Consider the following 288,358-nt stretch of genomic DNA (forward strand, 5'->3'; position numbering starts at 1 on the left):
TCTGTCTTCAGACCCCAGCACCCCCCTCTCCTTCCATGACTGCAAGGATGGATAAATGGGAAAAAAATATATTTCAGTAAAGATAGAAGAAGAAAGCAGAACTATTGGATCAGAACAAGAAAGAAAAATAGAAAGGAAACAGTTGAATAGGGGATTTGAGAGTCTAGGAACTATTGGAAACAGAAAAAGCACTTTACTGTCACTAAAACCTCTAGCAGCCAATCAGCCTGTATTTGCATGATTCAAGAGACCAATTGGAGGGTCAGTTAAATTTTCAAAGTGAAAACTTGCACTCTGAAATAAAAACTGGCACTTAACCCTTTCCTGGCTCATAGAAAAAAAAAAGTTTGTGTGAATCAGGATTGGAACATCTAGTTAGAATTTAGAGAATCTCACAAACTAAAGGTTAAATACTGGTCGATATTAAAATAACATTTTAAAGTGATATATGTGTTACTCCTACCCATTTATGTGACAGATTATGTTCTACCTGAATTTTAAGAATTTGCCTATTTCTTCCCTAATGGAAAAGGGAAACTCATCTGAAGGAACAGGAGGTTCAGAAGCCCAAACTCTCCTATGAGAACTCCCAGAGTTTCAAAAGCTTTGAAAAAGAAAATCCTACTAGTTGTGTCTGAGATTTGGTTTGTAACTAAAAGCTAATGGAAAATGTTTAAAACCAGCTACAACTGATAATTACTGTATGGAAAAGTGGAGATGAGGTGAAAACCCATAGTTGGTTTTGCATTTCACAGCAGTTCCCCTCGAGATCTGAGGATATGCTGCTCTCTTCCTCTCTTCACAAAATGTTGGGGGAGATGTATAAGAACAAAGCTCATAAGAATAGGTGGGGTGAGCAGGCAGGAATAGCAAGCTCAGCCCCTTCTCTGGAGTCCTGGTAGACTCCCCTTAATTTGAAAACTTGCCAGGTTTCTTAAATTTATCTTGTGAACATCATCAACCTGGAAAAAGAGCTTTTTTGGGTTATATAGTTTCCAAACAAGGAATGGGTTTCCTGATAATCTACAAGTTTGTTACATAGAAATGATTTCTAATGATTGGTTTTTACACCAGGATAAGATTTAAAAGAAGAAAAAAGATGTGCTTAATAACTGAACATGTTTTACTATAGACAATGTTTCATAACATTTATTATATTTCTACACCCCAAGTCTTTGGTTGTTGGTTATTGAGCATCTTAAAAGAAAAATTATTTGTCTAATGTTGAACTTGAACATTTTCTTAGATATCAAGATGAGTTATGAATTTTCTGTGATGAATCTCTTACTATTACAAATGTATGAGACAATCGTTATTAACGGGTCCATGCTAACACTGCTTTCTAAATTGTAGATTGTGCAATTTCTAAAATTATATGAGTTATGTTTTAAAATTCTGTTAGCTCTGCTACGTATGTGCTATAAATTTTGTTTTGTCAAGTTTCAGCCAAAATTGTTTAGCTATCAACTATGTTCTGAATTTTAGAATATTTTCTCCCTTTAACAAAAAAGAAATTTATTTAAAGGGACTGGAGGAAAGGTTCAATTCCTCCTAAGAGCTGTCAGCTGAATCTTCTTATTATATTAACTAATGAATTAATTATTATCTTGAGAGTTACCTGAAATTGGTGATTTAAAAACCTATAATTGGTAACTACAGTGTATAGGAAGGAAGGTTACAGTGAAAAAAAACTTTATCTGGATTGATTTTATTTTGGGATCAGTTAGCCCTTCCCCCCCTTCACTAGTTGAAGAAGGTAAAAAAAAAAAAAATCCACTCACTCATGCTTAACTCCTTTTTGGGCATCTAGATGTTTAAATGAAATTTCTTCTATTATTGTGAAATTAATTAAGTGAATTATTAAGCGAAATGCCTCTATTATTTAAAGGGATAGCCTATGTTTCAAAGGTTTGACAATGCAAGGAAATTTTAAGAGAAGTTTGTTAGATATTTTTATTTTTGACCAATTGAAAGTTCTCTGAAAATGATTACTTCTGTCATAGTCTCCGTGTCCTCAGCAAATTATTTACATTTATTTAGTAAATCACGGTCTCACTGTCTAACCAATATGTTTAACCCATCTTATGATCTCTAAACACCTAAAGCAAGATTTTAACTTGATGGTATTGGTGTTACATCTATAGCTAAACCTCTATTTTCCTGCACCTAGTTTTGGCTGTGTCCTTCAGGTCTTTCACTTTCTGCACAGTGCTGGAGAAATGCCCTGAGAGTGTTTAAATTATGCAAAATGATTTATTTTTTTAGATCTGAAACCTCTGATACTTGGGTATTTGAAAGAAAATTTCTTGTGACCATAATTAATGTTTTTTTTTTTTTTGAGTTTGTATCCAGGTATGGATAAGTCAATAAATCAGAAAATCCACCATCCCAGAAAAATGCCACAGAACTTCTCAAAAGATGCAGGTGGAGGGGGTGGAGCCAAGATGGCAGAGAGAACACATGCTTCATTCTAAGCTTCCCTTCTACCGTCACTACTAATTACCAAATTCAGCCTCTGAAATAGTACTTGACTGGTCCACGAATATTGGTAACACAATAAATTACCAGCCAAAGATAATCTGGAAGATGGTCAGAAAAGGTTTGTCCTGATCAGGCAGGGAGGCAGAACATGGAGGCTAGCACGCTGAGCAGAGGAGGGCTGGTATGGTCTCCAAGGGTGGAGAATTTGCAGGGAGGACTCTACCTCAGGTTGGCTGCTCTGCTTTGGTTGAAAAGCAGTAGATCAGCAGAGAAGTTACATAAACACTAAAAGTAGAGTGTGCCCCAAAATGCCAGAGTTTAACAGGACCAGGCCACACCCACCCAGCACTGGAAGTGACTCAGCATGGACCAGAGCACAACTGTGCAGCCGCATTCTACAGCATGGGGCTTTTGCCTGGGGCAGCCACAAATCTGCACAGCAGGGGGTGGTAAAGGGGAAGAGGGGGTACTCTACTGGGGTAGTGACACTTCCACTGTGGGGCTCTTTCCAGGGCATTTCCACAGCTCAGGCTGCTCTTTGCAGGCCATTTGCAGGACAGCTACTGTCCATCTATCTATCCCTGTTCTGTAGAGGAAGCTGGTAATCTCTTTGCCCTGAAGGCAGACCCTAAGGGCTTTTTAAAAGTTAAAAAAAAAAACTACTGAATTAATAAATAAAACTAAGAGTTGGTTTTATGAAAAAAACAACAAAATAGATAAACCTTTGGTAAATTTGATTAGAAAAAGGAAAGCAGAAAATCAAATTGTTAGTATCAAAAATGAAAAGGGAGAACTTTCCACCAATGAAGAGGAAATTAGAGCAATAATTAGGAGTTACTTTGTCCAACTTTATGCCAATAAATTTGATAACCTAAATGAAATGGATTACTATCTTAAAAAAATATAGGCTTCCCAGATTAGCAGAGGAAGAAGTAAATTGCTTAAATAGTCCCATTTTAGAAAAAGAAATTGAACAAGTTATTAATCAACTCCCTAAGAAAAAATCCCCAGGACCAGATGGATTTACATGTGAATTCTACCAAACATTTAAAGAACAATTAACTCCAATGCCATATAAACAATTTGAAAAAATAGGAATTGAAGGAGTTCTACCAAATTCCTTTTATGACACAGACATGGTACTAATACCTAAACCAGGTAGGTTGAAAACAGAGAAAGAAAATTATAGACCAATCTTCCTAATGAATATTGATGTAAAAATCTTAAATAAAATACTAGCAAAAAGATTAAAGAAAATCATCCCCAGGATAATTCACCATGACCAAGTAGGATTTATACTAGGAATGCAGAGTTGGTTCAATATTAGGAAAACTATTAGCATAATCAACTATATCAATAACCAAATTAACACTAACCATATGATCATCTCAATAGATGCAGAAAAAGCCTTTGATAAAATCCAACATCCATTCCTATTAAAAACACTTGAGAGTATAGGAATAAATGGGCTTTTCCTTAAAATAGTCAGTAGCATCAATTTAAAACCATCAGTAAACATCATGTGTAATGGGGATAAACTAGAACCATTCCCAATAAGATCAGGAGTGAAACAAGGTTGCCCGTTATCACCATTACTATTCAATATTGTATTAGAAATGATAGCTTTGGCAATGAGTCAAGAAAGAGATGAAAGGAATTAGAGAAGGCAATGAGGAAACCAAACTATCACTCTTTGCAGATGATATGATGGTATAGAGACCCCCAGAGATTCTACTAAAAAACGATTAGAAATAATCCACACCTTTAGCAAAGTTGCAGAATACAAAATAAACACACATAAGTCATCAGCATTCTTACATATCACTAACAAAATCCAACAATTAGAGATACAAAGAGAAATTCCACTTAAAGTAACCGCCAATCATGTAAAATATTTGGGAATATATCTGCCAAAGGAAAATCAGGAACTATATGAGCAAAACTACCAAACACTTTCCACACAAATAAAGTCAGATCTAACCAATTGGAAAAATATCAAATGCTCTTGGATAGGGGGAGCAAATATAATAAAGATGACAATATTCCCTAAACCAATCTGTCTATTTAGTGCTATACCAATCAGACTCCCAAAAAACTTTTAATGACCTAGGAAAAAATAACAACAAAATTCATATGGAAAAACAAAAGGTCAAGATTTTTTTGTGTGTGTGTGTTTTCTATACAAAGTTTATTGGGATAGCCTTGGATCACTGACCCATTGAGAAGAATCAAATCTTTCATAATTGATCATTAAGGTCAAGATTTTCAAGGCAACTAATGAAAAAAAATCAAATGAAGGTGGCCTAGCTGTACCAGATCTAAAATTATATAATATAATTTTTTCTAATTATATAATATAATTTTTTATAATTTCTTTATAATAAAGAAGTGGTTACCAAAACCATTTGGTATTGGTTAAGAAATAGACTAGTTGATCAGTGGAATAGGTGAGGTTTCACAGGACAAAACAGTCAATAACTTTAATAATTTAGTGTTTGACAAACTCAAAGACCCCAGCTTTTGGGACAAGAATTGACATTTGACAAAAACTGCTGGGAAAATTGGAAATTAGTATGGCAGAAACTAGGCACGGACCCACTTAACACCATACACCAAGATAAGGTCAAAATGGGTTCATGATCTAGGCATAAAGAATGAGATTATAAATAAATTAGAAGAACATAGGATAGTTTACCTCTCAGATCTGTGGAGGAGGGAGGAATTTGTGACCAAAGAAGAACTAGAGATCATTATCGATCACAAAATAGAAATTTTTGATTATGTCAAATTAAAAAGCTTTTGTACAAACAAAACTAATACAGACAAGATTAGAAGGGATACAATAAACTGGGAAAACATTTTTATAGTCAAAGGTTCTGATAAAGGTCTCATTTCCAAAATATATAGAGAATTGACTCTAATTTATAAGAAATCAAGCCATTCTCCAATTGATAAATGGTCAAAGGATATGAACAATTTTCAGATAAAGAAACTGAAACTATTTCTAGCCATATGAATAGATGCTCCAAGTCATTATTATTCAGAGAAATGCAAATTAAGACAACTCTGAGATACCACTACACACCTCTCAGATTGGCCAGGATGACAGGAAAAGATAATGCTGAATGTTGGAAGGGATGTGGGAAAACTGGGACACTCATACAATGCTGGTGGAACTGTGAATACATCCAGCCATTCTGGAGAACAATTTGGAACTATGTTCAAAAAGTTATCAAAATGTGCATACCCTTTGATCCAGCAGTGTTTCTACTGGGCTTATATCCCAAAGAGATATTAAAAAAGGGACCTGTATGTGCAAGAATGTTTGTGGCAGCTCTTTTGGTAGTGGCTAGAAACTGTAAATTGAATGGATGCCCATCAATTGGAGAATGGCTGAATAAATTGTGGTATATGAATGTTATGGAATATTATTGTTCTATAAGAAATGACCAGCAGGATGATTTCAGAAAGGCCTGGAGAGACTTACATGAACTGATGATGCAGGACCAGGAGATCATTATATATTTCAACAACAATCCATATGATGATCAATTCTGATGGATGTGGCTCTCTTCAACAATAAGATGAACCAAATCAGTTCCATTTGTCTAATAATGAAGAGAACCAGCTACATCCAGTGAAAGAACTCTGGGAAATGAGTGTGAACCACTACATAGCATTTCCAATCCCTCTGTTTTTGTCCGCTTGCATTTTTGATTTCCTTCTCAGGTTAATTTTACCTTATTTCTAAGTCCAATTTTTCTTGTACAGCAAAATAACTACGGACATGTATACATATATTGTATTTAAGATATACTTTAACATATTTAACATGTATTGGTCAACCTGCCATCTTGGGGAATGGGTGGTGGGAAGGAGGGGAAAAGTTGGAACCGAAGGTTTTTCAAGGGTCAGTGTTGAAAAATTACCCATGCATATATCTTGTAAATAAAAAGCTATGATAAAAAAAAGATGCAGGTGAAGTTTGCATCTGGGAAAATCTGAGGTATGGACTTTTGAGTTCTACTCAAGGTTAGATCCTTCTAAGTTGATTTTGCAATTAAATTCCATTATTTGATAGGAACCTGTCTCACCTATTCCTGAGTCTGGCTATGGGGTTTATGCATGTATAGTTGTCTTTTGCAATCCATACCTGAAATAAGAGTTAAAGATGCTTTCTTTCATAATCATATCCCGATTCTTTCCTCTTATAGCAAATTTCTATTTTCTGAGCAAATGGTCAGTTTCAGTCTGAAAACATACAGTCCCTAGGTAAATGAGTATTTGGCATAGTCATCAATCTCTTCCTAGACATATATGTCTGTATGAAATAAGGTCCTTAAAGGTTTCAAGATGATGTAAAAACAATTGATACAACTATTTATGGAACCCAGCTGTTATTTTATTGATTAGTTTGGAGAAGAGAATTTTCATGCAATCAGTTTTCTTAGAGGGAAGTAACTTATGGCATATTTTATATTACACTAATGAGAAATTCAATTTTATTTAAGCCTATTCCTAATGTGGGAATAACATCTGTTTGTACTCTGTGTCCTGTGACACAAACATGTTTTCTTATAAATAACTTATTTGATATGCACAGACCAAGCTCTAGGAAATTGGCTTGCTACTGCAACCAAAAAGAGGCTGCTGGCCAATCTATTACATTGACCTTCTTATTCCCTCAGCTCCCCAATTCTTATATTTCATCCTATATTCTTTCCCCCTCTGAGTGGTTTTTTTTTTCCTCTGAGTGGTTTTACACCTCCCTCCCCCCAGGCCAGCTTCTCCCAGAGAAAAGGCAGTGAAAACTTCTCTTAGGGCTATACCAAGCTACAAAGAATACCCTTTAGTCCCTTGGAGATAGGACACTCCCCAATTAAGCCAATTTTTAGTCCCCTGATGCAGAGGACATTCCTCAAGAGGAAGAGCCATGCCAGTTCAAGAACAGCAAAGTCTCTACTAAAACATACCTCATTTTGGCCCACCCAGCTCTTTACAGAGTGGCTATAGCTCAGCCTTCACATCAGAAATAAGCCAAACTATGGGGGAAGCATTTAAAATTAATTATTTCTACTCTGCCTGGCACCCTCAATCTTGAGAAGGTGGAGAAAATTGATCATACTCTCTCCAACTCAACTGCTTTCTCCTACACTTCTTAAGCCAATTTTTTCTGCCTCTTTAACCACATATCCCAAGGATGAGAGCTCCACTCTAAGTATTTTCTCTCCAGCTCGCCCAGCTCCACCCTGTGGGTTCCTGTCAGTGAAGGGGATAATTCTTTGGTCAGACCAGGAGAAAGCCTGACTTCAGGCATCGTCTACATCCCAGAGGGATACACTTTTATATTTCTGAAATCTCTATAAAGAGAAATGCCTCCAATTGGAAACCCCACTCAAACTGTCATCTTCTCTACCAATACCTAACTCCTTTTAAAAACTTTGGCACATGTACCTTTGGCAATCCCTTTACTGTTTGCAGTGCTATAGTCCCTGATTCTCTGCTTATTAGATTTATTTCCTCTAGGCTTCAAATGATGGTCAGCCCTATAACATCCACTGGATGCTGTTCCAACCAGCTTCTAGACCCTGCTTTTGAGCTCATCACCCCTTTGAGTGGGACCCTTCCTGAAGGGTCTCTTAACCCTTAACTCTACGCTCTCTCCCAGCATGAAGCAGTCACAGTTCCAGCAGAAGACAAAGATCTCCAGCCCTTATCCCCAGAATTTCCTTTCCCCTAAACATAGAAAGGGGGAAGATGATGAGTCCTAGCAAAGGGTCTACTCAAAATTGCTTAACTAGCTAAGGAATGTGGAGCAATAAAACCTCTTATCTGTTTATTCCTTATTTGTCCTCTGCAAAAATACCATCCTAATTGAGTTTGCAGCAAGGTAGTGCAGTGGATAGAGCACCAGCCCTGAAGTCAGGAGACCTGAGTTCAAATCTGATCTCAGCCACTTAACACTTCCTAGCTTTGTGATTCTGGGCAAGTGTCTCAACAACAACAAAAAAAAGACATCTTGTCTCCTTGACTGGTTGAAAAGACATCCTGGTTCCTTTCTTATTTCTTTTTTACCCTTTAGAACCTTGTAGACTGTTATCCTACTAGCGAAACCTCAAATTTTCACTATGCAAAACTCTCCCCAAACTATTTCTAATTGCTAGACTCTCTTTAGGGACTAGTCATCAACTATGGCATAAATAAACTCTTGTGACTTAAAGAGCTTCTCTTTGAATTCTTTTAAACTACAAACTGTGATTCTAGCACACTTCAGTAATATGGAGTCTATAATGAAGAAGCTGAAAGACAACTTAATACACTGTTAACAGAGAACTGAATTTGTCCAGTTTTTCAGGAGAACACTTTGAAATTATGATCCCATTGACTTTAAACTTCACATTGACCCATCAATGCCACCCATGGGCATAATATGCCAAAGAGGTCACAGGCAAAAGGAAAGGTCCAAGATATATTTATTAAAATATTTAGAGCAGCATTTTTTGTAATATCACAAAGCAGTTAAGAAAATGGGTGCTCATCCACTGGAGGATAGCTAAATAAATTCTCAGCAATGAAAAGAGATAAATAATACATACATCTTTAAAGTAAGATAAACTTAATCTAATATATTGGATAAGTAAACTAATATAGATAAATAGAGAAGATAAAGAATGTAGAAGTTGGGACATGGAGGATTAAGGTGAACTGAAAGTGAAGTTCTTATTTTTACTGAATGTGTATGTAGCAAGGCAGGGGAAGGAGTAGTCATAGAAACAAATTGTTAATAGCATAAAATATATGAATCTTATTTAGCACTGTTGTTTGCTTTAATGACAAGTAATAAAAGTTGGTATTTCGTTCTAACAAACCAAATAAGAATTCAAGAAAAGAACTGAAGACCAAATTAACCATAATAACACTAAGTGTAAATGGACTTTACTCCAAATATAAGAGAGGCAATGACAATGAGAAACAGAAATGATCAATGTTAAAGGGACGGTGGGAGGACAGGTATACTAATATACTGTTAGTAGAGTTCAGAGTTAGTCCAACCATTCTGGAAATCGATTTGGAATTATGCAAGAAAAGTCATTAAGCTGTTCATACCCTTTAACACAGTAATCCCTTTAACTCCATATATATACTCCAAGGCAATCAATGATTGAAAATTCTATATATGACAAAATATTAATAGCAGCACTCTTTATGGCAGCAAAACAAACAAATTACCAAACAATCCTGGAAATAAAATGAGTACTCTTTAATTGGGGAAATGACTAAACACATTTGTGTTATATGAATGGAATGGAATATCATTGGGTCATAAGTAACAAAAAATAAGGCACAAAGATATATAAAAACAATTGTATATATGATTCAGAGTGAAGAAAGCAAAACCAAGAAAATAATAAACATGATGACTATAACAATGTAAATAAAGAAGAACATTAGTAAATTGCAAGGAACATTCTTGGTACAGGAGAACTAAGAAGGAAAGATACATATCCCTTTCCTCTCTGTGGAAAGGAAGTATACAATATCAGACCTACCCTAGGTGTCAGCTTTGTGTAAATGTCTTTCTTTGTTAAGAGCAAAGGTTTAACATCAGGAGAAGAGATTAAGGGAGAATGCTATGATTTAAAAACAAAAGGCAACAATAAATCCTTTTTTGAAGGGATAAATCTGGTTATGGGATGGATTGAAAAACAGAATCCAACTACAGTAGAGAGAGGAAGCACATTTCAGATTTGGAAGAGAACTTGAAAGCGATCTAATCCAACCTGCACAGAAGGTCCATATCAGCTAGAGGACTGGCCAAAAAGGAACCCTCCAGGGGCAGGCCCTTTTCCTTTTAGAAAACTCTACTTCTCAGAAAGTGTTTCCTTCCATCTGCCCAATGGGGTCAAGCAGAACATAAATTCCTCTTATGTATATTAGCTCTTCAAATGCTTGAAAACAGTCAGTCATATCTCCCTTTAACTCTTCATGTTTGGCCAGCATTCCCAGATCCCTTACCCAATCCTCATATGGCATAGTCTCCCATTCAACATAGAAAACATTGACAGATGTCAGCTGAGAGATTAATTATATTGTGTTGTTTCCATCCTGTCTGATTCTCCATGACCCTATTTGAGGTTTTCTTAGCAAAGATATTGAAGTGGACTGCCATTTCCTTCTACAATTCATTTTACAGAGAAGGAACCATGGCAAATATGGTCAAGTGATTTGCTTACAGTCACACAGCTAGTAAATGTCTGAGGACACATTTGAACTCAAGTCCAGTTCTCTCTATCCACTGTGCCACCTAGCAGCTCAAAAGGCTAGACCAAAATGTATAAAGCTAGAATTTCTTCAAGAAAAGCAGTAGTATCCTTTCAAGGAATGGTAGCATTGATTTGATTACTGGTTTCAGAGTTAGAAATTTAGGGGAAGGGAGACAGAACAGGAAGGGTATTTGCCCCAGAACTGGCATGAAGATGGCCAAAGAACAGCCGTGTGGTAGTCCAGGAATTCAAACCAGAAAATATTAACAGTGATAAATAAGAAAATAGTGCTTAAAAGGTAGTATTCAAAATGAGAACATAATCATTTTAAAATACTCATAACCCAAATAATGGAGCAGTGAAATTTATAAAGGAAGAGTTCGAAGTCTTGTAAGAAAGAGATAGAAAATTAATAACAGTACGAGATTTAAATACTCCTATCTGAAAAAACTTCAACAAAAAGATGCACAAGAATGAAAATACGATAATGAATACATCCAGCAGACAAAAATGAATGGGGAAAGCAATGAACATGGAATATGTGGCAAAATCTACCACATGCTAGATCATGGAATAGTGATGGGTTGATTTGTAGGAACCCACTGAAAGTACATATTTTGGGACATACTCTATGTAGCAAAAATAAGAAAAATACAAATCCCCATTCATGGCTGCTCTTTAGCTACTAAGTGCTCACTTAACCTATATGAAAAACAATCCACTATAGAGCAGTTACAACTAGATAGTTGTGTATCTGCAAATAATCTTAAGATTTTAATGAATTTAAATCCCAAGATGAGTCTACAGGTGTGATAAGTCAGCCAAGAACATCAATGTCATCGAGAAAAGTATTAACTTCCAAAGCCTATACTGGAAAGCCTTCAATGACAGTAACAGCAACAGACCAATATTGATTTCCAAGGCCCAGCCTAGTTCAGTATAGAGGATTAACGCTTAGTCTGGCTACTTGGTGATCAATTCTTTGCCCACAGCAACTCAGGAAAAAATTTTAAAATATAAAATGACCCTCCCCTTCTGTTTCTAAATTGACATTGGCAGAAAAGGAATTGGAGTAAGTTAAGAATGTACACAGCTTTTAGACCACCTACAAGTTTTGGATTTCAGTACTCCAAAGGTGAGATTCTTGTCCAATAACCAAGCAGACGTCCTACTGAAAGAAACAAATGATGGCAATCTCAACATTCTTACCATAATGCATCAGAGAGAAGAAAGTGAAAGATAAATGGTATACAGGAATATGGTATACAAGTTCTCTCTGAAGAAATCAGAAAAGCTAGTTTTGTTGCAGGGCTAAAGGTAACAAGAAGTACCTTTTGATGGGATATTTGGCTAGTACACATTGCAATATCTTGTGATAAGGATTTGAGGGGAAAAAATCAAGGAAACGAATGCATCTTCTGTATCCCCACACTAGGGACGGAGGATGAAGAGATAAAGTAATTCCGGGAAGAATAATTTCAGGAAGAACTCAATAAGACCGCTGACATTAAACCAACCTAGTCTTTGATGCTTGATGATTTCATTGCAAAAGTGAGAATGGTGAGAAAAATATCAAAAATCAACGGTAAGCAAGAAGTAATGAGAAAGGACAAAAACTTGTAGGCTAGAAGTCGCATCCTTTTACATCATGAATACTTCCTTTGAAAAAGGAACTGGTAGTTGCTGGACACCAACAGCACCACATAATATCACGTGAAATAAAACTGTCAGTTTTGTCACAACACAAGTTTTGAAAATGCACATTTTGTTTGCTTTTTCAAAATTTCTTTCATAAGAAACAGCTTGAATGCGGAAAACCGCCCCCACCTCATAATAACTCACAAGCCACAACCCTCCTGACAACTCCTTCCATCATAAGCAAACTTCTGGTTTTTGTCAAGATAAAATTTCATATTTATTGTATACTTCTGGTTCAGGAGGAACATGGCTGGAGAAAGGTTGGTCTATGCCCTCCGCATCCTTTTCAGCATGGCCTCCCCTCCAACCAAGAGTTCCAGAGTTGTAGTTTGCCCAATTTGCCTGAGACTTTGTAAGCTGCACTATGAGAACAGGATGCAGGCTGAACAGCAGCCCAAGGCCATGGTCAAGGCCACTATTTATTGTAATATTTGTGTATTGTATATATTTATTATAATATTTGTGCATTACTTAATCATTTATTGTGTATAAAGCTGTGCTACCTTTTTTACAAGGTTTCTATCCTTTTTTAAAGTGCGTATACACTATTCTAGACTGTGAATACTGTACCCTACACAATTATGTTTGCCCCCAACACAGATCTCCTATGTACACATTCGGGTCCAATCTGTCTGCTTTTCCAACCTTTGTTCTCTTTAGTTATCATTTGGTACCTAGGGCCATTAGCACACAACCCCACTTTCCCCATGCACTTCATGGTTTTTACTATGGGATTGCTACATAACCACAGTGGTTTGGGGGATTACACATTCATTATCATGTTATAATAGAACTGTCTTATTTTAACATACCAGAAAAGTGTACTATCGACACACCATCATTCTTGAACCAATCCTTGTATAGCTAAATGACAGACTTATTAGACCAATGATGAGAATTAGTGAAAGATTAGAAAGAAGAATAGCAATAAAAAAGATATGACATGCACCTGAAACAACTCAATCCTAGTATATTTAAACCAGCTATTGATAATGAAAAGTAGGCAATGGACAGTAGAAATAATAGCCACCAATCATAATTTTATTTATAAGTTTAACCAATATAGATTAATTGTTTTATCCAAGAGCCCAAAAGAGGCTAAGAAACATCTTAGTCACAAAACACTTGGCTTACTTGCTAAGACAAGAAATGGTAGCCAAAGGTAATGCCAATTTAGAATAGAAACTTGTCTGCAAAATTTCACAAAGGATGATGAAAGATTATGTGTAGTACACCCTTATCAGGCTCATAAAGAAGCAGTGAACAGCAAACCAACTTAAAGAAAGCTTGGCAAGGGCCCCAACTAAGCAAATCACCCCAAGGTCATTTAAAGATGAAAATGAAAGAACAACAACAAACAGAAGAAAAGTGTAAATTATCTGCAAAACTTTTTATTATTATTCAATCTATTTTCACATTCGAGAACAGCAACCTTCACATTTGAACTGTAACACCACAGCCTCCAAATGTGCCAATGTCCAAAGGTACTCCATGGTACTAAAAACAAAACTAAGAAACAATGTCAGAAAGGAAGATAGCAAAGGTGTGGGGAAAATTTCAGACTTTATAAATTATAATAAAGACAAGTGAAAGAACATCAACAACTGTTGGACCACCTATGTTCTAAATCAAAAGAAAGGGGGAGATGTTGAAATCCTAGTGTTAACTCAACTTGAAACAAGGTGATAACTCAAGGGAGATGTTAGAATCCTAGTGTTAACTCAATGTAATTGATACAATGCTTGTGTTCACACCTTTACTCATTGAAGTTCACACGTTTGGGAGATTTCAGGGTTTAGTGTGAGATATCCAAATTCACACCTCCCTTGAAGCTCTTAAGGGCCAGAGAGCACTATGGGAGAAAACCCATAATCCCATTCTCTGATATATAAGAAGAAAGCAGAGGCCCAGTTAAGGGAGTTCAGCTGAATTACATTGGAGAGGAGCACTCTGGGAGAGCCAGAAGGCCTCTCTCAGAGGCAAGAAAGAGTCATTACAACTTTTACCTTGGTGCTGGCTGGAGGCAGAGGCAGAAGCAAAGGACAAAGCTGCAAGAGCTCTCAGAACCAAGCAGAGAGATATGCCTCTAAGAAAAGCTAACCGGGCTATATTGGAGACAATAAAAGATTTGAACTTTTATCACCTAACTGAAACTAAGGCTTCCTCCAGAAAACCTCCCCAAGAAAGCTCCTTAATCCCAGAGAGAACCTTTATATTATTTTAAAGAAGAACAAGAACTCCACAACCACTAGGTCATGTGCCTACTTTTCTACCTTTATAAAACTTCTTTGAGAATCATCTACATGAAAAAAAAAAAAAAAAAAAGAAAGAGAGAATCATCTACATGTATATCAAGGGCATCCTAGACAAGGGATAACAAATAGGCAAGCTTTCATAAATAATATTCCACAGGAGATACTTTTGCTATTAAGCAATTGGTTCTAAAAAATGGAAAAGGAGGAGTTGGCCCTCCAGCTAAGAATGGTTTTGGTATTTTTAAATACAATAAAACTTGATTTTAAAATTTAAAAACTATTCTTGGCTATGGTCACATTGATCCCCAAAACATTACAGAGTCTCCTGGAAATGATGTGGAATCACTCAAGGATTTGGCTTGATCAGCCATTCTCCAATTGATAAATGGTCAAAGGATATGAACAGACAATTCTCAGATGAAGAAATTAAAACTATTTCTAGCCATATGAAAATATTCTCCAAATCATTATTAATCAGAGAAATGCAAATTAAGACAACTCTGAGATACCACTACACACCTGTCAGATTGGCTAAAATGACAGGAAAAAAATAATGATGAATGTTGGAGGGGATGCGGGAAAACTGGGACACTGATACATTGTTGGTGGCGTTGTGAACACATCCAACCATTCTGGAGAGCAATCTGGAACTATATTCAAAAAGTTATCAAGCTGTGCATACCCTTCGATCCAGCAGTGTTTCTACTGGGCTTATACCCCAAAGAGATCATAAAGAAGGGAAAGGGACCTGTATGTGCCAAAATGTTTGTGACAGCCCTCTTTGTAGTGGCTGGAAACTGGAAAAAGAATGGATGCCCATCAATTGGGGAATGGTTGGGTAAATTGTGGTATATGAATGTTATGGGATATTATTGTTCTATAAGAAATGACCAGCAGGATGAATACAGAAAGGCTTGGAGAGACTTACATGAACTGATGCTAAGTGAAATGAGCAGAACCAGGAGATCATTATATACCTCAGCAATGATACTGTTTGAGGATGTATTCTGATGGAAGTGGTTCTCTTCGATAAAGAGAGCTTATTCAGTTTCAATTGATCAAGGATGGACAGAAGCAGCTACACTCAAAGAAAGAACACTGGGAAATGAACATAAACTGCTTGCATTTTTGTTTTTCTTCCCGGGTTATTTCTACCTTTTGAATTCAATTCTCCCTGTGCAACAAGAAAACTGTTCGGTTCTGCACACATATATTGTATCTAGGATATACTGTAACCTATTCAACATGTGAAGGACTGCTTGCCATCTGGGGGAGGGGGTGAAGGGAGGAAGGGGAAAAATCAGAACAGAAGTGAGTGCAAGGGATAATGCTGTAAAAATTACCCTGGCATGGGTTCTGTCAATAAAAAGTTATTTAAAAAAAAAAAGGATTTGGCTTGATCATCCACAAATTAAAGAGCAAGTGGATGCAAAATCCAGATTATGCCATGTAGGTGGATGGAAAACTTAGAGTCTGTCCATCTGTATGTTTATATAGGAGTGAGAATCCAAATGAGCAAGTTGGGAGCAGAATTAAGAGAGGGAAGAGATTGGACTGGATTGCTTTCAGGAAACTGAAAAACTCCTTTAATGACCTGAGACTTCTTCCAGAAACAAGGGTTTATCCTTTTTTGAAGCAAATGTTAAGTTATGTTATTAAGTTATTAATAATAAATGTCATTTATAAAATATTTATAAATAATAATGTTATTAAGTTATTAATAATAAATGTTATTAAGTGACTTGCTCAGGGTCACACAGCTAAGAAGTATTAAGTATCTGAAGCTAGATTTGAACTCAGGTCCTCCTCACTCCATCCATCCACTGCACCATCTAGCTGCCCCCTATCTTTTTAATACCAATAGTCTACCACTTTTGTTATATGGCTACAAGACATAGACCACAACAGTCTATGAAGAATTAAAATTTTCTTACCCTCTTAAAGGTGGGAGGGGAGAATTTGGAACTGAAAAAAATGAATTCAAAAAAGAAAATAACTTCAAAAGAGTCACACACAGGGCAATTCAAGGGGCACATCATAGAGATGAGCAGGATACAACAAATAAAGAACTTCAAAGAAGATTAAGAAATGTCATTGAGCAATTTGTATGCTAAAACAAAATGGGCTGGTTATATGGGTGAGTGCCCCATTGGGATCTCTGTGGAACCAAAAGAAAGGAAGGAAGAAAGGTCTCTAGCACAGTGGAGGGGCCCTTTGTGATGAACTTATGGAAGGTCATAGGTAAGAAGCACTTTGGAGGAGTAGGCATGGATGAGTTGTAATGTACATCCCATTAAGACAGCCAGGTTGGGAAGGTCTGAGTTCAAATCCAGTCCCAGACACTAGCTGTGTGACTTTGGGTAAGTCACTTAAATTGTCTGCCTCAGTTTACTCACTTCTAAAATGAGGATTATAATAGTATTCCTCTCCCAGGTTGTAGTGAGAATCAAATGAGGTCATATTTTAAAGCACTGGGTAAAAGGAAGGGCCACATAAATGTTTATTCCCTTCCCTTCCCCATATATTGCAGAAGGAAATGTGCAAACCAGATCTGAGATCCCAAAGCCACTTAGGTATTTGAGAGTATCCAAGAATAAGAGGGTACTGCTGTCCTTTTAGTCAGGCTACAAGTGGAGTTTGGGGTTCAGCTCTGGGTGCCATATTTCAGGAAGGGTACAATAAAGCTAGGAGGCCTCATGAGGATTGGTTAGAGAACCTGGAAATGTTTAGTCTAAACAAAAAGAAAGCAAAGAAGGACATGATAGCTTTCATCAAATATCTGAAAGACAGTCATACGGAAAAAGGATTAGCCTGACAATCAGCTTTAGAACTGGAAAGGACGTCAGGCGAAAGTGAGGAAAGAAAGGACAGCAGCTCAAAGTAAACCCAAGGCCCAAGGCCTGAGGCATTAAGTAAAGTGGCTTACCCCAGGTTATAGAGGAAGAAGCATCAGATAAAGCCCCTATTCCAAATCCAGTCCATTAGAAACATGTTCTATTCAGCCACTGAGGGGTAAACCTAGTCTTCCTGACCATTCGACCCACCCAAAGTAGAACGGGCTTGCCTTGCAAGTGGATTTCTCCTCACCGAAGATCTTCAAGCAAAAATGAGGTAAGCATTTGTACAGTGTGCTATAGAATCAGTCACTTAATAGGTACTTTTAAAGCATTACTTCCTATGTGCCAGGCACTGTGCTAAGTGCTGGGCATATAAATACAAATAGGAAAAAAAATAACAGTCCCTGCTTTCAAAGAGCTTACATTCTAATGGGGGAAGACAATACATAAAAGGAAGAGGAGATCCTTGTTCCACTCTGTGTTTCCTTAGATGGCCATAGCCCCCTGCCCTTCTAACACTGAAATGGAATGATTCTCTGCTTTTAGGAAAGCAAAAATGATGTATGAATAGTTATCCCTTCTATATCTCGACTTTCCCCATTGTAGTTTCTATGTATTGTGGGTCGGCATATGAAATTAAATGGTTTTGTGGAAGCCACAGATGACACAGAAATGTATAAAAATATGTATAGTATCATATGATATCAAGAAAAAAAGAAAATGATATCCACCCATGAAACCAAAAGATTTCTTCTCTGGCAGGAAGAAGAGCCAAAAAATTGTGTGCAGATTTTCTGGATCATGGAGGAAATTGCCATGCCCCTGATCCCTGCCATGTGGACTCAGATATAAGCTCATTATATGACAAAACTAGAGAAGTAAATAATGACAATAGTTAAAGATGCAAGTCCCAATGACAACTCAAACCAATTAAAGGCTAGGTAAAAGAAGAAATTCTAGGCCAAAGGAGAGGTGCTGAAGGCCTGAACTAGGGTGGTAGAATACAGCATCTCCTAAATCAGGGAATTCTCTTTCCCACACGTATTTGGGCAAGAGCTATTGGTTTGGGTGGTAAGTGCTGCATAGGAGATCCCAGTGGCAGGGAGGTTATACTAAGTGGTTTCTAAAGTTTTTCTTAACTCTAGATTCTATCATTCTCCATGTTTGTCTAATCAAGAGGTTTTCAGTAGTAAGCAATAGTCATTATCATAAGATCATAGAGTCAGAAGTAAAAAGATCCTCAGAAGCTAGTACTTAGCCCAACCTTCTCTTTTTACAGATAAGGAAACTGAGGCCCCAGGTCACACAAAGGATCCCATCTATGGTCTCAGGAGGTCAAGTGCCTTGGTAAAGATCACATGGGTATTAAATGGCAGGATTAGAAACTGGGTCTTCTGACTCCAGAGTTGTCATTCTTTCCACTGTGCTAAAAGAATTTTTTTATTTGTTCTTTATTATCTCATTATTTCATTAAATTGAAAGTTTTATACACAGTGGATACAGTGAATTTCCTCAAAAGTAGACTTTGGCTGTATGGCCTTGAGGCATTGGGGCCATCCTTATTAGGTACCTAATAGTTTAGAATTGGAGGCATCATGGTACTGTGAGAAAGAATTTATTTGGACCGTTCCTCCATTTCAATCAGTATTCATAGATTTGATATGATTTTATAGGGGTAGTGATTATAAGTTCTATATGTTAGGCCCCAGAACTGTATTTTTCTAGAAAACTAATTAATGTCTGGAAAAGATAATGACGAATGTTGGAGGGGGATGTGGGAAAACTGGGACACTGATACATCCAGCCATTCTGGAGAGCAATTTGGAACTATGCTCAAAAAGTTATCAAACTGTGCATACCCTTTGATCCAGCAGTGTTTCTACTGGGCTTATATCCCAAAGAGATATTGAAGAAGGGAAAGGGACCCATATGTGCAAAAAATGTTTGTGGCAGCCCTAAAGTGGCTAGAAACTGGAAATTGAATGGATGCCCATCAATTGGAGAATGGCTGAATAAATTATGCAATATGAATGTTATGGAATATTATTGTTCTGTAATAAATGACCAGCAGGATGAATACAGAGAGGCCTGGAGAGACTTACATGAACTGATGCTGAGTGAAATGAGCAGAACCAGATCATTATGCATGGCAACAACAATACTACATGATGATCAATTCTGATGGACGTGACTCTCTTCAACAATGAGAGATCCAAATCAGTTCCAATTCATCTGTAACGAACAGAACCAGCTACACCAGAGAAAGAACACTGGGAAATGAGTATGGATCACAACAGAACATTTCCACTCTTTCTGTTAATGTTTGCTTGCATTTTTGTTTTTTTCTTCTCAGATTATTTTTATCTTCTTTCTAAATCCGATCTTTCCTGTGCAACAAGATAACTGTATAAATATATATATATATATATACATATATTGTATTTAACAAATACTTTAACATATTTAGCATGTATGGGACTACCTGCCATCTAGGGGAAGGGGCGGGAGGAAGGAGGGGAAAATTTGGAACAGAAGGTTTTGCAAGGACCAATTTTGAAAAATAACCCATGCATATGCTTTGTATATAAAAAGTTATAATAAAAAAAAAGAAAACTAATTGATGTCAGAAATGATAGATTAGGTTTTCACATTGAAAATATATAAGAAATAGAAAATTTTGATTACATCAAATTAAAAAGCCTTTGTACAAACAGAACGAATGCAAACAAGATTAGTAGGGAAGCAACAAACTGGGAAAACATCTTTACAATTAAAGGTTCTGATAAAGGCCTCATTTCCAAAATATATAGAGAACTGACTCAAATTTATAAAAAATCAAGCCATTCTCCAATTGATAAATGGTCAAAGGATATGAACAGACAATTTTCAGATGAAGAAATTGAAACTATTACCACTCACATGAAAGAGTGTTCCAAATCACTATTGATCAGAGAAATGCAAATTAAGACAACTCTGAGATATCACTACACACCTGTCAGATTGGCTAAGATGACAGGAAAAAATAATGATGAATGTTGGAGGGGATGCGGGAAAACGGGGACACTGATGCATTGTTGGTGGAGTTGTGAACGAATCCAGCCATTCTGGAGAGCAATCTGGAATTATGCCCAAAAAGTTATCAAACTGTGCATACCCTTTGATCCAGCAGTGTTTCTATTGGGCCTATACCCCAAAGAGATACTAAAAAAGGGAAAGGGACCTGTATGTGCCAAAATGTTTGTAGCAGCCCTGTTTGTAGTGGCTAGAAACTGGAAAATGAATGGATGCCCATCAATTGGAGAATGGCTGGGTAAATTGTGGTATATGAATGTTATGGAATATTATTGCTCTGTAAGGAATGACCAGCAGGATACAGAGAGGCTTGGAGAGACTTACATGAACTGATGCTGAGTGAAATGAGCAGAACCAGGAGATCATTATACACTTCGACAATGATATTGTATGAGGATGTATTCTGATGGAAGTGGATTTCTCTGACAAAGAGACTTAACTGAGTTTCATTGGATAAATGATGGACAGAAACAGCTACACCCAAAGAAGGAATACTGGGAAATGAATGTGAACTATTTGATTTTTGATTTTCTTCCTGAGTTATTTTTACCTTCTGAATCCAATTCTCCCTGTGCAGCGGGAGAACTGTTCGGTTCTGCAAATATGTATTGTATCTAGGATATACTGCAACATATTTAACATATATAGGACTGCTTGCCATCTTGGGGGGGGGAGGGAGGGAGGGGAAAAAATGAAACATAAGTGATTGCAAGGGATAATGCTGTGTAAAAATTATCCTGGCATGGATTCTGTCAATACAAAGTTATTATTAAATAAAATTAAATTTAAATATATATATATATATATATATATATATATATGAACAAGAGCAGGTAGGTGTAATGTCCAGTCTAGATTTCTGGAGGTCCTTGAGACGGGCCTTGGTGAAGGCAGGAGAGCCATCAGGAGGATGGTCAAAAATGGAATGTCCTATTTCCAGTCCGTCTCAGGCCTTAAATATCCTATTACAATTACATCGTTACAGCATACTGAATATGTGTGAACTAGAGAACCATGACATCATCATGCTAAATAAGCACTAAGTATATGTATACTAGAGAACCATCATCTCATCAATTCCATTGAGTTAACACCTTGTTTCAGGTATACTACTCTAGAGTTCCAGCCCTCTACAGGTTACAATGGAGTCAGGGGGATGTGAGTTCAAATCCAGCCTCAGACACTTACTAGCTATATGATTCTGCGCAAGTCACTTTACCCTGGTTGCCTTAACAAAAAAAAAAGAAAAGAAATACAAATAAAGAACAAATGAATTCTTAATCAAATAAGTCATGTGGATACCACTATGTTCCTAAAGATTAGTACATATAAAAACATGAGAATTGTTTTCCAAAATGAAATAATATATCATTATAAAATTATCATCTCGAGAAATTGAGAGAAAAAATCAATTCTTACATCAGAGCTAGAACAAAAAGTAACAACGAGTAGGGACTGGGGATGAGATGGGAAGGGGCAATGTAATCATTTTTCTCCATCACTTTGTAGGAAATGTTTTTTAGATGAATGATTGCCTTTAACTCAGTGGTCACACTAGAATAAAATAAAAACAAAATTTTGGGGCAAAATTTCTAAAACTTACATCTGAAGCTAAATTTATTGGAATGGAACCTGGAGATGCAGTTGGCCAACTCTTGGTGTCACAAGAGATAAGGGAACAAGGCAACTATTTGGAGCCTAGGCACTTCTCATTGAGACATGCTCCACAAGGGGCTACTCTATCTCTGGCTTTGGGCCTGTTAGTGAACTCACTGGTGTAACTGCTAACGTTAGGACACAGGTGTACAAATGAAACGGCACTTATGGTAGGGCTTTTGGACCTTCTTTCTGATGTGGTGTAGCCTCTAAGAAACATGTAGCAATAATCCTAAGGTAACCCTCCTTGGGAGTGATCTAGTTAAAAATGATATTCTTCTATCTGACCAGGATGCTGGGCCCATAAATATTGTTGGCTGTTAGATAATAACCTGTTGGTCAGTGATAACTGAGTTTCTGAGATTAATGAGCAACAATAATGAGGTGCTTACAATTGAGGCAGATGCAGAAAAAAATTGGGTGTCCACCACTTAACCTAGTGATGTTTTAGGCCTAAAACATACCTCTGGAAGATTTCCCCACCTACCCAATCCCCAGCAAGAGCTCTGGCCGGAAAACTATGGGTACTGCACCCATACTCCTCAACTCAAGCCCTAAGCCATAAAATCAGTATATCAATGACATGAAGTCCCCGGTTTCTCTAACTTTTCCCTATAAATCTATCTTCCTGTTCCTGGTTCTTTGCTAACTTCTTTTGGAATTTAGCCTGCTCTAATTGGCATTACGATTATAACAAACTTTGTTCCTTGATTTGGAGATGGGTCCCAGCCCGCAAATTCATTGAGACACACATGACGCTGGCCTGGGACCCCAACACTTGGTGGCCCCTATGCGGACAGTCTGCTCTCCCCTGGCTTCACCCCGCTCTTGTCAAGGTAAACCCTCCATTCTTTACTCCCTTTATTCTATATCTAGGACACCTTCCAACACCTAGGAAGGCTTGTTTAGATCCTCAATGAGCTCCATGCTCAGCATGCTTCCTCTTGACTAAGGACACCTGGTCTAGGGGAATACTTGTCTGTTTTCCCCTCCCTGGGACACCGAAGGAGGCAAGATGCTACAGAAATGGGAATTTTATGGCTTGTGGTAAAAATGGGACAGTCCTCTTCTATGTCATTTTGTCTGTGTCATGTTGTGCTGTAAATACAACCATCATGAATACACTTCTACGCTGTGGTTATAACACTGGGAAAAATTAACATCCCTAACTCCCACCTCAAAAAGGGAAATACCTGACTTTTCCCCCCCCCCATGGACCCAGTTCTGGCCAAGTCGGAGGCTACAGAAATAAAATTAGTTAATTAAAATTATAGACCTGTTAAAAAAAAATCTTAGCATATTCTCAAAAGTTTTGAGAATAATAATTAAGGAGTTTGGCAATTAGTCATTTTAAGAATGAAGGAAAGAATCCCTGAAACATTGGGGGTAATTCCAGGAATTCACCCCATCCTGAAACATCTAAAGTTTTGAGGTACTGTTCTAGAGAATTTATTTTGAGGAAAGAAATAAGGATCAAATTTTATAAAAAAATTTTAAAGGTTTTAAGAGCAAATGACAAGATTAAGAGTTTTATTGGACATGGAAGAAAAGTTAGCTGGCAAAAAGCCCAGAAATGGAGAAAAATTGGTAAACAGTAACTTTCTGCTAACCCTTCCTTTACTATCTTGTCTAGAGTCTCCTTCTGCTCTACTGGGAAAGAAAAATGAAAAGGGAAAGTACCCCAGAAGGTATTAAGGGAATCTTTCCATAAGCCTCATCACTCAACATGTTCGAGTTTATCTCGGTTGTGGGGATTGCTAACGTGAATAGTTCCAGCTCATGTCCCTCTCTTAGCCCTTCTCATCTCAGATCAGAGATGCTGAAAAGAAAATGCTAAAGAACTGTGGGAAACTCAAATTCTGCCCCACCTGGTAAAAGCAGAAGAGACAACGACTGCAGTGGGGACCCCACATACCTTACCCTAGAAGCTCTGCAACCCAGGTTTAGGGGAGAAAGGTTGAAGTGGATTAGGTCCCACAGCTGGCACCCGAAACTATCCCCAAAGGGAGATCCTGGCCCAAGCCACCCCAAACTTCAGCAGGTTATGTCCAGCAACTGCCTGAGAAGAAACTAAGTGCCCCTAGCAGCACCTAGCATGGCAGTGGGAAGTGGGAGAACCAATCAGCCTCTGCCTTTGGTAAACCTACCAGTCTCTGTTTCAGCTGCAAAAATATATTAGCTATGTGGTTTTATGGCAAATTACTTTATCTGTTTGGCCAGTTTTCTGATGTGTGAAGAGAAATAATAATGGTTGTTGTTATGAAGATCAGATGATTATAAAACTACTTAGCATAAAGCAAATGCTATATAAATGTTAACTTTTATTGGATGTCATTACTTCATATTTGATCATTTTATATGAGTTTTTAGATTTGACCAACATAAAATACCAATGGTGAGATAAATGATTTTTTGCTGTAAAGTAATTTGGAAACATGTCTGAATTCCCCAAGACTAGGAGGATAGTACACAGAGAAAAGAGAGTCTCTTTCTCTTTTTTTCTCCTTCTCTCCTTCCTTGACTACAGCAGGGATAGATCGATGGAAGGGAGAGAAAGAAAATATACTCAGTTCAGTGAAACTTGTTATTTGAGCCATGATAGTAAAAGCAGTTTAAAAGAGGCTTTAATTAAAGCCCACCAAAGTAATATATAAGATGTAATCTATTTGCACTGATAGTGTTAACAGAAGATTTAAGAGTTTGGGAACTTTAGGAAAACAGAAAAGCAGTTTGCTGCTACTTTAAAAATTCTGGCAGCAAATAGCCTGCTTTTGTATTATCTGAAGTCAGACTTCTGGGGGCCCTGTTAGTAAAAATGGGCACTTAACCATTTCCTGGATCTCAAAAGAGAAAAGGTTCATGTGAATTAGGAAAACAATCAAAAGATAGTTGAGTTTGACTGGAAGGAACATCTAGTTAGAATCCAGGGAATCTCACAAAGTTAAATCAATCTTTTAAAATTGCAAGCTTGACTGTAAATTATAGGAGATTCTTATCCATTTTTGTGATTCTATTCTTTCTGAATTTTAAGAATTATCTCATTTTCTCCCTAAAACAATAGGGAAACATTTAAGGCAGTGGTTCTCAAACTTTTGTTTCCACTATCTTGATCCTATTAAAAATGATTGAGGATCTCTCCAAAGAGTTTTTGTCTATCTGGATTATATTTATAAACATTTACCATATTGGAAATAAAAATTATTTTTGAATTTGTAGACCCTGTAAAAAGGTTTCAGAGATCCCCAGGATTCTCTAGACCATACTTTGAGTGAGAAGCACTGATTTAAGGGAACAGGAGGGGAAGTCCAAACCGTCCCTGAGAACTTCCAAAGCTGCAACAGGTTGAGGAAAGAATTAATTGAACAACTTAAAACTTAACCCTATTTTAGGATGTTTTGTAAATGTAATTGAGGGAATTAGGCATTTCCACCTTTGTGAGAAAGTTGAAGAAATTCCAGCTAAGACTATTTGGCTATTAAAGATTGTTGGAGTTATTGTCATTACGTTGAAACCTAAACTTGGTCATTACTGTGTGTGGAAAAAGAGGGATGAGGTGAAAGCTTTACCATTTTGCCTTCAAGTATGAGGGTGTAGAGCAACCTTTCCCCCCTTCACAGAATGGGGAAAGATATCAAAGAGCCCAGCTCACAACAACCCTGAGGATATCTGGGGTGGGTATATAGGAACAGCAAGCTCTGCCCCTTCTCTGGGTCCCTATTTTCTAGAATCCATCAGAATAAGCAAGTCACCGAGAGCTAGAATTTTGAAAGAAATTAATAAAGTTGTTTTAATGGGTGGATTCAACCAATTAGAAATAGGTCCTTTTCAACCATTGTCTTACCACAGACCCCGATCCGGCTCAAACTAGTCGGGGTCAATGGCCTGGCAAATGGGGAATGAGTATGCTTAACGGACTAATTGCAAATTAACCAACACACTCCCTGGGAATTTTCTGCCATCTTAGAACATGGAAGGCATGACAAGGGAAAGGGAACATGTCTAAGAGGGCATGAAGAAGGTGGAGAGGAAGGTGATGTTAGTCAGCACATTATTAACTAATTGTGAATGCATGGCAGGAGACTAGGTGGTACATGGTTAATAATAGCACACTCCTCCACTATAAGGACTTGCCCGCTTCCTGCAAGAATGTAATAAATGCTCCTTCATTTACTCGGGAGACTTTTCATCATTTTGGGAGGTTTCGGACCCCTGACCGCATTCATTACACAAGGAATGGGTTTACTAAGAATCTATAAGCTTGTTTACTATATAGAAATGATATCTAATGATTGGTCTTTGCACCAGGAGGAGTTGAAACTCAAGAAGAAGAAAAAAAATCTGAAAGATGTTAGATTAAAATTCTCCTGGGTCCAAGTCCTGATAAACTTTTATTGTTTATTGCAACCTCATGAGAGCAAAAATAATGTATCTAACTAAGCTGTGAATAGTAGAATTGGCTATTTGAAATAAAATCTCTTGAACCTGTTATGATTGATAGATCATTATGTCTGTAATCCACCATTTGAGAGAAATACTATAAGTTATTCAACGGGACGCCACCCAGAACTGTCAGAGATGGAGGTCTATGTCTGGGTGAGAGCTGGGAAACAACCTTGGTCTCTGCTTAAGGTCAGATCCTTCTGACTCAGTTTCCCACTTGTGTTCTTTTGAACAGGAATGTTTCCCCCTGATTATTCCTGAGTCTGGTTATGAGGTGGAATTGTTACTACATGATTGGTGACTATTGCCTAAAGTCAAACTGAGGGAAGGATGCTTTATTCTGTCATGTATGGGCTCTCAGGCTGAAGCACGAAGGACCTGTTTTGATGCTATTATAATCATGTCCCTGTTTTTTCCTCTTATAGCAAATTTCTATCATCAGAGCAAATGGTCAGTAGAAGCCATGAGCATAATACAACTATGCAAGATCCTGCTGTTTTTAATCTGAAAATATGTAGTCATTATATACTACATAATTAAGTAAATAAATATTTGGCCTAGTCATTTGCCTGTTACTAGATATATATCTGTATAAAATAAGGTCTTTAAATGTTTCAAAATGATATAAGAATACTTGGCTATTGATACAACTATGTGGGCCCTGTTACCCTATTGATTACTGAAATTAAGTATGAAATATCTTCAGTATGATTTAGAGAGAATTTTAGTGCAGTTTTCTTAGAGGGATGTAACTTAATGGGATATTTTGTGTTATTTCAATGAAAAAGTCAATTTTATTCAGGTTTGTTCCTCGTGTGGAAATAATATGTTTGGATTGTGTGTCCTGTGGTACAGACATGTTTCCTTATAAATGCTTTATTTGATAAGGACTGTTTTGGAATTGAATACTTAAGTAACATGCCAAGTCTTTTACCGTAGGAACAGAGAGCCTCTACTTGCAACGGTGTTGTTGCTCCTATTTCTATGCCAACCGTCATTCAACCTTTTCATGAGCTTTGTTCTCATCTAGGCTCCAAGCCACGTACCTCCAACTATTTGCTCCACCTGGATACTCTCTTCTACCTGATTCTGAGCTCAGCACCCCCTGGATGCTGCTGCTATCCTCTTCAAATCCCATATCTCCCCTGCTCAGTCTGGACCCTGCTAGGCAGGGTCTTCACTACATCCCTTATCAGCCTGAAGCAGCTGCAGAAGATGAGACTTTCATCCTTTTGCCCCCAAAAGAATATGGGCCCCAAATGCTTGAGGGGAAATAAAGTGGTGCAGCCCTTAGGAAGGATGAAGCAATAGCTCTAAGGTCAGGACCTTGGGAGTAGTCTAATTAAAAATGATATTCTTCTATCTGACCAGGATGCTAAACCCAAAATATTGCTGTCAGATAACAGCCTGTTGGTCAGTCATAACGGAGTTTTTGAGACTAATGAGCAACAATAATGAGGTGCTTAAAGTTGATGCAGGCACAGAACAAAATTGGGTGTCCACCGCTTGATCTAGTGATGTTTTAGATCTAAAAATGCACCTTCAGAAGGTTCCTCCTCCCCATGAGCTCTACCTAGAGAACTATGGGTATTGCACCTGTGCACAAAGTCAGAACCAGACCACTCCTCAACTTCATCTCTAAGTCACAAAATCAGCATATCAATGACGTGAAGCACCTGGTTTCTCTAAATTTTCCCTATTCATTTATCTTTCTTTACTAAACTTCTTTTGGAATTTAGCCTGCTCTAATTGGTGTTAGTTATAATAAACTTTGCCCCTTGACTTAGAGATGGGTCTGAGGATGCAAATCCATTTAAGACCTCTCAGGACACTGATCTGTAACCTCAATATTTTGAAGGTCCCTTGAACCCCAACATTTCTATACAGAAAAGGGTCTCACTTCACCACACAGCCTATGACACTTCTCAGTTCTTCCATTCAATTTGATTTATACCACCTAGACTACTCCAATAACCACTTAGTTGACCTCTTGGCTATCACGTTCATCTTCCACATAGCTCCCAAAGTGAGATTTCTAAAGAACAGTTCTAATCATGTCACTCATCTGCTCAAGACTCTCCAGGGGCTCCCTATTACCGCTACACAATACAAATTCTTTCCTGTGTTACTTTTAGTCTTTCATAACCTGGCTTCGACCTCCCTTTCCAGCCTCCCCTTCAAGCACTCAACAATCCAGACAAATTGGGCTTCTTGCTATTCTTATACACACCACTCCACCTCCTCGCTTTCTACAGATACACCTATCATGTTTTCTTATTCTACTACATCTAGATTCCTAACTAAAATCATATAAATAGTAAGGTCTATACAGGCAGCAGAACAGAGAAGAAATCCTTTGGCACAATACTTCAGGATTCTATTACTCATTGTGTAGTGTTGGCTCTTGCAATAAACACTCAACAAGGATGGGGGAGAAAGAAAATAATTCATTCTTAGCCAATACATACATACATATGTATATCCATCTCTCTCTATATCCACACACGTCTCTATAGACATATACAAAAACATGCATACATATGACAGAGAGCACTGCTACTGATTTATAAATAGGAAAAAAAGTACACGCTTCCATTCTGCACCTCTCAGTGGTTTTTCGTGGTTTTCAGTAAGGGAGCAATCTTTGGACTTTAAGTCGAGACAGCCCTTCAGTGCCTCACCCTCGAATAACTGTTTTAGAGGTGAAGAAGATAATTTTATACAGGGAAGGAAATACTCATTTGCACAAACATTTCAATAGTTTGGTTTGTTGGAGGGAACAATACGTAAGAATAAAAATCTGCCATGACGTTTTTCAGAAAAGGGCTGATTACAATAGGAAGAGCTCTAACTATTGGCAGTTTTGTTTTGAAAGGAGGAAGCAAGGCCGAGAGCTTGCTGGAAAAAAGAATTGAGGATCTGGGAGGCACGGGGAGAAGCTAAAGTTATCAAACTCAAGGTCATACAGAACCAACAGACAAAGGGCTTGTTTGAGGGTCTCCTCCATTCCGATGCCTTGTATCCAAAAGATGAAGCAGCAGGCAGGGAAGAAGAGGTAGCTAACAAGACAAGCAGAGGAAAGAAGCTTTCAAAAAGAAGAGAAAGAAAAAGAAAAGTGTGAGAAAAGGTCATCAGTTTGAGCACTTCCAATTTTTCCTCACTTGCGTTTGGAAGGGGGTTAGTATTGAGAACTGAATAATCAAGCAGACTGTACTTTTCAGTTTATTAGGGACAGAAAGGATGGCAGGGTCAAGTGAAGGTTCATTATGGAGGAGGTGGGCCTGAGCATGTCAAAAGACAGGTGGGAATTAAAGGGAGAGAGAATGATAGGAAAGGGCAAACTTTGGGAGGAGATAGCAGGCCCAAAGGCCCACTCAAGTTAAGAAAGGGCATGTTTTTTCTTCTCTTCCTCCTCCTCCTCCTCCCCCTTGGAGACCGGAATAAGGGTGGAAAGGATGTCAGAAGGTCGGGTGATTAAGTAGTGCAGTTTCTGAAGTGTGAAGAAGTGGTGAGGGAATACCCCATGGATGATTTGGACTTACTCATTAAAGTAGGAGGTAAAGACATCTGCCAGGGGGCCAAGGAGGGGGACAGAATTGTATTGGGAGTCCGAGGGGAAAAGGGTTTGGAACAGCTGCTGAGATGACTGGGATAGAATCAATCAGGGAACACTAAAGCCCTGACTTTGTGGGAGCAATGGAAAAACGGAAAATAAAAGAAGGAGCGGAGGAGGGAGAAAGAAGAGAAAAAAATGAATCAGACTCACAACCACTTTCCGTCCTAGAACTTTTTATGTGACCCTGGGTATATAGGTACATAAAATACGTCTACACATCAAGCATTTACTGATAATAAATGATCATTTCCCAACTCCCACATTCAGTCACAAGACCCCACAAAGTATCACAATTCACAGTTTAAGAAGCTTTCGTGTTGTGGAGAGAAAGCAGGCTTCAGAATCATGAAAACCTGAGTTTAAGAAGTACATTGGACCCTCTTTGACTATGTGTGACCCTGAGCAAAGTCATTATCTCTCAGTGTCCCCAAGTTAACCACATTAAGACGGGTAGAGAGAATCCTCTCCATTGGAGTTTGCTGTTTTAATGCTCTTGGAAAGACGCATTCAGAAGTTGAGGGACTACAGATCAAGAAGAAAAAATCGGAATCCAAGATATCTGGTCTCCAAGGCCAGCCTTTGATTACAAAACATATTCTGAAATGAAAAACTGAATAAGAATTAACCCGCTGAGAGAACATTTCAATCATCGATACACAAAAGGGGACACTGAGTTCCAGAGGGGGCAGAACCTACATTCAAATTTGTCTTCTGATTTCAAGTTCATTTTAATTATATATATTTTTTCCAGTTCTGCTTTATCCAACCCAAACTCTACAAATGTAAAGAATGAGAAACTATGATATTATTCAACTATAGATATTTGAAAAGCATAAACCAAATTCTGAAAAGCCATAAAGATATAGGTCCAATAACACCATCCAAACTAAGTTGTCGGGCCTGGCAAGTTTCCCTTTAATTCCCGTGAACAAAAGTTTTCAGGAGAAAACAGTCCTATTCATTCCCCAAGTGTGGTAGCTTCCATCTGCCATGCATTGCAAATTGTAGCCATTTGCATAATTTGAAGGAACATGCATAATATCCTTAAATTATGTAAAATTAGACTCTAAACCAATCAATCTATGAAAGTGCTATATTTAGGTGAGAGAGAAAAATTATCCTGATCAGCCTAAAGGAGCAAAGGTTAAAAGCAAATAAGTGCAAAATTTCCAAGTACTAATTACTCCACCACATTAAGGAAAATCACTTCCAATATTTCAAAAATCTTTAACCTAAAACAATAAGGAAAATAATGAACTGGAAGGGGAGTTAGAGGACCTGAGTTTAAATCTCTATGATCTGGGGCAAATCACTTAGAAGATCCTGGACACAGCTCTGGAAAGGACTCCTGATTCCTCCCAGTTCATTCCCACTCCATTCCCTTCCTTTTCCAGAAAAGGAAACTGAAGTCCAGGGAGAAGTGACTTACTCAAGGTCACATAGACAAAGTGTCAGGGGAAGGATTTGGATCCAGATTCTGACATCAAAATAAGTGCTCTTTATGTTATACAGTACTTTCCCCCTTGCAGGGACTCAGTTTCCTTTTCTGTAAAGGAAATGGTTTGGACTAGCTGGCCTCTGAGGGCTCTCCCAGTTCTCTGGATCTCCATTTCTCCCTCTATAAAATGGGGGGGGGAGGCTAGACTAGATGGCATCCAAGGGCCCTTCTAGCTCCAAATCTAAAAAAAATTCTGTGATCCTATAAACAATATCCACCACGACATGGTAAATTAAAACAATACCAAAAGGCTGCCAGATTCACAGATTTTCAAACATTTTCCAGTCATGTCCTTCTCTTTATGCCCTAATTCTGGTTTCCTTGGCAAAAACAATGGAGTTGTTAGCCATTTCATTCTCCAGTTTATTTCACAGCTGAGTAAAGTGAGATAAACAGGGTAAAGTGACTTGCCCAGGGTCACACAGATAGGAAGTGTCTGAGGCCAGATCTGAACCCATGAAGATGAGTCTTCCTGACTATTGGTCCACTGTGATGCCACTTAGCTGCCATTGTTATCTAGGAAAAGGGAAGAGATGATTCAACAGGTATCCCTCTAGAAAGAGGAGGGGGTAGGGAAAGAGACGACGCAGAACACAGTTGGACTGTAATTCCTGGATCTGTGTTGGCTGATTTCATTTAACTGTCCTTTGTATAAAAAAGGGGGGTGGGGTGGGGGTGGGAGAGTCACGTATGGAGGAACTGTACTATAAAAACAAGAGACAACAATAAAACAAATCAGCAAAAACAATGGCAAAATCTTCTAGGACACACATCACAATATAAGTGTCCACAACAACCCATTAATGTTTTAAATGATTTCTACGATATCCTAAGGATGGACCATTTACAAAAATAAGCCTGGGAAAAGGTCCACACTGGGGGAAGGATTTCAAAATGTTAACTTCTAAACTCTTCTCAGACGAACCCTCAGACTCCCATGAACCTCTTGGTATTAGTTGTCGGTTTGATACTCTTAATCAGTACTTTAAGGAGAAATGTTCCCACAGCTGGGTCTATCCATCCACGCAGATGGCAACTTCTTACCTAAGTTTAATGAGTTGTTCCAGGCCAAAACACAAACAAAACCCACCAGATGGCATAGCCAGTTCTCCAAAGATGAGAAGACTTTCCTAGATGGGCCCCTGGCCATCTATTTTATTATTCCCAACCTGTTTAGAAACAGCGGCATGACTGTGTGACTATTTTGATCCTTCTTAATTCTACTGCCTTCCCTCCAAGGATCATCTCCAATTTCTCCATCTACAGCTAGTTTACACGTGGTTGTCTGCACGTCGTCTCCCCCGCTAGACTGAGCTCCCAGAAGAAAAGGGCCGTCTTTTGCCTTTCTTTGAATCCCTGGTACAATATCTGACACAGAGATGCTTGAGAAATGCTTGCTTGTTGATATATTTTAACATATTTAGCCTATATTAGACTACCTGCCAACGAGGGGAAGGGGTGGAGGAAGGAGGGGAAAATTTAGAATAGAAAGTTTTGCAAGGGTCAATGTTGAAAAATTACCCATGCAGATGTTTTGTAAATAAAAAGCTAAAAGCTAAATGCTTGTTAACTGATCGTCTCAACCATTAATATGAACCATTACAGATGACACAATCAGATTGGAAAAATAAAGGTCACTATTTTCACAATGGGCCACCTCACATTGAGTATATCAATTTGACTTGTACAGCGGAAATCTTGGTACATTCTTCCCAGATCAATGCGTTTTTTGGTCTTACTCAAGAGATTTGGGAAGTAATAAAAGGCAGTGAGATATATGGAGCTTCTGGGCTGACAGCAGGGACCATGTGGTTTTAACCTTATTAAAAAAATGTCTTGGAGGCTTATACTGGAATTATGTGAAGATGCTAGAATTGGGGACCCTAAGAGATCAAGAGTTTCTATTATTATAGACTCATACAGAGCTTGATGGAATCTCAGAGATCATAGAGGAAACTAAGGGGTGGGAGGTGGAGTATTTGGAGTCAGAGAACATGGGTTCAAGTTTTAGCTCTGCATCTTAATACATAGATCAATTTCACTTCCCTGGGCCCCAGTTTTCACTTTTGTAAAAATGAGGGGGTACAATCTTGAAGAGACCTCAGAGACAATATAGCTCAATACTCTAATAGTACAGAGGAGAAATTGAGGCCCCAAAAGAGGAAAGAGTGATTTACCCAAGGTCACACACAAACAGAGGCCAGTATCTGAACCCAAGTCCTCTGACTCCAAATTTAAGCCTTTTCCCATTACCCAATGATGTCTCCCATCATCCTCATTTTCACACATTTCTCAGGCCAGTAGCTTGCACATAGAAAACATTTAATAAGTTATCAGTTGGATTTTAGAGAAGATAAAGAATAACTTTGTAAACAGTTCATTCTTTTTCATGTATTTATGCTATCACATCTCTGCTATTTCTAGCTGTTTAACTCTGAGCAAGTCACTTAACCTCTGGATTTCACCTGTAAAATGAGAGGCTTACAGGAGATCATTATACACAGCAACAACAAGATTAGATGATGGAGGTAACTCCATCAATGAGATGTTTCAGGATAGTTCCAATGATCTTGTGATGAAGAGAGCATCTGCACCCAGAGAGAGGGTTGTGGGAACTGAGTGTGGATCACAACATAGCATTTTCACTCGTTTTGTTGTTGTTTGCTTTCATTTTGTTTTCCTTTTTTATCTGATTTTTCTTGGGCAGCAAGATAATTGTATAAATATGTATATGTATATGTATACATACATATATTGGTTTAACATTGCTTAACTTGCCATCTAGGGGAAGTGGTGGGGGGAAAGAAGGGAAAATTTGGAACAAAGGTTCTGCAAGGGTCAATGTTGAAAAATTATCCATGCATATGCTTTGAAAATAAAAAGCTTTAATTTAAAAAAAAGTACCTAAGAATACAATCAAGAAAGTATGCTAACTACTGAAATAAAGACCTATGTAGCAGCTGAACTTTTTTTTTTTAATAACTTTTTATTTACAAGTTATATGCATGGGTAATTTTACATCATTGACAATTGCCAAACCTTTTGTTCTAATTTTTCCCCTCTTTCCCCCCACCCCCTCCCCTAGATGGCAGGATGACCAGTAGATGTTAAATATATTAAAGTATAAATTAAATACAAAATAAGTATACATGACCAAACCGTTATTTTGCTGTACAAAAAGAATTGGACTCTGAAATATTGTACAATTAGCCTGTGTAGGAAATCCAAAATGCCAGCAGGCAAAAATAGAGGGATTGGGAATTCGATGTAATGGTTCTTAGTCATCTCCCAGAGTTCTTTCGCTGGGCGTGGCTGGTTCAGTTCATTACTGCTCCATTGGAACTGATTTGGTTCATCTCATTGATGAAGATGGCCAGGTCTTTCAGAATTGATCCTCGTATAGTATTGTTGTTGAAGTATATAATGATCTCCTGGCCCTGAGGAGCTGAACTTTTTTTTTAAAAATGAGAGGTTTAAATCATGTCCGAGGTCCCTTCCAATGCTAATCTGTCATCTTATTCATCTATGGGCACTATAAAAGAATAAAACAATTTTTAGGAATCACAAACATCTATTTTCCAATGTCATCTAAACTAAGTAAGGTTTTGTGATTCACAGGTTTCCTTTTAATTCCCTGAACAAAAGTACTTAAGAAGAACATGGTCCTTTGCATTCTCCAAAGTATGGTGGCTTCCACTCATTATGCACTGCAAAGTGTCGATATTTGCATAATTTTATTGAACATGCACACTATTTTTAAGTTATGTAAAATGAAACTCCAAACTAATCTATGAAGAGGTTATATGTAAAGTGATTTGATTTATAAAAATATGACTTTCATTGATTTTTCCAGAAGAAAACCATCTCGTGGATTGCCAGAGCCAAAAGAATTCATTAGTGAGCATCCAACTTGTTGGCGATGAACCTTTGTGTACTTACAAGGTTGGCCCTCTGGTAGCAGATGCAGCTCAGTACTACTGAGTCGGTTGTGGGAGATTTTCCAAATTGATAGAACCCATCAGTGCTGTGCCCGTTTGCAGAGCCTTTTATAACTCAGGGTTACTTCCTTTAACAGAGTGGGGCTTTTTTTGGAGGTAGCCCCTGATGTCAAACAGACAAGGAAAGAGAGCCAGATGGTATTTGGGGAATCCTGCAATGCTCTCAATGATATCAAACCCTCTCTGATGCAAAACCCTCATCGTCTTTATTATTAACATTGTTCAAGTGATGTTTTATGGCATCACTGTCACCCAGTGGGCATGGTGGCTGTGCCTGGAATGAAGTATATAACCCAGAATGCCTTGGGATAAATGGGACAAAAATAAAATGGGACAAAAGAGCTCATAGAGGAAACACTGGGCTGGTCAGTGGCAAAAGCAAAGGCCAAAAGACGGACAGCTTGAGTGCAGGACTCATGAAATATTAAAAGGCTCAGAGGAAAGCTTCCAGGGATCATAGGATCCTTATAAACTCAAAGGGATCTCAGAGGACATGTGATCCAATATCTTCTTTTTTAACAAATGAGGAAATTATGGTCAGTGAAAGTTCCATTACCCCAAATCACATGGAGGATTCCAGATCTAGAACTGGAATGGACCTCCAAGGGCCAGCCCCCTCGTTTTGTAAAAGACAAAAGAAGCCCAGGGAAGAAAAGAGTCCTGCCCAAGTTGCATGTCAGATGCTAGCTCCAGAGCAGGAAGGCGAATCAGAGGCCATCTACCAAACCCCTCATTTTACAGAGGCGGAAACTGAGGCCCAGAATGGGAAAGTGATTTGCCCAAGGTCACATGTAGAATCCTTGATCGAGAGCTGGAAGAAACTAAAGAGGCCAGCTAGTAGGTAATTCCTTCATTTTACAATAAAGGAAACTGAGGCCTTTGGAGGGCAAGTGACTTATCCAAGGTCACAAAGAGATTCTGAGCTTTAGAGCAGGAAGAGGCCTCTGAGGCTACCTAACCCACCTGGCTCACTGATGACTTAGTTTTTATGGGAGTTCGAAGGGACCTCCAACCTCATCCAGGCTAATCCCCCATCTTTACAGATGAGAAGGTGGCCAAGGTGCACTTACCTAAGAATTTCACTTCAGGTTTGAAGCCCTCCCCTCCCCCTCCAAAAAAAAAAAAAAAAAGAAAGAAAAAGAAAAAGAAAAGAAAAGCAAGATTTCCTATCGAGAAGGGAAGGAGGTTGGTATGGGGGGAAGAGGGTAAGAAACCCTATGACCTCCCACCCCAAAAAGAGGAGGCTACAGAGTGAGACTCTCCCAATGAGAAACTGGAAAGAGCATGGCCAAAGTGGGGGAAGGGGGGTGGATGGCGAGGGTGTGCGCGCGGACGAGGGAGCGAGCGGGCGAGCGGTGCGCGGGCAAGCGGTGCGCGGGCGAGCAGGTACCTGCTTCCCCAGCGCAGCCCGACAGCCGGACAGTCGAGGGAGTTGAGGTTGGGGTGGGGGCCGGAGCAGCTCACCTGTGAGCCCCCCGCTGCCGCCGCCTTCCTCCCCGTATCCCCGGCGCCGCTGCAGCACGAAGTAGTCGTTGGCCCGTTCGAGGAGCCACAGCTTGAGCGCGTTCTTGAGCAGCACCTCCTCCGGATTGAGCCACATCGTGGACAATCCCGGCCGGCTCTCCCTCCTTCTCCCCGCTCCCGGCCACCCCTTCCTCGGCAGAGCTGGGTGCCCTAAGCCCGGCCCACAACCCTCCCCTCTCTTCCCCGCCCGTCCTCAGCCCGACTCAGGATCCCCAGAGCTCCGGCTCCCTCGGGCTCAGGATCTCCACACCTGCTTGCACCCCGCCCTACTCTCCCACGTCTACAGAGTCACTGCCAGCTCCCGCCCACCGGGGCCGGCGATCCCGCCCTACCGAACTGCCTCCTGGGAATTGTAGTCTGCTTCCCCGTGCACGGGCTCGAGACCAAGGGAGAGCTTGACTATGCTTCCCATAAGGCCCAGCGATGGCAAGGAAGGCGGAGCATCTGGTGTCCCAGCCTGAGAGTTGTGGTTTCTCTGCCCGCTCTGCTATCCGGCCGCCTGTGTTAAAACACTTAGGTGGGTAGAGTTGGCCACCTAGTCCAACGCCGTCATTTTCCAGAGCAGGAAACTGAGGCCCGGGAATGGGAAAGAACTTGGCCAAGGTCACGCAGAAAATTCTAGACCTAAAGCTGGGAAGAGACTTCAGAAACCGCTTCTGAACTTAGTGCTTTTTTTTTTTTTTTTCATTGCTTAATCCGAGTTTTCCTGCCATGAAATCCCAGGCCCGGCATCCCATGCCATCGCCTCCTCTCCTCCCCTCCAACACAGTTAACGTAGTCATGGAAGGCTAAGAATATAATCACAAGATATTTATTAGGTGGTAAACTAACTGTAAAAGACTGATCTTCACTCTGACCCTTTATGAAGTGGGAATAATTGAATCAAAAAAAGGAAAACACTATTGGCTGAGAAAAAATTATCCCTGCCTCTAGGGGCTCTAAGTAACTGCTCCCTGACAAATCCAAAGTAGTCAAAACTATCTTGTATAGAGATCCCCGTAAGGGGAGGGAAGAAATTTCTCTTCTTCACCCCCCCCCACCCCCCCACCCCCAATGTTGGCCATGTAGCTTTAAAGCATTAGTGCTATGTGGTGAAGCAGAGAGACACACCCCAGAGAGACCAGGATACAGAACGACAGGCTCTGGAGGGAGGAAGTAGCCTCAAGGAATGGAACACTCCCCTGTCTCTCCCCCCCCCTCCCCATAAGATTCAGGAAAACCAGGGAACCCAGCATGAGGATTCTAAGATATAAGAAAGGACTTCCATGAGTTGTGAGGTGGCTTGTGATGTGTTTGGGGTTCAGCATAACATGTTAAGATTGGAGGAGAGCAATTGGTACCAAATGTTGGGGTCCGGTCATGTGAAGAATTCACAATGGCCATTCTCTTTGGCAAAAGGCAGGTTTATTTAGGGAAGAGGTTACAGGCAAAATGAAGGGATGCCGTAGGCCCCAGGAATAGTAAATATGAAAGTTGGGAGAGCATACATTTAATAAACAATGAAAAAGCCAAGTTCCCTACTGGAACTCCCGATGAACCAGGACAAAGGGAACACCCCCCCCCCCCATGAGGTTGAAGTATGCCCTTAGCTGACAGCCTAATCCATAAAACACACTAAAAGAGTCAATTAGCTATAAAAAAGAGAAAGACACAATAAGATGTGGGAGAGAGGTGAGGAGACAGTCGCCTCGAGGCGGAACATTGTGAGCCCACTAACTCTAAATGGGTTCAGCACAGATGGTGTGGGCCATGGAGAGATTTATAGGGGAAATTTAATTTCGGGGGTTTGGCCTAACTTGGCTTTCTGATTGGATACAGTAAGGTAAGGTTACACAAGACTTCCACAAGGGGTAGAATTGTAAAGCTGAGCTGATCTCCACCTGTTTGCCTCAGGTAGTCATTTAATTTATTAATGAGTACTTCATGCTCTCTCTGCCAATCCCACCTAGTGAACCAGGACCCCCTCTTGGGTCTTGATTTGAGTTTGGGTGCTCTCTTCTCATGACCTTTGGGTATATTTCTGGGAGAATGTGCCTCAAGATTATTGATAAAATATTTTTCTGGCTACCCCATTTGAGTCATAACTTTACTAAGAATTAATTACATTTAAAAAAAAAATTCTGGACATTTCCATATACGTGGCAGAACACAAACAAAAAGAAATGTTATATGAAACCACAAACCTTTACTTCATGCTGATGCACATAGTGTTCCCCTTGAACTTTGGGGGCGATGGGAGGGAAACTCTGAGTTGCTCTGCTCTGGGAGACACCACAACTTGTTTTTTTAAAAACTGAAATCCACACATTGTCAAAATTGTCCTGCTTTTCTATGCTTCCTTCTGTTCTCTTCTGTGTCTTTTTTTTTTAAAGTTTGAATAGCCTTCTTTTTTGGTATCACTATTGCTAACCCTGCCTCCACCCCAAACCTTCCTTCCCTGATGAGAAATCAGACATGACTGCTTATTGCAGTGAGTTTTTAAGTCTTTCAAGGCAGATTTTTTTTTACAATGGCATTGTCTTTGTCCCGGTTCTGCCCACTTCATTCTCTATTAAATTTCTGCTGCCCAGAATTCTCTGAAATCATTTCTTTTGTCATTTCTCATAATGCAATAAAATTTAATTCCATTCACACATTACAATTTGTTTAGCCATTCTCCAATTGTCCAAGAAGCTATCTAAGGCACACTCTTAGATTCTGGTTCTTTTGTTATTTTGTCCCTCTCCTTTTTAACCCAATCCTTCAGGAGCAGGAAGTTGGCTTTGTTCTCTAGTAATATCCCCCCCACTAACTTTTTTCTTTATCTTCTAGCTGCTTTCTCAGTTGAGGTTGATATATTGTCAAACTAAACTCCATATGTGTGCTTACTATTCCTTTGTCTGCATCAGATAATAGTGTTATCTGGCATTCACTCCACTCCACCCCTGCCTTCCTCCATGTTAATATATTCTTCCTTCTTGCCCACCTCAAATATGGGAAATAGTGAGTTCTATTCCCTTCTTCCTCCTTTTTACAGTTTTATCTTCCTCCTTTTATCCTTCCCTCAGCTTCCTCTCTTCAGGATCTCAGAACAAAGCCAATTCTCCCCTGTCTTCTGTTTTATTAAACATTTTTCAGCTCTTATTTCATTTCTTTTAGACATTCATATATGGAAAATTAGATATTAATGATGGAAAAGTCATTTTTTTCTTTTGAGTCTCTGCTTGAAATTGTAAAAGTTCTACTGTCTTCTTTTAGGCTGGAGTTTTGGCTATTCCTAGGTTTACACTAAATTTTTATACTGGTCAGTACCCTCTACACAGCTTAAGTTCCTGAACTGGAACTTTGTGCCCGGGTCAGGTTCTGCCTCCAGTTGAATTTTGGGAGTGGTGGTCAGTCCTTCTTGGCATGACACTGAATCACCTGGATTTCTGTACTGACCTTAACTTCTCAGGGTTACTTCTCCCTGAATCTTTGGGGTTCAGAGCATTTTGGATCTACCCTGGAGCACCTACGTGTCTAGGTTGTTCTGGTTTAAGTAATGCTGCCCCAAGCTAGTCACTGGCACCCCATTGGGGCTTTCACAAATCAGTTTCCAACCTCTATGAAACTTTTTGGGGAGAGCCCTCCACTCTCTCGTCTTCAGACACAGAGTCCTGATTCATCCATTCCTGGACTTTTGGTGGCTTCTTTGTCTGTCTTTGCTGAGAGCTCCCTTCTTGTTGCCTTTCAGCTTCCAGTTGACTTTTTGTGTTGTTCTGGGGTGAAAAAAGTCACTAGAGTTTCTCACTGGATTTCTTGATCATTATTCAGTCTGGGGCAAATTTCAGGTTTTTGTTAGAAGAGGGGTGGGAAACCTGGGCAGCCCAAGTCTGTTTAGTCAGCCATCACAGTCAGAAGTCCTTAGCTGATCATTAACTCGAGGAACAAGCAGTGCTGTGTGAGACAGGCAGAGAGGTAAGAATAGATATCGCCTCCCCCAATCCTTCTCCAAGAGAGACTTTCATTACTGCCAGGAGAGGAAGCAGAACACTGAAGCCAGAGACTTGGCCATTCTGCTTTCCTCAGTAGTCTAGAGGAAATAATAACTTTAAGATTCAGGTTAAACTCCTGATCTAATAATGGAGGAAAGGCACTTTATTTTTCTTGCCTTTTTTTTTTTGAAACATGACTAATACAGAAATATGTTTTGCATGATTTCATATGTATAATTGATATCATATTTTTGCTTTCTCAATGGCTGAGGGAGGGGCCAAAATAAGAGTGAGAATTTGGAACTCAAAATTTAAAAAAATAATGTTAAAAATAAATAATATTTTAAATGTTTGAAAAAAGAGTACCGTGTCAGATACACCCAGTGGTTTTTTGTTTTTGTTTTTGTTTTTTTTACTTAACTGTTTTTCAGGGGTACAATGAAGGTTCAATTTGGGGAAAATTTGAAAATGAATGTGATATGGAAACAGAAAAGCATTAATAAAAACTTATCTTTGTAAAAAGATGAGAAATTACAGAACAGCAACACATAATGAACAACTTTGAAAACTGTAAGTAATATAATCAATACAATGCCCATTCATGATTCTAATGGACAAATGATGAAATGTACTATCCATTACAGAGAGATAATGGATTTAGTTACAGAATGAGACACATACATTTTTGTATACAGCTATTGAAGGAATTTGTTTTGCTTAATAAGGCATATTTGTTATATGAAATTTATTTTTCTTTTCTTTTTTTCTCAGTGGAGTGAAGAGTGGAAGAAAGAGAAAAAAGATCTGTTCTTGCTTTTAGAGCAGGAGGGGATGTTATGGGTGGGAAACATTACATGGACTTTCAGATACAATTATTGTTTTGTTTTACTTAGTTGTTTTAATTTCTTCAAAAAAGACCTCTCATAAAGTAAAAGTAATCTGTAAGTGTAAAGTTAAAACAAGTATACTTAGAAAATCCCAGAGGTTCTACTAAAAAGCTATTAGAAATAATCCACACAGCCCTCTTTGTAGTGGACAGAAACTGGAAACTGAGTGGATGTCCATCAATTGAAGAATGGCTGAATAAATTGTGGTATATGAATATTATGGAATATTATTGTTCAGTCAGAAATGGCCAACAGGATGATTTCAGAAAGGCCTGGAGAGACTTGGGTGAACTGATGCTAAGTGAAATGAGCAGGGCCAGGAGATCATTATATACTTCAACAACAATACTATATGATGATCAATTCTGCTGGGCCTGGCCATCTTCAGCAATGAGATGAAACAAATCAGTTCCAATGGAGCAGTAATGAACTGAACTAGCTACACCCAGTGAAAGAACTCTGGAAGATGACTGGGAACCACTACATAGAATTCCCAATCCCTCTATTTTTGCCCACCTACATTTTTGATTTCCTTCACAGGTTAATTGTACACTATTTCAAAGTGTGATTCTTTTTGTACAGCAAAATAACTGTTTGGACATGTATAGTTATATTGTATTTAATTTATACTTTAACATATTTAACATGTATTGGTCAACCTGCCATCTGGGGGTGGGGGGAAGGAGGGGAAAACTTGGAACACAAGGTTTGGCAATTGTCAATGCTATAAAATTACCCAAGCATATAACTTGTAAATAAAAAGCTACATAAAAAAAAAAAGAAAGAATCCACAACTTTAGCAAAGTTGCAGGACCCAAAATAAATCCACATAAATCATCAGCATTTTTATACATCACTAACAAAATCTAATAGCAAGAGATACAAAGAGAAATTCCATTTAAAATAACTGCCGATAATATAAAACATTTGGGAATCTATCTGCCAAGGGAAAGTCAGGAACTATATGAGCAAAACTACAAAACACTTTCGACACAAATAAAGTCAGATCTAAGCAATTGGAAAAATATTAAGTGCTCTTGGATAGGTTGAGAGAATATAATAAAGATGAAAATACTACCTAAACTAATCTATTTATTTAGTGCTATAGCAATCAGACTCCCAAGAAACTATTTTAATGACCTAGAAAAAATAACAACAAAATTCATCTGGAAGAACAAAAGGTCAAGAATTTCAAGGGAACTAATGAAAAAAAAAAATCAAATGAAGGTGGCCTAGCTGTGCCTGATCTAAAACTATATTAAAAAGCAGCAGTCACTAAAACCATTTGGTATTGGCTAAGAAATAGACTAGTTGATCAGTGGAATAGGGTAGGTCCACAGGACAAATTAGTCAATAACTACAGAAATCTAGTGTTTGACAAACCAAAATCTCTAGGTTTTGGGATAAGAATTCATTATTTGACAAAAATTGCTGGGAAAATTGGAAATTAGTATGGCAGAAACTAAGTATTGACCCACACTTAATATGGGTTCATGATCTAGGCATAAAGAATGAGATTATAAATAAATTAGAAGAACATAGGATCATTTACTTGTGGAGGAGGAAGGAACTAGTTACCAAAGAAGAACTAGAGGTCATTATTGATCACAAAATCGACAATTTTGATTATATCAAATTAAAAACAAATTACAAACAAAACTAATGCAGACAAGATTATTATTATTATTATTTTTACAGTTAAAGGTTCTGATAAAGGCCTCATCTCCAAAATATATAGAGAACTGATCGAATTTATAAGAAATCAAGCCATTCTCCAATTGATAAATGGTCAAAGGATATGAACAGACAATTTTCAGATGAAGAAATTGAAACCATTTCTAGTCATATGAAAAGGTGTTCCAAATCATTGTCAATCAGAGAAATGCAAATTAAGACAACTCTGAGATACCACTACACACTTCTCAGATTAGCTAGTATGACAGGAAAAGTGCTGAATGTTGGAGAGAATTTGGGAAAACTGAGACACTGGTGCATTGTTAGTGGAGTTTTGAATGGATCCAACCATTCTGGAGAGTGATTTGGAACTATACTCAAAAAGTTATCAAACTGTGCATACCCTTTGATGCAGCAGTGTTACTACTGGGCTTATATCCCAAAGAGATATTAAAGAAGGGAAAGGGACCCACATGTGCAAAAATGTTTGTGGCAGCCCTTTTTGTAGTGGCTGGAAACTGGAAGTTGAAAAGATGCCCATCTATTAGAGAATGGTTGAGTAAATTGTGGTATATGAATGTTATGGAATATTATCGTTCTGTAAGAAATGACCAGCAGGATGAATACAGAGAGGCCTGGAGAGACTTACATGAACTAATGCTAAGTGAAATGAGCAGAACCAGGAGATCATTATACATTTCAACAACAATACTATATGATGATTAATTCTGATGGACATGGCCCTCTTCAATAATGATAGGATCCAAATCAGTTCCAATTGATCTGTAATGAACAGAACCAGCTACAGCCAGAGAAAGAACACTGGGAAATGAGTATGGACCACAACATAACATTTACACTCTTTCTGTTATTGTTTGCTTGCATTTTTGTTTTTTCTTCTCAGGTTATTTTTACCTTCTTTCTAAACCTGATCTTTCTTGTGCAACAAGATAATTCTATAAATATGTATACATATATTGTGTTTAACATATACTTTAACATATTTAACATCCATGGACTACCTGCCATCTAGGGGAGGAGGTGGAGGGAAGGAGGGGAAAAGTTGAAACAGAGTATGCTTCAATCTGTATTCAGATACACTCAATTCCTTTCCTGGGTATGGATAGGATTTTTCATCATAAGTCCTTCAGAGTACTCAGAGATCACTGTACTGTTGAGAACAGTAAAGTCATTTATAGCTGGTCAACACACAATATTGCTAAAACTTCGTTTACAACACATTTCACTGAGTTAATGGAGGACTTTTCACATTTTTTCTGAGAGCATCCTGGTTATCATTTTCCATAGAACAATGATATTCCATGACAATCACATATCACAATTTATTCAGCCATTCCTCAATTGATAAGCATCCTTTCAATTTCCAATTTTTTGCTCTGAGAAGAGGCCTTCTATGAATAGTTTTGTATATATAGGTCCTTTTTTGTAATGTTCTTGTTGGTTTTCTGGAGGTCTTGGAGCAGCCTTCTTTTCAATAGATTAATCCTCATGAAAATAGCCAGGTGTTAAAACCCAAATTCTTTATTTTCTCCTTGCCTGGGGCTGGGCAGCTTTCTGGAGAGCCTTTCAGATTGGCCTTGGTCTCTCAGTGAGGGAAGCACGGTGATGGGAGACAAAGTGAATCTGTCTCTGAGTCCTCGGGCTTGTGCTTCAGCCTCAAGCCACCACAAAGCTAGATGATGGAATGAATCTGTCTCTGCATCCCTACTGGCTGTTATATACTCTATTATAATTACATTATCATAGGTGTGAATGTTGTGGAACTATATTAAGTACTAAGTACATGTACTGAACTAAAGAACTATTAATCACCAGTCTAAACTAGATAACCATTGTCTTATCAATTCCACTGAGTCAGCACCTTGTAAGAATCCTTGTTTTAAGTACAGAGTTCTGGCCCATAACATCGCCATTTTCTTTTATTTTAGTACAAAGGTGGTCACACCCTCCCTGGCTTCTCAGAGAGGTAAGAACCCCCAAGAGGAGGTGATCACACTTTCCCTGACCTCTCAGGAAAAGGAGTGAGAACACTAAAAAAGGTGATCACACCCTCCCTGACATCTTAGGAAGGGAGATGAAAACACCAAAGGAATATGGGGAATCAAACCCGATTAGCGGGTTTCTGAAGGGTTTTACTCAAAACAGATACACATATATCCATCAACATGGCAGGTATTACATAATAAACAACATGAATCAACACGAGGAATTATACATGTCCATAAGTCCTAGAAATAGTCTAAAACCAATCTATTGTCCATTACTTCATGTGTCAGGGAATCTAATGATTCCTGCTGGTTTTACAGTATGAATGTAATGGAATATTATCGTCCTATAAGAAATGGTGAGCAGGATGATTGCAGAAAAACCTGGAAAGATTTACATGAACTGAAGCCAAGTGAAGTGAGTAGAATCAAGAAAACATTGTACACAACAACAACTTGTGTGATGATCAACTGTGATGGACCTGGCTCTTTTCAACAATGATGTGATATAAGGCAATTCCAATATATCTGGTAATGGAAAGAGCCATCTGCATTAAGAGAGAAGACTATGGGGACTGAATGTGGATCCAAACATAGTATTTTCACTTTATGTTTTTATTGTTGTTTGTTGGTTTTTTGTCTCATTTTTTTTCTTTCACCTTCTTATCTGATTTTTTGTGTAGCATGATGGATATGGAAATACATTTAGAAGAATTACACAAGTTTAACCTATATTGGACCTCTTATTGTCGATGGAAGAGAGTGGAGGGCAGGGAGGGAGAAAAATTTGAAACACAAGGTTTTGCAAAGGTGAATGTTGAAAACTATCTTTGCATGTATTTGCTAAAATAAAAAGTTATGAAAAAAGAGTTGATGTCTAGGCTCTTTTTTTATTGTGACTTTCAGATAAATCAATAATTTAAAAATTATCTCTTTAGATTTATTTTCTAGGTTAGTTGTTTTTCCAAGGAGATATTTCACATTTCCATTACTTTTTCATTTTTTGGTTTTGCTTTATTATATCTTGATTTCTCATAAAGACAGTAGCTTTCATTTGCTCAATTCTAATTTTTAAGGAATTATTTTCCTTAGTGAACTTTTGTATCTTTTTTCTCAATTAATCAATTTTGCTTTTTAAGGCATTCTTCTCATCATTATCTTTTTGTTTTTATTTTTTTAAAAGCTATTTATTTTCAAAATATATGCAAAGATAGTTTTCAACATTCACTCTTGTAAAACCTTGTGTTCCAACTTTTCTCCCTCTCTGTCCCTCATCCCCTCCCATAGACAGCAAGTAATCAAACATATATGAAACATACACAATTCTTTTATATGTATTTCCACAATTATCATGCTGTACAAGAAAAACCAGCTCAAAAAAGAGAAGAAAAATGAAAAAGAAAACAAAAATCAAGCAAACAACAACAAAGTGAAAAAACTTCATTGTGAGTCACATTCAGTTCTGATAGTCCTCTTTCTGGATGGTTCTCTGCATCACAAGTCTATTGGAACTGACCTGCATCATCTCATTGTTGAAAAGAGCCAAACCTATCAGAATTGATCATCACATAATCTTATTGCTGTGTCCAAGGTTCTCTTGGTTTTATTTACTTCACTGAGCATCAGCTCATGTAAGTCTCTGCAGGCATTTCTGAAATCATCCTGCTGATCATTTCTTATAGAACAATAATATTCCATAACATTCATATACCATAACTTATTCAGCCATTTTCCAACTGGTGGGTATCTATTCAGTTTCTGGTTCCTTGCTATTACAAAAAGGGCTACCACATTTTTGCACATGTAGGTCCTTTTCCCTTTTCTATGATCTCTTTGGGATATAGGCCCAGCAGAAATACTGCTGGACCAAAGGGATGCACATTTGAATAGCCCTTTGGACATAGTTCCAAATTGCTCATCAGAATGGTTGGATCCATTCACAACTCCACCAAAAATGTATTAGTTTCCCAGTTTTCCCACATCCTCCTCAACATTTATCATTATCTTTTCCTGTCATCGTAAGCAATTCTGAGAGGTGTATAGTAGTATCTCAGAGTTGTCTTAATTTGCATTTCTCTGATCAATAGGTATTTAGAATATTTTTTCATATGACTAGAAATAGTTTTAATTTCTTCATCTGAAAATTATTCGTATCCTTTGACCATTTATCAATTGAAGAATGACTTGTATTTTTATAAATTTGAGTCAATTCTCTATATATTTTAGAAATGAAAACTTTATCAGAACCCTTGGATATAAAGATTTTTCTCTAATTTTCTGCTTCCCTTCTAATCTTGTCTGCATTAGTTTTGTTTGTACAAAACCTTTTAAATTTAATTTATTCAAAATTATTCATTTTGCATTTCATACTGAACTTTAGCTCTTCTTTGGTAATAAATTCCTTCCTTCTGTCTTAATATAGGGTGTTAGGTGTTGGTCAATGCCTAATTTCTGCTATACTATTTTCCAATTTTCCCAGCAATTTTTGTCAAATAGTGAGTTCTTATCCCTGAAGCTGGGAGGTTGAGGTTTATCAAACACTATACTATACTATACTATATTATATTATACTATAGTCACTGACAGTTGTGTTTTGTGAACCCAACCTATTCCACTGATTGACTACTCTATTTCTTAATTTTATTTATTCCTATATTCTCTAGTGTTTTTTAATAGGAATGGGTGTTGGATTTTGTCAAATGTTTTTTTCTGCATCTATTAAGACAATGGTATGATTTCTGTTAGTTTAATATTTATATAGTCAATTATGCTAATAGTTTTCCTAATATTGAACCAGCCCTGCATTCATGATATAAATCCTACTTTGTTATGGTGTGTTAAAGTGGTGATAACTTGCTGTAATCTTTTTTATTATAGCTTTTTATTGACAAAACATATGCATGGGTAATTTTTCAACATTGACTCTTGCAAAAACTGCTGTTCCAACTTTTCCCCTCCTTCCCTCCACCCCCTCCTCTAGATGGCAGGTAGTCCCATACATGTTAAATATGTTAAAGTAGATGTTAAATACAATATATGTATACATATTTATATAGTTGTCTTGCAACACAAGAAAAATCATATTTAGAAAGAAGGTAAAAATAACCTGGGAAGAAAAACAAAAATGCATTGCTGTAATCTTTTTGCTAATATTATATTTAATCACTTTGCAACAATATTCATTAGGGAAATAGGTATATAATTTTCTTTCTCTGTTTCAATCCTACCCAGTTTAGCTATTAACACTATATTTGTGTCTTAAAAGGAATTTGCTAGAACTCCTTATTTCCCTATATTTCCAAATAGTTTGCATAGTTTTGGAATTCACTGTTCATTAAATATTTGGTAGAATTCACATGTAAATCCATCTGGCCCTGGAGATGTTTTTTCTTAGGGAGTTGATTAATAGCTTGTTCAATTTCTTTTTCTAAAATGGGAATATTTAAATAATTTATTTTCTCCTCTGTTAATATGTGCAAGCTATTTGTTTATGTCTTCATCCATTTCACTTAGATTATCAGATTTATTGGCATATAGTTGAGCAAAATAGCTCCTAATTATTGCTCTGATTTCCTTTTCATTGGTGGAAAGTTCACCCATTTCATTTTTGATACTAGCAATTTGATTTTCTTGTTTCCTTTTTCTAATCAAATTAACTAAAAGTTTATCTATTGTGTTGGTTTTTTTTCATAAAACCAACTCTTAGTTTTATTAGTTCAATAGTTTTCTTACTTTCAGTTTTATTAATCACTCCTTTTATTTTCAGAATTTCAGATTTGGTATTTAATTGGGAGGGTTTAATTTGTTACTTATTTAGTTTTTTTTAGTTGCAACCTAATTCATTGATCTTCTCTTTCTCTATTTTATTCAAGTAAGCATCTAGACATATAAAATTTCCCCTAAGAACTGCTTTGGTTGCATCCCATAAATTTTGGTATGTTGTCTGATTATTGTCATTCTCTTGGAAGAATTATTTATTGTTTATATGATTTCTTGTTTTACCCACTAGTTCTTTAGGATTAAATTATTTAGTTTCCAATTAATTTTTGGTCCATTTTTTCCTGGCCCTTTATAATATGTGATTTTTATTGCATCCCAACCCGGAAAACATGCATTTACTGTTTCTTCCTTTCTGCATTTGATTTTGAGGTTTTTATGCCCCAATACATGGTCAGTTTTTGTGTAGCATAATGTGTTGCCAAGAAAAAAAGTATATTCTTTTCTGTCTCCATTCAGTTTTCTATAAAGTTTTATTATGCCTAACTTTTCTAAAATTCTATTTATTTCCTTAATTCCTTTTTTGTTTGTTTTGTGGTTTGATTTATCTCGTTCTGATAGAGCAAGGTTGAGATCCCTCACTACTATAGTTTTGCTCTCTATTTTTTCTTGCAGCTCTCTTAACTTCTACTCTAAGAACTTGGATGCTATACCATTGATGCATATATGTTTAGTATTGCTATTACTTCATTATCTATGGTACCCTTTAGCAAGATGTAGTTTCCTTTTTTATCTCTTTTAATTAGATCTATTTTTGCTTTTGCTTTACCTGAGATCAGGATTACTATCCCTGCTTTTTTTTTTTAACTTCAGCTGAAGAATAATAGATTCTGCTCCAGGCTTTTACCTTTACTCTGTATGGATCATTCTGTTTTAAATGTTTCTTGTAAACAACATATTGTAGGATTCTGCCTTTTAATCCAGTCTGCTATCTGCTTCTGTTTTATGGGAGAGTTCATCCCATTCAAATCCACAGTTAAAATTACTAACTAACTCACTCACTCTTTCTTTCTTTCTTGCTGAGGCAATTGGGGTTAAGTGACTTGCCCAGGGTCACACAGTTAGGAAGTATTAAGTGTCTGAGACCAGATTTGAACTCAAGTCCTCCTGACTTCAGAGCTGGTGCTCTATCCACTGCACCACCTAATTGCCCCAGTCCACCTTTTCTTATCTCTTTTCCCTTCTACTTCTGTTCTCCCTTCTATTACCTCCCCTTTTCCTTTTCCCTTTCTCCTCCTACTTCCCTATAGGATGAGACAAGATTCTTTATTAAACTAAACATGTCTGATATTCTCTCTTTGTGCAAAATCTGATGAGATTGAGGTTAAAACAATGCTCATCCCCTTCCCTTTTTTCCTTCAACTGTAATAGGTCATTATTTGCCTCTTCATGTGATGTAATTTACCCCATTTTACCTCTCCTCTTCTTCCAGTTCAATCCCTTTTCCACCCTCAGTTTCTTTTTTATATTCTCAAATGTTAAACATGTCATCTTCCCATATAGGGATGTAAACATTTTAATCTTTAAAAAACATAGGTTTTTTTCTTTCATTTTTACCTTTTTGTGCTTTTCTTGAGTTCTGTATTTGAAGATCAAATTTTCTGTTCAGCTCTGGTCTTTTCATCAAAAATAGATGAAAATCTCCTACTTCATTGAATATTCATCTTTTCCCCTGAAAGATAATGTTTAATTTTGCTGGCTAGTTGATTCTTGGCTGCAATCCAAGCTCCTTTGAACTCTCGAATATCATATTCTGGGCCCTTCGATCCTTTAAAGTGGAAGCTGCTAGGTCCTGGGTAATACTGATTGTGTCTCCTCAATATTTGAATTGTTTCTTTCCATCTGCTTGTAGAATTTTCTCCTTGATCTGATAATTATGGAATTTAGCTACAATATTCCTTGGAGTTATATTTTGGGGTCTCTTTCAGGCGATGATCAATGGATTCCTTCAATGGCTATTTTACTCTTTGGTTCTAGGACATCAGGGCAGGTATTTTGATGATTTCTTGAAAGATGTTCTCTAGGCTCTTTTTTTTTCATCATGGCTTTCAGATAGTCCAATAATTCTTAGATTGTCTTGCAACTGAATCTATTTTCCAGGTCAGTTGTTTTTCCAATGAAGTGTTTTACATTTTCTTCTATTTTTTTTTTTATTTTTTTGGTTTTGTTTGACTGATTCTTGAAGTCTCATTGAATCATTCACTTCCATTTGTTCAATTCTAATTTTTAGTGAATTATTGTCTCCAGTTAGATTTTTTTAATCTCCTTTTGCATTTGGCCAATTCAACTTTTAAATCAGTTATTTTGTTCATTTCACAAATTCTACTTTTCAAGAAGTTGTTTTCTTTTTCCATTTTGCCAAAACTATTCTTTAAGAAGTGATTTTCTTCAGACAATTTCTGTATTTCCTTTTCCAGAGTTCTCATTTCCTTTCCTCATTTTCCTTCTAATTCTCTTGTAAGACACTTTTTAAATTCTTCCAGGAGAGCTTTGTGAGATGGAGACCAATTTATATATCACCCTTTGAGACTTCATCTGGAGATATTTTGTTTTTATTGTTCTCAGGGTTTGAGTTCTATTCTTCCCTGTCTCTATAAAAACTATCTATGGTCAGAGCTCTGTTTGCTTTTTTGCTCATTTTAAAAGATTGATGTCTGCTCCTAGGGCATGGGGTAGATTGTCCCAAGCTTCCTTTACAGGCAACAATGGTTTCGTGCTGCCCTGCGGCCAGTGCTTCTGGTTTTCTTTGCATGCTGGGTGGGTATAGGCAAGTATTATTATGGGGTTCAGGAGCTCACTATCTGCCTTCTTTAGTTGGTTGAAGGTCTCACAACTAGTCTGATGCATTGGCTTCTGAACAAGGACAGAGTAGCAAATGCAAGTATATTTTGGCTATGAGCCTCCCACTAGATCCCCCAGCACAGGAAAGCTTCTCCACCCTGGGTCTTCCTGCACTGTGCTGGGTCACCTCCCCCTTCTCTGCCCAATTGAGACAGACCTTTCCTGAAGTTCTTACAAAATATCTTCTGCTGGAAATTTTTTATATTCCAAATATTTGTGAGTTCTGTCCTTCTAAAATCTGTTCAGAGGCTTGAGGTGGTGTTGATCTGAGCAAAGCCAGGAAGAGCTCAAAGAGCCTGTCTATTTTCTGCCATCTTGACTCCTCCTGCCCCATCAGCTTTTTGTATTTCCTTTTGCACGGCTCTCAATTCTTTTCCTCATTTTCCTTCTATCTCTGTTACTTGATTTTCAAAATCCCTTTTGAGCTCTTCCGTGACCTGAGACCAATTCTTATTTTTCTTGGAGGCTTTGGATATAGGAACTTTGATTTTGGTATTATCTTCTGAGTGTGTGTTTTGATCTTTCTAGTTATCATAATAACTTTCTTTGATCAAATCTTTTTCTGTTGTACATTCATTTTCCCAGCCTATTTCTTGACTTTTTACTCTTTGTTAAAGTAGGGCTCTGTTTCCAGGGTGAAAGATGCATTGTCCCAGGCTTCAGGGATTTTGTGCAGTTGTTTTCAGAGATCCTTCTAGGGACCTGACTACAAGCACTTTTTTTTTTTGCCCAGGAGCTTGTAGGCTTGTCCTTGCCCCACTGTAGCAGTAAGTTCTAGTGTGCTAAAGCAACAGAGTCCTGGCTGGGGCTGTACTGACATGGTTTGTGCTGGGATTTTCTGCTGACCTTCTAAGTTAGCTTCGGTTGGAGAATATTATACTTTTTCTTTTCTTTCCTTCCTTCCTTCCTTCCTTCCTTCCTTCCTTCCTTCCTTCCTTCCTTCCTTCCCTCCCTCCCTCCCTCCCTCCCTCCCTCCCTCCCTCCCTCCCTCCTTTCTTTCTTTCTTTCTTTCTTTCTTTCTTTCTTTCTTTCTTTCTTTCTTTCTTTCTTTCTTTCTTTCTTTCTTTCTTTCTTTCTTTCTTTCTTTCTTTCTTTCCTGAGACAATTGGGGTTAAGTGACTTGCCCACAGTCACACAACTGGGAAATGTTAAGTGTCTGAGGTTTGAACTTGAATTCAGGTCCTCCTGATTTCAGGGTTAGTGCTCTATCCTCTGTGCCACCTAGCTGCCCCCTGAAGAATATTCTACTTTGTCCAAAGATGTGGGTGTTGTGACACTCTAAAATTTGTATACAGTCATTATTTAGAGGAATTTGGAGCAGTTTGGGGGAGGGGTTGGGCGAGTTTCTGCCTTTACTCCACCATTTTGGCTCTGCCTTCCCAATAGCAAAACTTGAGATTCTAAAGTTAGAAGTAGTACCTTCTGGGAAAGGGAGACAGTCTGTAAAAAGACAGAGCAAGAGTGTTGTGCTTTGATAGAAGGCCTGTTTGGCATGGATGAACAGGAGTAATATGTAATACATCTGGGAAGGTAGGTTGAAATCAAGATATTCTTTGTCTTCATGAGGAAGATTGTAAAATAGAAAAAGACTATATAAATCTAGGGTTGAAAGACACCCCAGAAGCTATCTAGTATAATCTCATTATTTCACAAATGAAGAAACTGAGGTCCAGAGAAAGGAAGTGACTAGCCCAAGGTCCTATATAGAATCCCAGATCTAGAGCTGGAAGGACACTCAGAAGCCATTAAGTGCATTTTTTTTCATTTTACAGAGTGAGAAACTGAGGCTCAGGGAGAGAAACTGACTTGCCAAAGTCACACAGGTAATACACATCAAAGTCAGAATTTGAATTCAGATACTCTGACAATATAGCTGGTGAGGTCTCCAGAGACCACAAGAACAACAGAACACTAGTTTCCTGGCTCCCCTTTCAATAAACCATTTAATAGCTAGAATTGCCTCCCTTTATTAGAAAGGGACCAAACTCCAATTTTAAATTTTAATTTAATTTAATTTTTAAATCTTAAATTAGCTTCTATTAAAAGAGGGAGATAATTTTGCTCTTTTATCCAAATATATTTGATTGTAAATGCAACATTACTCATGAGATCATAGATAAAGGGGGGACCTTGGAGACCATGAAGTTCATTCAACTCCCACATTTTACAGACAGGAAAACTGAGAACAAGTGACTTGTTCAGTCAGACAACTTGTTAAGTAGTAGAGCCAAGATTTGAATCTAGATCTTAATCAAGAATCTTTTTACACCATAAATTACCTCTCAAAGGGTTCAGGAATTATAAGTTGTCTTACCTTTGAATTTTAGGAAAACCAATGAACAGATCATTTTTCTCTTTAAATGTCAACTATTTCAAATATATATCTCCCTCACTGGAACATAATATCAGATTAAGAGCAGCAAAGTGGGGGCAATGGCCTGGAGTCAGGAGAACATGAGTTCAAATCCAGCCTCAGACACTTACTAGCTGTGTGACCCTTGGGCAAGTCATCTAAGTTCCTTATCTACAAAATGGGATGACACCACTGAAAGAAATGTTAACCACTCCTGTATCTTTGCAAGGAAACCTCTAAGTGGGGTCATGAGGAGTTGGACATGAATGAGAACAACTGAACAACAACAACAGAGCTGGAAAGGGACTTCAAAGGCCCTTTCTGAAGATAACTCCCTTCATTTTGCAGAGAGGGAAACTGAGAAGTAAAATGATTTGCCCAAGATCACAGGATTGGAGGCAGAAATTATTCCTCCATGTTGAATTTTTGCAAATTTTTTTTTGGGGGAGCTAGTGCCCTAAAGAGATGTGTGTGTGTGTGTGTGCGTGTGTGTGCACATACACACACACACACACACACATATATCATATGGTATCCACTTACACTTTAAGAAGAATACTCATCTGCAAAATAAAATCAAACTGGAGAAACATCAAGTTTCTAGGTTTGTCCACATTTGTTTTAGTTGCATTAATGACATTTCTCCCCTTTTGAAACCCTTTACACACCTCTGATGGTTGAGCAGTTTTTGTGTTTTTTTTTCAGTTCTCACAGATGTAGTGTAATGCCGGAGAAACTGAGGCAAGATGGAGATTAGAGAGTATTTAATAATTTATTAAATGGAGAGATTTACTGGGACCAATGGATCCATTATTTGGTCCCAGGGCTGAATGAGACTATCGTCTCCAAGAATCCAGCCAACAATCAGAGTTCTCAATGACTTATATACACGTGGCTCAGACACAGGGGGTAGACTGAGGCAGGGGCAGAATCAGTGTGCTGAGAGAGGGAACTGGACTCTGACAGAGTGAGGTGAGCCTCTGGAGAGGGGATGATATAATCAGGGGGAGGCACCCCGGACATGGGGAGGGGTATCTTGATAAGACAGTATCTGATATCAAAAAGTTATCAAGCTGTGCATCCCCTTTGATCCAGCAGTGTTTCTACTGGGCTTATACCCCAAAGAGATACTAAAGAAAGGAAAGGGACCTGTATGTGCCAAAATGTTTGTGGCAGCCCTGTCTGTAGTGGCTAGAAGCTGGAAAATGAAAGGATGTCCATCAATTGGAGAATGGTTGAGTAAATTGTGGCATATGAACGTTATGGAATATTATTGTTCTGTAAGGAACGACCAGCAGGATGAATACAGAGAGGACTGGCGAGACTTACATGAACTGATGCTGAGTGAAATGAGCAGAACCAGGAGATCATTAGATATCTCAACAACGATACTGTTTGAGGATGTATTCTGATGGAAGTGGATCTCTTCGATAAAGAGAGCCTTAATTGATCAAAGATGGACAGAAGCAGCTACACCCAGAGAAAGAACACTGGAAATGAATATAAACTGCTTGCATTTATGTTTTTCCTCCCGGGTTATTTATACTTTCTGAATTCAATTCTCCCTGTGCAACAAGAAAACTGTTCGGTTCTACATACATATATTGTATCTAGGATATACTGCAACCCATTCAACATGTAAAGGACTCTTGCCATCTCGGGGAAGGGGTGGAGGGAGGGAGGGGAAAAATCGGAACAGAAATGAATGCAAGGGATAATGCTGTAAAAAATTACCCTGGCATGCGTTCTATCAATAAAAAATTATTAAAAAAAAAAGATAGTATCTGATATTCTAATAGCTTGGGATGGGGAGAGGCATTCTGAAGTTCTATCAAGTATTCTGATAAAGAGGGAGGGGAGGTTTTGCAGGACTGAGAAGCAGGGAAACCAAGGAAAAACTGAGTCAGGATAATTAGGGAAACTGAGTCAGGACAATAAAAGAGAACTGTGGCATAACAGTAGGCAGATCCAAAGAAATGAATTTTTAAAACTCAGGAGCTTTATACCATGTTAGACTCTATTTTCCTCCAATGACATTTCATACTATGAATTCTGAAGATGGGTTATTTTCAATATTTCTTATCCTGGCTAAAATAGGCTTGGATATGGAGTGAAAAGCCCTTGGTCTGAGTTCTGGTTCCACCACTTACCAATAGCAGCTAACATGTATATCATGCTTGAAGAAACCTACCTCAAGTCTCTCCCCACTCCAATCCTTCCTCCAGTTGACTACTCCAGTTATCCCTTTTCCATTGCTGAGGTTCTAGACACAGCACCCAGGGTTTGGAAAATCCTCATAAAAAGCATTTTATAAATATTATTTCACCCCATTTTCACAACTCTGTGAGGGAGGTGCTATTAATGTCCTCCATTTTACAGATGAGAAAACTGAGGCAGACAGAGGTTAAAGGACGTGTCCAGAGCCACAGACCTAGTAAGTGTCTGAGGCTGGGGATTTGAACACAGGTCTCTAATTCAATCTCAGTGCTCTATCTGCTGTAACACCACTTAGCTGCATTCAGTTCCTTAATGATCTTAGAGAAGTCACTGGCATTTGTCTGCCTCGATTTCCTCTTCTGCCAAGTGAGGGAGTTAAACTATATGACTTCTCAGGTCCCTTTAGGCTCTTAGATATAGGCTTCTATATAATGCTGCTCCCAAGGAGAAAAGAACAGTTTGGCAATTGGAGGAAAGCCTCGGTCTCTGAAAAGTGGTACCTTTCTAATTTGATTCGACAATTATTTATTAAACACTGACTTCATACCAGGTGTTAAGATTCTAGAGGCAAAAATGAAACAGGCCCTGCCCTCAAAGGAGTTTAAATTCAATGGGGGGGGGATTTAAATAAAAAATAGACACAAGTTTCGTTTATTAACAATAACGCTGGTGAATTTCAAAAGGCACAAAGAACAGTAGGGTAGAGAGTGATAGGGATATAAGAGGAAGGAAAATGTCATGGGAAGGTGAGAGCGTGTCTGAGAAAAGGAGTTTGGGCCTGCCCAACCAATGTTACAATTAGAGTGTAACTGCGGTCCCAAAGCCCATTGGTATGGGACTCTTTTCTCATTGGTAGAGATGTACCCGCCTGTACCCTCCTGAGGGGTGAGGTGGAGTTGGGAAAGGTCTTCACTTCTCTTTGGGTTCTGCAGTCACTTGTGGTGGTGAGAAAAGATGGACGAGACCCACCACACTTCAGGATGCTGAAGGAAAAGACTTCAGGAAGACATGAGAGGAGCTGGCAATCTCCATCATGTCCCTATCCCTCACTTGTTACACTAAAGACTTGGGGGAGTTTCCCATTTGGTGAGATTCGAGACTCTCTTTCTTGGTTGAGCTGAGTTACTTTCCTCTCGATAGGAGAACTCTTTCATTCTTTCTCATCCGATATATATTCTTCTTTGTATACTTTGGTTCCTATCTTGCTACTGATTTGGATAAATGGATTTTATTGCCTAGCACTATATGTGTTTGTGTGGACTGATATTTTTTTTAAATAACTTTTTATTGATAGAACCCATGACAGGGTAATTTTTTACATCATTATCCCTTGCATTCACTTCTGTTCCGATTTTTCCCTTCCCTCCCTCCCTCCACCCCCCTCCCCCAGATGGCAAGCAGTCCTTTACATGTGAAATAGGTTACAGTATATCCTGGATACAATATATGTGTGCAAAACCAAACAGTTCTCTTGTTGCACAGGGAGAATTGGATTCAGAAGGTAAAAATAACCCGGGAAGAAAAACAAAAATGCGAGCAGTTTATATTCATTTCCCAGTGTCCTTTCTTTGGGTGTAGCTGCTTCTGTCCATCCTTGATCAATTGAAACTGAGTTAGATCTTCTCTTTGTCGAAGAAATTGTATGGACTGATATTTCATAAGAAAGGGGTCAAGCCTTGGATATAAAGTTTGAGGTCCTGTTTCCCCAATAAAGAACAGCAATCAATAGTTAGAATGACCCTAAAAATGACATCCTCTAGATTAATAATATTTAAAGAAGCAGGCAGATGGATATAATTCTAGTCCAGTACTCCGGCTCTCCGAAGAGAACAGAAGCGGCAGCCTCTGGCCCCAACTTCCTGCTGCTTTTTGGCAAGAAATAAGGTCTTCCTTATAGAAAGGTGTGGAGAGAAGAGGCTAGAGGAGTCTATTTTACTTCCTTTCAACCCAGACAATGATACCCCATGGTACATATTGGAGACATGCCCTCATTATAAGAGGATACCCAGTGGGACCATGGGGTGACATTTTCACACACTTACGTTAATGTTGATTTATAGATCAATCCCTGAGCAAGAAATGGATATGGGTGGGACTCACCTTTCTGATTATAGGATGATTGAATATTCAACCTCCAATCCTCAACAGGGGCTCACTTTGATGGTGAATATATTTTCTCCCTTAGGGTATATACTGGAGCTGGAGGGAAGTAGGTGTGGGCTCAGGAAAGACTTTTGAACTTAGGATGCAGATGCAGGATTTAATGGCAGTAGGAGGACAGATGGAGAGTCCCTGGTCTAGTCTGATGATCCCAGGAGAGGGTGTGAGGTCCTAGGTCCTGGATGACTATAGAGAAGTCAGCTTCTTTGAGGCATTTACCCTTCAATATCCAGAAAGGAGACACAAGTTGGGACTGAAGATAAGCAAAGAGTTTCTTTATAAGCTATTTCAACCATATGGAAGAAAAAATTGCTTTCATTTGGAGTCTCTTCTGACAGCTACTGTCTCTAAGAGGGAACAATAGAAACCTTGTCCCAGATTGGGGACCTCATTTTCATTTTCTTGTGTTTTTGTAACCTTTTGTCTTTACATGATGCATTTATGAAAAACTTGCTTGAAAGATAAAAGGCTCTCATAAATATATACAGACTTATAGCCATGATAGCAAAAAGAAAAAAAAAAGTGAAAACAAAATAGGATAGGCCATCCTCTGGGGAATGGCTGGACCAATTAAGGTATATAGATACAGGGGTGGGATAAGGACTGGATAAAGGATTTCACTGGTACCGGGAACTCCCAAATGAGGAAACTCCTTCAACAGTGCAAATCAGCATCTTTTCCGAACCTCCTCGCAGAGCCTATGGTCCTTGTTCAGGATCATGTAGCTAATATGTCAGACGTGAAACCAGGTCTTCCTGACTCCAAAGCCAACTTGTTTTCTATGATGTTCTGCTGCCTTGTGAATGTAACAAAATATGATGGTGATGCAAGAAATGATGACTCTGAGGACTTCAAAGGAACTTAGGAAGACTTTTATCAACTGCACCAAGATAGCAATAATCACAAAGACCATTACAACTGAAAGGCTGGAATTCTTGTGTAGTAAGAATAAGTTTTATTTAAAAACAATTTTTTTTGTGAAGCATTTGGGGTTAAGTGAGTTGCCCAGGGTCATACAGCCAGTGTTAAGTGTCTGAGGCTGGATTTGAATTCATGTTCTCCTGATTTCAGACCCAGTTTTCTATCCATTGCCATGCCATCTAGATGCCCCAAGAATAAGTATATACAAGTGCAATAGCTTGCTAGTGGATCTGCCCTGCCTCGTCTCTCCGCAATCCAATCTTTCCTCCAGTTGACTACTCCAGTTGTTGGGGTTATAGACACAGTACCCATGATCTGGAAAATCCACATAAAAAATTCTGGCTCTCCCTTCATATCAGAGAAAAAGTTTGATTGTGGTATAAGACAAAATATGTTGTATATACAATGCTATGCATATATTTTACACATTTCTAAACTTTTTCTATGTAATCTGCTGGCTTTTTTGTATGTCATCTGTGACTTATGCAAAACTCTCCCAAAAATTCCCATTTAATGATTTCTGCCAACCCATGTATATTAAAGCTACATGGGAAAAGAAAACTATAAAGTACAGGTCAAATCATGCAACCCCTCTCCTCCATAAACTTCAGTGGCTCCCTCTTACCCCCAGAATCAAATACAAAATCCTCTGCTTGGCATTCAAAGTCTATAGAGGGCCAGAACTCTGGAGAAGTATACTTGAAACAAGGTATTAATTCAGTGGAATTGATGAGATGATGGTTCTCTAGTTTACATATACTTATTACTTAGCATGGTGATGCAATATTTCTCTAGTTCACACATACTCGGTATACTGTAATGATGTAATTATAATAGGGTATTTAAACTGGGGACAATATAATAATATAACTGTAATTACAGTATACTGTAATGATATAATTGTAATAGGGTATTTAAACTGGGGACTAAGTCAGACTCATGGGGAGACTGGTTGAGATTGTCAGACTGGCAGACAATCTGGAGGAGACTGGGTCGGACTATGAAAGAAAGCTAGCCGGAACATTACAAAAGCCCCTTATAATTGAACCCCCTCTTCCCTTTCCAGTCTTCTCTATCCTTATTCCTCCCCACGTGCTCCTCAATCCAGTGACATTGGCCTTCTGGCTGCTCGATGAACGAAACATTGCATCTTTCAGGTTTGGCCATTTTCTCCGGCCATATCTCTTGCTTGGAATACCTTCCTTCCTCATAGCTGCCTATTGGCTTCCCTGGATTCCTTTAGGCCTAAGGAAAATTTTATCTTCTATAGGAAATCTTTCCTGACCCCTCATAAACCCTAGTGTCTTCTCTTTTTAAATGATTTCCTATTTATCTCGTATATAAATACAACGTATCCATTTGCTTCTTTCATTCCCATTGGGTTGTAAGCTTTCTGAAGGTAAGGGTAGGGACTATCTTCTGCTCCTTTTTGTATTCCCAGCACTTAGCACAGTACCTGGCACATGGCAAGTGCTTAATGAATGTTTATAGGTTGACAAGAGTAATAGATTTGTCAGTTTAGCATAACTAATTCCATTTTGTTTTAAACCTCCGTATGTGATTAAGTTGTTATGAGTAAGGTGTTTTTCAATAATGATGATTCATCCTGCACATAATTTCCCCACACCCATCTCCATGCCTTTATACTGGTTATCCACATGCCTGGAATGATCCCCTTCCTACTCATCTCTGCCCTTTGGCTTTCCTGACTTCCTTCAAGACTCAATTCAGATTACTTCTTTTTTCAGAGGTCTTTCCTGGTGCCCCCATCAAAAGTCTGTATTTATTTTCTATCTACCTAGTTGTTTCTATATTATCTCTTCTATATTATCTTCTTCTATCCAAATTTAATCTTCAATTAAAAATGGAAACTCCTTGAGGGCAGGTACTATTTTTGCCTTTCTTTGTATCCCCAGATTTTAGCCCAGTGCCTAGCACATAATAAATATTTAATAGATGATTGTTGAATGTTGATTGATAGCACAGACCACTAATAGAAAAATAAGTCCGATTCTTTTTGTACAGCAAAATAACTGTTAGGACATGTATACATATATTGTATTTAACTTGTACTTTAACATATTTAACATGTATTAGTTAATACCAATTGAGGGTATTGAGGGGATGGGGGAAGGAGGAGGAAAATTGGAACAAAAGGTTTTGCAATTGTCAATGCTGAAAAATTACCTATCTTGTAAATAAAAAGCTATAATAAAAAAATAAATCCCATCTGTGTAAAAAAAAAGAAAAAGAAAAATAGCTTCATCAATAGCTTATGAAAAAAGTACCAATCAAAACATGTGATAAAAATGATGAATGCCCATGGCAAAAAACTACAAGAAATCAACCAAAGGGCCCAGCTATGAGTCTGCTCCTGGGCTGAGACTGGGACAGAATTCTAAATTGTGTGCTTAAGACTCTTCCCCTCTTCACTTGAGCATGGTGTTAATTGAACAGAGACATGACAGAGAACCATAGACACACAGTATTTACCTGAGCAGATAAAGAACCTTGTCATGAGCATCAGTAGGAAAGATACTTCCTGGGACCTCAAAGACTCAGATTGACAGTTTGTTCTTAGAGGGGGCTGATGTTGACGTTGTTTGCATATTAGTATTCAGTTATTTCTGAGTCTTCATGATCCCATTTAGGGTTTTCTCAGCAAAGATACTACGTGGTTTGGTATTTCCTTCTCCATTTTACAGATGAAGAAATTAAAGCAAACAGGGTTAAGTGACTTGCCCAAGATCATACAACTAGTAAAAGGCTGAGGCCTGGATTTGAATTTAGGTCTTCCTGACTCCGGGCACAGCACTTTATCCACTGCAGTGCTATCTAGCTGCTTGCAAACACTGAGAAGCACAACTCTAATTGGCATTTTCATGGCATGAGTTAGCATAAAAATGGTAAACTGCTGCTGGTAAATTGGTAAGCAAAATTGGTGAATTGTTTATAACTTTGCACTGTGCATTATATTTTGACTACAGCAAAGACCAGAGGACTGGGGATGGAACAGACTTTCCTTTTTCTGATAGATTATCGTTCTCAATTAATATGTTGGTTTGTCATGACCTCTTCCCCAATAGACATCCTGAAGAAGATCAGGGCCATTTCAACTCTGTAGGCCCAGGCTCAGTTGCCAACTAGATCTCCTCCTTCCCCAATGCTTTACAACCTAACGCCTCCCCCTAAGCCTGACCTCCCTCTGTCAGCCTTTCAAATGAAGGAACAGCCCTTAGGTGTGGCCCAGTTCTTTCTTCAACACCCCTTGAAGTCTCTGAGTTTCTCTCTGCACCTGCCATTCACAATTACCATTATGGCTTTTCTTATTTCTCTTCCTGTGCCTCTAATAATTAAATTATTTTGTTGTTGTTAGGAGAAAAATATCCCTTACCTGTAGAGGGCCGGAACTCTGGAGAAGTATATTTGAAACAAGATGTTAACTCAATGGAATTAATGAGATAATGGTTCTCTAGTTCACATATATCTAGTATGATATAATGATATAATCACTCTAGATTGGCTTATACTATAAATAATGTATATTTATTTGGAGAGTCCCTGGTCTAGTCTGTAATGACTGTAATGTCATTACATTACAGTAATGATGTAATTGTAGTAGGGTATATAAGGGCTGAGAGAACTGGGGACAAAGTCAGAGTCAAATTGAGACTGGATGAGACTGGCAGACTGGCAGACTGCTGGAGGAGACTGGCTCAGACTGACACTGGGTCACACAGACACACAGACTCAGACTGGGAAGGAGACAATAAAGACTCCAGACTCCAACCTTGACCATCCTCATGGTAGCTCTTCTGCCTTCATCACTTCTCCACCTAAGACCAAAGCCCTCCCAGAAATCCACTAAAAAGCTAGTCCAGACATTACACTTACCCCTTCTTCATGTTCTCTTATCTCCATGTCCTAACATCCTACCTCTACTTTCCACCATGTCCTCTAGAATTCCTGTTCCATAGTGAACAAGACTCCCCTTCATCCTAAACCTCTTTCTTTTTCCATTTTTAAAAAACCTAATTAGCCCTTACTTAAATCTAGCTCCCCTCTGAAGACACAATATCCTTAGCTATCTTCTCTGGAATTGGCTGTACCTTTTCTCATATCTCCTCCTACCACACACAACACGGATTTTGGAGAGAGAGAATCCCAATGAATACTCCTTGCTCTCACATTGTCACTTCCAGAATCTCCCCTTGTCTCTTTCATTCAGTATCTTTCCTTCTTTTGAAATCCAGTCAATTCAAACTTTCCATCCAATCACTGTAGTAGCTGTAGTATACCATCCCCACCTTTTTCAAGGAAGTCAGTGTTTGGCTCACTGTGAAGTCCAGGTCAGCAACCTGTTGACCTCAGAATCAGTCAGAGTCAGGACAGCAAAAGTCCTTGGTCTTTAGGGGAAGAAGTAAAGGAGATGGACGAAACTCCAGGAGGCTCCCCACTGACCTCCTCTCTCCTCCTTGTCCTCCTCCAAAGTGACTCTGGCTTGTCTTATTCCACCCCCTAATCTCTCCTACAATTATCTGTATACACAAAAAGATAGAGCCAGCACAGAATAGTGAGAAGAGCCATTTTCCAAGCATATGCTAATAGAGTATTGTTTAATAGGTAATTATCCTTAAGCTCTCTGTTGTCTGATTCCAGTGCACCTATTCAGAATCTCAGCCCTTTACAACTCATCATCTTTCTCTCCTCCTCAGTTCCTGTCCTTATACTTGGGCATTTTAATATCCATATAGATGCTCCCTCAAACTCCATACCCCTCAATTCCTCAACCTTCTTAAGTCTCATGACCTTAATTTTACCTCAGCCACATATAGGAATGGTCACATATTAGATCTTGTAGTTGTCCATAGGTCTTTTAAAAAAAATTTCATTTTTAAATTTCATTTAAAAAATTTAATTTGCATTTATATTATTTATTTGTATTTTTAATGAAAAAGTATTTTAAAATAAGCTCTCTTTTCTACTATACCCATCCCCCAACTGAGCAAATAAAAAACAAGGAAATTCACAAAACAAATCTTTCACTACACAGCTGTGTAGTCCGGAAAACAAATTCCCACCTCAACAGTGTCCAAAAATGTAACTCTCCTTTTTCATTTTAAATTTGTCACCTCTTTGAGAAGAAGTGGGTGGTATATTTCACCTTTATCCTTTTGGACTCATGGTTCATCATTATAATGATCAAAGTTCTTAAGTCTTTCAGGTTGTTTTTCTCTACAAATTGTATAGAAAGTATAAATTATTTTTCTGCCACTACTATGTTTGTATCCCAAAGAGATCAAAGGAAAAGGGAAAGGAACTTGTACAAAAATATTTATGGCAGTTCTTTTTTGTGGGGATAAAGAACTGGATATTGAGATAATGCCCATCAATTGGGAAATGGCTAAACAAGCCAAGTATAGAGTTGTGATATAAGAAATGATGAAGAAGATGGTTTCAAAAAATGTGGGAAGACTTATGTGAACTGTTGCAAAGTGAAATGAATAGAACCAGGAGAACATTGTATGAGATAATAACAATATTGTAATGATGATAATAGGGAAAGACTTACCTATTCTGATCAATACAATGATCCAAAACAATCCCAAAGGACTCATGATGAAAAATGTTATCCACTTCCAGGGAGAGAACTGATGAACTCTTGAGGGCATATTGAAGGATATTGTTTTTCACTTTTTCTTATAATTTTTTGCAACATGATTGGACAATATCAAAATGTTTTGCATGACTTCATACATATACTGGGGATCATATTGCTTGCCTTCTCAAACAATGGGGAGAAAGGAAGGAGACAATACATATTTCGGGTCACTGTGACTGTTTGACCCGATCGTGGGTTACAGCAACCTTAGCATGTTCTGGGTCTCATGTTTGTCAGAGGAACTGCACGTAATACTTCCCTGTACTCAAGTCAGCACAAACTTCAGAATGGGGCCCCAGACCTCTGGGCCCCAACTTCTCCCCTTTCTTTTTTTTCTCTATACATAGTGTTTTTTTAATTATAGATTTTTATTTGTAAGATATATGTATGGGTATTTTTCAGCACTGACCCTTGCAAAACCTTCTGTTCCAACTTTTCCCCTTTTTCCCACTCCCCCCTCCCCTAGATGGCAGGTAGACCAATACATGTTAAATATGATAATATTAAATATAATATATGTGTACATATCCATACAGTTTTTTTTTCTGCACAAGAAGAATTAGACTTTGAAATAAGGTAAAATTAACCTGAGAAGGGAATCAAAAATGCAAGTGGATAAATACAGAGGGATTGGAAATGCTATATAGTGGTTCACAGAGTTCTTTCCCTAGGTGTAGCTGGTTCTATTCATTATTGAACAAAATGGAACTGATTTGGTTCATCTCATTGTTGAAGAGGGCCACATCCATCAAAATTGATCATCATATAGTATTATTGTTGAAGTATATAATAATCTCCTGGTCCTGCTCATTTCACTCGGCATCAGTTCATGTAAGTCTCTCCAGGCCTTTCTGAAATCATCCTGCTGGTCATTTCTTTTTTTTTTTTTTTTTGTTAACTTTTTTTTTTAATTTTTATTTAATAATTACTTTATATTGACACTCGTTTCTGTTCCGATTTTTTTTCCCTCCCTCCCTCCACCCCCTCCCCTAGATGGCAAGCAGTCCTTTATATGTTGGATATGTTGCAGTATATCCTAGATACAATATATGTTTGCAGAACCGAACAGTTCTCTTGTTGCATAGGGAGAATTGGATTCAGAAGGTATAAATAACCCGGGAAGAAAAACAAAAATGCAGATAGTTCACATTCGTTTCCCAGTGTTCTTTCTTTGGGTGTAGCTGCTTTTGTCCGTCATTTATCAATTGAAACTCAGGTCTCTTTGTCAAAGAAATCCACTTCCATCAAAATATGTCCTCATACAATATCGTTGTCGAAGTGTATAATGATCTCCTGGTTCTGCTCATCTCACTTAGCATCAGTTCATGTAACTCTCGCCAGTCCTCTCTGTATTCATCCTGCTGGTCATTTCTTACAGAACAATAATAGTCCATAATATTCATATACCATAATGTATTCAGCCATTCTCCAATGGATGGGCATCCATTCAATTTCCAGTTTCTTGCCACTACAAACAGGGCTGCCACAAACATTTTGACACATGCAGGTCCCTTTCCCTTCTTTAAGATCTCTTTAGGATATAAGCCCAGTAGTAACACTGCTGGATCAAACGGTATGCACAGTTTGATAACTTTTTGAGCATAGTTCCAAATTGTTCTCCAGAATGGCTGGATGTATTCACAAGTCCACCAACAATGTATCAGTGTCCCTGTTTTCCCACATCCCCTCCAACATTCAGGATTCTTGTCATCCTAGCCAATCTGAGAGGTGTGTAGTGGTATCTCATAGTTGTCTTAATTTGCATTTCTCTGATTAATAATGACTTGTAGTCATCTAGTCATATGGCTAGAAATAGTTTCCATTTCTTCATCTGAAAATTGTCTCTTCATATACTTTGACCACTTATCAATTGGAGAATGGTTTGATTTCTTATAAATTAGTCAATTCTCTATATATTTTGGAAATGAGGCCTTTATCAGAACTTTTGATGGTAAAGATGTTTTCCCAGTTTATTGTTTCTCTTCTAATATTGTCTACATTAGTTTTGTTTGTACAAAAGCTTTTTAATTTGATATAATCAAAATTTTCTCTTTTGTGATCGATAATGATCTTTAGTTCTTCGTTGGTCACAAATTCCTTCCTCCTCCACAGGGCTGAGAGGTAAACTATCCTATGTTCTTCTAATTTATTTATAATCTTATTCTTTATGCCTAGATCTGAACCCAGTTTGACCTCATCTTGAGGTACGGTGTTAAGTATGGGTCAATGCCTAATTTCTGCCATACTAATTTCCAATTTTCCCAACAGTTTTTGTCAAATGTCAATTCTTGTCCCAAAAGGTGGGGTCTTTGGGTTTGTCAAACACTAGATTATCAAAGTTATTTACTATTTTGTCCTGTGAACCTAACCTATTCCACTGAGCAACTAATCTATTTCTTAGCCAGTACCAAATGGTGTTTGAGGACCACTGCTTTATAATATAGTTTTAGATCAGGTCCAGTTAGGCCACTTTCATTTGATTTTTTTTTTCATTAGTTCCCTTGAAAGTCTTGACCTTTTGTTCTTCCAGATGAATTTTGTTGTTATTTTTTCTAGGTCATTAAAATAGATTTCGGGGAGTCTGATCGGTATAGCACTAAATAGATTAGCTTAGGTAGTATTGTCATCTTTATTATATTTGCTCGACTTATCCAAGGGCATTTAATATTTTTCCAGTTGGGAAATTGAATGGATGCCCATCCATTGGAGAATGGCTGGGTAAATTGTGGTATATGAACGTTATGGAATATTATTGATCTGTAAGAAATGACCAGCAGGATGAATACAGAGAGGACTGGCGAGACTTACATGAACTGATGCTAAGTGAAATGAGCAGAACCAGGAGATCATCATACACTTCGACAACGATATTGTATGAGGACGTATTCTGATGGAAGTGGATTTCTTTGACAAAGAGACCTGAGTTTCAATTGATAAATGATGGACAGAAGCAGCTACACCCAAAGAAAGAACACTGGGAAACGAATGTGAACTATCTGCATTTTTGTTTTTCTTCCCGGGTTATTTTTACCTTCTGAATCCAATTCTCCCTGTGCAACAAGAGAACTGTTCAGTTCTGCAAACATATATTGTATCTAGGATATACTGCAACATATCTAACATATATAAAATTGCTTGCCATCTAGGGGAGGGGGTGGAGGGAGGGAGGGGAAAAATTGGAACAGAAATGAGTGCAAGGGATAATGTTGTAAAAAAAATTACCCTGGCATGGATTCTGTCAATATAAAGTAATTATTAAATAAAATTAAATTAAAAAAAATATTTTTCCAGTTGGTTAGATTGGACTTTATTTGTGTGGAAAGTGTGTTGTAGTTTTGCTCATATAGTTCCTGATTTTCCCTTCGCAGATAGATTCTCAAATATTTTAAAGTATCGGCAGTTACTTTAAATGGAATTTCTCTTTGTAACTCTAACTGTTGGATATTGTTAGTGATATATAAAAATGCTGATGATTTATATTGGTTTATTTTGTATCCTGCAACTTTGCTAAAGGTGTGGATTATTTCTAATAGGTGTTTAGTAGAATCTCTTGGGTTCTCTAAATATCCCATCATATCATCTGCAAAGAGTGATAATTTGGTTTCCTCCTTATCTACTCTAATTCCTTTAATCTCTTTGTCAACTCTTATTGCTGAGGCTAGCGTTTCTAATACAATATTGAATAGTAATGGTGATAACAGGCAACCTTGTTTCACTCCTGATCTTAATGGGAATGGTTTCAATTTATCACCTTTTCCATCAGCTGATGGTTTTAAATAGCTGCTACTGACTATTTTTAAAGAAAAGTCCATTTATTCCTATACTCTCAAGTGTTTTTAATAGGAATGGATGTTGGATTTTATCAAACTTTTTGTGCATCTATTGAGATGATCATATGGTTTGTGTTAATTTGGTTATTGATATAGTCAATTATGCTAATAGTTTTCCTAATATTGAACCAGCCCTGCATTCCTGGTATCAATCCTACTTGGTCATGGTGCATTATCCTGGGGATAATTTTCTGTAATCTTTTTGCTAATATTTTATTTAAGATTTTTGCTTCAATATTCATTAGGGAGATTGATCTATAATTTTCTTTCTCTGATTTGGCCCTACCTGGTTTAGGTATCAGTATCATGTCTGTGTCATAAAAGGAATTTGGTAGGAGTCATTCATTATATAGTTTATATAACATTGCAGTTGTTTTTTTTTAAATGTTTGGTAGAATTCATATGTAAATCCATCTGGTCCTGAGGATTTTTTCTTAGGGATTTGATTAATAGCTTGTTCTATTTCTCTTTCTAAAATGGGACTATTTAAGCAATTTATTTCCTCCTCTGATAATCTGGGAAGCCTATCTTTTTGAAGATAGTCATCCATTTCACTTAGGTTATCAAATTTGTTGGCATAAAGTTGGGCAAAGTAATTCCTAATTATTGCTCTAATTTCCTCTTCATTGGTGGAAAGTTCTCCCTTTTCATTTTTAAGACTAACAATTTGATTTTGCTCTTTCCTTTTTCTAATCAAATTTACTAAAGGCTTGTCTATTTTGTTGGTTTTTTCATAAAACCAACTCTTAGTTTTATTTATTAATTCAATAGCTTTTTTTACTTTTAATTTTATTGATTTCTCCTTTTAATTTTAGAATTTCAAGTTTAGTAGTTGATTAGGGGGTTTTAATTTGCTCTTTTTCTAGAGTTGCAACCCCAATTCATTGATCTTCTCTTTCTCTATTTTATTCAAGTAAGCCTCTAAAGATATAAAATTTCCCCTTATTACCGCTTTGGCTGCATCCACAAATTTTGGTATGTTGTCTCATTGTTGTCATTCTATTGGGTGAAATTATTAATTGTGTCTATGTTTTGCTGTTTCACCCATTCATTCTTTAGGATGAGATTATTTAGTTTCCAATTATTTTTTGGTCCATTTACCCCTAGCTTTTTGTTGAATGTATTTTTTATTGCATCATGATCTGAAAAGAAAGCATTTACTATTTCTGCCTTTCTGCATTTAATTTTGAGGTGTTTATGTCCTAATACATGGTCAATTTTTGTATAGGTTCCATGAACTGCTGAGAAGAAAGTGTACTCCTTTTTGTCTCCAGTTTTCTCCAAAGATCTATCATACCTAACTTTTCTAGTGTTCTATTTACCTATTGTGGTATATGAATGTTATGGAATATTATTGTTCTGTAAGAAATGACCAGCAGGATGAGTACAGAGAGGCTTGGAGAGACTTACAGGAACTGATGGTGAGTGAAATGAGCAGAACCAGGAAATCATTATACATTTCAACAACAATACTGTATGAGAATGTACTCTGATGGAAATGGATATCTTCGACAAAGAGAAGATCTAATTCAGTTCCAATTGATCAATGATGGACAGAAACAGCTACACCCAGAGAAAGAACACTGGGAAATGAATGTAAACTGTTTGTATTTTTGTTTTTCTTCCCAGGTTATTTTTACCTTCTGAATCCAATTCTCCCTGTGCAAAAAGAGAACTGTTCGGTTCTGCACACATATATTGTATCTAGGATATACTATAACATATTTGACATGTAAAGAACTGCTTGCCATCTAGGGGAGGGGGTGGAGGGAGGGAAGGGAAAAGTCGGAACAGAAGTGAGTGCAAGGGATAATGTTGTAAAAAATTACCTATGCATATGTTCTGTCAATAAAAAGTTATAAAAATAAAAAAGCTCTTTAATTAAGTTTTTACAAGTGAATCTTATCACTTGTACACTAACAAAAATGTCTACACTTGGTACCCAAACATTCATACTTGTTTTTAAAGTTAACATGTTCTTTTTTCATCTTAAAACTATCTCATTTAATAAATGAATTTAAAGAAAAAATATTATATTTACTTCTTTAACTTCTTTTTTATTTGTTTTGTGGTTTGATTTATCTAATTCTGAGAGTGCAAGGTTGAGATCTCCCACTATTATAGTTTTACTGTCTATTTCTTCTTGCAACTCTCTTAACTTCTCCTTTAGGAAGTTAGATGCTATAACACTTGGTGCATATATGTTTCGTATTGATAGTGCTTCATTGTCTATACTACTCTTTAGCAAGATATAGTTTCCTTCCTTATCTCTTTTAATTAGATCAATAAGGGCTGTCAAAGATGACATTAATAGCCTGGGGATATAATAAGAGAGCATGAACTATAGGATAGAGCTCTTTTTTTTTTTTTTTTTGTACTGTCATAGGGGGTGTCTAAGATGGTGACTTCTTTAGACTCACTGTGGATTACAGCTGCTCTATGTTCCTTAGTTGAGTCTGTAAATATGTTAGGCCCTCATTGTACTATCTTTGGGGAGGGGGTCTTGCAGTCCAATTTTCCCACACAATCTTAGTTAAGAACGGGGAGGTGCCTTGTGTCACCTGTATCCATTGAGTTAGAGTAGCCCATGTGAAGTCTTGTTGAGCTCACTCAAACAAACGGTGTTTCATTTTTTTATCAGAGTAAGGGCTATGGGAACATTCTGATCTACCCGGTATGTTGACAGACTGGTACATAAGGACAATATGTCTTGGAACATCTTATTTTAGCCTCAGGTGTTCATATTCCAGGGGAGGTCAGGGAAGAATTCCCCCTTCAGTAATTCATAGAGGGGTTTCATTAAAGTAGCAGGAATTAGGGATGCATGCTCTGATCCATTGGATGGAACCTACTAATTTATGAAAATCATTTAAGGTGGCTACTTTATCTTATTGAATTTCCAGCAGTTGTTGGGTTACTTTAATATCAATCAGCATAAACCCTAGGTGCAATAAGCAAGCCTAATTGCTGTAATTTGGTTATAACAGCTTTGCTTATTTCTCTCAAAGTGACTTGAGAAGGATGAGCTACTAAGATGTCATCCATGTAATGGCAGATGTAGGCTTCTGGCAATTTACTTCTTGGGCCTTGTAATGCCTGTGAGACACACCATTGACATAATGTGGGACTGTTAGCCATGCCTTGTGGGAGGACTCTCCACTGATCTCTTAACATGGGGGCTTTATTATTGACCTGGGGCACTGAAAAAGCAAATTTCTCCCTATCTTGTCCTTGCAAAGGAATACTAAAACAATCTTGGCTATCTGCTATCCATATTTCATATCCTTGAGGAATAGCATTAGGTGGTGGGAAGCCAGGTTGTAAGGCACTCATAGGCTCAAGGACAGCATTTATCCTTCTTAGACCTGTTAGCATTCTCCACTTTCCCAGTTTCTTTTTAATAACAAACACAGGGGAGTTCCAAGGGGAAAAGGTCAGCTCCATGTGACCACAGGCTAATTGCTCATGGACTAGATCATGTAAAGCAAGGAGCTTCTCGGGAGTCAGGGGCCACTGTTCCCTCCAGACAAGTGTATTGGTTTTCCAGGTCAGAGGAGAGCATGTGCTCCTTAGCTTTTCAGTGGCCCCCATTAAAAAGACTCATTTGTAAACCTCAAATTTAAATGTTTCATTATATCTCTGCCCCATAAGTTTACTGTAAGACCAGGTACCACCAGGAGTTTCAATTGGCCAATTCTATCATCCAACTTCCATCCTATCAATTGTATTGATTGCATGGCATTTTGTGCGCCACCTATGCCATATATATGGGTTGACACTGGCTCTAGGAGCCAGTCAGGAGGTCAACAGGAAGCAGTGATCACTGTTCAATCAGCCCTGGTGTCTAATAAGCCTCAGAAAGGCCGTCCATAGAACAAGACTGTAGCAAAGGGCTTTCCTGGTTCAATTACTTGACTCAGTGCCACAATAGGTTGTTCTGGGATTGAGGATAAAGCAACAACAGAGTAATTGTTATCTATATAAGCAGGTTCATTGTGGGGATTGGTGAATATGATGGAAGACAACCCCGCCAGGAGAATGCAAGGGTGGACTATGCCAGGAACATAATCAGCTTGACACAGAATCAATGCAGAGTAAGGAAGAGGGTTAATAAGGACTTCTACTCTTAGCATGAAGAGGCCCTTGATATTTGCCTAGATTGTATGGGGGTTCTGTGGGGTTTTTTGATCCCATAATTGCTTGTATTCTCCTTCCAGGGTCTGGGCTGGATAAACCTCAGGCTTTTGTCCTGTTTTGTGTAGATACGGGACCCACGAGGAACCCCTCACCCCGTTTCCCTGTTTCCTATTGGTTCTGTACTGTTTGGCATAATGTCTGTTCTTACCACATTTGAAACAAGTGACCACAGGTCGTATTTGCTTACAATCCCTTTTTATATGCCCTGGCTGGCCACACTCATAACATCTCTCATCCTCATTTTTATTAGCATGAATTGTTCTGGCAAGTAGCTCAGCTTGATAAACATCAGACCCTACCTTTTCACATCTGTTTAACATATCCTCTAGCCCTGTGTTTGCAGGAAGGCCAATCATCACCTTCTTACACTCATGATTGGCATTTTCCCTCAACATCATCTTGAGTACCCTTTCTATGCCTTCTACTGGTCCCATGCATCTAGTCACAGCTTCCTGCATGCGGGCAACAAAATCTGGGAAAGGCTCTTTTGGATTTTGCTTTACCTGTGCCATACTGTTCCTGTGCCAGGAACAGATCGCCCTGTTCTCCTATCACTTTAGTCCATGCCTTTCTAGCACAATCAGCTAGCAGTCCATATTCTGCAGGCAAATACTGCAGTTGGGCACCAGTGGTTTCATATTGCCCTGCCCCTGTCAGTGCTGCGTATACTCGTGGAGCCCTGTTCCCATGTCTCATTGCTTCCTGTTTAGCTTGCTCTGCAAATTCAGCTTGCCATACAACAGCTTGTCCAGGAGTCAAGCAGGCGTGAGCGATAGTCTTCCAATCATTAGGGCAGAGAATAAACATCAGGGACAATTGCTCAATTTGAGTTAGTACAAAAGGAGCAGTAGGACTGTATATTGAGCTACAGCAGCCTTTAGGTCTTTAATATGTTTCTATGGGGTAGGGATATGCTCTCTCCGTACCCCAGCAGGTGTTTGTGGATTCATGATTTCTATGACTGGGCAAATTCCCCAACTTTCTACATCTTCCCCACTTTCACAGGCTTGTTCTATAGCTTTCTCTAATCCTGATTTTTCCTTAATATTAACACATTCCACTTTTGCTATTGTTAATGGGGGGGTGGGCTAGGACAGATCTTTGTTTCTTTTATTCTGTTTGGCAAAGGGTTTGGTCTTTCTTCGGGGTAAGGAGGCTTCTAATTTTCTTAAGTCTGGGTATAATTGTTTATACAAGGGTGTCCTGGCCGGTGGGGGAGGCCAAAGTTCTTCATTTTCTTCTGAGGCTATTTCATGGAAGCTCGTTTTACTTTTAGTTTGGCTTTCCATGGTAAAGCTGCGCTGTGGGTGGCTAGCCCCTTCAAATGCAGCTCTTACAAGACTTATAAAGTCCTTATCCTCCAACAACCCAGGGGTGTCTTTCTCATAACTAGTCATTTGGTCCCCTACAATTTTCCATTTTGCCTCATCCAGCTCTGTGTCAGCGAACCACGGGAAAACAATTTGAATTTTTAGAATGAACACCTGTAGATCCCTCAATAGCAATACAACTCCCTGTTTTTTAATAGCCTTATATAATTGCTTAGCCTATATCTCATTTTCCTCTGGCTTGATCACGGATATTGAATTTCCCATCTTCCCGCCTGACAACGTCAGCGAGGAACTCTCCTTGTCTTCCTGCACTCCCTGCAGGGTGCCGGTCCCTTCCTAACCAATACACCTCAAGCCCCACGTTGGGCGCCATTTACTAGGTGCTATACCTGGGGGCAGCCAGGTCTTACGTTCCCACACTCTTCAGTGCGCATCTGGACATGGCCAGAATGTTCCCCAAAGAGAGTCACAAGCCAGAAGAGATGAAATCAAGATGCTCTTTATTGTGGGACGTTTGGTCACAGCACATCCCTACCTCCCCCTCTCTTCTCCAGCTCCCTCTTTTTATCCTCCAGTCCTGCACACAAAACCTGAGGAAGTACTTTATGCTGGTGTGAGTTGGTCAGGAAAGTCCCTGTTATCCCCTGATAACAGAGTCAATTCTTGGAACATACATATTTTGGGTCACTATCCTATTTTGTTTGACCCTATCATGAGTTATAGCAACCTCAGCATATTCCGGGTTTCATGTTTGTCAGGGGAACTGCACATAATACTCCCCTGTTCTCAAGTCAGCACAAACTTCAGAATGGGGCCCTAGACCTCTGGGCCCCAACAGGTGACAAATTTGTTTTCATCATAAATCTTTTCTTTTCCCACTCCTGTCTTCTACCGAGACTTGGCTACCTCCTGATAATACAGCCTCCTTGGTCTGTCTTCATTTTAAGAATTTTCATTCATTCTCTCTACTCCCTGGTGACATTGGAACATTCTTTACTCCCCATTGTCACAAGCTCAACCTCTATCTCCATCTCACAGTAACCTCTCCTCCTTTGAGGTTCATTCAACCCATAGCAACCACCCAATCAAAATTCTGGTAATTTTTGTTTATAGGCCTCCAGAATACTGCTCTTCTTTCCTTAAAGTGTTTGTTGTTTGGCTCACAGTCTCTTCTCCCCAACTCCTGTCCTTCTAGTAGAGGATTTTAACATACATATTGAATCTTTCTCAAACAGCCTAACCTTCCAACTCCTCAACTTACATCCCATGATTGACTCTTCCTGCCTCACTTCAGCTATACATACTCTTGATCTTGCCATCACCCACAAGTATTCCACTTCCATATTCATGAATTCTGAAATTCCCTTATATGATCATAATTTATTGGCTTTCCATGTCCCCCTCCTCCTAACAATCCCAAACCCCGTTCTTTGTCCATATCATGACTTCCAATATCTCCATGTCTCAGTCCTTTCCCAGGCCATCACCCCTGCACTGACTCCACTTCCTTTCTCCAGCTTGACCCCTTGGCAAACCAATTCGACTCTACACTATCTTCTGGAACCTCTTGCCCCCTTATTGTATTGCTGATCTTATCCTCCCAAGTCTCAGATTTGGATCACTCCTACTGTCTGCTGCCTTTGCTCCTACAAATATACTGAATGAAGCCAGAGAAAGGAAGCTTAAAAAATACTCCAAGCTTCTTCCTGAAATGAAGGTCTATAGTTTTTATACCGATTTTTTTTCAGTGTTATTGTGTAACTAGGAGGCATTAAATAATTGAAAGAGAAAATTGACCCAAGGGAAATGAAGAGGTTCATGATGGGTATGAGTAAGCTGTAACACATTATAAACAAGGAATTACAAGGAGGATATCATTGAAGAAATGTGAATGAGAAAGGAAATGGGCCTGTCATGTGGGAAGTTCAAGGGATCTGTATACTCCTCACAATGTCAAGAGAAAATGAGGAAGGTTCTCAGCATGTTGGGTGGACTCCCTGTGACAAACTTGTGTGAGGATATGGACAGAGGTATCCAGGATAGGCAGGCAGGCATAGGTTGGGATCTTCATTGCTAGGGGGAAATGCCCACATTGATGAACAAGTAGCTAGATGGCTCAGCAGATGGAGCCCTCAACTTGGAATCGGGAAACCCCAAATTCCAATCCTGCCTAAGACACTGTTTGACCGTGGGCAAATAATTTCATTTTTATGGATCCGTTTCCTCATCTGTAAAATAAAAGGGTGGGATTAGGTAACTTCTAAGATCCTCTCCAGTTCTAAATCTATGAGATGACAGCGCCATTGGAATAAGGAACATGTGATCAGTACCATGCTTGAGTAACCCCATGAGATTATGGACTCGTTCAAATATTGAAGTATTAATAATCACAATGTTGATAATACCTGTGAATTTGCCCTATTTTAAGCAATTAGGTGAAAATGTAGCTTTATAGGAAAAAGCCAAATAGGGTGTTAATAGGTTTCCCTAGTCAATTTAAAGCTATTTGACCGTTTTAAAAATGATTTGCATATGAAAAAATTCACCGAGTTCATTTGTACTTGTGTGGTGAATTGTCCAAGGAGTTTCTGGCACATAATCACGAAGCTCACAGAAATAGTTGTGAAGGGAAAATAAATCACTATCGCCTCAGAATTATCAGTAACAATCTGGAGGGTTTATTCCCACTGTCCTAATTTCTTATGTGCTTTACTCTAAAAAATAGCAGTTCATGTGTGGGGAAGTAATGTCAGATGGAAATGAGTTCCCACCCTTACCCCACCTCTGATCTCTCTGATTCTTTGTTCTCCCCACCACTCTTAAGTGCTGGCAGCTCTTAAGGACTCATGTTTCTGATTTTGGGGTGGGATGATTTCCTGAGATGTACAAGCTTTTCTTGGGGAATGTGGTTTCTTAAGGTGTAAATCCCCTAACAAAACCCCTTAGGAAATTCTCCTTCTTTTTTTGGGGGGGAGGGGAAGGCAGTTGGGATTAAGTGACTTGTCCAGTGTCACTCAAGTAGTAAGTGTTAAGTGTCCGAGGCTGGATTTGAACTCAGGTCCTCCCGACTCCAGGGCTCCATCCACTGCAGTGCCAGCTAGATGCCCCCATTAGAGATTCTTGTTTCTTGCCACAAACATATACCCAGAACTCCCTAGGATGCTAAGTTTGGAGTGAGATAATCTGGTTTTGAATTCCTGTTCTACCAAGTCACCTTGTCATAAGTCATTCCCCATCCTGGGCCTCTGTTTCCTCCATTGTTGGACCAGATGGCCTCTGAGGTCTCTTGCAAATTTAGATCTACGATTCCATTTTAATTATCTCCAATAGAAATTGAAATCTCCGGGCACCCACGTATCTTGTGATGTATAGGGAGATCTGACTGGTCTTCCGACTCCAAATGGTCGATACGATGTGAATTTTATGACAGGATTACTTGTTTCAATGAAGGCACAAACATGTAATATGCTATGACTTTTATTATCTTATTTACATTAGTATCCAAGAAAGTGAATACAAATCATGAATGTATTTACAGTACTTCAATCACAATATCAAGTTAGAATGTGATGATTTCATTAATATCAAACACATCGAACAAAATACGTTAGTTGGTGAAATTCTGCAAGCGTCAGTACTGGGGTTAAAAAACAAGCGAAACATTCTAAAATAAAAGTTAAGCCACAGAGAATAAAAATAAAGTGCATTTTAAAGTCTCACTAGTTAGCTTTGGTGGATGAAGCAAACTTTATATTAAGGCACCTGGCATCCTCTCCATTCTCCCTCAAACTCCAAGAAAATGTATCTAACAAGCTTATAGCTACATTAAAGAATTTTGGTTTCAATCTTGCAACTCTGTGAAGTCAAATTCAATGTCACCACCTCCAAGCATCACTCTCTCCACAAGCCATCTTGTAGACTCATTCTTGCGGACTAAAATTATTCTACCAGCTGGACTGTCTTACTCTCCTACATTCATATTTAACATTTTGTGCCAATTTATGTAGTGTGCTTTTAAGAGATCTCCTAAGTCAAGTTTGGGATGGGTACACAGCATGTGAATTGAATGCTTGTGAAACTGGATTAGATTTTTTTCTGAGGAGACTTTTAGTAAGATTTTGACTAGTAAATAATATGCCAGATTCTTCCAGATTCTATCACTGAGTTCATCTCTATCTGATAACAGACATTTTGCTTTTGAATTTTTGTTTAACCTGCATTTGAGAACCAGGAATTACTAAATGGGGATTGAACTCGAATTTGAAAGTTAATCAATTTCCGTGGCTATGAATTTAATGTGGCCAAAGCAGGCATTTCATTAAATAGTTATTTATCTAATGCTTGTAATGATTTTAAGATCAGATCAATAGGATCATTTGGAGAAAAACGGATGTCTTTCTAGTCTCCGATGGATCGTTTTGAAAATTAAAGCAAGGGGCTACCGTGAGCTATGTAATTTTAGCTGCTCCGTAGTTAAACGCCAACTTTTCCCCTAAGAAAATTGTCACCGATGCAAAAACAAAGCTCTCCTGAACGCCGAAAAGTCTCCATCACAAACTGTTGAGAGGAATCTTACCTATGAAGTGTTAACATGAGCTGGTGGAAAATGAGATAGCTTAATAGGTTAAATATTATGAGCCATTTAAGCATGATCTATTAAATAATCTTAACATTTCCAGTATCCCTGCTGTTACGTTAAACCAGGTCATTAATAGCAAAATGTACTCTGGCTGGCAATTCTATCTTTAACCAAAGATTCCAATTTTCCACTGATATACATTTCAGAACTTAATTTGATGAATGGAAGCCTCACGAACAGAAGGCTCATCTGCTTCAAATGCGGGGTTGTCAAGCTGGGGAAGGACATCCACTGCCACAGAACTTGCGTCGTGGTTGACTAGACGCAGATGATCATCTTTGAAAAGAAATGGAAAGTTTAGGACTATGTCATAGTTAGAAGCAGCCAAGAAATACCCCACAGGTTAATAAGTATTTCCTTTTCCCAAATTCAACTCAAAGGTTGAGCAAAGCATTGCGCATAGAACCAAAAAAGGAAGCAGGCCATGCCCTCAAAGACCTTACATGGTACCTGGAGGCCATGTCCTCAAAGTCCTTACGTGGTATCCAGACCTAACGTGGTACCTGAAGGTCCATCCAACACTCACAGAGGCAAGTAAAGAGGTCTTCTGAGGAAAGTTTCTTAACAACTAGGGGTGGGGTAAAGGGGGGTAAAGGGATCTGGGAGGACCCGGTGGCACCTGAGGTGAGCCTTGAAGGATGCTAAAAGGTATATCTGAGAAGAGAATGGATTCAGGCCTAAGATAAAACTTGTGTGAAGGTACCAAGAGATGAGTGGCCTAAATATCTGAGAAACAGCTAGGAGTTTCAGGGCATTTAAAGCACTTCATAACCTAACCTCTTCCTACCTTTTCTTCCCCTCCATGGATGGATGCCATGATCTAGCCACAACAGCCTACTTGCTGCTCCTCACACGTGAAATTCCATCCCCCACCTCTGGGGGATTTGCACTGATCATCCCCCATATCAGAAATGCTCTCCCTCCTCATCTTTGACCCCTAACTTCCTTGACTTCCTTTAAAATCCAGCCCAAATCTCTCCTTCTACAGGAGGCCATTACTGGTTCTCCCCACTGCTAGAGCCTTCCCTCAGAGAATACCCTCCATTTCCACGCTACGCACGTCATTATTTGTATTTTGTCTCACCCGTGAGAATATAAGATCCTTGAGGGCAGAGACCCTAGTTTTGCCTTTTTTTTCATATCCCAAGTGCTTCGCACAGAGCCTGGCACACAGTAAGTGCTTAATCATACTTGTTGATTGGTTTAATTGACTGGAGACTGTACCAAAGTGAATAAAGAATAATAAGAAATAAGACTGGAAAAAGTAGGTGGCAATCAGATTTGAGGATGTCTTTAGACGCCAGGCCCAGTTTGAATTTTATCCCAGAGACTGGCTCTGGGCAATCTGATGCCATACTCTATCAAGGCTTTTTTCCCTTTTTCCTCCTTTCCTGATCTAAGTTCAAATAGAAGAAACACTTTTAAGAAGCTTTACATGAATAATCTACCTTACTCTGATCATTCCCTTACTCACCGAATCCCAATCTTAAGAGGTGACAGTTTAAGGGTGAGCTCAAAGTCTTTGCTGGCCTGGCTGGCCGTAACTACATCTGAAGGGCTAGGAGGGTGGTAAGGCAGGTGGAAGAGACCACGATATTGCCCCCAGGGCTTAATTTTGTCTCTTGGGACCTTTTTCCCTCCGACTCATCTACATATTCAAATGGAGCTTGTGATCCCATCATGATCACAAGCCACCCATGCCTGCCCATCCCGAGAGACTCTTCCAGGTACTCCCAAAAGTTCGCCACAAAGGGTCCACCCAACGCTGGAGGCCTTCCTCGCTTTCTTTTCACATCATGAGGGTACCATGAAACATCTACATGGGAGACAATAAATAGATGATAACAAATAAATGCTTGTTGATTGATGGGGGAGGGGAGCTTGGAGTTAGAAAGCTGGACAGCCAGGAATCCCAGAGCTTGTTTGTTAATTATTAGGTTAATAGCCCTTATGTGGATAAAGAACAGGGATAGAGCCTAGCCTCCAGAGACGAAAATGAAGAAAAACACAACATGCTAAACACCAGCTACAACAAAGCCTTAGCAAGGGTAAATTTAATCTGAAGATATACTTGAGCCTGACGGCAATAGCTCCTTAGCTAGAACTGTCTCATTCTTTGTTCTAAAGGGCTGGGTACCAGGACCTGAGATCTGGAAAGGAAAAAAAGGTAAGAAAGGTAATTTTTTTTCTCCCTTAGAACTTCTGCTGATTTAAGACCCAACTGGCTGCTTTACTAAAAGAGGTCTATAGATATATATATATATTTATATTATATACATATATATAATATATGTATGTGTGTATGTCTGTATGTAAATATTTCCCCTAGCTTTGAATTAAAAGAGCACAGCAAAGAGAAGTCTATCGTAAAAAACTAACTGAAGCTAGAAGCAAAAAAGCAGCACAGCCACATGCTGGCAGAATCCAGGCAGAAGAATATTTATTAGAGGCTACATATCCAGCAGAGACCAGTAAGAAGCAGGACCAACAGAAGCCCCTGGAATTGAATCACCAGCCCTGAAGCATGAGAGATCTGCGTTACCCTTCTGCCAGTGCTGAGCCCCTCCACGCATATGCCGCCCTTCTCGCTGAGGTCGTATGTGTATTGTGGGAGGTGTGTCGATGCTATATTTCTCACTGTGCCATTTCATGATGTGCCTTTGCATTGAACTACTTGTGTTCTCTAGTAGACTATTGGAGGTAAATAAGTGGGTGGGAGCTCATGGAGTTGAAGAACTTTGACCCTGGGAGAGCTAGAAACCTGCACTTAGATGATGTCCCAGGGGCTATATAAGGAAACTCAGAGATCATCTAGTCTAACCTGCACTTAAAAAAAATAAAAAAAGAATTCTGGTGATAAAAGTATGGAAGAAAGAACACCAAATTTGAAGACCTGAATTCAAATTTTGACTTATTTATTGACTATTCACTTATTATTTACTTATTTCTCTTTACTTCATTTACTTATTAAGACAAGTGTCTTCCTCTCCCTGGACCTCTTCTATAAAATAGGATTTTGAACTAGTTGACTTCTGGGGTCCTTCCAGCTCTAGATTTCAGATTCTATGGAACTTGGGACTTTCCCATTCCACTTTTGGACGGCTCTAAATTGTTAGCAATTTTTTCTTCCGTTTAGCCTAGATTTGCCTCAACAACTCTCACCTAAATACTTGAAGTCAGCCATTGTTCCTCTCATCCTCCCCCTCCCTCCCCATCATAAGTCTCCTCTTTTCTGAGTTAAATCGTCCTAGTTCCTCCAACTGATGCATATGGCATCAAACTCAAAGCCCTTTCCCATCTTGGTTGCCCCACTCAAGACATTCTCCATATTCTCAATGCCCTTCTCAAAATGAGATGGCTTAGAACTGAACCTACTGTTCCAGATGTAGTCCGTGAGACTACCAATTACCTCCACTCATCCTGAATCATATCCCTCTTCTTGTGGTTTATGATTACACTAAACCTCCAGATCTTTCTCAGAGGAATGGCTGTATAGCCATGCCTTCTTTGACCTCAGATCAATCAACAAACATTTATTAAGGTCTACTATGTGTTAGACACTGTGCTAAGCGCTGGAGATACACATTAAAAAAATGAAACAATCCCTGCCCCCTTTGGAGCTTTCATTCTAGAAGAGGAAACAACACACACACACACACACACACACACACACATATGTAAATATAAACAGAATGAATATATGCAAAATAAATTCAAGGGATTTAGGGGAGGGTGAGGAACAGCAGTTGGGAGGGATCAGGAAAAGGTTCAGGTAGAGGGTGGTGTATGAACTGGGTCTTGAAGGCCTAGAAGATTCTGGAAGGCGACAGTGAGTGAGGAGACTGTGTGGTTGTGTATTACAAGCATGGATAATGGTCATTGCAAAGCATGGAGATGGGAGACAGAATGTCTGGAGTGAGGAACAGAAAGAAGGCTAATTTGGCTAGTTCATGGGAAGTGGGGAGTGAAGGGGAGCAATATAGCAAGGTTGGAAAAGAGTTCGGGGCCAGGTTGCAAAGGGCTTTTTAAAAACAAAATGACAGACTAAGTATTTTTTATTCGTGGCAACAGAGCATCATGGGAATTTGCAGGATAAGGATATGACATGGGCAGATTTGTGCTTAAAAATATCATTCTGCTATCTGTATATTGTGCTCATAAAATTGTTTTGTTTTTTAAATCCAAGATGAAGACATTTCATCTCATTCAATTTCCTGTCAAGATCATTTTGGATTCTGACTTTGATCTAGCCTTTCATCTAAGTCATTAATAAAAATACTAAAGAACTAGGGCTTGAGTCCAGATCTTGGGATACTCTACTCAAGAGTTCAACTCCAAGTCAATATCAAGTCAACGTAACTACTCTTTAGGTTGAGCCAACCTGTATTCTATGGGAAGCATATACTAGCCAGATCTTAGTTATGTTATAAAATATTTGTTAAAAAAAATAGGATGACAGTGTCCTGGATCCTTGGACTCACCTCAAAGACCCGATTAGTCTTTCTGGAATAGAAGACTTTCCCTGAAATGAATCTTATTAGTCTTGGGGCCCAACTAGGAGTGGGAATGGCTCCTGCTTTATTGCAACTAAGAGAGGCGTCACTTTCTATACCTTTGACCAGATTGAGAGAGTTGTTAAAATAATTGGTTGGGGGGACAAAAACCTCTCTAAACTAAATACTTTTGTTAGGGTATAATTTTATGTTTTCTTTCATGACTATAAAACATAAGTGGCCACTGCTTGGGTCAGAGAGCATTCCAATTAGCAAGAGGAAATCTTCCAAAAAGGGAGCTGCCTCCAAGAAGACAGACACGTGACATAAATTGTCTCTGGCTAAAATATAGAGTACAGAATTTTTCTTCTACGCTCCATCCTTTGTGTTCATGAGATCATAATGAAACACTTTGCTAAAATCTAGGTAAATGAAGTTGACAGCAGGGGTTCCTAACTTGGGGTTCATGAACTCGTAGTTTTGTTTTTTTTAATTACAATTTGATGACTGTATTTCAGTATAATTGGTTTTCTTGGCAAATCTTTGTATTTTATTCTAGGCATTTTAAAACTTGATTTGAAAAAGGGATGCAAAGGCTTGGTAAAGGGGTCTGGGACCCCCAAAAGTTAAGAAACCCTTGGTCCATAGCATTCCACTGACTTTCCAGTCTTATAGTAACCCTGTTAAAAAAGGAAATATGGTTAGTCTTGCAAGACCTGTTCTGGATAAAGCCATCTTGACTCTCCATGATCACAATTTTCTTTTTCTAGACATTCAAAAACCATTTCTTAAATACGTTCTAGAACTTTGTCAGGAACCAAAGTCAATCTCCCTGGGCTCTTACCTTTCTTCTGAAGACTGAGGCATTTGTTTTCCAGTCCTATAGTACCTCTTTGGTTCTCCATGCTCTTTCAAAGATCACTGAACCCAGGACCTCAGACAACAGATCATATCAACCAGTTCTTTCAGTATTTTGGGCAGTGCTAGATTCAGAGCCAAAGTCCTGGGTTCAAACCCTACTTGTGCCATCCTTGTGATCTTGATCATGTCACTACACATCTCTTGGCTTCAGTTTCCTCATCTCTAAATTGAAGACCTAGATGACCTCTAGGGTTCCTTCCAAGTCCAAATCAATAACCTGATGTAGTCTATCTGGACCTTGTGATTTGAACTCATCCATGGCAACTGGGTACTCTCTCACTACCTGGGTCTTAACCCAGGATGCGCCATCTTGTTCTGTCAAGTCTAGTCTGAGTATTCTTGGTCAAAAAAATAGAAGTAAGACCAGATTTGGGCAGTTTTGATTTCTCTCTGCCATCACCTTGCCATCATCTCGCTCCCTTAGCAGAGGTCCTAACACAATGGTAATTCTCTTCTTTTTTCCCTGAGGGCTTTAAAGTCTCATCTTAAGCATTTCCTGCAGTTGAGATCATTCTGAGCTCGACTACTTTTGACACAGTTCTTACAGGCACCAGGCCTTTACCTTTACCTTTCATCTTCTGTACCCACCCTTGTTTCCAAATTTGGATACAGCCTTTTCAAACTCAAAATTTGGCCAGGGAGTCCCCTGTGCATTTAGACAATTCCCTCTATAACTAACTCCCTATTTTCAGAATCATATTCTTATGAGTGGCTCATCGCTCTACTCTAGCCATAGGATCCTATCTGGCTCTCCTTGAAATCTAGTGTCCCCCAAAACAGGGCATATCACACTGTGTCTTGCTTCCCTCTTCCATATTACCTCAGTAGCAATGGGTGTGATCTTTTGGTTTTGGTTTTGTTCTTCTCTTATTTTGCAAATGCTTTTCTGCCTAGACTGCAACTTTCCAAAGTCAAAGGCCGTGCCATTTTTTTCTGTATTCTCTCGAGGCCAAATCCTATGGCTCACAGCAGGGCAACTACTTGTTGAATGACCATCCATGAGCCCAATAACATATGGAAAGCAAATTCCACAAACTGGATGACCACAATAGGAGTAGATTAGATGCCAGGCCCCCAAACTGGAGATTCAGAAGTCCAGCAATTGTTTATACCAGATCTGCACCAAACAGATCTTCCTCCCCACTCCTTTGCTCTCTGCATCTCCTTCATGTAAATCTGATCTTCTCTATAAGACAGTCAAAATTAAATAACAATGATGAAAGTAGTGGAGGCAAAACAATTCATTACCATCCGCTGGAAAAAAAAATCTCAGTTAGAATTTCAGTGAGAGACAAGATGGCATAATAGATAGAGAGATAATCTCAGAGTTTGGAGAACACGTGTTCAAGTGACTCTGGACAAGTTTACTCAGTGTCCTGGAAAATCTCCAAGACTGTAAATTGCCCATAGAGCACCAACCTGCACTGGTAAAAGGAGTTACCTCATCATACGTTTGTATGCCAATGAAATCACAGGTCCAGTCACAGACATTCCCATCCCCTCTCATAATTTCAGTGAAAACGTATTTTAAAAATATATAGAGATTGATTAAATAGTATTTTGAGCTTATAAAATAGCAATCAATGGAATCGCCCAGCCTTGACCAATTTCGTTTCTCTGTGTCCTCTTTTTTATGTCAGCCATGCTCCCAAGTTTTCGGGAAGTCAAACAATCTTCGGGGATGTGCAATTTCCTTTGGTGGAAAACACCACTTCTTTTATTAGAATTCTCCAGAGCAATCACCAAAACTTTCCTAGTGTTGGGACAGAGTTAGATGGAGTAGAAATGCACTCTCTCCCATGACAGTATTTCCAAAGAAAATCTCAATAGATTCCAAGCCAATTTCTCCATGGCCCTTAGAAGCCAAAGGAGGGCCAAAGATTTCTATTAGTGGGAGGGCTGATGGTTTTTAGCTATTTTGTCTCCGAATTCCAAGAGACAACCAGGTTAATTTGAATAAATGGAGGCTTTCGGTAAAACCTACACAATCCATTATTGTGGTGTCAAGGTGGGCTTGGCCTCCTGAAGGTTCTGACAGCAGAATTCTACCTCCAGCAGGTCTTCTTGAGTTGGTCAGGCTTTTAGTAGAGGCCCAATGAAGGGCCAGCTTGTTTGAGACTCGGCACTTTAGAACATGTCGCTGTGCCCGCCTATTAAGGTATAAGTTTTGAGAGTAGGAATGATTACATTCATTGTACTTGCATCCCCAACACCTAGTACAATGCCCGGAACGTAGTAGGTACTTAATAAATGCTTGTTGACTGATCATGGACTGGATCTGATTTCATCTTTGTACTCTCAGCATCAAACATAGTGCTCGACACATAGGAGGCACTTAATAAGTATTCCCCGCTCGATTAACTGAGAGCATGGACTGCGTCTGATTTCATCTTTGTATCTCCAGCATCAAACACAGTGCCTGGCACCTAATAGCTGCTTAGTAAATGCCTGTAAATTAATGTTGAAGTTTCTCTGTACAAGTTTCTCTTGCACACAGCTAATGACCTGTAAACCAACATTTAAACACATCAAAAGGCAGGTCTTCTCATATAGAGCAACCTCATAATAAATAATTCCTTTGGCATTTCAATGCAAGAGAAACAACATTTTACTTAAGAGTCAAAAGACCAGGGTTCGAGACTGCCACCGAGGAGCTGTCGGACCAAGAGCAAGGCACTTAGCTTCCCTGGGCCGCTGTTGTCTCATCTAGAGATGAGATAAGATGAGATGAGATAAAAGGAGATAATAATCCTTATTTCCACAGATTTTTTTTGGAAGGTCCAAATTAGGGAGAGAGTACTGTGAAAGCCTAATTTATCACCATGGAAATAAACCCAAGTTATGGCAGTGATGGCGGAAAGACTGATCTTTCAATTGTCTTCCAATTAATTTATATATTTCTAGATTGGAGGGGTGTCTGTGTGTGTTTGTGTGTGAATGTGGGAAAGTGTGTATGTGTGAAAGTTGTGTGTGTGTGTGTGTGTGTGTGTGTGTGTGTGTGTGTGTGTGTGTAGAGATGGCTGGAAGTGGGTGTTTTACATTAGGCTCACTCTCTAATAAAAAAAATTTTGGCATGCGCCCATAAAGCAGGGGTTAGTGGGCAGCATATGCAGTAAAAAGTGAGTAAGTAGCTTTGGGGGAAGGGGGTTCTCTGATGCTTGAGAAGGAACCCGAATTAATACTTGCTCTGGGACTGAGCACGCTCCTCCATGGGTGGCTCATCTGCACCTTGGACCGAAGCATACCCAGAAGAGGCTGTCTCGCTGTGGCTATCCTCTTCATGAGGGGAATAAGATTCTGGTGATCCATTGATGTTAGGGTTGGATCCAGCGGTTTGGAACGACACAGTTCCCGCTTCTACATCAGCCTTCAGAGAGCATGCAAACATTAAAAAAAAATTAGACTTCATGTAGTTGTGTGCAAATGATCATCATTATCTTTTCTTTATTCTTTGAATGACAGACTTCTAAAGACACTATAATCAACCGGAAAATTGAGTCCACAGAGGGGAAGAAAGAAGACATAAAATTGGATTGGATGGTAAATTAGCCAAGCTGGCTAGTGAGAGAGTAATGGTTAGAACCCCGTTTCAGATCTTTCTGCAAGCTGGGTGCCCACCTACTCGGCTGCCACCACCCTCTCAGGTCACCAAGAAAATGCTACACATTTTCACTAAACCGCATGTTCCCTGAGGGAGGGAAGAGAAAAAGTGAGCAGGGATTTTTTTTCTTTATGCTTTCAAGATTTTTACGTTTGCTCGAAGATAAACAGTCTAAATCTAATACTCAAAACAGGTAAAGAATAAAGACAGTATTTTCTTCGCAGTCCAAGTACATTTGTGGCAAATACCTTCACTTCCTTGGCATGCAGAATAGAAGATTCACTTACCTCAACCCCCAGAGCTTTAAGGATATCACATTTGCACATGGGGCAAGTTCGGTGTTCCAAGAGCCAAGGGTCAATACAGGTCTTGTGGAAAAGATGGCTACATGATAAAAAGAAATATCTCATCATTGAATTGCCATTTGCCCAAACTCAAAAGTACCTTGTCTTTATCTGTCACTAAATATCCAAATTTTCATTAGAATTTTCCATTGCTGTGTAGTTTCCTCCTTCCCCCAGCCATTTCTCATTTTATATAAAATCTCTAATGCAAGAATGTGATCTGTCATTGCATTATTATCTATGGAGAGGTACACGTGGGGGTAGCTAGGTGGCACAGTGGGTAGAGTGCCAACTCTGAAGTCAGGAGGATCTGAGTTCAAATCTGATCTCAGATACTTGATACTTACTTCCTAGCTGTGTGACCCTGGGCAAGTCACTTAAGCCCAATTGCCTCAGAAAAAAAAGAAAAAGAAAAAAAAGAAAGAAGTACATGTAAACTAGGGAAATTTCTTCTGAATTCTGCAATAAAAATCTCTTTGTTGTAGTTTCACAAAGAGTTGTTCAGCCCCAACGAAGCCAAAAGAGTAACCCTGAGTTATTTTGTTCAAGGTAACTGGGCCCAACATTCCCTAGTTGTAAAGTAGAGCATCATCACACCTCTTAGATGATAAAACCTTTAAGGGCCTATGTTTTTGGCAACTGTTTATTTTAGCTTGCTTTTCTAATCATATTCAGAAAAGTAAGCTAAAATTGTGCCCTCTTTCCTTCATAATGCCAAGTCAGTTCAGTGTACATTATATGAATAATAAAAACTAACATTTATAGAAGTGGCTAGATGCCACCATAGTGGACAGATTGCTGGGTCTGCAGTCATGAAGACTGTCATCCAGATCCTGCCTCTGGCTGTGTGAGCTTGGCCAACTCACTTCACCTGTCTGCCTCAGTTTCCTCATCTGTAAAACAGGATAACAGCAGCACCTACCTCACAGGTTATTGTGAGGGTCAAATAAGAGAATATTTGTAAAGTGCTTTGCAAACCTGAGAGTGTGATATATGATCATATTGACATTTGTACTTAGAATTTTTTTCTGATTATTAGCATATTTGCCAAGGTAGAAAAGTTCGGCTAACTTGGGGTCTGTGAACTTTAATATATATAAATGAATGCTGAAAACTGTCTTTACATGTAATAGGAAAAAATAAAATATTATTTATAATATAGATAGATAGTAGTATTTCAATATATTTAGTCTTCTTTTCAATCTGCTGTATCTTATGTATTTAAAATCATCATTTTAATAAGGGACCCTTAGGTTTCCCCATGGCTGCCAAAGGAGTACAAGACACAAAAAAAGACTAATAACTCCTGGGTTAAAGAAATATTTTTTTAAATGACAGAATTATAACTGGAAGAGAGGGGCAAACTAACCAGAGACCCTGATTTTGACTTTTGTTAAACATGGCACTCTTAGGTGAATGAAACTATATAAAAGTGATGACAAATATAGTAACATGAAAAAATTCAACATATTTACATTTAAAGAATAGAGAAACACAATGTTTTGAATATTTATATTTCCTGAAAGCCTTGATAAAAGTTTTTTTCCCCAATTCCAATTATTCTTTTTCTTTAAAAATCCCCTTATGTTTCATTAAAAACAAAACATTATTTTATTGATGACTTTTTTTTGGTATCACAGATACTTGGGTGGGTAAGTAAGGATCAACACCTTACCTTCCCCCAAATTGAACCCTCCCTTGTAATAAAGCCAAAAAAGTAAGCCCTGACACACTTGACTACGTTCTGACCCTGCCTCTCTGCCAAGAGGAGGCAATCTTCAATCTGATTCTCTGCTAAGCTTTGATTGACCTTTTACTTACTCAGAGTCCAACTTCCCTTTAGTGATCTTTTCCTGTCCATTACTGTAGTCATTGTGTATATAGTTATAATTCTGCTTACTTTACTACACATTGGCTTATCCAACTAATCCCACAAATCAGAATTTCTCATATTTGCCATTTCTTACTGCATAAAAATATTCTGTTCCATTTGTATATCATAGAATTGCTTGGTTTTCCCCCAGTAATTCTCCAACTGAAGGGTACTCACGTTGTAGTTTTTGTTAACTAGCATGCTGCTCTGGTGCTGTATTTTATATAAGTACCCTTTCTTCTTCTTCCCCCACTCATCCACCCTTTCAGTAGATGTAGAGTCCAAGAATCATTATCCAGGATACAAAAGGAAATCAGACTTACTTGCATGTTAATATGCGCACGATATCATTTGGTCTAAATATTTCAATGCACACAGCACAGCTGTCTCCATCGGGTCCAGTTTCCTAGAGCAAATGTATAGATGTTTATTATCTTTAAAAGTGTTTTTTCTTTTGAAAAATCATCACTATCATTTCCTAAATCTACTCATCCCCCAAAACTCAAATGACACACTGACCATGTATGTCTTTGGAGTGGGTGGAGACCCAGAAAAAACGCTGTTCATCATCAGTCCTCCAGGGTCAATATTAGGTTAGTGATCACACTGATCTGAATTCTGAAGTCCCAGTTGTTTTTCTCTCCATTATTATGGTCAGCACGCTTATTGTTCTCAGAGTTTTGCTTATTTTACTTTGCCTTAATTCAAACAAAGCTTCCCCAAAGTTTCTTTGAATTCTTTGTCATTTCTTTCAACACCAATACCGGAGTTTGTTAATTCATTCCTCAAACAATGAACACCCATTTTTTTGAGTGACTACTACCAAAAATGTTAACATGACTGTGCGTGTTTGTGTGTCTATGTGTGTGCATGTATATACTATGCCTTTCACTCTGTTTTTCTGGAGGTAATCAAGGTTAAGCTCAAGGTCAGATAGTAAGTGTTTGAAGCTGGATTTTAACTCGGGTTCTCCTGATTCCAGGATTGGTGTGCTATCCACTGCAACACCACCCAAGTGCCCCCCTCCCTCTGTTTTTGACCTCCTTTGAGTCTAGGACCCAATAGTGTATGAACAATCTAGTCACTTCTTTATCACAGCTCTCAATGGTTTTCTATTGCTTTTCTTATTATTAGTGATTTATAGCATTTTTTTAATATACTAACTGATAGTTTGCACTTCTTCTGCTAAACTGTTTATCTCCTTTGATGACCAATAAGGAATTGATGGTGGCCTTATATATTTGCATCAATATCTTATGATAGTGGTTTGATGAAAAGGTGTTTTCCCCAAAGATGTAATGATTTTGTTTTTGCTACAGCTTTTTTGAGTATGTAATAAAAACTGTCTAATTTTCTTTTTATGATCACCTATATATCTCTTGCTTTGTTAATAATTTTTCCCTAATCATAGTTTTAAAAGCTATTTTTAAATATTGTTTATGACATGAACTTGGATACTGAGATCACATATCTATTTAGAGCATTTTTGGGGTATATTATGAGACTTTGACTGGACCAAATTTTTGGATAAACTGCTTTACAGATTTCCTAAGAGTTCTTTCCCAAGTAAACTACTTGTATTCTTAGGTTTACTGGACATTGCATTATTTTGGTAGTTTCTGGGTCTTATTTGTCTATTAATCTGCATTTGTTCTTTTTAATCAAGGTCAGACATACCAAATCCTCTTCATTCTTACTTTTACTCCTTTTTCTTACTTAAGAATTTGGACCTTTTGTTTCTTCAAATGAATTTTTATTATTTTCTCAAGTTCTCTGACCTTGATTGTACAACTTTGATTTTTAAAAATCCAAATTATATGGTAAAATCAGAATATAACTGGTATAACAGATTTCTTCTGGGAAAGGGAAACATAATAGAAGAAAACATTCCCAAGGGACTGTCTAATTTACAAGTTCCAACTAGATGGGTAATTTAAAAAATTTTTCTTTTTCACTTTTAATTTCAGCTTTAAATTCCTTCCCTCCTTCCACCATTTCCCTTACCCATCGAGAAGGTAAGAAGTATGATATCCATTTTTATATCTATATCTATCTCTCTATCTAGTCAATTTTCAAAAGGCATGACCATTTGGTCAAAGAGATAACAACTAAAGCAACATTTGGCACTGATTTTAAAACTTCCCTTGATCTTTTAATATGAATTGTACTCCATAAAATATCTTTTTATAGACATTCTACCTAAATTTCTAATGGAGAACTTTTTTGTTAATCAGTCTTGGCTTAAGACTTGCTAGTTTTCCCCCTGAAAAGTTGCCATCCAAGTTCTACCACTTAGACATCAAGGAAATGAGGATATACTTTTGTTTTGGAGTTCACTGTTGTGAACAAGGGTGTGGGGAACTCCTGGTGTGGTAACTCCTTCTACCAATAAAAACCAATGACTAAAAGAAGAGCCAGAAGCACTGAGAAGTTAAGTGATTTCTCCATGGTTACACAATTAGTACCATACAAAGGAGAGAACTTAAACCTAGGGCTTCCTAACTTCTGGGTTGGCTCTATCCATTACTCTAGGTGGTCTCCCAAGAAATATGAAGGATTTATAAAAATCACAGGAGAAGATGCTTTGGTAGAAAATGTAACTTGTTTCAGTGCTTTAAACAACAATGGCAATTCAAAGCATTCCAAGTACCTTGTCTCCATGTTTCAGAGCCCGCAGCTGAAGTTTCCCAATAGCTCTTTTAGCATCCGCTTTTAGTTGTCTCTGTTACAAAACATATTATATAAAAATGAGTTTTTCTACAGAAATGAGATGTAAGATAAATGATAAATACTACTCGAGATTCATTAAAGAAAGTTATTTTTTTCTTAGGTAAAAGATCTCAGTTAGCCCAAGAAAGTTTTTATTTATATCCATTATCTTTGGGAAGTGATATTGTTGAATCCAGTAAATTTCCAAGCTAAATAAAAAACTAAAATTTACAGTTTTTTCTTTTCTTTTTTTTGGGGGGAAAGGGGGGGGAAGGGAATTTCTTCATTGTGGAAAGACTCCCTCCACTGACACAAATAAAAGCAAGTCTAGTCTAAGATAGGGCTTCTTAAACTTTTTCCACTCATGACACCTTTTTGCCTCAGAAATTTTTACATAAGTATATAGGTATGTAAAATACATGAGTATATAGGTATATAAAATAGGTATTTAAATCAAACATTTACTGATAATAAATCATAATTTTGAGACCCCCACATTATGAAGCTGGGATCTAAGAGATGCGTCTTGAGGCACTCAGAGACTAGATTTGCTCAGGGTCATAAAGTCACTATGTGTCACAGGCAAGACTCAAAACCAGCCACTATGTCATTGTGCATCTTATTTAAATACCAATTGCAAAAAGTGTTGGATTTTTTTTTTTTACTTTTTGTATGGAAATCTTTTAGAAATATGCTTCCCTGTTTTAAAATATGGCAGCCATTAAAAAATATTTTTGAGTTCAGCTACCATATTTTAAAAGAAGGATGCACATTTGTTTTGAAATATGAATGCTAAAATTGTGTTTACATGTAATTGGGAAAAATAAGATATTAAATTTAAAAAAGAAAAATATATAGCAATTGCTAGAAGGTCTCTAACCTCTACTCAATGGTGCCTTTTCTGACTGTCCCTGGTGATGTGGGGAGCCAGCATTTTCCCTATATATCTGGCACCATTCCAACCTAACAAAGGTTTTGAAGAATTTCAGTATGCTAAAATAATAGTTGTTCAAATTTGCCACCTGAAATGTGGAAGTTAACAAATAAGATGCATTTCAGTACCCTCGAGCTAAAGTTCTTTAGCACAACGATCAACTTTTAATACATCTCACTGGGCAGGTTTCATGTTACTAAAATATTTTTCTGTAAAGTATTCTATATCACATGTGATTTGACTGTCTTTTGACACAAAAACAAAGTTCAAACTCAGATGTTATTCCCTATAGTGTCTCCATATATGATTAACTGTCCATGCAATTCACTGAGCTGTAACAGAGTTAAGTTTAAACAAGGCTACAAAGAAGAGACTTTAAGAACTCATTGACTTGAAATATACCCATTTCCAAGTGAGATAAATGCTACAGCAAATACGAAGTGTTCCACTGCGTATAGAATACTTTGCTTTGTGTTGGGGGAGATGCAAAAGAGACATAAAATATGGTTCGTGTATTTAGAGAGAATTAGTCTTAGGGAGAAAAGACATCAACAGAGAGAGCTATACCAGATAGTAAATGTTAAGTCCATTGCCAAGTTACATAATTAAATTCTATGGGAGATCTGATGGAAGAAGAAGCCTAACTTTCTAAGCTTCTTATGCCTTCAGGCTCACAAATTGCCAGCCAAACTGATCCACTTGCTCCTCTTCCTCCTCATATGTGATCTTCATCTCCCATTTTTATACTTTTGTACTGGCTGTCCTCCGTGCCTGGAATTTACTTGGTCTTCATTCATCCCTTAGAAACCCTGGCTTCCTTTGATGTTTGGCTCAAGTGCTCTGGAGGAGAAAATGAGGCTGACTGACTTTTCCCATCTTTGCCTCACTTAAATCCAATTCAACCCGTGATGTCATTGATTTTCTTTGAGAATGAAGGATTAAAAGCAACAAGTTGACTTGGGGTCAGGGACCTGTTTTTGACTTTGCATCCCAGTGAGTAGCATAGGTCCTGGCACAGAGAAAGTACTCAATAAATATTTGGGGAATGAGTAGGAAAATGGAAAAAAAAAGACCATCACCAACTAGGAAGAGGGAATCAGGGCTCAAATCCATTTTCCCTTTGTTCCTAAAACATGCACTGGAAAGCTAAGGGAACTCGACTGATTGTGGCAAAAAGGATATTAGGCTCAGGGCAGTCGGAAGACCTAATTTCTGTGGCAAATTTACCCATTAACTCGTGACTTTCAGTAAGTTGTTGGGTCTCATTTTCCTTACTTGGACAACTGTAGATGATCTCTAAGGTTCCTTCTTGCTCTATAATTATATGACTCAGTGTTTTCTTCCGTCAATAACTTCATCTAGCGCTAACGTAATAGATTTCTCCTAGTCTCATGAGCTTTGTGGATATAGTTATGTGGCGGCAAATATCAATCTTCTGTTTAGGTACATGAATTTTTCCCCATTACCTGAACATCTGCTTTAGTAAGTTTTAAATTGTTTTATTTAGATGCCAGGAACCCAATGATGAACTTAGTCATACAAGGTAGCATGGGACCATAGTCTAACAAATAGAATTTCCAACACGGTAAACTCCTTGCATTTTTTTGTTAGGTTTTCATTAAAAATTTGGATCAAGCACTGGCAAGTGTAAACAGGCCCAGCATTGACACAATCCACATCTATCCCCTCTTGGGCTTCAATTCTCATGTGATATGCCCAACAGATGTAGGGCAGCATCAAGATTACCAAGCTTAAATGACCTTCAGGTAACTATCCTCCTTCCTGCTGTTTTTCCTTCTCAAATGCTACCAAACAGAAGGGGAAATGGTTTGTGACACAAGCATTTGAAGCTGGGCATGAGAGTTATGTTATTTATGGGGGTGGGGTATCCCTCACTGGCACAGACAACAAGAATAAAAGTGTTCCAGTTCTAACTTCACTTTCATTTACAATGATGCTACATTTCACTGGCTTTCGCATACAGTAACGGTGGGAAACATCCAACCCATGGGCCACACAAAGCCCGTGAAATCATTTGCTAAGGCAACCACAGGCAATGATGAGGTGAACGCCAAGTATAACCACCTCACACTGATTAAGTTCTTTAAGTTGATAATTTTGTATAAACCTTCAATGATGCTACTAATATCCAAATGGCCCTGGGCAGAAAAAAGGTTCCCTACATCTGATATACCAAGTGGTCTAAAATCCTTAAGATTTGACAGGTTATTAAACTAATCAAGCTTAAGGCTGCACTAAGACTTTGGGGACATGTTATGTAGAAGTATAGCAGAATAGAAAGAGTCCTCGGCCTGGCAGAAAGAGCTGCTTAAGTCTAACATTTAACACTGAGTAATCATGGGCAAGTCATCTAATTTTAACTTATAACAGCCAGCATTTCTAGGACATACTTTATATATACTATCTTGTTTGATCCTTACAACTATCCTGGGAGGCATTTATGATGATGATTTTTGCAGCAGCCATTGGGGTTAAGTAACTTGCCCAAGGTCACATAGCCGGGAAGTATTAAGTGTCTGAGGCCAGATTTGAACTCAGGTCCTCCTGACTTTAGGCTGATGCTCTATCCACTGCACCAACTAGCTGCCCTGGTATATATTATTATCCCCATTATTCCCATATGAGTAAGATGAGGCTAAGAACAGGGATGTAAATTTGCCCGGGGTTCACATGACGTGCCTGTGTGTGTGTGTGTGTGTGTGTGTGTGTGTGTGTGTGTGTGTGTGTATGAAGTAGGCTTTGAACTCCTGACTCCAATCTCGGATTCTATCTCCTTCATCACAAAAGGGTATAATAATATCAGTAGGACCTATTTCATAATGTAGTAAAGAGCAAATGAGAAAATGAATATTAAGGTGCTCTGTAAACTTTTAAAAAACACTATTAACATACATGTTGGCTAATTATTTTAAAGAGAAACTTATGTTACTCTTGTAGAAATGATAGAACTTTAGATATAGGCTAGGTGAATTTAAGATTATTTAAGTAGCCGGACCTAAAGAATAGTCCTTAATGACTTGGTATCCAACTGAAAAGAGGTCTTTAGTAAAGCGATCCAAGGATCTGTACTTAGTCTTGTGCTAGTCAATATTTCTACCAATGACTGAGATGGAGGTATTAATGGATTAGCAAGCATTTTTTAAAGAACTTTCTAGGTTCTAAGCTCAAAAAATGCAAAGCTAGAAGGGATAGCTGATATGTCAGAGGATAGAAAGAATCAAAAAATCTCCAAAGGCTAGAAGAGGGGTCATTAAACGATGACCAAAAGCCAAAAGCCCAACCTCTTGCCTATTTTTGTATAGCCCAGAAACCAGGAATGATTTTGAAATTTCTAGATTCAATAAAATCTTAGTTTAAAATATTTTAGAAATGATTTTCGGCTTGCCAGCCCCCTGGGTTAGAGTGTTGGATCAAAATGACTAAGATGAACTTTAGTAAAGATTCAATAGGAAGTTTTATATCTCAGTTTAAAAAAAATTGACTTCCTAAATTATATAAGTATAAAATGTGGAGACATGGCTAGACAACAGTTGAAAAGAAGAACTCGATGAATTGAGACAGTGATACATTACCTGGCATATAGCAATAAAGGTTAATAAGTACACGTCGGCTCACTGATCACTGTGGTGTCTCCATCATTTCACTGATCTGGCAGAGATCACAATCCATCAAAACTTTCTCATTCCAGACAAGTCTTGCCATATCTTCCCAGAATCCTCCCCACAGGGGATTCACTTGATATGCTGAGATCCTTTGTCCAAATTTCAACCTGGGATAGATACCAATCGAGCGCTGCCGGCTAGCCATTGGTTAACCCTTGCTCTCACATGACTGGCCCTCCTGTTCTTTCAGTTGTACCTTGTTCTCTTGATATCTTATCACTTCTTCTACACAGCTGCTAGTAAAATGCTAGTAATCATGTCTGCCACGTCTATTACCTTTTGGGTGATCTGAAATATTTGCTTCTTTGGAGACTTGTGGTAAAATGAAATAGGACTTTGAAATGGAAGAAGAACTCCCTACAGATGATAAGGTGCTTGAGATGTTGTTTGTGAATGACTCTGTGCTGATTACATCAAGCGTTAGAATATTTCAGAGCCTTATGAAGGTCTATAATAGCTCGTAAAAGTTTAGCCTAACTATCCACACAGGAAAAAACAAGTGGATAAAGAATGGCTGTTGTTCAGCCTAGGTCCAGAATAGAAAAAGGAGGGGAAAAAAATGATTATATAGTTGTGCTTTTACCAATCTAATCTTTTCCCTGAAACAAAGGCTGTCTTCCTAATACTGATCTTCTTCTACTAGAGGCAGTTTTGTGCAGTGAATGAGTTGGGGGTTAAGTCAAGAAGACCTGGGTTCAAGCCTTATCTCTGACACTACTTGTTTAACCTTAGGCAAGTCATTGGACCCATACTTATGTCAAGTAACTCTCTAGGATTTAATAGAAAAATCACTGTTTTGTTGTTCCCATGCTGGAAGGTTTCCATGCTAAGGAAATTACAGATCCTTCACAAGAAAATCCTAGAATATTCATCCAGTGAAAACTGTGGAGAATTGTCTTCAAGCATTTAGTAGGCAGTTGCAAGGAAAAGGGGTTAGCTGCTCTGCTTGGCCATGGAGGGCAGAACTAAGAGTGGAAGCAGCAGGGACAGTATACTTGGACCTGACTCAGGGAAAGTTTCTGAACAATTCAATTTGGAGCCGGTAGCCCTGAAGAATGGTGATTCTCTGGTAACTCAAGGTATCTTAGGACGCCAAAGAGATCAGACAGTAGTTCAGGATCAAAGTATGTGTGTGAAAAGAGAGAGAGAGAGAGACAGAGAGACAGAGATTGAAATCAAAACAAGATCAGAGCTTTTCTAACAATTAGGATGGATTGGTTTTGGAAGTATTTAACTTCCTTCTCTCTGGAGGTCTTCAAGCAAAGCTTGGATAAAAGCTCATCAGGTATATAGTAGAAAGAATCCTTGTCCATGCTGAGGTTTCACCTAGATGGCTTCTAGGCTCCTTTGCAGCTGAGGTTTGGTGAAAGAGTATACCTTAGGGCAGAGATAAATGAGAGCAAACCATCTCAAAGATCAATGATCAGAACTGATCCCATTCCGTCTTTTTTTCCCCCACTGTTCCATTCATTGTAAAGAGGGAAGGGAAGCAAAGAAAGGAACTTTTGGATAGTTTCTTTGACTTCAGACCAGGTATCAAGAAAATCTTATTAGTATCATTTTTAATTCTTCATATATCAAGTTGTTCTTAACATATGAAAGAAGATCTGGAAATTCAGTCCTGCTCAGTAATAAGTACCTACTATAATTTGTTCCAATTCCTGTCAAAACATTCCCTTCTACTATACAAGTTAAAGGTAATTTTTTTATATAACTAGTCATTAATATTAAAAGTGCTTTCTCTGCCAAAAATATAGAAATAAAACTCATGGACTCCTGAACCTTGGTCACACTCTTAACTCAATAAAATTATCTGGGAAATATCATAGAATTTTAGAGTTGGAGGGGACCTCAGAAATAAGGCTGAACTTGCTAATTTTCTAAATCAGGAAACTGAGGCACTGAGGAAAATCACCAAAGTGATTTTATTTTCACCGAAGTTCCACAGTGATAGAGCTGGGACACTGCCAGCCCAAGGCTGAGTGGGTTAGAGGTCATATTGTTTAGAAGCAGAATTGTCCGATTGTCCCACTGTGCCCTAAACTTCTAGAAATCACACACCGAAGGCTCGTTGGATCTGAGCCGTGTGCAAGGCAGGATGAACTTCTGTCAACTTGGCTGCCCAACTAAGCAGCCGGAACTTGGTTGAATTGAATGTGCAAAGGTAAAAATGTAAACGAGGAAAACATGTCTGACAACATGCAAAGGGGAGGAGACAGAGATTAAACTGCCTGTTTGCTCATTACGCACATTTCCCAACCAGTTGGGAGTTTTACCTTTAGATGGCATCTGATTTCGGTTTAAGGGAAATGTGCCACCTTTTCCCCTTAGTACAAGCTTGGGGGAAAATAACAGAGAAGGAAATATTTGATTTTTTTTTTAATTTTCATTTTTTTCATTAAAAAACAAACATCATTTCATTAAAAAACAAACATATTTTTATGGGGGAGATAGCAGGAAATCAATCCTCATTGGAGAAAAATGAGGATCAAGTAGCCAAAATACTATTGGAGGGGGAATGTTGAAGTCTGTCACTAATTAGTCTAAGTATTTTCAATACTTCTTAAAACTTCTGGTTACTAGGCTTTGAAAGTGACTGTTTATACAACTTACATTCTATTTACTCACTGGCCTCACCTATTTGTTTAGGTAGATTCTCCTGGAGCTTTTGGTACTGAAAGATTAAAGTAGGTTAAGTGACTGGATTATTGGAAAGTTATGAAACTGTATTTCTTTTAAAACATTCTTCAGTCTCTGGAAAAACATTTTTACATCCAAAGGATCTGATAAAGGCCTCATTTCTAAAATATATAGAGAGAATTGACACAAATTTATAAGAATTCAAGCCATTCTCCAATTGATAAATGGTCAAAAAGACACGAATAGACTATTTTCAGATGAAGAAATTGAAACTATTTGTAGCCACACGAAAAGGTGCTCCAAATCACTATTGATCAGAGAAATGCAAATAAAGACAACTCTGAGATACCACTATACACCTGTCAGATTGGCTAAGATGACAGGAAAAGATGAATGTTGGAGGGGATGTGGGAAAACTGGGACACTGATGCACTGTTGGTGGAACTGTGAACGGATCTAAGCAATCTGGAGACCAGTTTGGAACTATGCTCAAAAACTTATCAAAATATGCATGCCTTTTGATCCAGCAGTGTTACTCCTGGGTTTATATCCCAAAGAGATCTTAAAGAAGGGAAAGGGATCCACATTGCAAAAATGTTTGTGGCAGCCCTCTTTGTAGTGGCCAGAAACTGGAAACTGAGTGGATGCCCATCAATTGGAGTATGGCTGAATAAATTATGGTATATGGATGTTATGGAATATTATTGTTTGGTAAGAAATGACCAGCAGCAGGATGATTTCATAGAGGCCTGGAGATACTTAACGTGAACTGATGCTGAATGAAATGAGCAGAACCAGGAGATCATACACTGCAACAAGACTATATGATGATCAACTCTGATGGACATGGCCATCTCCAGCAATGAGATGATTCAAACCAGTTCCAATTGTTCAGTGATATAGAGAGCCATCTACAACCAGAGAGAGGACTGTGGGAACTGAGTGTGGAACACAACATAGCATTCTCACTCTTTCTATTGTTGTTTCTTGCAGTTTGTTTTCTTTCTCAGTTTTTCTTTTTCTTCTTTCTTGATCTGATTTTTCTTGTGCAACAAGATAACTATAAATATGTGTACATATATTGGATCTAACATGTATTTCAACATATTTAACATGTATTAGACTACCTGCCAGATAGGGTAGGGGGTAGGGGAGAAGGAGGGGAAAATTTGGAACAGAAAGCTTTGCAAAGATCAGTGTTCAACAAATTACACAAGCATATGCTTTATAAATAAAAAACTTAAGAAAAAATTTAAGAAAAAACCCCAAACATTCTTCAGTTTCTAAAAAAAACTATAGGCCAGGATCCGATTGCATTTACCTATAATAGTTAGAGGGTACAATGAGTTTAGAGCAAGGGCCCTGAATGAAAAGGCACAGCAAGAAAAGTATCAACAAAATATTTGCCTTATAAACCTGGGGCAAATTATTATACAAACACAGCTCCACTGGGAAGGGAGGACACATGGATAGAATACATATGGAAAGGCACACAGATTGGGAACACATCTAGCCAAAGGCCATGTATGGAGGGACAACATGTGACACTGCGCTATGATATCACTGCATAACTTCTGTTGGATGGGTCTCAGGTCTCCACCGGATGGTACTTGGCAGGACAGGTGTCCTTGGGGCACTACTTGCTACACACTGCTAAAGCCTCCCCAGAGGAGGAGTTTTCCTCTGTGGTTCCCTCAGAGTCTTGATTATGAGGTCCCTCCCTGCCAAGTAGGAGAGTCTAACTTCAGGTGCCAAGCCCTTTAAAAGAAAATATCAGCTACTCCCAGAAAGCTAATAATGCCCTTAGACTTAAGTCTTTGCCTCCTTTTCCTGGTCCAAGGTCTTGGGTCGCTCTGTCAGAACTTCCATTCAAGCTTATGATAAGCACTCCATACACATTTCAATTTTTATCTCTGAATGAAACTATAAGCCAGGTAAATGATTTTGCCCCAAAGATACCAGTTTCAGAATTTCTGGTTCTCCACTTTTTAAACTTTAAGTCTCTTCTCTCTTCCTATGTGATGAATAGATAGAATAAAGACACAATGGCAAGTGAAGACAAGGACATTGTCTTCAACCTGCTAAATCAAGTGTTCTTTCTCCTTTTTGATACTGATATAACCAGCCAGAAGCTTCAGGGAGCTTTCAGTCAGGGCTTCTCATAAAGATTTGGTAAACTAAAGGTGTATAATATAGATATTCATAGATTTAGGTGAATAGTATAGATAGGTTTCATTTTTCATTTTAATCAAGAGCTCTTTTTTTGCATTGGTCTTGACCATTTATAAAGCAAATCCTTTTCACCTAAGCCCTAGTTCTAATCTTCTCTGGTTAAAGTGGCCACTTGGACCTTGATTCAACGGCATCCCACAGATTCTGTTGCCACTAACATCCCCATTTTTCACTTCTCAGAAGGAAGTAATTTTTTTTTGGAAGTAATTTTCCATTGCTATTTCTCTAGTCCATTGGTTCTCAAACTTTTTTGCTTTCTTTTTTGTTTTTGTTATTCTTTACCATGAAGAATGCAGGAACACTATAGGAGAGTCAGGAAGCTTAAGCAGGAGCATATGATTGCCCATTTAAGTTCTATACATTTTGAGGTACACTAGACCTCTGAGGACTGCTGCTCTGGTCTATCTACCTTATCAAATCTGTCTAGCCTGATTTTCTTTTCTTGTTTCCAAAATTCAGGGCAAGCAATATTGCCTGTAAGCAAAATTTGACCGTCACAAATTTGATCAAATCTGTCTAGCCTGATTTCTTTTCTTGTTTCTGATATTCAGGGCCTGTGAGCCCAAACTGACCCTCACAAATTTGAACAGTGCTAAAGAGATAGTCTTCTTTAAACACAGTCCAAATTATAATGCTAAAAAACTTAGTTAAAAAAAGAGAACACCTACATTTAAAGTCTATGTGCCTATACTTTGAATAATGATATTTAGCCTACATTTTGGCCAATGGAAAGGAATTGGGATGAAAAAATTGTGGGTTATAACCCTCCCCTCCCCAAGCCAAACACACAAACTAAAAAACTAAGAAAAGTAGAATGAATATATAGGGCTCTGAAAAAAATAGAGACTTTCATCAATAGTCTACTTTTATCTTCACAACAAACTTGATAAGAGAGGCAGGGAGGGCATTGTCTCTTATTTCATATGAGGCAACAAGCACAGAGAAGAGTGATTCATTAAGGTCATTCTTTTGGTTCTGAAGCCAAGTGCCCTGACTCCCATCCCAAATTCTCTGAGTATGCAGTAGACACTTAAGAAATGCCACAGAAAATTAGACATTATCATTATGGTTTAAATGTCATGTCACACACACACACACAACATAAAGTAGATAAAGGAAGCTTTTTAAAGCTTGTAGCTTTTAAACTTCTTCATTACAGCTGTCACCTAGTTTTACAGAGCTCTAATCCAATTTCTTCAGTGAAAAATATAATTTGGAAAACCTTCCTTATTAGATCTCTTATCAAGGAGAGAAAGAAAGGTCTTCTATCTCAGTCTCTCCCTAATTCTTTTTTTCTCTCCTTTCCATCATTTATTCATTCATTCTCTCTTTTTCATAGACAGATATAGAAAGCTATAGATCCAGAAGGATTCTTTGTGGTAGCAAAAAAGTAGAAGCAAAATTGTGCTCCTCATCTGGGAAATGGCTGAAGCAATTGTGAAATTTCGATGTAATAGAATATTACTATGCTCAGAAGAAATGAATGAGTGAGTGTGTGTGTGTGTGTGTGTGTGTGTGTGTGTGTGTGTGTTCTGGACAGATTGTAAATGGATCCTGAGCTGGCTCTAGAATTGAAGAGGAGGAGAAGTGAGGGCTCAGTTGTCTTTGGAAATTTCAAAATTCTTTAAGTCCAAATGATGGTATTTAACAAATGAATTACAGAGCTTCAGAGCAGGAAGGGATTTCAACAAGTATCAAATCAAAAGGTATATCTGAAAAAGAATGCCCACTCCAACACTAGTGCCAAGGGGTTATCTAGCCTCTGTTAGAACCCTGTCCCCCTACTCCCTACACCCCCATCTACATTTTTAGAGAGCTCAAATTTCAATCCTCAATTTACTTCTTTGCAACTTTTACCCACTGATTATAGTTCTGCCCTTTGGGATCCAAGTAAAACAAAACAGATCGCTCTAATTGAAGGCAGCTAAGATGCTCTCCAAGCCTTCTTTTCTTCAGCCTAACTCCCTGGTTCCTTTAACCCATTCTCATATGGTATAAATTGGAGTTCTGGATACTCTAACCAATCAAGAGGTTTCCTTCTTTAAAACAAAGATCACGTAAGATCTGGATCATAGATTTATTAGTGCTAGAATGAACCTCGTTGATCTAGTCCAAAGGTTCTTAAACTGAGGTCCACACATTCCAATTCAGGATGTGAACTATGAACGTTGATGGGGAGGAGTGCATCTTTATTTTCACTATTTCTAACAGAAAAACAGAATTTCTTTCAATTATGAATGTAGATAATAAGGCATGATTCTAAAAAGAGACCCATAGACTTTGCTAGTCCACACAATAGATTCCACGACACAAAAAAGACTGATATAATCTAATCGCTTTGTTTTTCAGATGAAGAAACTGAGTCCCAGCAAGGAGAAGTGACAAGGTCCCAGAGGCATTGGCTAACAGTTAGGATCTAATTCCAAGTTTTAACTTCAAATTCAGAGTTCATTCCCCTATGCCACAAGGTTTTTTGTTCTGTAAACCCTTTTCAAAAACCCCAAAAAATATATTGCAAACCCCTGGAGAAATTTAATACACTACACATAATATTCTGCAATTATTTACTACTTAAGGAGCCATTTAAGAAGTTTTAGTGTGAACCTTTTGGACCACTATTGTGAACCCCTACAGGTTCTCGAGCTACTAAATGGGAACTACTGCCATAAGTGGTCCTTCAAGAGCTTTGAAATAATAAGGGGAGAAAATGGTTTCAAATATTAGCCAAACACCTGATGTTACCTTCAGGGGGTTAAACAAGGACTGCTGGCTTTCATGATTTGACTAGGGAAAATAAAGTTTACCTGCCTCCACTTGCAAGATTTCATGTGCTCCAACATAGCATTTTCACTCTTTTTGTTGTTGTTTTCTTGCATTTTGTTTTCTTTCTCATTTTTTTCCCTTTTTGATCTGATTCTTTGTGGGCAGCACAATACTTATATAAATATGTATATATATATATTGGATTTATCATATTTTTTAAACATGCTTAACATATATTGGATTACTTGCTAACTAGGGGAGGGGGTGGAGAGAAGTGGGGGGGAAATTTGGAATACAAGGTTTTGCAAGGATCAATGTTGAAAAATTAGCCATGCATATGTTTTGAAAATAAAAGCTTTAACAAAAAAAAAAAAGATTTTATGTGCTTGGTTTCAAAGACTTGTCTTTGTCACGACAAAATTGGTAGTATTGGGGAACTGGTTCTGTCCTAAACAGGGATTGATATGGCCTAGAAACTGGTCTGAGAAAGGGAACTTTTTGTGTGTGTCATGGCCACTTCTTCTTCTTTGGTAGTCTGGAGAAGCCTGGGGATCCCTTCTCCAAATCATGTTTTTAAATTCATAAAATAATAGACAGAGAGTTACAAAGAAAACCAATTATTTTGAAATATAGTTTTCAAATTATTTTTAAAAGCCAAGTTCATGGACTCTCAGATTAAGGTTAGATCTCAGGAGTCAGAAGCACAGTACATTGAAGAGGAAAGGGCTCCTCTATCTGCTCACCATTATTACAACCAGTTACCTATTGCTGGTTTTTTAAAATGTGTTGAAATTCAAAGCTCCAATGGGTATGTGTGTGCCCAAGAGTTCACATTCATCAATAAAGGAGTATATTGTGTCTGTTCTAACTCTTGTTCCCAGGGAACAAGAGAGTAAATACTCAGGATCCTTCTTCTTAGCTTAAACACCCATCATTTAAAGGTGCTAACAGTCCAGGAAATAGGAAGCCACCATTTAATTTAAAAAATCATTCAATTGAGAAGTCCCAAATATGCACGATCTTACATCTTTGTTACTGGCTAATGAGCATCAGCCAGGTGGTGGATGCTCAGCCATAATGAAGACTCTTTCTTATCCATTTCTGTCTTTCCATTGGACTTTTTTTCTATTACTTCTGGTCTCAATATACACCCAACAGCCCCACCTCATGCACATCCATTGACGTTCTTAGTAAAGTTGTCCGACGATGGAGTATCGAGCCCCAAATCCAAGACTTACCTCTTTACAGTATCAGTTTCCTCATTCACAGAACAAGGTCATGACTATTCCTGCTGATATTATAATGAAAATGAAAAAAGTAACAATAAAACCCAGCACCTTAGGGGTGTCCCAATACCACACAAGCCTTAGAAAAGTCAGATCAATTTCTTAATTAGCTAGCTCTTGTTTTTTGCATAATTCAATAGACTTGTTATACTGATATGGGCCCTCAATCCATCAATAAGCATTTCTTCAGGGGCAACTGTGTGTCAAACCCTGAGCTAGGTCCTGGGGATATAGAGACAAAAAATAGTGTGTGCCCCTCAAGGAACTTCCATTTTTGAGGAAGGAGAAAACATGTCCTTATATAATTATGGACAAAATGTAAAGATGAGGTCATTTTGATTGGGATGGCAAACCAGGAAGGGGAAATTAGAAAAGGCTTCATTTGGGAGAAGGGGAGTGATTGATCTGTGCTTTGAAGGGAAATAGGGTTTCTAAGAGACAGAAGTAAGGAGAGAGTACATTCTAGTCCTGGAGAAGAACCTATATAAAGGTAGGGAGGTAGGAAATGGAACGTGCAAGGAACAGCAAGGCAGCCAGTTTGGCTGACCCGAGAGACCATGAAGGGGAGTGATACATAATAGTTGGAATCAGATTGTGAAGGGCTTTAAATTCTAACCAGAGAAATAAATTGATATCTGATCCTAGAGCTAGTAGGGAGCCAGTGGAGGTTATTGAACAAGGGAATAACATGGTCAAACCTGCACTTCAGAAATATTACTGTGACAGCTGTGTGGAAGATGAATTGGAGTGAAGGGACACAAGGCAGGAAACCGATTACAATACAGGTAGAACAGCTATCTGGGTTGAGGGAGAAAAAAGGAGGGAGGGACAGGAAATGGTTTCCATTTTGTCAGCAAAGTATGAGTCAAGGTCCTCTGGCTGAGTGGGTGGAGAAAGGATTGCTGTGGCAGGTTTGAGGAGAGAAAAGAAGGTTTGAAACATATTTTATGGGAAATCTGCTTCAGAATTAATTAATCACAAAGGAGAAAGGACTGTTTTGCTTCAGTGAGGGCCCAATTAATATCTGAGTGGACCCAGTTGCCAAGTCTACATGAATTCTATTACCACAGCACTTTAAAGGAAATAGAGGCAGATGGTGGGAGAAGTCTGGGATTTGTGATTTGGCAAATTTTATAGACCTAGAAGGAAAGGGGTTGAGGAAGAACAACTACTGGCATACTGAATGAGTTAAATATAAGGTCAAAATGGGACTATTTTTCCTACCAGTGTTGTTTATGGATGCACATTTGGAGTATCTCCTGTCTTTGACCTCCATGGGGTTTATGTCCTACAGTATCGGGACTGCTGGCTCACAGTTTATTGGTTTTCCTCACTCAATTCCAAGATGTCATCCTCCACTATTGACCCAATTCAAAACTTTGGTGTATCTCATTAGCATGCTTGCCTTCCCACAGTCTTTCCAGCACTATTTCTGTCCGTTATCCTCTCGGCCAAAAATGATTCTATCTTCCTGGAATGATAACTGTACAGCATGAGACTTTACAAAACATAATTGAAACGGTGTGCCCCAAATGATTTATATTTGTCTTTGAAATGCAGTCACACAATCAGTGAGACTTGCTCTAACAGTCACACAGCCACCCACAATTTAGTATAGCTTGTGACCTGAGAGGGTGGCAAGAAGAATAAATGTGAAATGAGAAAGACTCAATGTTTTGAATAATCTGCAAATCAATAATCTACCCACATATACCCCAAGCACTTTTTAAAAAATCAGACCTGTGCTTTCATTAGGATAGGCAGGCAACAGCCAATGAGAAAAAATTCTCTCAAACACAGCAGGCGCTCCATAACTTATCCCCTTAGGAGAGTTACCTGGGGCCCAGAACTGTTAGGTGACTTGTCCATAGTTACACAGTAATTATTACTCTTATTATCTCAATTTTATGGATGGGTAAAGTGAGCCTCTTGGAGCTTAAGTAACATCAATTACCACCCAGTTAAATAAGGTTCTGAGGCTAGACTTTAATAAGCATGGGTCTGTCTGCTTCTCAGCACAGTGAAGAGAAAGGCAGGCTCTCTATCCATTATGCTCTGCTGGAAAGGGTGCTAACTATTCTCTCTAAATGAGGTCTTAGAGAATTTGGTCAAGGATTAATTTCTGGACAATTTACAAAAGGAAGATTTCAGGAGAAGAGGATGGAAATCGATGTACTCAGAGGTACGGAGGTTAGCAGATAGAGCTAAGGGGATGTGGATTCATATTCTATCTTGACCCTTTTGTAGTTTATGTGATGTCAGACTTAGAGCTTGGAAAAGCCAGGCTTCCTCACCTTTAAAATGGGAATCGTAATATTTACACCACTATACATATATCACAGGGCCATCTTGCAAAATTTAGAATGCCATGGGAATGCATGGTGTTAGCATTATCCAAGCTGGAGATCACTTTATGTGCCATGGAAGTACATAACAAAGCCCACAAGTACCCTGAAATGTGCAACATTCAAACTCCTGGTAAACAGTCCAATGGAATCATAAAAAAGGCTCAGCAAAGAACCATTACAAACCTGTTTCCGGTTTTGAGCCCTGGCATTCCTCAGTCTTCGAGCAGAATAGAAGATAAAGTAGCCCACAGTTGCAGCCGTCACGATGAAGAAGGACACAGAGACAAAGAAGATCGAATAATGATTCATCCAGGGGCCATGTTTTTTCCCTACTTCAATGACCATGGTTACTTGGATGCCTCGTTGAATAGACTGCAAAATTTTGGTGCCTTTCAGATTGCCGATCATGATTGACACAATGTCTCCTGCACCTGTAAAAAAAAATGGGATAGTTTAGCCTATAAAATGTTCACATGGAAAAATAGGTGTAAGGGACTCCTGCCAAGAATAAAACAAAGCATCCTGACAAAGTTAAGATTGCAGAAAAGGAAGTTAATACAGCATGTCTCAAAAGTCGGCTCAAACGGCTTAATCCCGGCCTAAGGCTTTGGCTACTAAGGACTTTTTGTTATTACATGGGCTTCAAGCTATTAAAGCTTAAGCCTGCACTAAGACTTTTTGGGACACCCTGTACTCATAATCAACCATACCCTACCAAGCTATAGAAAGATGGTCAGTCGTTTTAGGGCACAAGGAAACGACACAGGTTATCAGAGGGGAGATAACAGGCTGTATTACTCTATATACTCACATCTGGACTACAAACATCATTAAGTCGAGAATTTATCAAAACTACATAGAACTGAAGAGCACTGGAGGGTGTATGAACTGAGAACCAAGATGTAAGAGAGACACTCAAATATCCTATTTGGAGTTGGATTCCATTAAGGCTTTTTTGCTGTATAGGTTATATAAAGCTTGATTGAGGACAAATGAAAATTGCATACTACCTTGATGGTACAAACCAGTGCATTATGGGATAGAAGCAATTTCATATTTTACTAATGACCCATTCAAAGACCTAGGAATTTCAAGGCTGGAAAACAGCAGAAACAGCACCTAAGGTTCTCTTATGTTGTACATATGCATATATTTAGTAGTGTGTGTATGTATGTATGTGTGTGTGTGTGTGTGTGTGTATAAAAGCATCTGCATATATACAGATATAGATAAACATGCATTAAATAACATGGAAGTCTAAATTATTTAAAACTAAATGTAGCTTATAGTAGTATGAACTTATAAATACATTGAGTTTTACATAATCAAATTATTCAGAGGAAGAAAAAAAATCATCTTAAACCCAAAGGAGATAAATCTATACTTATTTTCAAGACTTTAATACCTCTCTAAATATTCTTCAAAGGTAGTAGTCTAAGTCATTATTCTCCACTATGGTCAAAGGCTACAAATGGGCTATATTCAAAGTAAGAAATCTAACAACCAGAAGAAAAATTGCTTGAAATCACTAAGAATTTTTTTAAAATGCAAATGAATGTAACTCAGAAATTCCACCTTATTCACATCCTTTAGATGGCAAAGATGACGAATAAAATTACGAAAACAGGCACACTAATGCACCATTGATGGAGCTGTGAATTGTTCCAAGTCATTCTAGAAAGCAATTTCAAACTATATCCAAGAAGTCATATTCCCTTTGTTTCATCTATACCACCCCCAAGTCTATAACCCAAAGAGATCAAAGAAAGAGGAAATGGACCCATATGTGCAAAAGGATTTTATAGTAATTCTTTTCACAGTAGCCGAAGCTGTAACTAAAACAGTGCTGCCCACCTATTGGGGAATGATTAAACAATTTATGTTATATTTTAACATGTATAACATATACTGGATTGCTTGCCATTTAGGGGAGGAGGGAGGGGAAAGGAAGAGAAAATCTGAAACAAAAGGCTATGCAAGGGTCAATGCTGTCAAATTATCCATGCATATGTTTTGAAAATAAAAAGCTTTAAAAATTAAAAGAAAAAACAATTTATGTTATATGAATGTAATGGCCCATTACTGTTTGGTTAGAAATGACAAAATGGACAATTTCCGAGGCAACCAGCAAGGAAGGCCTCTATGACCGATGCATGGTGAAGCGAGTGGAATTAGGAGAACAATTTATACAATGGTAACACTATAAAGAAAAACAACTTTAAAGGTCTTAAGAACTCTGATTTAGTGATTAAATCAAGGCCAGAGAACTGACAATGAAACATGTTGCCTACCTCTTGCTAGAGAAGGATTGGATTTAAAATATAAAACAACATACGTTTTTGGCCACGATCAATCAATCAGAAAACATTTATTAAGCACCTAGCATTTGCTAGGCACCGTGCTGAGCACTGGGAATTTATTTTGTTGGACTGTGCATATGCATTATGAGGCTGATTTTTCACTTTTTTATTATTCAATTGGGGGAGGCAGTAGGGAGAAATAATAAATACATCTAAAAATAAAACCAACAAAAGTCTAGCAAACTGCCAAAATGGAATAGGTCAGTCCATTAGTGAAAATAACCAGAGGTAGATGGGAAAAAAAAAGTTGGAAGAAAAGCTTATATTGAACACAGCTTTAAAAAACCAAACTAGGCAGATGATGGCTATTGCTAGGACAAATCCGTCTCCTTGCTCCTCGCCTTATTCTAGGCTTAAGCCCACAGAAGGCTAAACCTCTCTGCTTACTCTAACATTTCTAATTCAACAAAGGCTATTTACCAAGCACCATCAGAAACCCTAAGATTCTATAAGATACTGAATATATTTTATCCTATAGGCAATCTGAGAGTTCCTTAGCCTGGCACTTAATTTAAGGCCCTTCACAATCAGTGTCTCCCTCCCCCACCTCCCCCCGCTCCTGGCACCCAAACCTGGCTTATCCGACTTTATTTTACTTTAAATTTCCTTCATTATTGTTTCAGACAAATTGGACCCATCATTATTCTCCTGTAGTGACCTGAATATCTTGATGCAAACCACCCCCAGGTTTCTTATTCTCACTCTTTGGTCTATGTTTCCTTAGCTACTAGTACAGGGCCTAGAATAGAGTATATTTTTTTCTGTATTTATATTGTATTCCAGATTCCATATTAGTAGCTAAGGATAGATACATGGGCCAAAGAGTGAGAAGTAAAGAAAAAAATGCTTGCTGGCGGTGAATATTTTTGCTTTTTTGTTTTTGTTTATAATCTATGACGATCATTGTCTGGGGCAACTAAGTGATGCTACAGTGGATAGAACCCTGGGCTGGGAATCAGGAAGACTCATCTTCCTGAATTCAAATCTGGCCTCACACATTTACTAGCTGAGTGACCATGGACAAGTCACTTTACTCTGCTTCAGTTTCCTCATCTGTAAAATAAGCAGGAGAAGGAAATGCCAAACTACTCTTTGCCAAGAAAACCTCAACTGGGGTCACAAAGAATCAGACATAACTGAAGCAACTCAACAACAATAAACCATTGTTTATGTAGTGCTCTTGACACTGCTTACATGGTAATTCATGAAGTCATTAGCTTCTATTTGCTCAATTCTAATTTTTAAGGAATTCTTTTCCTCAGTGAGCTTTTGTACCTCCTTTCCCAATCATCTGATTTTGTTTTTTAAAGCATTCTTCTCATTAGCTCTTTGTATTTCCTTTTGTACCACTCTCCATTCTTTTCCCAATTTTTCCTCTACCTCTGTTACTTGATTTTCAAAATCCCTTTTGACCTCTTCCATGAACCGAGCCCAATTCTTATTTTTCTTGGAGGTTTTGGATGTAAGAGATTTAACTTTGTTATCATTTTCTGAGTGTATGTTTTGATCTTCCTTGTCACCATAGCAACTTTTAATGGTCGGGAACTTTTTCTGTTGTCTGCTCATTTTCCTAGCCTATTTCTTGACTTTTAACTCTGTTAAAGTAGGGTTCTGTTTCCAGAGTGGAGGGTGCACTATCCTAAGCTTCAGGGATTTTGTGCAGCTGTTTTCAGAGATCCTTCTAGGAACCTAACCACAAGCCCTCTTTTTTGCTCTGGAGCTGTTAGGAGTGTCCTTGTCCCATCGTAGCTGTAATACCTAATGTGCTAAAGCAACAGAATTCTGCTTTATTTAAAGTCATTATTTAAAGGGATTTGGAGCAGTTTGGGGATGAGCTTGGGTAAATTCCTGTCTTTACTCCACCATCCTGACTCTGCCATCTTGGCTCCATCTCCCTTTACATAGTAATTCAAAGAAGTATTTCCAAATTTTTCTTAATTCTTCATATTTGTCAATACATAACACAGTAGTATCACAGGAGTAACATCTACCCCATTCAGACTAAGCTACTTTCCCCCCTAAAAAGCAATATAAAGCATTCTCAGGATTGGTCCAGATGACTGAGAGTCAAACCACTGACATAGCTTCCTCATCACCCATTAGAGGAGGAGTTGTGGGCTCCTCATGTTTAATTTAGCACTGCTGACCAGGGTACTGCGAATTGGGAAGGAAGGGAGCTATACCTAACTGCACCGATGGTGGATCTTTGCCTAGCGGCTAGCCTTTCCATACTATTGTGAGCATGGAATCTTTTGTTATCTGCTACTTAGTTGGCTCACAAGTGTCTCATTTTGTTCCAATCCCAATCCAGAGTCATTGCACTGTCCAGAGTCAGGCCTGGCCTAGAAGAGGTGGAAAGAATGCTGGATTAGAAGGCAGGAAATCTGGGTTTAAAGCCAACCTGTGTTCTTAAACAAGTCACATCCTTCCCTTTATCCATTCTCCATATACAACTGCCAAAACATGCTCCTAAGATACAAATCTGACTAGGCCCCATTTCCCTGTTTAAGAAGCTTCAGGTGCTCTCCATTGTCTATGTCATTTAGAGCTGTTCTCCAACTTGCTCTTGCCTACCTTTCTGGGCTTATTTCCTTAGGAACACAATATGCCAGCCAAACTGGACTACCAGCCATTGTTCTAACTCAGATATTTTCCCTTCGGTGCACAAGCCAACCCCTATACTTGAAATATATTCCTTCTTCAGTTTCAATATCCTTGTCTTCTTTTGAGATTAAACTTGGCTGCTGTCTGTCCAAGAAACCTTCCCTGAGACCTCAGGCTATTAATGATTTTTCCCTGTCTCAATTTTTTTTGTCTTACATGTGATTTGTGCCTATTTTTCCCCTAGCAGAATGTAAGGAGCTTGAGGATATGGGCTGTTTCTTTTTTGTGTTGCATCACCAGTGCCTGGCCCATAATAGACATTTAATAAGTGTCTGTTGATTGAGCATTGATAGTATCAATTTTGATATCTAATGGATCTGTGTTTTCATTGTACCAAGTTATAATAGAACCAAATGAATCTTTGAATCTCCTGAAGGGTGTTCATTATAATCTGATTTTTTCCCTATCATCACTACACCTAAAACAATGTTGTCAGGAGACAGATTGGGAACGAACAAGAATACGGCAAAATATAGCTCAAGGGCTTCATTGGAAAGATGTCCCCCATTTGCAACATCAATGTCCTCACCTCTAATTTCAAAACAGCAAGAATTGTGCCAAACTGAGTCATTAAATAAGAGCCAGAAGATAAGAAGCATCTCTACACAATGTAACGCCATCTGAAATAACAGCAGATCTGCCTGAAGTGCACATTCATTCTAACCTTCCTCACCTCTAGAGGACAGGCACCCAGCAAGAACAACCTTATATTTCAAGCTTCCATTGCAGTGGTTGTTCCCTCACAGCACTTAAACACCAACCCCCCATCTATATATTCCAACAAGTGGAAAATACAGAAGTACCCAGACTTTAATGGAAAGGAGGCAAGACCATTGAGGGGTGCAAATGGTGGTGAAGAGAAGACTCAAAAGTGCTGAGGAGCCAGAGGGGAAGAGGCTTCTGTGACCAAATTAAAGGAAGACATATCTATCTATCTATATCTATATCTATATATTATTTTTAGTTGAGAGATTTTATTCAACAGGCATTAATAAATAATAAAAAAATAAAATGATCATCAAATATGTGCTCCAGTTTGTGTTAGTTTAAAAGATACAGAAAATGAATATTACATCATCAATGTAAATCTTTAAAGATTATAAATTGCAGATAAGTATCTGACTTACATCAGTAGAGACAATTCTTCCTACAAAAATCCTCTCTACTAATGTAATCCATATATTCAGTCCTTATCCTATCTAAACTAGAGAAGAGACGGGAGAAGTTGAATTTATTTTTGTTCCAGAGAGCAGGAATTGGGCAAAAGGATGATTGAAATCATATAAAGGTGCATATTTTTTGCTTCACTACAAGTAACTAGACCTTGTCCAATGATGGAATGTTCCACTTTGTGGAATAGGGAGCATCTTTTAAGTAATCCTTCTTTGGGGATCACACAACATTTTCACATTGTTAGAAATTGAAGGAAGACATATTATTAGTTGTTGTTCATTTTTTATAGTCAGGACCAATGATACCACTGTGTTGGGGTCAAGGTCCAGTGTGTTTGCCTGCGGTTGATCAGTCCCATACAAATTTGGAAGGCTCTACTACAGGCTGAGCACAAATAGTCCGTTTGAACATTTGAACATCAATTAGAGCAAATGGGGAAATTTTGGATTCTCTGGATAAGTTCTCTTATCTTGGCAGTATACTTTTCAGGGATGTACTCATAGATGATGAGGTTGATGTACACATTTGCCTGTGCTAGCTCAGTTTTGAGGAGGCTCCAAAAGAAAGTGTAAGAAAGAGGGGATAATAGACTGCCCACCCAATACTAGAAGTCTACAGAGCTGTTGTGCTGACTTCATTGTTGTATTCCTGTTAAAACCTTGATAGTTTACCAGCTCCACGCCAAGAAACTGAATCGCTTCCATTTCAATTGTCTTAGGAAGATTCTGAAGATCACCTGGCAGTGTAAGATACCAGACATTAGGTCCTGCCAAGAAATGGAAGATATAAAACCAGATGATAATGCTCCCATTGAGCTCACATAGCCCTCATCATGAAGAAACCCAGGGTCCTGAGCAGGAGAAAATACTTGCCATGGAGGTGCGAGAAAGGTCAGTGTGCAGCCCCGATGCAGGGCACCAGAATAAAAGAGGAAGGTTGATAATCCCAAAAGGCAATCAAAAAGTCAAGCCTATTCTCCCAAGCAGATAAGCCAAGTGGGAGAGTTGGAAATATAGATGGGAAAATAAGCCAGAAAGGTCACAATACAATGAATAAGTATATGCCATTAGAGAAGATCACCAATGATCACCAGTGAAAAAGAAAACAAGAAAACTAATTAAACAAGATTCTTCGACATAATGGAACAGCAATAATTACCTGATGTCGTATAAGGTTCAAAAGAAAGATGAGAGGGAACATTAATATAGCATCATAAGGTTTTCAAAGCACTTTGCTAATATTATCTCATTTGGTCCTCACTAGAACTCAGTAAGGTAGGTACTTTTAATAATTATCCTCATTTTACAGATAAGAAAACTTATCTAAGTCTGCGAGAGGTTAAATGATTTGCCCAGGATTACGAAATTAATAAGTATTTGAGACTGGATCTGAATTTAGATCTTTCTTACTTCAAAATCCACTGTTCTACATACTATATCATTTAATTGCCTCACATAAAATTATGAAAAAATAGGAAATTAGAGTGCAAAAAAGTACACAAAGAAATCACTAAGAAAAACGAGAGTAAATAACGTAGAAAATACAAGAGTATTTTTTTGAAAATGTAAAGTCTCTGAAGAAGAAAATGTTAAGTTTAGAACTTAAAATACAGATATGATAGAAGATCTGACAAAAAGTAAAAGCAAAGAATGGCAACAATGGAAAAACACAAGACTTGATCTATACAAGCCAAAGTAACTGACTAGAATCTAAGAATCATAGGTTTTTCTCTCCACCTAGAAAAGAACTAAAAAGTAAAAAGCCTGAATATCAAACTACAGGAAATAATAAAAGAAAATTTCCCAGAAGTACTGAAAACAGAGGGCAAAGAAATGAGAATCCCCAGGTAAACAGCCTTAATTCTTTATACCATTCCTTATGTGGCATGGATTCAAGGCCTATTTTCATTTTCTGGGTACTCCTGAGCTTAACAGCATCCTTCCTAAAGCACTCAGAATGGCCCAGAGAATGCTTTAGGTGAGGTCTGAATGAGCAAACATTTTTTCTTGCTGTTCGGGTGTATTTATATCTTTGTGACCCCATTGGGGTTGTCCTGACAGAGATTGTCATTTCCTTCTCCAGCTTATTTTACAGATGAGGAAACTGAGGCACACAACAATTATATGATTTGCCCAGGATCATACAGCTAATAAATGTGTGAGGTCACATTTGAACTCAGATTTTCCCAACTCCAGGACCAGCAATCTATCCACTGTAGTGTCACCTAGCTGCCCTCAAAGAACACTAGTAATCTCCGTATTCCTGGAAACTATGTCCTTCATGACATAGCCCAAGATCACACATTTGTTTTTTAGACTGATAGTGATCTTGTAGTAAAAACACCAGATTTTTGTTTAGATAAATCATCTCTCTGCCATCTTTTACTTGTCAAGTTGATTTTTTTTTAACCTAAGTATATGACTTTACATCTACCTCTAATGAATTTCATCTTAGTCACTCCAATGGTCTAACCCAACGATTCTGAACCTTTCTTATCTTTGGCAATCTGGATTCATAATTGAAAGACAAGCTAAATTTCAGTCAGAGGTTAGTGAAAAACAAAGATGCAATTTTTCTCCATTCAAGTTCACCAATTCCCTTAATTAATTAGAATTAATTGTGTCATCTGCAAATGTGATGAGAATGCCAATCTTCAACCTTTATCCAAGTCCTTGATAAGAATGATCAAATTCATAGGACCAACGAGAGATCTCTGGAATAGAGCATTGGAGACTTCCTGGCAAGATGCCATGGAATCATTAATGACCACTCTTTTGTGTCTGGCCATTCAGCTGCTCCTGAATCCATTTAGTTCTAGTAGTGTCTAGTCCATATCTCTCCATTTTTTCCATAAGAACAGTAGGAGATATTTGATCAAATGCTTGGGAAAAATTTAGGTAAATTATATTGACAGAATTCCCATCATTTATTTGGTAATTCTGTTGGAGAACAGGGAAGGGAATAAGAAAATTATAATGATGGAACTCACCATACCAAAATTTGGGGAAGGCAGGGAAATCAGTTTTCAGAGGCAAATTATCTCTTTGAAACCATGTATTCACAAAATAGAGAAAGAGATTAACAAAATGAGTATATAACTTTAAAAAATAGAAAAGCAGCAAGTTATCCAATTGAAAATAAGTACAAAAGAAGAAACCTTGAAAATTAGAAGAAAAAGCAATCAAATTGAAAGCAAAAGATTACAGACATTCTAAACAAAACCTAGTTTTTTAATGGACAAAACTTTATCTAACTTGATTTTTAAAAGGGAGAAAAAAAATCAAGGAACCAAAATTTAAAAATGAATAAAGTAAATGTAAACAGAGGAAATTATCAGAAACTACTATACTTAAGTATATGTCAACAAATCTGAGAACATAAAGGGAAATAATTACTCAGAAAAATATAAAATATCCAAGAGATCTTAAACAATTCATTCTCAGAAAGACAAATTTAACAAGTAATAAATAAGCTACCAAAGGGGAAAAAACATTCCAGACCAGGCAGATTTACAGGTAAATTCTATTAAATGTTTTAAAAGTAACATAGCAACTCATGCAACAAAAATTATTCTTAATAACTGAGAAAGGAGTCACGCTAACAAACTTGTTTTTGGAGACTAATATGGAACTAATGGCCAAACCAGAGAAATAGAATCCTAAATCAATCTCATTAATGAATACAGATGAAAATATTTAAAATGAAATCCTACTTTAAAAGACTACAAGAATACAAGTAAAAATTACTGACTATGGCCAAGATGGATTTATCTCATGGATGAAAAGATAATTCACCATTAGAGAAACAATTAGTATCATCATATAAACAACAAAAACAAAATAGTCTCTAAGACTGAGAAAAAGCCCTATATAAAATGCAGCACTGATTTCCACGATTCTAAAGTCTGGACATGAAAGAGCCCTTGAATATAATAAATAATAAATATTCTATATAAAACCCAAACCTATCATTATTTGCAATGGAAAAATACTAGATTAAAAAAAGAGCACCAATGAAACATAACAATATACAGAAGGGAACAGAATGAAATTCAGAGAGGGCATGATAGAGTCACAGTTTCAGATGCAATCCTTTTTCTGTTCTTTTTATGTAGAAATGTTCATGTCTGCTGATGACTGTTAAGTTCATAAAATTACATTAGAATTCAAAAAGAAAAAATATGTTGCTTTCTCGAGAACAAGGATAATATTATCTGACATTCACATAGTTCTTTATCTGTTTTATTTCATCTGGTCTTTATACTACCTTGGGATGTAGGTGCTATTTAATACCCTCATTTTATAGATGGGTTATTATTATAAAAGGGTTAAATGATTTGCCCAGAGTCACACAATTAGTGTCTAAAACAGGATTCAAATATAGGTCTCTCTAATTTCAAGCCCAATGTTCTATTCACTTTGTGTCCAAAATATAAGAGTAAAGCAATGATGCCTCATTTTACCCACTATTATGTGACATGTTTCTATAAACTATACCAATAGCCATTAAGACAAGAGAAAAAAATAAAAAAAATAAGCATCATAAATATTTGTATTGGCCAATGAAACCATGGTTTGCTTAGTAAATCCCCAAAAGACAGCAATGAAATTGAGAGTATGGACAGCTTCAGGCAAATAGCAAAAAACAAACAAACAAAAAAATCCATAGAAATCATCAACATGTTTCCATAATATTAACAACAACAACCAGGAGAAAATGGGAGAGGGCTATTTGATTCAAAATACTTACAAATCACCAACTATCTGGAAGCTAATCTATCAAGACAAACTCAAGAATTAAATCGATGCAGTTATAAAATACTCTTTCACTGTAATAAAAGAATACAAGTAATTGGGCCATGACAATACAATAAAAATGATACTTAGACTAGTTTACCAATTTAGTGTTATACTATGTTCTTGAGATACAGAAAATATATAAATTAAATAATACAAAATATAGTATACAATAAAGAACAAAATTTAATTGAAAAAAAAAAAAAACGATTTCTCAAGGGAAATAGTGGGGAGAAAGGCAGGAATGAAAGGGGAATAATACCTCCATACCTCAAAATATGTTATTATAAAACAGAAATCTTGGAAACGATATGAGACTGGTTAAAAGATCAGTAGAACAGACTAGATGAGCAAGACCACAATGGACTACTAAAGAAAAGGTTCCTGTTTGATAATAACTGGTAGGACACAAATTAGGTTGAAAGCAGTATTTTATGCCCTAATACATAATAAGTTCCAAATGAAGAATAAGTCCAAATATAAAATCATATTATTAAAAATAATTAGAAAATGGAAGGAAGTACCTTTTGCAGTTGGGAGAGAGGGAGAATCCTTAACTAAACATGGGATAGAGGGGATGAAAAAAGGGAAACTACTATATGATTTTTATTCTTTTTTAACTAGTACCATATAGTTTAGAAGATTTCTAGTTTATGTTATAGTTCAAGGTCATATTCCCCTTTCATTCTTTTTTTTTTAATTTATTTAATATGTTTCCCAGTTAAATTCAAAACAATTTTTAAAACATTTTAAGATTTTTGAGTTCTAGGTTCTTTCCCTTATCCTCATACACAATTAAGAAACCACATGTGAAGTTATGCAAAACATTTCCATAAAAATCAAGCTATGAAAGAAAACAGCTCTCCCCCTTCGTTTTTACTTTTTTAAAAAAGTACAAGAGATACTGTATGTCCAATGGGAAAATATTTGACTCATAAATATGTATGTAAAAGACCAAGAATCATTTCCCAGGAGACAGATAAGTAAAGGGGAGTCAGAAAGACCTAAGTTCAAATTTAGACCCACTTACTAGCTGTTTTACCTTGAAAAAGTCACTCAGTCACTCTCAGCCTCAGTTTCCTCATCTGAAAATAGCGCTGACAGCACCTACCTTCCAGGGTTGTTGGGATGATAAAATGAAACAATATAATTTGTAAAGAGTTTTACAAATCTCAAAGCACTATATAAATGCTAACTATTATCATTACAGTTTCCAATAGAACAACAAAGTTATCGGTAACCATGTGAATGATAATTCCAAATCACTAATAAAAGATACATACAGACATAACACAGATACAAATTATACCAACTCTGATGTTTGACCTCATGTCTAAATTGGCAAAGAAGATAACAGGATGATAGTAAGTTCATGTTGAAGGGCTATGGGAAGACAAGCATACTAACACTGCTGATGGTGTGGTAAATCATTTTACCCATTTTGGAAATGAGTTTATATTCTTACCCTCTAACCCAGCAATCGCACTATCAATCATATCCCTCAAGAAGGGTCTCCATATATGCCAAAGAATCACCGTAGAACTATGGTTGCAAAAATCTTACTGGGAGGTGACTGGGCAAATTGTGATATGTAAATGTACTGGAATGTTATTGTGCTGTAAGAAAACATGAATGAATGAGGAGTGAGTGACTTGGCCGATTTAATCCAGAATTAAGTAAGGACAAGGAGAACAGCCTACACTACACAGTAATAAAATAACGTAAACAAAATAATGCTAGTGATAAATTCTTGGTCTTGGGGAATAGCGGATAAAACGCATTTCTTTCTTTTCAGGGAAGGAAGAGGGGAAGAAGGGTCTAGAACAGTGGTTCTCAAAGTATGGTCTAGAGAATCCTGGGGATCTCTGAAACCCTTTTAGAGGGTCTATAAATTCAAAAATAGTTTTTATTTCCAATATGGTAAATGTCTATAAATAGAATCCAGATAAACAAAAACGCTTTGGAGAGATTCTCAATAATTTTTTAATAGGATAAAGCTACTGAAAACAAAAGTTGGAGAACCACTGGTCTAGAATGCTATATGCACTGAAAGGTATGACTTCTGTGTCAGTGTTGTTAAACTGACTTTTCTTTGTTTATCAACTAGCATTTATTAAGAGCCTACAATGTTCCTATCATAGTGTCTGATAGGAAATGGGAGTACAAAGCCAAAAAAATCAAACAAAGCTACCCTTCAAGGAGGTCACATTTTATAGGTGGTAAACTAGATAAATAAATAGCAAGTATATTTGTGGGATAGCCTATATCCAAGAAAAAGAATTGATGGAGTCTGAATGTAGATCAAAGCATATTTTCAATTTCTTTTTTTTTTCATGTTTTTTCCCTTTGTTTTGTTTCTTCTTTCACAACTGGACTAATATGAAAACAAGTTTTATATGACTGCACATATATAACCTCTATCAAATTGCTTACCATCTTAGGGAAGGGAAAAAGAAGGGAGGGAGAAAATTTGGAACTCTAAATTTTATTTAAAAAGAATTGTTTTGCCACTACTGAGTCTATATCCCAAGGAAATCACAAAGAAGGGAAAAGAACCCGCATGTGCAAAACTATTTGTAGCAGCTCTTTTTGTAGCAAAGAAGTGGAAAATGAGTAGATGCCCATCAACTGGGGAACAGCTGAATAAGTTGTGGTATACGAAAGTAACATTCTATATAGAATATAGAATAGTAATATTCTATAAAAAAAACAATGAACAGGCTGATTTTAGAAAGACCTGGAAAGATCTACATGAACTGATGCTGAGCAAAACAAACAGGACCAGGAATAACAGCAAGAATGTGTGATGATCAACTATGGAAAGACTTGGTTCTTCTCAGTGGTTCAGTGAGCCAAAGCAATCCCAATAGACTTTGGACAGAAAATGCATCTGCAACGAGGAAAAGATCTAAGGGGACTGAATAGAAATCAATACATACTATGTTCACTTCTTTTTTTCTGGATTTTTAAAATCTCTCCCATGGTTTTTCCCTTTTGCTCTGATTTTTCTCTCTCAACATGATTCATAAAGCAATGTGTATAAAAATGAACGTACATGTATAATCAGAAAAATATAAAACATTAATAAATTTTTAAAAAAGAATTGTTAAAAATTTTCTATGTGATTGGAAAAAATTATTATTAGAAAGTTTTTAAAATGATAGAAAATAATCGGTGAAGGAAAGGCCCTTGCAGCTGACAAAAGGCCTCATGAGAGTCAGCAGTGGCCCCAAGCTTTCAAAGAAGCTAGATATTTCTTATGCAGAGGAAAGGGAAAGCTTTCCAATGAAGGGAAGGGGATAAGCATTTACTAAGCACCTACCACATGCCAAGTACTGTGTTTTACAGATATCATCTCATTTTTGTCCTCGCAACAACCCTATGAGGTAGGTAAGTGCTATGTTATCTCCATTTTACAGTTGAGGAAACTGAGGCACAGAAGTTCAGTAAGTCACCCAGGGTCACTCAGGAAGGGAGTGTCTGAGGCTGAATTTGAATTCGAGTCTTTCTCACTCTAAGCCCAGCTTGGAGTGCCACCTAATTGTCTCTGGGCATGCCTTTCAAGCAAGAGAGACAGGAAAGATAGAAGGAAGACCTAATCCCATGTGTAAGGGGAACAGCAAGTTGACCAGTAGAGAATATAAAGGGGAGTAATGTGAACTAGGGGCAGAAAGTGAAGGAGGCTGAAGCTAGACTGTTAAGGACTTTGAAGACCAAAACAACAGGAATTTCTATTTTGATCCAGAGGCAATAGGGAGCCACTGGGGTTTTTGAGTGGGTGAGTGGCTTGGTCAGACCCTTGAGCCGGGAATATTATTTTAAGAGCAACATGAAGAGCTGCATTTAAGAAGGTAAGAGAATGCGGAACAATTTGGAGGAAGTTGCTGCAATAGACTGAGGGGAAAGTGACTTGTGGGGATAAGGGCAGTAGGGAGAAAGGGATGAAAGTGAAAGATACTATGGAAGCAGATCCACAAGACTTGACAACTGATTGCACAGCAAGGGGGTGAGGGAGACTGAGCATGACTTCAAGGTTCTGACCCTGGCTGGCTGGAAGAACGGAGGTACCCTCAAGGGAAACAACTTTGTAGGTTAGAAACAGAAATGTGTTAGGTAGGATTGGGGGGGAGGAGGAGCTCTCTTTGGGGTACATATGGGACATCCAGTTGAAAATGGCTGGTAGGAGGAGACAGGAGTTGAACATAAAACTCTGTGAGCTATTTGCACAGAGATAATTGAGCCTGTGAGGTCTGATGCGGCCCCCCAGAGAGAGAGAAAACAAGGGCCTGATAAGGAGACTTAGGTGATATCCACAATTAGGTTCAGAACATGGAAGTTGAACCAGAAAATGAGACTTACAGGAAAGGACCCCATGGGGGAAAAGGGTAATTAGGGGACAGAAACTGCCTGAGGTTAAAACAAAAAACTCATTTTAAAAGCAAATATATGTGCTCAAGGTTTCAGTTAAAAGATCAAATGTTTTAGGATGTCCAACTTTGCAACAATTTCCTTTTTGTCCCCCCTCCCCCCTCCAAAAAGAAAGAAAATCCAACGCTTAAGTGACACAATGTGGAATGGAAAGAGTGGGTAGAAATCACTGCAGCGTGCTCCCAAGAGGGACTATGATATATGAAACAAGTAGGGTAAAAGCAGCATTGAAGTGATTTATTTCTACTTGGAAAGGATGGTAGGCCTCCAGGAGAAACAGGGCAAAACTGGTTGGTACACTTGAGAAAGCGAAATGAGCCAGGACTGCTTCCAGTACACTGAGGCAATGCTCTGGGTACAGGGCAGAAAGGGTGTTTTATCTGGGGCCCATGGAATCATTTTCTAAAAAAAAAAAAAAAAAAAAAAAAAAAGTTTTTTTTTTTAAAAATAACAATCTATCAGTATAATTGACTTTCTTTGTAATCTTATGTATTTGAATCGATGGATTTAATAACATCCCATTGAGGCGTCCTTTAGTTCCACCAAACTCAGCCAACAGGATCCAGGACAGCCACAAAAAGCTATAAGCTCGTGCTGTACACATTTATATAAACAAATGGATAAGAATTGGCCAGGTTAAGCAGACATGGAGGCATTGTGATCTGCTCAGCTGGCTATGTCTAGCAAACAATGACACTTCAATAGAGTCGTTGGGGGAGGTGGGCTTGAGCAGAAGGGGTGTAGAAGTTTCAGTTGTGGCTTCAGAGGCCCAGGCTGGTGATAAGGCTTGTCTGGCACAGGAGGCTGGCTTGTCAGAAAGGTTAAAAACTCAAGAAGAGAGGTGGGATGGAGGGAAAAGGCTTGGGAAGGGCTCGGAGTACGAGGTTCCTGCTTTGGAAGAGAAAGGGTAGGGGGGTGGAGGTAGAAATCATATGATTCGCTTTTGTTTCCAATCTGGTGGTGGTGAGGACACAGCCACCACCCTAACTTTAGTCACCATTTCTTAGGAGATTTCTCCAAACCTCCAAAATGGCCTTCAGGCTCCCATCTCCTTTCCATCACCTGAAAAGCTGCCAAAGCAATATTGTTGTTTGTCCTTCATTTTTGAAGAGAATCAATGACATCACGGGTGATGTCTTGTCTTGAGGTGAGGTGGATTTAAGTGAGGCAGAGTTGCACGGGCCTCAAACCTGTTGGTGAATTAGGGGTGTGAGAAGTGGATGAGGGCTTGGTTTCCAGAGTTATGAAACGTAGAAAAATGCAGAGAAACGAAACTGAAGCCTAAGAAATGAAATCTAAAGAGGGAAGCCCTAACTGAAATCAAGAAATACACTATGACAAGTAACCAGGGATGGGAACTCAGACTCCTATGAGAGAATCAGGCTCTCCAGATAGGCTGTAACCTTTGGGGTACCCCGCCAATGGGGAGGGAATCAGGGGAGGGATTGAACTGTGTCCAAATAAGGTAAACGTAACTAGGGGTGGAGACTCATGTGAGGGAATTAGGCACTTGGGATGGACTTGTAATCATAGTAGTCCCTGGCCACTTCAGGACACAGGGGAGGGACTTGCATTTGGGGATGGGAATAAAAGGCTGTGCTTTTGCACCTCAAGGGCCCTTGCAAGAATGTAAACAAAATCTTTTCCTGGCTTCATCAGCAGGTCTGTAAAGTCCTTGGTAAGAAGCTTGATTCTTATGGGGGATATCTACACAAACTAGGTAGACTTTTCCTGGAGGAATGGGTAGATGAGTCTGGTCAGACATGGAAGATGTCAAAGTCAAGGTCATCCACTGTGGCCATCACCATGGCTTTTACTTTTGTCCTGTCACTGGACTTTGATGATTCAGGGAGAGAGAGTGAGGCTGATGTCTTTGCACAAAGTAATAGAGCTGACCAGATCACCCCCTGTTCCAGAAGCCTTCAATGCCCTCCCAATTTAGCTCACCTCCTTCCTTAACCAGTACTCTTCAGTCCAGTCTAGGTGTTCTACTGGGGCTAGAGACCTTCCACCTCAATATCTTTGCCCAATGATCTACCAGACCTAGAACGTTCTCCATTTTCACCTTGGCCTTTCAAAATTTCTAGCTTCCTTCAAAGCTAAGCTCCAGTATCACTTCAGGGTAGTCTCTCCTGCTCTGCAGGCAGACTGCAGCCCCTCCATAACTCATCCTTGTCCCGGATAGTTCCGTTCCCCAACAAAAGTACATGTGGGTCTTGGAGCAATCTTGACAGACAACAAAACTTTCCAGAGCTAAGCTACCTGGCCTCAACCAACTCTTTCCCCATCCCCCTCCATCACTTCAGTAACAGAAACTTCCAGAAAGAAAAAGTTCGAGCCAATTGCATTTAATCTTAGTTATGCTAATGTTTAACCACACCTTTGATAGCCTACATAACAAAACACTTTATTATTCAATTGTAAGGTAGTATGTAAATCATCCAATCATTCAAAGTACAAGGGCACAATTATAGCTTCCTGGCATTCAAGTGCAAGATCAAGGAAGTCAGTTTCTTCAATGACCTCTTTAACCACGTCATAACTTCAGCACCAGGAAAGAGGGCCAATAAAGCTATCCAGAGGCCATGGAGCCAGCACAGCAGAAATGGGCTTGTCTTTGATCTCAGGAGAACCTGGGTTCAAGTCCTGGCTCCATTTATTGCTTGTGTGATCTTGGGCAAGATGTTTTTCCCTCTCAGGACCTCAACTTCCTTATCTGTAAAACTAGAGTAAAATTGGACTAGAGCGAACTTTCCATTTGGACTTACTTCCTACTACTTTGCTGTTTTGGAGAGTCTGTAAATGCACCTGAATTAATGTTTTGGCCTTTTAGAAACTAAGCTAACACTGTGATACAATCCAACATCCTGTTACAATTATATTGTCAGCTATCTGAAGTTTACTTAGATCTCACCTGAACAAGATCTAGGTGGGAATTTCCCAATCTGGATTACTCAGACATTTCTTCCATTAGAAAACCTGTGACAGGTTCAAATGGGTTTCTAGAGTTTGCCATCCCAGGGTATGGTTCTTCTCAAAGGTCACAAATGTTTCAGAATTGAGTAGGGATAAGAAAGCCAGGTAGAACAAATTCTCACAGGCTTTTTTATATGAAAAAAAAAAGAGATTATTTCTTTCAAAGTCCCAGTTTATGATCTAGTATTAAAAAAAAAGAATTGGTCCCTTTTATTAATTGCAGCTGATGTAAATTGTGTTCCCTTTAATCTGGGAGAGGGAAGGTTAGAAAGGAATCTTTTGGGGACCTCTGGGAGAGGCGCACCCTCTTGTCCTTAAGGGAAACTCCCAAGATAAATAATCTCATTCAATTTTGAATTGAATTGAAAATCAGTCTCTAAGATTCATCTAGACTCGAAGGGGTCCTCAAACTTTTTAAATAGGGGGCCAGTTCACTGTCTCTCAGACTGCTGGAGGGCCGGGACTAGAGTAAAAACAAAAACTTTCTTTCATGGGCCTTTAAATAAAGAAACTTCCTAGCCCTGGGGGAGGGGGATAATCATCCTCAGCTGCCACATCTGGCCTCGGGCCATAGTTTGTGGACCCCCTTGTTGAGGTTTAGCTTTGGGGTACCTAAATGAAATTAGGGTTAAGGTCTAATGGGAGGTTTGGGGTACAGATTCGGCGCAAGGGGGTCTAGTAGCGGCGCGAGTTCCCAATAAAAGCATTTCTTGGCCCGGAGAGCTAGACTGATAAAAGAGGTTTATTATTAGATAAGCAAAGTTATAGGCGAAGGTAGAGATAAGGAGGACACTGGACAGAGGGTCCAGTGGACAGAGGGTCCTCACATGGTAGCCTTGTTTGGAATCTCTGCAAAGAGGGGTTCCCAGCGTGGCCTTTTTATAATAGGAGACTTAGCTCAAGGGGCTTTCAGGTGTAGCCCCAAAGTTGGCTCATATCCGGGTGGGGCTGGGAACAGGTCAGATCTTCTATTGGAATTCAAAGGGACCAGGATTTGTGAGTTAAAGGGCAATTTACATTATTAACTAGGAGAGGGTGGAAATCTAGAAAGGAAGCTTTCCCGAATCACCCTGAGTAGAGATTGGCCCTGGGCTCAGGGCCAAAGATCAAAGAAGCCCCAGACCTCAGAAAGCTAATAAAAGATGACTATGTACCCCGAAACTTTGCTAAATGCCCTTCTGGACTTGGCCCACTGATGAAAATATTTTCTTCTCTTTGTAAATTTATCTTTGCTAAATCCCTAATCAGGAATTTGTCTGCTAAGAAAGCTGTCTTCTTGATGAGATTAGGGTTCCTGGTGGTCAGGGAGTTAAATGATGAGGTTAGTGGCAGATTTGGGGTTCAGGGAACCAAACGAAGAGGTTTGGCTCCCCTAAATCCCCTTAGGTTCGGGGCATGGCAGGGAGTTGTGGGAACCCCCTTTTGGGTGCAAAGAGGTCCTTCATAAAGGAATTTACAAACCCAAAAAGCTAGATTGGTAAAAAGAAGTTTATTATTGGCACTGAAAGTCACCTTTGCTACGCATGAATAGAAAGATTGAATTCCTTAGTGGTGAGGAGCCGGCAGAAAAGTAAAGTTTCTAGTAGAGAAATCCCAACAGAGGTATAAAGTCATAGGTGAGAGAGTTAAGAGAGGGTAACGCTAAAAAGAAAATATCATTTCAGCGGGCAGAGGTTGCCACTATGCCAGAGATGGCATATTAGGTCTTCTGCAAGGACTGAGCTTAAAATTGCCATTTTTATAAGGAGATCTGAGACAGAAGTTTCAACTGAATGAGATTCCCTCAATCCAGTCACTTCCTCCCCCTCCCCCCCCCAGGTGAGACCACTTATTGGGAGTGATTTTGAGCCAACCATAGGGGTCAATAGAAATCTAGCTGTCCAGATAAATGAGATTACTTCAACTAGTCCCACCAAGATAAACCACTTTATCTTGGTTCCCTGGGGCGGATCTCGCAAAGGCAGAGTTCAAGGAGAATTTCTCCTTGAAGGAGTTTTCAGAGAATTTCGGGGTACCCCCTTCAGTTTCAGCTCCCCTCGTCATTCTTAGTGTACTGTTTTCTTAGCATAAATAAACCCATTCTTTACCACAAACATCATGCCTGTATTTACTGGGGTTTGCATATTCTTTTACAAAACCTGCCACCGGCCAAAGGGGATCCCATTGCTGTTAGGGGATCTCTTAATTCTCACACCTCATCATAACCACGGAAAAATGAATTACATGGAAAAGGAAGAAAATCATTATGCCTCATGGTAAGAAATAATTGTGCCAATTAAATATACTACATACATTGTCATATAATACTAAATATATTATCATATATGTACTATATATACATATATTTAAAAATTAATATACTAATATTCTCTCCACCAATCATTATCATTTCCAAACTTCCTATTTCTATTCATCATCTCAGCACCATCCTGAACTTCTTACTCTTCTTCAACCCATCTATCCAGTCAGAATTTCTTGCCATTTCTACCTTCACAACATCTCTCTAATCAAACCCCTTCTCTTCCATGACCATTTTAGTTCAAACATTCATCCCTTCTTGCCTGGATTCTTACAATGGCCTCCTAATTGGTCGGACTTTCTCAAATCTCTGCTCACTCCAATTCATCCTCCCCATTGCTGTCAAAATGACTTTCCCCAAGTGTGGCTATGACCATGAGATTCCCTATCCAAAGTATCTTGTACCTACCTACTTTGCATATATTTGCATTTCTTCACTTTATACATATAGTTTTTATGTGTCCTGTTATCTCTCTCATTAGAATGTGAGTTCTCTATGAATAAGGCGTTTTTCGTTCATTGTCACTGTATCTCCACAGACTAATGAGCACATAGTAGGATCTTCCCATCCTGTGTGGCTCCAATTCATGCCCTCCACAGGCCATCCTCCCAAGATACAGAGAGTCTTCCTCTAAATCTTTGAACCTGGAGCCCACAGGCTGCTCACTGATTATCCCGCACTTCCTATTTACATTGAGTCTACCTAACAGCCATACACTTCTCTAATAAAATCCTTCTTCATCTACTCTTGGGCATTCCTCTGGTGGTAATATGTTGCAATGATTTGTGTGTGTCCATGTGTCTTTGCAGTGACCTATGACCTTAATTCTTCAGAGATTGTGTTATTACATGATTCACTGACAGTAAATAGCAGAATTGGAAGAAAATTGGTGTTCAAAATATGGACTTGCGATTCAGGGAGCAGCCCTTGGAGTTGAACTCTAAGTCATTTCCATCCATTTGGTTTTTCCTGAATGGAGAGTGAAGTCAACCTCCTTTGAGTAATTATAGGTTCTTACTTAGGGGGCTCAAAAAGAAACTTTCCAGGGCTTGCTGAAATCAGCATGCTGTCATCTACAAAGAGAATCATCTGGAGGATCTTATCAAAAAATCTCGCTTCCATTTAGACTCTGCTCTAGTCATCCTCGACAAAAATGGCAAACCCCTTTGGCAAACATACAGCTTTTTGCTGTATGTCTCAAGTGGCATTCATAATCAGAGGGTCATTGAACCACGTTACTCGGGTGTTACATCTTTCAAGGAAGCTCAATGGGACAAGTGCCCAGGAGATACTTTGTTGGAGAATGGCCCTTGAGTAGGGATTTTATTTTACTAAATCAAATTCTTTTTACATAGTCAAATAATAAAGCATAATGAGGCCTCATCTTCACATCTTTCAGTAACTGCAATTGTAAAGCTGTAGCCTGCCATTGAGAATATCACTCAGATGGGCCCGTTTGTTTGTTCCATTCTTATATATTTATCAAGAATAGCCCTTGAAGTAGACGTATGGGTTATTCTCAAAGATTTTGCAGAGATGAGAAAACAGGCCAGGAGTTCACTGATTGCTTGCCTTTGGGGTGTGTGTGTGTGTGTGTGTGTGTGTGTGTGTGTGTGTGTAATAATAAGGCAACTAGGTAGTACATTAGGTAATATCAGGACTTGGAGATAATAATATCAGGACTTGGAGTTAAAAAGATGAATTCAATTCCAGTCTCAGCTACTTACTTGCCATTGTGACCCTTGGCAAGTAACTTAATCTCTGTTTGCCTTAGGATAAGCACAGCACTTACCTTATGGGGTTGTTGTGAGGACCGAGACAATATATATATACAATGCTTTGCAAACCTTAAATGATAGAACTAGACAAATGCAATCTAAAGTCACTTAATCATCTCTGCCTGTCTCAATTTCCTCAACTCTCAAAAGTGGATGATAATAGCACCTCAACGGGTGGTTGTAAAGATCAGATGAGATCATACTTGGAAAGTACTTAGCACAGTACCCGGCACATAGTAGGTGCTTGATAAATTCTTGTTCTCTTCTCTCCCCCGCCTCCAAAGTCTACTGCAAGAAATGCTAAATCCAGTAGAACACTGTTGGACAGCGGCTATATTTGCCTCTGAATAAGCTTGAAAGATCTCCAATCCCTAGTGACTCCTGTCTGATGGTCATATATTCATGTCTTGGGTTTGACTTAAGTTTCTTTTTTCAAGCACTGATGGCAAAGAAGTTTTTCTTAGCTGAGAACTTTCTCTTCTGTGATTGGGCAGAGACGTGGAGCTTCACCACATCCCCATCTTCCCTTTTTCAAGATACCAATTAGCTGAAGTCCCTACCATGTGCCAGGCACTATCCTAGGAGCTAGAAAGTACTCTGTACAATGTTTGGTTCACAGTAAGTGCTTAATAAATTCTTGTTGACTGACAGAATACAAAAAATGAAATAATCTCTATTTTCAAGGAGCTCACATTCTAACCCTTCTACCTATTCCCCGAGAGGTAGAAAACCCTCTGCCACATCAATGGATGTGGAGTGATTCAGTATTTCAGGCAGTGGTTCCAATTGGTGGCCCTGAATTGCAGGCTATATATTAAAAGGACCTGAATTGTCCCCCCCCCCAGTAAATGAGAATCTGGGGTCCTGAGTGATGCATGGTTATTCAGGCTGTTGGTTGTCTGTCACCTGCTCCTATGTCTCCAAGCTGCAATAAACCTTGCTTTACTTCTGTCTCTGTGTAGTTATTTCTTGTATCCTGAACACTGATCCTTTAGACCAACACAAATACCTTCTTGCACCTAAGTAGCCCTGGGTCAATAATATTAGCTTTCTTTTGACAACACACAACAAACAGCTCAAGGTAAATCTGTTTCCCTGCTTTTAGCTTAGCTGGTTTTAAGCTGTACTGGGGAAAAGAAGATCAAAGAAGGAAGAGAAGCCCTGCTCAGTGAATGAAATGATATTTGATGACCAAGAGATGACACAGCTACTCAATTCCTATTTCGTTTTAATTTTCTTTAGCCAGGAGAATGGCCATCGCACAGGGAAATGACAGAACAAACAAGAGCAATAACAAAATGGCTGACGGGGATTGTGTACTTGAGATAAGAAAAAGTAAGAGAGTCTCTAGCTGCCCGTGATGATTTCAAGCCACCTGGCTCACGTGAACAACATCCTTGGTTATCAAAGGAACGGACTGAGGGGATGGATGGTGGAGCTATTGTCAGAGATGCCCTAAAGACTATGGGAAATGGGAGAAGTATCATAGAACCAGTGAAGGGCAAATGTCCCAATTTTTTAAAAAGGGGGAAAAGAACAGACTGCAATTCTAACTCGGTGCATTTAATAGCTATTCCTAGCAGCGTTCTAAATCAGACCATTAAAGAAATGGCCAGTGCACATGTAGCAGAAGAAACAGTTATCCTAAGAGAATCAGCATGGCTTCATCCAAAACTGGGCATGACAGACTAACATCATTTCCCTTTCTGATAGAGTCACTAAACAGATTGATCAGGGGAATGCTAGAGATATTACTTACCGAGATATTAGCAAAGATTTGATAAAGTAATTCAAACAATTCTTGTTGAAAAGCTGGAAAGGTCTGAATTAAAGGATAATACAAGTTAATGGCTGGACCCCCCAAAATACTCATTAATGGTCAGCTTGACAGAAGATCTCCGGTGGTGTGACCTGGGGATTTCTACTTGGTCATGTGATGGTTGAAATAATCGGTAACTTGGGTGGAAACATAGATGGCACGTTCATCAAATCCCACAAAGATGGGAGAGACATCTAACGCACTAGGGCAAAGCTTCTTCAACTGTGGGTCGCAACCCCATATGGGGTCACGTAACGGAATGTGGGGGTCATGAAATTATGATTTATTATCAGTAAATGTTTGAATCGCAAACCTATTTTATATCCCTATATTCCCAGGTTCTTGGGTAAAAAGGGATTATAAGTGGAAAAAGTTGAAGAAGCCCTGGCCTATAGGATAGGGTCTGGAGCCAAAACAGTCCCGACAGGCTACAGATGAGAAGATTAGACTAGATTTAATAAGAAAAAATTCAATAGAGATAAATGTACATATTTAAACTCTTTGAGTATAGGATGAGGGAAACATGATTAGACAGCAATGGTTTGTCTGATGTGACAATTCAAATTTGGGCTACATTGAGACAGGTAATGGCTTCCAAGATAAATCCTCATCTGGAGTAGTGGCACTACAGTTTAAGGAGGAGATTGGTAAGCTTGAGTGTCTAGAGAAGGAAAATTAAGACGGTGAAGGACTTCAAGTACACAGCATATGAGGGTTAACTGAAGGAAATAGGAATGTTTAGCTGAGAAGATTCATGATAGCGATGTTTAAGTATTGGAAGGATTTATCAAACATTAGATAGAGCAGACTTGTTCTGAACCAGAAGCCATGGTGCAGAGAAGCAAACTGAAACTTCCTAAAAAGTATAGCTATCCAAAAAGGGGATGGGTTTTCTCAGGAGGAGGTAAACTCCTCCTCAATGGAGGAGCAAAGGCTGGATGTCCACTTGTTGGCTATTCGGTAATGAGGATTTTTTTTTGGGGGGGGGAGAATATGGATTAAATTTGATGCCCATTGAGGTCTCTAACATCTCTGAAATTCTGCATCTGAAGTATTTTTCATCACATCTTACAAGCTAAAATGTATGCGAATCTGTCAATACTTTCCTTTAAAAAGCAGAAGTTCCCGGGGAAATGATTAGATTTTGAAAATTTTGCTTTAAAGCCCATATCTTAGAAACATATGGATTCTGTAAAGTCAAGTCTATTCATAAAAAATAGACCTACTTAGCAGGATTCAATGTTCACAGCCTGCTCCAATTTCATAGACGTAACAAATTGAGATAATATAACTACTTTATAGATATGTAATTTTATTCAGAACTCGAGGACAAATTTTTTCAAGCCTTGGAATACAATACAATCAGGAAATAGCCATAGGACACTATAGACGGTGGCAGTGAGCTAAGGACCAGTATGGGGCTTGGCTAAATCCTAGTTTTAAACACACATTTTGAAGGCAAGCACAAAGACAGCATCATCCTAAAGTGGAACTAGCCCTTGGCCAGCAGTATTCCCACATGCCATCAACTCTTCTTTTATCTAATATGATCTATTATTATATTATCTAATATGATCATTACCACTTGGCTATGTTCCTAAGCTAGGATTTTTGTCCAGTAAGTTGTCCAGTAATAGGAGGGACCTGGCCTAGGATACAAGGACTTGAATGCTGTGCCTTAAACCTTGCCAAACTCTGGGAACCAGTGTCAGTTTTTAAAAATTAGCTAAGAGCCTACTATTAAGTCAGTACTTAAAGACAGATAGTTGGCAGGTTGAGGGAATCCCCCACTCCCCCATCCCAAAGAGGAAAACTTCTCTATCCCTGCAGAGTTCCAACTGTTCTGCAATTTACTGGTCCTGTGGAGAGATGCCTGGGCCACTCACTGAGTGACTGTGACCTGCCCAGGATATATGAGGTAAGCTTAAACTCAGGTCTTCCTGCTCTGAGACCTGTTCTCCATAAGCTATTCCACATTACCTTTCAACAGGGCAGATGGCCTGAGTTACAAGGACAATTTCAGCAGAAGCTGAAATCTCATTTTTATACGCATCCTCTCTTTAGTTTACCCTCTCTAGCAGGGTAAACAAAGTACAGGAGTCAGTGGCTACAGCATCATGCCGAGGATAATGAATAGCACTACTGCTAACCTTGCCAGCAGCCCAATGATGAAAAAGCTTCCAAAGATCAAATTTGTTATAGACACAGATGTGGTTTTGTATCAGCAGTATTTACATATATTGTTTTACAATTCATAAATAAACATGGGTAGCCTAGTATTCTGAGCCTTTTAAAGCCGATTCTTTGAAAAAGATTAACGAAATTGATAAACTGTTAGCCAATCTGATTAAAAAAGATGAGAGGCACACAGTGTGAAATTTAGGTGATGTGAAGATAAAAAATATCCATAAAAATGTACTTTTTTTTTTTTAAACAGAACATTGGTAACTTTGAAGAAAAAAGTTTCGGGTGAGTGATGACACTAGACTGGGAGGAAATGAAGATAAAGAGTATAAGAGATGGCTTTTTTCAGGAGTTGGGCTGTTCTCTTTTCCTTATGAGAAATGGACAGGAGCTTGAGGGAATGGTAGAGTCAGGTAAAAGCCTACTAGCTTTCAGGAGAGACTGAAGATTAACGAGGAAGGGATGATCTGGGAGACAATCTGCTGGAGAGGTTAGAGGATGGTTCAAAACTACAAAGAGGGGATTGGCCTTGGTGGGAAGAGTACTAACTGCCTGTTCCACAGTCTAAAGTCAAGAAGGAGATAACAGGAGATGGATGCCCAGGGGCTGTGAGATGTAGGGAAGAGAGAGCTCACAGTATATGGTCTCATTTTCTCAATAAAGTATGAGGAGAGGTGTTCTACTGAAAGACAAAAGGAAGGAGTATTGGGGGAGCCTTAGAAGAGAAGGCTTAGAAAGGCTCCGATGGGGAATACTGGAGAGTTCATTAGGAAGAAAAAAAGGATCGTCGTACAGTGGTAAGCACCCATTTGATGTGCCTCTTCAGTAAGGTTGCATGACTTCGGCCAGTCCAGCTCAGTAGCATGTGAGTAAAAGTACAGATGGAGGACTGAGGCAGGAATCTACGGCTGGCATTTAGGAAGCCATGCGTGGTGACAGGATAAAGAAATGAGCAAGAGATTCGGGAACAGAGCAGTCAGGGCAGGCCTGGGAAAGCCTGAGAAAGAATAGAAGGCTTGAGGGATTAGAACTCCTGGTGAAGATGAATAGGTTTAAGAGAGGGTTCCTGAATTTTTTTTTAAAAAATCCATTTTGAAAGTGTATTTCAATATAGTTGGTTTTCCTTTGTAATCCCCATTTTATTTTATGCATTTAAAAATGGGATTCTGAGAAAGGGATCCATAGGCTTTCCCAGACTGCCCAATGTGTCTATCTATGACAGAAAATAAAGGTTAAGAGCCCCTGGTTTTAGAGGAGTAGGGCTTAGGGGAAGAGATGGGAGGTTTTGGTCAGACAGAAGAATCTCACAGTTCTTGATTGTTCTTGACCAGGATGTGTTTGCCCCTATGGCTGTGATGGAGTAAAAGTACGGGGCAGAGAGCCAAGGTTGAGGACGCTTATGTCAGAGGAAATCTCACTGTATATATTGAAGTATCCTGTTATAGAGACAAGCAGTGGGGTTAGAGAAGAAGGCTGTTGGTTAAAATTTTGTATTTCTATAACAGGTTTTTTTAAAAAATAAAAGTCAGTAAATATCACAAAAGGAATAAGCCTGAGATACTGCAATTTGGAGCTGTGTCAAGGTCCTATACAGGCAGCTGCAGTGGCCAAAGTACTGGGCCTAGAGTCAAGAAGACTCATCTTCTTGAGTTCAAATGTGGCCTCAGACATTTACTAGCTGTGTGACCTCGGGCAAGTGTCTTAACTCTGCCTCAGTTTCCTCATCTGTAAGATGATCTGGAGAAGGAAATGGCAAACCTCTCCAGTATATTTGCCAACAAAACCCCAGAGTCATGAAGACTCAAGACATGACTGAAGTGACTGAAAGGTCCCATATTATTTGAAAAAAATACATATACATGTATACATGTGTGTGTAGCTGTATGTAAATAGCTAAAAATTTATCATCATAGTTGAACACCATGTCCCCATTAGAAAAGAACAGGGATTTCTTTTATACCTACATGTAAATTAAGGATCTGAGAAGAGATTTCCCTGGGGGTGGAGTATTGGAAGAAGAGAAAAAAATAATGAGGGCACCAGGTGAAGATGAGAGTTGCTCCCTTCCTACATCTATCTATCCTCCACAATGAGCAAAGTGAATTTTCCCTAAGTGAAGACCTGACGATGCCACAATAAATCCCCCAGTCCCCTTCTGCCTCAAGAAGTGGACTTCCTTACTTGGGAGGAAAAAGCTGTAAAATTGTTTTAAAAATATTTTGGCTGCTAATTTCCTTTGTTATTTATGTATTTTATTTTATGTATTTAAAAACCTGATTCGGAGAAGGGTTCCATGGATTGAGATCCTGGTCTACATGCAGCCCTTCTAAATCCTCTCAAGTGCTACCTTGTATGTATTCTATATTATTATGAGAGGCAGCAGGGTGTCGTAGGTAGAGAGCTGGGCCGGAGCCTGGAAGAGCTAGGTTCAAGTTCTGCCCCTGCCACAGACTGACTGTGTGACCTCCAGACAAAATCATTTAATCTCTTACTGCTGGGGACAACGACATCCTAAGGGCAAATTGCAGCGAAGCTATCATCCTTCATTGTTACCAATGAAATCACAGGTACAGCACATAGCCCTCCATTTGTTGCCTCCCTTAATAGAATATGTGCTCCCCGAGGCTCGGACTGGGCCATTTTTTTTTGGTTGCCTTTGGATCCCTAGCACCCAGGACAGATTTAGCACATAGTATGTGTTTTAATATAAGCTTGTTGACTGTCTGAGTCTATGAAATGACTGAACTTAGGGGACACTCCAGAGGAGAGGTGCCAGTCCCAAGTCCTAGGCTTCTGCTCTCTGAAGGCTGGCAAGGCACAACGCTGAAGGCTGACACAGCAGCTGCTTTGCCAGCCAAGAGAGCTGCACATGAACCAAGGACAAAACCAGGCGGAAGGAGGTCAGAGGGAGCTACCAAGAGCAGGCCCGGCTCCCTTTAGCTGACATATACACAGCTGAACCCTTTTCATTTCTGATTGTACCTCACCTCTCCACCCCTTGATCATTTCCTCTAGAGCCAGCTTCTTAAACTGTTGTTCATGACCCCATCTGCGGTCTCGTAACTGAATGTGGGAGTCAGAAAATGATGATTTATTTTCAGCAAATGTTTGATCTGCATCCTATTTCATATACCTACATGATCGTGTAAAAATTTCTCAGACAAAAAAAGGGTCATGAATAGAAAAAGTTGTTTAAGGACCTCTGCTCTATGGTACTTTGTGGGAAATCCTCATTTAAATGACCTAAGAGGATAGGGTGCCATTCTGTAAGTGAAAGTGAAGAGGTGAGATCCTGAAGTCATCTTCCTGGAAGGGAATTGGCCATGTGGGACCCTGTCCCCCCCTAAAAAAAAACCCAAAACCTAGGGGAAGTGGTGGTTGTTTGTCCTTTGTTCTCAAAGAGGAGTGTGACATGCAAGTGAACTGGATTTAAGTGAAATAGGCAAAGTGTGTAAAGTCCCAGCCTCACTTTCTCCTCTCGAGCCAGATCAGGATGGTCCTGAAAAGGAGACCCATGGCCTTTTTAAGCTAAGGTCTTTAACAAGTCTCATTCTGATGAAGGCAAAGCCCAATCAGTAATTAAGGCTAGGTAAGAAATGAGGCAGAGAATGGCTTCTTTTACTTATTCAAAAAAAAAAAATCAATCTGGAAGAGGAAGACCCTCAGGATTTTCAGAAACAATTGCTATTTACATTCACTCTTCAGTCCAATCAGGGCCCAAACAATGACCAAGTGGGTCAATTTTGTCCCATTGTTGATCAATCAATGAGAGCCAGAGTGGACTTCTACAAGAAAAACATAAATAGTGCCATTGGGCTTAGTCACAGAGCATTAGATTAGGGGAAGTAACATAACCCCATTTCAGCTCTAGCTGCCCATCTTGAGCAGGTGGACAGCAGGGGCGGAGACGTGACAATCCTAAACTATCCCAAAGGGCCCACTGGTTGTTCAGGATGTCTTAGTTCACTGCCAAAAAAAAAAGGGGGAGGGGGAGTATTTTTCTGATATAATTGGATAAGACAGAAGGGGAAAAAAGGAAGGGGCTTAAAAGAGAGAGAGAGAGAGAGAGAGAGAGAGGAGAGAGAGAGAGAGGAGAGAGAGAGAGAGAGAGAGAGAGAGTGTGTGTGTGTGTGTGTGCGCGCGCGCGCGCGCGCTGGAATTAACTACTCACATTTGTTCAGTATTTTTAAGGTCCTTTTGCAGAGTACTTTTCTTACAAAGACCCTGAGAAATAGGTGGCATAATAAGTATGGGAAGGGCAGGAAAGGGGAAGAAATATCTGCAGAGGGGAAGGAGTTACAAGCAAACTACCCCCGGAATGTGGGCTGGCAACTAATTGTTTCTCCTTAGTTCTTGAAGAGAACCAGCACAAGGAGGTGATGTCATGACGCCAGAAAGTTGGACTGAAGTGAGGGAGGGCTGCCTCACTTTCCCTCCAGAGCCATCTGGGGCCAGCGGCCAGATAGAGATCAGAATGGGTTTACAGGTCATGGGAGACCTTGGCCTTTTTAAGCTTTAACAACAGGTCTGGGGCAACACACCCATTCGGTGTTAGTAACGGAGGGTTAGGAAAGCCGGGAGCACTGGACTTTTAGGCAACTTGCCCATGGCCATCGGGTCAGAGTGGGCCAGAGGCTGGATTTAAACTCTGATCTTTCTGAGTCAGTGTTCACTTGTGCATGATAATACAAACTTAAAGTATTGGAAGTACCATTTTATTGACGATGGAAATTGAGTATACATCCTAGAATGACATAACAAGGTAGACATTTGAGGCTAGCTTCAAATCTAGGCCTTGCCTGTTTATGTAGGGTGTCCCAAAATTCTCAGGGCCGTTTTAGGCTTTTAAAACCTTAAACAATTTTTTTCCAGTTTAAAACAGTACCAAGATTTTTGGACACCCCCATCTAAGTTTAGGTTATTTTCCTTTAGGATGCAAATTCCCATCATGCAAAGAAAATGACCAAAACATCCATGTTTTGACCCAGAGATTTCACCGCTGGGCATCTACCCCAAGAAGGTCAAAAACAGAAAAGTACTAGATACAAACAAATAATCATAGCTACTTGTACAGTAGCAAAGAAGGAGAAACAACATCTACCCATCAGTCAGGAAATGATAAATTGTAGCATATAAATTTAATGGTATATTATTGCACAATTTGAAATGATGAAGATGATGGTTGCAGGGAAGCATAGAAAGACATATGAACTGATAAAAAGTGAAGCGAATAGTTAGGAAAAGAGTATAGTTATTGACCATCACAATGCAAATTGAAACTGACACTAACAAAACGATGTAATCTGAATCCTTTTGAATTATAATAACCAAGGTGAGATCTAAATAATATGAGGAGACAACTCTCTCTATCTATGCAGAAGTGGGGGAACAGGAGTATGAGATAATATAATGTCAGATTTTTTGGATAAGTTGTTTAGTTTCATGGAAAATTTTTCTTTTTTTCCCCCTTTATTGCAAGAGGTAGGAGAGGGTAAGGAGAGGATTACAGCAAGAAGGCTAGTTGATATAAAGACAAAAGTTCAAAATAAAACTTTATTTTAAGAAAGAATTTAAGTGCCACCCACATCTTACCTATTCAAAAAAGATGATAAGATTTAAAATCCAGCACGAGACACTTTTGGACTTGGCCAATCTGGGAATTTGGTTGGCTGGACCACTCATATTAGTTTGGGGATTATAAATTGTTCCATGAGGGGAAGCAGTAATGATGAGATTGGTGTAGGCACACCAAACATCGGAGATGAGGAGAAGCACTGGCACCAAATAATGGGGTGCAGTAGCAATTCACATGTGACTCACAAGGGCCTTTCTCCTTGCCAAAAGGTGTATTTATTGATGAGAAGAGGTTAAAGGTAAAATAGGCACCACGAGGGGCAAATATGAAATAGATTTGGGAAAGAATACGTTTAGCAAGGAAAGAGGTTTTAACAATTAACAATGGAAAAGACAGGTTTTTTTTTTTTGGAGGGGGGGGCTCACAATTAACCAAGAGAAAGGGAACATTCCATGGGGTGGGAGTATGCCCTTAACTGCAGGCTAAATCCATAGAGGAGTTTAGCACCCTAAATGACTTGGTTAGCTATAATAAGGAGAAAGGTACCATGAGACATGAAGCTGGGGATAGGAAGAAAGACACGAGTCGGAAATCTATGACAGACTAACTCAAAAGGGATTCAGCAAAGATATAGTATAAGCCATGGACAGATTTATAGGGAAAATTTAACCTTAGGGGTTTAACATCATTATTTGGCTTTCTTTGGATACAGTAAGGTGGGGTTACCCAAGACTTCCATAAGGGGTAGGACTGGAATGTAGAGCTGATCCCCATCAGCGCCCTTCTCTACTTGCTTCAGGGGGTAACTTTTTCAGTACTTCAGGTTTTCTCAGCCAACCCTACCTAGTAATCCCATCATCCCCTATCAATGGGAGGGATGAATAATAAATGTTTATAAAAAAGTATTTTTAAGGGGATGGGAAGAATGTAAACTCCTTGAGGCCAGGACTATATTTTTTCTGTTTCTCTAGCACTGAGCAGTGTCTGACATAGAGTAAATGCTCAATAAATGCTTGTTGGTTGATTTTTAAAATTATTTATACATTTATTTAAAAAATCTTGCTGATTGATTAATGATGGATATTGAGAGGAAAGGAACTAGAAGGATGGAAAAAGAAAGAAGCTATATTGGTGGTTAATCATATTCATTGAATCTCCCCTTTTCCCATCCATCCCAATTACAGATTTCTAAAATATAGGTCTGGGCAATTAGGTGACACAATGGATGGAGCACAAGGCCTGAAATCTAGAAAAATCATCTTTTTCAGTTCAAATTGGGCTTCAGAAATGGACTAGCTGCATGACCTGGGTACATCACTTTGCCCTGTCTGCCTCAGTTCCACATCTGTAAAATGAGCTAGAGGAGGAAACGGCAAACTACTTCAGTGTCTTTGCCAAGAAAATCCCAAACGGGGTCACAGAGAGTCAGTCATGACTGAAATGACTGAACAATAAAAAAAATACAGGTCTAATTAGATCTCTATGCTGCTCCAAGATCTTCAGGGACTTCTTCCACCTCTTGGATAAAATGGAGACCCTTCTGCCTATAATGAAAAGTCCTTTGACACCTGATATCCATCTTCCTTTTGAATCATATCATGCTAATTGCCTTCACTCATTCTACATTCCAATTAAAATAGACTTTTCTTCCCAGAATTCAACAGGTTGTTTCTCATCCCTGTATCTTTGCTCAGGCTGATCTAATTCCTGCCATGTACTCCCTCATCTCTATGTCTTTTTAGAATCTCTACCTTTCTTCCAGGAAGTGCCACCTCCTATAAGAAGCCTTTCCTGAAACCCCAGTTGTTAGTGATTCTCCCCTGAAGATATATTTATTCATCTCTGAATATGATATTCTCGGCCCCTCCAAGAAAATGATGAAAACTCCACCTGTCTATAGCTTTAAGGTTTACAGAGCACTTTGCAAAAGCTCCCAGCTTCCTGAGGTAAAGGCTGTTATTGTCCTCATTTTACAGATGAGGAAATTGAGGCTTAAGAGATGTGTGACCCACTGTCACACAGCTAATAAGAGCCTGAGGCTGCTTAGTAGCCTCAACATGTTAGTTTTATGGGAATAGGGATCATGGGCTTTTGGCTCCCTCGAATTTTAGCACATTTAGCACCTTTTTTGGAGTGAGCATTACAATTATAACTTCTACCTCATGACTTTCCCCATTCCAGTTTTGCTACATTGCCATTTGACATAAGAAATTAAATGGGAATTTGGGAGGGAGCTTTGTGGAAGCTGCAGACGGCATGGGAAAGCCAGCAGATGACACAGCCTATGACCAGATCCTTAACCCAAATCTAACAATAAGATACTGTAGACACCCCATAAGAGAAAAAGAAAAAAATCCAGATTTTTCTAGTACAAAGGGAAGGCCAAAAAATTTTAGATGGATTTTCTAGATGGATAGGGGTGTGCCCCTAAACCCTGCAGTGTGGAAGGGATAACTCTTACTATGTTTATTGAATCAAACTGACTTAAAAGCCAAACAGTCAAAACAATCTTTACTCTTATTAGGTGGTTGTTTCTACTCTCAGAAAGACCAAAGCAAGGCTTTCACTGCCGCCCCACCCCTCATTTATTACTCCTTTCTTCAGAGTTCATCAATAGGACCCAAAGATTCTTTTTTACTCAGACTAAGACTTGTTCAGACATTGTCTGAAAACATAAATCACTGCATAACTTCCTCTGGCAACAGATCAGTTGTACTCCAACGCTGTTTTCCGTTGAAAAACCATCAAACTGAACAGAGTTAACTCAAAATTATTAACTGGTATCTAATCTTAGCACTCACACATTAAAAGTAAATCTTATCAAGGTAGATTATCAGACCCGGCCATCTCAAGCAAGAATTGGTCCCCCACAGCTTCCCATGGATCACACACGCTGTTTTTTCATAAAGAGCAGCTGAAAGGGAGGGAGGATCCCCAAAGGGATCGAAAGTAACTAGTATTAACAGCTAAATGAGATGATTCTGGATAGCTCTGTAAAAAAATCACATATGCCCTCTGCCTGGTAACAAGAACAATCCCCTAACCATGTATCAGGGATCACCATAGCAACACAGCTCCAGGGCTGTGGAGGAAAGAGCTTCTGGGAGGGATGGAGGTTGAGGGGAAGGGGTGGCAGATCATCCCCTAAAGATGCAAAACTCACCTCTCTGGTATCAAAAAAAAAAAAAAAAAAAAAAAAAACCAAACAAAAAAACACCTCTCCTCAGTCTTTACAGGCTGAGCTAAGTTCCTCAAAAAAACAAGTTCTAAACTGATCTTGGTTAAATTCACAGGGACTCAAAGCATTTTGGGTGGGGGCAGAGAAGTCCATACGGAACTTTACAATGCTTTAAAAACATAAAACAAACAAAGAAAACCAGTACAGTTCTTTTTATGGAACAAATCTCAGCTAACAAAGTTCCACGGTGGAGAGAAAGTTGGATCTGCAATGAGATCCTACTTCTAATCCTTAAATATTTGTGTGACTTTGACTAAGCCATCTAACTTCTCCCAGCTTTCATTTCCTTCCTGTTTAAAGGCACTGTTTGGCTTTGTAAAATGAGCCCTGAAAGGCTCTAGATCTAGGATCTTAGATGTATGACTTTAGGCAAATCACTCAACGTCTTTCTGGGCCTTAGTTTCCTCACTTGTAAAAAGGAGAAGGCTTGACTATAAAAATAAAGGCCTATTAAAAATGACTGTAAAAATGAAAGCCTCTCAGTTCCCTCCCAGCTTTGGGACTATGAATCTATGCGTGACCTTGCTCAAGTAACTTCTCCTTAAGAGCCTCAGTTTCTTCCTCTATAAAATGAGAGAGTGGGGCCCAATGACTTCTGAGATCACTACAGCTCATTTTCTGGCTACTCAGATCCTTTTGACCATTATAAACCTTAGATTCGTCAAAGGTGGGATAACACTTTCTTTCAACCCTTCTCCTTAAGCACATGCTTTTTGCGGCCCCGATTATGATTGTTGTTCATCCTTCATTCTCACCGAGGACTGATGACTTTAGGAAGGTGATGTCTTGACTTGCAAGTGAACTGGATTTAAGTGAATCCGGGCTGGGCAAAGTCATCAGGATGACTGTCAATGGCCTCGGATTCAGTGAGACACTTTGGCCTTTCTCACTTAAAGGCAACACCCATTCAGTGAAAGACCAATGTGACTCCCCCAAAGTAGTGCTATTAGAAGTCTAAGGATTTTGCTCAGCTCTTCCTCACTTAAATTCAATTTACCCTCAAGGCAAGATTTCACCCTCCAAAGTCAGCCCTCCATTTGGAAGAGGAACATCAAGAAGCCAAGAGGGTTATTCTAAGCATTTAGGAGGATTCCACATGAGGCCTGGAGAAAAAAACAAAACAAAACAAAACAAAACAAAACAAAACAAAACTTCCTTTTTTTAAAAGTATTCATTCCATCCATCCCACCAGCAAATCGAACTTTGTAGTTCTCCAGGGGGGATTCCTTAGGTGCAAGTCATCAGGATGCTGTGTTGCAATTAGTTAAAGTATGGGTCCAAATGTGAGCTGTTGGTAGTGGGTCACAAGGCTGGACCAACAGGCGGACGACTCCAGAAGAACAGGCACAAAAGGTCACCAATGACTTTGCCACTAGTCGCGGCCCTTAAATCATTGTGACATTAATTATTAAATGAATCCACATTTCAATTCCAGTGCCCTCTCCCGACCCTGTGATTTAGACTGTCATTTTAATTCTGCAGTGGTCTTATGCCAGGTAAGAGATTATAAATGCAAACCTGGCAGTTTACTGTGAAGCGCCATAAAGTACTTTGCAAATTGGATTATGCAAATGCTCACCAAAGCCAACATTGGTGAATGAAATGCAAATTAAATTTTCCCTGGGTCAGAAAGAAGTTTCCCCAAATATTCAATGTAGAAATGAGATTCCTAATCTCCAATAATTGGAATCAGAGAATTTGAGAGCTGGACAGGGTTCTCGTCATCTAGCATATGTTGTCCAAACTTTTTTTGATAGTTTAAAAAAAAAAAAAAGACAACAACCTTTTAATACAGACTCCAATAAATGGCTTTGTAATTTATATACTTATACCTCTGAACTATTATGTACATTATAAAACACACAAAAAAATATGGAAAAAGATGGGATCAAGATGAAATATTTTGAAAATAATATTTTATTAATGGGACAAAAACCCATTTTGCTCTCACTAAAAATTTTGTAATGGTATTTTTAGTGAGAGAAATGTGAAATATGGTTCATTATTTTTTCAAAGCTTGGTCTGACCCTGTGATGCAGCCATGTAAAAGTTGGGTTCTGAGTTCCTTTTACTATGATCCTTTCCTTTTTTTTTTTTTAATGGATTTAATAGTCCTAAAAATCCACAGATATCTAGATCCAAGTGGAAGAAGTGAACCCTTGTCTATGCTCACTAAATCATAACACTCATTTTTCTATTCCGATGATACAAAGGTTTTTGCTGAAACTCTGCTTTAAAATGTCTAGCTTTTTTTGCAAGGGAATTGAATGATTCAGTGGATAGAGTGGTGGGTCTGGAATAGAGAAGACCTGAATTCAAATCCAGCCTCACACTCACTGGGCAAGTCACTTAAGCCTTTTGCCTCAGTTTTCCCCTTTGTAAAATGAGCCAGAGAAGAAAACCACAAACCACTCCAGTATCTTTGCCAAGAAAATCCAGAAGAGGGGTCTCAGAATCAGACATAACTGAAAACGATCAAACATTATTGTTACAAGCTAATTGGAAGATGTTGCAGTTTTTCTATTAGTACCAAATGGGTTCAAAACTGATCGAAACTCTTTGTTTTCAAGATTAAAAATAATAACACTTTAGAAAAACCTGTTTCCACGTTGTTGGGGTTTTTTTAATAGGTGGCATTTGTATATCATAGGAAGACAGGTCAAGAGTGTCCAAGACTGCAGAGAGAAGTCAATGAGGATGAGAATTAAGAAAAGGTCATCAATATTAGCAAATATTAGTCACTTTCAAAAGAGTAGTTTCAGTTGAATGAGAAGTCAAGGATATGAGGAGGGAGAGAACCTGAATGGCTAGAAGGATGGTGGTCCCTTAATAGAAATGGGAGAAAAAGTTGGGAAAAGAGGTGGGTTTGGGGAGAGAGAGAGAAGCTAGCCTAATGGGATGCTTATCTCAATCCATAAGCTTATTCTTTCTTATGCTACTCATTTTTCCCACTAGCTCATTTCCCATTTTTCCCAGAGCACAAATAGGCAACTGAGGCAGCTAGAAATAATCTGGAGGGTAGGAGGGATACTGTGAGATTGTCTGCTTTAGCTACTAGGGCTCAGTCCCCAGTTGGGTTTTAACGGACCAATATGGGTCTGTGGCTGAGGCCAGAAAGAGGCACTGTTGAGCTACATTGGTAGAAAGGATTATGGTTGTTGGAAAGGAAGACAAGGCTTCTCAGAAGTAATAAACCCAAATTTTCCACTCCCTAGTGGTTGATCATATCACCTATAGGATATAAACACTTCCTTCCTCCACTGTGGAGACCATAGATCTAGTAACCTTCATTTTGGAGATAAGGAAACGCTGACCAAGAACACTTGAAGTGATTTATCCAAGGCCACATTAACTAGTATGGCCGGGCTGATACTGGAATGGAGACTCCTGATTCCCTAGCCCAAATCTTTCATTTTAATGCAATGCCTCCCATGTTTCACCCTATATGGCTAGACAGCCTGGGAGCAAATCATCATTATCATCATTACCAACAAGGATAGAAAGGGTCTATCACCAACATTTCTTCCCCTAAAGCAGCTAAAGGCTGTACATGCTTGTCACTGGGTTTTAGCTAATCTTTAAACCCATTCTCCCCTCCCAAAGGGTTATTTGTCAGTAGAAATAATAATGACAGCTTTATTCCTCCAGGGCATCTTGCTGTGGAAGCAAAGGTCAGATCTCCTCCCAATATGAAAGCCACCCAATAAAAGTTGCAGGCTATTTACAAAACCTAGAGATACACTGTATGTGTTCATTTTTGTATCATATTAATAGGTTGAGATTATTACGGCTACAGTATTCAGAGCATTCTGGCATAGGGAATTGAGATCTGGTGTTTATCAAGTGTTTCCTGAACTTAGAGTGATCCTAGGTTAGTAATTATGGCCTCTTGTTGCTCTCATGTAACACTAAGTGGTAGAACAGATGCTGATCTGTATAGTAGAAAAGAATTCTTTGTTTGCTTGTTTTTCAAGCAATGGGGTTTAAGTGACTTGCCCAAGGTCACACAGCTAGTAAGTATTAAATGTCTGAGATTGGATTTGAACTTCAGGGCCTGTGCTCTATCCACTGTGTCATCTAGCTGCCCCATAGAGGAGAATTTTTGAAAGCAATGAAATCTCCAGGTTCGGTACCATCGTGGTAAGTTAAAACTTCAAATATATATTAAATATATTAAAGTTATGAATTAAAGTTAATATTAAATATATTAAAGTTAAAATATCAAATATATATTCTTTCAAAAGTACTAATAGCAATGAAAGAGAAGGTTTCTAATTGGAGCACTTTTCATTCCCAAATCTCCTATATTTATGAGCTTGAACAGGAGGAAATTAAGTCACATACTCTAAAGGGACATTTAAATGAAGCAGGAATACTTCAGATCTGTGTGGAGAAAGTTACCCCGAGTTCAAGTTTGGAGCTCAAATCCTGCTAGTTCTCATCAACTTTGAAAAGGTGTCAGGTATTTGCCAGGAAAGGGCCTACCTGTCTGTTGTGCAGAGGGGCTCATGGGGAGGTTTTTTTCAGCACAGCAAATCCTATAGACTATTTAAAATTAGAGAGGCTTATGATGTATCAGTGGGAGTCAAAACTCAAACCCTTTGTTAGAATTCAAAAGTCACTAAATATGCCAAGAATCATGGAAACAACCGTTTTACTTGATCCAGGGTGAAATAAGCAATACTTGAAGAACACGATATATAACGACAACAGCAATTGTTGGGGATGGAGGATGGGGAAGGAACCTGAGATTTCATGGATATGGGGAACTCCCTCTTGCAGTGCAAGTCAGCAACTTCTATTCTTAGAGAATTTGCCTGGACCGTAGAGAGGTTGACTAGTCCAAGTTCGCATAGTTTGTACGTGCCAGAAGTGGGACTTGAGCTCAGGGCTTCCTGGGAAACCGAACAGATGACAAAAAGGAGGCTGAATTTAGAGTAATTAAAAAAACCCATAATGGGTGCCAGAATAGATACTGAAATATATCTCTCTTCCCTGGGGGAGGGGTAGAGGAAGAGATTATGAGGACAAAATGTGCTATGACTTCTCAGACTGGGTCATTAAAGCTTTATATTTGCTTAAATCATTTTCTTTGTCACAAAATTCAGTGGGGTAGAAGGGTAGGAATCCAGAAACTGCAGACTTAAAAACAAAAGACATCTATACAGCTTTGAAATTATTGCTTTACAACTCTCTTGATGTCTTTAGTTTTTATTTGACTCTCATTTCAAATTCTTCTTCTCCAGTCTCATTTCTATCCTTCTATCAACTGGGTCCTCCTTTATCCATTTTCACCTGTTCTTTTATAGTTTTTTTTTCCTTTAAATGTTCACATCTCTGATCCAGGTAGAATTCAAGTGGTGAGAAATGAAGGTCTAAATACTTTTCCTGCCAGATTTCAAACCAATGTTCCCAAGTACATCTGTTAAACTCGAAATTCTTTCTTGACTTTTTATTTTCTACAGGATTATTTAACACAAAAGCTCTGGTTTGTTGTCTCGCTCTGTTCCACTGATCGAATGCTCTATTTTTCCCTCTGTAACAGAATTTTGAGGATAACCACTTTATAACGAAAACAAGTCTAAGAGGGCAAGGCCCCATTTGTGATCTTTTCTTATCAGTGTGTCCAGGACACTTTTCCTTATTTCTTTTTCCATGTAAATTCCCTTATGATTTTGTCAAGTTTGGGGGTTTAGTTTTGTTTTAATAATCATAAAGAGGAAAGAGACAGAATCTAGAATGAAAATAAAGAGAAAAAAGGGGAGAAAATGAAACCTCACTAACCTGCCAAATTCAAAAAAATGCAACTACTTTTTCTAAAATCTGAGCTACGACTGTCCCCTCTATATAAAACAGTAATCACAGATTTTGCAGCCCAAATCAGATTCTAAACAAGAAAATATCTGACACAAAGGCCACTCTGAGTACGGTACTAAGCAAAAGAATCAAGTGGAATTCTCAGGTTTGCAGTGAGGCTGACTTTGAACAACTGAGCAACTAGGAAACATGGGTAGGAAAAAGTCTTTCGCAGGTCAGAAGTTGTAGGCTATCTTTTTAATCTGATTAAAGACCAATGCCTAATTCAGCTGGTGAAAAGCAGCAACTGAGAAGACTAAATTATGAAAGGGCATCGCTTACCCAGTTGGGCAATTTGGAGGAGACACCAATTTGTCTCCATCATGTTCCTCTAACAGAAAAAGTCGTGGATGGAATGGCTTGGAGTCAGGAAACCTTGGGTTTAAATCCTACAACCCCAGACACAATAGGAGCCTCAGTTTCCTCTTCTTTAATATAGGGGATCATAATCACTGCAGCATCTTCCTGGTTGGGTTTTGATGAGGCTCAAATGTGCTTAATTATGTAAAGTGCTTTGTAAAACCTCAATGCAAATGTCGGAGATCATTAAGACAAGACACCCAGACAGATCTATAACAGGATTTCCAAACATATCCCTGGTCAGCTCTACACCTGTGGGCAGTGGGGAAGAGAGCAATTAACTCAGGATGGCTTTCCTGACAAAGCTCAAGCATCAAATAGAGAGGCAGAGGAAAAGAAAGAGAGAGGAGAGGAGGGGCAGAGAAGAGAGGGAAAAAGAAGAAGGAGAAGGCAGGAAAAGAGTAGATAGGCAGTAGGGGGAGAGAAGAGGGGGAAGAAAGAAGAGAGGGAAGAAAAGTGGTGGGAAAAAAGGGAAGAAGAGAGGAGGGGGAGAGGAGGAGGGAGACAAAAGAGTATGGAGGGGGAAGAGAGGGGGAAGACAGAGGGGGGAGAGAGAGAGGGATAGAAAGGAGGAGGGAGAGACAGAGGGGGAATAGAGAGGAGGGGGAGAGACAGAAGGGGAATAGAGAGGAGGGGGAGAGACAGGGAGGGACAGAGAGGAGAGGGGAGAGACAGAAGGGGGATGGAGAGGAGGAGGGAGAGTCAGAGGGGGAAAAAAGGAGGGGGAAGAGACAGAGAGGTGATAGAGAGGAGCAGGGAGAGATGGGGGAGAGACAGGGGGAGAGATGGGGAGGGGATAGAGAGGAGGGGGAGAGACAGAAGGGGGATAGAGAGGAGGGGGAGAGACAGAGGGGGATAGAGAAGAAGGGGGAGAGACAGAGGGGGGATAGAGAGGAGGGGGAGAAACAGAAGGGGAATAGAGAGGAGGGGAGTAGAGGGGGAAAGAGGGGGGAAATAGAGGAGGAAAAGAGGAAGGGGAGAAAGAGGGGGGATTGAGAAGAGGGGGGAGAGACAGAGGGGGGAGAAAGGGGAGAGGGGAGAAACAGAGGAGGAAAAGAGAGGAGGGGGAGACAGAGAAGGGGAAGAGAGGAGGAAAAAGAAAAGAGGGAGACAGAGGGTGAAAGGGGGGGAGACAGGGAGGGGAGACAGAGGGAGGAGACAAGAGGGAAGAGAGGGGGATGGGGAGATAAGGGAAAAGAGAGGAGGGGGAGACAAAGAGGGGAAAAAAAGAAGAGATAAAGGACAGAGAGGAGAGAGGGGAGAGGAGGGAGAGAGGGGAAAAAGGAGGGAGAGAAAAGGGGAGATAGAGGAGGGGGGAGAGAGAAGAGCGGAAGAAGAGTGGGAGAGGGAGAGAACAGAGGGAGAAATGAGGAAGAGGAGAGAAGAGGGAAGGAGAAAGAAAAAGGGAGAGAGCAGAGGACAATGGGGTGAGAGAAGGGAGGGGAGGAGAAAGAAGGGGAAATAGAAGAGGGGGGAGAGAATAGAATGAGGGAAAAGAGGAAAAGGAGAAGAGAGAGGGGGGAGAAAAAGAGTGGGAAGAAGAGAGAGAGGATGGGGGAAGGAGAAGAGAAGAGGGAGAGTGGGGAGCAAGAGGGAGAGAGGAGAGAGGGGGGAGAAGAAGAGAGGAAGGGAGAGGGGAGAAAGAAAAGAGGGGAGACGGGGAGGAAAGGGGGAGGGGAGGAAAGGGGGGAGGGAAAGGTGAACGAGAGAGGGGTCCAGGCGCCCCTACACTCACCAGGGTGGGACATGGGGAAGACGTCGTTGCGAGTGCCCGCGAAGTTGTAGATGACGGCCCCAGTGGCCCCCCTGTCAAAGGCCAGGTTGATCTTGTCGGCGAACGTGCAGCCACCGCCCCGCTGGATGAGTGCCAGCCAAGGCACACCGGCGGCTGGCACGGTGAAGTTGGTGTGCGGACTGCAGGCGTTGAGCGCCCCGGGCCCGTCGGGGGGCAACACGAGGCCGGCAGCGGGCTCGAGCGGCGAGTCCTGCCCGTACACGCCCTCCTCGCTCAGCTCCCAGCCCGTGCTATTGAGCCCGGGGGCCCGCGCCCGCCACGACACGTTCAGGTAGGCGGTCCACACCGCGGCCGCCTCGGCGCCCCGGGAGGCTGGCGGCGGCGGGCCGAGCGCCAGGGCGATGGCCAGCGCCCACAGGGCCCCCGGGGGGCCGAGGCGGCGGCTGTGGCGGGGCTGGGCGGCCGACCCGGGCCGGGCGCGGGCGCGGAGCGGCCGCAGCATGGCGCGCGCGCTGGCTCGGCTGCCCGTCTGGCTGCCCGCTGCGAGGCTGCCCGCTGCTGCAGAGCTGCCCAGCTGCCCGCCGGCGTGCGTGCCCCTGCGCCACAGAGCGTGCGTGCGTCGCGCCCTCCCGGCCCGCGACCCCGGCCCAGGTGAGCCCGAGCCCGCAGACAGGGGAGGACGGGCGACGGGGCGGGATCGCGGCAGCCCGAGCCTCAGCCACCCGCACCCCAAGCGCTGCTCTCGCTGCCGCAGCACTGTCCCCGTTGCCGCCGCAGCCGCAGCCGCAGCCGCTGCCACCTCCACCGCCACCGCCACTGCCACAGCCGCGGATCGGGCTCTGGGACCTGGACGCCTGACTCCGCCCCCGGGGGCGAGGCGGGGGGGGGGGGAGCCCTGGGCCCGCCCCACGCGCCCCGCCCCCTCGGCCCCGTCCCGCCCCCGAGGGCCACCCTAGGACCCGACCTGGCCCGCCTGGGGAGAAGTGACTCTCGACCAAAGCCCGGGAGGCAGGGCCTGTCTGTGGGGCGGATGACCCGGGAGGTTAAAGGCCGGGGCCCTGAAAAGGCCCGTCACAGCTGGGAGCCCGACCCACCCGGTGGCAGCAGGAACCGATGCACACTCGGCTTCAAGTCCTTTCCCTTCCATTCAAGATGCTTGCCACTTTTTACCTCTATCTATCCCCGTAGGAACTCAAGAGGAGAGGCAGTATGGCGTAATGGCTAGAGAGCTGGCCCTGAAAACCTGCGTTCGAGTCTTGCTTCTGACGGGTTCTGGCCGCGTGACCCTCAGCAAGTCACTTACCCTGCTCCCAGTGTCCCAGACAGTTCTCCAAGAACAAATGGCAGAGGAGGTGCTGGCTGGCACTGATCGAAAGTTTCTCACCCGAGAGCTCCTAATTCCCAGCCCCGTGCAAGGAATTTCGGTTTATTCACAATCCTGTCCTGCTTTCCCTTTCGACAGACAAACTGAAAGCCAGAAAAAGAAAGTGACTTTCTCTTCTGCTCCCAGAGCTAACACCGGAAGGGACATCGGTTCCCAAAAGAGGAGAGAAATTTTGACAGAGGAGGACACCGAGGTCCAGGGAGGAGAGGTGACTTGTCCAATAAGACACACACGGAGGCAAGGGCACAGATGGAACTTGACACCAATGCCATCGTCCTCTGCTTCCTAAAGATCCAGTGGAAAGAAAAGCTCTGGAGTCTCCAAAAGGAGGTTCAGATCCGACTTCTGGGGCTGATTTACCTGTGTGTGTGTGTGTCCTTGGACAAAGCACAATCTTCCTGGATTTGTTTCCTCATCTGTAAAAATGAGAAAGTTGAACTAGATGGTATCTGATGTCCCTTCCAGGACTAAGTCTCTGATCCTGTGACTCCCTCCCTCCCCACTTTACCAAGTCTTCTTAAAACCAAAGAACTTTCACTTGCCCACTATCCCCTCCAGCTATCACTCCCTTTCTCCCCAAAGCTCCTTTTCTCAGCCAAATGCCTCGGGAAAAACCTGGGGATTAAATTGTCTCTCTCACCACTCTGGGAATCTCATTCTCAGCCTACCCATAACGCCTCTCCCCAGGGTTAACCACAGCGGATCTGAATGACCTTTTCTTCCCAGATCCTTCCCGATCTGCCCCAAGGATCTGCCACTTTGGTCACCATTTCTCCAGGAGAGATCTCCTGGGTCTTCCTCTGTCCTGACTTATTCCTTCTTTCTCAATGTCCTTACAGGATCATGACCTCAGTCTCACCGCACATAGCAAGCCCTTGTACTTTTTCTCTCACCACACTCCTTTTTTTGGTGCTTTCCTCAGCTTCCACGATTGCTTAAATATAGTGGTTCTCCAAGGATGGTCTAGAGAATCCTGGGGATCTCTGAAACCCTTTTAGAGCGTCTACAAATTCAAAAATAGTTTTTATTTCCAATAGGGTAAATGTCTATAACTATAACCCAGATAAACAAAAACGCTTTGGAGAGATCCTCAATCATTTGTAATAGGATAAAGATACTGAAAACAAAAGTTGGACAACCACTGGCTTAAAAGATCCATTATCAGTTCTATGCTAACAATTCCGAGACATATAGATATAGTTATAGAGATATAGAGATACATCAGTCTCAGTTAATTTCCTGAACTCCAATTGCCTCTGGATAGCCTCAACCAGCACCTACCACGTCTATATTTCAGGCATTGTGCCGAGCCCTGGAAATACAAAGAAAAGGCAAAAGCTAGTCATTTTTCTCAAAGAGCTCACATCCTAATGAGGGAGACAACATGCAAACAAACACCTATGCCCTCAAAAGATTCTAGGTGTGATAAACTCCGAGGGGAGGCCTGGGGAAAGCTTCTCGCAGAAGATAGGACTTTAGCGGGGACTTGAAAGAAACCAGGACAATCAGGAAAGAGGATGAGGAGAGTATTCCAGGAGTGGGGGGAGGGGGGAGACAATCTGAGAAAACGCCTAGAGCAGAAAAACGGGAAGTCTTGCTCAAAGAATAGCCAGGAATAGATCACAAAAGTACTTGGCAAGGAGTAAATTGTAATAATAATAATAATAATAATAATAATAATAATAATAATAATAATAAGACTGGAAAGAAAAGGTAGGAAAGGGTCAGTTTATGAAGAACTTTAAAAGTCAAACAAGATTTTATATTTGATCTTGAAGGTAATAGGGAGTCACTAGAATTCTGGGCAGGGTGGGGAGGGGGAAAGGGTGTCATGGTCACATTTGTGTTTTAGGAAGATGACTCTGGTGACGGAATGGAGAATGTGTGGAGGACGGAAGTGGGGAGAGACTTGAGGCAGAGAGACCCACCAGGCTGGTGATGAGGGTGGGTGGCAGTAGCAGCCAGAGACAGGGATAGATACAATACAAGAGATGGTATGTAGCCCTTGGCAACTAATTAGGAGCCAGGGAGGAGTCAAGGATGACCTCTAAGTTGGGAACCATAGTGATTGGGAGGATAGGGGCAACCTGGACAGTGATAGGCAAGTAAGGAAGAGGAGAGGATTCGGAGGAGAGTTTCCTTTTGGACGTGGGGATACACTACTGAGCATCCAGTTCGAGATGTCCAATGAGCAATTAAAGATGCAAGATTGGAGATCAGGAGAGAGACGTGTCTCACCTTCACTATGTCTAAAAGGGAAGTCATGTTCTAGTCCCTCAAAGGACTCACCCCTTTTTCTAATTTCGGTTCAGGCCACCACCATCCTCACAGTCACTGCCAGAATCAGGCTGGATTCTTCTCTCCATCATCCCCCTATTCGGTAAGTGGCCACATTTTGTCCTCTGACAATCCTTCCTTCCACCCCCTTCCCATCACTCACATAACCATTAACCTAGTTGAGGCCCTCCTCACCTCTCCCCTGGACTATTGCCATCGCTTCCTAATTGGTGTCCGTGCCTCAAACCTCCCCCCACTACAATCCTCCACACAACTGTCAAAGTGACATTTCTAAAGCACACAGTCCTTCCTCTGCTAGTAAACTCCAGGGGCTTCCTCTTGCCTCTAGAATAAATCGCAAATGGCTCTATCTGGCTCTAACTTACTCTGCCAGGCTTCTAGCCCATAATTCCTTGTTTCAGCTTAAGTGGCCTGTATTTCCTTTCTCTGTTCTGTTGAACAGCATATACTTCAAATACAATCCTCCTTAGAATTGCCTTGGAGAAACTCGACCTTCCTTAAGGGTCAGATCAAAAGCAACTTCCTAAAGGAAGGCTATCCTGACCCCCTCCTCCCAGTTGCTAGAGCTCCTCTCATTTGAATATATTTTATATTTAATTTTCTGTTTACATATTGTATCTCCCAGTGGTACTACAGCACCTAGCCCAGCACTGTGCAAATAGACACAAAACATTTGTGTTGACAAAGCCAATGCATGGATTTGTTTTGCTTGACTATGCATATCTATTACAAGTTTTTTGTTTATTTGGTGGGGTTTGTTGTTTATTTTGTTTTATTTTTCTAATGGAGTAGAGGATTTGGCAAGTAGAGGATGATCAGCAATGCCTAAAAAGAAAAAAAGAGGGGGAAAGAGGGTTATTGTAGCATCGGAAAGAAATACATAGAAGACCGAAAGGAGATTCAGAAGGAGATGCAGACAAGAAAGACAGCTTTGAAAGTAACATGTTGAATTTATTACATCATAGATTCAGGGGTTTTTACGCACAAATCTTTTGCTTTTCTGGAAATGCTCGTGTTTCTCAGTTCATAATAAAAGAAAATCAAAATGTAAATGAAACACAAAAATATGAACTGACGTCACTTCTAGTTCTAAAGTTATTACAAAACAAAAACTCCATCCAATACAATAGATTTATTCACTTTTTTTTTTTAATCCAGCCCTACTGTCATTCTATGTGCTCTTCTTAAATATTGCTCAAAGGTAGACTTCCAAGTTGTCACTACTCTTGTCAGAAAAAAACCCTAAGAAAGATTATCAACAGTCAACAAACTGTTCTTCTCCATCTAGAAGGCTGACTCTTAAACTTGACATTGTCCAGAAAATCTCCTCCCTCCTCTATCCAGGAAGCTGGACCCTAGAATGCTGCAGGAACCCAACCTGGGTCAGGAAATCCCACCTCCAAAAAACTAAGCATGTCATTGTCTACTTTCCAGGAGTTGAAAGCATGGGCAAATCCATTCCCACTTCCTGAGGTTTCAGATGTTCATAATCTTCTCAATAAGTCATTGTTGGAAGCTACAAACCCCAAACTGGCGTTTTAGTAAATTCAAACTGAGCAGATGGCCCTGATCTTCTCCTCCCCACTCCACAAAGGAGAGGATTTAGTTCCAGGCACTCAAAGACAAAAATGCAAATTAACCCCTCTACCCCGTGGCGACTGGAATCTTTCACCGGAAGGGAAACCTCAGGGCTATCCCCAGGCAAAAACTGGGAAGGGAGTGATTTGTCTTTGTTCCCCCACCATTCTCTCCCAACTATGAGCATCCAGGATTTACTCTAGAAACCCAGGTTTCACTCCGTCGCTCCCAAATTCCATCCTCCCCCACACCTTGGGTTTGTTCTCTGGGCAAAACTTTCACCAATTTCTATCAACAATGCAAATGACCCAGCCCAGTTTCCTCCAGTCTTACCTAGGGCTAATCTGTTAAATTGATCAAAGCTAGAGTGTTAATGGATTGTTTTCCCTTCTTCCAGATTTTAGGTGCCTTTTAATGGTACTTGTAAAAGCTTGAACATAATCTAAGAGAGGTGGTTACAGAAAAGAGAGCTGAATTTGGAAGCAAGTCCTGTGGGTCTGAATCTCAGTTTAGTTATTCTACCTTTACAAGCTAGGGAAAATCCCTGCCCTTTTCTGAGCCTCAGTTTTCCCCTCGGTAAATTGAGGAGGTTGGACTGGATAGCCTCTATTTAAGGCTCTAGAGCTAGGGTGACTTCAGGTAAGGCATTAACCTTCCGGGGCCTCAGTTTCCCTCCTGGTAAAATAAAGGGGATTGGGTTATTGCTTTGAGGTCCCTTTTAGTTCTAGATCTATTACCATGATATTCTTACTTTGGCTTAACTAAAGGCGTTGCCTCAGGATGGCAATTTTTCTGGAAAAACTCAAACTCTGCTATTTCCCTTGCACATCCTATACGGAATCACCCTGTTGTAAACATTACAGAAAAGAATATGACCAATGTCTTGGCTACTCTGGGATTTAAGAATGCATTTCTTAATGGAGAGACTGCTGTTTCAGCACAAAGATCACTTGGAGAACTCTCAGAAACTGAAATGCCTACATCTCAGAATTAATGTGTCAAAGCCTTGAGAAAAGTTGGCTGGGTGCTTGGGGAGGAACGCTGGTCTTAAAATCCACTGCTTCTTCTGGGCATATTATATGCAGCCTCGACCTTATTTCTGAAACTATCCTCAATCAAGACACCATAAGAATTTTTTCCTTTTGTATCATGTAAGCACAAGTGTGTGTGTGTGTGTGTGTGTGTGTGTGTGTGTGTGTGTGTGTGTGAAATAGCCAGATCTAACCAATCTAAACCTACCACTGGGCTTAGTCTTAGCCTATATCATGGCTGGCAAATAAACGTTTAATGGACTGAATGAGATCGGCCAAGAGAGAGGCAGTGTGGTTAGAGTGCTGGCCTTAGATAGGGGAGGGGTTCAAATCCTGTCTCTGATTCTAGCAGTGTCACTCTTGACAAGTGACAAGCTCTCCGAGTCTCAGGCAACTTTTTAAGACTTCGAAATTAGGTTATGGATGGCTTCTGCTTAAGTGGATCAATTCCCCAAACCATCAAACTCATAGGTGCTTGACTTATCGATGTAGGGGACTCAAACCAGAGGGGACTCGTCCCTGAGCAAAAGTGGGAAGAGAATTGCTCTAATAGTCTTGTACCTACCAAAGTTTGGGTCTTTTCTGCCTCCTGATTAACCCAGAATTTTCCAGGCATACAGAAAATATTCCTAGAACAGCCTAGCTGGGATTCCCTGACATACTCCTGGGTAGTTCTTGGAATCACATGGTTACAGAGACCTTGGAACTTCATTCAGTCGGATTTCTCAACTTTTTCCCATTCCTGCAAGCTGTAAATTTCTAAATCTTTGTGGCACATACTTATATGTGTGTATAAGTGGGGTTTTAGGGTTGGGAGGTGGGATAGGGAGGGACAAAGCCAACCCATGCCAATTGATAAAAATCATAGAGGGAAAGAAGTGTGTTGAAAGAGAAAATTAGGGACTGTTAGAACGAGACTATAGTGGCTATTTACTGGGCCTCAAATTATAGTCTAAACATTGATTATTATCAGTTACAGAGCTATTTTTCTACATAGCAGAGCAGAAGGAGGAATGTGGCCTTATGAAAAGGGAGTGTTAAATGGAGAAGGAGCCAGGCAATGTGTATAGGAGTGGATTTGGTAGGGACAAAGCCAGAGCTAGGATCTGCCGGGCCCTGTCGCTGGGGACCTTGGATTCTGACACACCAGTTGGGACTCAGACACATAGACTCCTCTCATCTGATCTCCTAGCTTTGTTTTCAAGTTTTTAGGAGAAAGAAGAATCCAAGAGAGGCAAACCTGTGACTCAGAGAGGGTACAGTTGTTCTCCAAATGTGTATGGATTATGATTTACAAATGTTGACGTACCTATAACTGGCAGATTAAATTATAGAATTATATTTTAGAGAAGTGATGGACTCAAGGTGCAGATTGAAAAAAATCTATTTTTGGATATATCCAATGCAAAAATGTGTTTTGTTTGAATACATATATAATTATCAGGTTTTTTCAATGAGGAACTTGGGGAAGAAAAAATATATTTTTAGTCATTGAAAAAATTAAATTAGATTATAAGGGTATTGTCAAAAAAGCCAGATAAACACGACATTCTTAGTTCCAGTGTGTTATTCACCAGACTAAAAACACAGGAGTGTCTCCACTGCAATCTTCATTCTTATTCTTAGCTTTGGCCTTGATTGGTTGCACAACTCTGGGAAGGCTTCATGGTAGGATAGGAAAAGTTCTGATGTCAGAGGTCCCTGGGTTGAATCCAGCCTCTGACACTTACCACCTGTGTGGCCTTAAGTCACTTCACATCCCTATTCCTCAGTTTCCTCCCTCTATAAAATAAAGGGGTTGGCTTAAGTGGCTTCTGTGATTCCTTCCAGTTCTACATCCAGGAGCCGATGAGACGAGTGGCTGCGTCTTGTAGGGATAACATTAATAATCATCTGGTATTTTAAACCATCTCAAACTATGTTAGAAATGATAATAATAAATTGTCTAGCCTTTGAATCATCTAAATTTATAGTAGTCCTAGGTTGGACAAAAAGCAGACACTTAGCCTAAAATAAAATTTTAAGAGCTGTTAGTAAGGTTTTCACAGACATTTCTGTATGTGGGGAACTCTGATTGCATTTGCTTTGAGCAAATGAAAAAGGAGCAGTAGAATGGGACGGCCCTGGTAGGGACAGATAGGATTACTTTAGAAAATGAGAGCTTAACCAATGCACATTTTCCAGGCAATTTTTTAAACATCCTTCCAAAGTGGGATTCATTTGCAATAGGAAAATGCTTTAATAATTTCAGGTGAAGCGTGCAAATATGGCCACAACAGGAGATTTCAAAGGTAAATGAATTTCAAGTCTGGGCATCTTTGGGGACCAGGACTTGCCCGCAGGAGCTGAAGTCAGCATTCCTGTAGGCACAGCCAGTCTTTCTGTTCTCAGGAGCAAAGTCAAAGCTGCCCAGCTGCCAGTTCTATGCAGTAGAATTAGCTGTAGATGTTCAGGGTTCAACATTGACCAACAAGTCGAAATAACTTGTACCCACTAATAACTGGCCAGGTGTTAGCATACAGGTGAGACGACTTAAATTAGTTGGCTTGTTACTCATGATTCGTACTGCAACAAAGAGCAGAATTAGATCAGTCATGACCTTCACTAAGAAGGTAGAGCCTTATATTGTTCCCGTTCAGAGATTCATTAACTGGTTGGAACAAGCCAACACTTGGCAGAGAGGAGGCTCTTTGGAAATCACTGCCTCATCTATATTGTGGTCAGCACTTCAAGGACTTGCAATTTGTCTGACACGGATGGCACTCCATCCATAACTTATTGTCTTAGAGAGTTGCCTGAGACTCTGAGGGACTTAAGTGACTTGTTCGTTGTCATATAACTAGTAATCGGGAGGTAACATTTGAATATAGGTCTTCCTGTCTCCAAATCCAACATTCAATCTACTAAATTATGCTGTTTCTCTTTTTAGGGACCATTCAAATAATTAATAGAAAGGACAGTAAAACTTTCTTTTCTTGTTGGGAAAAGACTCTTTTATTATTATTCTGAAACTGGCAACTGCCCACAAATATGAACATTTCCATAAAAGGAAAAAAGGAGAAATTACATACAGATTATATTTTTTAAAGTATATAATAAATTAAACATGTTAGTTTCAAAGCTGTCTTGCTTGTTTGTGTTTTCCTCTGAACTTGAAAAATACTTCAATGACCCTCTTTTCTTTTTTTGGCTGGGGGGCGGGGAGGGAAGGAGAAAGAGCTAACCTCCCTCTTCCTCTTACCATTCTCCTCTCATTTAACAAAAAAAGCACATCACCACCACCCTCTTTTGTAACAGACAAGCATGGCCAACCCCCCCCCCCCAAATTTACCCACTGGCATTATCTAAAAATAAGTATCTCATTTTGTACCTTTTTTGGTAGAATAATGAATGAGTTCCCGTCCTAGTGCTTGGAATCTTTGGTTTTATTGAACATAAAATCATCATGTATGTTTGTTTCTCCAATTATGTTTTAGTGATCAACTTTTCTATTTGTTAACCAATAGTCAACAGTTTCTTTTGATGATTACTGCTGTATAGTATTAGTTTCAAATCTGGTTTTGTTAAGCTCCCTTTCTACTTTTTTTTTCATTATTTCCCTTGAGATTATTGATATTCTGTTCTCCCAGATATATTTTGTTATTATTTTTCTTCTGGATTTAGAAAGTAATTCTTTGGTAGTTTGATATGGCATTGAAGTTAATTGAGGTAAAATTGTCTTTTTTTTTTAACTGGCACAGCCCAGCCATGAGCAATTAATATCTTTCCAATTATTTAGAATTTGTATTTCTGTATAGAGCATTTGATAGTCACATTTATATAGTTCCTCTGTGTCTTGATAGGTAGATTCTCATATATTTTATACATTCTGAATGGAAGCTCTCTCTTTTTTCTTCCTGTTGTGTTTTCTTGGCATATACAAGAATGTTAATGATTTATATGGATTTATTTAAATCATAGATCAGGTAGGTGGATCAGCAGAGAGAGTGCCAGGTTTACAGTCAGGAAGACCTCAGTTCAAATCTGGCCTCAGACCCTTACTAACTGTGTGACCTTGGGCAAATCAGTTTACTTTGTTTGCCTCAGTTTCCTCTTCTGTCAAATGACAAACCACTCTTGTATCCTTGCCAAAAAACATCCCAAAAGGAGTCAAGAAGACTAAACAACATTTTATATCCTGCAGCTTTGCTGAATTTATTGTTTCAATTAATTTTTAGTTGACTGTTTAGTTTTAGAGATCATCATATTATCAACAAAACCCAATAATTTTGTTTCCTCTTTGCCTAGGCTTATTCCCTCAATTTCTCTTTCTTGCCTTACTGCATAGCTAGAATTTAGGGCAAGAAATTTTCAATTATAGATGCTGAAAGAAAGCAGTGCCATGAATTAATTCAGAACTCATTTAAATTTGGCATTGAAATGCATTACATTTGAGGGGCTGGTGGCATATTTACTCTTCAGATAAATCGTCAAGGCTTTTGAGCCATCTAAAGTTATGTTAGTTCAATAATCCATTTGGTCTAAAATGAATTTGTGACCTCCTTGCAAAATTTTCATGGACATTTTTGTAGGTGGAGAGAACTTAGATTGCATATGGCTTTGGGGAATCAAGAAAGAAGTAGGTGGGCTGGGCCCAGAAACTTAATTAATCTACTATTTCTTCCCAGAAGTGTTCCTCTAGCTCTTCACATAACATAGAGATGTTAGATTCTCAATGGCCGCGGTAGCAGATTCAAGCTTTGGCATGCCCCACCAAGCTAAAAAGGCTTAGAGGACAACCCATCAGTTCAACAAAGAGTGGAGGGCCTCATCACCAGAAGGTAGGCTTCTGGGCCACACATTTTTTCCAGCCATCACAATTCTGAATGGATGAACAACAAAAAAATTATTCATTGCTTACTGTGTACAAATCTTGGTATATGAAAACAATATCAGACAATTGGGAGCATCAAGGAACTTAGATTATAATGGGGGGAGGCAAGAAATACAACATGGCAGGCAAAACTAGGGAGGAATACAATCTACTAAGGCAGAGCTCTAGAAACTGAAATCTGTGGAAGGAGATATAGTCCATGGTGGAAGAATGCATATCAATGAAATCGTGACTCTTTAAAAGTATTGAATATTAATATAAATTTCTGTTTTCCAAAGAGACTCCAATCAGACAATTAGAGGAATCAACCAGGAGAATACTAGATGACAGAAAGAGCAATTTCCAGAGGAAGCCCACTGGACTAAGCATCTGGCTTGGAATCCCGGCTGTACTACTAACTAGCTGTGTGTGACTTTGGGCAAGTTAAGTCATCTCTTTAAACCTTAGTAAAAGAAGGGATAAGATTAACATGGTGTCTGCTCTTTGACATAAGGATATTTGATTCAAATAAGAGCCAACTAATGTATGAGCCATTAACTGTTTTCAGGTACAGTACATGTTGTTTTGCGGGAGATATTGAGCAGTTATTCAGATAAACTGGGGAGGTTATGTGGGAAAATGTTCAGGAAGGGGAAAGGTTCCAAGGTCCTTCTATAGGATGATCAGTTGAATGAACTGGAGACATTTAGTCTGGAGATAAGATTATCAAAACCCATATCTGAATCAAAGAAGACTTAATAAGAGGTTGGTAGATGAAAGCACAATTGCTATCTTCAAGTATTAGAGGGATTCTCAAGTACCCTAGAATCTCCTCGACATTCTCCTATTCCTGCACTGCTAATCCTCCACCCAGAGCAGCCACCACCACCTGCCCCCTTTGTCCCCTCTTCTACAGCTGCTGAGCATTATGGAGAAGGCCAAGAAACCACTCACAACACATTCATGTTGTATAACCTCAGCTGGGCCCTTGCTACTGTTTCAAAACCCTTCTCTCCAACACTTTCTGATTCTCTAGCTCATTCCCCACTGTGACCATCCCAAACCCTTCCCTCTCTCCTCAAGCTCTCACCAACTTCATTCACTGACAGCTGATCACCAAGTCTCCTATGTCTCTGGGGAGTGGGTAATGCTCTCTATGAATGAATGATCCCTCAATTCCCCTTCTCCACTCCTCAGAATTCCAAGAATTATCACCCCTTCTCAAGTCTCAGAAGAGGTATCCCTGCTCCTTTGCTAAGCTAAGCCCTAGACCTATAGCCTTTATTTCTTTTTTTGGCCTCCTCCAGGATCTCCTCATCTTTGTATACTTATCTACTTCACAGCACCATAGAAACAAGGAACTCTGCAAAAGAATCCCTGGGATCTTTGTGTTTTCCTTCTTGGAATGTATTCAGCTCTTCAAGGTGCCCGTTTTTTAATTAATCAATTAGACTGATTTTTTTTAACTGTTATTTTATTCAGACATACCGGGCCAACCTTGGCTAAAATAATGTTTTGTTCAGTGGAATGTTTGCCATCTGATTTCGGAAGGCATTGGAGACAGGCTTCTCAATGCCAACATAGCAACATGTCGTTTAACTGTTTCAGAGATAAATAAGAAAGTGTTTGGGTCAGTCATCCAAATGATCCCTGAGCTCTGTGCTGGACCTTTCATTTACAGGGATGAAGCTGAACATGTCCTATTATCCCATTCTTATGCGATGAAATAAGGCCTAAAAATAAACACTGAAGTGATCACAATGTTTTCAGCAAAATCAAGATCGGATCTTCAGGATCTGCCATTCTTATCATTTAATTGATTTAATTGGGAGAACAGACCGATGATGCTGAATCCCCGTTGTGCCAAAAGTAGCTTAAGATTGTGTTAACTGCTTAGGAATGGCCATGTGTTAAGGTTATTGTCAGATAATATCAGTGTCTGTGTCCTTACCACCAAGTAAGTGATTCTCAAGAAGATCTTGACATGGGTCTATGTCAAGCAAATGGAGTTTAGTTTGAATGGGTACTACATAGTTAGTTGGATTCCCTGGAAGGGTAATTAGAGGCAGTATCTCTTTTTAATGAGACAGGAATTATATTTTCATATGAGCACGTTGATCCCAACTTTCTTTGATGGCTCGCTTGACCAAATGGCCAAATGTTTAGCATGCAGCTTCTCTCCGACCGCCTCCCATTGAGTACAGTATGAACAACTAAGCTTGCCCAAGTACGGTAACAGACATTCCCCTTCTTCCTTTAGGCAGACAAAAGATGGACTTGTTCAGACTGGGTAGTCCACCATTTTCTTCACAAATTTTCTCCTCAACCACCTAGCCTAAGTATTTTATCCTCCTAATGTTGAGAAGTTCTTTCCTGATTACATCCATTAAAATCTCTCCTGGATTCCCAAACTCATTTCCACAAGTAACTAGTTAAATGACCTAATCTTATTCCAAGCCGTATGTGCCATTTGGATCGAGCAACTGCTCACTGGGACAAAATTAGAGTTGAAAATATGGTTGGTGGTGAGTATGTCAGGTTTTCGCATTTTTCTGATCATTCTAAATATTGGGCATGTGAATGACAAGAAGGAAAATTGTCTAAGGTCCAGAAATAGCATGTTTGAGTATAGGTGAAAGGATTAGATATTATGCATATTTTCATGATAAGATAATGAACTGAAACAAAGGGTCAGCCCAGAATGTATATATGGAATCAGGATCTGGAGCTGGAAGGGGCCTTGGAAGTGGTGGATGCAATTGATAGGTTTATTAAATATAGATTATAAACCATGTGTGAGGCTATGTGATGTAATGGGAACTCAAGAGTTTTGCTGGTGAGGTGATACTGCAGTGGATAGAGCACTAGGCCTGGAGTCAGGAAGACCTGAGTTCGAATATGGCCTTAGATACTCACCAGCTGTGTGATCCTGGCCAAGTCATTTGACCTCTGTTTGCTTTAGTTCACTGGAGAAGGAAATGGGCAAATCATTCCAGTATCTTTGCCAAGAAAACCCATGGGCTGCTTCTTTAATAAGGAGGATGCAAACCAAGGGCCAGTCTTCATCAGGGGAGGGTTGGAAGGAATTGTCTGTGACAGTGAAAGTCATGGGTCTGCTAAATAAGTAATGTTCCATTTGGGTGGCGGCCTTTATGATTTTTTAACTGAAGAAATCTCGAAGCCCTTCTTTTCCTGGGTAGGGGGCACTATGAATATGGAACACTGCATATAATGTCAGCCATGCTGACCTGTTTTTCCTTTTTTTTCTTTGTTACAAGGGATGGATGCTTCTCTGGGCATGGGAATGAAGAAGGGATCTAAGTGGAAATGAAGATGAAGTAAAAGCCAAAGAAAAATCAATAATGTTTTAAAAATTCTAGATTTGCCCTTCAATTTATTTGAACTGTAGTTTTTCCATCAAAATGTAGTTGAGGTGGAAAGGATTAGGGTTTTCAATATGGTATCTCCAGATCTCTGGGCCTCGGTCCCCTCCTCTGTAAAATGGAGGAACTGGACTCAATGACTTCTACAAGCCTTTCTAGAGCTAGAATCACAGAGTCTATGATCTCACTGAAGGGAAAGGGAGACATTTTCCTAAGAAGTCATGTCAAGAAATATTCCGCATAAGTGTCGAGGAGAAACGAATACATTTTTATATTCAGACTGTCCTTAAAGTCTTAGGGCAGGTTTAAGTTTACTAAGTTTACTAAAGCTTAAGCCTGCCCTAAGACTTTAGGGACACTCTGTATTAAAATACAATAATAAAATAAAATACAATTAAAATGCCCAGCTTAATGGAAGCCTAATGTTGGTAGATTTCTAAGGCATTATGGCCTGAGGGAGATTAGTTTTATGGGTATTTAAAGCTTTAACTACTCATTTTTTAAGCTTTCATAGACTGAGGTTTAATGAATTGCCAAAGTACTTGAGGAAAACATGCCCAACATATTCAGTACTTTCAACTATTTTTCCAAATGAATGATATTCCGGTCAATCCAATGGACATGTCCTTCTGGATGCTAGAGCCTGGAGGACAGAGATAAATGGGATCCAGCCCCTACCCTGCACTAGCTCACTCTTCCCGAGAGGACTTGAGATAGAATCTTACACACAGACCTGTGATACAAAATGCAATGTGGCCCGAGCCCAGGTGAGCTCAGCCAGAGCCACCAGGTGTGCTCCCGAACAGATGAAAGGGATGGAAATCCAGAGAAAACCGAAATCTATTCTCAGGGCTGCTACTCACTCACCACAAACTTGAGTTGTATTCTGAGCCTGTTGGGGGAAAAGGTTCCCCACCTGGGAGAAACCACAGCCTTCATTCAGGAAAGCATCTGAAGGCAGGAAAAGAGAGCAGAATTTAACAGGAACTGAGTTTATCCCCTTCCTCATAAGAAAAGGTTTTCCTAAGCAAATTAATCATACAAATTAGCCTGAAAGAGGGGTACTCTCCCTAAATGGGAGAACAAACTATCATTAAGCTGCTTAGAAGGATTTATTTACATCTGGGCAATTGGTATACGAAATTACAAATCATTTCTAGCTCTTTCTTTAAGTTGATTGCCTAAAGAAATCCTGCCTAAGCCGTCTCCTAGACTTAAAACCATCTCCTGGAATAAATACTCTTCCTCCTCTACTCCACTTCTTCAGCTCTCCGGCTTTCTTTAAATCCCAACTAAAATGCCTTCTTTTTACTGGAAGTTTTCTCCAATCCTTCTTAATTCTAGTGCTTTCCCTTTGTTAATTATTTCCTATTTCTATGGCATGCTTTGTATGTATTTGTTTGCACATGTCTTTCCCACCCATTAGATTGTGAGCTCCTACAAGGCAGGGATTAGGTTTTGCCTCTTTTTGTATCCCCAGTGTTTAGCATAGTGCCCGGCACAGTGATAGATACTTATCGAATATTGCTTGATTGACTGACAAATCCATCCATGCTCATATTCCCTTCCTTGAACCCTCACCTACACCTATTGAAATCGTTCAAAGGCCAGTACAAATGATACTATCTACGTGAAATTTTGCCTGATTTCCCAAGCAACCATTTGGCCTTTTGCTGAGGGGGGACCCTCCAGCCAAGGTAATTTCTTCCTCTGGAGATCTTTCAGTCACAAGATCCTAGATCTCAAAATAGAAGGGAAACCATCTAATGCAGCCCCTAATTTAACATAAAACGAAATTGAGGCTGAGGGAGGGGAAGGAACTTGCCTAAGGTCACACAAAGGATCAGATATCTAGAGCTGGAAGGCCAACTTCATTTTATAGAGGATCAAATCCAAAAGAACAAGTCAAAGTGGTAAGAATGGGAATTGAACTCAAGTCTCATTATTCCAAATTCCATGCACTGCCCCATAATCCCTTGCAGTGCTGCTCATGTTATTGATCTGCACTGTAGATACCACATACCCTTTTCTAAATAGTAAAAACGCAGCCCTGTCATGGTCTAAGTGATCACGAACTTTGAAGGGGATTTGTAGCCATTGTCATCCTGTCATCCACTGATGTCACCATCATAATGGTATCCAGGGATCCATAATGTAGGCCAACCAACAGTGAAGCCAGGAATCTGAATTTAAGGCTGGTTCTTATCAAGTCCAGCCTGGGGTATGTGGATCACAAAAATTATTGGCTTGAATACAATGACGCACTGGGCAGCTACCTGAGCCAGAGGTTTCATAGGGAAATAACCTTTAGATAGGAAGACCCAAAAGAAGCAGGTGGGGCAGAGTGGGTTTTAATCTTGATTCTCCTCTTCTCACCCATTGGACTCATTAGAACCTCTCTGGGGTCTTAATTTCTTTATCTGCAAAGTGACGGCATTAGTCCAGCCCCAAAGTTCTTAACGTTTTTTTGTGTGTGTGTGATATGGATGGACGCCTCTGGCAATCTTGTGAAACCCATGTCTCCATCTCCGAATAATGTTTTTAAATAATCTAAGGAAATGAGAAGTTTCACTAAGAGGTCAGTTAAAATAAAAATATGTTTTCCCAGCCAACTTAATACATCCCTTGAATTCTTTCCACAGAACTCTTTGAGGTAGACTAAGTCTATAAACATTTATTAAGCTCTGATTATATATGTGCTAGAGGCAGCTAAGTGGTGCTGCAGTAAATAGAGTGCCAGGCTTGAAGTCAAGAAGACTCATCCTCCTGAGTTCCAGTCTGGGCTCAGACACTTACCAGCTGTGTGACACTGGACAAGTCACTTCACCCTGTTTGCCTCAGTTTCCTCATCTGTGAAATGGGCTGGAGAAATAAATGGCAAACCACTCTAGTACCTCTGCCTAGAAAACCCCTAATGGAGTCATGGAGAAGCAGATACAACTGAAGTGGCTGAATAAAGCAACAAAAATCTATGTTCCACATCACTAGGTGGTGCTGCAGTGCATGAGTGCCAGGCCTGGAGTTTGTAAGCTTTATCTTCCTAAGTTCAAATCTCACTTCAGACACTCAGTAGCTGTGTGACTCTGGGCAAGTCACTTCATCCTGTTTGCCTCAGTTTCTTCATCTGTAAAATGAGCTGAAAAAAAAGTGGCAAGCCACTGCAGCATCTCTGCTAAGAAAACCCCAAATGGGGTCACAGAGAGTCCGAAATGACTGAACTAAGCAGTGTGCTTAGATACAAAGAAAGGTGAAGGTTGTCCTTCACACAATTTAAAGGGGGAGACAATATGCAAACAAGTATGCACAAGCAAGTTCCATACAGAATAAATTGGAAATAATCACCAGAGGGAAGGCATTGGAATTACAAGGGATTGGCCAAGCCTTGCTGTAGAATGTAAGATTTTAGCTGGGATTTGAAGGAATCCTGGGAAGCCAGGAATCAGAACTGCATGTGGAGAGTGTTTCAGACATGGGGGAAAGCCAGGAAGATCTCTGAACTGTCTACTACTTCCACTCTACTTAAGAACCTCTGCTCTACAGTAATGAACTGAACCAGCTACACCCAGCGAAAGAACTCTGGGAGATGACTAAGAACCATTACATTGAATTCCCAATCCCTATATTTTTGCCTGCCTGCATTTTTTTTTAATTTCCTTCACAGACTTGTCATTTCTGAAAGCTCATAGATCTCACTATGTCTTACTCATAAGAACCCCGCCCCGCCATCTTTCCTTTTTTAAGTGCGTTGGGTCATTTTATTTTGAAATTAAATACATTTATTTTTTTCTATCTAAACACTTTCTATCATATGCTTCCTTCTCCCCAGCCCTAGGGCCACTACCTTAGCTCAGTCCTCCATCACCTTTCACCTGGAATGTTGCAATAGCTTCCTATTAGCTTCCCTGCTTCCAGTCTTTCCCCACTTCAATCTGTTCTCCACTCAGCTTCCAAAGATGTTTTCCTAAAGCCTAGGTCCGACTGTGTCACTCTCCTGTTCAAGAAGCTCCCTCTAGCTTATACAATAAAACTCAAACTCCTCTGTTTGGCATTTAAAGCCCTTTATAAACAAGCTCAAACCAAACCCTTCAGGCTCATTGTACATTGCTCCCTTTCATAAATCCCACTTTTCAGACAAATTGGCTTATTTCCTATGTCTTCTATGTGCTGTTCCATCTCCCATTTCCATCTCTTTGCACAGGCTGTTCTCCTCCCCATCCTCTCCCTGGAATGCCCTAACCTCTATGGTACAGGACACCTAGCTTCCTTCAAAGCTCAGTTCAAGGGCCACCTCCTACATAATCAGCTTCTTCATATTCCCTCCAGTTGCTAGTGCTCTCCTGCCCCTACTCTGAAATTCCTTTGTGTCTACTCGGTATCAATATTACATCTCTCTTCCTGTGTATCTGCCGTTTCCCCATAAAATATTAGCTTCTTGGGGCAGAGATTTGCCTTTGTATCTCTATCCCCAGGAACAGTGCCTGGCACATAGCAGACATTTAATAAATACTAGCTGAATCAGTGGAATTAACTCAAAAAATGGTTCCCAGAAATACCCTGGGTTGTCACAGAATCAGGACTAGGAAGCAATATGACCAATTAGTTAAGTTGGCAAAGTAAAGTATAAAAAGGAGATTATACTTCAGTGGACTTCAAATCATTCCATTAGGGAAGTTGAGGTGAATTAATCAGAAAAGGCCAATTGGCTCGTACCATTGATTGAGCACTGACTGTATACAAAATGCTGTACCAGGTAACATATGGGTGAAGCAGATGAAAAGAATTAGGAACAAAATATAGAATAATAACAACTACATTTAGATAGTCCTTTAATTTTATTTTGTGATTGGACTCCGTAACAAATGACCCTGGAAGATAGTATAATAATGATTCTCTCTCTCTCTCTTTTTTATAGAGAAACTGAGGTTCTGAGATGATGCCTATCATTCTATGAATAGGATGTCTCCTGACCCCAATCTCAGCTTTCTACTGTAATGCTCTCACAGCATAGAAACAACGAGACAAATTTCAGTGGGCTATAAGTTAGATTTTCCCCACAATTTGCCCCTAACAGCATAGCTCACTAGCCATGTGAGTTTTCTGTCACTGAAGGTTGATGAGCAGGGACTGGATGGTCACCCATCAGCCTTGCTATAAAAGAGATTCATGCCCCAATTACTGGCTCATAACACCTCAGAATTAGAAGGGACCTTAGTGATATTTGGTCCAACCTACAGGTATATAGGGTATACCCCCCCAAAAAAAATTCCCAATTACAACATACTCTTGTAAGAGGGAAATCACATTTAGAGAGCTGTCCATGGTACAGTTCAGGATCTAAGACCTTCCAAGGAAGCCCACTGTACTCTAGGACAGTTCTAACTATAAGGAAATTTGTTCCTGACATTGAGCCTTAATTTAGTGATTTGTGTCTTGCCCCCCATGGCTTCCTAAAGGCCAAGCAGAATAAGCCTGGCTCCTCTCTTTCAGATACTTCAAATACTTGAAGACAATTGTTTAGTCTTCCCTAAACCTTTTCTTCTCCCCATGTCAGGCTCTCAAGTTCATATTGCTTATTGGACTCGGTGCCCTTTGAGGTCCCTTCCAACTCTAACATTCTTTGGTCCTTTTATCATGGTGGGGGGGGGCATGGGAGCCAAAAAGATAGTTCCTGGAACTTACCCTCCAAATATAGGGCAAAATAATGGTGCAAACTGGGCATGTGAGTGGTGAAAAGATGTAGAGGAAAGAAATGGTTCCCAATCCAAATGAATTGGGGTAGGCTTTCTAGAAGAGGGGGATTTTGGAAGGCAGCAAGGGACAGGAACTGGTGAAGGGGTAAAGATGGAGACCACTGGAGATGGAACAATGCCACACAGGAAGACCCCAAGATAAGATAAAGAGGTATAAGAACAGGAGACGTGGGAGGAAAATCACTCTGGAGCTTTCAAAAGCACGGGTTTTTATTTTTTTCCTCTCTCTCTCTCCTTTTTCATCCCAAGGTAATAAAAAGCACAATTGTCAGCCACAGCTTGTCCTCAGGGGAGACCTGGCTGAACTGCTGGTGACTCAGCCTACAGGATGTACAAACAAGACTGAGCACAACTCCAGGGCCTTTGAGCCCCTGGGGTTTTCTCTCCACCCCTCTCTCTCCCAGGCTCATGGCGTTTGCATCATGCCTGAGCCTTCAAAGTTCTCTTTAGGCTTGCCTGGTTGCCGGGCAGCAACAGGCAAGGATAGATTTCTTGTGAAAAAAAAAAATTCAAAGAAACAAATTTAATACAGTCCTAATAATCAGAAGTGTCTAACAGTGCCTTCAACTTCATCACTGCTATTTTCCAAATACAAGTTGAAAGACCTTTTGCTCAGGTCATTCAAGTTGGGATTCAAGTTCTGAGTAAAAGTTGTCTAACACGACAGGGTAGCATAGTAGAAAGACCACTAACTTTGGATTCAGAGGGTTTATGTCCACATCTCATCTCTCGTTTATAATATCTTGGGCAAAAGTGACTTGGGAAAACCATTCCTTGGGTCTCAGTTTCCCCTTCTGTAAATTAAAGAATTTTGGGGGTCCTGCCAGCCCTAGACCTAGGAACTTAAGATCTCATGACTTCTTAGTTTCCTTCCCAATTCGGAAATGTTACAATTCTTTGACCTTCTCTAATCTCATGTATAGCTTTTTCCTTTTTCCTACCGGTTGTGTGAATTTTAATTCCAAAGCCTTCTTTGTAAAATGTGTCACTTTACATCCCATTTTTTTCCCCTGCCCGATTGTTTGCAAAGAGGATTTGCTTCTGGTATTAAACAGAACCTAATTTCTTCAGCAGCAACCAATATGGTCCCTGATTGCAGCCAGCTTATGCTGTCTACATAAAGGCACTTTTCCACTGTGGTTAGTCTCTACCCTGGGTCAAAAGAAGGGAATAAAAAGAGGGAACATGTTAGCTGGTCAAGTGCTTCTATTCTCTAAACTCATTCATTCCACAGGCATTTAGGAAAGTATGGGTAGGTGAAGAGGGAGATCAAACGATGACTAAAATAGGATCTTTAAGCTCAACAAGCTTAGACTGGTGATCTCTACAGAAGTAACTACAAAGTTTCATTTTTTTCCATCAAATTGATATTTTTTAATTATGTTTGTACACAGCCATTGAACTTTCTCCATTTTAAATTTCATGAGATTCATTCAGTTCATTGCTATAGAGGCTTGACATTTATATGAACGAAGCTTAATATCTCACATTTGTCCCCTTTTCTCTACTCATTCAGCTGCAATCTCAGGCCATCACTTTCACCCAGATGATTCCAATGACCTCCTAGACCTGGTCTACCTAGGCCTTCCTGTTTCCTTCACATGGCTACCAAAGTGATTCTTCTAAAATACACATCTGATTTTATTACTGTCCTGCTCAATAAACTCCAGAGGTTACCAGTCATTTCTCCAATCATGCACGAAGGCCTCTTTTTGTCATTTAAAGCTCTTTACAAGCTGGCTTTGACCTATCTTTTCACATTCTCTTTCACATACAAAATGGTTCAGCCTAAGTAGGCTTCTTAAGGTTCTTCACACATGACTCTCATCTCCTACACAGTATTCAATCATGTTTCCCTCCTAACTGACTCTTCCTGACTCCATTTGGGATTTTCTTGGCAAAGATATTAGAGTGGTTTATCATTTCCTTTTCCAGTTCATTTTACAGATGAGGAAATTGAGGCAAATAGAGTTAAGTGACTTGCTCAAATTCACACAGCTCAGGATCAGTGCTCTATCCACCACAGTGCCACTTGGCTGCCCCTTTAGTTGCCAAATCTTGCTGTTTTGACCTATGCAGCACTACTTGAATGCCCAACCCTTTTTTTCTAATCACACAACTATTACTTTAGTTGAACCTCTCACCTCAATAATTGCAAGTCTTCTAACTGATCTTCTTTTGCCTGCCCCTACTTCACTTTATCTTTCATAATACTACAAAAGTGAGATTTTTCCTAAGTGCAGCTCTGACCATGTTACTTTCCTACTCAAGATATTCCAATGGCTCCCTATTGTCTCTAAGGTAAAATAAAATCTCCTTCAACTGGCTATTAAAGCCCTTTACAATCTGGTCCCAACCTATCTCTCCAGCCTTTCCAGTGTCAGAGGCAGGATTTGAACTCTCATCTTTCTTGATAAAGGAAGGAACATTGTTCTTCCTCCTATATTTCCAGCCAAATTGGCCTTCCTTCTCTGTGCCTTTGCACTGGCACTGGAACGCTCTCCTTCCTCATTTCTACTTTAGATTTCCTCTCTCCCTTCAATGCTCCCACCCAGTGTCCTCCTTCTCAAATTTCCTTTGTATTTATTATCTTTGTAATTATTCGACATATATGTACACACACACATATACACATGTATGTCTTCCCTATTAGAATATGAGCACCTCACAACTAGGGATTGTTTCCTTCAAGGTATCTGAACCCCTAAGTTTCTTCAAAGCAATAAATAATAAATCAATAAAATCTTGCCTCATTCAACAAATGCTAGTCTCTCTCCCCATTAACTGGCTTTCGATATACTTCTATATCTATGTTTTGTTTCCTCCAGAGAATCTAAATTCATTTAAGTCTGGTACTATTTCACTTCAGTCTTTATATCTCCTGTCACTTAGTACATGACCTGCCTGTCACTTAGTAGGTGCTAAATAATGCCCGTTGATGGAGCTAAATTGATTGTTTGCAGTTTAACATGGATAAATGTTTAGAAACCACGACGAACAACACAAATACAATAAAGGCAAATAAATACAATTATCAAGAAGAGATAACCTAATGAAATCAAGTCTCTCCTGTTTTTAAGTTGGTGGTTTGAAAGATATTGATTTGAAAAGAAGAGAGAGGGAATGTTAAGGGACAAAAAGGACCCCAGGGGCTAAAGATTTAAAGGAAATATAAAGAATCAGGAAAAGGAAGAAGGGTAAACTATCCAAATGAACACTCTGTGGACGAAATCCTGTGATTGCCCATAAATGAATCAATATCTTTTATCAAATCAATATTTTATCAATATGATCATAGTGGGAAGCTATGCATGCAAACAGGAGAGAGGAGGTAAGAGACAGGAGAGCCAGAGTCATTCATGAGCAGTTTATAGGTAAAGAGAAAAGTGAAAAGAATGCCTCTAATCTCTTAATAAGACCCCAGTCTTATAGTCTCTCTTCAAGAGAATAGAATCCAAGCAGTGGAGGGAAGATACTGGGATGGGATGGGAGGTATCTTATTCAGCAAGGGGAGAAAAGATGCCATTAAGAATATTCCCATGGTAGGAAAGAAGGGAAGGTCTAAGGCTGTGCTGAGAGGCAGGAAGTGTGTGATGGCTTTCAAACGGGAGAGTTTATATATTAGGAGGACATCTCAAGAAAGGATTGTGTCTCCCAGGACTATATTCTTCTCTGGGAAAAGGAGCTTATAAATCCCCGGGTAACCAGAACCCAGAGCGGTAAGGGGAATAGAGAACCAGAGACAGGGAGTGGTGAGTGATCAGGTAAGGGCAAGAATAAGAGGGCCTCATGACTCAGGACGTAGATTAATTTCCATTAAATGATACTGTTCCTTTCATGAACAGATATTTGCCAGAGTGAGGCACAGAAGAAATAAAAAGAGGATGGGATAAGTCTACAGGTACAATAAGAAATAGAATGGAGGAGGGAGTTCAAATTGGATATCCCAGAAAGCCTTATAAGGTACTCACACAGAGAAAAAAAGAAGTAATAAATATGGAACATGAAGTAGAGAGGAATGTTTGGAACAGACTAGCAGGGAAAAGATTTTAGAAGGGAAATGAAAAGGAGAACTTATTGGAAAAGGGCATAGCAAGAGAATATGATTTAGAAATTAAGAGGTTGGAGAGGGTTGATTTTGAATCACAAACTAAGTGGTCAAGGAAGAGAAAGTGATCAATAAGCCAAAAGAAAAAAAAGAGAAATGAACAGTTTTAGTAAATGTGTAGCAGAGCAGGTAAGGCACAAATGGGTGCTTGTGGATGACGACATGCATTGTATGATGTAAAAGAAGTTAGGGACAGAGTGCTGGTTTCAAAAAGGGAGAAGATAAATATCTCCAAAAGAAACAAATGGTTGAAAACACAAGGGTAACAATCACAAGTTTAAAAGTGAGGGGATTAAATCATTCAATAAAATGAGAGTGGCAAACTTAATAAGAAAACGAAACCTAAGTTTGCTGTATAAGAGGAAAATTGAAAAAAAAAAAAGTAAGACCCACAAAAAACGAAAAAGAGAGGCTAGAACAAAATTTACTATGTATCAAGTGATGGCAAAAACAAACCAAAAAACACACCAAAAAGCCTTGAGTTACAACTGTGCTATCAGAAAAGACAAAAATGAAAATTTATAATGTCAAGCGGGCACATACAAGGGAAGCTACATTATGCTTAAAAACAGCTCAATACTAACCACACATGCATCAAGTAGCATAGCATCTAAATTTATAAAGGAAAAGTTAACTGAATGGCAAAAACAAAGAAACAGACAAACCCAAAACAAAAAACCCAGATAGCTACATGATAAATGAAGAATTGAACATTTAATTCTCAGAGCTGGATAAATCTTAAGGAAATATAAATAACAAGAATAATAACAAAGTGAACAAACTTGGAGAAATTAGATCATAAACACTTATGGTATCTCCTGAGTGGGAACCATATTTCTTAGTATCAAATGGTATCTTTACCCAAAACTGATCTTGTGCTATGACACAGAGAAATTACAAATGAATGTTAAAAAAGAAGAAATATTAAACACATCATTTACAGGCCATAATGCAATACAATTAGTACTGAGTACAGGAATCACAAGCAAGAGGAAAAAAAAACCCGAAAGGAGACTTAATAATGAAATCCCGAATAACAAATGAATCAAATAACAACCCTTAGAAGCAATGAAACATATACAAAAGAGAACAATGATAAGACAAAATACAAGATTTTTGAGATGGAGCTACAGCAGTCCTCAGAGGAAAAAAAAGATTAATGAACTGAATATGAATTTTTAAAAACCAAATAAACAATGAAATAAACAAACCCCAAATGTGCACAAAAAAGAAAATCTTGAAGGGGAGAAATGCATAAAAAGGAAAAGAAAAAGACTGTAGAAATGACAAAACTGAAAGCTGGTTCTTTGAAGAGACTAACAGATTGACAAATCTTTATCTAGATTAAAAAGCAAATGGAGGAAAAGTAAAAATTTTGAAATGAATGACATAAAATCACTTTTTGAGCATATTTCCAATTTATTTTGCAGGATTTAGGGCTCCAGCAGCGGTGTATTAGTGTAACCGTGTGTCTGCAATCCCTTTAATATTTACAATTTGTTATAATATTGAACCATTAAGAACTACGGAATGAATGGAGTATTTTCCAGACCAAGGTCTTAGAGGAGACAGAAAGGGTGAAATGAAGGCTACAGGTTTAGGGCTTAGCTTAGCAAAGGAGCAGGGATACCTCTTCTGAGACTTGAGAAGGGGTGATAATTCTTGGAATTCTGAGGAGTGGAGAAGGGGAATTGAGGGATCATTCATTCATAGAGAACATCACCCACTCCCCAGGGACATAGGCGACTTGGTGATCAGCTGTCAGTGAATGGAATTGGTGAGAGCTTGAGGAGAGAGAGAAGGGTTTGGGATGGTGGGGAATGAGCTAGAGAATCAGAAAGTGTTGGAGAGAAGGGTTTTGAAACAGTAGCAGGGCCCAGCTGAGGTCATACAATATGAATGTGTAGTGAGTGGTTTCCTGACCTTCTCCATGATGCTCAGCAGCTGTAGAACAGGGGGCAGAGGAGGCAGGTGGTGGTGGCTGCTCTGGGTGGAGGATTAGCAGTGCAGGAACAGGAGAATGTCAAGGAGATTCTAGGGCAGTGGTTCATGAATCACCAAAAAGACAGACCATAAGGTAGGTCAACACTGAGCATGGGGGCAAGTGAAAGCAGAACACTGTGGATCACAGGGGAGGCTCTGAGACTGGAGGGCAACGAGTAAGTTTAGTGAGATGAAGGGGAATTGAAGAAGTAGAAGGCTAGGAGGAGTATTGTCAGAGGAGTATTTTTGAGTTGAGGGTGCAAGGGATGGTATAGTTTTGAAAGCTGGTGAGGTCTTTGGAGGGACCATGATGCTGTGTAGTTGAAGTCAGATGGAGAAGGAAGGAAAAGAACAAGCATTTATTAAGCACCTATTATGTTCCAGGCTTTATAGTTATTATCTCATATGATTGAAGAAGGAGGTAAATAAATGGAATGAGGTTGTTGGAGTGTTTATACAATGATGCTGTCCAGGAATAGGGTAGAGAGGAAGACCATGCTTTATCCCTTGGTCTTCTCTTTGCTTAACTATGCTTCTTTATTATAAGGTAGTGTTCAGCTGGGGAGAAAAATCTTTAGGAAATGACATTTCTATTTTTTAAATTTTTATTAAAGCTTTTAATTTATAAAACGTGCATATGAAAAACAATTTTTCAACATTGATCCTTGCAAAATCTTGTGTTGCAAATTCTCCCCTCCTTCCCCCCACCCCTCCCCTAATTGGCAGGTAATCTAATACATGTTAAATATGTTAAAATATATGTTGAATATATTAATATTTAATATTTATATAATTTATAATTATATCATATAATTATATATGAATATATTGTATAATTATAGAATTTAATAATAATACATTAAAATATAAAATATATGTTAAAACTAATATATCTATACATATTTATACAGTGATCTCGCTGCACAAGAAAAATCGGATCAAGAAGAAAAAAAAATTGAGAAAGAAAACAAAATGCGAGCAAACAACAATAGAAAGAGTGAGAATGCTGGGTTGTGGTCCACACTCAGTTCTCACAGTCCTCTCTCTGGGTGTAGATGGCTCTTTTCATCACAAGATTATTGGAACTGATCTGAATCATCTCGTTGTTGGAAAGAGCCATGTCCATCAGAATCGATCATCCTATAATCTTGTTGCCATGTACAATGATCTCCTGGTTCTGCTCATTTCATTCAGCATCAGCTCATGTAAGTCTCTCCAGGCCTCTCTGAAATCAGCCTGCTGGTCGTTTTATACAGAACAATAATATTCCATAACATTCATACACCATAACTTATTCAGCCATTCCCCAAATAGGGCATCCACTCAGTTTCCACTTCCTTGCCATTACAAACAGGACTGCCACAAACATTTTTGCACATATGTGTTCCTTTGCCTTCTTTAAGATCTCTCTGGTATATAAGCCCAGTAGAAACACTGCTGGACCAAAGGGTATGCACAGTTTGATACCTTTTTGAGCATAGTTCCAAATTGCTCTCCAAAATGGCTGGATCCATTCACAATTCCACCAACAATGTATTAGTGTCCCAGTTTTCCCACATCCCCCCCAACATTTGTCATTATCTGGGAAATGACATTTTAAAAATATTGATAACAATGATATAATAAAATAGTAAAATATTTATTAATTTTGTTAAAAAAAAAAAAAGACTTCTGGGAGAGTCATCCACCATCTCTCTAAGCAGCCTATTTCACTTTTGGATCATTCTAACTAGATAACTTGAATCACCTATGCAAACATTCTCAGATCTATTTGTCTAGTTCTCCTGACCTTCCATTCTCTCATTTCCCATTGCCTATTGGACATCCTGAACTGGATTACTGTAGACACCTTAAACTCAACATGTCCAAAAGGACCCCATTATCTTCCTCACTTAAACCCTTTCCCTTTTCCTACCTTCCCTGTTACTGTTGAGGGCATTACTATCCTCCTAATCACTCAGCCTCACAACCTAAGTGCTGTCCCCAACTCCTAAAATCTCTCATCTTCCAGATCCAATCTGTTGTTGAATCTTGTCGATTTTACCTTCACAACACTTCTCTCTGCTCCTCTTTCCTCTGCCTCATCCATCGGTACAGTCTTAGCTCACAATTTAACTATTTCAATAACCTTCCAGTTGGTCTTCCTACCTCAATTCTCACCCCACACAAGTCCATGTTCCACTCCATTGCCAAAATAATCTTTCCAAACCACAGGTCTGATCATGTCACCATCCCTAATCTATAAACACCCATGGCTGTCTGTTACCTCCAGGATCAAATAGAAAAATCTTCGGTTTGGCTTTTAAAACCCTTCCTGCCCTTCCAGTCTTCTTACAATTTACTTCTCTTCAAGTACTCTGTGGTCCAGTACATTTGCTTCCTAGCTGCTCCTCAAACATGACTCTCTATTTCTTGACTTCAGGCATTTTCACTGTCTAGCCCTTTCTCCTTCCTGGAATTCTCTCCTTCCTCTTCACTGCATCCTATAATCCTCAACTTCCATCAAGTCTCAAAGTTTCACCTTCTATAAAAAGACTTTCTCTGTCCCTAATCTTAGTGCCTTCCTTCTGAATTTATTTCTAATTTGTTCTGTGTCTATCTTGCTTTTACACATTGTGTTTGTAAAATGTTTCCCTCATTAAACTGTGAGTTTCTTTTCTTTGGTCTTTCTTTGTATCCCTGGTGCTCAGTACATAGTAGAGAAGCTTAAAACATGTTTATTTAATTGTTAACTTGGTTAATTGTTAGGAAGTTTTTCCTGACCTTAAGTCTATATTTGCCTCTCAGCAACTCCTAGTCATTGTCCTTATACTCTTTGGAGACAACTAAGATAAACTTAATGTCTTCAAATACTTGAAGGCAGCTACCATGACCTCTCTAAGTCTTCTCTTTTCTAAGTCAAATAATGACCCCAAGTACATCACTACCCTCCTGTGGACACACTTGAGCTCCTCAATGCTCTTCCTCAATCATGTTACCTAAGATGTATTACAATACTCATGATACGGGTTGCTCAGGGCATTGTGGGAGTATCACTTTATTCCTGGTTGCTGTACTCTGGCTCTCTTCATGTAGCCTAACTTAGCTTTTTTGGCTGCTATGTCACGCTACTGGCTCAAACAGCTTGCAGTCGGTCTGTTAAAACCCCCCAATGTTTTTCAGACACACTGATGTCTAACCAGACTTCTTCCGTACTCTACTTGAGGCACTGACTTTTTGAAGCCGAGTAGAGGACTTTTTTCTTTATCCCTTTTAAGTTCCATCTTATTAGATTCAGTCCCATGACCGTCCAAACTTTTTGCCTGCTGTCATCTGGTTTGTTAGTAATAGTCGTGTGGATGCTTTTTTGTTGACTAAAGTGAGAGCCTAATTTATGCGCTATGGACCAGACATCAACAGAGATTTTCTTTTCTAATTCCAGTCATGTTGGCAGCTAAGGTGGCCAAGTGGATGGAGTGCTGGATTGTAAGTCAGGAAAAGCTGAACCCTAATCCTACCCCAGACACTTACTAGCTGTGCCTGAGAAAATGAGCTGGAGCAAATCATTTTCCCTCTTAGCCTCAGTTTCTTCATCTGTAAAATGTAAATACATAATACCCACAGTGTGGGAATCCAATAAGATATGTCAAATCTAAAGATATGCAATGTAATTAAAGATTTGTAATATGTAATAAAGATATGTAAACACTAAAGATATATGATGAAATTAATGTAATTACAGACACGTAAAGCTCCCCACAATCCAAGCTCTAGGGCTAGAAGGGACTACCGAGACTCTCCAGTCCAACCTCACTTTATGCAGTAAGATACTGAGGTCAAGAAAGGAGAAACAACTGGACTAAAGTGGCACAGACAGTAAGTAGAGGTACTATTTAGACCCAAGTCTATAACTCCAAATCCATTGCTTTTAAATCATCAGACTATCTCTTTCATTACAGCAGACCCAATGGCACGATTTTAAATTCTAGGCTCCTATATAAAACAGGAAAAAAACCTCTTCATGAGGCAGGTATGGTATATAATGGAAATGGCTACCTACCTTAGACACTTCTTAGTTATGTGACCCTGGATAAATCTCTTAACTTTTCCGAGCCTCAGTTTCCTTATTTGTGGAATGAGATAGGACAGGACTCATAATTTTCTTTTATCAATACAGCTTATCTGCCCCCCCCCCCCGCCTCCAAAAAAAAAAAGGAAAAGGAGTAAATCTAGGTTAAGTGATTTGTCCACGGTCATACAACCAATAAATGTCTGAGGCTGGATTTGAACTTAGGTCTGGTGTGCTATACACAGTGCCACCTAGCTGCCTCTTTTTGTTCTTTCTGAGTTTTTTTTCCCCTGCTTTTCCTTAACTGAACATTTTAGTAAGTTGCTTGGGGACATTGAGATCTTAAGTGACTTGCCCATGATCATACACTTATTTTTCAGAAGTAGAACTTGAACCCAGATCTTCCTTTCTCCCTATGATGACATTCTGCCTTCTTTTCCTCATCTGTAAAGTGGAGAATATAACAGGACTGACCTCACAGCATTGTTGTGATCAAGTGAGATAATGTAAACCACTTTGCAAGCCTTCAAGTGCTATCTAAATTTTATTTTGACGTTAAATTTCAGATGGGTAAGAAGTCCCTCAGAGAATGTGCACAAATGGGAGAGCCTCTCCAATAGTACTTATGAGAATAATCTGCCTTTCATAGAAACTGAATCACCAAATCTCAGCTTTGGAGTTTAAACTAGATTTGTTCCACAGCAGACTCACAATTGTGGTCTTTTCTGGGGAGGGAAGGGAAGGCAGCATTGGGGAATTTATGCCAGTCTTGGAGTTCAAAAATCTTGGGGTTCAAGTCTCAGCTCTGCCATCACTATGTGATTTTAACCTAATTCTCCCTTCTCTGGGCCTCAGTTTTCTGGTCTAAAAAATAAAGACAAGGATATAGATATATATATATACTTCCTACCTCCTGGGGTTGTTCTGGGGGAAGAGTTTTGAAAACCATAAAATTTTACAGAGATGGGACAGACTTTTCTTGGGCTGCCAACTTCTTCTTGAAAAAGTCTAGTGATGGACTGAATTGTGGCCTGCCTTGGGCCAGCTGATATAGATATAGATATATTTATATCTATATAAAATATCTCCTAACTTCATGTATACTTTCTAAGCCTGTATTATTTTTTAAAATTAATACAACATATAATATGCAATAATAAATGCACATGTATAACCTACATCCGATTATTTACCTTCTCAGGGAAGGAGGAGGTAAGGATAAAATCTGGAACTCAGAACTTAAAAAAAAGCCTAATGTTAAAAATTTTACATGTAATTGGGGGAGGAAATAAAATATTATTTTAAATAAAAATAATATAATAAAATAATAACATCTTTTAATAACAATCATAGAAAATCTGACCGTCATGCAGGTATAATGCCCAGGTTTGGTCCAGAAGAAATGATGAGAAATCATACCTTCCTCTCCCCTTTACAGAGATTTAAAAGACTATGGATATGGAACATTGCATATATCATCAGATTTCAGTTACTATATTGGTCAATTTTGCTGAACTACTCTTCTTTCTCTTTCTTTTTTTTGTTAGAGGGAATGACTTGATAGAGAAGGGAAGGGGGCTATATTAGAAAATCACTGTGTTATCAAAGTAAAAAATGTCAATAATGTTTTAAAAGTGAAAAGAAAAACCAAAAGAAAAATGTCTCTTTTTTGAATTGATTATGCACTTAATAAATATCAACAAATATCACCATTTCCCTATATAAAGAACAGAGGAGGATTGTATATGAAATTGTAAATTTTCATTTAATAGGGTTTTTATATGTTGTAAAGTATATATTAAGTCAATACAGTAGTATCCACACTGCCTGGCTTGTACTGTGTCTCCTGAATTTTCTTGGCTTCCCTCTGTGCCTTTTAAAAATATTAGAATCGTTTCATTCTTTTCTTCTTTCTATGTTGACATCACTATTACTTTTTTCTCTACATCCCCAATAACTTCTACTTCACTCCCCTAAATGAAAGATCTCCATTGTGACAATTAAGTCAAATTTACACAGTGGCCACGTCTAAAAGAAAGTTGGGTCAGGCAGGGCTGTTAATAGGTGTTGGTCAGCTGCCTATCCTTTGGGCCTTCCAAGTTAAATTTGTTGAAGCCAGACGGAGGGCGCTAGGTGGCGCTGTAGTGGATTAGAGAGCTAGGCCTAGAATCAGAAAGAACTGGGTTCAAAGGTGGTTTCAGATATTTAGTAGCTGTGGGACCCTAAGCAAGTCACTTAACCTCAGGATTTGCCTCAGTATCCTCATCTGTAAATTGTGCCGAAGAAGGAAAGCCAAATCACTCCAGTATCTCTGCCAAGAAAATTCCAAATGAGTCAAACATGACTGGAAAATGTCTGAAAAACAAACCTACCAGAGTTGTTAGAAGGATCAAATAAGGGAGTAATTGCTTAGTACTCCTATGTGCCTGGCACACAGTGGGTATTTTGAATAAATGCTTGTTTCCTTTCTGGTAAGAAATTATAGTGCTTTACAGGGAGAAATTAGAGTTTAATCTCAATTTGGTAACAGATGGAGGGTAAGGAGCCAGGAAGACTTAGGTTTGAGTGTTAACTTCTGATATTCCAGGCAAGTCACTTCTCCATTCTCTAGACAAGTAACAGAGAAGGTGCTGACCTTCACTGGTAGAGAGAATTTCCTCACCTGGGAGTTCCATAAACCAGTGAAACCACAGCTTCTACATCTATGCAGATTCTCTGCTCTTTAATCCTTAAACAGTTTTCTCCACCACTCAATCCAGGGAATTGGGCAAATGCCCAGGCTGGGCTTTGTAGGGAAGCCTGAACTAATCCAGCATTAACCAGGCTTTGAGACAGGGGTTAGGGCCAAAAGGATATAGGAGTTGTTTTCACAAGTCCATGCTTTAATGGAATTGAGGTCCATAGGTATACATTAATGAGTCTCTCCACTTTCAGTTCTATTCTTCTTTCCTCACCTTCCAATGAGTCTTCAAGACTTCCCTAGATGTTCATTTTTTAGCTTGATTGACCATACATCAAAATGTCTGGAAGGACTGAGGTGATGTGGTAATTTCCTGACAACCATAATGGACAATGGGATAGCTATGTTTTTGGAGCCTCCATTTTTTCCAAAAGAATGAAAAAAGAGCCCCTGTTGTGTTGCCCCCAGATCTCCCTTCCAGGCTCAGCTCATAAAGAGCTTTGGGGCACCCAAAGGAACACTAATCTAGGAGGACTATCCCATGCTTTTCTACTCGTTCTCCTTTTACCTGCCCTGGCTAGCACCTTCTGTAAGAAGGTTTGGCCTGAGAGGGCTCTTGGCCAAGGTAAATACAGCTCTTCACAAACTAAGCCAGGGCCAGATGCTGTTGGGCCCAGTGTTCATTCATAGAAACTGAATTCTTCCAGTTTTCTGTTTAGATCCTAATTTCCAGCCTTGTAAAGATTTGTGTTTGCATCCTCTGAACTCTCTCTGGTCTTTTTACACATTTATCTGAATATACAGAAGCCAGAATTTGATAAGCTGGGAAGTGAGGCAGGGGAAGAAGGAGGCCTGTTCCACAGCTATGCTTCTAAAGCTGCCACAGACCTACTGATGCGGTCCCAAACTAAGCAACATGACCCCTGACAAACTACTCTCAGTTAAAGTTGTAGAGGAGATGCTGATGTGAATTGGTAGAAGAAAATTTCCCTCTCTGCCAAGGAAAATACAAGTCTAATTTTTAGACTTGGCCCCTAGTATATAACACAATATAATTTCCAATACTAAAAAAATCACAAGTCCAGTTCCTATCTCTATCTCTATATACAAACACACCCCCATTTCCCTCTGAGAATGACAGATCCCCTTGTTCATGCTGATGGTTATGTTTGGAATGTTCTTTTTACACATGTATACTTGCTAAAATCCTACTGATCGATTGGCTAGAATGACAAGGAAAGATAATGTGGAATGTTGGAGGGGATGTGGGAAAACAGGGACACTGATACATTGCTGGTGGAATTGTGAACACATCCAGCCATTCTGGAGAGCGATTTGGAATTATGCTCAAAAAGTTATCAAACTGTGCATACCCTTTGATCCAGCAGTGTTTCTACTGGGTTTATATCCCAAAGAGATACTAAAGAAGGGATAGGGACCTGTATGTGCCAAAATGTTTGTGGCAGCCCTGTTTGTAGTGGCTAGAAGCTGGAAAATGAATGGATGCCCATCAATTGGAGAATGGTTGAGTAAATTGTGGTATATGAACGTTATGGAATATTATTGTTCTGTAAGGAATGACCAGTGGGATGAATACAGGGAGGACTGGCGGGACTTACATGAACTGATGCTAAGTGAAACGAGCAGAACCAGGAGATCATTATATACCTCAACAACGATACTGTTTGAGGATGTATTCTGATGGAAGTGGATCTCTTCGATAAAGAGAGCTTTAATTGATCAAAGATGGACAGAAGCAGCTACACCCAAAGAAAGAACACTGGGAAATGAATGTAAACTGCTTGAATTTTTGTTTTTCTTCCCGGGTTATTTATACCTTCTGAATCCAACTCTTCCTGTACAACAAGAGAACTGTTTGGTTCTGCACACATATATTGTATCTAGGATATACTGTAACCTATTTAACATGTATAGGATTGCTTGCCATCTGGGGGAGGGAGTGGAGGGAGGGAGGGGAAAAATCGGAACAGAAGTGAGTGCAAGGGATAATGTTGTAAGAAATTACCCTGGCATGGGTTCTGTCAATAAAAAGTTATTTAAAAATTTAAAAAAAAATAAAATCCTACTGATCTTGGAACTCAAAATCCTATAAAAATGAATGTTGAAAACTATATTTTGCATGTAATTAGAAAAAAATAAAATCATATTTACAAAAAAAACAAATCAAATCAAATCCTCTTCAAGGCTCATAGCAAAGTATCCTTTCTTTATGAAACCTTCCTCTTCCTTTCCTCCTCCCCTCCAGAAGTGAGCTTTCCCTCTCCTGAACTCTCCATACATCCCTGTCAGAGTGCTAAAATTTGTGGCTACCTTTCTCTGTATCCCCATTACCTGTGCCTATATGACACCTTCCTAGGACACTGGGAGCAGCCTGTAGACCCAGTTAGTTGCCAATAGTATCTCAGGTGGTTTAAGGAGTACCTCACTAGACCCTATAGTTTCCTTTCAACAATACTTTCAACAACTTTCACCTTGATTCGAGGCTACTTTGCCAAGTATCTCCTACGTTCTATGCTGTATGTGTTCCTAGAGATACCGAAAAGACTAATAAATGCATCCGTTTCCGATTCACTTGGTTAAGCAAATTGCTTTCACCTGAATTCCCCTTCCCTGTCAATGTCAGAGATCCTCACAAAGAAATCTTTCAATTAATCATGACAACTTTGCTTCTAGCCCACATTTGAACAACTAATATGAAAGCTTAAGATCCCTGACTCTCCAGAAGAAATGACACAAGTCTCCGCACATGATTTAGTGAAGAAAATAAATGAAGAGACCTATAAGTTAGATTGCTCTTAAAAACACAGTGAGGAGTGCATTTCAGTTTGCCCAATCTGTCATGAACAGGTTATTTTTTTAATTTTATTTTTTATTATAGCTTTTTATAGGCAAAACATGTGCATGGGTAATTTTTCAACATTGACCCTTGCAAAACCTTGTATTCCAACTTTTCTTCTCCTTCCCTTCATCCCCTCATCTAGATGGCAGGCAGTCCCATACATGTTAAATATGTTAAAGTATATGTTAAATACAACATATGTATACATATTTATACAGTTATCTAAACAGGTTATTTTTAAGCTGTTTTTTAAAACCAATTTCATCTACCAAATGAGGGAACTGAACTAGGTGGTCTCTGAAGACCTTTCCAGCTCTGAATGGATCAATCTCTGTCTATTCTTGAACAAAGCACTTTAATCTCCCCAGGCTTTCCTCAATTTCCTCATCTGTAAAAGGAGGGACGATGGCCAATGAGGTCCCCTGCAGGTGTAGAACCTAATGATTTGATTTCCAAGATTGGACAGTGATTTGGCCTAGAAAATCTGGATTGGGGAGTCTTTTTCTTCATGGGCTATCCTTCAAACAAAGGAGGAAAACAAAATTTAATGCATTCATCGCCATAATCATATGACATTTAATAACAGTCCCTACAATAAGTCTGAAAGGAACTGTGCGTATTTTTCTAATCTAGGGATTAAATTACTGAATATTTAGTACTGAGTCTCTTCCTAATGACCCTCCTAGAAATAGGTATTCTAGTGCCAGACCAGTTTGAATCCTGCCTTAGATCCTCAGTATCTTTGAAATCCTAAGCAAGTCACATTCATCCTCTTAAGTCTCATCTGCAAAATGGGGATAATAATCACACCTGTCTTCCAGAGTTATTGTGAAGATTAAATGAGATAACATCTGTAAAGTGTTTTGCAAACCCCAAAGTGTTCAAAATATGTCACCTGTTGTTATTTGCTCCAAGTTTACTATTCCTGCCCTTCAATTGGATCTGATGATATACAAGTGAAATAGTGAGACTGGGGGAATAAGAAAGAGGTCAAGAGAGAATGAAATTTTATGTCCTTACAAGAATTCAAAAATCTCATTGATATTATTCTAACATTCAGCATTTCTTCCTTTTAAAGAAAAGTGTATTTGGATTTTACCATGTATATTTGCCATCAAGATCCCATACTACTGGCTAGAAGCTGGAAAATGAATGGATGCCCATCCATTGGAGAATGGTTGAGTAAATTGTGGTATATGAACGTTATGGAATATTATTGTTCTGTAAGGAATGACCAGTGGGATGAATACAGGGAGGACTGGCGGGACTTACATGAACTGATGCTGAGTGAAATGAGCAGAACCAGGAGATCATTATATACCTCAACAATGATACTGTTTGAGGATGTATTCTGATGGAAGTGGATCTCTTCGATAAAGAGAGATAATTCAGTTTCAATTTATCAAGGATGGACAGAAGCAGCTACACCCAAAGAAAGGACACTGGGAAATGAATATAAACTGCTTGCATTTTGGTTTTTCTTCCCGGGTTATTTTTACCTTCTGAATCCAATTCTCCCTGTGCAACAAGAGAACTGTTCGATTCTGCACACATATATTGTATCTAGGATATATTGTATCTAGGATAGGATGTAAAGGACTGCTTGCCATCTGGGGGAGGGGGTGGAGGGAGGGAGGGGAAAAATCGGAACAGAAGTGAGTGCAAGGGATAATGTTATAAAAAAAATTACCCTGGCATGGGTTCTGTCAATAAAAAGTTATTAAAAAATAAAATTAAATTTAAAAAATCCCATACTATCAAAATACTTCTAGCTTGGGATACAAAATAGCAATGGTCTACAGGAAGATGATAACATTTGCAGAATGCCCCATCCTGAATTGTTATTTTGTTTGCTTCTGAAAGTAAGTTAAGTTCACTAATTCCCATCATCTTCACTGAGGGAAATTTCAAGAAAAGAAGGTATAATTGCTGCCTATAGTATTGGATGTTTCCTTCCTAGATTCTGACTCTATCGACCTAGAAATCTGGAACCTATAGGATGTTCAGTTGAGAGAAATCAATGGCAAAGAAGGAAATCATACTTTTGTCTGCCACCTTTCTTTGGTACGGTGCAAAATGGCAGTCTTGTTTTGTGTCTGTGTCAAATTTGTGATCAGGTTTCCTTGTTCAAATTGGAGATAAATCTGTTAGATTCATCATTTTTTTCTGGGCTGTTCTGAGCCACATAAGGTTCTTTTCAACTCTCCCAGTTGACCATTCCTTGTGTCCAGATCTACTGTAGCCTTTAAGAAATCTTTGAAATTAGGTGGTAGTCCTTACTGTAGATTCAGAGGCAACTTTGTGAACAGGACTTTTAGCCTTATTTGTTTTTTGGACCTCATAAAATGAAGTGGAGAGCTCAAATTTCAGCTCAATACAACCAGAATTTTCAAAGCCCCCACTATGTTAGGTGGTGAGGACACAGAGTCAAAAATGAAACAATCCCTGCCTTCAGCAAGTTTATTTTCTACTATTTACATACAGCATGAGGTCAATAGCATTAGAGTCTCCAAATTAAATATGAAGCACATAGGCATCTCAGAGCAAGAAAAAATGAACTCAGCTTTCTTCCTTACCCAGAGCTCCTTACCTTCCTATTAGCCCTTCACAAACAGAACCTCGTTTGAAAAAAATCATGAAATTCAAATAATATTTATAAAATAGAGCATATCTCTAGAGCCGAAAAGGTCCTGAAAGTCCATGTAATTCAACTTCCACTTTTTACAGATGATGAAACTGAGGCTCAGGGAGGTTAGCATCTTAAGATCCTTGATCTACAGCTAGAAAGAACATGAGAAGTCACCTAGTCTAATCCCCTCTTTTTACAGATCAGAAAACTGAGGCCCACAGAGGGATAGTGAGTCACCTAAGGTCACATAAAAGACTAGTAGTAATAATAATAGTTCTGCTTTATCTAGCACTTTACATTTGTTATTTCTTTTGATCTTCAAGATAACCCTGGGATCATAGAATCAGATTTCTAAATAGAAGAGACCTAAGAGGTCACTGTGTCTAACCCTCTCATTTTACAGATAAGGACACTGAAGCTCACTAGGTTGAAGCTACTTGCCCCCCTCCCTCCAGTCACACAAATAGGAGGTGGTAGAGATGAGTTTTGAGCCCATTTCCTATTCAGTAATTTTTCCATCATACCCCGCTGCCTCCCTGTGCTTTTTGTTTGAAATAAAACCAGGATTTCTGAATTCAAAATGACTCTTGGCACTCTCCGAGATGCATTACAAGAAGGGAAGAATGGGGATTTGAATGTGGAGAAGAGGTACTCGAGAGGGTTATTGTGTGTGAGCTCTGTTGGTACCCCTCAGACTACATTTAGAGGGTCCAGACTACTGGAAGAGTTGGCTTGGCTTGAACACATCTTGCCTTTAGCGCCTTGCCACCAATTGGGAAATCTGGCAGGTTACTCACATTTGTACTAATTAGTCTCCTTGGAAAGCCAGTTTGAGGATTTCAAACAAAACAAACAAAGCCAAAGCTTTTCAAAATAACATATTCATTCCCTACCAGCTTCTACCTGGCTTGAAATTGTCCCAATGTCCTCACTTCCCCTCTCTTCCCTTTCTTACCTCCCTTTCCCCCTCCCCACCTCTCTTTCTCTCTTCAGAAGGGTGTGCAAAAACTGGAACACACAATTCAAGGGGTTTGAGTCTGAAACTCCATTTCAACAGATGTGAAGAGAAAAGTTGCTTTTTTTGTTTAAAATAAGTTTTGGGGAAAAAAAACCCCAATTGTGGATTTGAAAAGCTATTCACAGATTCTGAAAGTTGAAAGGGACCCTAAAAATCATCCAAACTCTACTTGGACTCAGGTGCTCCTTTACAATACTCCTAACAAGGAGTCTCGGTTTGGATACCTACAGTGAAAGAGAACTTAATGTCTCAGGAATTGGACCACTCCATCAAAGTAGTCTTAAGTTCCTACCATGTGCCAAACACTGTCCTAAGTGTTGGGGAAACAAGGCCCAGAGTGAAACAATCTCTAGTACTGTTCAGAAGTTTAGTACATTTCTGTAATGGAATATTATTGTTCTCTAAGAAATGATGAGAGGCAGCTGGGTGGCACAGTGGATAGAGCACCAGCCCTGAAGTCAGGAGGACCTGAGTTCAAATCTGATCTCAGACACTTAACACTGCTTAGCTGTGTGACCCTGGGCAAGTCACTTAAGACCAATTGCCTCAGCAAATAATAATAATCATAAAATTAAAAAAGAAAGAAAGAAAAGAAATGATGAACAGGTTGATTTCAGCAAAGCCTGGAAACTTACATGAACTGATGCTGAGTGAATAGAGCAGAATTAGGGGGATAGTGTACACAGTAACAAGATTATGTGACAATCAACTGCAATGTACTCGGCTCGTCTCAACAATGTGGTGATTCAAGGCAATTCTGATAGACTTGCGATGGAAAGTGCCTTTCATATCCAGAGAGAGAACTATGGAGACTGAATATGGATTGAAGCATGGTATTTTCACCTTTTGGGGTTTGTTTTTTTCTTTCTTGTGGTTTTTCTGTTTTGATCTGTTTCTTTCTTGCACAACATGACAACTATGGAAATAGGTTTAAAAGGATCACATATATTTAATGTATATCAGATTGCTTGGTGTCTTAGGGATAAGGGAAGTAAGAGAGGGAGGGAGAAAAATTTCAAACACAAAGTCTTACAAAAATGAATGTTGAAAACTATCTTAACATGTATTTGGAAAAATAAAATACTATTGGGAAAAAAGGTTAGTACGCACTAACCTTCCACTTTGGGATGAACTAAGTTGTTGGGAAATTCTAGATTTGGAACTCGACTCCCTCTCCACAGTTTCCAAATGTGGCTCCTCATTCTGCCTCCTACCGTTAAGAAAAAAATAAGTCTAATCCCTCTACCACAGACAAACTCTTTAAATTTTTGAAAGCAGTTAATCTAGTGCCCCCTAAGTCTTTTGTCCAGATTGAGTACCCCCAATTCCCTCTAGAATTTCTCATATGACATGGATTTTATAAATTCTATTTACTTGTATCCCAGTCTAGCCACTTACTAGCTTAATAACCTTGGATAAATGACTTTTCCTCCCTAGGTTTCGGTTTCCTTATTTTGGACTAGCTGACCTTGGAGGAGGTTCCATCCAGCTTTAGACCTATGAGCTTATGATTTTAACCACTACCTTTGCTTTTAGTGCATATTTTAAAAAATATATATATATATATATTTTTTATTTTCCCTAGTTACATGTAAAACTTTTTTTACATTTGTTTTTAAAACTTCAGTTCCAGTTTCTCTTTCTTCCTCCTTAGCCCTATATTCCATTAAGAAGGCCAAACATTTCCATAAAAGTCATATTTCAGCACATATTTCTAAGGGAAATTCTACCCTTTTCATTTCAAATGTGAGGGGGTCCCTCGATTCAAGTCAGCAAGCATTTTTTGCGGATTTTTTCCAGTCTCTCCTTTCTAATCAAACTTCCACATGACTGCCAAATTGTTTTCCTAAAAACACAGGTCTGATGACCAAGGTACTCCTTTGCTCAAACATCTTCAGTGGTTCTTTATTGCTTTAGGCTAAAACATCAACTTTTCTGTTTGATGTTTAAAGCCTCTTACAACCTATAGATTCCAATCTATCTTTCTAGACTTATTTCCTATTTCCTAATGATTCACCACTCCAGCCAGTCTGACCTGCTTGAGATTTCCTATATGTGCTTCTGCTTTTTGGCTGTATCCATTCAATAGAAATCCCTTCCTATGTTTGGACCAGACCTATACTTTTATTGGTATATATTGATAGAAAATCTGTATACATACCAATTCAAATCAGCACCTAGAGTCATGGAGAGCTACCTTCCACTTAGAGATTGAGTGACGTTGTCTAAAGTCACACCATGTATGTGTCAGGAGTGGGATTTAAACCCATGCTATCCTGCCCAAGGTAGGCTCTTAATAGGTGCTTGCTGAACTAAACTGAATTGCTGTGTGCTCTGGAGATACAAAGTTGTGGATAGAACCGTCTTTGCCCTGGGGAACTCACACTCAAGAAGGTGAGAGTTGATAGACACACAAATGACCATTATAATAATTAGAACATAAGCTGACAGAACTACAAAATGCTATGTTAAGTCAAGGAAGGTAAATTTATTTTCATGTGTGTAGATTCACAGAGAAACTGGGATGAGTCTTAAGAGGGTAGGCAGAGAAACTGGAAATTGAATGGATGTCCATCCATTGGAGAATGACTGGGTAAATTGTGGTATATGAATATCATGGAATATTATTGTTCGGTAAGAAATGACCAGCAGGATGATTTCAGAAAGGCCTGGAGAGACTTACATGAATTGATGCTGAGTGAAATGAGCAGGACCAGGAGATCATTATATACTTCAACAACAATACTACATGATGATCAATTCTGATGGACGTGGCCATCTTCAGCAATGAGATGAACCAAATCAGTTCCAATGGAGCAGTAATGAATTGAACCAGCTACACCCAGCGAAAGAACTCTGGGAGATGACTATGAACCATTACATTTTTGTCTGCCTGCATTTTTGATTTCCTTCACAGGTTAATTGTACACTATTTCAAAGTGTGATTCTTTTTGTACAGCAAAATAACTGTTTGGACATGTATATCTATATTGTATTTAATTTATACTTTAACATATTTAACATGTATTGGTCAACCTGCCATCTAGGGGAGGGGAAAAATTGGAACAAAAGGTTTCGCAGTTGTCAACGCTGTAAAATTACCCATGCATATAACTTGTAAATAAAAAGCTATAAAAATAATAATAAAAAATATTCTGGAAAAAAAATGAGGGTAGACACGTGTTTTTCCCCCAATATATTTTAATTGGCATCTTTTGTTTGTATAAAAACTAGGTTTTTCCCTAGCAGCTAGGTGGCACTAGACCTGGTGTCAGAAATACCAGAGTTCAAATTCAGCCTCAGGCATGTGACCTCAGCAAGTCACTTAACCTCTGTTAAGTGCCTCAGTTTCTAAAACTGTAAAACAGGGATAATAATAATATCTATTTCACTATTGGGAGGATCAAATGAGATAATATTTGCAAAGTGCTTAAAGCACAATGCCTGGCACACACTAGGCAGCATACTTTTTGGGGGGGAGGAGCAGACAAGTCACCTAGCTGACCCTTTCTCCTTTTCTCTTTCTCCTCCAAGACAGCCATCTTTTATAATAAAGAATTTTTTAATAAGAGAAAGAAATTTCAGCAAAAAATTATCAATATATGGAAAAATCTAACATTATATGCAATTTTCCATCTTTGGGGCCTCCCTACCCCCATCCCACCCCATGGCCCCCCACCCCCATACATACCTTTGCAAAGGAGTGTGGAAATGTCGACACATCTTTTCTTCTTTGGGTCCCAGCTTGTTGTCCTTGTTGTTTTTTTAATCATCTTGAAACATTTACTTTCAATTATTTTGGGATTGTTCTATTCATTTACATTATTCTAGAAACCAGATTATATTGTCTAATGTCTCTGTTTACCATAATCTATATCAGTTAATGCTTCTCTGTATTCATTATATTTGTTATTTCACATAACACAGTAATATTCCATTACTTTCACGAACCATGATTTATTTAACCATTTCCCCAATCTATAGGCATCTCCTTTGTTTCCGTTATTTGCTGCCCCCAAAATAAACTACTATGGCTATTTCCATGTCTTTGGAACCTTTATTTCTGTCTATATCTCCTTTAGGATATAAGCCCAGCAGTGGAATCTCTGGGTCAAAGGATATTGACATTTTAACCACTTTATTTGCATAATTCCCAATTGCTTTCCAGACCGGTTGTGATATTTCACAGCTTCCCTGACAATGTATCGCTGTGTCGGTCTTTCCCACAGCCCCTCCTACATGGACAAGTCCGGTCTTTTGTCATCTTTGCCAGTTTGTTGGCTCTGAAGTGAAACCTCAGAGATTTTCATGGCTCTTATAATTAATGATTTGGAGCATTCTTTAATATAAACGTTAATAGTTTGCAATTCTTCTTTCAAAAACTGTTTATATCCTTTGACCCTTGTAACAACAGCAACAACAAGAACAACAACAGTAAAACTTTTACGTAGCACCTACTATGTGCCAGGAACAGTGCTAGGGGTTTCCAATTATTATTTCACTTGATAGTCATAACAACCCTTGGGAGGTAGGTATTATTAATATCACCATTTTACAGATGGGAAAATTGGGACAAATTGGCTAAGTGACTTGTCCAGGGTCACGTAGTTAATGTCAGCTGCCTGAGGTTGGATTGTAATTCAGATCATCCTGACTCCAGGCCCATTGCTCTATCTACCGAGCTACCTAACTGCCTCTATTAACTTGTCTACCGGGAAATGAATCACGGTCATCATATATTTCTGTTGGTTTACTATATATCTTAGATACCAAATGGCGAATAGGAGGTGTTTAATGGGCAGAGGTGGAGAAAAGCAGGAGTCTGTAGATTAGTGAGGAATCCAGTCTGCATGGAACATAGAGTATAAGAATAACAACAGCAAGAGAAGGCTGGAAAGGTAGATTGGAACTACATTATGTAGAACCTTGAATGTCAAATTGAAAGGCTGGACTTGATTAATTATTTATTAATGGGGAACCATCGAAAGGTAGGTGCCATTATTATCTCCATTTGACTGATTAATAAACTGAGACTGAGAATGGTTAAGCGACTTGACAAAGGTCACATAGATGGTATGTATCTGAGGCAGGATTTGAATTTACTTCTTCCAGATTCCAAGTCCAGCAGCAAACAATAGGAAATGGGACTCAGCATTGACGTTACTGCTAGAAATACACATTTGGGAATCACTGGCATATATGGGAATATGGAAGCCAAGGGATAAACTCACCATGAGAAACATAAGAGAAAAGGACTGAGGATGGAGACTTAGGAGATAACTTCATGCAAGGGACAGAAAAGGGAAAAAAAGCCAGAGGAATATATGGAAAATGAGCAAAGTAGGAATTTAGTGCTGCAAAAAATCAAAGGAGGAAGCCAGAAGAGGGATAGCAAGATGAGATGAGGAAAGGTAGGAATTTGGGGAACTGTGAGCAGAGAGGAGAGGAGGTGCTAGGCAGGCAGCTTAGAATCAAGAAAGAGGGATTGGTCTGTTGCGTCAAATACTGCTGAGATCAAAAAGGAGGGTGGCTGAGAAAAGGCCATTAGTCTGGGGGAAATAATCATGTCTTTAGTAAAAATAGTTTTAGTTGAGTAGGGGAAAGAGAGAAGCTTTGAGTGTCAGCAGCTGAAGATGGACGAGGAGGAGGATGGGGATGGATGGAGAGATCATAAGTGGGGACATTTGAGAAATTCCTAGCTTAAGGCATTGGTAGGAGGATCAGGGAGAGATGGAGACAAGGCCAAAATCAGAGGTCATCTGCTTCTCGCTCAGTTTGTCCAATGACTCCCTGACTTAATGAGAGAGAGGGAGATCTGAGTTCAAGCTTCTAATATCAACTTAATTTCTCAGTGCCCCCAGGCAACACTGAGAACAGTTGCTTGTATGCGTCGGTTAAAGGAATCTGTTTCCTGCACCACTGACTGACAGAGAAAGCCAAGGAGGCCATTTGCTATGAGCTCCCCCTTCTCCCTCTCTTCATCTCAAAACTCCTTGACATCATCTCTCCCTATCTCTGCCTGCCTTTTGCCCAGGCCTTCCTCTTAGCCAAGGCTAACCCCTCCATAAGTGCCCTTGAATTCCTCTTTCCCAGCAGATCACTCCCTGAACCATTCTCACTCTTTTTTAGCTTCAGTTTCTCCCTATCCACTGGCTCCTTCCCTGTTACCTCCAAACATGCCCAAGTCTCCCTCATCTTTAAAATACTGACTTCCCTTTAAGAAACAACATCTCCATTTGCTGCCTCCATTTTCTCTTCTCTCATTCCTCAACCTTTTGCAGTCTGACTTCCAACCTCTCCACACAACTGAAACTGTCATTTCTAAATCTCCATGATCTGATCCAATGAGCTAATACGTGTAAAGCCTTTAGCACATAGTAGATAGAGAATGCTTATTCCTTTTCATTTCTCCCTCTTCCTTCCTCAATCTCCATCCTTCTTGATGCCTATGCTGTATTTTATGGGGTTGACCACCCTCTCCTCTTGTATTCTTTTTCTTCTCTAGGTTTCGGAAGCATCTCTCTCTCTCTCCTGGTTTTCCCCCTACCTGTCTAGCCTCCCCTTTTTGGTCTCTTTTTCTGACTTGTCGCCAATATCACACCCACTAATTGTGGGTTTTATCCCCCATCTCTGTCCTGGGTTCTTTTCTCTTCTCTCCCTATATACACACACACTCTCTCGGTGGGTGGCTTCCTCAGTTCCCATGGATCCAATTATCATCTCTGCACTGACAATTCCTGTATTCATATATCTATCCAGAGGCAGTTCCCTGAACTCCCTTCTTGCTTCCCCCTCCATCCGTTGGACATTTCAAACTGGACATCCCAGCAACATCTTAAATTCGTCATTCCAAATTTGAACCAATTTCCCCTCCCCCCATACACATTCTCTCCCCATTGAAAAGCCCCTATGTCAGTAGAGGGTGCCCCCAGTCTCCCAGGTTCTTCATCAGCCTTCTCCTGGACTCCCTGCTCTCCTTTGTTCCCCATATCTAATTCAATTCTGAATTTTGCCATTTCTATGTCCATAACATCTTTCAAATATGATCCCTTCTCTCCAGCCACAGAACCACCTTAGCTCAGATCATCATTACATCTAGCTTAGACTACTGCAATAGACTCTTAGTTAGTCTTGTCATATCTCCAACGCAATCAATTTTCCTCTCAGCTGCTCAAGAAATTTTCCATAAGTGCAGGTCTGACCCCCCCTCCCCACTTCCCAGTATATTCCAGCAGCTTCCCATTGCCTCCAAGATAAATACAAACTTAGATGTGATATTTAAATCCTTTAACAACATAGCTCCAACCAATGTTCCCAGCCTCATTATACGTTCCTCTTCTTCCAGAACTCTATGAGCCAAACTGGTCTTTTCTCTGCCCCCTCCCTTTTTTAAATACAGAATGCTCCATCTTGTCTTCATGCATTTGCACTAGCTGTTCCCAATGAATAGAATGCATTGCCTCTTCATGTCCATCTCCCAGAATCACTTCATTTAAGAAACAACTCAAGGACTATCTTTTTTTGTATGAAATCTTTTCCTGATTCCTCCAATTGCTAATACCTGCTTTCCCTAACTCCTCTGGATTCATTCTGCTATATAGAGAATTCTACACAAAGGCAGTGTAGAGAATTGGAAAGCCAGCTCGCCCCCAAAACACAAAGATCTGATGCAGACTGGCTGTGTGGTCCTGGATAAATCATCTCACCTTTTAGTATTCTCTGAGAATCGTGGAATAGATGCCAGAGCGATATTGGGACAGAGAATTTCCTCATTCAACAGCTTTCTCTATCCCAATGAAATCACAGAACCGGTCCCTATATCATCCCCTTTAAAGAGGGGTAAACTCATTGTAGGAACTGTCTTTTCCCCCCCGCATCCCGAGCATTTCCCCAGCACTGTGTCTGGCACATAGTCCGTGTTTAATAAATGCCTGCAGATGTGAGGCGATCAATTCGACGCCAACGACCCCACCTCGGAATTAAACAGCCCCGGGTTTTTGTTTGTTTGTTTGTTGTTTTTCTTTTTTTGGTATGGATGGATGTATTTTTGGACCCAGCTCGAACAGAGACTGGCTGAGTGATTCTGGGCAAAATCCCTTTCTCTCTCAGTGGCCCACGGTAAGTCTTTCGAAGACCAGGGATCGGCCGGCGAGTGCCGAACTGTTTCGGCAGAGCGGGTTTCTTAAGCAGGCATTTCCCACCACGGCAAGCAAGGAAAACATAAATCTAGGCAGTAAAAGACCAAACCAAACCCAAATCAGAGAATCCATTACATAATGAATTCTACACCATAACGTTCACAAGAGCCACTTTCTATCATAACGTCTGTACCATGTACAACGAGACGCGGCCAGACTCGGGATAGCAGACGCCGCCGGGCGTCGCGAAAACCGGGGTTCGGGACCCGAACCCGCCGTGGGACCCTGGCCGTGCCTTTTTCAATCTCTCAGCTCTCTTAAGACAACCAGTTGCACCGCGGGTGCCGATTTGCACCAGTGGAAGGAGTTTTCTCACCAGGAATTCGCTACACCAATGAAATTACAAAGTCTTGGGGGGGGGGGGAAGAAAATTCAGCTCTGATCTCGAAAAAACCTTAAGAGTGGCTACAAATTCGGACTTGGCGACAGCTTTTTCACCTACACGTTTCCGATAAGTTCCTCACCACCACCTTCCCCAAAAGAACAAACATTGGCACTGAGTCTTAAGTCATTTTTGCAAACATTGTCACTTAAATATGCTATTTTTAGCCGGGTCAACAAATCAATTCACGCACCGACACTGTTAGCTCTTGACAGGAGCAGCTTAATCGGAGTGAAAAATACAATGAAATCACGAACTTAAAGAAGCCGCGGGCTTCCAGGGAAATATTGTTCCTTTCATTCCTGTTTACAGGGAAAGGCACAGTTGATGTTTTTTAAAAAAAATTATGTAACGCTATCAGAAAACCAAAACGGTCCTGGGGAAAAAAAATTTTTTTTAAAAAGGAAAATGCAACAATACCCCCCTCGCGCACCGCCCGTTCCATCCCCGTTCCTACTCTTAATGTTTGTTACGTTGAAAATAATCATGGGAAAAGAGCACCCCCCCCAAAAGCCCAGACTCTCAAGTTGAAGGTGAACTCCTCCCGCGTCGTCCCCCACCCTCCCGCCTCCCGTCAGGTCCCTCGGGTGGGTCGGGAGACGACCACCACATTCTGGACCCGGGCGATGCGTTTGGGACGCCGCGGGCCCCCCGGGAAGCCCCGCGGCAGCCTCGCCTCGGGGGCGCGGCTCCCGACTCACCGAAATTGGCCATCTGGAGGGTCTCGTTGCCGGACTCCGGGACGTTGTAGATCACCGCGGCCTCCGCCCCCCTTCGGTTGGCGGTCTGGATCTTCTCGGAGAACGTGCAGTTGCCCCGCTCTATGAGAGCGATCCAGGGCGTCTCGCTGTAGGTGAATTCCGTGTGGGGGTCACAGGCCTGGTAGTTGAAGCTCTTGGGGATGCCCACCGTGCCGCCGGCGTTGGCCACGGGAGACGCCAAGCCGTAGATCCCGCACTCGCACACCTCGGTGGTGGAGTGGTTGCTGCTCTGGTTGTAGTAGGTGACGGTGACATAGGCGTTTGTGGAGTAGGACTCCGGGGTCTGGAAGAGGACGGTGAGCAGGAGGAGAACCATGAGCCCGCACTTCTTCTGCAGCTTCATGGCTGGGCGCAGCCGAGGCTGCCCTCTCCCACCACCCCCGGGGAAGAGCAAATCAAAGCGAACGAAGGGCTGGAAAGTCCAAGAAAGGCCCGCGACGAGGACGGTCGCTGGGCTCGCTTCGCAGGCGGCGGGCGGGATCTGCTCGCGCCCCTGCTCAAGTAGAAGTTTGAAATTTCAGTTGCCCGCAGGTAAGTGATCTCCTCCACAGCCCCGGCAGCTCTGAAGGCGGCAGCTCCATTTCACAGTATTTGAGACGCCCCTTCCCCACGCCCCCAGCGCAAGCCCCGCCCCCTGAGGTGGGGGGAGGGGGGGCTTCCGCACGCCCCGCCTCTACTCTCCCTCTGCCCCCTCTCCTCCTTCTCCTCTCCAGGCTGGGCGCGCGCAGCCACTAGCACCCTCGCCTGGGCTTCGCGCCGCCGCCGAGCGCCAGGGGGACGGATGCCTTACTGCGCGGGCAGAGACATTTTTCTCTCTCCTCTTCCGACCCGTGCGTACCGAGCCGCTTGGAATGAGGAACCGGACTCCGGGGAAGCTCACGTGACGCCCGGGCTGAAAGGCACCTCTCTCTTGGCCTCTCAACCACCAAACTGGTTTTCCGAGCCGGGCTGAGATGTCGTTAACCAGTTGAGACTCCTGGAGAGGTTAAGATTTCTCTCTCCTCTCGTTCTGTCTCTGTCTCTGACTCTCTTTTATTTCCTCTTCTCTTTCTTTTTTCTCTTTCCTCCTCCTTCTCTTCTCTTCTCTTCTCTTCTCTTCTCTTCTCTTCTCTTCTCTTCTCTTCTCTTCTCTTCTCTTCTCTTCTCTTCTCTTCTCTCTCTCTTCTCTCTCTCATCTCTCTCCTCTTTTTTCTCTTTTCTCTCCTCTTTTTTCTTCTCTTTTTCTCTCTCTCTCCCCTCCCTTTCTCTCTCTGTGTGGTGCTCTACTTTTTTCTCTTCTCTCTTCCTCCTTCTTCCTCCCTCTCCCTCCCTCTCTCCTCCCTCTCATTTTTTTGGCCAGTGGAAGTGATTATTGGAAAAAATTCAGAAACCTGCCTCCTACACTCCCCCACCCCCATTTCTTTTTCAGTGAAAATATAGCAATTAGATCATACAATCCCAAACCTAGAAATGGAAGAGACCTCAAGAGACTAACTAGTTCAGGTTTACAGAGGAGGAAACTGAGGCCCAGGCAGTGATTTCCCTGGAGTCACAAGTAAGAATCAGAGGTTGAATTTGAATCCAGGTCTTATTGAAATAATAGATCCAGTGCTTTTTTGAAAGTACTACCTCTCCAATCAGAGAACAAACATTATTAAATGCCTACTATGTGCTAGGCTCTAGTTAAACACTGGGGTAAAAAGACAAACCCCTCCCCCACAGATCGAGGACCAGTTCTCCAGTGGCAAGAGATCCTTCCTAATCAGGACCTTGCACATAGTAGGCACTCAGTTGTCACACTGATAACTCTGAGCAACTACATTCCATACATTTTTATAGTCCCACACCCATGATATTCTAAACAAGTAGACTGCTTACTCAAGGTTTAATTTTTAACATCCAGCATTTTTTACTTTTGACATTACTAAACCCTCTTTCATTTTAAGCTCAGCTTTTATCAGGAGTCTGTGCTGGGGGGTCTCTGGTACCAATGGGAAGCTGAGTGCAAAAAAGTCCAAGGTACAGTACAATCAAGACAAACAGAGATAACGGGGAACCTGAGGTGACCAAAGGTCTGCCTCAGAGCAGACAAGCAGACAAGGAGAAGAAGAGGAGAAGCCGGAAGACATTGGGACCCCAGGCCAATCTCAAAGACAATCAAAGTCCAAGAAAAGTGGTCCAGGTCAGGGAGTTTGTAGGAATCAAAGGGAGTAGGATCAGGGGTGTGTGACAGCCAGAACTATCGAGATCTATCTCTGAAGAGCCTCCATGCCTCTCCTAAGGGATCCTAGGGGGCTGGACTAAGTTTTAGGAGAGCCATAGCTACAGCTCAGAGCAGGGTCTTGATGACATTGTGATGGGAGTGAGGAAAGGGAAGGGTGACATCTCCTAATGATAAAATCTAGAGATGTATATTATACAAACTAATCAGAAAAAAAAGAATTCAATAAAAGATAACAGAGAGATCAAAGGATGCACTGAAGCCAGGTTTTGGAGTGAAGTCCACAAGATATCTGTTGATCTCCAAGGCTCTGTGCTGGATCCTCTTTCCTTTTCCCCTAAAGTCTTTCTCTTGGTGAGCTTTCCAGCTTTTCGAGGGTTAATCTGTCATCTTTGCAAATGATTTTCAGATCTACATCTCCAGCCCTAGTCTCTTCCTTATAACCAACTGTATATTGGACATTTCAAACAGGATGTCCCATAGCCCTCTCCAACTCAGCGTGTCTAGTACAGAACTCATTTCCCCCCTCCAAATTTTTCCCTCTTCTGAACTTCCTATTTCTGTTCAGTCCAACACTATCTTCCCAGGCTTCCAATTTCCCAAACATGGAGTGATCTTTGATTCTACTCTCCAAGAGTCCTCACATTCAGTCAGCTGCCAAATCTTTCATTTCTATCTCCACAATATTTCTCACAACTGTCTTTTTCTCTATTCACACAATCACCACCTCCAGTTCTAGCCATCACCACCTCTCATGTAGACTGTAACCACCTGAGTCAGTTTCTCTGCTTCAATTTTTTTCTCCGCCATAATTCAATTTCTAGCCGTCAAAGTGATTTTTCCTAAAGTACAGATTCAACCTGATTACTCCCATTCTTAATTGACTCCAGTGGCTCCCTATTACTTCAAACATCGAATGCAAACTTGGGCATTTAATGCCTTTACGACCTGGCCCCAACCTGCCTTGTGAGCCTTATACATTATTCTACAAATCAACTAAACCTCACACTCCCTCTTCAATCTTTTTGCCTTTGTACTGGCTGTCGCCCATGCTTAAAATACATCTTCTCCTTACCTCCACTCCATAGAATCCTTGATTTTGTTCAAATCTTAGTTTACATCCCATTTTCAACATGAAATCTTTTTGAGTCCTCCTATGACTTATACCTGTATGATGCTCCATAAAGAACCTTTCTCTGCACCCTGAGATGTTTATTGAAAGGCAACTTATTTTTATTTTGTCTACATTTTACATATACTTGTATGTGTACATGTCATCTCCTCTGATAGAACGTAAGCTTCTTGAGGGCAGGAATCATTTTGCTTTTGTCTTTGCATCTCCAGTGTCCAGTACAGTGCCTAGTATAGAATAACTTAATAAATCTTTTATCTTTACTGTGCAAAGAAGTCAGAGTGCCTGCCTTTGAAAGACAGCTCTGCTACTTGGGCAGGTTACCTGCTTACCCTGTCCAGCCTTTGTCTTCTTATCTATCAGATGAGGAGGGGTGGGCTAGATGGTCTCTGAGGTCCCTTACAGCTTTAGATTCAGAAGCCTACATGTGATTTTGGACAAGTCTCTTCCCTTCCATAAACCTCAGTTTCCTTCTCTGCAAAATGAGGGGATTGGATTAGTTGACCTCTGAAGATTCTGTTAGCTCTTGATCCAAGGTTCTGTGATCCTCTGATTAGCTGGATCTTTGGACTTCTCGACCTCTCTAACCCCAAATCTTTAGCCAGCTCAATCAAATATCTCTCTCTGCAGAAAGGAATGATAGTACATCCCCTCTATTTAAGTCTTGCATGCGCCTCCCTCCCAACATTCCTTATAACTGAATGTGGGGGTTCTCAAAATTATGAGCGTTACGAACCTTGGGAGCAAAGAGGAAACTCAAACGCAGTTTGTCCTGAGTTTCTTTTGAAAGGCAAACAGCCTACTGAATTTGATCCCTCTACACCAGGGAATTGACAACCCAATTCATGAACTCACCAATTATTGATAGTGTTGTGAGCGCCACCAAAACCAGTCAGGTTTCAGCATGTTCGTGGCCTTTGCCTAAGTACTAGGAATTTAGGTTGGGATAAATTGTGTATTATTTCCTATCTTGTCTCCAAACACACAGCTTGGAGGAAAAGGTTGGCAAAATATTGCTCAGTTTCATTATAAGATGAATTTTGTAAAAAGAATCTCAATGAGTTGAACGTTAACTGCTCCTACACACATAATGGCACTTCTCTGAGCTTACTTTTTTTTTCAGCTATTTAGTTTGTCTATTTATTATCAAGCAACTAGTTTAACTGTTTTTTTAAAAAAAAATTTTATTAAAGCTTTTTATTCACAAAGCATATGCATAGATAATTTTTCCAACATTGACCCCTGCATAACCTCCTGCCACAAATATTTCCATTCTTCCCCCATCCCCTCCCCCATCCCACAGGCAGTCCAATACATGCCAGATCCAATATGTGTATACAAATTCACACAGTCATCCGGTTGCACGAGAAAAATCAGATCAAGAAGGAAGAAAAAGAAAAACTGAGAAAAAAGAAACAAAATGCAAGCAAATGACAGAGAGACTGAGAACGCTATGCAATGTTCCATCCTCTATTCTCTCTCTGGCTCTCTTTATCACTGCACAAGTAGAACTGGTCTGAAACACCTCAATGTTGAAGAGAGCCACGTCCATCAGAATTGATCATTGTATAGTCTTGTTGTTGCCGTGTATAATGATTTTCTGGTTCTGCTCATTTCACTTTGCATCAGTTCATGTAAGTCTCTCCAAGTGTCTCTGAAATCATCCTGCTGGTCTGACCTCACTTCTAATGAATGGAGTGGGTACGTTGCCTAGCATCAGGTTAGATTGTACAACTTGTTCTACAAACTGCTACTTAGGAAATAAAGGTTACTTGGGGGTCATCCTAATTCTTAGAGAAAGTTGAGATTTTCAAAAGCTAATTTTGACTTTGGCCATTCATTTTTATTTGATCTAAATCAGTTTCAGGGCAAGGAACCTTGTCCACCTCATCTCCCATACTCGTCTGTTTCTATGTTCCACATCTCCACTCCAATGGGTTTGTAATCATCCAGCTTCTTAAACTGTGGTTCATGGTCCCATATGGGGTCTCATACCTGAATGTGGGGGTTCTCAAAATTATGATTTATTATCAGTAAATGTTTGATTTGTATACTTATTTTAGATACCTATATGCCTGGGGTCATGTAAAAATTTCTCAGGCGAAAAGGGGTCATGAATAATAGAAAAAGTTTCAGAAACCTTATTTTACCTTACAGCACAGAAAAGTACCTATTTGTTGGCTTGTATCCTAGCTGGGGTAAACTAATTGTTATCCATAACTGTCATTTTTTCTCCTACTTTTTGCAGCTTCCAATCTGCAATGATCCAATCTGATCTCTTCTTCAAGGTACATGAAAAAACAATAGGTGAGAAAGGCTTGTGGACCCTGCCACAAATGAGCTGTGTGACTCTGGGCAACTTACTTTCTCTCTCTGGGGCCTCCTCTTTAAAATGAAGTGATAGGGGCTGGACAAGGCCTAGGATTCTATGATTCTCTGAAAATGTGAGATTTGGAACATTGCTGCCCCATAAGAAATGAAAATGAGGAATTTGGAGATGACTGAGTGGCTTTATATGAGCCAGTGAAGAGTGAAGTAAGGAAATGGTATGGGACTCCAGCAGCTAAATGGAAAGAGCCCCCTCCTCAAAAAGTCAAAACCAAAGCTAAACCTGAACACTGTTCAATTATAATGCTAAGCCTAATCTCTGAAAGAGAGATGAGAAAATAGACTTCCCTCCTTTCTTTGGACTAAATATGGGACAGCACATATACTGTCCAACTTAATTGATGTATTGGTTAGTTTTACTGAGTAGCTTTTTTTTTTCTTTTTTGTTTTCTGCCACAAGGACGGACTAGCTGATGGAGGAAGGAGAGATATATATCTGGAAATGAAGGTCATAGAAAACCCAAAAAATATCAATGCATTTTTTGGGGATAAAAAGTAAGAGTTAAATCTGGCTTCAGATACTTGACACTTATTAGTTATGTGACTCTGAGCAAGTCAATGAATCCCAATTGCTTTGCCAAAAAAAAATGACAGTGGATCTCAAGGTGTTACCTCCTTTATCAGCCACTTGCAGCTTCATGATGAAACCTTGGAATTTACCATCCCAGCCCTGAAGCTACACTGAGCTGCAACAAAAGATGGCGGATTGGTTACAGTGGGACAGCTACTATAAAAGAACTGACAAGTTCAAAGTAGAGCTCTTTATTGAATAAAGCCTATGACCCATCAACATTTTAAAATAACTAGAAACAAATTTACAAAGACGCTTTTTCCATTAATAGTAGTGTTCCTGATTTTTGGTGGATCTTGCCTCAGATACTTTCTTTGATATACTGTCTGAACTCTTAACATCTATACTTCTGTCTCTTGGAACAGAGACCTAAGGGACCTAAGAGGCAATCTAATAACTAAGCAATCTATTCTGTGTCCCAATGGCAACCTCCTTTGTAACATATTTTGTTGTTCTTTTTTGTTTGTTTTTTGGCAAGGCAAACAGAGTTAAGCCACTTATCCAGAGTCACATTCCTATTTAAGTCTCTAGAGTCTGAAGCTGAATTTAAACTCAGGTCCTCCTGACTTCAGGGCCAATGCTTTTATCTATTTTCCCCCCTAGTTCTCCTCCCTTTTCTTTTTTTTTTTTCAATCTCCTTTATAATATAGCCAATGAATAGTCATCCAGTCTTTTCTTTAAAGCTCTCCAGAGAGAGGGAGAATCCACTAGTGATCAAGGCAGCCCATTCCACTCTGGATGACTCTCATTAGTAGAAAATTTTCCTTGATCTCAAATTCAACTTTCATAGGTTGCTTCTAGTTTCACCCTCTGGGGCCAAGTGGAACAAATCTCATTCTTATTCCATGTGACAAAACATCAGCTATTTGAAGATAGCTGTCATATACTCCCAAGTCTTATCTTTTCCAAGCAAAATGCAGAGTTCTTTTAATTGATGGCCCATGGCTTCATCTCAAAGCCCTTACCCATCCAAGGTATCCAGGATTGAGTGCCATATTCTGGCTGTGGTCTGATCAGGGCAGAGTGCAGAGGATTTATGACCTCTTTAGTCACTGACATCATGACTAACTCAATGCAGCCTAAGATTGCATTTGATTTTCAGCTGCCATGTCACAATATTGATTCATATTCTCAGAGGATTCACAGGATTTCAGCATTGAAGGAACTTTAATGGCCACTTTAGGGGTAGTAGATAGAGTACAAATCCAGGCTCAGACACTTAAGCAGCTGTGCGATGCCGGGCAACTCACTTTACCTCTGGCTGCCTCAATTCCTCAACTAAAAAATGGGGATCATAATAACAACTACCTCCTGGGGTTGTTGTGAAGATCAAATGAGAGAATACTTGTAAACTGCTTAGCACTATACCTGGTATATTGTAGGTACTTAATAAATGCTTGTTCTTTCGCCCTACCTTTCTTACTTGGTGATTTCTACCCATTTTCTGGATTCTGGCCTGTAGGTTGAAGCATTATAAATTCGATGCCTACTCCACACTATTAATAGCTCTTCAAATACTTGAAAACAGCTAATCCCTACTCAAGTCTTCTCTTCCTCAGGCTAGGTACCCACAATTCCTTCAGTCAGTTTTCAGAGGAGATGGCCTCTGGTCTTTTCACCGTATTATTTGCCTTCCTCTGGATGGTCTCCATTTCATTATTGTCCTTCCTCGAAACGGAACAGAAAACTGGAGTCCAGTTGTGGTGCCTCTCTTAAGGAAGCTAAGACGGTATTAGTTTTCATGGTGGCCACATCATGCTGCTGACTCATATTAAGCCTGCAATCTATTAAACCCTCCCTTCCCCCCAGATCATTTTCAGTTAAAGAAAGTAAGAGATAAGTTATCAAGGGAAGGAAAAGGAAATTGGATGTGGTTGTCAAACTGTTAAGAGATGCCAAAGAGGTTGTCAAGATGTTAAAACAAGCAGGTTGAAAGGCAAAGACTGAGGAGCTTGTTTCTCATAAGTATGGAAAGCAGGGAGGATTTTTGCAGTGACTTCCATTTAGCATGCAATGTTTGTATCTCTGTCACAGGCAAATGGCTGTTATCTATGCTCAAAGTGCAGGCTGGTCTCCCTCCTAGGAGATAAGGTGAAGAGGCTCAAGGAGCACCTCTTCACACTTCAGGTAATCAGGGACAATGCAGTGTTCCTAAAAAACCACACAAACAAAAAATCAAACAAACATTTGGAGAGGGGTTCCAAAGTGTCAAAAAGGGAAAGGGAGCTAACAATCTTGCCATCTAATCAGAAGGGTTTTAAACTAAAAAGGAAGGAAGGGGGAAAACGGTGTACATATTATCCATGAAGTTAGATTCCCTAGCAGTGGTCCTCAAAGTGTAGTCCAAAGAATTGTTGGGGTCTCTGAAACCCTTTCAGAGGGTCTACAAATTCAAAATCCTTTTTTATTTATAATATAGTAAATAGCTATAAATATAACCCATGTGAACAAAAACTCTTTGAACAGATCCTCGATAGTTTTTTAAACAACATGAAGATACCGAGAACAAAAGTTTGAGAACCACTGCCCTAGAGAGTAACTGGAATCAGAAGACAAAGAGTTAAGATCACCAGACATTAACCAGAGACAAAAACCAAGAAAGGACCTGAGAGTAAAATCTATGATAGTGAAGCAGTGGATGTAGCCCTGGGCCCGGAGTCAGGAAGCTGAGTTCAAATTGAGCTTCAGATACTTACTTGTTGTGCGACCCTGGACCAGTCACTTTACCCTGTTTCCTTCAGTTTCCTCATTTGTCAAATGAACTGAGGAAGAAAATAGCAAAGCACTCTAATATTTTTCCCAAGAAAAGTCTAAATGGGTCTGACAGAGAATCAGACATGACTGAAAACAACAAAAATATGTCAAATGTAATATATAAAGTATAATAGGCAATGAGCATGATAAGCTTGAGGTTTTAACATAAGAATACCACCTTAACTTTATCAATCAATAGAGGCAGAAACTGAAGTGATTATATATACATAAAATTTTTTCCATCAGAGTATACTAGAGACTACCTGGACAGAAGAGAGAAATAGAGAAGGTGGTTGGCTTGCCTTTTTAACCTTCTGCTGTTTCTGATCCACATGGGAGCCTCAAGTTCACCCAGGGGCTCTTCTGCATTGAGTTCTGATTGTACTCTCTAATTCCCAGAGATTCAGCAAACTCTCTCTCTCAGTCCTATTTCTTTATGGGGTCATTATCCCTAGTTTATAGCTATGTGAATTCTAGGGTCTCCCCTCCCCAAACAGCATTAGCTCCATGGCTCAGCCCACAAGCTAACCCCAGTTCATTTGAACATTCTGTCAATGAGCTCTAGTCACATGACCTTGGGATTATGGCCTTGGTTCCCTATGGAGGCAGATACACCTGCTGAAAGCTGAGTGAAGTGTTTTTCCTCCTAGCATGGAATCAATAAGGAAATAAACAATACTTAATGACTAGAACACAATGAATAATAAAATGTTGCAAGCTTTCTGCTCTCCGAAACCTCTTAATTCCCTTAGATATAGGTTCCATCTGGACCCAGGAGTTCTGGGACATTCACAGTGTGAGTCCTCTCTTTAGCCAAAGTATAATAAGGCAGTTTGTGTAAAATGCTTGATTTCCACGTCCCTCAGGATTGCTTATCAAGTACAGTTTCAGAAGCTCTGGGGTCAAGGTCTCAGTTCCCTGTTGATACCTATGTCCTCAGACAATCTCCTCATTCCCATTCCCTCTCCTTTTCAGCTTTGACTTCTCCCATTTGATTGTGAGTTCCTTGAGGTCAGAGACCTCATTTCATCTTTTTCTCTTTCTAACTGCAGTGTTAGCACAGGGCCAATCACATAATAAGCATCTAATATAGGTCTCTTGATTATTTATTTATTGACAGAGCTGAGTGTGGTATCCAATAGGAAGATAAGTGGCTAGTGGCAGGAAACTAGAAACTGAGTGGATGCCCCTCAGTTGGGGACTGAACAAGTTATGGTGTATGAATGTGATGGGATATTATTGTTCTCTAAGAAATGATGAGCAGGCTGATTTCAGAAAAGCCTGGAAAGCTCTACATGAAATGAAGCCGAGTGAAGTGAGCAGAACCAGGAGAACATTGTACCCAGTAACAACAAGTTTATGCGATGATCAACTGTGATGGGGCTTGGCTCTTTTCAAAAATGAAGTGATTCAAGGCAATTTCAATGGACTTGTGATGGAAAGTGCCATCTGCATCCAGAAAGGGAACTATGGAGACTGAATGTGGTTCAAAGAACAGTGTTTTCAACTTTTGTTATTTGTTTGATTGATTTTTTTCTTTCTCATTTTTTCCCGTTTAATCTGATTTTTCTTGTTCAGCACGACAAATCTGGAAATATGTTTGGAAGAATTGCACATGTTTAAATGATATCAGATTGCTTTAGTGTCTAGGGGCAGGGGAGAGGAAGAAAAATTTGGAATAGAAGGTTTTGCAAAGGTGAATGTTGAAAACTATCTTTGCATATATTTGGAAAAATGAAACACTCTGAAAAAATAAAGAAAAACATGGATTAGAAGATAGTAGAATTAGATCTATCCCTTGGTAGACTGGATTCTAGTCTCTTTAAGCTCTCCAGCAGGAAGAGTGCTCTGTGTGAAGGACTTTGGGCACCTTCTGGCTAGAAATGTCCAACTCAAAACCTCAGGCCACTTCTGCATATATTTCAGAGTCTGGCCCCAATCAGATCAAAATGTAATTGAGAATTTTTTTTTAAAAGTGAATTAAAATACAATACAACATAAATGATGTGAATTTGTGGTTTTCTAAGTCAATATGTGGCCATCAGAGATGAATTATCTTTGAGTTTGACATCACTGCTGTAGTGGATGGAAAGTCAGCCCTGGCTTCAAATCCTATCTCTGACATATGCTCTCTTTGGGCAAGGCAAATTTAACCTCTCAGGGACCTAGCCAACTCTCTCTTTTTCACTTTTTTGGAGGCAATGGAGGTTAAGTAACTTGGTTAGGGTCACAAGCTAGTAAGTTTCTGAGGCCATATTTAAGCTCAGGCTCTCCTGACTTCGGGGTCAATGTTCTAACCACTGTAGTGCCCCTGACCTCAACAACTCTTTAAGAACCTAACTTTCTCCCCTCCACACACTCTGTGGTCCAATTCCACTGGTCCAGGTCCTGTCGTTCCTCATCGGTTCTACTCCATTTCCCTTTTGTCTTCCCTGCCTTCCATGCTCTCTTTCCTCACTTTCTACCTTTCCTTTCTTACAATCCCTGACTTCCTTTAAGAGTCAGCCTCTGTAGAATGACTGATTGATTGACTTGCATTGGTTGCATAATTTCCTTATGTGCAATCCTCTCTTCTAGGCTAATGAAACCAGAGACACAGACTGAAAGAAAAATCCAACTTATATATTTTTGAAAAGAAAGAAAGAGGCTCATGTTAGAGATGTGGCCGCTATTTGGAACAAAATGCTATGGCACAGGTAAAATGATAGAATCCCTAATGTGGGAAGAGCCTCAGGGGTCATATAATCTCTCTTGCTTTTGATGGGTAAACTGGGGCCCAGAGAGGGGAAGGGACTGCATAATACACTGGGGTCTTTATGGGGGGCGGAATGGAGAGCATTCACTCAATTAAGAAATGCTCAGATTATCCATTTTAGAAGAAATCTGGAGGCAGGTGGGCAGGCAGTTGGGCTGGGGGGCAATTCACATTTCTTTATGACCTGAAGGCAGTTCAGTTTCCATGGAAAGTCAGTCCTTTGAGTGAAGGCTGCCAGCGAGAGAGCTTTAGGCGGTGACTTCAGAAAAACAAACCATCTCATATGAGCCACTGAAGAAGAGTGATCAGATACAAACTAATGAGAATTGAGTCGGTTCCTGAACAATTCAGTTACCCAAGTATTTATAAAAGGCCTAGTGTGTGCCAAGTACCGGGTTAGAAAATGGATGGCAGGCATCAAAAATAGTTAAATATCATTGTAATTAATTTTTGCACCAGGGAACAAAACCAAAAGCAGTCTCTTCCCTCAAGGAACTTGCACTCTATTGGGGGAATCTATTGTATTGTTAAAGAGCCACTAATGGGAGAAGGGACAAATTTGAATGATAAGTAAAAACCGGATTTGGGGGCAGTGATTTTCCAGAGATGACTCCAAACCTCAGGCATTAGTGACAAATACAGTAGTGGCACCTTGATGGAGAAATTACCTGTCTGGTACAATGGTAAGTACTCAGAAGAGAAAGCCACCCAACGCCTTGGGGGTCTACAGGAATTCTTGATCTCAATTGCTATGAAAAAAAAATACTTCTAGCTAACAGTTTCTTTACACTGATGCCCTCATTATGACTTTTCAAATATTTGGTTTTAAAATGTCATCTCAAAGTGCTACAATTTCATCATTTAGCAATTTACTTTTTTTTTTTAATGTGCTTGTTTTTAAGCAGTGTTCACTGGTTTAGAAATCGTGTTCACATGGAAGCGTCGATGTTAGCAGGGGTTATGAGAAGCCGGGCACGCTAACATACTGTTGTTGGAGCCATAAATTGGTTCAACCAGCCTGGAAAGCAATATGGAATTATGCCAGGAAAGTGATTAAAATGTTTATATGCCCCAAGGAAGTCAAAGATAGAAAGAAAGAACCCGATACGCCAAAATATTTATGGCAATAATTGTCAGGGTAGCGAAGAAGTGGAAGCAGAGTCGATGCCTGTTGATTGCAGAATGGCTAAACAGATGGTGGTCCATGAACGTAATGGAATATTGCTGTGCTGTAAGAAATGATGACTATGAGGAACATGAGGAGGCATAGGAAGACTTACATGAACTCATATAAAGTGAAGAATCTAGAACTAGGAAGACAATTCAGAATGTCCGCATCCGACTTGCAGCAGAAACCTTGTCTATGTTCTCTCTACCAATTAGCATGTGTAGACGATGCTTGCTATTTGTATCTTCAGTGATTAGGACAGTACCAAAGTACATAGTAAGTAGTTAATAAATGTCCTATTTGTATCTTCGGTGATTAGCACAGTATTTGGTGCATAGGAAATACTTAATAAATTCTGTTTGTATCTTCAGTGATTAGCACAGTATTTGATACATAGTAAGTACTTAATATTTTTAAATGTTCTATTTGTATCTTCAGTAGTTAGCACAGTATTTGGCACATAGGAAGTACTTAATAAATGGTTTTTGTATTCATTCATGGACTGAGCTCTTGGATTTGATTGCTGTGTTGGCTAATTTTGCCGAACTGCTTCTGTCCATCCCTCCTTCCTCTTTCTTTTTAAATCTTTGTTATAAAAGATGACTCTGGACACGGAGAGGGGAACGGTGAATCAGGAAAGCAAAGTGATCAACAAAGAACACTTAAATTTTTTTTTTGTTCAAAAAAGATATACTCCATCTTTACTCAAATGGTAGAGATCTAGGATATTGATGATACATGCTCAACTCAAATCAGATGCAGTTAATTAATAAGCTTTTATCAACTATTTACTCTAGGGCTAGGCACTGAAATACAAAAACAAGCAAAAAAGAAAAGCATTTCCTTCCTTTAAGATGCTTATATTCTAATGAGGGAAGACAACAGGTAAAGAACCTGAAAAGAAGCTGGCGGAGAAAGGCAAAGGACATGATGGAAGAGTCCTAATTACAGCCTGGTTAGAAATGAAGAGATGAGTTGTCCAATCAGACTGAAGGACAGAGCGTACTTCCAATGCGAATTCCAGGACTGAAATGACCTTCCAGGAAGGGTACAGAGGTTTCTGGGACATAACAGAGAAGCCCAGAGTACAACTGAATCCAGAAATAAGTAAAACAAAAACAGCCAAATGATAAGTACTGTACAATAATCAAATATTCCTTAGCATGAATCTGTGTATCCTTTTCTTCCATTATTATCACAACTCTCACCACCCCCCACCTAAAAACAGCCCCTCAAACCCTTTCTGTTATGGTCATTTCTAAACACCTAACTCCCCTCTGGACTCTCTCTCAGTGGTTGGCTAGTATGCAGCTTCCCTTGTCGATCTGGGTAGCACATGGCCATGCCCCGATGGAGTGGCTTGGACCAAGTGGGATCTAGTCAAGCCTGGAAAGTCATTGGGAACTCTTCTTAGGGCCTTTATTAACTTTCTAATGCTTGTCCCTAAAGCAAGTCTGATCGTTGGGATGAAGCTGTAACCATTACTAAGGCCTGCTCCAAACTTGCTGGTATACTTAATGGGATAACTGTACCCGCCCTTGCTCAGAGACAGTGGTAGGGTGTATGCCAAAGGGCAAAGATTCATAATCGCCCATTTTGGATGCACTAAAGACTAGGGAGACTTGGGATGGGGAGCAAGTTCCATGGATGCTAAGTGCTCTTTGTTATTCTTTTCATAATGATAATTTTAAAGGAGACAAGGGATCCCTTTAAACAGATCACTTCATAGTGATATGCATCTAATGAGAAATGGGTGAATTAAGACTGGCTATTCATTAAAGATCAAACTGAAAGAATGAAGATTCCAACATGTATACCATTTCCTTTTCCTTTGAGTGGAAATGATTTCATTTGTAAAAAATTATTGTTTTTATGCCTTTCTTCCCCCTCCCCTCAGCCATTTCCCAATATCCTTCTAACTGCCAAATTGTCCCATATAGCAAAGAAAAACATTGGAGCAAAAACAATTGACAAAATATATCTGTCAGTGTGTGCAATTTTCTGTACCCATGGTCCCTTTTCCTGTCTAACAAGAGGAGGGAAAAGTGCAATAAATTTTCAGCCAAACAACTTGGTAAGTCAACATATTTGAAAGCCTTTTGATCTGATGCTAATATCAACTAAGAAAAAAAAATCAGTGAAAGTATTTAGAGGAATGGCCTTGGTGTCAGGAAGAACCTTGGACTAGTCCTTGGTCAAATTAGGATCTGCAACTCATCTGTGTTTAGAGTCTTAGGGAGTTTAAATGTCTCGCCTATAGCTACACAGCTAGTGTATTTCAGAGGCAGGACTTGGCCAAGGTTCTTCCTGGCACCCAAGGGCATTCCCCTAAACGCTGCCCCAGATTTATTAGCATCAGATCAGAAAATGGACCAGCTGTGTGGCTATAGGCAAGTTGTTTAACCTCCCTAAGAACCTGTCACAATTGTGCTGCAGGTATGAATCATTGGAAGAACTTTCAATATTGGGACTTCTCTATATAGATGATCAAAACATTGTCATAATAGCCTCAGGTAATCTTGATTGCTGGCCCCGCTGATATCTATATCTATATCTATGTCTATGTCTATAGATATAGATAGATAGATATATTTATATATATAGATATAGATAGATAGATAAGTTTATATCTATCTATCTATATCTATATATGGGTGAGGCAATTGGGGTTAAGTGATTTGCTCCCGGTCACACAGCTAGGAAGTGTTAAGTGTCTGAAATCAGATTTGAACTCTGGTCCTCCTGACTCCAGGACTGGTACTCTATCCACTGCAGTGCCACCTAGCTGCCCACTCCCTCCCCGACCTTGACATTTGCCAATGATACCCATTAACCTCCCCAGCACTCACAATGCAAATGGGATTATTCATATTCTCAAATTCTTTCTTTCAAAAAGGTTCACTGCAGGTTTCATCTCATCAGTAAACTTCCTTCCCTCCTTCCCTCCATTCTTCTCTCCTACCTTCCTTCTTTCTTTCCTGTGCATTTAAAATAAGAGTTGCTACTCACTGGTTCAACATGCACTTTTTTCTTCCTTTCTGGAAAACCTCTGTGGCATATAGTGGGACATATTTCTCTCCCCAGTACTAAGAAATTCAAGTTACCACAAGTAACCAAATTGCTGATTATTTCATCAATGTGCAACATTTTTCAGTATCACACACTGTCCTTTTTGAAACATCTATCTTTGAATAAGTTAACAATGTTTGCATGAAGCTCTGGAAAATAAAGTGGCAACTGGACTAGGAGAGAACACTAGGTTCCAACCCTAGTTTTGCCCTTAATGAGAGCCAAGGCCTGGAACGAACCCCTTCCCTTCTCTGAGAGTCCTTGGTTCTCTGTAAACTTGGCCGTGGAGGTCCTTGTCAGCACTGATATTTTGTGGCATGATCCTTGTCCCAGAGAGAACTTTCTTCCTTTTCCCCATAGTCTTACCCTAGGTTTAATTGATTTGAATGAGAGGCTTTCTATATTATTAGTAAACATTTCTGTGACAATTGTTACTTTTGTAGTTGGTTCATTTTCCAAGGCCCTAAACTTGTTTGGCATTGGATTTTTTTTCTTTTTAAACAGATAGACTCATAAACCTTGGAAGGGACCTTAGAAGCCATCTGGCTAAACTCTATCATTTATAGATAAAGAAACAGAGACTCAGAGAAGGTTAAATTGCTTGCCCAGGGTCACACAGGCAGAACTGGGATTTAAATTCAGGTCTTATGATTTCATGTTCAGTGTTCAAAATTTCATATTCTTTCCATTGTGCCCCAGGCCTTTTCTTATGCTTTGTCAGTAGAATTTTATCTTCATGAGATCCTAGTATTCCCAATACCTAGAACTTAGCACAATGCCTAGAACACAGTAGATAGTCAAGAAATGCTTGTTGATTTACCAATTATTCCCAAGAAGTCTGAGTTAGGAGAAAAGCAGGAAAGATGCTGAGAGAAAGATTTCACCGGCTATAAGAAAGACTTCTTAACAGCAAAAGCTGTCTCAAAGTGGAATGGACTCCTTTGGGAAGCAGGCTTCTCTCTCTCTCACTGGAGGTCTTCAAGCAGAGGCTGGATGACTATTTGGCAAATGTGTTATAGTGGACATTCTTTCATATGGGTGTTGGAATAGCTAATCTCAAAGCTCTCTCCCATCTTGAGGATTTCCACTGGTCCCTGTTCAATTCCTTCTTGCCTTCCAATAAACTTCTCTTAGAGTACAGAGGACAGGGATTTGTTTGTTTGTTTTTGTGGAGCACTGTGCAAGTAAATTTAAAAGACTCCAAGGCAATTCAATTTTTCATTGATCAGTAAATAAATGTTCCTTGTCTCCTTCCCTTTAGGGTCATTCTTGTCCATTCCCTTTGCTATGTCACCCTTGCTCAAGAGAAGTACACCTAGAATTGCCCCCAATGCAAAGTCCTATGAAAAACCCAAGCAAAATCTGGCAGGAGGGAGATATATAGTCTTTTTCTCTGTTAGAAACATTTTTAAAAATTTCTTTTAGACCAAATACATGAGCATGTTTGGAAATAAAAGCTGTAGCTGTGATCAAAATGAACCAGCCTCCTTGGGATATCACAAATCAACGGGGCCTGCTGATGTAATTCATTAAATGCTTAATGTGGATTTTGACATGAATGAAAAAGCATTTATTATAGTTCCAAACCCTGTTTTCCCTCTCTTCTCTAGGGATGCCTGCTTTTCAATTCCCAGACAGTAAAGTAAGTAGTTTGGCTTTGCTGAATGGTGTCAGCCAGTTTCTGCATATGGCTGCCATCTTGGTAAAGCTAAAATGCAATATATGGTAGGTACTCCATCTCTGGAAAAGCTCACTATGGTGGAGAAACCATCTGCCAGAAGCTACTCTGCTATATCATAGCATAGTCATTCATATCTTCTTTCAGGAGAATTCTAACAAAAGCTGAACCTTGCAACCTGTTTGCTTTTTTTTTTTAACCAGACCTGTGTTTTCCTTGAGGAAATCTGCTCTCTACCAATGCAGACTGGTATCTGTGCTCCAATTTGTAGTCTTAATTAAGAGTTTCCAGGGGATTCAGCTTGCACGGGGTTGCAGAGCAAGTATATATTAGAGGCAGGTCTTTGGAACTCCAAAGTGAGTCCTCTAGCCACTATGGCACACTGTTCCTAAGTGTACACTTCCAAGTGCTTATTCCTAGAATTTCAGAGTTCAAAGGGAGTTCAGAGGTCACTCAGTCCAACCCTCTACCTGGCCTAAAATCCCCTGTATAACATTCTTGTCAAGTGTTTTTCCAACCTCTGCTCAAAGACCTCTAGTAAAAGAGAAACTAAGATGTCCCATTCCCTTTTTGAACATCTCTTCCTATTAAGAAGTTTTTCCTTTTACTGGCATACCCACACCAACCAACAAGTATTTATTAAGCTTTCTGTGTACTAGGTGAAATGTACTTCTCTGTAATGTCTAACCATTGCTCCTAGTCTTTCTGCCTTCTGGGGTCAAGCAGAACAATAATATAATACCAATGGAAGTAATATTTCAGCCAGGAGACAACACTGATAAGCATCCAAGATGCCATCATTAAAATGAAATGTGGGTACCTTCCATCCTAAAACTTGAATTCAGGAATTCGAGTCAACAGTTTAGTTTACAGTAATTAATAACAGCATAAAATACTTTTCCATTAGTCACAGCTCACAAAACCCAGTGATTTAGGAATAATGTACACTCCAAAGATGTATCATCTTAAAAATCCCCACAACAAAATCCCAAGATCGGAAGATCAGGGAGTAAAAGCTAGGAGGTATCTCAGAGGTCATTGAATCCTGCCTCTTTCAATTTGTAAATGAGGAAACTGAGGCTCAGAGAAGAAAAGGTTCTTGCCCAGGGTCACACATAGGATCATAGCTCAAGAGCTGGAAGGGTCCCCAGAGACCATTGAATTCACTTTCCTTATTTTATAGAGGAGGAAAGTGAGGCCCAGGGAGAGGGAGTGATTTGTCAAAGTGACTCATGTAGTAAAGCGCAGAGTCTATATTTGAATCCAGAGCCCTGTGATTCCAAAGCCATTGTGTTGTTTCCAGAAGACAACAAGTAGGGCTTTTTATAAAACAATTTTAAGTATATTTTGATAAATGTGAGGACAATTATCTCCAATCTATGTACGATCACTTTTCCAGTCATTTCATTCGCGTCTGACTCGGTGTCCCCATTTGTTTGTTTGTTTGTTTTTGATGGAGTGGTCTGCCATATCCTTCTCCAGTTCATTTTACAGGTGAGGAAAATGAGGCAAACAGGATAAAGCGACTTAGGCAGGGTCACAGAGCTAGTAAGTGTCTGAGACAAATTTGAACTCAGGTCTTCCTGACTCCAAGCTCAGCATTCTATATCCACTGTAGCGCCACCTAGCTGCCCATCACTGTCATAGGAAGCGGAATTATCAATCAACAAGCATCTGCTAAATGTTAGGTACTGTGTTGAACACTGGGGAATACAAGGACAAAACAAAACGGCCCAAACTGAAAACAGTTTTTGTCCTCAGGGAATTTCCATTCTCTCAGGGAGACAGTTATCCTCCCTTCCTCCCCAAATAATTTCAAGTATTGTTAGGGAGATTGTTTTACAAGTGTACACAGGAAGACCTTAAAACTCTGTATGCTGAGCAGTAGGCAAACAGTCCATTGATCCAAAGAAAAATTCTCATTACTGGGATTAGGAATCCTCTTGACGGTCTCCAAGGGATTGATTGCACAGCCCTTGAAAGAGTGAATGTCGTTATAGCTATGCATTTAAAAGTAGGCAGTAATAGGATAGTATGCTAATAGACAGCCGGGCCATTGTGACTTGAGATAATTAGAGAGCAAAAAAAGCCAACTGTATCTGTATCTGTCTGAGTGAAAGGAACTGGCTGGAAACATTTGTTTCTTCTGGTGGGCACAAAGGTCGAAACCACACCAAAACGGTCAAGTCACATCTAGGGCTACATTAAGGGGAATGTCCTCAGTGCTTAGGTCGAGAACAGAAACCATTTGCTCCTTGCACTTATTTGACCCAAACAGTTCTTTTGTCAGCTGGGGAGGAAACGTAACAATTAAACCATAAGATGCATAATAAATCTGGCAAGTCAGCGCTGTTTACAATATTAATGAATATTTTGTTTGAAGGCAGGCAGGGAATGAGATCCTTTTTTAAAAAAAAATCCTGATATCACTAATGTACCTCTGACGACTTTTGTTTCCATGTTCTCATTCATTTCCGGCAGATACCCAGAGCTGCCATTCATACAGAGTAATCATGTATCTCTATGGAAATCATCAGTTTGTGATGTTTGGGGATCACTAGGACAGAACAGAGCTGGGAATGCAACAGCTGGCCTTGTCTTGGGGGTGAGGATGGTCTCATAAAAAGTCAATTTAGTGAGTTCCAGCACTGGGCTAATTTGGCCAAAGTTACTGCTCAGATACCCATATGGGTTAATTAGCAGCGCATTAAGAAAGTTTCTGTTCGAAAGACACAGACCAAAAAAAAAAAAAAAGCTTTTACTACTGGCCAGCCGGCTTAAAAAGCCAGACTACTAATCACAGTCGGCTTCTCTACTCTCTGATTTCTTTCGGTGCATCTTTCGCTAGAAAGAAACCAGACTAAAAAGACTCTTTGGGATACTGAAATAATGAGGCAGGCACTGTACTTTTTGCTGTCTAATGCTCAGGTTTGCACAGTGAATGAAAGTTAGGCTACTCCCTTGGAAATAGTCCTGGTGGCCTCTTAGCAACTGGCCAAGGGGCAGATTCTCAGGTCTCCTGCAGTCTCAGGGACACATAGAAGGCCTACCCAGCAATAGAACAGCTCAGAGGAGGTGGGTTCTTATCAGATCTGGGAAGACCTTCAGGGCTTGTTTCAGGGCTCTTTGATAGGTTTATATTACTTGTCCCCAAGTGAAATCTGGTGAATAATCAGCCAGCATAATCATTACTTGGAAGACAAATTTAATGTCAAGAGAAGGGAGTTAAAGGAAAATAGGATCTCCTAATAGATGTCTGTTCCGGTAAGTTCATATCAACTTTCATAACATTTCTAGCACACAGCTCAGTTCCATCCAAGTTAAGCTCTTCTATCCCTTGTGCACACTCTTTTCTTTCTTCTAATCTTTGCCTATGCTGTTTCCCCTTCCTGAAATGCCCCCTTCCCTGCCTAGCCCAAATCCTAGCCATTCTTCAAGACCCCCAAAAGTTCTACTTTTTCCAATAGGCCTTCCCTGCCCACCACAATTTTCCCTTCTTATCAACTCTCCTAATACATTGTCTCTATGACCCATTTAAAAATAATAACACTTTATTTTATTTTCAGGGCCAAATTCTCTCCCTCTCATTGCTCTTCCTCCTTTATTGAGAAAGCAGAAGAAATAACCCGTTACGAATTTGCATAGTTAAGCAAAACAAATGACCACATGGGTCATATCCAAATATGTAATATATCGATCTACTCTCTATTTATCTGTATACATGCATATCTAGAAGTAGACATGCATATATATATATATATATATATAATATATATACATGCACAAATACACATATATGTATATGGTCTCAAAATTGAGATTGCCTCCAGGCTCCCTTTCTCCAAGCAATCTTCAACATAGTTACCAAGTTCTACCATTCCCCGATTTATGAACACCCCCCTCACTTTCCAATTCTTTGCCACCAGATAAAAAAACTGCTATAAATATTTTCATACAAGTGAGTTCTCTTCCTTTCTTTGAGTTTTAGTAGTATCATGGGATCAAAAGGTATCCACAGTTTCATAATTTTGGATACACAAATTCTAAACAGCTTTCCAGAATGGTTGAACCAGTTCACAGTTCCAATAGTGCATTACTGCTTTCTCATAATCCCTGTAACATTTGTTATTTTTCTTTTTTGGTCAACTTTGCCAATCTGATGGGTGTGAGGTGGTATCTCTGAGTTGCTTTAATTTGAATTTCTCTAATAATTAGTGCTTTAGAGCATTTTTCATATGGCTAGTGATAGTTTGGATTTTTTCTTCAGAAAACTTCCTATTCACATACTTTGACCATTTATCATTTGAGTAGTGGTTCTTATTCTAGTATATTTGAATCTGTTCCCTATATATTTTAGAAATGAAGCCTTTATCAGAGAAACTTGCTGCAAAGATTTCCCCCCAATTTCTTGTTTCTCTCCTAATCTTAGTCAAATTGGTTTTGCTTGTCTTAGTGCTTTTTAATTTTAGGTGATCCAAGTTGTCCATTTTACCTCCTCTGAATCTTTATGTCTTGTTTGGTTTTGGACTTTTCCCCACCTATAAATCGCATAAGTGATTTTTTCCATGCTCCTCTGATTTACTTATGGTGTTACCATTTATGTATTGACTCCCAGATTAGAGTGAGAGCTAGTTCCTTAAGAGCAGAGCTGTCTTAAGTTTATTCCTTGTACCGCTCCTCTCTCACACATACCTACCACAGTCTTGGCACATTGTATGTTATTAGTAAATGCTTTTTTAATGAATTCATTTGTTTTTATGTTACTGGAAGAATCAGTATGTACATAGATAAATGAATGAAAATATATAAAAAGTAACTTAGGGGAAGAAAAAAAGAATCAGGGAAGACTTCCTAAAGGAAATGTCACTTGATTTGAGTCTTGAAGGTTTTCCAAGGGGTGGAGGTGAGGTAAAAGCATTCTAGACTTTACAGAATGTGTGAGGCAGAGTAATGTGAAATCAGTCTATCAAAAATGAGTAGGAGGCGAGTTGTAAAAGCTCTTATTTGTCAAGGAAGGAATTTGCATTTTATCATAAAGGTGATAAGGAGCCTGTGGAGCTTCTGGAGCAGGAAGGTAACATGATCAGAACCAAATTTTAGAAAGCTCCTCCAACATGTAGGAAGGATTGGAGAGGGAAGGGACTGAGTGCAAGGTAACCAGTTATGAGAATACTGCAATATTACAGGACAGAGGGGATTAGGGACCAAACTAGAGTGATGGTTGTGGTACTAGAAAAAAAAGGAATGCATGCTTGACATATCAGGATGGACAATAAATTTAAGACTTGGCAGTTGATTAGATGGGGGAGGGAGATGGAGAAGGAAGAGTTAAGTATGATCTGAGCCCGTGAAGTTGGGTGACTTTAGGCATGAAGAAAATAGGAAAGTCAGGAAGAAGAGGAGGTTGGGAGGGAGGGGAATATAATTAGCTATATTTGGGCCATGTTGAATGTGAGATTCTCATGGAACAGATGCTGATGTGCAGATCCTGAGATACCTGTCTCCAGGAATAGGTGTCCAGCTAACAACCTGTGATGCAGTACTGGTGCTGCCAAAAGAGATGAAGGCTGAATAGGTAGATTTGAGAGTCATCTCAAATTGAGTTGATCACTGAACCTGTGAAAGCCAATGAGATCACGACAAGAGAAAGTATAAGGAAATGAGAGAAAGAGAGCCAGGGACAGAGATTTGGGACACACCCACAGTCAGAAAATAGGACATGGATGATAAGAAAAAAGGCTGAGAGGGAATGGTCAGATAGGTAAAAGGAGAATGGGGTGAAGGAGTGAGAAAGAGACAGAAAAAGACACGGAAAGACAGAGACACACAGAGAGACAGAGTGGACAGAGAGAGGGACAGAGAGAAATCAAGACAGAGACAGAGAGAAGAGAGAGACAGAAAGAGATGGAGACTCAGAAACGGAGTAGGGAGAGAGACAGAAAGACAGACAGAGACATTCAAACAGAGAGACAGACAGACAGATAGAGACAGAGACAGAAAGGGATGATGATAGAATGTGCAAGAAAAAGGATAGTTAACTCATAGTCTGCAGAGATCAAGAAGGGTAAGTGGGTAGAAAAGCCTATGGGATTGAACATTTAAGAAATCACTGCTAACCTTGGAGAAAGATATTTCAATAGAAAGAAACCAGACTAAAAAGAAGGGAGAGAAGTAGAAACATCTAACTAATATACACACTTTTCTTCTAGAAATTTGAGAAAGGAAGGAGAGAGAAACATAGGCTCAAGCTAACTATGTCGTGGATTTTTTTTAATGATGGGGGAGATTTGGATGTGTGTGTTTGTAAGTAGTCCAGTTGGAGTTAGTGGGTAAAGTGAGACTGAAGGTTAGAAAGAGGGCCTAAGGTGGGAGGGAGTGCTTTAGGTGGATGTGAAGGGAGCAAATACTGTTCAGAGCACAGTTGGTCATCAAGCAGGGAGGAGTAAAAGGACTGCTGCGTAAGTCCCCAGTGGACCCAGGCAGCTCAGTTATGTGAATTTCTTGATTGGGGTTTAGCAGTGTGTGAATATGGGCAAAGAAAGTAGATGGCAGATGGGAGCAGGAAGGAATTCTTGACTGGGGGTTGGGTAGGAGAAGGAAAGTAACAATCCCAGAGCAAGGGAATAAGGGATCTGAGGTTGGCGGATGGCATAAAGTTGAATTGGTAAGATACAGTGTAGTTTTTAAAGGAAGAAAAATGTGGCCAGAGCAGAGGTGATGACCTTGGACAGCAGGGAGACGTGGAGAAACTAGACGTTGTGGTGAGGTTGAAGAATAGCTTTAGGGTGGATGGAGCACAGGGAGAGAGGAAAGGCTGGGAGTTTATGGTAAGAGAGAGAAATTTCAGAATTCTGGACTGAGAAGGTGAAACACTTGTGGATGATGATGAGATCAAGGGATGAGGATCCCTGGATGTGGCTGGGAAGGAGTGAAGGTATAGGCCATGAAGGTAAAGGCCATGATGGCTTTTCCTCAGTCCTCATTCTTCTGGACCTCTCTGCCTGTTTTGACACTGCTAATCACCATCTCCTCCCGGATCTCCTCTCCTTTCTGTTTTTTTTTTAATTCTTCTGCTTCTTCCCCTACCTGCTTGGCCATTGCTTCTCAGCCTTCTTTACTTGTTCATCATCCATATCCTATCTCCTAACTATGGGTGTCCCTCAAGACTCTGTCCTGAACCCTCTTCTCTTTTCTCTCTATAATCTCTCTCAGTGACTTCATCAACTTGTAGGGATTTAACATAACTTTATTGATGACAGTCCAAATTTAGTCTCCTGAGTACTTGTCTTGCATCAACATTTCTAAAAGTATGCCTCTCTCTCTTCTCCCAACATTCCCCTCTTCGGAATTTCCCTATTTCTGTCAAGGTGAAGGCTTGACTGAGTTATAGGAGTTGATGAAGCGAATGAACTGGGAAGCCAGGAGAGTTAAGTGCCCAGGATAGGGACAGGAGTTGAGGTGGAGGGAAAGACCCTAAGGCGACCTTCCAGTCGCCCAGGCTGGAAATCTTGGTCTAATCTCTTGTTTCCTAAAATATGTCCCATCTACTAGGTAGGATTTGTTACCAGACCTTGTCATTTCTTTCTCTACGTCCTTTGTTGCATCTATCTTCTTTCCACTAATATAGCCAGTGCTCTAATTCAGGCCTGTTGCTTGGACTATTGCCAATCGCCTCCAAGTTGGTCTCCTTACTTCAAGTCTCTTCTCACTCCAATGTATCTTCCACCTCCTATAGTGGATGGGGGAGTGAGGGAACCAGTAGCTACCTATTACTTCTAAACTCCAATAGAAATCCTTCTGTTTGGCTTTTAAAGCCCTTTACAACTCAGTTCCACTTATCTTTCCAGCCTCATTTGTCATTGTGCCTGATCCATAGGGATATTCTGGAAAATGTTTAACAGGTGGCTTTCTACTGTGTGATATAGGATGTGTTGGGAATGTTTAACCACTGGCTTTCCAAAACAAACATACTGAGAACAGTCTTTTAAGTTTAATCTGCATTATTGACATTTTATCTATCACTTTTGCAATCAACAAAGCGAAAACTCAAACCCTGATTTGTAGATTTGCTCATTTCTGAGGTATAAACACACATACTGAAAACTAAATCAGCTACAAAGAACTAGTGGGGACTGAATCTAGCTCACCCCCTCCCCTCATACACAACACTCTACTTCTGTCTCCATCTTTGTACTAGCTGTCCTCCATGTCTGGGATATATTCTCTCTTCACTCCTGCCTCTTAGAATCCATGGTTTTCTTTTTAATTTAATTTAATTCTTTTCAACAAACAAAATTTTATTTTTTTCCCTCCCTCTCAGTTTTTCTCATTTGGGGAGAAAAAGAAAACCAAATGCTCCCTTTTACAAGAAACATTTCCTGTTCTTCCAGCTTCCAATGCCTTGAACCTCTGCCCCACATAACTTGTATTTATTTGGAAAAATAAATACAAAGGTGGTATGGTATAATGGATAGAGATTCAGTCTCAGAACCAGAAAGACCTGGCCTCCAGTGCCTGGCACAAGGTTTTGAATGTTTGATTAATAAATGTTTGTTGACTGAATTATAGGAGTTGATGAAGCGAATGAACTGGGAAGCCAGGAGAGTTAAGTGCCCAGGATAGGGACAGGAGTTGAGGTGGAGGGAAAGACCCTAAGGCAGGTACTGACCTCCTTGAAAAAAGAGGGAGAGTGATTGACTTGGGGCCATTGGTATCTGGCTGTGTTGCTATAGGGAACCCCCGAAGGAGGAGAGGTTGCTGGGTAACTGTGGCAGGGGAGGAACAAAGTATATGCTTGCTCTTCCTTCTTGCCTAGGATTTGAGGAAGTTGCAAAAGGGTTCCTCTGGTTGTGAGAGAAAGAGAAGCAAGTTTCTATGACTGCAAGAAGATGGACAGAATTCGGTTTTTGTATTTGTGTACAATGTATTTCTGGATTGCTTGTTTCGCTCATCATCCATTCAAGACAGTTTTGGTATCAGAGAAAGTGCAATGCAGGATGGTTCTGAATCCTCTAGAACTTCCTGGACACAGGGCACCGGAATGTGGCGTGACGTGGTGGGAGGATGGATGGTCCAAGGGGCCACTGATTCTTCTACCACTTGGCTAAGGAAGGGAGACTTAAGGACCTTCTTTTTGGAGGTCAGTTATACATTTGGCTTGTATTTTGTACCTGAGGGTACAAAGATTGTTTGGAATAGAACAGGGATCTCAGAGGGCATGATGGATCTCCATCAAAATGTGGGAAGGGGTAGGGCTGAGTTTAATTGGCATAAAGGAGCTGAATTTTTAGTAATAGGGAAAGAGCTTTCACTTAGGTAGCATATGACTGAATTCCTGTGTCTAGGAGAGAAAGAAGAGGAGGAGAAGGAGCTGGTAGAGGAAGAAGAGGAAGAGGAAGAAATCTTCTCTGAATGAATGATTGAGCCAAGCGGTTGAACTGTGGCAGCCAAAAATGAACTGGACTCCTCACGATGTTGTGGGCTGTGCTACACTGGAACAATGGGCAGACTGGGAGGAAACTTCAGTGAGGGGTTTGCTGGGAGTCCAGAAGATTTTCGAATCCTCTTTCCCTGCTCCCAGCTTATAGCACTAGCCTCCTCCCTCACCCTGTTAATATGCAATGGCTGCTAGTCCAGACTGGTCTTCAGCAGGGAGGGAGGGAAACATACTTCACAGGTTGAGAATTGGTCCTAACTTGAGGCTGCTGCATGTTTGGGCATGGGTGGGAGAGCTTGTGCTCTTCTTCATGGTCACATTAATTTGGGGAAAATATTTGAATCTATAAAGTCTTATTATTCCCCCCATTTTTAAAACAAAAACTGTCTTTTACTTTTATTTTAGCTTACATTTTCAAATATATCCCCTCTTCTAGCAAGCCAATAACAATAATCAAGACAATAACAGCAAGTATTTATCTATCTTTACAAGTATTAACTCATTTTATCCTCACAGGCCGAGATTTTATTATCTCTATTATTATTTCCATTTTATAGATGAGGAAACTGAGGCAGATAGCAGTTTAATGATTTGCTCAGGGTCACACAGCTAGTAAGTGCCTTGAAATCAAATTTGAACTCAGGTTTTCCTGACTCCAGGTCCAGAACACTGGCCACTGTGCCACCTAGTGGGCGTTTAAAAAAAAAGAATGAAAACAAATAGCACCTTAACAAAACCAATCAACACATTCACTGGTATCCAGGGTTCTGGGAAGTCAGCGGGAACGGAGAAAGTCAATTGTTAAATTTTCAGTATAGTCTTTGTATCTTGGAAAATGGCAAGTGTTATAAGTCAGGGCTTGATTATTGTTTTGGTGATTGTCTAGACTTCAGAAAGTGATGGAGAAAAAGTTAATAATGGAGATTAAATTGAAAAGTGTGCAGTCTTTATATATTTTTGAGGGGGGGAGAGCTGGTTGTTAAACACGTATCAGCTCACCACTGACTGAATTGGACAATATATGCCATGTTAAATACTCATAATTCCCCATCTCTTCAAAGGCTGGATGGAGGACAAGGAGAGGCAAAGGACCAAATCCTTTTCTTATGGCCACATTAATTCAATTCGAGAAGGCCTCAAGACCTCAGCCTCAATCGTGGTCTCTCACTGGCCCCCATGAGCAAAAGAGCCATCCAATGAGGGACAGAGAGATGGCCAATGGGAATTCAGGCTTTTTTGAAGTGGACTCCAGTTTCGTTTACACAACCAATGGAAAAATCATGTGTTTGGTCATGTGACTACCACATTGGGACCAGTTATAGAATTCCCTGGGCTCCAGTCTCTCCAAGGCATGATTGTCATGGAAGCAGACGTTGCAGTTTCCTCATATAAAGAAGTCATATCTGCTGAGCAAGTCGAGAGGATTCGTTCATGTTCCAGATCCAGATTTACAGCAGGATGAAGATAATTCACTTTTGGGGCCTTACAGCTGCTCATGTGATCACAACTTTTGTACACTGCATGGGATACTAGTGGCCACTTTGCCACAACTAGCCAGCTTTTGAATGCTGCTTGATACCATCTTGGTGCTTCAGGTTCTGTGTCCTACAAACTGGACCTCTGAAAGTGGTAAAATAATTATATAAAAAAACTGCTTTTTTTTTTTCCCTGACTCTGCATCTCTCACTCAGCAGGCTCGTCTTTCTTTAGGCATTTCTTTGTCTCTCTTCAACCCTGTTGATCTTCTCTTATTCATTTGGCCTCCTTCTCCTCCTTACCCCTCTATATTTCTTTTAGAAAAGGCCACATGTATTAGTAATACTAATAACTTAACTTCTATTATGTTGAATTTTCAATGTTATTTAAAAGCAGATGAAAACATTTTACATTCCCCCCTTCCTCATACATACAACAAACATATCTAAAAACCTTAAATTGTGGTGGCCTTTAGTAATTGAAAATTTTCAATCTAGAATCTGTTGTTGTCATTTCAGACAGAGAGGAGAGGAGATCCAGGAGGAAATGGTGATTAGCAGGGTCAAAATCTGCAGAGAGGTCCAGAAGAATGAGGACTGAGGAAAGGCCATGATGGCTTTTACCTTCATGGCCTATAGCTTCACTCCTTCCCAGCCACCTCCAGGGATGCCCGTCCTTTGATTCATCATCATCCACCAGCGTTTCACCTTCCCAATTCAGAATTCGGAAATTTCTCTCTCTTGCCATAAATTCCCAGCCTTTCCTCTCTCCCTATGCTCCATCCATCCTAAAGCTGTTCTTTATCCTCACATTTTCCAGTCCCTCCACCTTCCCGACTATTCAAGGCCATCACCTCTGCTCTGGCTACACTCTTCTTCCTTTGAAAACCTTAAAACATCATGTCGATGTTAGATAATTATTACTAGAGCAGTTAGTAACAATGAACTCTAATTATGTAAATTAACACTAACCAATGCTAATCCCTCTAATTAGAGGAAACTCCTGATCCTCTGGACTAGAGCACCTCCCATGGAGCTGGGCTCTACTCTGGTCTTTTGCATTTGTTGAAACTGGTTGCCATTGTCTCATGAGGGTCAAGGGAAGGAGGGGAGAGAAATTTTCTCTCTTTTTGGGGGAGTCCAAGGGAGGATGCAGGTTGTGCTGGATCCACTAGAACTGGCTTACAATCAAATATTCCATCTTTTGGATGAGCATTTACGTTGCTCAAATGCCACATCTCAAAGCTTGATGGATTTGCTTTGTCGATAGTCTAGATTTAAGAAAGAGACAAAACGTTAATAATGCATATGAAACTGCAAAGCATATTGCATATACATGTTTTTCTCATGAAGAACTGGTTGTTAAACATATACTAGCATAGCCCTTGATAAGGCAATGGGAGAATTCCAAAAGGGAATGAGAGAGCCATTTCTCCTCCATTCCTCTCAGTGAGTGGATGCCTTCTTTTGATTCTGGGATCAATCATCATTGATGCATATTTCTTTCTGCAGAGTTCTTATTACATCAGGAATGATCTGTCCTAACCAAACGATGCTGCTTTTCCTTCAAAACACAATCTTTGCCTGTCCTTTGTTACCGAGTCTTGCATTTTGCTCTAGAGGAGAAGGAGATTCTGAATAACCCATGATGCTTAGGGACTCCTTCTCTGAACTCCCAGTTTACACATTTTGGTTGACAATTCCATATTGTTGGTTCTTTCAAGTCTTCGAGTGGCTACTAACTAGTCCCAGCAGTTTATTTTTTGTTATATCAAATTCTTTGTCTGCTAACACTACAACAGCACACTAATATTATCTCAAAACTAGAATGGCGTAGGATAGATTTTTTTAAGTGGGACTTTATTAAAAATAAGCATAAAGAATGATGTAGACATTATGTCATGTTATATTGCACAGAAGAATGTGCTAGAAACAGCTCAAATGGGCTGGAGAGAGCTGATTGTTAAATTTTAAATGTAAGCATTTACCCTTCAGAAATCAGCAAGTAGTACAAATCAGGGCTTGAGTTATTGTTTTGTTGATTACTTAGACTTAAAAAAGTGATGGAGAAAATTTTAATAATGCAGAATAAACTTAAAAGTGTATTATGGTTTTTTTCCCTAAATAGAGTTGTTCAACATTTACTAGCATACCCCTGCTTACATGTTATATTGTATTATGTGGGAAGGGCCATACATAAGTGATACTTGCTATAGGATGGAACATATATGACTTCACCTGAGTTCTAACCTTGACTCTGAGACTTATTAGCTGTGACACTGGACAAGTCTTGAAGATCAGCTATCTATAGGTATGAAAGTATGGAAAGAGCTCCCACAAAGATGAAAGAAATAGCAGGCTTTGAAAGTATATTGTGGATTTTTTGAGGGGGTAATTACAATACTTATAGTCACAAAAATTACACAATTAAAAGCTTTTCAGGTGATTAAAATGTCAGGATCTTTTGATACAATTTTAAAAAATCATATCGTTTTATTTTCAAAATACATACAAAGATAGTTTTCAACCTTCACCTTTGCAAAACTTTGTGTTCCAATTTTTTCTCCATCACTTCCTCCACCCTCTCCCCTAGACAGAAAATAATTCAACATAGGTTAAAAATGTGCAGTTCTTCTATCCATATTACCACAATGATCATGCTGCACAAGAAAAAGCAGATCAAAAAGAAAAAAAAATGAGAAAGACAAGAAAAAGCGAGCAAACAACAACAAAAGGGTAAATCCATGTTGTTGGATGTTGTGATCCACACTCAAGTCCTCACAGTTCTCTCTCGATGCAGATGACTCTCTCCATCACAAGTCTATTGGAATTGGCCTGAATCACCTCATTGCTGAAAAGAGCCACGTCCATCAGAATTGATCATTATATAATCTTATTGCTGTGCATAATGATCTCCTGGTTCTGCTCATATCACTCAGCATCAGTTCATGTAAGACTCTCCAGGACTTTCTGAATCATCCTCCTGATCGCTTCTTATACAACAATAATATTCCATGACATTCATATACCACAACTTATTCAGCCATTCTCCAACTGCTGGGCATTCCCTCAATTCCCAATTCCTTGACACTACAAAAAGGGTCGCTACAAACATTTTTACACATGTGAGTCCTTTTTTATGATTTCTTTGGGATACAGACCCAGTAGAGATACTAGGGTAGGATCCAAGGGTATGCATAGTTTGATAGCCCTCTGAGCATAGTTCCAAATTGTTCTCCAGAATAGTTGGATCAGTTCACAACTCTACCAGCAATGTATTAGTGTCCCAGTTGTCCCACATCCCCTCCAACATTTATCATTATCTTTTTCTGTAGGACAAACCATTTTAAAATGTATTGATGCCTTTTGTATTAACAAATCTGCTGTGCATTCCTGCTTTAAGACCATTATTTGCAGATAAGGTGGGAAATCTGGTAGAACTCACCAGGAGTTCCCTCTGCCAATGAAATCATTGGTCTGGAAGGCAGGAACTCTCCAAGCAACCTAACAGCTGAGAGAGGCATTCTGGTGTAGGAGACAGAGTGTGAGATCTTGGGAGAAAACTTGGATTCCAATTTCTTCTTTGATATTTATTAACTATTTATAAGTTAATATTTATTAACTTATTAACTATCAACTATGTCCAAAGACAAGAGCTACACATTTCTGAGCCTTGGCTAAAACTTCTAAGGTACAAATGGTAGTGATATGCATTGATGGAGAATGTTCCTCCATGACCAAAATCACAGATCCTGGAAGTATCTAGAGGACCATTTTTTATCCTCATTTGGTTGAATCCCATTATCTACTATATAATCTACATTTTGCTATTGGTTTCACACTTGAATTACAATGATAATGATTTTTAAAAATGCTTGATGAAAAAAATGAAAATTGACCAAGAAACTTGGATCTGGAGAAGAGTTGAGGAAATGGATGGGTCTCTCTTCTTTGCTGACCTGTGGGACCATGGTGAAATGTCAGACTTAGTTGACTGTTGGTTAGCTTTGCTGATTTTCTTTTTTATTCTTTGTATAAGGAATGCATCAATGGGGAGGGGAGGAGGATAAAAACATCTGGAAATGAAGGGGATATAGAAATCCAGGTCATCAATAATATTTGTGTTTTTTTGTATTCTTCACATGGCACAGCAAAGAGATCACTAAATTCTGAGCCAGAGGCTTAGGTTTAAATCTTGGCTCAGCTGTTCAGGCAAGTATGACCGTCAGCCAGTCAATCCCTTTCTCTGGATTTCAATTTCCCTACTTATAAAATAAGGGGATGGGGTTGGTTACTAGAGAATTTCAAAGATCCTTTACAGAACTGACATCGTATAACTATTAAAACAAATTTGAAATAACCATTTCAACATGCTATTTCAAAGCAGCTATGTTTTCCAAGTGACAGGTATGGCTGCAAGGGAATGAACCAAATGAAATAGAAAAGGCCACATACCACCAGAATGTTGGCCCATCAAACCTATGCCTTTCTTATTCTGCAGGTGCTTGCTGAGTTCTGAGAAAGCTAGGAAGGAAAAATTGAGAATCGTGTACCCATCGGATTTGATAGATGTAAAGGTCCGAAGTGAATAAATATCCATTTCTCTTAATTCAAGTTTTAGTTTAACTTCTCATTTTAGGAAAACCGTTTTGTTTTTTTGTTTTTTTTGTTACCAATTCAGACTGATTCACTAGGTGATTTGTTTTCAGGAACTCATGGATCTGGGTGTACCCTTTACCGGCATAGATCATAGCCCATCTCCACTTTCCTATCCTCTGTGATTCTTGTGCGTACCTTCCTACATCCCTCCCCAATAGGCTGGAGATCTTGTTTTAGGTCTTTTCGCATTCCATGGGTACAACTATAGCATTGGGGCTACCGACTGGCCAGTGGCCAGTTCACCTCTATCACCTTTGCAGATTGTGCATTTACTCTTAAGTACCGAGGAAACGCATCAAGAGATGATGCTGACTGACTTTCTGGAGAAGATACTCAATTCTTCCTGCTCTTTCCTCCCTTCTGGGAGGAGCAGAGTTGAATAAACTCATGACATGTTGATCTCATCTCACTAGTTCACATCCTGCCCCTATTAATTTCTCATATCAGAGGTTAGAGATTAAATTAACCAATACCCATTACAATGGCTGGCTTACTTTTAGCCTAGGATCTACTTATTCAGCTCTTCGTTGACCTTTAGTCTCAAATTTCCAACTACCTTTGAGACACCTTGACCTGGAAGTTCATCTTAAACTCAAAATGCCCAAAGTAGAATTCGTTTACCTTTCCCCCTAACTCTCTGTCCCCTCCTAACTTCCTTATTACTGTGGAGGGAAATACCATCCTTTCAGTCCCTCAAGCTCATGACTTGGAAATGGTTCTGGACTCCTCATTCTTTCTTACCCCCCAGATCCAAGCTGTTGCCAAGGACTGTCTACTTCACTTTTGCAGCATTTCCTGAATATCCTCTCTTCTCTCTTCTGATGTGGTCACCCCATAGTGCAGGTCCTCATCCCCTCCATTTGCACTGCTTCCGTAGCCTGTGTACAGGTGGGTCTACTTGTCTCAAGTCTTTTCTCATTCTAGGCCATGTTCCAGCCACCGAAGTGATTTTCCTAAAATGTCTGTCTGACCATGTTACTAACATGTTCATTAAATTTCAGTATCAAACCCAAAATCCTCTATTTGGCATTCAGAGCCCTTCATAACCTCCCCTTCCCCTACCTTAACTGTTTTCTTACATCTCATTACTAGTTAGGTCCTCCTTAATCGAGTCTCATTGGCCTCTTGCTGTTCCTCTCACAGACCACTCAATCTTCTGAGTCTGAGCATTCTCTCTGGCTGTCTCCCATGACTGGAAGTCTCTTCTCTCCTCATTTCCACCTCCTGACTTCCTTCAAGTCTCAGCTCAAAGCCAATCCTTTTTTGGGGGGTGAGGTGGGTGAGGCAATTGGGATTAAAGGACCTGTCCAGGGTCACACAACTAGTAAGTGTTAAGTATCTGAGGTCATATTTGGACTTGGGTTCTCCTGACACCAAGGCCAAGCTCTAGCCACTGTGCCATCTGGCTGTCCTACCCATCTTTTATAGGAGTCTTTTCCAACCCCTCTTCTAGTACATTTTCTCTATTGATTATTTCCTATGTCTCTTGTGCTTTTTCTCTGTTATTTCCTATTTTTCTCATATATCATTTATTATAGATGGTTTTCTTTTTTTGTATGTTGGCTTCACCATCAGATTGTGATCCTGTGTAATGATATTGTTTTCTTTTACTTTTAATTAAATTTTATTTTTTTAATCAGCAAAAATCCATTTTCTTTCCCTCCCACCCCCACACTTCCCCCAATTGAGAAGGAAAGAAAAACAAAATCCTTTCTACAAACACAAATGAGGCTTTTTTGGACACGGCTGATGTGTGACTCGAATCTTTTGACTAGAAGATGCTAGAGCCAGCTTTTGCCCATTTGGAGGGGATTGTGAATTTCAGTAGGAGTATTTGTACCTCAGAAATTAAGGAAGACTGCAAATCAGGACTGGATTTTTTGCTTTGCTGATTGTTTTGCCTTAAGAAAGTAATAATGGAGTAAATATAAATTATGAAGGCAGGTAGCTATTGCAGTGGATAACTTTTCTCCAACTGTTGGCCACCCTTTCAATTCCCAGTTCTTTGCAGCCATAAAAAGAACTTTAAATACTTTTGTACCTCCTTAGTGTTTGTTTTGCTTAGGACTAATCTCTCCCTTAATTCTACCTTCACTTGAATGACCTCTTCTTCATTCTCCCTTTCCCCTCCTATTTCTTTGTTGAGTGAAGTGTATTTCTGTACCCAACACATCTCCCTGACACTTAAGAGTCCTAGGGAGCTGCCTGGAACACAGAGAGGTTAAGGGCTTTGTCCAGGGTCACACAGCCAGTATGTCAGAAGCAGGCCATGAAGCCATGTCTTCCTGACCCCTGAGCTGGCTCTCTCTCCACTACACAACACCACCTGTCACTAAATCTTCCCAGGAGTAAGCCATCTTCCTCTGAGCATTCGTCTGCAGCCGAATGTGGTCAATAAGCAGGCTGGAGAAAACAGGTTTGGGGCAAAACACAAGGTGTAGCTTTAAAGGCGAGAGGCTGGTTTTCTCTGGTTCTTCTGAACAACAGCCCTCATTTGGCTGAGCAATTGTGGCGTATTGTTTAAAAAGCAATCTCGCGGCTTTATGGGCAGCCTTGTACGTCAACAATGTCTTCTGGCTTTCTCCTCAGCCTGTTGAGAGGCAGAGGTAGGAGCATTATTTCTGAAAGCAGGTAACTATTTATCCCCCACTACTCACACTGAGAACAGGACTGAATACAGCGCTAGAAAATACAAATGGAAAGCCATTTCCACAATTGATCATGTTAACGAGGCAAACTTCCTCCTCTGTGGGCGAGAAAAGGCAAAGGATACTAGTGGGAGGTGGAAGGGAGAAGGGCAGTACATGTTTACCAAGCAGAGGAAGGAGAGGAAAGAGAAGGAAAAGAAGAAGAAGAGGAGGAGAAAGGAAGGAGGAACAAGAAGGAAGAGAGAACAGTAACTTCTCAAGTTCAACTGCTCCAAAACATTGGCTTGGCTTAGAATTGCAAAGATCCTCTTGAGATTGTAACTGCACTTCAGCCAGTTGATAAAGGTGCTGGGGTTGAGACTCCTGGTGCTTCTATTCAAACATTTAGAATGATGTCTTCTATCTTTTGTACTTTTGTAGAATAATAATAATAATGATGATAATGATAATAGTAGTTAACATTTGTGGTTTGCAAAATGCTTAACCATATTAGCTCACTTGTTCCTCAACATGGCTCCAGGAGGTAGGTGCTGTTATTACCCCATTTGATGACAGGGGAGCAAGTGGATGCTGAGAGCTGGTAAGTGGCTTGCCCAGAATTTCACAGATACCAAGAGATCCCAAACTCAAGACCAAATGCGTGTCCTCCTGGTAACGATGAGTCCAAGGGCTTCATCCCCTGGGACAGCTGGCTTCCCAGCTCCCAGCAATCCCATATGCCACTACAACTCTTTGGAGGCCAGAAGACTCTGTCCAGTTATCCCAGGCCTTGTTAGAACCGAAGAAAGTAACATCCAGTGATTCACCCAGAGCTTCATCTCTAGGGACAGTAGGATTAGGCCTTGAAACCAGGCCCTCTGCCTTCTGCCCTGTGTTCTGGACTGTGGTACAATTCTGGATTTACCCGGGAGCTGTTCTGGATGTGAATCCTAGTGCAGCCCTGGTTCTTGACACCCACTTTCCAACAATCTCTGCAGGGGAAGTTAGCCCAAGAGAGTTAGGAAGCCCTCAAGAATGAAATTCTTCAGACCTCATCAAACCATTCCCATGAGGACTACAGGGGGAGGGGGATGCCTCAAGAGACTGGTCGATGCACATGGCTGACCTCCATTTTACTGATGTAGAAACAAATGCTGATGATTTCTGTGGATTTATTTTGTATTCTGCAACTTTGCTAAAGTTGTGAATCGTTTCTGGTAGTTTTTTAGTTGATTCTCTAGGGTTCTCTAAGTATACCATCATATCCTCTGCAAAACGTGATCACTTGGTTTCCCCATGACCCACTCCAATTCCTTTATTCTCTTTTTCATCTCTTATTGCCAAAGCTGATATTTCTAATACAATATTGAATAGTAATGGTGATGGTGGGCAGCCTTGTTTCACCCCCTGATCTCATTGGGAATGGTTCTAATTTGTCACCATTACATATGATGCTTGCTGATGGTTTTAAATAGATGCTTTTTTTTAAAAGAAAAAGTCCATTTATTCTCATACTTTCTAGTGTTTTTAATAGGATATTGGATTTTATGGGTGTTGGATTTTGTCAAATGCTTTTCCTGCATCTATTGAGATGACCATATGATTTTTGTTAGTCTGGTTACTGATATAGTTGATTATGCTGATAGTTTTCCTAATACTGAATCAGTCCTGCATTCCTGGTATAAATCCTACTTGCTGACCTCCATTTTAGAGAAATGGCCTGTGAACCTCAAGAAAGGAAGCAGGGATCATCGTGGTAAGCTTGGCTTTATCCCAGTCATCCCAGTAGCCAGGCTGCCCAGTGAGCAGAGCTGGGGACCTGGACTCAGGAAGACCTCCCTCGGGTGCTTACTGGTTCTGTGACCCTAGGTAAGCCATTTACCCCATCCCCATTTCCTCCTTGGTAAAAGAACACCAACACTAGCACCTCTCTCCCAGACTTGTTTCAAGCTCAAACTAGATAATATATGGCAAGCGCCTTGCCGGTCTTAAAGCACTATTTAAACTCTAGCGGTGGTTGTCAGGAATAATCATTTATCTGGATGTTTGCAAAGCCTTGACAAAGTCCCTCGCGGTGTCTTTGTGTCAGAGATGGGGCGATAGGGGCCGGATGAAGGCGTGCTTTGGTGGATTTAGAACTGCTCCAAAGACTGGTCACCGAGAGTCATTCCTGGCTCAAAGCCCGCTCTATTGGAGCCCCTCTGGGATCTGGGCTCTTCATCTAAGCCAGGGATTAAAAGTGCTAACCCAAGAGTTGGCCCGCTTTTCCAATTTGCGGTGCCACAGAGCTGAGAGGGACTGCTGGGTGACCGTCAGGATCCAAAAGGCAAAAAAATGGACCATCGATCAGTCCACAAGCATTTAGTAAGCACGTACCCTCTGCCAGGAAAGGTGGGAAGCACTAGGAATACAAAGAAAGGCAAAGGAGAGGAAATGCAATGGAAATTCATAGGAAGTCCTACATTTGGATTCAAGAAAGCAGCACAAGTAGGGGAAGCTTAGAGTGGGGAGCAAACAAGGAACTGAGCAGGTCTCCTCGTAATCCAAATAGATAGCTCCTGTGATCTCGGCCTGTGTCTGGAGTACAGAGGCCATGGGAGGCGACAATCCCTCCTTCCTCTGTCCTGCTCAGCTCTCTTCTGGAACATTTGATCCGATTTGGGAAGACTCATATTAGAAAGGACATTGGCAATAGACATTTATAAAGCACCTACTAGGTGCCAGGCACTGTGCTAAGCACTGAGGACACAAATACAGAGAAAAAGGCAGACAGCCCCTGCCCTCAACAAGTTTCCCAATCTAATGGGAAACAAAGGGAAGCCAAAAAGGGGTGGGGACAGAAGGAGAAAGGACTCTCCTGGGGCATGATGGAGAGGTCTGGAGACATCCCAAAGCAGAGCGGTGGTGGGAAAGGAGGAGCTGCCCTCCTGGGCCCCTCTTTCCATGGAGCTTTTGCAGCTCCTGCTTCTGCCCTCCAGTCGGGAGATTCCCAGAGGAAGGTGACAGGGCTGGGAAGGGAACTGGGCTGGACTAACGAGGGCTGAAGGGATTGGGGCCGTGGACCCTAGAGATGAGAAGGCTTGGGGGAACGTGCTGGCCGCCACGGAAAAGAGAGATGGGACTTCTGCTGAGTTCTCGTGGGAACCGTAAGGAACATGGGTAGAAGTTGGACAGTCAGGTTACAGCTCCATGCAAAAAAGAACACAGAGCTGTTAAACACTGGAATGGGACACACATGCAGGACCAAGATTCGAGTTTTTCCAGTGGAGGACCGTTGCTGACCATTAAATGGGGGTGCTCCCAAAGGAGTGCTTAGCTGAGAAGGAGGAAAAAAAGGGAGGAGAAGGAGGGGGAGCTCATGTGGAACTAAACGGCCTGGAAGTTCAGGGAAAGGCCTAGGACCTAGGGCCACATTGAGGCCACCAGTAATAATAGCTTGCATTTATATGGTGCTCACTACATGCCAGGAAATTTGCTAAGCACTTTATAATTATTATCTCATTTGATCCTAACAACAATCCTGGGAGGTATGTGCTGTTACTATCCCCATTTTCGAGGTGAAGAAACCAAGGCAGTTAGAGGTTAAATAACCTGTCTACAGCCACCCAATTGGCAAAAGTTTGAGGCAGAATTCAAACTCAGGTCTTCTTGACTCCAGACTTCCACTTAAGTATTATCTACTGCATTACCAGCTGACTATTAAAAAACCCAGCTTTACAGGGGGAAAAATAAACCTCTAATGTACTTTTCAGTTTAATCCATATCAGTATTTTATCCATCAGTTTCTTAAGTCCAGACAATTAAGAAAATAATAAATCAAGCCTTGATCTGTAGTGTTTGTTGATTTCTAATAGGAAAATACTCCCAGCATACCCTGCATTTATCCCAAGGAGGTCAAATGACAAAAATAGAGGTATATATACACCAAAAATAATTATAGCATCCCTCTTTGTAGTAGCAAAGAACTAGAAAGAAAGTGGTATCCCAATGACTGAAGAATGGCTAAACAAATGGGAGCAAATGAATGGAATAGGATTACTCTGACAAGAAAAATAATATGATGAATATCCCCATGTTTTCCCCTTCCCCCTTCTCCATCTTGAGATGGTGATTCAAAATTCTTATAATAATTTTCTCTTACCTTTTGTTAAGCTTGTATTTCTCTCCATTTGGTTGGTTCTTTGTGTTTAAAAAGAGCACGTTAACTATGACTCATCCTATTTCTCACTCATCCAAGGGTTGGCAATTTGTATTTTTTCCTTTCTTCCCCACCCCTGAACAAAACACAAAAAAGTCCCCTCCCTCATTCCCCTTCTTTACTTCAGTCATAAACAAAGACAAATAAGAATTAAAATTATTTTCCTTAAAAATATGGGGGAGAAAATAGGAAGCACTGGAAGAATTATAAGCACTGGTGCAAGAATGAATTAAGTAGAATCAGGAAAACAATATATACAAGGACTACAACAATGGAAGCTAACAGTTGTGAAATAAAACAGGCTTGACCCCAGTGGAAAAGTGTGAAAAGGTTCCTCCACTTACTTTTTTGCAGAGGTGAGAAATAACAGGTGTTACACAATTCACATAAAGTCAGATGTTTAAGTGTTGGTTAGTTTTGTTAGATTTTTTCCCACTTAATTTGTTCTTTATCATGAGACATGCTTTTTTTGCGAAGAGGTAGGGGTATACTGGGCAATACAATGGATATTAAAAAAAAGGTACAAATTTGTTTTTTAAAAAGAAGACTGGGAAGGAGAAAGGGTTCAGATTGTAAAGAATTCTAAATGCCAAACAAAGGAGTTTATTACTTGATCCTAGAGGTAATAGGGAGTCATTGATTTTTCTTGAGCAGAGGAGTAGCAAGGTCAGACCAAGGCTTGCATAGCACTAGGATTTTCCTTGAAGTCTCAGGTCTTCCAGGAACTATAGCAACTAGGTGGTTCAGCAGATAGTTTAGGGAACAAACATTTGATTGAGAAATTTGGTAACTTTTGAGAGGGCAGTTTCAGTGGAATGATAAGGCTAGAAGCTAAATTCCAGATACTTTGGAACTGAATGAGAAAAGGAAGCAGAGACACCAATATAGATGCCTTTTTCAGAAAGTTTAGCCATGCTGGGAAGGAGAGCTATAGGGTAATACCTAGCTTAGATGATTGGATCAAGTGAGGGATTTTAAGATGGGGAAGACATGAATGTGTTTATAGACAGCAGAGAAGGTTCCAATAGATAGGGAACTATTGAAAGTAATAAATAAATAATAATAGGGGCTAAAACCTGTTGGAGAAAATGGGATAGGAGCAAGGATGTACACAGAAAAGTTTATTTTGTCAAGGAGAAGGGCCATCTCTTCACATGAGATTGGGGTAAAGAAGACAGCTAAATGATCTGGGATGAGGACTTGAGAAAGGGGAGCTCATAGTGAATGGCCTCAATTTTTTTGTGTGGTATGGTCTTAGCTAAAAGGCTGTGGAAGGGGTGCCATGTGAGGCTTGAAGAAAGACCAAAAAATTTGGAATAGCCGCTCTGAAAAGTGGAATAATAAATCAGTTAGGAAGGGGGAAGGTGATTACCTCAATTCAGCATTTCTTGATGGCCTAGTGGAGATCAGGTAACAGAATTCTGCCATGGATATAGTTCACTCAGTTTCATGATTTTCTCTCTCTCCTTTCAGCAGCATGCAAATAGAAGAAAAAGAGATGGATGATGGGAGTAATTCTGGGCTGGATTTTGGCAAGATATGAGTGGCAATTATACAAGAGGGCACAGGATTGGAGAGTAGAGAATAAATAGTGCAGAGTTGAGCTGATTCACCATAGGATCAAGTTAGGGAAAGAGAAGAGTGGAGATGGTGGTCTGGGGAAGAATTGGGAAGTGGCAACGGAGAGCAAAAACCTTCAATTGGGGAATGGTTGAACAAGTTGTGGTATAGTTGCAATGGAATACTGCTGTGTTATAAGAAATGATGAGTTCAACGATCTTAGCAAAACATGGAAAGACTTGTACAAAATAATGAAGAACGAAATAAACAAACCAAGAGTATATATAGTATATATAGTAACAGACAGTTTGTTTTAAGAATGAGTTTGATGATCAGCAGGATGATTTCAGAAAGGCCTGGAGAGACTCACATGAACTGATATGAAGTGAATATGTCATGGAAATGTTTTTTATTCCATGAGTCAAAATAAAATAAATAAATAAAATAAAAATAAATAAGATAAAAAATAAAAATATAAAAAAAAATTTTAAATGAGGATGTTGAGCCAGATGGCCTTTGGGATTGACATCTTAAAGAAATGACTGGGTAGAAAGGGAACTGAGCTGTCAATAAAAAGTTTAAAAAAATTAAAAAAAAGGGGGGGGAATTGAGGCCACAGATATACATTGTACTTTCGAGAAGCTTGGCAATCCCTGAAAGAACAGATTTTTTGGGAAAGGAATGCCACAGGTGGAGAGGGATGAAGAACATGGTACCGGGGCAGGAGTAGAGGAGCCATTTTGAAATCAAAGTCCTACTACTGCGTATAGTGAGGACTATAGCTGTAGTCACCCCGCCCCCCTTATTATTTTGTATATATCAAGCTTAATTTGTTTTTACTAGCCCTGGGTACTTTTTCAAGCATTTATTTTCATGCTTGCTTTAATACAATTAAAGTCTTTTGACATTTATTTCATAAATATCCTTGAAAGCTAAGAAACATTATTAAGTGATCAGCCATTTGGAGGTGATTATTTCCTTCAATTTTCGCTCTTGTGAATGGACAATATTAATACTCTACCCAGGCAGCATATTCATTGTAGAGTGAAACCAGTTTCCATTGTTTTGAGGTCTTATCCTTCATCAAAAGACCTTTTTTTACAGGATGAAGAACGACTCGGTCACGTTCAGTTGTCACCCCGTTTGGGGTTTTCTTGGCCAAGATCCTAGAGTGGTTTGCCATTTCCTTCTCCAGCTCATTTTCTAGATGAGGAACCTGAGGCAGACAGGGTGAAAAGACTTGCTCGGGGTCACACAGCAGTAAGTGGCTGAAGCTGGATTTGAACTCAGGTTTTCCTGACTTCAGGCAGCGCCACCTAGCGGACCCGAAGTCCTATTGACAAGGGAGCAATTAAATGCTTCCTTCATTTCATAAACCCATTATTAACTCCCTTAATCAGCAGTGAGATGTCACACAGTTTAAAAACAAACAAAAGCAGGGCTCAGGATGGTCTGGAGTGTCATGCTAAGAGTTAAACGTAAGCTGGCTGACAAAAAATGGTCCATAGGTGAATTGGTCAAAAGGGAGGGCTTTCTCTGTCCCTTCATCCCCCCCTAATAACTAGCTATAGGCCGCGATACCCCTTATCGTCACTAGATGTCCTTGAAAACCCATGCTGTGTTCCTCAATAGCATTTAACAGGTCGACAGGCATTAATTAAACCTGCTAGGGGCTGGGGAAAAAGCCCTTGCTTTCAGGGAGCACATCACCTATTGGTAGAGATAACATGCACAAATAAGTACCCAAGATAAACAAAATGCCAGGTAACGGCTGCGGGAAGTTCTGAGATCTAAGATCAAGAAGGGCTTCATGTAGGGTGGTGGCATTTGAGCTGAATTTTAAAAGAAAATGAGTGATTTTAAGATGCAGAGGTGAGGTTGGGATACATTTAGGAGGGTCTGACTATGTAAAAGCGTGCAGATTTGAAATGCTGTTTTGTGTAAAGAACAGCAAGAAGGCAAATTTAGTTAGACTATATAAGACGTAAAAGGGAATAATGTATAATAATTTAGAAAGGTTGGTTGTTGCCAGGTCCTAAAAGGCTTTCAGTGTCAAACAAAGGAGTGTGTATTGTTTCCCAGATGCCCCATGAAGCCAGTGGAGTTTAGTGAGCAAAGGATTGACATGTTCGGACTTGGGCTTCAGCAATATTCCTTTGGCAGATTAGTGGAGGGCAGATCGGAGAGGGGAGAGACTTGAGCTAGGAAATCAATTCAGAAGCTATCGAAAAAGACAAAGTGAAGACATGAGGTTATGGGAATAGAGAGAATAGAAAATAGAAATAGAAAAAATACAAGAGAGATTGTGAAGACAGGAATGACAAGATGTGGCTGAAGGAGAGAGGATCATGGGATAGAGATGATAGAGCATTGGTTGAATCACTAGTGATAAAGGAAAGGCAAATTGAAACAAGTCTCATTAGGTGGCTAAAGATGACAAAAGATGAAAATGTTAAATGTTGGAGGCTCTGTGGGAAGACAGGCACACTAATGCACTGTTAACAGAACTATGAAATCATGTAAGTATTCTAGAAAATAATCATGAAAGTGGAAAGTCATTACACTGTATAAGTCCTCTGACCTGGCAATGTCACACAACTGGACGTGGTTTAATAAGGAAAAGGATCCATATATACAAAAATATTTATAGTAGCACTTTTTTGATAGTAAAAAGAACATTGGAAGAATGTGGAGATCGATATAAGGATCAATCAGGGACTGGCTAAACAAATTCTGTTTTGTAAATGAAGTGGAATATTATTATGCTATAACAGATGATGAATTCGGAGAAACTTAGGAAGTCATGTAGGAAATGATGTAAAATAAAGTGAGCAGAACCAGGAAAACAATAACTATGAAGATTAGTCCTGAATTCAGATGACTGATGGGGAAATGAGCCTTTCTTCTCTCAGAATAGAGTTGAGCATATATTGTCAGACATAGTCAGTATACTGGTTTGTTTTGCTCAAGTTTCATTCTTTGGGGATGGGAGGAGGATGCTGTTGGGGAGTAGAGTCATGGGGAAGTGATAATATAAAATAGAGGAAAATATCAATAAGAAAACAAATAGATTAAGGGGGTTTTAGGCTTGGAGTTAGGAAGTTGAGGAAAATAGGATGCAGTCTCCATTTTGCTAAATAAAGTAGGAGGCAAGGAAATCTGCTGAAGAGAAGAAAATGGAAGGGGTTTTAAGGGCTTGAGAAAAATGATTTGAAATTGCTCTTGTAGAGAGAGAGAATAGAGTCAATCCAAGAAGATGGAAAAAAAGATCAGCTGAGGAAAGTGAGATGGGAAAGTATATGGTAGAACTGGTCAAGATTTGAGTATTGGAAGCATTTGAACACTTACAGAACAAAGGGGTAAGAGAATCAAGAGTGGAAGTCAGTCTAGAATCGAACTGATCAATTATAGGGTCAATCCTGAAGGGGAAAAGTGAGATCAGAGTAAGAGTGCAAGCAAGAAAAAAAGGGAGAAATGAAGAGACAAAAAATTGTGGTGAAAATGAAAAACAGGCTTAGAAGGAGTGAGGGAGAGAAGAAGTAGAAACTACTTAGAAGAGGGAACCCAAAATAGATACTTTAGAGGCATTAATTCCACAAAGGACTAAATAAGCATAAGGGCAATGTATCAAAGAATAAACACTCAGAACAGACAGAAGGGGAAGATAAATAATGAAGAGAACAAGAGAAAGAAAAACATTTTTATTTTATTTTTAAGAAAAACATTTTAGAATAAGGTATAGAAAATAAAAATTTAAAAACTAATGAGAAAAGAAGAGTTGAAGGGGAGGTTTTACTTGATTACTTAATTGAGAGGGGAAAATTAAATAATTAGATATAGGGATGCAATAAAATGGAACTAATAAGCTAAGCAAAACTCCTTCAAAAACAGGAGGCAAGGTTCGAGGATGAGGGGAAGAGAACTAGTAGGAATAAGAATGTCTTAAAGTTGATTAAGCTAAAAAAAAAAAAAACTGAAGTGATGATGTACTGCATTTGTAAAGGAAGAGGCAAATAATTCTAATTTGGAAAAAAATACATAGATAAATGGAGGAAAATATAAACCCAAATCTCATAACTTTAAGTGAGAATGGATTAATCAGTCCAATAAAATAAAAAGCAATAACAAATTGGATAAGAAAACAAAATCAAAGACCTACATAGAACATATATAAGGATATGTAAGAAAATTTACATCAAGTGAATCCAAAAAAGCAAGAGTTATCGTCATGCTATCGAAGTAAAAACAAACATTCAGAATAAAAAAGAGATACATAAGAAAACAACATTATGCTGAAAGGAACTATTGAAAAGAAACCGGTATAAGTATTAAATTCATATAATTCAGAAAGGAAAAAAATAACTGAACTCCAAACAAAAGCAGACAATAATGCAACAGTTACAAGTTTAGTAAGGTACAAAAGTATCAATATCCTTCAGCTAAAAGATTTATGGACTACTAAAGAACATACATATACACACACATATATGTACGTATGTATTTAATTGACCATGTATTGGGGTAGAGAAATAGTAAATCCTTTCTTTACAGGAAACCAAAAAAACATCAATCCAGTAAACACAAAGTATGAACTCAAATGAAGACTTAACAATGAACTCCCAAATAACAAATGAATCAAAGAACAAATCATAGAAACAATGAATATGTAAGAAAATGATAATTTTGAAACAATATACAAAAATTTCTAGGATGCAGCTATAGAATTTCTGGGGATGGGAGAGCACGGAGAAATCATATTCTTACAAAAACACATTGAAAAATAGAAAAAAAGAGGATTAACGAATTGAATATGCATTTGAAAATTAGGAAGCCAACAAATGAACAAACTTAAAGTAAGCACAAAAATGATATTACAAAATTAGAGGAAAAATAAACTGGAAACAAAAGCCACTACAGAAATAAAAAAATAAAGCTAAAAGCTGTTTCTTTGGAAAAAAATTAATAAAATTTGACAAAATTTTATATAAAATAATCAAATCAAGAAAGCAGAAAAATAAAAAAAAAGAAAACAAGGTGAAATCACACCAAGAGCAAAAGATATAAAAAGAATGATCAGAAGCTACCATGTGTATATGTTAATAAATCTGAGCCTGGAAAAGAGAAGAATAAGTCCAAAACCAGAAAATAGCCAAAGTAATAGAAGACCATTTTAAATAATCCAATCTCAGAAAAAGAATTACATCTAGCTGTAAGGACAAAACAAAGCTTCTTTATCCTGATTTTAGGACAAATCTATCAAACTTCTAAAGAACAACCAACCTTATGCAAATTATGATGAAAATTTGAGAAGAAAAAACCAATTGTATTCTTTGTTGTGAATTCTTATTGAATGGGACCATGAGATTTTTGGTGAACATCATTCTCTTGGTATAAAATGATCCACATCATATACAAAGCTATTTATAGCAACTCTTTTTGTGATGGCAAACAATTGGAAATTGAAGGGATGCCCATTAATTGGGGAATAGCTGAATAAACTGTGATATATGATTGTAATGGGATGCTATTGAGCTGTAAGAAATGATGAGTAGATAGATTTCAGAAAACCTGGAAAAACTTACATGGATTGATGCTGAGTGAAGTGAGCAGAGCCAGAACATTGTACACAATACCAGAAATATTGTACAATGATCAACTGTGAATAACTTAGCTCTCCTTAGCAATACAATGATCTGAGACAATTCCAAAAGACTCATGGTGAAAAATGCTAACCACATCCCAAGAAAGAACTAATGGAATCTGAATGTAGATCAAAGCAGACCTTTACACTTATTTTTGGTCTTTTTTTCCTTTTTTTTCTGTTTTTTCTTTCACAACCTGACTAATGTGGAAATGTGCTTTACATGATTGTTCATGTATAACCCCTGTCAGATTATCTGCTTGCCATCTTGAGGAGGTGGGAAGGGAGGAAGGGAGGAAGGGAGAAAAAATTTGAAACTCAAAAATCTTATAAAAATGATGAAAATTACGTTTATATGTAATCGGAAAAAATACTATTAACATAAAAAATAAAATGATCCTATGCATCCTAGCTTACCCTTCGTATGTAGCATAGAAAATTTGTTTAGATCCATATAAGTCCAAATTGGTACTTACAGGAGGCAATTCAATCAATCAATCCATCAGCATTTATTAAGTACCTATTAATGTATCAGGCATTAAGCTAGGGACTGAGGATACAAAAAATTTACATTTGCTCCAAGAGGTAATAGGGAACCACTAGAGTTTATTAAACAGGGAAGTGAGATGTGCTTTAGGCAAACAACTTTGGCAGCTGTGTAGAGGATAGATTGAAGAAGGTAGGACACTTGAGATAGGGTGATCAATTGAGAGGCTATTGAAGAACTCCAGGTGAGAAGTGATGAGAGCCTGAATTAGGATGAGAGTTGTGACATAGAGAGAAAAGGATAGTTATGAGAGAGATTGGGGGGGAAAAGGGGGAGAGATGGAGGTGGAATTCATAAGAATTGGCAACTGGTGAGGGAATGAGGAATCAGGAATGGCACCAAGGCCAGCCCTGTGCTAAGTATTGGGAACACAAAAAAGGTACAAGACAGTTCCTGCTTTCAAGAGCTCACATTCTAATGGGGAAAACAATCTTGCACAAAAAGGAGATAGACAGGATAAAGTGGAAATAACTAAAAAAGATAAGACACTCGAATTAAGGAAGATCAGGAAAGGCTTCTTATAGAAGATAAGATTTTCTGTGGGACTTGAAGGAAGCTAAGGAATCAGAAAATGGTAATAAAGAAGGAAAAAGTCCCAGGTATGTGAGGCAGTCAACGAAAATAACGAGTCTGGAGATAGAGTATCTTGCTCAAGAAACACCAGGGAGGCCACTGTCACTAAATTAGTTTATGGTGGGAAGTAAGGTACAAAAAGGTTTAGACTGAGAACTCCTTGAGGGACAGGGACTGTATTTTGCCTCCTATTGTCTTCTCAGCACTTAGTATAATGTCCAGCATATAGTAGGCGCTTCAAAAATGTTTGCTGATTGATTGAAAGGTCTCAAGGGGGCAGGTTATGAAGGACTTTGAACATCAGAGAATTTTATATTTGATCCTGTTGGTGGTCAGAAGCCATTGTTGTGTTTTGAGTAGGCGGAGTGACATGGCCACTGGAGAATGGCCTAGAAACAGGGAGACCAACCAGTAGATTGTTGCAATAGTTCTGATGTGAGGTGATAAGGACTTGCACCAGATTGGTGTCTGCATCAGAGGAGAGAAGGTGATCTATACTAGAGATATTTCTAAGGTAAAATAGTATTTTGGCAACAGATTGAATATGGGGTTGCGGGATGAGAAAGTGTGAGGAGTTAGGCATGAAGGTTGTGAACTGCGAGACTGTGGAAGAATAGTGGTACCTTCAAAAGTAACATGGAAATAAAGAAGAGAGGGAACATTTTGGGGGGAAGACAATGAGTTCAGTTTTGCCCATGTTTAGTTTAAGATGTCTACAGGACAGTTTAAGATGTCCAATAGACATGTGGAGATGGGAGACTGGAGGTCAGCAAAGAGGTTAGAATTATTTAAGTGTCCTTGGCTACACCCAAAGAAAGAACTCTGGGAAATGAATATAAACTGCTTGCATTTTTGTTTTTCTTCCTGGGTTATTTCTACCTTCTGAATCCAATTCTCCCTGTGCAACTAGAGAACTGTTCGATTCTGCACACATATATTGTATCTAGGATATACTGTAACCTATTTAACATGTAAAGGACTGCTTGCCATCTCGGGGAGGGGTGGAGGAAGGGAGGGGAAAAATCAGAACAGAAGTGAGCACAAGGGATAATGCTAAAAAATTACCCTGGCATGGGTTCTGTCAATAAAAAGTTATTAAAAAAAAAAGATAAGTGTCTTTGGGCCACCCATCATTAAAGGGAGTGAGCTAAATATGTCTCCACCAAAGGAGACAGAAGAGTTAGATAGAAGTAGAAGTAGAATAGAATGATGTCATGGAAACCTAAGGTGAAGAGCATCAAAGAGACAAAGAGAAGACAATGACTAACGGTGTCAAAGCCTGCAGAGGGGTCAAGGAGAATGAGGATTGAAAATAAGCCATTGGATATGGCAATTAAGAGATCATTAGGAAATTTGGAAAGAGCAGTTTCAATTGAATTAGGACAGAAACCAGATTGTAGAGAGTTAAGAGAGAGGAAATGAGGTAGAGGTACCTGTTGCAAAAGATATTCTCCAGGAGTTTAGCCAAAAAGAAGGAGAAGAGCTATAGGATGGTAGCTAAGGTGGATAGATGGATCAAATAAGGGTTTTTTTTTTTTTTTGAGAATGGGGAAGACAACGGCATATTTGTAGGAAGCAGGGAAGCAGGAAGTAGACAGGAGAGAGTGAGAGTGGGAATGATTGAGAGCGAGTGATCTGCTAGAGAAGTTGGGTTGGCATGGGTTCACTTGTGCATGTAAAAGTGTTTGCCTCATGAAGAAAGACCACCTCTTCATGGGAAGTTGATGAAAGTGAAGATAGTTGCAGAAGGCTTCTGAGCGATGGAAGATGGAAGAAGAGAGAAGAGAGAGTTGTTAGTGAATGACCTCCTTGATGCAAGGATCTCACCTGAGAGTATGGAGATGGGGAGCCATGGAAGATTTAAGTAGGGAGGAAAAGGTTTGGGGAAGATGCTATGATGAGTGGTATAATAAGTCAATTCAGGAGTTGTAAAAGCTTACTTTGCTTCAGGAAAGATATAATTCAAATTATGTAACATAAACTTGAAGTTCACTCTGTCAACACAGTTTTATAGTTTTTTCCTTAACTTCATTTAGCAAAAAATGTTTAGAATAAAGATGATGGATGGTGGGAGTGATCCAAGGCTGAGGCTTGGAAGGACAAGATCTTCAGTAAGATAGGGGTAATAGCGAGTTGAACTGGTTTGCCAAAGGATCAAGATAGGGAAGGGATGAGAGGATGTAAAGGTGCTCACTTGGAAAGGAACTGAGGGATGTAGGGACTAGAAGTCATAGTAGGAATAATGAACAGGTTTTAGGGTATTAAGACAGGAGAGGAGGAATGACTATAGACTGTGATCAGATAAGGGGATTTCAGAATCCCCTTGATGCATCTGTGGGTGACGACAAGCTCAATGACGATCTCTGTGTGTAGCTGTGGTGGGGTGGAGGAGGAGGTCATGGGAAATGAATGAGTTGAGGTCTTTGGAGGTTCAAGTATTTGAGAAATATCAATTTGCATGTTGAAGAGCCCTAACATAAGGGCAGGAGTTAGAGAGGAAAGAAAGATTGTGAACCATGTACCGAATTCATTGAAGAAAGAAGGGTAGTGATGCCTTATGAACAATCATTACCAGAATTTTGTTTGGGTGGTAGATATGGATGGAGTGAACCTCAAAGAAGGAGAGGTTACTGAGTGATGATAGTAGTGAGAGAACTTGGAAATGGCAATGGGGAAAAGGGAATATTACAATTCCCACTCCTCAACCAGTGTGTTGAGGGGAAATTAGGATAAGTGCAACTACTAGAAAAGGTAGCCAGGGAGGTTGGTTCAGGAGGGAGCCAGGTCTCAGCAAATAGAAGATGAAGGAAAGAGTAGGAAAAGCAAAGATTTAAGATAAAAAACAAGTCTATTCCTTATGGAATAAGCATTCTAGAGGGCACAGTGGAAAAGATGAATAGCTTTAGAATGGGACATTATTGGTATGGCATTTAAGGGATGGGAATAGAAATTGGCAGTGGGGGATGGAGACTTGGGTTTTAGTAACAACAGTTGGGAGTTCAGAATCACTAGGATGGAAAGGATGTGATTAGGTGGGAGTTGGTTAATCAATGAGGAATGAGTTCAGGTAGCTTATCAATTTCTCTAGTGGTTTAGCCTCAGGAGAGACTCCTATAGGTTGGCAGCTCAGCAGAGTTGTTAGATTGCTTTCTCTCCTTTCCCTACAGATAGGCCAGACCAGACCAGGAGCCTGGGAGAGAGAGAAGGATGGAGTGATGTCTCTCTTTTTTCCCTCTGCATTTTAGGAAGATGCCAGACTGGAAACTTTAATAGCGGTCTCTATCTTTTGCAGGATGAAAGGATCTCCTGCCACCAGGAGGGTTCAAATAAGTTCAAATATTTAATCAAGTAACCTTTTTTTTTTTAAGTAAAAATTTTTAAAAGTTTTTTTAAAGTAAAAAAAAATTTTTAAAAAAACTTTAACCAAGTAAACTTTGCTATTTCAAAGAAAGAATGGCAGTTCCCTCAACAGTTGATTGACCAAGTCCTTAACAGATTGTTCTTATTTCTCATCTGAACTTTCTAAATGATGTTACTAGGGCACAGGGTAAAGTGTTCAGAGTGGGTGGAACAGTACAAGATAAAGCTGGAACCAATTTTTTTTTTTTTTATGTCGGGAGAACAAGGTTAGAGGATTAAATGCCAGACTAAGGAGTTTGTGTTTTATACTAGAAGTAACAGAGAGCCCCTGAAGGCTTCTATGTAGCCAAGTGATGTTATCAGTGTGATGTAGTGGAACAAAGTATTTGGAATCAGATAATTTGGCTACTTATAATTATTCACCTTAGGCAAGGTATTTCACCTTTCTGAGCTGGGATAGCTTCATTTGTGAATGGGTGTAATAATCTGACCTCTCAGGGGGTAATTGTTCTGAGGATGTTCTAGAATCTAGAGCTTTATGTAAAATTCACCTATCTTTGGATTTCCAATCCCAAGGCCTGATTCATTTGATTAAAGGGTTGAGTTGTTTTGTTGTTCAGTCATTTTTCAGTCATATCTGACTCTGTGATCCTATTTGGGGTTTTCTTGGCAGAGATGGTGGAATAGTTTGTCATTTCCATCTCCAGCTCTTTTTATAGATAAGGAAACTCAGGAAGATGAGTCTTTTGACTGCAGGCCCAGTCTACTTTGACACTGAGCTGCCTAGCTGTTGAGTATGTGTAAACTATTCTACTTAACCAGGGCATGTTGGCAAATATCTAATAACCTGCTCTCTGAAGAAGAAAAAAAGTGCCCATGATACACTTTTTAAGTTAACTTGCATTATGAACATTTTCTCTATGCTTTCATAAATCGAGACAACAAACCAACAAAACAAATCAAACCCAAATCTGTAGGTGGTTTTTAAGGTGTAAATGCTCATCTTGAAAATGTAATGACCAGGGCAGCTAGGTGGCACATTGGATAGAGCACCAGCCTTGAACTCAGGAGGAGCTGAGTTCAAATATGACACTTAAATACTTCCCAACTGGGTGACCTTGGGCAACTCACTTAACCCCAATTGTTTCAGGGGAAAAATGTAATGACCAGCTCTCCACCTTCAGCACAACTCTGCCCTTACCTTCCTATGGTGACTGACTGGCATTAAACACCGGAATATCCATTTAGACCATGTTACCATGGAAATTTCACCAGGTTAAAATCTCATGTCTGGCTCTTACTATCTGTGTGTGATTTGGGGCAAGTCTTTTCACATTTCCTATGCCTTAGTTTACTTCTTTGTAAAATGAGGGAGGACAGACTCAAAAGTCAGTGAAATGCCCTTTATCTACAGGTGTTATGATGTGTCTACTTGGTTTTCTATCTCCACAGAACAAAACATCACTCTCTGGTTACTATTCCTCTAAATGTGGAATATCCTCCTATTACAATAGCTACTTGGAGAGCAGGGATTGTTTCCTTATTTCACTTCTTCAACAAAGGAGATAACGTTGGTGAGGAGGGACTGGAGTTTAGGAAAGAGACTGGGATTCTAGGCAAAGGTCTGGGAATCATTTATTTAAAGAGGCTCATAAAAACTCACCGAAGCTAATGAGGTTACCTAGAGAATGTGGAGAGAAAACAGAAGGCCCAGGACAGAGCCCTGGGTATATACCCAGTTAGTAGGTGGAATATGTAGGGTGATCCAGCAAAGACTGACAAAGAATAGACAGAAAGGTAGGGGGGAGAACCAGGAAAGAACAATGGAGAAGAGGGTAACCAAGGAGGTTTTGAGTGACTTCACATGTGTCCTTAATCTGGAACTCAAAAATTTTAATAACAAAGGTTAAAAAAAATTTTTTTTTACATGTAACTGGGGAAAATAAAATACTAAATAAACAATGAGAGTATCTATGCAGGAGGATGTATTACAAGTGTCCAATGCTGCAGAGAAGTTAGAAAGGTGAGGACTGGAGAAAGGCCTTTGGGTTCAGCAACAAAATCATTGCTAATTTTGGGGTGTAGTTTTAGGCAAGTGGTGAGAACAGAAGCCAGATTTCAGAGTTAAGAAGAGAGTGAGAGGAAAGGAGGTAGAGGTACTGATCGTGGAATTTAGCCATAAAAAACAGAAGATCTAGAGGATGATTAGTTAGTTGCGATGGAAGGACGGAGTGAGAGGGTTTGGTTTTATTTTGAGGACGGGGGATGGAAGCTTGCAAGCAGGAGACAGGGAGAGATTGAAGATCAGTGAGACATCAGTCCGATCAGAAGGTGGGATGGTGTGGGGCTCACTTGTGCATGTAGAAGCCTCGGTCCTGGCCATAGGAACGATCAGTTCGAGGAGTGGAAGGAGGCTGTGAGAGAGAGAGCATGAGAGAGATGGAGGATAGGGGAAGGGAGAAGAGGCAGCTCCTGGCTAATAATCACATCACTTTTTTCCCCGTAAAATAGGGATTCCAGTCTCAGGCCCTCCCCAGATTCTCGGTTTCTCAATCGGAAAACAAGGAATCCCTTCATTTTAGCCATATCCTTAACCTAAGGGCAAATGCCCGTGTTTGATAGGTACAGATATCTTCGGCCGACACACCACGAGGATAACGGGCTACCGCTCAGTCCCTTGGATTTGACTTTTCCTCGTGAACGCTCCCTCAGACAAGCTCCGCCCAGAAGCCTCATCTCTCGTCTTTCATTGGACTCTGGCCCCACCTCATGCCCATTGGACAGGGGCCGGAGGCTCAGCTAGCCAATCAGCGGCGGGAAAACTGCTACGTTAAAAAGAGGCGGAACGGGAGTGATCGCGCCCGTGTTAGAGTTGGAGGAGGCGGGGCCAACCGGTGAGAGCCGGAAGGGCTTCTAGAAGAATTCAAGTTTACCTCTTCAGTGTGCTGAGCTGCCGCCACACCTCGCCTCAAGCCCCGATTTGCTGAAACTGCTTTCTCGCTAGGAAGCAGCAATGGCAATGGCTGTAGTAAGTTCCAGCGTGGCGTTGTGTTGATAGGTAGGGGAGGGGGGCGGCACCACCTGTCCCGCTGGTCCCGGAGCGGGGCCTGAGGTGCGGTGGGCCCACCTTCCCGCCCTCTCTTCTTCCTCTCTCCCCTTCGGCCTCCCTTCCCCTTCCCAACCCCCAACCGCCGTTGCTTCTCGAACGGGACCCTTTCCGGGCAGGCCGCGTGAGTCTCTGACAGCAGGGAAGAGGCAGAGTCCGAGGGCGGGCGGGGTCGGGGTCGGAGGGGGCGGGCCCGGGGCTACACCTACTGAAACGGTGGCGCGATGCCGGCTCGGGGCGGGAGTGAGGGTGTGGCCTCCTGCTGCTGTTCCGTGAGTTTAACTTCTTGAAAACACCTTCCTCACAAGTGAGTGGGTGTGGACACGGCCGAGGTGCTAGGAGCTTGTGGGCCCAGGAGAGGCCTTGGGATGTCCGTGCACACCAGAACTACAGAATCACAGCTTCCGAGCCTTAGGATCACCCCAGATCCTAGCGGAGCCATCGGAGGGGAAACTGAGGCTGAGACCGACGGGGCTTCAGAGGCCGTCGATTTATACTCCCTCGTTTTACAAAAGGGGAACCAGCCCTAGAGAGGGAAAGTGACTTTCAAATTCAAATACAGAAATCTAGAGATGACCTCAGAGGTCGTATCTAAAGCTGTTATACTCATGTAGAGGTGAGATGAACTTGGCCCAACTTTTACAAGCGTATATACTGAATTTTTCCAACTTTGATAAGTGTATATGCTGAGTTTTTCCAGCTTTCGTAAGTATATATGTTGAATTTTTCCAACTTTTACAAGTATATACTGAATTTTTCCAACTTTTATAAGTGTATATGTGGAGTTTTCCTAACTTTTATAAGTATATATACTGAGTTTTTCCAACTTTGATAAGTGTATGTGCTTTTTCCAGCTTTTGTAAGTATATATGTTGAATTTTTCCAACTTTTACAAGTATATACTGAATTTTTCCAACTTTGATAAGTGTATATGTGGAATTTTCCTAACTTTTATAAGTATATATACTGAGTTTTTCCAACTTTGATAAGTGTATGTGCTTTTTCCAGCTTTCGTAAGTATATATGTTGAATTTTTCCAACTTTTACAAGTATATACTGAATTTTTCCAACTTTGATAAGTGTATATGTGGAATTTTCCTAACTTTTATAAGTATATATACTGAGTTTTTCCAACTTTGATAAGTGTATGTGCTTTTTCCAGCTTTCGTAAGTATATATGTTGAATTTTTCCAACTTTTACAAGTATATACTGAATTTTTCCAACTTTGATAAGTGTATATGTGGAATTTTCCTAACTTTTATAAGTATATATACTGAGTTTTTCCAACTTTGATAAGTGTATGTGCTTTTTCCAGCTTTCGTAAGTATATATGTTGAATTTTTCCAACTTTTACAAGTATATACTGAATTTTTCCAACTTTTATAAGTTGTATATGTGGAGTTTTCTTAGCTTTTATAAGTGAATATACTGAGTTTTTCCAACTTTGATAAGTGTATATGCTGAGTTTTTCCATCTTTCATAGGCATATATGTTGTTTTTCCAGCTTTCATAGGTATATATGCTGTTTTTTCAGCTTTTATAAGTGTAAATGTGGAGTTTTCCCAGCTTTTCTAAATGTATATGCTGAGTTTTTCCAGCTTTCATAAGTATATAAGCTGTTCTTCCAGCTTTTATAAGTGTATATGTTGAATTTTTCCAACTTTTATAAATGTATATGCTGAGGTTTTCCAGGTATATGCTGAGTTTTTCAAACTTTTCCAACTGTGTATGCTGACTTTCTTCTAGGATTTTAAAACCAATGCAGATCAGGCTTGCAGAGCTGCTGAAGAGTTTGTCAATATTTACTATGAGACCATAGATAAAAGAAGAAGGGTGAGTATTATAGATGCTTTAAAAAGCAACTGAGATCCTTTGCCTTTTCTCACAGCCTTTGCAGCTGCTTTACATAAGTGAGTAGATATTTCTTTCTATTTAATTTTAGCTGCTTTCTGTTACTTAGCCATAGATTTAGAGATATTCAGCCTTTGAATCTTTCTAGCCTAATCCCTTCATTTTTTAATTAAGTAAACTGAGGTTCAAAAGAGCCAAGCAACTTGCCTACTGTCACAAGGAGTAAAAAAAAAAAAAATAACAACAGGTGGGATTTGAACCCAGGATGTGCAACTTCAAAGTCAGAGTTCCAAAATAGGATAATGCTGGTGAGAGTCTACCAGCTACCTGATTTTCTTTCATTTGTTCCTTCCTCTTCTTTGCTTGCTTCCTTCCTCCTTTTTCTTTCTTTCCCTTTATCCTTATGTTTATTCATTTCTCCCTCCCTCCCCCTTTCCTTCCTTCCTTTCTTTATTTGTTCCTTCCTTTCTCTTCTTTCCTTCCTTTCTTCCTCCTTCCTTTCTTTGTTCCTTTATTCATTTCTCCCTCTCTTCTTCCATCTCTCTGGACCTAGAGTCAGAAAGACCTAAGTTCCAATATGAACTCACACACATACTAGTTATGTGACCCTGAGCATGCCACTTAACTTCTGCTTGCCTCAGTTTCCTCAACTGTAAAAGGTTTTTTAGGATAAAATGGGATAAAACTTGTAAAGCACTTTGTAGACCTTAAAGCCTATGTAAATGTAGTAGCTATTATTTCTCCCCCATATCTGGTTACATTTCGTTACATTGGTAACATTAGGTACAACACAGCCCAGTTGGATTGACATTATACACTTATAATCCCCAATCTTTCCTATAACCAGTTTATGTAAGTTCTTTTCTTTCTGTGCATTTTGTTTATTAATCACTTTAGCTAAAGGCTAAATTGAGTAGAACTACAGCAAAATTGATGGCATGAAATTAGGAAAATAAATATTAACTAAAGGTAGAAGACAAATGGACTTGATGTAAAAAATAAAATTTACAAAGAATAGAACTAACACTTTCTCTCTCTCTCTCTCTTTCTCTCTCTCTCTCTAGGTATTGACTAGATTGTACCTTGATACTGCTACTTTAGTTTGGAATGGAAATGCCATATCTGGACTTAATGCTTTGAATGAATTTTTTGAGACATTGCCTTCCAGCGAATTTCAGATCAATGTGGTAGACTGCCAACCTGTGCATGGTAAGATCAGGAGTTTTCTCATGCAGTTAACATTTTATTCTTAAGTGCTGACATTAGACTTTAATTATTCAAAGTAGGTTGTTGAAAAATTTTGTATTTGATCACGAGTTAGTCATCTTAAACTCAAGAATCCTAAAACCTGGAAAAGGACCTTCTATTTCAGCCCCATCATTTGGCAGATGAGAAAATAGAGGTGTGAAGGGCACTGCTGTACAATCTAATGATCTGCAATCTCTTCAGAGGGAGCTCTGCTCCTTAACTAAGTTTGTGAGCTGAAGCAAATCAGAGACGCTCATGAAAGGAGGGAGATTTCAGGAGGAGATAAAACTTTAGAGTCATTCGGTAGCCACATATTTGGCCTTGAAATTATTCCATTTAGAAGTTTTTTCTCTATATATCCTGGACTAGTTTCCTATTTGTGATGATTCAGGTGTTTACCTGGCCCATTGCAGTGATATATCAGGGCTAAATGGGACTTTGGGTGCAGGAAAAAGAACAAAATAAATTCCTAAGCAAATACTTGCTTGCTGTGCCCTGAAAAGTCTAGATGAGAGTTACCCAAAATTGCTGAATAATGTATTCAAATTTCTTAGAGTCCTTTAATGTTTCAAAAAAGTAATTTAGGTCTAGACTCAAACTGTAACAATATTTCATGATCTTCCCCCTCTTCCCCAAGGTGGGCCATAAATCTTTCTTTTCTTCTTCTAGTACTATTTCTGGATGACGAGTTCCCCAGCAAAAAGAGCTTGCCAGGGAGCAAAGTGAACGAGATGGGTTCAAAACACCATGTGAAATACAGGCTTTCTGTTGTATAGAATCTTCAACTTTATATACTTTATATCCATCTAGAAGAAACAGGTCTTTGATATGTCTTTGGGATGCACTTGTGGCATTTAGCTTTCTGACTTTGTAAGTCAGAGAGTGCAGACTGGATATCTATATATCCTCTATGAGAATACTGGAGTTTTCCTAGTTAGAATACAAAGACCCTGTGGAAGGAAGGAAGGAAGAAGAGGGAAGGGAAGGGTCACGAGAGCTCATTTTTGTCCTTAAGGGAGGAACGTAGCATGTTATAGAGACCTGAGATAATTGCAGGAGGGAAAGGGTACCATCATTGGGGGAAATCAAGCAAGGCCTTGTATGGTACCTGAGCTAAGACTTCGATGAAAAGAAATATTAAGGCAGAAGTGCTGAGGAAGGGAGGATAGTTTGGAATTAATATGAGGAAAACAGGAGAGAGACCACCTGTGTGAAGACAGAGATGGGGCTGGCTTTACAGAACAGCAAATAGGAGAGGGCTTTAAGGGGATCCATAGAAACACCTATCCAAAGGGCCTTTGGAGCCAGATGGTGAAGAACTTTATATGCCAACCTGGGAGCTTGTACTTTGCCCTAGAGGCACTAAGGAGTGCCAGGTGGCGTTTAGCCTGGCAACTTTCACGAGAGCCAACTTGTGCCTTAGGAATTGGGACTGGAAAGAGGAGAGACTATTTGGGTCCTATTGTATCTAACTGAAAAATCTGCTTTTATGTGTGTCACCATTCCCTCCCTGTTCCGTGTAGAGCAAGCCACACAGAGCCAAACGACCGTCCTCGTGGTGACCTGTGGGACAGTGAAATTTGATGGGAACAAACAACGCTACTTCAACCAGAATTTCCTGTTGACTGCCCAAGTCACACCAAACAGCACCGTGTGGAAGATCGCCAGCGACTGCTTCCGTTTCCAGGATTGGGCTAGTTAGATCTCACCCAAAATGGCCAGATTCTCTGTCTCTGGTCCAAATGCTCCATCCAGTATTCTTGCTTTAAAATAGTTCAGATTCATTCATGTTCTCCTGTTGTTCAGTTCATTTCAGAAGTTCTGTGAACCCAGGGTGCGTCAGTGCCGATATGTCTGTAAAAATGACTTAAAATTCCCAATAGCAACTTTTAGGGTCACTTTTAAAAGCAGTGGACTTGTGTTTGTCTGTAACATGCCTTTTAAAAACTCTGTTACTGAAATGCTCACTGCTTACCTTTGTTAAAAGATCACCAAGCTAACAAAGACTATAAATCCAATCCAAGAAAAATTTAATTCTTTGTGTCCCATGGGCCCTTCTCATTGCACATGGGATATACAAACACTTGTCTCCTTTCGGTAAACATAAAAGTAGCTTCAATTTAGGAGCCATCTAAGTCAGGACAATCAAAACTGCTGATTTTTACTGGGTTTTCATAACTCCTCAAATATTCTGGAAATGTACTTTTGAAATATTGTTCAGATTCTGATGTTTAATGAATTTAAAAAGTAAATATTGAAAACCAATAGAACAAAACTTTTTGAAACTTTAAGTATTTGAATAAAAAACTTTGAATGCATAAATGGCTCAATTTTTTAGTTACTCCAAGTATTCATCCATCAGCTTCTTTGCCCTTTTCTCATCACTTTTCCTTTTTTATGATTGTAATTAATATAGACTTTTTCTTCTGAGGCTTCATTTTCCCTTTGTATTGTTTCATAAAGAATTTTTCCCTCACATTCCTTTAATATTCCTCACGTTTGTTTATCTTAATTGTTCGCTTATTTAATTGTATTGTGGTATGCTGTTATATTCACATACCATAATTTGTCTTAAGTATTCTATAGTGGATATAATGCTTCCAGTTTTTTGAAATTACAAATGATGCCTTCTGAGCATCTCTGGACATAGTATTTTTTCCCCCTTTTAGGGTCTGTTTCCCAAAACTAAATTATTGAATCAGGGTATGATTTGTTTTTGTAATTTCCACTGTACTGCCAGATGACTTTTCCAAAAGTTTTGACTACATTGCGTTTTCACTGGCCAAAAGGAGAGTAAAGTGTTTTGGAGTGGTTAGCATCCAACTAGCTAGATCAAAAGGTGGGCTATATCCAAAATGAAAGTGTATAGAAAAAAAAAGAAAGCAATAAGATCTAGTGTAGTAATCTGTGGATTCAAAGAGTTGGTGCCTCTGAATGATTTCCTTTTCCCTCCGTTCCTCAAGGCTCTTTCATTTATAACGTGGCCCTCAATTCACTTGGTAATCCTCAGCAAGAGAAGTGGCTTCTATGTTTTATATGGAGACATTCTGCTAACTTGAACAGGGTTCTTTTTCCTTTGAATTTTGAAGTTGTTTAAAAAGAGGCAGCAAGGATGAGTGATTAGAGACTTAGCCAGGAAAACCGAGTTCAGTCCTGCCTCTGCTCCACACTGGCTGTGTCACCGTGAACAACTCAGTACCCTCTCAGTAACCACATAGCTGTTTAGGAATAGAAGTTGTAGAGTGAAGTGCCAAGCTGCTTTGATAGAGAAAGTGTCATCAGGATTTTCTAACATCTATGAAATCCTGAGTCCAGATGAAGTTGTTTAAATATCACAATGATTTGTCCACTGGGGGGAAAAAAAAGCTGCTTTCATATAACAGATGGTCTTTACTAGAGAGTTAGTTATTTCCAAATTTCTTTCCTTAGTCTTCTGCCTCACTCGTTGTGAAAGCAAGAAAATAAAAACCATTACGAATATATATAGATATGTAAAACAAAGTAGAATTGCTTTCTACAAGATAGTTGTTTATATAAAATAAAATGGAGAAAAGCAGATCTTCATAAGCCTACAGACTTCAAAAGAGCAGATGGATTTATCTCTAAACTTTTCAATATGTGGGATCTTACTTTGCTAATCTCTTTTCCAGACTTAAAAAGAAAAAAAATAGTCTTCAATCTGCTCTGTCTTTATTTTTAATTTTTTTTAATAGTTACATATAGTGTCAGTTTTAGAACCCTGAAATCCAAAATAAATGTAGAAAGTTCATTCATAAGACTAGACAGCATTGAAAGAGACTAGTCTAATATCTTCACACAAAGTCACAGAGCTATTAAGTGGTACAGCTGGGATTTAAACCTCTTGACCTGAAGTCCAGCACTCATAGGATCAGAGATTAGCGCTAAGAATAACTTCAGGGGCCATCTAGTGTAATCCCTTGTTTTTACAGATAAGGAAACAGGCTCCAAAAGTAAGAATGATGACCTAAAATCACTGGCAGTAAGTGACAGTTAAGATTTGAATTCAGGTCTTCAGATGCCACGGTCAGTGGTTTTTCCTCAGCACCACTTGCTATTCATTTTAACCCATGTGTTACCGTGCCTACTCTGCAAGCCACTGGGTATCCAAAGATAAGAAAGGAACAGTCCCTCTCAGGCAGCTTGTATGCCAAGGGGGGGGATACAACATGAATATAGATAAGTGCCAGGAAACTTGCAGAAGGAGAATGCTGGCACATCCAGGGGTTTCATGGAGGAGACAAAGTGAGGAAAGACTCTATGCTGATGACGGGGGCGAGGGTGTTGGGCGAGAGCCTTAAATGAGGGCATGGAGAAAGAGATGGAAGGTTGGCTTGGGGAATAGTTAGCAAACAACTTTGGGACACAAAGTGTAAGAGAGGGAATAATAAGAAAAGTCTGGAAGGAGGTGGGAGTCAGATCTTGGAGGGCTTTCAATGCCTGGCTGAGGAGCTGGTAATTTAATCTAGATCTGGAAGTTTGGGAGCAGGGGGTTGACCTGGCTGGATGCAGACCTTTGGAAAGGAATTTTGACAGACTGGGCTGGAGAGGGGAGGAAGAAAGAGGCAGGAAGACCGAGGGAGTTGAAATAATCCAGGAGAGAGGGGACAAGGGCCTAACACGGGGATTTGGCCCGGTGCGGTTTGGATGTTTTTATTCCTTAGAGAACAGCAGATAAGTTCATTTTTGCTCCTCAGGAAATACTAAGTGAGTTGTTGCTGTATGTGGGAAGATGGGAGTATGGGGAGAGCTGAGAGGAGGAGCTGACCTTGGCCCCAGAGGCAGATGCTGGATCCCGTTCAGGTCTGGCTGGCCTTTAAAGGCCACAAGGAGAGGTGACCTGGATGAAGATAGCCCGGCCTTACCCTCTCCAGGTGGAGGTAATGGCACGTGACTGCCGACGGCCGAAGTGAAACGTTGCACCATCTCCGAATTATGTCTCTCAGATAGAGCCGTGCTGACGTGTTTCATTTCAAGGTCTGCCGGAAAAAACAGCCCGAGCCTCCTTTAGTAAGGAGCCACTCAGTGACAGTGCCATTTCTTCTTATTTTTTGAAAAAAAAAATGTTATCTTTTGTTTTTATATCCCCTCCATTTCCAAATATGTCTCTCCCCTCTCTTACCCCCAGAGAGCCATCCTTTGTAACAAAGCAGGAAAAAAAAGGTAAAGAGATAAAAAGCGTTTTAGCAGAGCAGCCTGACAGCCTACTCGATGTTCCACGGTCGTAGTCCTTCTTTATCTCTCCAAAGAACGGAGGGAGGTGAGAGCACTGCTCAGCGTGCTCCCAAAGACTTCATTTCTCTTCCTTAGTCACCTCCACCACTTGCTTCCTCCTCTCGTTTTAGCAAAGGACTTTGCCAACCATTTTCCTGCATATTTGTGGGGACCTCTTCACTTCCCCCAACACCATTCCCATGCTCCCCCCCAGCTCCAGCCTTGAAGGTTAGACCTTCTCCTTACTAAAGCCATTCCCCATTTGTGTTCCTGATGCCCTTCCTTTCCCCTTTCTCCAGAGGCTTGGATCATCCATCCCCTCTCGCTTTCCAATCTCCAATTTCTGCTTCCCCACTGGCTCCTCTACCACCTACACAGGTGGACCACAGAGGACCAATCAATAATCAATCAATCATACTACATATTAAAAGCTGGAAGAGACCGTAAGGGTTACTGAGTCCACTCTCTTCATCTTACAGATGAGGAAATTGAGGCTAGCAGAAATGAAGTGACTTGCTCGGAGTTGCACAACTAGTATCTGGGGCAGGATTCAAACCCAGCCCTTCTTGACTTGAAGTCCAGCAGGTGATGTACCACATAGGCTCAACCGGAAAAGCTGTCACTTGATCCTACCATTCCCTTGAGCACTGGAAAAGACTTCGGCGCTAAATAGTCCAACTCATTCACCCGTGAAAGGAATCCCCATTCTATTATACAATGAGTGGCCATTCTGGTCTTTGTTTAAGGACCTCCAAGATGGGGGAACCCACCTTCTCTCTCAAGATGGTCCATCCACTTTAGTGCAGCTCAAATTGTGAGGAAGTTCTTCTCGCCATCAAGCTGAGATTTGTTCCTTTGCACCTCCTCCCCTTTGCTCATGGTTTAATGCCCGGCTCTAACAGAACAAAACTAGTCCCTCTACACCAAGGCAGTTCTTCAAATACTTGGAGATAGCTGTCCTGTTCCTCCCCACTCTTTGAGTTTTCTTTTCTCCAGGCTAGACATTCCCATTCCTTCAACTGATTCTCAGGTGATGTGGATTCACCATCATGATCGAGGCAGCAGGTGGATACAGCGTTGAGCCTGGACTCAGGAAGACCTGAGTTCAAAGACAACCTCTGACACAGGGCCTTGGGTAAGGCACAACCTCTGTTTTCCTCAGTTTCCTTATGTATGAAATGGGGATAAATAATAACATCTATGTCCCAAGATTACTGTGAGGACAAAACAAAAGAATATTTATAAAAACATTTAACACAGTTCCTGGCACATAGTAGGTGCTTAATAAATGCTTATTTCCTTCTCTTATTCCCCAACCCTTTTGGAACTTGTAGTCTTAGAGATTTTCTTACAGCATTGAGAAGTTAAGTGACTTTCCTAGGGTTACACAATCAGTTAAAGGTAGGACTGGAACCCAGGGCTTTCTGACTCTGAACCTAGTTCTCTATGCCATACATTATTTTCCCTCTTGGGATAGTTTATATTAGTCACCATGGCCTTGGAGCTAGAATTCCTTGAAGGATGTACTAGTTTTAACAGCAAAAGCCAGGATACTTGGGATTCAAGCTCAAGGGCAGGCTTTGAATTTGGACTTTGTGGGATGATCCTATATAGGAATTGAACTAAACTGAATCTTATTCTCTTCTCCCCAGACACTGAGATAGTGCAGAAAGGGATTATGTCCCCATGGGTGTGGGAAGAATGTCTGTACATTTGCTCTTATAACTTCAAATTCTTTCATAAAAACTAATCTGATTGTTAAATAAATAGAACTTGAGTGCAAGGATCCTTAAAGTTGGGGAAACACTATCAATGAGGGCTGAAGTTAATTTAAGAGAGACAAGACCTTCCCAAACCCTTTAATGTTACCAGAGAACCCTGAGGGAGGGCTGGAATGGAACATTCAAGGGTTTTCAGACAGGGAAGACCAGGGTAGAAACTCATTCAAGTTTTACAGAAGACAAGGGGGGAAAAGCATACTTTGGGGAAAAAAACAACATTAGAGACAAAGGGAAGAAAATATAAATTTAAGATTCATAACTTGAGTTATGAATAAATTAAATAAAATATAACATGAAAAAAGTGACAAACTGGATAAGGGAAAAAAGTCTGCTTACAAGACACTTATCTTTAAAAGACAAAGGTGTACACAGAATAAAAATGTGGACCTGGAACTGAATTTACTATTTATCTGGTGACTAAAAAAACAGGAACTGTAATCATGTCATCAATAAAAGCAAAAACAAAAATTCACAACATAAATAGAGAAAAACAAGGAAACTACCTTATGATGAAAAGAACCATAGACAACAAAAGCAATATCAATATTAAACTTATGTGTTCAATATTGATATTGCTTTTGTTGTCTATGGTTCTTTTCATCATAACGTAGTTTCCTTGTTTTTCTCTATTTATGTTGTGAATTTTTGTTTTTGCTTATGTGTTCTTAACTGAACTACAAGAAGACAGACAATAATACAATTATAACGGGAAACTTCAACATCTCTCAGCTTTTAAACAATCTAACAGAAACCTAAACAAAGAGAAAATATAGAATTGAGCAAATTGCTGGAAAAATTGCAACTACCAGATTTATAACCTCTTCAAATTGAGACCACCAAGATATATATATATATATACACATATATATATGTATGTATGTATGTATCTATCTATCTATCTAATTTCTCAGCACCACAAAGAATTCTTACAAAAAAAATAACAATGTATTAGGGCAGCTAGGTGGTGTGATGGATACAGTGTTGGGCTTGGAGTCAGGAAGTCTCTTCTTCCTGATTTCAAATGTGATCTCAGCCATTAGCTGTATGACACTGGACAAATCATTCCACCCTGTTTGCCTCAGTTTCCTCATCTATAAAATGAGCCAGAGAAGAAAATGGCAAACCACTTCAGTATATCTTCAGTATATCAATAAAACCCCAAAGGAGGTTACAAAGTGTCAGACATGATTGAAACAACTGAACAACTACAAATCAGGGCAGAAAAAAATTGTCAAAAAAAGACAGTAATAATAAACAAATCCTTACAGACCATAATGCAATAAAAATCATGATCTGTTCTGAGAGCACAAACAAGAAACGTACACTCAAGTAGAGACTTAACAATGAAATGCTAAATGATGACTAGATCAAAGAACAAATCATAGAAACAATTAGTTATGATGTGAAAGAAAATGATAATGAAGAAACAACATTCCTGGGATGCAAAATTTCTAAGATGCAGACAAAGCAGTCCTCAGGGGAAAAAATTATATGCCTATAAGCATACATAAACAAAATAAAAAAGGTGAAGATTAATAAAGTAAGTATGCATTTTTAAAGTTAAAAATCCAACAAAAAGCCTAAAATAAATACAAAAGAGAAAATGTTAAGAATTATTGAAGAAGTAGATCAACTAGAAACCAAAAATCCATGGTAATAATAAACAAAACCAAAAACTGATTCCTTGAAAGGGCTCATAAAACTATGTCTTTAGCCAATCTTACAATTTTACAAAGAGGCTGGAAAATTGAATAAACAAAATAGCAAAGAAACAAGGTGAAATCACAATTGAATCAAAAAGGAGAAAACTGAGAACACACATTAAAAAGAGAGGAATATCTTTAAAAATATAAAACTCAAACTGATAGTGATCTGGAGTAATCAAATCTCAGGAAAAAATATTAGAACTAGTTGTAAAAGAAATAACAAAGAAAAAACCCTTAGCCTTGATGGATTTGTGGAGAATTCTATTAAACTTAAAACAAAACAAAACAATTAGTTTCTCTACAACCCAAATTATTCTCAAAAATTGAGAAAGAAAACATACTACCAGATACCTTTTGTGGGACAAATACAATCCTAATACTTAAACTAGGGAAAGCTAGATCACAGATATATGAAAAGGTGCTCTAAATCACTACGGAGCAGAGAAACTGAAATTAAGGCAACTCAGATACCACTACACATCTTTCAGATTTGCTAAGATGACAGGAAAAGATAATCACGAATTTTGCAGGAGATGTGGGAAAACTGGGACACTAATACATTGTTGGTGCAGTTGTGAACTGATTCAACCATTCTGGAGAACAGGTTGGAACTCTGCCCAAAGGGCTATCAAACTGTGCATACCCTATGAACCATAAGTGGCTCATATCTACTGGGCATATTTATATCCCAAAGAAGTCATAAAGGCATGAAAGGGACCCACATATGCCAAAATGTTTGTGTCAGTCCTCTTTGTAGCGGCAAGACATTGGAAACTGAATGGATGCCCATCAATAGGGGAATGGCTGAATAAGTTATGGTATATGAATGATATGGAATATTATTGTTCTATAAGAAATGGTGAGCAGGATGATTTCAGAGAGGCCTGGAGAGACTTACATGAACTGATGCTGAGTGAAATGAGCAGAACCAGGAGATCATTATACACAGCAACAGCAAGACTGTATGATGATCAGTTCTGATGGACATGGCTTCAACAATGAGGTGATTCAGACCAGTTTCAATGCTCTTGTGATGAAGAGAGCCATCTATACCCAGAGAGAAGACCATGAGAATGTGGGAAGTTGTGAATCATAACTTAGTATTTTCACTCTTTTTGTTGTTGTTTGCTTGTATTTTGTTTTTTTTCTCATTTTTTCCCTTTTTGATCTGATTTTTCTTGTGTAGCATGATATTTATGGAAATATGTATAGAAAAACTGCATGTTTAACATATATTGGATTGCATGCTATATAGTGGAAGGGATGGGAGGAAGGGAAGGAATTTAGAATACAAGGTTTTGCAAAAGTGAATGTTGAAAATTATCCATGCATATATTTTGAAAATAAAAACTTTTAATTAAAAAAAGATATTGCGCAGAATATAGACCAATATTGTTGTTTTTATTATTCAGTCATTTCAGCTGTGTCTGACTCCTTGTGACCCCATTTCTTTTTGGTTTTGTCTTTTGGTTTTGTTTTGTTTTTTTGGCAAAGATTTGCCATTTCCATTTTTCAGCTCATATTACAGATTAGAAACTGAAGCAAACAGGGTTAAGCAATTTGCCCACGGTCATAAAGCTAGTAAGTGACTAAGACTAGATTTGAATTTAGGAACATGAGTCTTTCTGACTTCAGGCTTGGTACTCTAGTCACTGCAACATCTCATTGCTTCCAATATTATTGATAACAATTGAAAGTTTAAAAAAAATAAAATCCCATCGAATAGACTATTGTGATTCATTAAAGAAATAATTTATTACATTACAGATGCTTTACAGAACTTCATAAAATAATAACATTTATTTGGAAAAATAAAAAAAAAATCTCCATAGCAAGAGAAACAATGAAAAAAAAGTAAAGATGAAGGGGGGATAGCACTTTCAGAACCTCAAACTACATTATAAAGCTCAACTCATGAAGCCATCTGTTATTGGTTTAAAAAAAACAAAAACAAAAAGAATAACAGATCAGTGGAACAGACTAGAAAATGGAGAATCAGAAATACTAGTACTCAACTCAATGTTCAATAACCTGAAGAATATAAATTACTTTGGAAAGAATTCCTTATTTGATAGAAACTGCTTAGAAAACTGGAAAGATGTCTGGCCGAAATTAGGCTTAGAGCAACACCTTATACCGTATTCCACAATACATTCTAAATGAATACACGACCTTAAAAACTATACTTGTATATATGTGTATATATATCACATATAAATATATGAACATAAATATAAACATAGTGTTTACTGAAAAGAGGAATAATAACATGTCAGAAAAATGCTTGTCTAGCATTAGGCTTTTCCCTAAGTACCGAGGTTGTCTAGGTCCTAGGCCTTTCCCTGAAGTTCCAGGCCATTTAGTTCCACATGAGCTCCCCTTCCTTCTTCTCCCTTTTTTCCCTCCTTCTCAGCTAAGCACTCCTTTGGGAGCACCCCCATTTAATGGTCAGCAACGGTCCTCCACTGGAAAAACTCGAATCTTGGTCCTGCATGTGTGTCCCATTCCAGTTTTTAACAGCTCTGTGTTCTTTTTTACATGGAGCTGTAACCTGACGGTCCAGCTTCTACCCATGTTCCTTACGGTTCCCACGAGAACTCAGCAGAAGTCCCATCTCTCTTTTCCGTGGCGGCCAGCACATTCCCCCAAGCCTTCTCTTCTCTAGGGTACATGTCCCCAATCCCTTCAGCCCTCGTTAGTCCAGCCCAGTTCCCTTCCCAGCCCTGTCACCTTCCTCTGGGAATCTCCCGACTGGAGGGCAGAAACAGGAGCTGCAAAAGCTCCATGGAAAGAGGGGCCCAGGAGGGCAGCTCCTCCTTTCCCACCGCCGCTCTGCTTTGGGATGTCTCCAGACCTCTCCATCATGCCCCAGGAGAGCCCTTTCTCCTTCTGTCCCCACCCCTTTTTGGCTTCCCTTTGTTTCCCATTAGATTGGGAAACTTGTTGAGGGCAGGGGCTGTCTGCCTTTTTCTCTGTATTTGTGTCCTCAGTGCTTAGCACAGTGCCTGGCACCTAGTAGGTGCTTTATAAATGTCTATTGCCAATGTCCTTTCTAATATGAGTCTTCCCAAATCGGATCAAATGTTCCAGATGAGAGCTGAGCAGGACAGAGGAAGGAGGGATTGTCGCCTCCCATGGCCTCTGTACTCCAGACACAGGCCGAGACCACAGGAGCTATCTATTTGGATTACGAGGAGACCTGCTCAGTTCCTTGTTTGCTCCCCACTCTAAGCTTCCCCTACTTGTGCTGCTTTCTTGAATCCAAATGTAGGACTTCCTATGAATTTCCATTGCATTTCCTCTCCTTTGCCTTTCTTTGTATTCCTAGTGCTTCCCACCTTTCCTGGCAGAGGGTACGTGCTTACTAAATGCTTGTGGACTGATCGATGGTCCATTTTTTTGCCTTTTGGATCCTGACGGTCACCCAGCAGTCCCTCTCAGCTCTGTGGCACCGCAAATTGGAAAAGCGGGCCAACTCTAGGGTTAGCACTTTTAATCCCTGGCTTAGATGAAGAGCCCAGATCCCAGAGGGGCTCCAATAGAGCGGGCTTTGAGCCAGGAATGACTCTCGGTGACCAGTCTTTGGAGCAGTTCTAAATCCACCAAAGCACGCCTTCATCCGGCCCCTATCGCCCCATCTCTGACACAAGGACACCGCGAGGGACTTTGTCAAGGCTTTGCAAACATCCAGATAAATGATTATTCCTGACAACCACCGCTAGAGTTTAAATAGTGCTTTAAGACCGGCAAGGCACTTGCCATACATTATCTAGTTTGAGCTTGAAACAAGTCTGGGAGAGAGGTGCTAGTGTTGGTGTTCTTTTACCAAGGAGGAAATGGGGATGGGGTAAATGGCTTACCTAGGGTCACAGAACCAGTAAGCACCCGAGGGAGGTCTTCCTGAGTCCAGGTCCCCAGTTCTGCTACTGGGCAACCTGGCTACTGGGATGACTGGGATAAAGCCAAGCTTACCACGATGATCCCTGCTTCCTTTCTCGAGGTTCACAGGCCATTTCTCTAAAATGGAGGTCAGCAAGTAGGATTTATACCAGGAATGCAGGACTGATTCAGTATTAGGAAAACTATCAGCATAATCAACTATATCAGTAACCAGATTAACAAAAATCATATGGTCATCTCAATAGATGCAGGAAAAGCATTTGACAAAATCCAACACCCATAAAATCCAATATCCTATTAAAAACACTAGAGAGTATGAGAATAAATGGACTTCTTCTTTTAAAAAAAAGCATCTATTTAAAACCATCAGCAAGCATCATATGTAATGATGACAAATTAGAACCATTCCCAATGAGATCAGGGGGTGAAACAAGGCTGCCCACCATCACCATTACTATTCAATATTGTATTAGAAATATCAGCTTTGGCAATAAGAGATGAAAAAGAGAATAAAGGAATTGGAGTGGGTCATGAGGAAACCAAGTGATCATGTTTTGCAGATGATATGATGGTATACGTAGAGAACCCTAGAGAATCAACTAAAAAACTACCAGAAACAATTCACAACTTTAGCAAAGTTGCAGGATACAAAATAAATCCACAGAAATCATCAGCATTTGTTTCTACATCAGTAAAATGGAGGTCAGCCATGTGCATTGACCAGTCTCTTGAGGCATCCCCCTCCCCCTGTAGTCCTCATGGGAATGGTTTGATGAGGTCTGAAGAATTTCATTCTTGAGGGCTTCCTAACTCTCTTGGGCTAACTTCCCCTGCAGAGATTGTTGGAAAGTGGGTGTCAAGAACCAGGGCTGCGCTAGGATTCACATCCAGAACAGCTCCCAGGTAAATCCAGAATTGTACCACAGTCCAGAACACAGGGCAGAAGGCAGAGGGCCTGGTTTCAAGGCCTAATCCTACTGTCCCTAGAGATGAAGCTCTGGGTGAATCACTGGATGTTACTTTCTTCGGTTCTAACAAGGCCTGGGATAACTGGACAGAGTCTTCTGGCCTCCAAAGAGTTGTAGTGGCATATGGGATTGCTGGGAGCTGGGAAGCCAGCTGTCCCAGGGGATGAAGCCCTTGGACTCATCGTTACCAGGAGGACACACATTTGGTCTTGAGTTTGGGATCTCTTGGTATCTGTGAAATTCTGGGCAAGCCACTTACCAGCTCTCAGCATCCACTTGCTCCCCTGTCATCAAATGGGGTAATAACAGCACCTACCTCCTGGAGCCATGTTGAAGAACAAGTGAGCTAATATGGTTAAGCATTTTGCAAACCACAAATGTTAACTATTATTATCATTATCATCATTATTATTATTCTACAAAAGTACAAAAGATAGAAGACATCATTCTAAATGTTTGAATAGAAGCACCAGGAGTCTCAACCCCAGCACCTTTATCAACTGGCTGAAGTGCAGTTACAATCTCAAGAGGATCTTTGCAATTCTAAGCCAAGCCAATGTTTTGGAGCAGTTGAACTTGAGAAGTTACTGTTCTCTCTTCCTTCTTGTTCCTCCTTCCTTTCTCCTCCTTCTCTTCTTTTCCTTCTCTTTCCTCTCCTTCCTCTGCTTGGTAAACATGTACTGCCCTTCTCCCTTCCACCTCCCACTAGTATCCTTTGCCTTTTCTCGCCCACAGAGGAGGAAGTTTGCCTCGTTAACATGATCAATTGTGGAAATGGCTTTCCATTTGTATTTTCTAGCGCTGTATTCAGTCCTGTTCTCAGTGTGAGTAGTGGGGGATAAATAGTTACCTGCTTTCAGAAATAATGCTCCTACCTCTGCCTCTCAACAGGCTGAGGAGAAAGCCAGAAGACATTGTTGACGTACAAGGCTGCCCATAAAGCCGCGAGATTGCTTTTTAAACAATACGCCACAATTGCTCAGCCAAATGAGGGCTGTTGTTCAGAAGAACCAGAGAAAACCAGCCTCTCGCCTTTAAAGCTACACCTTGTGTTTTGCCCCAAACCTGTTTTCTCCAGCCTGCTTATTGACCACATTCGGCTGCAGACGAATGCTCAGAGGAAGATGGCTTACTCCTGGGAAGATTTAGTGACAGGTGGTGTTGTGTAGTGGAGAGAGAGCCAGCTCAGGGGTCAGGAAGACATGGCTTCATGGCCTGCTTCTGACATACTGGCTGTGTGACTCTGGACAAAGCCCTTAACCTCTCTGTGTTCCAGCCTCTAGGACTCTAAGTGGCAGAGAAGATGCTGATCAACATGGTCTTCCCTAACAAGCATTTATTAGCTATCTACCACATGCTAGTCACAGTTCTAAGCACTCAAGCAAAAAGGAAAATGGTTTAAAGAATATGCCATAAAGTTGGAAGGCAAGTTCAAAAGAATAGTTCTAGTGTTTTGTGAGAAATTCTGGCCTTCTCATTTTATATATAGAAAACAGGCTCAGGGAAGGAGAGAGAGAAGTAATCTATCCACAGTCACACATCTTACAAGTGGCAAAGCTGGGACTTGAACTCAGGTCTCTGTACTCTAAATCCATTGTTCTTTCCACTACTACATGTGAATTTCTCCTTTACTTGATTGTCATACCATGTGGCAACAAGGCAAAAAGCTTTTTTTAAAGTCCTATTGCATTCCACATACCCTGCCAAATGCTCGGGCTATAAATAGGCACATAAGGAAAGATAGTCCCTGCCCTTAATGTACGAATTCGACAGACAAAACAGAACTGAAAATGTTAGGGCAGGGGAGAAGAAAGGTACTATGTGTAGACATGATTTTGAAGTCCAAAAAGTCAGGAACAAAGTTGGGGGGTGGAGGGGTGTCTGGGAAAGACATGAGTAGGGGTGGAGGGGTGAAAGTTGGCTGCCTGAGGGCCTGGGAATAAGTCACTAAAAGTGGGCCAGCATGACATAGAGATGTTGCAGGGTGAGAAGATCCCCCAGAGTAGACAGATGTTCCAAAGTTCCAGGTAATTAGTTCTTGGATGAGATGGTATCTAAAGTATGCTTTTGAAATCCAGAAAATCAGGAGCAGAATTAGGAGGGTAAAGAAAGTTGGTCATTTTGACCCTTCCACAAGGTTGCAGGAGGAAGTTACCAATAGAAGGAGGGAGCCAGCTGGTGGAGGAACATTTTGGGGTTAGAAGGTATTAGGTACTTGGTTGTTTGAGAGCAGGGATACTCTAGGGTCTCAGTGAATGTCCAGGTTGAAACAACAGCTAAGGAACGATTTGAAAGTCCCCAAAGTCAAGAACAGATCCAGGATGGAATTCTACATGGGTAGAATTTGTCATAATGGTGGGATGTAAGCACGCTGTATTTCTCTGTGCTCTTTTAAACCTAATAATTAAACAGTAGGAGTGGCACCTCTTTGGGCCTAAAAGAAATAATTGGATAATATTTTATAATAATTTTCTTCTTTACATAAGTTATTATCCAAACTGCAAATGATACAAAGTTGGGAGGGAGAGGGAAAGATAGCTATTACATTGAATGAGTCAGGATCCAAATAGATCTGTAGACTTAAATATTAAAACAAATCCAATGAGGTAATATTAAATGAAAATTGATTACTAAGCCAGCATATGAGATAAAACAAAACCAAGTGGACAAACATATGAGGTGGAAAGATATGGCTAGACTGAAGTTATGTGAAAAATTGGGGTTCTATTGACTGCATGCTTTGTATGAGTCAACAATATGATGTATTTGCCCAAAAGCTAATGCACATTTCTGCTATCTAAATGGAAGTATAATGTCTGAAACAAGAGAGATAATGGTCCCACTGGATCATTTGTTTTCTAAATCATACCTGTAAGACTATATTCTATGCTAGATAACTACTTTTTCTTTTCTTTTGTTTAAAAAAATTACAAAAACAATTTTGGACTTGACAAACATCAAAACAATATGATTATTTCCATTTGCAAAGTAGGAATAGGGAAAGATGATTGTACCTGAAACCATGAATTTCAAATTACATAGAGCTGGCTTTTCCTTTTAAGTATATAATAAATTCAACACGAAACTCTGCTTGTCCTTGTTTTCTTCTAGATGCCGTCTTTGAAGAAGCATCCGGGAATTGAAGCATATCTAGAGAGGAGAGTGTTGAGGATGGCAAAGATTCAAAGCCATGTCATATATGAGGATCTGTTGAAAAAATGATACTAGATGATGATGTGATGATAATGTTGATGATGGCAAATATGTATAGAGCACTTTAAAATTTGCAAATGTGCAGCCTAGAGAAGATTATTGGGAAGAGGGGAGAAGATGAATGATAATTCTTTTCTTGCAAGTTATCATTTTATTTATCTCTTCCCTTTCACAGTCAAAAACTTTTTATTCTCATTGCTGTCATTTCTTCACATCTTATTTCTCATTTCTTTTTAATCTATCAGGAAATGTCACTATTCAATTGAAACTTTCCGATTTTGTCTCTTTTGCTGATTGATCATCCATGTTACACTCACTGCTTCTAGGTGTTCCTCAAGGTTCTGTCCCAGATTTTCTATTTTCCTTTCACCTTCTCTTTTCATAAGAGCATCATGTCTCATAGACATAAATATCATCTTTATAAGGATACCATCCATATCTATAAATCCAGTCCTAGTCCTTCTGATTTCTATCTCACACCACTAATTGCCTATTTGATATTTCTATTTGAATGTCCCATAGGCATCTCAAATTCAAAATGTCTAGAACAGAGTTCTTTATCTTTCCTTTCAAATGCTCCCCATTGAGAAAAGCATAAACCGGGGTTCACAAGATGGCAAGTAATACAGAATTGGTCATTCTAACCATAAATGTGAACGGGGTAAACTCCCCCATAAAGAGGAAGCGGTTAGCAGAATGGATTAAAAGCCAGAATCCTACAATATGTTGTTTACAGGAAACACACCTGAAGCGGGGAGATACATGCAGGTTAAAGGTAAAAGGTTGGAGCAAAATCTACTATGCTTCAGGTGAAGTCAAAAAAGCAGGGGTAGCCATCCTGATCTCAGATCAAGCTAAAGCAAAAATTGATCTAATTAAAAGAGATAAGGAAGGACACTATATCTTGCTAAAGGGTAGCATGGATAATGAAGCACTATCTATATTAAACATATATGCACCAAGTGGGGTAGCATCTAAATTCTTAAAAGAGAAACTAAGAGAGCTGCAAGAAGAAATAGACAGTAAAACTATAATAGTGGGAGATCTTAACCTTGCACTCTCAGAATTAGATAAATCAAACCACAAAATAAATAAGAAAGAAGTCAAAGAGGTAAATAGAATACTAGAAAAGTTAGATATGATAGATCTCTGGAGAAAATGTAATGGAGACAGAAAGAAATACACTTTCTTTTCAGCAGTTCATGGAACCTATACAAAAATTGACCATATATTAGGACATAAAAACCTCAAACTCAAATGCAGTAAGGCAGAAATAGTAAATGCATCCTTTTCAGACCACGATGAAATGAAAATTACATTCAACAAAAAAACAGGGGGAAGTAGACCAAAAAATAATTGGAAACTAAATAATCTCATCTTAAAGAATGATTGGGTGAAACAGCAAATCATAGACATAATTAATAACTTCACCCAAGAAAACGATAATAATGAGACATCATACCAAAATGTATGGGATGCAGCCAAAGCGGTAATAAGGGGAAATTTCATATCTCAAATGCTCCCCATTTCTTAGTGTCCCTATTTCTGATGAGGACAGAGGTCCTACTCGATGTAGTTTCCAACTTTAGAATCATCTTGTGTGTTTTAGGTGGGGATGGAGCCAAGATGGCAGAGAAAAGCCAGGAAGTTGGCCTGAGAAGCAACATTAAATCAAACCTCTAAATATGGGGTGACAGAATCTATAAAAAGACAGAGTGAAAGAAGTTTCCAGCTTAAGATAACTTATCATTCCAAAGAAGTTTGGAAGGACTTCAAGAAAAATCTATCTCATTTGGATAAAAGGGGAGCACAGCCCAGTGCAGATGGTATTAGGACAAGCCAGTGGGAAGCTCTTAGCTACAGCACAGATCAGGAACTGAAATCCCTCAGTCCTAGCTTAACCAGTCAGTAGCACAGCAGGCCAGTTCTGAGGCCTCCAGGCCCAGCACAGCCAACAAATTGGAGCCCTGGAAACCAGGAAACAATAGGCATGATTGGACTGGGACCACTTAGCAGAGTGAGCAAGCTGCCAGCACTTCAGGCCCCAGTGCACATAGGCAGTGACCAGCTCCCTAGCCCTAGGCTTGACTTTAAAAGCTATGAAATAGGCCCCCCAAATGAGCAAGAAACAAAAAAAGGACCTTGACCATAAGAAAGCTACTATGGGTGACAGGAAAAATCAAAACACAAACTCAGAAGACAATGTTGTCAAATTACATACAAGGGGGGAATATGAAGCAGTCTCAGACTCAAAAAGCCTTCTTGGAAGAGCTCAAAAGAGATTTGAGAGAGATAGAAATAAGGGAGATAGAAGAAAAATTGGAAAAAGAAATGAGAGGTATGTAAAAGAGAGCCAACAACTTGGAAAAGGAAGGGCAAAAACTGACTGATAATTCTTTAAGAAATACAATTGGCCATATGGAAAAGGAGGTACAAAAGAAACTAAAGAAGATAATTCCTTAAAAATTAGAATTTGGCAAGTGGAAGCAAATGATTCCATGAGACAAAGAATCAGTCAAACAAGAACAAAAGAATGAAAGAATACAAGAAAATGTAAATACCTTATTGGAAAAACAATTGACCTGGAAAATAGTTCTAGGAGAGATAATTTATGAATCACTAGAGTACCTGAAAGCCATGATCAAAAAAAAAAAAAGAACCTGGACAACAACTTTCAAGAAATTATCAGAGAAAACTTCCCTGATATCCTAGAACCAGAGGGGAAAATAGGACCAGATAGATTTACAAGTGAATTCTATCAAATACTTAAAGAATGATTAATTCCAATAGTATGTAAACTTTGAAAAAGTAGGTGGAGTTCTACCAAATTCTTTTTATGATGCACATATGGTACTGATACTTAAATCAGGAAGAACTAAATCAAAGAAAGAAAATTACAGACCACTCTCCCTAATGAATATTGAAGCAAAAAATTTAAATAAAATATTAGCAAAGAGATTACAGACTTTATCATCAGGATAATATAGTATGACCAGGTGGGATTTTTACCAGGAAGGCAGGACTGGTTCAATATTAATAAACTGTCAGCATAGGGGCAGCGAGGTGGTAGAGCACCAGCCCTGAAGTCAGGAGGACCTGTGTTCAAATCTGGCCTCAGACACTTACCACTTCCTGGCTGTGTGATTCTGGGCAAGTCACTTAACCCCAATTGCCTCAGCAAAATAAACAAACAAATAAACTGTCAGTATAGATCATATCAATAACAAAACTAACCAAAATCATTTAATTATCTCAATAGATGCAGGAAAAGCATTTGACAAAATACAGCACCCATTCTTATTAAAAACACTAGAGAACATAAGAATAAAAGAAGTTTTTCTTAAAGTGATGAGTAGTATCTATCTAAAACTATCAAGAGGCATTATCTGTAATGGGCAAGAGCTAGAAGCCTTCCCAATAAGATCAGGGGTGAAACAATAATGTCCATTATCACCACTATTATTCAATATTATGCTAGAAATGTTAGTGTTAGCAATAAGAGAAGAAAAATAAATTGAGGGAGTTCGAGTAGGCAATGAGGAAACAAAACTATTACTGTTTGCAGGTGATATATGATGGTATACTTAGAGAATCAACTAAAAACTACTTGAAATAATTAACAACTTTAGCAATTTTTCAGAACACAAAGGAAACCCACATAAATCACTGGCATTTCTATATATTACTAACAAAACTGAGTAGCAAGAGATGGAAAGAGAAATTCCATTTAAAATAAATGTAGATAATATAAATTATTTGGGCATCTACCTGTCTAAACAAACCTGGGAACTATATGTACACAATTATAAAATATCTTTGTCACAAATACACAATTACAAAACACCTTTTACAGAAATAAAATCAGATTTAAATAATTGGAAAAATATCAGTTCCTTATTCATAGGCAGAGCTAATATAATAAAAATGAAAATTCTACTTAAATTAATTTTATTAGTGACATACCAATTAAACTACCAAAATTATTTTTATAGAGCTAGAAAGAATAATAAGAAAATTCATCTGGGGGCAGCTAGGTGGCGCAGTGGGTAGAGCACCAGTCCTGAAGTCAGGAGGACCTCAGTTCAAATCTGATCTCAGACACTTAACACTTCCCAGCTGTGTGATCCTGGGCAAGTCACTTAATCTCAGTTGCCTCAGGGAAAAAAAATTCATCTGGAAGGAAAAAAGGCCAAGAATATCAAGGGAATTATGAAAAAAAAAGTGCAAAGAAAGGTAGCTTGGCAATATCTAATCTAAGGCTATAAGTGGCAATCATCAAAACTATTTGGCATTAGCTAAAAAATAGAGTGATGGAGCAGTGGAATAGGTTAGGTACACAAGATACAATAGTCAGTGACTATAGTAATCTACTGTTTGATAAACTCAAAGATTCCAACTTCTGGGATAAGAATTCACTGTCTGACAAAAACTGGAAAATAACATGGTAGAAATTAGGCCTAGATCAACATCTTGCACCATATACCAAGGTAAGATTGAAATCTGTACATGATTTAGACATAAAGAGTGATAACGTAAGCAAATTAGGAGAGCTTGGAATATTTTACCTGTCAGATATATGGAAAAAGAAAGAATTTAGGACCAAGCAAGAGATAAAAAACATTATGAAATATAAAATAAATAATTTCGATTACATTAAATTGAAAAGTTTCTCACAAACAAAGCCAATGCATCCAAGATTAAAAGGGAAGCAGAAAGCTGGGAAATAATTTTTACAGCTAGTGTTTCTGATAAAGGCCTCATTTCTAAATTATATAGAGAACTGTTTAAATTTACGAGAATAGAAGTCATTTTCCAACTGATAAATGGTTTAAGGATAGGAACAAGCAGTTTTCAGGTAAAGAAATTAAAACTACCTATAGTCATATGAAAAAAAATGCTCTAAATCACTATTGATTAGAGAAATACAAATTAAAATAATTTTGAGGTATCATCTCATACCTGTCATATTGGCTAATGTGACAGATAAGGAAAATGACGAATGTTGGAGAAGATGGGGGAAAATTGGAACACTAATGCATTGTTGGTGGAGTTGTGAACTGATTTAACCATTTTAGAGAGCAATTTGGAACTATGCCCAAAGGGTTATAAAACTGTGCATATCCTTTGATTCAGCAGTGTCTCTACTAGGTTTGTATCCCAAAGAGATCATTAAAAAATGGAAAAGGATCAACATGTATAAAAGTATTTATAGTAGCTCTTCTTGTGGTGACAAAGAATTAGAAATTGAGAAAATACCTATTAATTGGGAAATAGCTGAGCAAGGTGTGAATGTAATGGAATACTGTTGTATTATAAGAAATGATAAGCAGGCAGATTTCAGAAAAAAAAAAAACCACCTGAAAAGACTTACATGAACTGATGCTGAGTGAAGTGACCAGAACCAGGAGAACATTTGTACATAGTAAGTTTTTCTCTTCTCAGTAATACAATGATCTATGACACTTCCAAAAGATTAGTGCTAGAAAATACCCTCCACATCCAGGCAAAAGAATTATGGGGTCTAAATGCAGATTGAAGCATGCTATTTTTACTTTTTTGGTTTTTTCTTTGTCATAGTTTTTCTCTTTTGTTCAGATTCTTTTTTCCCAACATGACTAATATGGAATATGATTAATATGATTGCACATGTAATATATTACATATATTACAATATATTACTCTACTCTCTTCTTTTATCTAAATGTTTCTAGTTTCCTAATTTTGTCTCAAATAATGAGCCAGGGGTTATCTATAAATACACAATACTTTAAGTTACTGTTTGAATGTTGGGAATTTTCCTAACTGGAGGCTCTGAGTTATTGTAAAAGTACTAATAACTTTACATCTGATATAAATTCCATAAAACAGCAGGAGAAGGTTATGTGGATCTGAGGTGATTATATTATCCATAGACTAAAAGTGAGCTAGTTCTTATAACAAGATAATTATCTTATAACAAGATATTTAAATCTTCAGTCTCTGATATGAGAAAAGAAAAGGTGAAGCAAGAAGCAGGTGAGACTGGGGTTAGATAGACATGTTCAAGTTCTAGGTGGTTTCAGCTTTGCTACTTTTAAGAGAAAACAGGAAGGACTGAGTACCTTCTACCCACTAGTAGTATATGTAGAAAAGCACATCAGCCGGCAATATCCCTTAGACTCAAATAAATCTTTTTCCTTTGTAAATAAGAGGAAATGTACAATCTGAAAAGGTTGTTGCGGTGGACTGAGCACTGGCCAGTGAGCAGCCTCAGTGCTGTAGTTGTATCCATGGAGCATGCGGGGAGGAGGTAGGAGATCATGCACAAGAACCACAGAGGATGGGAAAGTGGGGCTGGGCTATGATCTATGCCCCATATCCATCCTGAAAAAAGTCAGCCTGAACCAGTAACAAAATCTAGAGGTTTTCTTTAAATTAGAAGTTAAAACTTGAATGAAAAGAAATGGATATTGGTTCACTTCAAGAACTTATAGCTATCAAAATTGTCAATTGCATAACTACTATTTCTTTTTTACTTTCATTGCAATTTAGTAAAAAGTTCCTGCAGAAGAAGAGAGAAGTGTATTTGATACTTCCAGTGGTTTGTTGAAGTCTCTGTTTCATTTGATTTATTCCTTTCTTGTCAGACCTGTCACTGGAAAAACATAGTTACTTTGAAATAGACTATTGAAATAGTTATTTTGCATTTGTTTCAGCTTAGAACATAGTCATAAAATGTCAGAGCTAAGTTAACTTAGAGATTCTCTAGTCCAATATCCCCTTTTTAGGGATGGAAAACCTTAGATCCAAGGAAAGGAGTGACTTGGCTAAGGGTGGACAGTAAGTGGCAAAGCCAAAATTCAAAATCAGATTCTGACTCAAAATCCAATAATCTTTTTTTTTCCTGTCTCCCATCAGGAACACTAATGCTAAGCTTTAAAGTACACAGATAACCCTAAAAGTTGTGTTGACAAAATTATGGTATATGAATGTGATGGAATTCTATTGTTCTATAAGAAATGATGAGCAGGTGGATTTCAGAAAAGTCTGGAAAGATTTGCATGAACTGATGTTGAGTGAAGTGAGCAGAACCAGGAGATCACTATACCCAGTGAAAGCAACAGTGTGCACTGATCAACTTTGCTAGACTTTTCTCTTCTCAGTAATACATTGATATAAGACAATTCCAAAAGTCTCATGATAGAAAATGCCTTTCACATCCAGAAAAAGAACTGTGGAGTCTGAATGCAGATCTAAGTAGATCATCCACCCTCCCCCCGACATTTTTTGTTTTTTCTTTCTTGTGGTTTCTCCCTTTTGCTCTAATTATTCTTTCACAACATGACTAATATGGAAATATGTTTAACATGACTGCATATATGTAACCTCTATCAGATTCCTGGCTATCTTAGGGAGGGGAAAAGAAAGGAAGGGAGGGAGAAAAAATTTGAAACTCAAAATCTTACAAAAATAAATGTTAAAACTATCTTTACGTGTAATTGGAAAAACAAAATACTACTAAATGGAAAAATATGTAGACATTATTGATTTATATCCATTTTTTGAATATATTTGTCCCTTATTCCCCTACCCAGAGTGCCATTTCTTGTAACAAGTTTCTTCAACAAAAAAGAAAAATAAAATCAACTCAGCAAAATCAATAAACATAACAACTAAGTCTGCAATATATGCACCAGTCTTCTTCCATGGTCCCACAATCTATTAAAGAAAGTCTAGGACCAATTTATAGAAAACATTTCATTTAGTTTCATTTTTCAACAAGAAAAATGTTTTATATATATATATATATATATATATATATATATATATATATATATATATATATATATAAAACATAAAATGTAAATACTTGTTAATTAGGTATATGTATATATATATATACATACATATACCTAATTAACAAGTATTTACATTTTCTCCTTCCCATCATTTTCGTCCCCTCTCACTACTCCCCCTTGCCAACCCATTGGTGTGACCTCTGTAAGAAAATCAAGCAAGACAAATTCCCTTATTGGGCATGTTAAAAAAATATGTAGGAAGGGGAGCAGTATTTAAAATTACTGGTATTTGGGGGATCATGCTTGATTTGAATTGGTCAGAGTTTTTCAGTCTTTCAAAATTGCTAGTTTTTATGTTATTATTCTATAAACTGTTCTCCCTGTTCTACTCCCTTCACTCTGCATCAGTTCAAAGTGAGGTTTTAAGTGATGCCTGATCTACCCTTTCTCATTTGCAAAGTCTATTTGAGCTCTACTCCAGGTTTTGTGAGATAATAAGTTCCTCCTCTTACTTCCTCTTTTTTTCTTCTCTAGTATAATCATGTATTCTTCTTTTAATGCCATCAGCATATAACAGAAATCACTCCCAGGCTCTCTTTTTTTTATTTGAATCCCTTATGACCCACTGCTGACATCATGATTCTCAGGGGATGGTTGTATCATTCATTGGCTTACCTGTAAGCATCTTTTCCAATGGCTCACTTGGAATAACCTTTTTTTATGTGACTATTTACTCCTGTGTTTATATTTCAAAGTTTCTGTTCAATTCTGGCTTTTTCATCAGGAAAACTTCAAGGAACTTTAAAAAAATTTAGTGTCATCACAGTTTAAGTCAGGAAACAACAGCAAAATATTTATTTACTGCACAAAAGAAAAAGGTAATGCTATCATTTGAGAATACAAGTGATTCTTCTTGGTAATTCCAGGATCTGTGATTTTATTTGTGGTTGAATCCCTTTTCCTGATGCAAATGACAATTCAGCACAACTTAGATTTTGAGAGAACTGCCTGAGGCTCAGAAAGGTTAAACAAATATTGCCATGGTTACGCAGCTAAGAAATAGGAGAGAAGAAATTGGAAAACATATTTTCCTGGCTCTAATTCTAAAATTCTATCCCCTATGCCATAAAATTTCAGGGTTTGTTTTTTGTTTTTTTTTTTTTTTGTTGTTGTTTTTGATTTGATTTCTGGACCCTTGAATTAATTAGCATAGAGTCCTTCACCATCATGACTGAGGCAGCTCTGTCATCTAGTGGGTTGAAAAACTGAGGAAAACCAGGGTGCAAATCCAGCCTCAGATACTTACTAGTTGTACTATCCTTGGCAAGTCACTCCCCCTTCATCTATCTCGATTTCCTCATCTGTAAAATAGGGATCACAATGGCACCTACCTCCCAGGGTTGTTGTGAGGATCAAATTTGTAAGAGCAATAGGCACAGTGCTTGTTCCCTTTCTTTTTGCACTCTAGACCCCACAGCTATTCTTGAGAAGAGAAACCACTGCTTTCATCACAACCATCAACACTAAGTACTAACCAACTTCGACCAATAAACAGGTAAGTCCAAGAGTCCTGCGAGTGGTAGTACTCTCCTGACCATGGGCCCTTCTTTTAGTCTAGCCCTCATTGCTATCATTTCAGAAAGCAAGCCTTGTGAGATATGGCCTGGTAATGTTTCTGTGGATGCTGAAGCTCATCACTACTGAAGACTGAGAAGAAATCCTTGCTTCCAAAATCTTTGGCCAAACTGTTCAACATCAGTTAGCGTTATTATTTTATCAGTAGAAATGACATTAAAGATGATGCATTATCACATGTTCTGCTGCTGCACACAAGATCCTAGATTTAGAGTTGGAAAAGACTTTAAAGACTACTCTACTTTAGCTGTCTCATTTTACAGATGAGGAAACTGAGGCCCAGGGAGTAAAAGACACTTTGCTTACTTTTTTTGTTTGCAGTTCAACTTTTTATTTTAATAAAATTAGACTATGCATAGCACATACAATGCTAGCATCTAAACTAATACTATAAGCAATTACTGAACTTACAGTGACTAGAAGTTATTCAGTCTTTACATTAAGAAAGTTCAGATCCATTCTTGCATATGATTTTTGAATCCTTATTTATGAATTGAAACTATTGTTGGCTCATAAAGCTTCTAAAATGTTACCGATGACTACCAATTATAACAATACAATGAAGATAATCACATCTTTAAAGATAGCTGTGTACTAGACATTTGTGAAAAACAAAACAAAATGAAATAAGGCCCCAAATCCACACTTAACAAAACTCATAAAATAAACATCTGAGAATTGGGACTCTTCACATCAGTGAAGTGGGACCTTTCCATTTAATTGGCAGCTGAACTCTCATTTATGTGGTCTCTTTTATCCCCAGAGCTTTGCACATAGTAATATTGAATGCTTATTCATTCATTTTTATTTTTTTTTACTTTTAATTCATTGATTCATTCATAAATGGTGATTTTATTAAATGCCAATGGTTTGGTGAACATCTGTCTGAGAGGTAAAATTGTTCTATTTGAATAGCGCTTAGCATTACTCAATTCCTCCAAGTAAGAGAGATAATAATACTGATGTACCCTGATGAGACAACACTTGGAATCTTGTGTTCAGCACTGACAAGCTAGAGAGCAGCTAGAGTACAGCCAGAATGGGGAAGGACCTTGAGTTAATATCTTAGGAGGATCTCATGGAAGAGCTGCCATGTTTAACTTGGAGAAGAGAAGACTGAGGTAGGGGAAGAGCATCATCTTCCAATACTAGAAGGATTGTCAGGAAGAAAAATTGAACTTGACTTCAGAGAGCAGAACTAGAAACAGTGGATGGAAGCTAGTGATAGAAGATACAGATTCTGGTTCAATGAATAGAATAACTCTTATAATTGGACTGGTCCCAAAGTGGAATGAGCAGCCTTGGGAGGTAGCGAGTTTCTTGTCACTAGTGATCTGCAAGCTACATTTAATTGACCACTTGTTGGGGGGTGTGGTACATGAGCTTCTCATTTAGGTATGGATTAGACTAGGTGGCCTCACAAATCCTTGTGACAGCTCTAAGATTCTGTGAAACAAACATAAAAACCATTATCCACTTTTACCAATTTATCTTCCTTGTCTAGCTCTTAAATGGAGTTGGTGCCAAATCTCATAGAATCATTGTATTTTGAGCTGGGTAGATTCAGCTGAAACCTGCTCATGTTGCAGATAGTGAAACTGAGGTCCAGAGATATGAGTAACAAATTAACACAGGTAGCAAATAATTGAACTGGGATTGGAACCCAAATCCTCCAAACCAGAAAACTCTTTCTTTCCATAATTAACAACTCAGATCAATAGGGAAGTTCACAGTTTACAAAATACTACTTCACAACATTCTTGTGATATGGAAAGTTTTTTTGGAAAGCTAATCTAGAACAGCACTATGCATTTATTTTTGTATATTATTGTAATGATAGTTTCTATATATCATAGGAATCTAGATCTACAGCTAGAAGGAACCTAAGAGACCATCAAATCCAGTCCCTTCATTTTACAGATATGGGAACAGAAGCTCAGAAATTCTAAGGGATTCATAGAGGTCATTGGTGACAGAGGCAGGATTTGAACATGGGGCTCTGACTCCAAATCCAAGCTCCTTCCATTTTACCACAAAGTGCCTCCATTGGCAATCCCCATTTCTCTTTCTGAAGCCCCCAAATCCATGTCTACGGAGTATTGTTATCAAAAAGCAATATTTAATTTGATGAATTGATCTACATTGACTCAAAGGTGAGGGGAAGAAGGGAGTGATCTCATCTACTTCTGGGAGTCAACTTGTATGAACATTTCTTAGGGCATGCTGTTCCCCTAAACTTTACCTTTCCTTTGTTGAAACCCCTTTTCATACCTCTTCATAGAATCTAGTCCTATGATGGATAAGCAATTTTGGCTCAACAAATAGTGGGTTTTTTCCCCTTATCTGAATT

General features: G+C 39.4%; 2 protein-coding genes across 5 annotated transcripts; one reads left to right on the top strand and one right to left on the bottom strand.

The window, feature by feature from the left end:
* Positions 1-78,609: 78,609 nt before the first annotated feature.
* On the bottom strand, positions 78,610-202,371 carry RNF128 (ring finger protein 128). Of its 3 annotated transcripts, none has more exons than XM_051968803.1 (7): positions 201,739-202,369; positions 109,798-110,045; positions 93,670-93,741; positions 91,343-91,425; positions 89,090-89,186; positions 88,388-88,568; positions 78,610-80,063 (listed from the first exon to the last, which is right to left on the bottom strand). In XM_051968803.1, exons 1-7 carry the CDS (start codon positions 202,139-202,141, stop codon positions 79,930-79,932), a joined length of 1,218 nt encoding a protein of 405 aa, XP_051824763.1. In that variant the 5' UTR covers positions 202,142-202,369; the 3' UTR covers positions 78,610-79,929. The 3 variants fall into 3 exon arrangements, with proteins under 3 accessions (XP_051824763.1, XP_051824764.1, XP_051824765.1); XM_051968804.1 differs by having other exon boundaries at positions 79,965-80,063; positions 88,384-88,568; positions 201,739-202,371; XM_051968805.1 differs by having other exon boundaries at positions 79,972-80,063; positions 88,447-88,568; positions 201,739-202,371.
* A 54,065-nt stretch (positions 202,372-256,436) lies between these two features.
* On the top strand, positions 256,437-262,117 carry LOC127542903 (NTF2-related export protein 2-like). 2 transcript variants are annotated; one of them, XM_051968807.1, is made up of 5 exons: positions 256,437-256,617; positions 258,443-258,529; positions 259,612-259,756; positions 260,465-260,614; positions 261,319-261,414. In XM_051968807.1, exons 1-4 carry the CDS (start codon positions 256,603-256,605, stop codon positions 260,569-260,571), a joined length of 354 nt encoding a protein of 117 aa, XP_051824767.1. In that variant the 5' UTR covers positions 256,437-256,602; the 3' UTR covers positions 260,572-260,614; positions 261,319-261,414. The 2 variants fall into 2 exon arrangements, with proteins under 2 accessions (XP_051824767.1, XP_051824766.1); XM_051968806.1 differs by lacking the exon at positions 260,465-260,614 and having other exon boundaries at positions 256,471-256,617; positions 261,319-262,117.
* The last annotated feature ends 26,241 nt before the right edge of the window (positions 262,118-288,358 follow it).

Source organism: Antechinus flavipes, chromosome X, assembly GCF_016432865.1.
Source record: "Antechinus flavipes isolate AdamAnt ecotype Samford, QLD, Australia chromosome X, AdamAnt_v2, whole genome shotgun sequence".
Taxonomy (NCBI): domain Eukaryota; kingdom Metazoa; phylum Chordata; class Mammalia; order Dasyuromorphia; family Dasyuridae; genus Antechinus; species Antechinus flavipes.

Bases quoted from the DNA above. Each gene is read 5' to 3' on its own strand.
- RNF128 (XM_051968803.1), bottom strand. From the start codon at position 202,141: ATGAAGCTGCAGAAGAAGTGCGGGCTCATGGTTCTCCTCCTGCTCACC. The intron at 110,046-201,738 runs GTGAGTCGGGAG...TTTTTTTTACAG, and splicing joins CCTCCAGATGGCCAATTTCG to GTGCAGGAGACATTGTGTCA. The intron at 80,064-88,387 runs GCAAGTATTAAT...TTCTTTTCAAAG, and splicing joins GGAGCGTGCTCAGTCCCAGA to ATGATCATCTGCGTCTAGTC.
- LOC127542903 (XM_051968806.1), top strand. The intron at 258,530-259,611 runs GTGAGTATTATA...CTCTCTCTCTAG, and splicing joins CCATAGATAAAAGAAGAAGG to GTATTGACTAGATTGTACCT. The intron at 259,757-261,318 runs GTAAGATCAGGA...TGTTCCGTGTAG, and splicing joins AGACTGCCAACCTGTGCATG to AGCAAGCCACACAGAGCCAA.